This window comes from Trachypithecus francoisi, unplaced genomic scaffold (genome assembly GCF_009764315.1).
Source record: "Trachypithecus francoisi isolate TF-2019V2 unplaced genomic scaffold, Tfra_2.0 Lachesis_group10, whole genome shotgun sequence".
Lineage (NCBI taxonomy): Eukaryota > Metazoa > Chordata > Mammalia > Primates > Cercopithecidae > Trachypithecus > Trachypithecus francoisi.
In genome coordinates, this window is record NW_022681455.1 from 55446115 (window position 1) to 55734472 (window position 288358).

Here is a 288358-nt window from a genome sequence, read left to right on the forward strand (position 1 = left end):
GTCATGACCTTGAGGTGGGTTTTATATTCTTCTTGATTCCCTTTTCTGCTTCCAAAATGTGTCTCCTTATTTCTGCTTCAGAATACCCCAAATTATTGACGAGAATGTCATTAAACTTGGTTAGCTATTTTTTTCCTTATTATCTACTTCACTTACTGTATTAGTCTGTTCTCATTCTTCTAATAGACATACCTGAGACTGGGTAATTTATAAAGGAAAGAGGTTTAATTGACTTGCAGTTCCACAGTTTAGTCATGGTGGAAGGGGAATGAGGAGCAAAGTCACATCTTATATGGTGTTAGGCAAGAGAGAGTGTGTAGGGGAACTCCCCTTTATAAAACCATCAGATCTCGTGAGACTTATTCACTGTCACGAGAACAGCATGAGAAAGACCCACTCCCATGATTCGGTTACTTCTCACTGGGTCCCTCCTACAGCATGTGAGAATTATGGGGGCTATAATTCAAGATGAGATTTAGATGGGGACACAGCAAAACCATATCACTTACTATGCTTCCTATAATCGCCTCTCATTCATGAGTCCAGTGTTTGACTCAGTCCACCCCCTAATTCTTGCTTTTCTTCTGTAAAGATTGTATACATTTATGATGTATAGTGTCTTGATATGCATACATGGTATGGAAAGGCTAAATGAAGCTATTTTACATATGCCTTACCTCACATGCTTTGTGTGTGTGTGTGTGTGTGTAGCAAGAACACTTAGACTACACCTACTATTTTCAGTATTCAACATATTGTTAACTGTAGTCACCATATTTAAAATAAATCTCTTGAACTTATTTCCCTTGTATAACTGAAATTTAATGAGAGCAAGGAGAAAGTAGCATGAAGAGGTTAAAGATCTAAGGAAGGTTTGCCAATAACCAGGAGTGAATTCCTGAAACCAGTGGAAGGATCTGAAAGGGCAAAAAGGAAGGGAAGACAGGATCCTACTGAGAAACAAAGAGTGAAGAAATAAGCACAAAACAGTGGTTGGTCTGGAAAGCTGGGCCTTCCCATAGCATTTGAGGCTCTCTTGGATTTGTCCTGGAAATCACCATGATTAAAGGATCTTGGAATAATTGATGTAACGTAAGCTGGAATGTTGTGGCCGTCTGAAGAATTCAGAGTGGCCAGTCTTGCCCCTCGCTGGAGAGATCATTAGACATGAATTCTTCTTTCCTCATGGGGAGGAGAAAGGAAGTTGTCAAGGGAGAAGGAGAAACAAGCAGTGTCCCAAGCCCCTGCAAACTGTGACCTTGTAGATGTTGAACAATTATATGGTTTGAAGTACTATTCTTAGTAAGTACTAAAAGAAAATCTGCAAGTGATACTCATATTCAAACACAAATGCAAAATCCTGTTTCAAAGACAATAGAAATGGATGAACAATTATCTGATTCCCTGATGCCCTATGGTTGGCTATAATGGATTTGTTCAGTTGAAAATAGACAACTGAACGACAGCTAGGTATAAATAGGCGCAGTTTACTAAGCATTTCTAAAGCCTGATACTACAGGAAGAAAACCATTTTCTTTGGGTCTGCTGATTGGTACTTGTTTCTACATGAAAAAAAAGTTTTAGTTAAAATAGGAACTTAGGTGATGTTTTCATCATTTCTTTTTTTTTATTTTAAGATTTTGAATTCTTTTATTATTATTATTATACTTTAAGTTCTAGGGTACATGTGCATAACGTGCAGGTTTGTTACATACGTATACTTGTGCCATGTTGGTGTGCTGCACCCATCAACTCGTCAGCACCCATCAATTCGTCATTTATATCAGGTATAACTCCCAATGCAATCCCTCCCCCCTCCCCCCTCCCCCCTCCCCATGATAGGTCTCAGTGTGTGATGTTACCCTTCCCAAGTCCAAGTGATTTCATTGTTCAGTTCCCACCTATGAGTGAGAACATGCGGTGTTTGGTTTTCTGTTCTTGTGACAGTTTGCTGAGAATGATGGTTTCCAACTGCATCCATGTCCTTACAAAGGACACAAACTAATCCTTTTTTATGGCTGCATAGTATTCCATGGTGTATATGTGCCACATTTTCTTAATCCAGTCTGTCACTGATGGACATTTGGGTTGATTCCAAGTCTTTGCTATTGTGAATAGTGCCGCAATAAACATACATGTGCATGTGTCTTTATAGCAGCATGATTTATAATCCTTTGGGTATATACCCAGTAATGGGATGGCTGGGTCATATGATACTTCTAGTTCTAGATCCTTGTGGAATCACCATACTGTTTTCCATAATGGTTGAACTAGTTTACAATCCCACCAACAGTGTAAAAGTGTTCCTATTTCTCCACATCCTCTCCAGCACCTGTTGTTTCCTGACTTTTTAATGATTGTCATTCTAACTGGTGTGAGATGGTATCTCATTGTGGTTCAGATTTGCATTTCTCTTATGGCCAATTATGATGAACATTTTTTCATGTGTCTGTTGGCTGTATGAATGTGTTCTTTTGAGAAATGTCTGTTCATGTCCTTTGCCCACTTTTTGATGGGCAAAATGTTTTTGCCTTTGTTTTTTTCTTGTAAATTTGTTTGAGTTCTTTGTAAGTTCTGGATATTAGCCCTTTGTCAGATGAGTAGATTGCAAAAATTTTCTCCCATTCTGTAGGTTGCCTGTTCACTCTGATGTTTCTTTTGCTGTGCAGAAGCTCTTTAGTTTAATTAGATCCCATTTGTCAATTTTGGCTTTTGTTGCCATTGCTTTTGGTGTTTTAGACATGAAGTCCTTGCCCATGCCTATGTCCTGAATGGTATTACCTAGGTTTTCTTCTAGGGTTTTTATGGTATTAGGTCTAACATTTAAGTCTCTACTCCATCTTGAATTAATTTTCGTGTAAGAAGTAAGGAAAAGATCCAGTTTCAGCTTTCTACTTATGGCTAGCCAATTTTCCCAGCACCATTTATTAAATAGGGAATCCTTTCCCCATTTCTTGTTTTTCTCAGGTTTGTCAAAGATCAGATGGCTGTAGATGTGTGGTATTATTTCTGAGGACTCTGTTCTGTTCCATTGGTCTCTGTTTTGATACCAGTACCACGCTGTTTTGGTTACTGTAGCCTTGTAGTATAGTTTGAAGTCAGGTAGCCTGATGTCTCCAGCTTTGTTCTTTTGACTTAGGATTGTCTTGGCAATGCGGGCTCTTTTTTGGTTCCATATGAACTTTAAAGCAGTTTTTTCCAATTCTGTGAAGAAAGTCATTGGTAGCTTGATGGGGATGGCATTGATTCTATGAATTACCTTAGGCAGTATGGCCATTTTCACGATATTGATTCTTCCTATCCATGAGCATGGTATGTTCTTCCATTTGCTTCTGTCCTCTTTTATTTCGTTGAGCAGTGGTTTGTAGTTCTCCTTGAGGAGGTCCTTTACATCCCTTGTAAGTTGGATTCCTAGGTATTTTATTCTCTTTGAAGCAATTGTGAATGGAAGTTCATGCATGATTTGGCTCTCTGTTTGTCTGTTACTAGTGTATAAGAATGCTTGTGATTTTTGCACATTAATTTTGTATCATGAGACTTTGCTGAAGTTGCTTGTCAGCTTAAGGAGATTTTGGGCTGAGACAATGGGGTTTTCTAAATATACAATCATGTCATCTGCAAACAGGGACAATTTGACTTCCTTCTTTTTCTAACTGAATACCCTTTATTTCTTTCTCTTGCCTGATTGCCCTAGCCAGAACTTCCAACACTATGTTGAATAGGAGTGGTGAGAGAGGCATCTCTGTCTTGTGCCAGTTTTCAAGGGGAATTTTTCCAGTTTTTGCCCATTCAGTATGATATTGGCTGTGGGTTCGTCATAAATAGCTCTTATTATTTTGAGATACATTCCATCAATACCGAATTTACTGAGCATTTTTAGCATGAAGGGCTGTTGAATTTTGTCAAAGGCCTTTCTGCATATATTGAGATAATCATGTGGTTTTTGTCTTTGGTTCTGTTTATATGCTGGATTACATTTATTGATTTGTGTATGTTGAACCAGCCTTGCATCCCAGGGATGAAGCCCACTTGATCATGGTGGATAAGCTTTTTGATGTGCTGCTGAATCCGGTTTGCCAGTATTTTATTGAGGATTTTTGCATCAATGTTCATCAGGGTTATTGATCTAAAATTCTCTTTTTTTGTTGTGTCTCTACCAGGCTCTGGTATCAGGATGATGTTGGCCTCATAAAATGAGTTAGGGAGGATTCCCTCTTTTTCTGTTGATTGGAATAGTTTCAGAAGGAATGGTACCAGCTCCTCCTTGTACTTCTGGTAGAATTCAGCTGTGAATCCATCTGGTCCTGGACTTTTTTTGGTTGGTAGGCTATTAATTATTGCCTCAATTTCAGAGCCTGATATTGGTCTATTCACGGATTCAGCTTCTTCCTGGTTTAGTCCCGGAGAGTGTAAGTGTCCAGGAAATTATCCATTTCTTCTAGATTTTCTAGTTGATTTGCGTAGAGGTGTTTATAGTATTCTCTGATGGTAGTTTGTATTTCTGTGGAATTGGTGGTGATATCCCGTTTATCATTTTTTATTGCGTCTATTTGATTCCTCTCTCTTTTCTTCTTTATTAGTCTTGCTAGCGGTCTATCAATTTTATTGATCTTTTCAAAAAACCAACTCCTGGATTCATTGATTTTTTGGAGGGTTTTTTGTGTCTCTATCTCCTTCAGTTCTGCTCTGATCTTAGTTATTTCTTGCCTTCTGCTAGCTTTTGTATGTGTTTGCTCTTGCTTCTCTAGTTCTTTTAATTGTGATGTTAGAGTGCCAATTTTAGATCTTTCCAGCTTTCTCTTGTGGGCATTTAGTGCTATAAATTTCCCTCTACACACTGCTTTAAATGTGTCCCAGAGATTCTGGTATGTTGTATCTTTGTTCTCATTGGTTTTAAAGAACATCTTTATTTCTGCCTTCATTTCGTTATGTACCCAGTAGTCATTCAGGAGCAGGTTATTCAGTTTCCATGTAGTTGAGCGGTTTTGATTGAGTTTCTTAGTCCTGAGTTCTAGTTTGATTGCACTGTGGTCTGAGAGACAGTTTGTTATAATTTCTGTTCTTGTACATTTGCTGAGGAGTGCTTTACTTCCAATTATGTGGTCAAGTTTGGAATAAGTGTGATGTGGTGCTGAGAAGAATGTATATTCTGTTGATTTGGGATGGAGAGTTTTGTAGATGTCTATTAGGTCTGCTTGCTGCAGAGATGAGTTCAATTCCTGGATATCCTTGTTAACTTTCTGTCTCGTTGATCTGTCTAATGTTGACAGTGGGGTGTTGAAGTCTCCCATTATTATTGTATAGGAGTCTAAGTCTCTTTGTAAGTCTCTAAGGAATTGCTTTATGAATCTGGGTGCTCCTGTACTGGGTGCATATATATTTAGGATCGTTAGCTCTTCCTGTTGAATTGATCCCTTTACCATTTTGTAATGGCCTACTTTGTCTCTTTTGATCTTTGACGGTTTAAAGTCTGTTTTATCAGAGACTAGGATTGCAACCCCTGCTTTTTTTTTGTTCTCCATTTGCTTGGTAGATCTTCCTCCATCTCTTTATTTTGAGCCTATGTATGTCTCTGCATGTGAGATGGGTCTCCTGAATACAGCAAACTGATGGGTCTTGACTCTTTATCCAGTTTGCCAGTCTGTGTCTTTTAATTGGACCATTTAGTCTATTTACATTTAAGGTTAGTATTGTTATGTTTGAACTTGATCCTGCCATTATGATATTAACTGGTTATTTTGCTTGTTAGTTGATGCAATTTCTTCCTAGCCTCGATGGTCTTTACATTTTGGCATGATTTTGCAATGGCTCGTACCTGTTGTTCCTTTCCATGTTTAGTGCTTCCTTCAGCATCTCTTGTACGGCAGGCCTGGTGGTAACAAAATCTCTAAGCATTTGCTTATCTGTAAAGGATTTTATTTCTCCTTCACTTATGAAACTTAGTTTGGCTGGATATGAAATTCTGGGTTGAAAATTCTTTAAGAATTTTGAATATTGGTCCCCACTCTCTTCTGGCTTGTAGAGTTTCTGCCGAGAGATCTGCTGTTAGTCTGATGGGCTTCCCTTTGTGGGTAACCCGACCTTTCTCTCTGGCTGCCCTTAAGATTTTTTCCTTCATTTCAACTTTGGTGAATCTGGCAATTATGTGTCTTGGAGTTGCTCTTCTGGAGGAGTGTCTTTGTGGCGTTCTCTGTATTTCCTGAATTTGAATGTTGGCCTCCTCTACTAGGTTGGGGAATTTCTCCTGGTTGATATCCTGAAGAGTGTTTTCCAATTTGGTTCCATTTTCCCCTTCACTTTCAGGCACCCCAATCAGATGTAGATTTGATCTTTTTACATAATCCCATACTTCTTGCAGGCTTTGTTCATTTCTTTTTCTTCTTTTTTCTTTAGATTTCTCTTCTCACTTCATTTCATTCATTTGATCCTCAATCGCTGATACTCTTTCTTCCAGTTGATCGAGTCTGTTACTGAAGCTTGTGCATTTGTCACGTATTTCTCGTGTCATGGTTTTCATCTCTGTCAGTTCGTTTATGGCCTTCTCTGCATTAATTATTCTAGTTATCAATTCTTCTACTCTTTTTTCAAGATTTTTAGTTTCTTTGCGCTGGGTACATAATTCGTCCTTTAGCTCTGAGAAGTTTGATGGACTGAAGCCTTCTTCTCTCATCTCGTCAAAGTCATTCTCTGACCAGCTTTGATCCGTTGCTGGTGATGAGCTGCGTTCCTTTGCAGGGGGAGATGTGCTCTTAGTTTTTAAATTTCCAGGTTTTCTGCCCTGCTTTTTCCCCATCTTTGTGGTTTTATCTGCCTCTAGTCTTTGATGATGATGACGTACTGATGGGGTTTTGGTGTGCGTGTCCTTCCTGTTTGTTAGTTTTCCTTCTAACAGTCAGGACCCTCAGCTGTAGGTCTGTTGGAGATTGCTTGAGGTCCATTCCAGATGCTGTTTGCCTGGGTATCAGCAGCAGAGGCTGCAGAAGATAGAATATTGCTGAACAGTGAGTGTACCTGTCTGATTCTTGCTTTGGAAGCTTCTTCTCAGGGGTGTACTCCACCGTGTGAGGTGTGGGATGTTCGTCTGCCCCTAGTGGGGGATGTCTCCCAGTTAGGCTACTCAGGGGTCAGGGACCCACTTGAGCAGGCAGTCTGTCCATTTTCAGATCTCAACCTCAGTGCTGGGAGATCCACTGCTCTCTTCAAAGCTGTCAGAGTCGTTTGCGTCTGCTGAGGTTTTTGCTGCTTTTTGTTGTTGTTCTTGTTGTTGTTGTTTAGTTGTGCCCTGTCCCCAGAGGTGGAATCTAGAGAGACAGGCAGGCCTCCTTGAGCTGCTATGAGCTCCACCCAGTTTGAGCTTCCCGGTGGCTTTGTTTACCTACTTAAGCCTCAGCAAAGGCTGGCGCCCCTCCCCCAGCCTGGCTGCTGCCTTGCCCTTAGATCGCAGACTGCTGTGCTAGCAGTGAGGGAGGCTCCGTGGGCATGGGACCCTCCCTGCCAGGTGTGGGATATAATCTCCTGGTGTGCCCGTTTGCTAAGACCCTTGGTAAAGCACAGTATTGGGGTGGGAGTTACCTGATTTTCCAGATGTTGTGTGTCTCAGTTCCCCTGGCTAGGAAAAGGGATTCCCTTCCCCCTTGCACTTCACAGGTGAGGCGATGCCTCGCCCTGCTTCAGCCGTTGCTGGTCGGGCTGCAGCAGCTGACCAGCACAGATTATCCGGCACTCCCTAGTGAGATGAACCCAGTGCCTCAGTTGAAAATGCAGAAATCACCTGTCTTCTGTGTCGCTTGCGCGGGGAGCTGGAGACTGGAACTGTTCCTGTTTGGCCATCTTGCTCCGCCCCCGTTTTCATCATTTCTTATTTAGAGTAATATAATAGCTCCCTAACTTTTGTGCCCATTTGCACGCTCGTCCCTCTAATCTGACAACTGTTTTTTTTTTTTTTTTTTTGAGACGGAGTTTCATTCTTGTTGCCCAGGCTGGAGTGCAATGACAGGACCTCGGCTCACTGCAACTTCCACCTCCTGGGTTCAAGCAATTCGCCTGCCTCAGCCTCCCGAGTAGCTGGGATTATAGGTGCATGGCACCACTTCTGGTTATTTTTTTTTTTTTCTCTATTTTTAGTAGAGACGGGATTTCACCATGTTGGCCAGACTGGTCTCAAACCCCTGATCTCAGGCTATCCGCCCACCTTGGCCTTCCAAAGTGCTGGAATTACAGGCATCAGCCACTGCACCCAGCTGACAATTTGATTCTCACCTGTCCACGTATTATTTAAAATGTTTCAGTGGCTAGTCAGTGCTTTCAGGTTGCTGAGTAAATTACTTACCATAGCTCTAAAGCTACAATTAGCATAACTTAGTGATTGAAAGCACAGTCCTCAGACCAAGACTTCCTGGGGTTGAAGTTAATTATTTCATAATGATCAGCTGGGTGATTTGGGGCACGTTAAACTATGCCTTTGTTGCTTATGTATAGTGAAGAAATATAATATAGTACCTCTTTCATAAAGTTGTGAAGATTAAATTGGTACATATAAAATGCATAGAACAGTGTTGGTGTGGAGCAAGAGTTCTATAAATTCTCGCTATTATTAGTGTTCTTCAAGCAGTTTCTATGTGTCTCCCCCAGACTCCTCTCCCATGAGGCTACCACTCACTCACTGGGTTCCAGTCATAAAGCACTTGTTTTCATTCATTGGAACAAATAGGATTCTTTTACCAGTGAACCCTCATATTAGCTTTACCATCCATTTGGAATCCTTATTTCTCTCTTCCACAAGTTAATTCCTATGTATCACTCAGAATTTAGATGGTCACTTCCTTGGAGAAATTGTCACTGGCCTCTGTGACTAGTTTAGTAGCCCCTCTTCTAGCACCACGTACCTCTTATTTAAAACAATTATTACATATGGTATCATATATTTGTGTGGTCACTGGATTAAGCTCTTTCCCCCTCTACATCCTCAAGCTACATGAGGCCAGAGACCTATTCAGTTTTGCTCACAGGTATATCAGCAATACCTGGTACAGTTCCTGTTGGAGAAATGCATGGGTTTTGAACAAACAAGAAACAATATTTAGAAATTATTATAAATTTGCAACTGCTAAATTGGGTGAACATGGATTAAATTCACAAGTATATAACAGTAAGTTTTGCTAAGAATTAACTTTGCTTTTCAGTCACATCCAAAATGGATTCGATTCTATGTTTGGGTATTTGAATCATTCAGCAGGAAAGAATAAGAAACAGAATTATTACAACTAATTTACATATTTGTGTATAAACATTCATAAAATTGCTAACTGTAACCCGATTTTGATTATAGATTATCATAATCATTAGGGACTAAGCATTAAAGTATAGGAATACCACCATTAATATGAGTTATTTGATGTAATGCCCATTTGGACAGGCAGCACTTGGATAAGTTGGCTTTTGCTACTGGTTTCAACTTTAGTTTTCCATCTTCCTTGAGTGACTTGGAGGTGAAAGTATACAAATAATAAAAAAATTTTAAGTAAATATTTTAGGAAAAGAAGCATAATTTTACAAATGGATCTTTCTTTCTGTAAGGTCATCATTTTATAATGCCAAATTCTCATCTTCTGCTTTGTAATATGTTACTTGGGGATTTTTTTATGTTAACGCTATACTTACTACAGTGGCACCTCTCATAATTCAATAACTTGCCGAACACAGGAACATCTGAGACAGTGTAATCAAAGAAACGTACAAAATAAGGATCAAAACATTATACTGTTACTTTATATTACATGATGTACTCAAAGATAGTAAATATTTTTCTGTATATTTATTCATAATCTGATCTCAGAAGACTGTTGCTCCTGATAAGAAACATATCTTAAAATTACCAAGAAAGGTAACCCGAATGTTTATGCATATTAACTAAATCCCTGTAGAATAATTAATCAACTGTTTTAACTTTGAATTCTCAATTGGAGAACTCTCATCTCTTTTACTCTTCTCCCTCCCCAAAAGGTTATCTTTGTGAATGGAGAGAATGCTGAGGTGTGCATACTACCTTCTGGATCTTTGGTGCTCTCTGCTGTGGGGTGACTGTCTTTTCTGCTCTCTTGTCATACTGCAGCAAAGCCAGCTGAGGAGGGGCTGGTTCATCCTGATAATTTGGGTACCAGGGTTTCTTCTCATGGCTCCCAGTTTTTTGGCTTCTGTATACAATGACTCCTTGTTCTATGACTCTTCTGGCTCTCTGGAGAGGATCACGACTCTCCTGCATTCCTCTGGAGAGTAAAATAGCTACTTTCTCTGAACACTGATATATATGGTTGAAGCTAATTTCAAACCCCTCTCAGCTATGGCTTCTTTCCTGCTGCAGTCTCAGTGCCATGTTGACTTGGTAATATATTCAATATCAATGCACAGCTTTGCTAAGAGGCAAGAAGTAAAGCCCTCTTATACTAGAATTTCCCCAAAACTTAGATAGGTTTGAGTATTGTTCTTCATTTCTACCCTGACCCCAAGCCCATGGTGGGATCAACAATGGGTGGGATGGGATGGTGATGGGGGAGGGGGAAGTAATCTTGGAAGGGTTTGGGACAGGCCCACCCTCAATTTCTCCCATGTTGAAAGTTCCTATCTACTGCAGTGTTTTCCTGCAACATATCCTCCATGTTTTTTGCACTATAATTTTAGTATGGTTTAACAACTCAAGTCTGCCAGAGTAGGATCATGATATGTACAAGGAAATTTTAAAAATATAGAAACACTGCTAACTTGCTCTCAAAACAGTGTGGCTCTCAATGCTATTGTTTTTTAATGTTGTTGAAAAGACCAGCTTTTAAGCTGAAACTGAACAATGACTTCTTCGTTCTAAGACAATATGCAGCCTATCCTGGGGTAATTAATACTGTTGCTTCACTGATTTTAGAGTTACAGAGCATCATAATTTAAGGAAAAATTTTAAATACCAATGGTTTAAAATTATCCATTATTTTCTATAACCTACACACAATGGCTCAATTGAAAGCTAGTTCAAGTGAAAGAAATGAAATGAGAAGAAGTGAGAAGACAGGAAAAAAGAACAGGGTGCTACAGGGTATTAAAAATTGTACCTCTTTTCCTCTTCTGTATTATCTTCACTCTATTGCAGGTAGAAGACAAGAGTGTTATGGTAGAGAGACCCTCAAATATAAAACCACCTGTAAGACAACACTTTTATAGACCTCGTAGGCTAGCTGCCTCATTATCATCTTTCAAGTCATTGTTATTATCATCGCCACAGATCAATCAGAGAAGACCCCAAATCAAACATTTCCCCACATTTGATTCTATTGGCTGGTCAAATATAATCCTTTTTGTTAAGATCCATAAGAAGCTAAGATTTCTGAACTACAAGTAGTTGGATTCCCTTTAGTAAATGATTTCTTTGTATATCACAGACACTGAATCCAGTATCTAGATATGTTCTCTTTGATTACATAGCTGCTAGAAACCTTAGAGTTCCATTTGCATCTAATTTTTAGAAAGTATTCTTGATTGTACAGATTTTTATTTTTATTTCTCAATATCTGTTTATATTTGCCTTCATTGTCACCATTACTTATAATAATACTGCAACTAGTGGTAAGTGTATAGAGTAGGATATGTTGGGTTATTCTACGGTAACAAGCAACAATGGAATATCAGTGGATTGCGATAACAAAGGTTTATTTCTTGCTAACACTACAAGCCCATTACAGGTCAGCTCAGACTGCTCTGTTGCCTTCACTGGGAGGCCAAGGCTGACAAAACGACTTTTCTCTGGGATACTACTAGAAGGAAATTAAAGATTATGACAAAGCACATGTTTCATTTTAAAAATTCTGTCTAGGAGTAACACGTCTTCCCTGATTGCACTTTGACCAAAGCAAGTCATATGGCTGTCTAAATCGGCAAGGCAAGGAACTGTACTCTTCCCCCAGAGAAGCCAAGGGACACCAGGGGATAACAACACAGTCAAACAAAATAGATTGCATTTACTTAAGTAATTATTCAATGCATTATTCATGCAATATTTATATATTTAATACTCATCAGACTTTTGTTGGGTATGTACTAGGTTTTTCTTCATTTTATATGTGAATAGTCATGAGTTTAGAGAAACCAAGACATTTACTCAAAGTTACACAGTTGGTAAGAAACAGAATTGAGATTGGTACTGGATTTTTCTGTTTTAAACCCAGTCTTTACTCCTGCATATGGTACCTCTCCTGGGATAAGAAGGGGAATGCATTTTTAAATGTACGAACCCAATAAGAAGCTGAATGATCTACTTTACCATTCCAGTGTTAAGAAAATCCAGTTTGATGGCAGTGAGTTTTCCCCTAACCCTGCTTGAGGAATCAATTGCCAATGGGTCAAAGTAGCTGCTAATGAGCTAATAATCACTCAGTGGCAGCTAATTAATCTGCAACCTGGGAGCACCTATCAGTTGGTGTTCAGAAGACCAATAAAATAAGGGGTCAACTGGGATGGCTCAGAGAGATCAAATCCAGATTTTTGAAACAGAAAAATTATGTACATTAAATTATATATATAAGAAAGTACCAAAGGGAGAATTAAGATTAAACATATTGATTGGCTTTGTCTTTTTTAAGATGCCGTCCTTTTACACATGAAAACAGAACTGTAGTCATTAGATTAAGTCACTGGCATCCTAATTAGCCAATCAAAGACTTAACTCATTTTACAATTATTGAATAGGCAGCTCTATAGTTTGATAAGTGCCTCTCCTTTTCCCATACACTGTGGTCCTTGGTTTCCCACTGTTATTCTTCAGAGTGATTTCTTATGGCACCACAGAGTGGATAATTAAACAAATTTTGGGACACTGTTATGTGTCAGTTCTTGTGCTGGACTCGGATGTGACAAAAGTCTGACCTTTATAGAGCTGAAAGCCAAATGGAGGTGACTTAAACACGTAATTACACAAATAACTTTGCAAATCACTATTAGTCTATGGCAGCAATGAAGCATTTTGGCAGCACATTATATTTAAACTCTCTTTACTTGGTATCCTGAATTGGAAAGAAAATCAATATGCAAATCATCACCTTGACTGTAATATTATGATTATACCATATAGTAAAAGGTAGGTATTTGGTAGCCTTGAATGTAACAATTCATGCCACAACAATTATACAGCAAAGATTTGGAAACACATTTATCAGAATTGAAAACTTATAATTTGAAGCTTGTCATTTTTGAAGGCTTAAATTTTTAAAAAATTTTCTCATAAAATTTCAATAATATTCATAAAGCATTCGTCAACATTCAGAAATTATTTTAAATTTATAAGTAAACAATAGGAAAATGCCTTTTGTTGATTAAAATTTCTTCCACATTTTCTTATAAGAACTATGATTATGTTACTAATAGACATCTTTTAAGGTCTATCTTGAAAACAAATAGTGTATCTGTTTAAATTATTGAATAAAAAAAATCTTAAAATTTTCTGATTTCCAGAGTATATGACCATGTATTAAGCTCATCCTTGAATGTCTTGATACATACTATGCAGCTTAGAGTAAAAGTTACAGGCCTTCAAACAGGTGGATAATATAATTTTCATTTTCCTAATGTATACCAGAATCTAAATTGCATCTTTCCTTCATTTGAAACCCAATCATTCAGTTATGGTAAACTGACTTGATGGGAAGTTTATCTTAAGACTTATGTAATTTTTGCCCCTTGTGTATCATGGTATTTGGGGAATATATTTTCTGGGTATAACATATGGTGGAACAATCTTTCAGGTTACCTGTTGTGACCTTGATTTTGCATCATGGGAGTAAAATATGCTTCCAATTAAAATTGTCCTGTGGGGATGCTATTTTTTATGAATTCAGGGTAAAGAATAGCAAAGGAGTCTAGGCTGTGTTTGACAGCTGGGCTAAAGCACCTTGAATCAATAAAATTCTTATTCCATCCTAAGTACTTGCCATTGTTTCACATTGTCATGATTCTATATAACTAGATTTGGAAACCTCTAATACAGGTGGTTGTCCACATTAATGCCCAATATTCTTGAAAAAGGCCTACATACTGACAAATAACATCAAATAAATAATTGCACACAGAAGTTTATGGGTTCTGTTTTAGGTGCTTTGAGAGAAACTTAAAAACATAATATATTTTTCTAAATGATGCTCCTAAAAATAAGACATACAATTTTAACTTAAGTCTATGTAGACCAGAGCTTGGAAGTTCTATTCTCAAATATATGAATTTACTTTCTTACAACAATGATCCAACCATGCACAAATTATTTCCTTTGTTGAACTCTGAATAATGCTAAGCCTGCTAAACATTCTACAGAGTCAAGTAAAATCTGATTGAGAGTGATTTATCTTTATTTTTCTTTATTCTTTTCTAAGCACAATCTTTCAGATTCCTCCATATTCAGTATATCATTCAGTGCAAAGCAGGACATACTAATATGTTACACAAAGTCATATTAATTATTTAATACAGGCATACCTCAGAGATATTAGGGATTTGGTTCCAGACCACTACAATAATACAAATAACACAATAAAGTCGCATGGATTTTTGGCTTTCCAGTGCTAAAAAGTTACATTTCTATACCATAGTCTATTAAGTGTGCAATAGCATTATTTCCAAATCAATAATGTATATAACTTAATTACAATATTTTATTGCTAAAAGTTGCTAATGCTCATCTGACCATTCATGCAGTTATAATCTTATTGTTGGTGCAGAGTCTTAGCTTGATGTTGATGGCTGCTAACTGATCAAGGTAGTGATTACTGAAAGTTGAAGTGGCTGTGGCAAATTCTTAAAATAAGACAACAAAGTGTGCCACATTGATCTTCCTTTCATGAAAAGAATTCTACTTTCATAAAAGATTTTTCTATAGCATACTATGCTGTTTGATAGCATTTTACCCACAATAGAACTTCTTTCAAAATTGGAGTTAATTGGCCAGACGTGGTGGCTCATGCCTGTAATCCCAACACTTTGGGAGACTGAGGTGAGTGGATCACCTGAGTTCAGGAGTTCAAGACCAGCCTGGCCAACATGGTGAAACCCCATATCTACTAAAAATACAAAAAATGCTGGATGTGGTGGTGGGCACCCGTAATGCCAGCTACTTGGAGGCTGAGGCAGAAGAATCACTTGAACCTGGGAGGTGGAGGTTGCAGTGAGTTGAGATCCCACCATTGCACTCCAGCTTGGGCAACAAGAGCAAAACTCCATCTCAAAAAAAAAAAAAAAAAATCCTCTCAAACCTTGCCCCTGATTTATAAACTAATATTCTAAATACTTTGTTATTTCAACAATATTCAAATATCTTCATCAGATTCAATCTCAACAAACCATTTTCTTTGATCATCCATAAGAAGCAACTTCTCATCAGCTCAACTTTGATCATGAGATTAGAGTAATTTGGTCACATCTTCTGTCTCCAATTCTAATTCTAGTTCTCTTGCTATTTCCACCACATCTGCAGTTACTTTCTCCATTGAAGTCTTGAACTCCTCAGCCATCCATGAGAGCTGGAATCAACCTCTTCCAAACTCCCGGTTAATATTGTTACTTTTGTTTCATTTCATGAGTCACAAATGTTCTTAATCACATCTAGAAGAGAGAATCCTTTTCAGGAGATTTTCAATTTTTGTTGCCCAGACCCATCAGGGAAATAACTAGCTATGGAAGCTATAGTCTAATAAAATATATTTCTTAATTAATAAGACTTGAACATCAAAATTACTTCTTGATCCATGGGCTGAAGAATGAGTATTTTGTTAGCAGGCGTGAAAACAACATTAATTTCCTTATACATCTCCATCAGAGCCCTTGGGTGATTAGGTACATTGTCAATGGGCAGTAACATTTTGAATTTATTTTTCTCCTGACCAGTATGTCTTAACAGTGTGTTTAAAATATTTGTAAACTATGCTATAAACAGCTGTTCTGTCATTTAGGCTTTGTTGTTGCATTTACAGAGCACAGACAGAGTAGATTTAGCATAATTCTTAAAGGCCCTAGGATTTTTTGAATGGTCAGTGAGCACTGGCTTCAGCTTAAGTCACCAGCTGCATTAGCCCCTAACAAGTCAGTCTGTCCCTTGCAGCTTTGAAGCTAGGCATTTACTTCTCCAATCTATGAAAGTCCTAGATGTATCTTCTTTTAGTGGAAGGCTGTTTTGTCTACACTGAAAATCTGTTTAGTGTAGCTGCCTTCATCACTGATCTTAGGAAGATCTTCTGAACAACTTGCTGCAGCTTCTCCATCAGCACTTGCTGCTTAGCCTTGCACTTCTATGTTACTAAGATGGCTTCTTTCCCTAAACCTCATTAACCATCCTCTGCTAGCTTCAAGCTTTTCTTCTGTAACTTCCTCACCTTTCTCGGCCTTCATTGTATTAAGGAAAATCAGGGCCTTGCTCTGGATTAGGCTTTGACTAAGAGGATGTTGTAGCTGGTTTGACCATCTGTTCAGGCCACTCAAACTTTCTCTGTATCAGCAGTAAGGCTGTTTCACTTTCTTATTAGCTGTGTGTTCACTGGAGTAGCACTTTTACATTTTGTTTAAGAACTTTTTCTTGGCATTCACAATTTTTCTAACTGGCACAAGGGGCCTAGCTTTCAGCCTATCTGGGCTTTGAACATGCCTGCCTTACTAAGCATAATCATTTCTATCTTTTGATTTAAAGAGAAATATGTGACTCTTCCTTTCACTTGAACATATATAGGCTATTACAGTGTTGTTAATCAGCTTAATTTTAATATTGTTTTGTCTCTGGGAATAGAAAGACCCAAGGAGAAAGAGAAAACACACAACTAAGTTTGCCATCTTATGTAGGCATGGTTCATAGCTCCCCAAAACAATTACAATTGTAACATGAAAGATGACTGATTGCAGATCACCATAATAGATATGATAATACTGAAGAAGTTTGAGATATTGTGAGAGTTACTAAAATGTAACAGAGAAAGTGTGCACACACTGTCAGAAAAAAATGGTGCTGATAGACTTGCTCAACCTCTATGCAGATTTGCTACAAGCCTTTAATTTGTTTAAAAAATAAAAAAATCCACAAAGCATAATAAAGGAGAGCATAATTAAATGAGGTATGCCTATATATGGTCTTTACTATGTATTTCTAGTTTGTTATTATATCCTATTTTTTTCCTGGATCATATTTTACAGCTTTACCTACCGATTCACATCTCAGTATACATATCCAAATATATAGTAATTTTTCTTTTGCTATACTTGCCATACCCCTCGCCTCCAGTAGAATATCAATTGTATGACCAATAATGGGGAAGGAGTTAGAAATTCATCCCCTTCCTTCCACTACAAGAATCTCAAGGTAATTCAAAAATTTAAAAAGATGGTCATGAAGATGGTCATCATTCCAAATGCTCCTTAGCAGCCAGACAATTGGAGGAAGGAAAACAATGTCTTTCCTTTATATTTATTCAGCCCTAAAGAATATAAGTGTTGTTTGAGAAACATTTATTGAACTAATGATATAATACCATATATAGTAAAATTCCTGTTAAGTAATTTGTCTTTTGTAATTTATGACTTATTTTATTAAACAAATACATAAGTGGCTGAGTGATTGTTGTGTCTCAAACACCACAAGATCATAGAAATTTGAAGCTCTAAACATAATGTCCAAGCAGCTGGCTAAATGAATTCTTCACATATTATAATTTATGAGCTTCTTAATTGGACATCCGGATTCCTCCATTTTCCCCTGTGCTTCAACCACATTAGCCTACTTTTAATTTCCAGAAATGCATCATGCTTTCTCCCTCCAGAGAGTTCTTCCACATGTGTTCCCTTCACAAGAAATGTTTTCTCCCCTTCCTCTTCTACTATTTAACAACTTGCTTTTTCAGATATCATCTCATGAATCATGTCCTTTGCATGGACATGTTTGGTTATATACTAGGGAATATGATGAACTTAGAGAAAGATGAACTTCTCCTTCATAGCACTTATTACAAGTGCAATTGTGCTATTTATGTCAATATCTATCTTCCTCAGGATTACTTATCTTGGTTTGACTCACTATTTGTCCTCAAACTCTAGCATCTATGGATAATCATGTACCATTTATAGATTTATTTATAACATCAGTTCTCAGATCTTTGTCACAACACCCAAGTTGGAGAAAAATGAACTTAGAGAAAGATGAACTTAAAGAAGAACTTCTCCTTCATAGCACTTATTACAAGTGCAATTGTCATTGTATCATAATTTTTGTGATTCCCCCATTAGACCATTCCATAAAGAATCATTGATAAGTTTATTCACTGTTATATCCCTAGCACATAGCACATCCTTGCTCCTACTTGGTAAGGTTGACTTAAATAGTTGCTTTACCAGGATTCAGTCTCACCCATGTTAAGACATAGAATTATGATTTTGTTTGGTGTGGCAATACACCCAAATACAATCTTGAAATCCCAGACTCTTTAACAACTAAGTGATTAGTTGTGATGTGACACAGTTATGACCAATGAAACTCAGGGTTCCTGGGAAACCAATAATTTTAGAGATAGACAGCAAGATTGCTATTGTTCCTTCTTCTGGCCTTGAACGTAAATGTAAAGTTTGTGTGGCAGCTATCTTGGAACCATTAGGAAATTAGTATGAAGATGAAAGCTAACCTCTTCCCAAGCTAACAAGGATGATGAAGCAGAAAGATGGTGTTTATTATAGAGTGTGGTAAACACTCACATTGACAGGATGGACCTCCCCACAAAACTGGCTCAGATGTTGAGACTGATAATGCCACACACATTCCAAGAGGGTATGAAGAGGTAAATTACTCATGCATTAAACTTTCTGGAAAGAACAGGGTAGAAAGCAAAGCAGATCTAAAAATAGCTTGAGTGAAGGAAGGGGCAAGTGTCCCTGGGCTTTATTGGCTGGGGAATAAAGACAAGGTGAGGATTCCTGCATAGTTTGAACTTTTCCTGCTGGTGGTCATGTGGTGGTTTGAGCTTCTCACCAGCACCAATGGAGGGAGTACCTGGGTTTTCTTATCTTCTTGATCACATGTAGCGCAGAGAAAGAGAAGGAGACCTGAAAGTTGTCAGTGGTTACCTACGCTTGTTACACAGGGCATTAGGACAATAACTGAAGTCATGTACTCTATATTCTTATTACTTGCAGGTAAACACAATCCTAACTGTACAGTAAGTGCTCAATAAATATTTTTTAAATGATGAAAAAATGGGAAGTTATAAGGTAGTCAATGGCTTAGACTTTCAGGGTCTCAATTTGCGCGCGTGCGTGCGCACACACACACACACACACACACACACACCATGCCCTCTAACTTTGGTGTTGTGGCAAAGATATGAGAACTGATTTTATAAATCTATGAATAGTACATGCTTGTCTACAGATGCTAGAATTTGGTGACAAATAGTCAAAACCAAGATAAATAATTTTGAGGAAGATAGAGATTGACGTAAAAATAGACAAGTAAATAGAAGTATATAATTTGCTAGAACTATAATTAAACTTAACTAAATTCTTTTAGAAATTCCTTTGTATTTTTCCACTTAAGTACCATTGATCTCCAATAATATAGGCTGGTTTAGATCTTGGGCTCCATTTAGTCTTATCTGGAAGACCCTGTCAAGTACATCAGATATACTTTAGAGTTACCCAGTTGCATCTATTCATTTGACCTGTGCATCTAAATCTATCAACTTACAGAGTGCACATAAAACTTGCACTGAGTTACCTTCTCAACACTAGAGTATAATATCCATCAAGGCAGGCATTGTGTCTGCCTTGTTTACCATTGAAATATGAGAACTTAGAAAAATGTTTATTTTATACATATGCATGAGAAACATTTGTTAAATTAATAAAATTCTGAATCTTATAGGCAACTCTGATTTGTATTTGTGCTATTTAAGTTATTTTTCAGGAGAACTTACAAGTTCGTTCACAATTTATTATCTTGTATGTCAGAGTAGTCTAGCAAGAGTTGTTCAAACATCAGCTATATCTTGGCTACTTATGCTTTGCTAGGACTCCCCATCTTCAGGTATTTAAAATAGTAATTAAAATGGAAAATTTCAAGAGCTTCCTTAAGAGGAAGTACACTCTGAAATTCAGAAAATGAAGGCACAGCTTTTCAAAACAAATAATTTAGGTTATTCAGAACAGGGCTTATATTTTACCATACACATCTGAAGAACAACTAAAATTGTTAATAAAACTTATAATAACATTCCCAATTTCTCAAGATAGCAAAGTCATGTCAATTACTTATGAGATGCTCTAATGTGTTAGACATCATGAGGGATATTAGGGATATACAGGTACATATTATATGGTTTTTGCATTTTAGAAGCTCATAGTCAAGTGAGCAAGGCTAACATATAGTAAATAATCACACAAAAGAGTGATCAAATTTGAACAAATTGCCAAGGGAAAGTGCTGGGTGAGTACAAGATACCTCAGGGAGAAGACTAGTGAAGCCCAAGAAATGAACATAAAGAAAGAAAGGTACTCAAAACTACTGATTTGTTTTGACGGGGTTTGAACAGAGGTGATGAAAGGGAGGGTAGAAGTAGATACCAGGAAATTATGCTAGATGGTATATAGAATCTACGTTAGGATTGGCCTTGTGTACCACAGGAGCTTATAAACTGGGGGAAAATAAGTTATATTTGATTTAAACAAGATAAATCCAACCACAATGATACTTCCTACAGAAATGTTTATTCTTTAAATAGTTGAGATATAAAGTGGAAGCTTCACTTACCTGGGAATCACATTTTTAATAGTTCATCTTTATTTAGATAAAGAGCATGGTATTATATATGGTTTATAAGAAATCTAAAAGTAAAATATGATTTTTAAACTAATATAGAAGTGAATGATACCTTTTCAAAATCATTGCCTTGCAACTCTAGACAACTATTCAAACATTCTGCCAGTAAAGCAAATGTGTTTATTTACTGCTCACTGAAATTGTCTTAGAAACATTTGACACATTCTTTTGAATTAACTGGAAAGTAAAAATTTGTTTTTTCTTTGTCAGCCTGGATTTGATTTTTAAAAATAACTGAATGTCATTTGGACAAAAATCTGGTGAATAAAGTAGACAAATAAAATGATAAATATAATCTTAACTAAATTAACAAGACAAATATGGTTAATATTGTCTTAACAATATTAGCACAATATAAAAACAAAATGACTCTATAGTAGTGACATTTAGTTTCTTTTGTGGAAGAGACTCAATGTAATTCCAATTCTAAAATATAATGCCATTAACATGAATGCATAGCTTCCCAAAATGACAACTTTGAAGGACAACCATGACTGCAAACATTAAATACCCAATAAAAATGGTGCACTGTTGTAGAAATCCAGAAGTTTCAGGGAACAGCCTCTAGTCAGTTAATGGTAAAAGAAAATTTCCAGCTGGGTGAGGTGGCTCATGCATGTAATCACAGCACTTTGGGAAGCTGATGTGGGAGGATCACTTGAGGTCAGGAGTTCGAGACCAGCCTGGTCAACAGTGGCAAAACCCCGTCTCTACTAAAAATACAAAAATTATTCAAGTGTGATGGTGCATGCCTGTAATCCCAGCTACTCTGGTGGCCAAGGCATGAGAATCGCTTGAACCCAGGAAGTGGAGGTTGCAGTGAGCCACTTCACACCAGCCTGGGTGACAGAGTGAGACTGTGTATCACAAAAAAAAAAAAAAAAAGTAAAAGAAAATATCCAGGAGGTAGAAGAATACTAATGGGCTTTTCATGTCTGGATGGACATATCTTCTATACATATGTACAAATCCCTTACAGAAACACTTCTATCCCCACTTACGCTCTTAGTATTTGTCATCACATGTTTCTCACTTCTTCCTCATGCTCATAATTCTAGCCTGAACTACTTTGGTGCTCAAATTCTTTGAAGATTGTTTACAGTTGAGAAAAACAATGACATACTCTTTGATTAAAGGAAGGTCCATAGATATGTTTTCCTTTATACTAATGTGATAGGTACTGAGCATACAGGCTGTTATAAGAAGGAGACAGATATTAGCACTCTACAGCTTCCCTTCACCTCTGGAGTATACACACATTTACAGTACAAATTTTGTGAGCTGACTACCAGATAATTAAATTTTATATAAACGAAGCTCCTGCAAAAAGCAGGCAGTGATTCCTTGTAATTCTGTGGACCTCTCCAAATGCTGCTGGAATGTCTGCCCAGCAATCCAATATATTGGCATTAGTGTACAGATAGAGGTCATTGTGAAAACCCTCTGACTGAAGGCATCTTTTCAGGATTCATATAATTCAGGATAATGGTCTGGCTGGCTACCTATGATATTTTGCTCTGCCTCACTAATGACAGGGGTCTTAAATAACCGGCTGGAGAAGGAAAGTTTAGATGGAATGATCATCAGAAGTTTTGATTTAGTTCCTCTTAATTCCTAGAGGGGCATAATCCCTTTCATAAGCCATATAAGTTTGATACTATGGCTCAAGTCAAAGGAAAGGTGACCCTCATGGAAGCAAAGTACTCAACTAAGCACATGGTTCTGCTTTATAATGGAACCAGGAAGAACAAGAAGAAAGTGGAAGCTTTCTAGGTAGTCCAAATAAATACAACTCATATGAAAACAGATGTCAAAATCTATCTGCTCACCTGTCCAACTGCCAAAAGACTGAAACAAATTCCTAACATTCATGAAATTTTTGACTTTAGATGATGCAGGATATAGAGTTCAACCTACTCTATTTCTTAGATAAGTGTACTCAGCAAAAGTATCAAAACAAGTTCCTGTAGCAGACTACTGCCATATGAAATGCAGAAAAGAATTAGCTCAGCATGCATACCTCAGTGGTACAGCATAATAAGGAAAGCATGGGACTCTGGTGCCAATTTAAGACTATGTGGTCCTGGAGTTTGATGACGAGCTGCCCTTTTGAGAATTATTGCAGCCCCTTTAAGACAACACACACTTTACATGGAACAGGATATAGAAAGAGAGCCTCTCTAATTGTTAACTCACAAAGGAGGGGAAGTTCCACTCCAGAGCAGTGCTATAGGAAATGATACTAAAAATTATGATTGTTAATATTTATTGATTACTTTCTAAGTACTAGGCACTTTGCCAAACACTTATAAGCATTACTTCATGAAATCCCTCCAATAGCTGTATAAATAAAGGCTATTATCTGAGTTTTACAGGTGAAGGAAGTGAGGTTTAAAATTAGGTTTAAAGACCTTAGGTAAATTGAATAACTTTGCATAGCCATTGAGTAATACAGCCAAGACTCAAAACTGGATTGTGTGCTTCCAGCGCCTAAGATCAGATGGTGTCAAAGAAAAATCAATAGAACCCTGGTGGAATTTTTCTCAAACTCAAGCCTCCTGGAGAAAATCCTAATGATGAGGCTATTCATATGACTCTTTCAACTTACGAAGCTGGGAAACAGTCAAGGGAAGGAATGTAGCAGAGGAAATCGGCATCTGTTTTGTATACTTCACTCCTCTCATAGGCACTGTTCACATTGGAAATGTAGGCTGGAAATGTGTGCCTGTTTGGATTATATGAGTGCTAGTTCAAAATGATGCTTTGTTGTGTGGATATAGGGCATACAATAAGCTAAATAGTATCCATTTTTTCCTCTACCAATTACAAGTGTGGTAAATCACTGGCTTAGAAGGTCAGTGATTCTCAAACTTTAGGGCTCCTCAGAATCCCCTGGAGGATCTGTAAAAACACAGATTATAAGCCTCAACCCAGAGCTTCTGATTTAGTACATCTGTGCTGGAGTTTGAAAATTTGCATCTCTAGTGAATCCTAATTTGAATTCTAATATGTTGGTTATGTAGTTTGGATATGTATTCCCTCTAAATCTCATGTTGAACTGTAACCCTCAGTGTTGGAGATGAACCCTGGTGGAAAGTGACTGGATCACGAGGGTGGATTTCTAAAGAATGGTTTAACATCCTCTTGGTACTGTCCTGGTGATAGTTGTTATAAAGTGTGGTACCTCCTCCCTACTCTCTCTCTTGCTCTTGTTTTTGCCATGTAAAGTTCTGGCTCCCACTTCACCTACCACCATGAGTAAAAACCTCCTGAGGCCTTCCCAGAAGCAGATGGTGGCGCTATGCTTCCTGTACAGCCTGCAGTACCATGAGGTTCAAACTCTTTTCTTATAAATTACCTACTCTTAGGTATAGCAAGGCAAGGATGGGCTAATATAGCTGGTGTCCTCTTACTGTCCTTTATCTCTATAGTATACACAGATTCACAATCTGGATTTTATAGCTGACTCTGAGATGATGCCGTTTTCTCTGGATGAAGCTCCTGAGAAAAGCAGGTCATGCTGCTGCTGCTGCTGCTGCTCCTGGGATCACACTTTCAAAACCATTGTTCTAAATTGGAGATTTTCAACTAAACTTGCACATGAGAATTGTTGTATACATTTTTTTTTTAAATGCTGATGCTTGAAGTGTACTACTCCAGACCAATGAAATCAAAATATCCAAGGGTGAAGTTCAGGCATCAATATTGCTAAACTCCTCTCCCATCATCCACTGATTAATCTACAACATGAATTGAGATCACAGAGAATAAGTTTGTTTATGTATCAGCGACAGAAAATTAAGAGTATGTCTCTGCTAAGACTTGACTCTGAAATACCTATAAATTACTAAAGGAATTTAAGGAATACTGAAGTAATGAGGTCTTGATATCAAGTCATTACAAAATTTTTATCTCTTAATAATATAGATGACAGCTGATACAACAGGCTTGCTTTTCTTCGATGACATGTTACAGTGGACTTTTAAATAGGTAATGGAGTTCTTGTTTCTTTGATAGAGAAGAGACAGGTTACAGAAGTTTGATGAAAAATCTAAATTGTTCTGGCCATATCTGGAATGGTGTATTATGTATGCATATGTGTGTGCCTGTGTGCATGTGTGTAAGACACACAGAAAGCAATGGCATGAACTTCTTAATGTCCATAACAAAGCTGATTAGTTGCTTATTATAGCTGTTGTCTCTTTACCTCAGGAAGATTTCTGTTATTGATATTGTAAATTTGTTGTTATCAATTCCAGCAGTTTCACTTTTACTTTATTCTGCTTAAAAACATATGTATTTCCCTTACAATTTTGGTTTACCCAACATTTCTTAACATCCTCTTTGGTATATATATGCATTCATTCCTTAATTCAATCATTCAACATATAAACTGGAAAAATCCTAAAAATCTATTAAGGGTTCAGGAAATATATGTGTAGAGTTCATGCAGAATAATTTCCTTCCTTCAATTCCCAAATGTTTATATTAAACCCATTTCTATTCTTGACTCCAACTAACATTTATTGGTATTTAGTGACAGACCCTAGCACTACGTTCTAGGCAGTGTGGAACTAAGAGTGAAGAAGATAGCAAAACCCTCACTCTCATGGAGTACATATTCTGTTGAAAAAAGAAAGAATAAACAAATAATAAGGTAAAAATTCTATAATTAATAATTAAATTAGTTGATGTGAGAGAGTGTAACAGGACTTACTTTAAACTGAGTTGTCCAGGAAGATTCATTAAGGAGGTAGAATTTATGCCGAGACCTCAATGACAAGAGGGAGCCAGTCATACCCAGGGAAAAAGCCAGGAAAACAGCTTTACAGGCAGAGAAAAAAACTAAGGTAAAGGAAGGACCTGAGATGGATCTGGTGTGTCTTGTTGCAAAAACAGAAGACAATGGGGTGGACTACAGAGCACAAAGTGAAAAGTGATACAAAAATTTTGAATATATATGAAGCTTGAGATGCCTGTTGGACACCCAAGAGGAGGTATCAAATAGGCAAGTGCGTCTCAAAGTTAATTTGCATATGAGTCATATGAGGATCTTGTTTAAAATGCAAACTGTGATGCAATGGATATGGAGTGAAGTCCCAGATTCTGTTTCTCAAAAGGTCCCAGGGGATGATCCTGCTGGTCTTGGACCACATGTTGAGTTGTAAGGATGGAGGCAACTGTACATTTGTGTCTGCAGTCAAACATAAAGAAGAGAAGGAAGAGGCCAAAAAATAAATAAGGTGGAGAAAAGAAAACCAGAAAAGAAACTTTCTTTAAACTGTCAAAGAGATTTAGGTGGTTTGTGTGGAGAAAGGATACCAAATACCTACAGCAAGCTTTCTCATACTAAATGTGATTCAGTAGCATCAAGGTATTCATGGAAGTGACACAGTACACTGACATGGAAGATATGTAACTGTGCTCTAGACTGTACTTGGAGTTTCTGACTACTTGCTCTGCCTTTCAAAGTCCATGGTTTCCATTTCAAAACAGCAATGCTTTCCCCTTAGTTGTTACTATAAGCAGTTTGTAACAAGAGATGCTTTTCCAAATATCTCAAATTAAGAACTGCATAGCTTTGTAAGAGATAGGAAGTCAGTCTTCTCAGAATATGGTGTACATATCCAGCTGTACACGCTAATTGGAGGTGTCCCATTACTGCCAGTGTGCAGGGTCATGTGCTTCATGAAGAGAGATGCACAGGGAGATGTAACTGAAAAAGATTCATAACCAGCTTTGATTTTTGTCTGCTCCCTGCATTTCCCCCAACCCCCAAACATTAACCCCAAAACGGAGACTTACTCTTAGTATTCCTGCTCCAGAACAATGCAACATAGTTATAATCAGTACTTCTCTTACTTTCTTGAATTTATTTTTATTTCAATGGTTTTAATGAATATTTCCTAGAAAGTTCACAACACTCATTTTTATGTTTCAATTTATATTCAGATTTACTCAAAGATAATATCACCTGGTATTATTAGAGAAGTCTATATAAATACTAGAACTGACATTTCAGATCCATGTGTAATAATACTACCCCCATAAAATTTGCATAGGTTACAGAAATGTTTATCTTGAATAGTCCTCCTGCTCCTCATCTCTGTCTTTGATATATTACATCTTGCAATTTCTGGTAATCAATTCTAGGACAATAGACAACATTTCAGCCACTTCAACTTTTAAAATAACCACTAAAAAATACACCAAAGAATCATGTGATATAATCAAAGCACCATGAATCAAAGGAAAATAGGTATTTCATTAACCAAAAAATATCTTAATATTCTTAGGATCACAACGATATTTCCTTGGGCAATTTGAAAGTGATCTGAAAATTATAAAGGTAGATGATGATATATGTATCAACCTATTCTTATCATTGCAATTTAGACATCAGGACAAAAATAATAGCCTACAGTTTCTCAATAGCTGAGTAACTCCATGCTGGGTTTTACTATAACTGATGATAGGTAAAGTATAGTAAACTGGATGCATGTAACAAACATGGGAGGTCGTAATATGTTTCCAGGATATGGCATCTTGCCATTGGCCACAGCCTCTTGGAATCAGATAAAGTCACTGAAATAGTTAACAGATGTTAGCCATACTCGAAATATAAAAGTTCTATTGCTAAAATTATGTAGGGTCAGATGGAGATTTGGCTTTTGGTCCATAACTTAACTGACTTGGCAAATGAATAGTTGAGATCCAGAGGCATAATGCATAATATTGAGGCCACACACTCTGCATACTATGCAGGAGCTCATAAACAACTGACGGTATGCACACTGTGTTAAGCCTGCCTGATTAAGTATTAACACAGTATTTGATACTTGGGGAAATATGAACTCAATTTTCCCATCTAAATTAAAAAGTTATTTCTACAAGAGCAAAAGAGACTTTTTTCAAAGTTCAAAATATGACAAGTTTCATTATTTATCCTCAGCTTGCAATTTACCTGATGACTGATATTGCTTTTTGTTGACTTAATCTATCCAGTTATAATCTTTTTGAAAAGGATCTCTTTTTTCCCATTCTTGTCTATTACTTCACATATCAGAGCAAAGTTGACACTAATGATTTTCAGATGAGTATTGTAGCTGAAATTGATCTTCTCAACTGTAGGTCATAAATCCATTCAAGTCAAGCACGGAAGGAGGCTTGTGCTACTTTAGAGTTTGTGGTTTTATTCACAGCTTTGCAAATGAAGTCACCAGCTTCCATCACTTTGTATAGATTCACACCCTGGTGAGGAAAAGGAGTATCAGGAAGGCAGAGGGATTAGAGAGAAAAAAGATAAAACATAGCCTTTTAAATTTTATTAGTAGTTACTTAACCATTTAAAATTACTAAACAAAGTGGTGGTGGTCATTATCAATTTGGGGGCAACATTTGTTTTCATGAATAATGTTAACATTTTAGATTTTTCTGCTTTATTACAGCATATCTTGAATCTGACCCTTGTATAATAATATAGGTAGACACATTTGAAAAACATCATAATTCAGGCTGGTATCTAGAGTCTAGGAAGGGCAGTAATGGAACTACAAAAACAGTCTACAAAGCATCAGTGAAGGACAATCAAAATGATAATGTTTTGGAGCAGTTTATAGATAAGAACTGACTGAGAAAAAAGACTATCCTCTTTATGAAGAAACAAACTTGAAAAAGCCATAAGGATTACGGAAAAGGTGAATGCATATATATACATATATATTTTTTAAACCAAGTTCAGAAACACTATTACTAGTATGATATTGAAGGAGGTAGTTGCAAGTGAAATAAAATGAAGTAGTATTTAGTACACATCTGGAACTTATTTGCCTGAGAGGTTGTACTGTCTGAAAGTACAAAGGATCAACAAAGGCTTAGGTAAATCCATGGATGACAGATATGCAGTTGGGTATAAAGACCAAGTTCAGGGCATGCCTTTGGCTTTGGTGTAATGAAAGCGTCACTATCAATGTCTCCACCCAGCACTTTTGTTGTTACAGGAGGAGGCAAAGCATTAGGTGGATTAAGCACAAACTTGTCCTTACATGGCATTTCATAAGCTTCTATGTTCTCCCTCAATATGGACTAGAAACAATGTGGGATTAAAGTTGAAAATACTCAGTTTTCCTTGCTATTATAAAGTACTTTTTAATATCTATGAACACTTGTGACTTTCATAAAATAGACAAGTATAAAAACTCATAGGGGCTTTTCATAACAATATCATTTTAGAAATTGGAGACATTTCAATATAGCCAATTACTTATCTCTTTAAGAATTAATACTATTTTATAAAATGATACTTGTAAATTTCATTTTTTTATTATAAAGTTGTTTTCAGGATACTAACATTTGCTTTGGCTTGAGAAATTTTGTTTTGTCGTGGTAATGGCTTTACGTGGGTATCTGTTTAACATCCTTAATCCAATGATACTTAAATTCTGTAAACAATTAACTTCGGATGCCTTTCACTTATAAATTATATCCAGCAAGTGTTGATAGAAAGATTTTAGTCATTAATGTCTTTCTTCTCTTTTCAGTAATTCCATTTGTAACATACAGTAGAATTTGCTGATATCACACCAAAGAAGAATTTTGTTTTGACTTTACCATTTTATCTAATCAGTAGATATCATTATGAAAACAACACTGCATGTATTCTTAAATCATTTATCAGGTGCTTAATATGTCTCATGTACTATGATAGATTCTGGAGTTTCAAGAACCTCACGTAGAATGTGGTTTCTGCCTTTAAGGTCAAGCACGCAATGTAGACTCACAACAGAAAATTCTGTACCATAGTTAAAGCCACAAATAGAGATATGCCCAGGTTATTATGGAGGCAGAGGTGTGAGGCCACCAACCCACCAAGGAAAAAAAAAAAAAAGCAGAAAGGAATGTGTCAGGGAAAAGTGCCAAGAAGGGTAAAGCCTGATTCGAGGTTTATACAAAATATATAGAAGAGGATGGAGGATGTATGGGTCACTGTATGTCGGCAGAGAGAAGAGCAGTTCAAGATATCTTAAATATCCATGGTACATATGGATAAAGGTAAAATATACCATTAACCCTGGAAAAGGTAATAATAGGCCAGATTATGTGATAGAGCACAGGCTTGCTTTCAGAAAATTAGAATCCACCGATCAGTGCTCAAGCAGAAGTAGAGCCTATTCATACTTATATGTTAGGTGTAATCCTTTGATGGTAGCATGGAGGATGGATTTAAAGGCAAGTCTAGAGCCAGCAGCCAGTATAGAGGATGAACACCCAGGAAAGAGATGTGCAGACCTGCATCAATGTAGTCATAGCAGAGGTAGTAAGGAAGGGACCAACAACCAAAATATTTTAAAGTCAAATTAGCAGCTTTGGTAACTGATTGGACATTGAATCCATAGTGAGATTAAATTCTATAGAGAATCTTGGTTTGTTGCATTGGGTGACTAGTTGAATTGTGGCAACTACTCAATGTAGCAATTCTTGGATGGTAAAACTTTTAGGAATAGATTTGACTTATTTGCATTTGGACTCTGGAGTTATGGAACATAACTGGCATATATGAAGCATCAGCTATCAGCTATGGAATTCAATTCAGTCATCTAAATTTCTAAGAAAGGAGCTATTTATGCTCATTTTATGTCATTAGCTTCTGATATAAATGATTAAGATATGATATAAATGAAATAACATTTATTTCTAACCAGAGAAAATAGGCAATAGCTCTTGGTGTTTATGGGTAACAGCTGTTGGTGTTTAGTGCCAAGTGAAATCAGTCTTTCAATAAATATTTATGGAGCATCTTTATGCCACAGGCACCAAGTATAAAGTATGAATAAGCTGTCATAATTGCTCTGTGGTTGCATGGGAAGCTAGACACATAAACAAGATAATTATATAACCTTGTGGTAAGTTCAGAGGGAATGCAGAGGAAAACATGAAAACACTAAGGAATGGGATCTAACAGTTTGACTTGGGGGATAGACAGGGAGATGCTAGACGGCTTATTTTTAGGATGGTGGTGTCTTACTTTCCAGGCCAAATAGAATACAAGGCATAAGGCCATTTCATGTGGTAGTGAAAACCTGAGCAAGGGGTAGAAGTGAGGAATAAAATGGTATAGAAGTGTAGACCAGAAGCAAGTTCAATGCAGCAGGAGCATCAATGTAAGTAGAGTGAGGAAAAAGGAGGAATAGGAGCAGCAGAGAGTAAAAAAAATTTGTTTTACAATACAGGTGATTATTTTACATCGCAGAAAGAAATTCTAAATGACGAATCATCTGTGATTTTTATTTTTTTTCCTAAATAAATCTGTTCTGTAGACTAACAGGTTGTGTTAACAATCACAGGGCAAAACAAGGTGCTGAATTTGTTGGATGTGGTTATGTGGCACGTGACTTTTCAGGTACGACTTGCAAAGAGACTATTCTTGCCATCCAGTGTCTCACATGCTAAGTGTTATGAAGCTCCCCTCTTTCACTGATCATTTAAAAAGTGCCCTGGGAGTTCTTCCAGAAGCTGTAGTTGTCACTGTGAGACAATCAAGATCTCAATTTTCTCCAAGAAAAACATTCATGCAAAAAACAAAACTGCAAAACTCAACAATCGTAACAGCAAAGACACAGGCTCCGACTCACAAAGTGTATAAAATCAAATCAGATAATACATGAAAAAGTACTTTAGAGGTCATGAAGCGCTATAAAAATGTGACTTGGTAGCATTATTGGTGATTGAGCTATAGCCATGAGTTACTTTATAAAGACCCCAAAAGAATTTTTATTGCATTTTCCCACTGTGCATTTTAGCAAATAGCAAAAGTGTAGTAAAACTTTGACCTCAAAATTGCTTCTCACATCTGAGAAGCATTGCAATTTGGAGATGCAAGGAATGCATGAATATTAAAATGTGTTAAAGTAACTTACTGTATTGAGCCCCAGGCCATTAAGCATATATATCAAATCCTCAGTGGCTACATTCCCAGAAGCACCTTTTGCATAAGGGCAGCCGCCTAATCCGGATACTGCAGAGTCCACCACATTGATTCCCATCTGGAAAACAAAGCAAACCACCTAAAGCTTGTGTGTTTATGGCACGTAAATTGTTGCATTTCGATTTAACCTGTGGTAAAGAGCAAATAAGCAAAATCTGAACTGGTTATTCAAACATATTCACTTACCCACTGGCCTCTAGAACCGTCCCCGGGGTACTTATTTCTTTTATAGCTAATTTTGTCTCTGAGGCTAACAGAAACTCTGCTAAGGCTCTCTGGAACTAGAATAATCTTTGATCAAAAGTAAAATGGTGTTGTTCATTGGTAGCAGCTCAACTGTAGGTGGTGAAGCTTAGAGTAAGGTTAATTTACTCCAGACTTTCACATATTATCCAGTTCTCTAGCTTTATTCTAAAAGCATTTCATAAGCAACATGAAATATTTTCAACATTCTAATTCAACATCAAAATGCCTTAGATGACTAGTATGTGTAGGGCGGGGGAGGGAGAAGTCACTGAGTTTGAAGTAGGATTTTGTGGGCTCACTTTACCCATTCAACTCACCCAGTCTTTACTGAGACATACATTGTTTTGCACACAAAACTCCACTGCTTTGGGAGAAGGAAGAAATATTTAAGAGACAAAACACTTGCCACCAGCAGTAACACCAGCTTACATTTTTTGGTTCCTCACTAAGTGCTGAACGCTGTTATTAACAAATTATGTGTATTAATTCACAGTTCTCCCCAAAACCCATGAAGTAGATACTTTTGTATCATCCATCCCCAGTTCACAGAAAGAAAACTCAGGTACAGAGGGAATAAACAATTTACCCAAGGTCACCATCTGATAGGTGAAGTCGTCTGTCTCCAGGGAATCTACACTCTGCCTTGATTTATATAGCCTCTGGAAACATGAGAGTTGGTACATGATTATGTGCTTGGGGATATCAGAGGTGGAAGAGTTCTCTGTGTGCTGGAGAAGTTATGGAAGACATGAGCACAACAGGGTCTGAGACCCCGGAGTTCAAATCTCAATATGAGAAGAACAGAGGCAGACATGCCATTCCTCTGTGAAAGGTAACAATTCAGTAATCAGAAGTTACAGTAAAGCCTAATCTGATTCTTCACTCTTGGGCATTAAAGAAAAAGTAACACGACCACATCTAAAATGAGGAGCACCTGGAAGCAGAGCTCTTGGTCAACCAACTAGATCATGGTTCTCAATCACAGGTTGCTGCTACATCCCCCGAGTTTTTGATTCAGAAGGTCTGGGCTGTGACTTGAGAATTTGAAATTTTGACAAGATTCTGATGGCTGCTGCTCATGTGGGAATCCTTCCCTGCCTTCCTTCCTTCCTGCCTGCCTTCCTGCCTTCCTTCCCTTCTTTACTTTTTTTTGATAAACTTTTAATTTTAAAATAGTTTTTGATTTTCACAAAATTTGTGAAGATAAAACAGAATTCCTGTATATTGCACACTCAGTTTTCTCTATGGTTAACATCTGTGACAGAAAACATTATTCAGTGATACTTATTAAGGCACAGCAAGGATGACTTTATTTAGGAACACTGCAATAGGTACAGGGACCACATGCAATGCAGGAGAGAGAGACTGTGCTCAAATCCAAATACAGCATGGGCAAATGAGAATTTATAGTGGGGGGGGTGAGGTGGGGGTCAGTAAATTAAAAATTACTAGGAGAAAACATCAGGAGTGAAAGCAATTCTGGCTAAACTGACCTACCACGATTTTTGCTGAAGACAGGTCAGGGTGATCAGACATGACCTTCGGGTTGGTGGAGGAGGAGAGACCTAATCAGATCGGGTGTTTGGATATTGAGTATAGGCGTTCTTGTTAAGCTGATGTAGAAGGAATTGCTAAAACTGGATTTTCCAAGGAAGTGCAGAGGTGGGCTTAGAAGTTTTAGAAACCTGACTAAAGTTTGGCTTCTTTGTCAGATCGTATATTATTATGGTATATTTGTCATAACTAAAGAACACATATTGACATGTTTTTACTAAAATCCATGCAATATTCTGATTTCTTTAGACTTTTAAAATGACGTCTATAAAGACATTTTTAAACATCTGTTCCGGGAGCTTAACAGTATACCACATTAGTAGCAAGGTATCCTTAGCCTCCTATGGGCTGTGACAGTCTCTCCAAACTATTTTGAGTAGTATAAGTCATGTTTCTGTTTTGTTTTGTTTTGTTTGAGATGGAGTCTTGCTCTGTTAGCCAGGCTGGAGTGCAGTGGTGCTATCTTGGCCCACTGCAACCTCTGCCTCATGGGTTCAAGCAATTCTCTTGCCTAAGCCTCTGGAGTAGCTGGGATTACAGGTGTGTGCCACCACACCCTGCTAATTTTTGCATTCTTAATAGAGACAGGGTTTCACTCTGTGAGCCAGGCTCGCCTCAAACTCCTGACCTTATGTGATCTGCCCTCCTCAGCCTCCCAAAGTGCTAGTCATGTATTTTTTACAGTGTCCTTCAGTATGGGTTTGTCTAAGTTTTTCTCCTGTTAAGACTGGAGTTATAGAGTTTTGAACCACAGAGGTAAGGTGCCACCCTCAAAGCATTATATCAAGGATACACAATATCAATATGAATTATGATGGCTGATATTAACTTTTATTGTCTGGCTGAGGTGGTGTCTGCCAGGTATCTGCACTATAGTCTCCTCCCAGTCTTTCCATATTGTATGTTTTGGGAAAATGTCATTATGCGTAGCTCACGCTTAAAGAGTGGGGAGTATCTACACCAAAATTTGAATTCTTCTGTATGGAAAATTTGTCCATTCTCATATTTACTTATTCTAACATGTATTTATATTAGGGAGGGCACGTTGGGTTTTAACGTAATAACAATTTACGTCTTTTGTTGCTCAAACTGTTCAACATTTGGCCATTGGGAGCTCTCTCAGTTGGCTCCTGTGTTCTTTAGGCATGCCAAAGGGACTGTGGGTTTTCAACCACTTTCCTAGAGTTCCTTTGCAAGACTGAAAAGGATACTTACAAAGTCTCACAAAGGAAGAACTACAGTCCTTAAAAAGTCCTAGAATTCTTTGGGGCCTAAGGAAAGTTTACAAAGGATAGACTGTTTTCTCTACCTCCGTTTCTTCTTCTTACACTCGCCAACATGGGAAGTTCTCCATTGCTTTCTTTCCATTACCACAACGTTTCTCACATAATGATCTGACAAGCTGTCATATTCAGCAGTAAAATACTCGTACCTTTAGGACAATTTTCATTTACTATGAATCAAAGCAGTAAGAATGGGGAATTATACTTTAGAAGTGAAATTTGTGGCATTGTCCACAAATAATATTTGCTTGGAAAAGGCAACTATTAAGATGTCCCATCTCTGGGAGTCTGCCATGATATAAACAGGCAGGGGCATTTCTTTACTTATAGGTTAAAACTGATCTATTCAGTGCACCTGAATGTATCAGCTTAGGAGCCAGAACTTTCCATTATTCTCAATCCTGTCAACCCACTGGAATCACCTGGAGCCCTTTTCAAACGACTAAAGTCCAGACTTCTCCCTAAATTAATTAAATCAGAATCTCTGTCCTAGAATCTCCTCTTAGCCAGTGATTTTCAAACCCCTAAAGTAGAGTTTCTCATCTATCTTACTCTTTATCAGTCCAGGGTATGGGTCTGCTTTAACTTTAGAGAAGCTTTGTACCCTGGGGAAGCAAACAGTTAACCAGGACTGGTCAGCATTTCAAGAAAAGCAGGTTTTGAAAAAATACCCAAAAAAGTATAAAGTAGCAAAAGTCAGAGGAATCAGCATGATAGGTGAGAAATGGCTTTAGCCCGAAATGTGGATGATTCACTTTTGGGATCTGGAATCCACATATCATGTTCCTTTTCTCACTACTGAGGATCAAGACCCTGCAACTACAGGAGTCCCAGAAGGGAAACTTGTTACCTTGTCAAAAGAACAGTTTTTAGTCTTAATTGGCCTTTTGGGAAAGAGTGAGGAAACAACAGTCATTCTTCTATTTTGTAACTAAAGGCCAATGTAACCTATTGCTTGGGCAAAAGTGAAAGATTTATTTACAATAGAGAAACCAGTATTACCACAGAGGAACAATAAATGACCAGTGTCACACTAGAGCAAATATAAATAACCAGTGAAGCCAAAAAAAAAAAGTTCAACCTCACATTAAATCAAAGATTGTGAGTGAAAACTATAACACCGTATTTTACACTTTCAGACTGACAACAATTAAAGAATGCTAGCATTGAAATAGTATAGCATAGAGCTCAAATATATAGAACACTCTACAACTTCAACAACATGGACTAATTTCACAAACACAAGTTTGCTTGAAAAAAGTCAGGCTCAAAAGAAGTCATACAATATGATTTCATTTAGATAAATTCCTAAAATAGGCCACACTGATCAAATCAGTGAGAAAGTAATAATTATCCTTTGAAGTGTGAATAAAAATGGACACAAGGAGAGCTTCGAGGGTGCTGGTAATAAATTTCTTGAACTGAGTCGATTACATTGATAGTATCAGTTTGTGAAAATTCATTGAGCTTATAATTTGTTCACATTTCCATGTATACATTATAGTTCAGTAAATATCAGTGTCAAAGGGAGTGTTGCTGGAACTGAAGGTAAACAAACTAGTAGGAATATACAGTTAATTGCAATTCTTTGGGTGAGCAATTATTTAGTAATAAATCTTCACTTGTCAATATTCTTTGTCCCAGCAGTTCCTTATCAAAGAGTCCTTTCTACAAATATTTAACAAATCCTAAGAAAATAACTAAACAAAAATAAATGCATGTGGGTGACGTATATTGTATATTTGTTTTGTATAGGATATACAACACACACACATATCTATATAAAGACTCATCACAGTATGTTTTTTAAGAATGAAAATTTGAGAACCATCCAAATATCTCACAATGAAGAATAACTTTATGGGGTAGCTATAAAACAAAATGATGCCATTAAACTGTATGATTAAGGGAAAAACAGGTTAGAAGATGTTGTAACAGTACATAGAGTGATGATACACTTTTCTAAAAACAAAAAGGATTTGAGAGATGTATAAAGTGCTAACAGTAACGATCATGGGTGCTGTTATTACAGATAATTTATTTGACTTTAATTCTATCTCTGTTTTCCAATGCATCCACAATGAATGTTAATTACCTACCTAAGTAGAAAAAGTAAAAAAATTTTGGAAATTTTAGCCTGTAGTAAAATGACAGTAAATAAGTGAAAATGAATGTAAATAAATCCAAGATTCTGAATTTATTCCTATTTTGCAATAATGGATCTTTCTAGGATCTAAGACTACAAGACTAATCTGCAAACATTCTCTGGTGAAGGCAGACAGAATCTGAGTAAAAGAGGACTTGTAAAATGGTCTTTCTGACTTTTCTAGTATCAGTTTAGCTCTAGACACAGATTCTCTTTCAGTAAGCTCTAGTCACAAATTAATTGACTCAATTCTAAAAGCAGTATGTGGATTTAAAGTTTAAGCAATTTTAAAGAGTTTATTCAAGGATATATGACCTGTAAAGGAGAATATTAAGGCATCAGTTCCCTTTAAAGTCTTTTGTAAAAAAATCACAGTACTTTAAAAATAGTTTAATGCAATTTCCCCTAAATTCTCTATTTTATTAAGTGTGTAATTTTCTTCTCAGAAATAAAACTTTTCTCTATGATACTATTATCCTTATACTAAATTATATGCTCATATTTCTAAACAAGATACTTTGGAAATTTCTAGTCATAGTCTTCTAAGAAAATTTGATTTCACCGTGTATGTTTTCTTCATATCTACTTCCTTATTTCATCAGAAATAATTTTAATAAGATGTAAACAAGCTCTGAAAAACTAGGAAGAAAAACCTTTTCTTTTTATTATTCTTTATTACAAAGAGTGGGAAGACATTTTTACTTAACCATTAAAATCATATCATTTTGTGTTTGAAAATAATAGGCCACTTAGCTAATTTTCCTATATGAGAGACTTTCGGTATTAAAGGATTATTCTTTGAAAGATGTTCCATTTCTCTACTTTTCAAGCATGATCACTACTTTCAGATTCAGGTTTGTGGTGTGTGTGTGCGTGTGTGTGTGTGTGTGTGTGTGTGTGTAAGAAAACAGCACAAACTTATGTTTGCACCATATATCACAAAAGCAAAACAGTTATTCTTTGTTTTGTCTATTTTTGATTTTTGTTTTTGAAGAAAAGTCCATTTTTAGATGAGTAACCACAAGGTGGCAATATAGCACCAAAATCCACCAAGTTAAAGTCAAACATTTACAACCCCACTGTGTTGCAGTCCCTCAAAATTGTAAATAAGTAAATAGTTTTATATTTATCAAGCAAACAGGTTTTCTGCATTTAAAATAAGGACACTCTTAACTAATGGTATAGAACACATGAAAATGTGGCTCAATATATTCAGCATATTTGTATTTTTCCTTTGACTTAAAGTGTTTATTAAGCACACTCTTTGTGCCAGGGTCTTGCGATAAATAAAAGTCCTGTAGCTCACAGAATTTAGCATTATAAATTAAAGTGACTATATATTTCGGCTGTTACCGAGAAGTAGCTTATGATTATCTAATGAGAAGCAACTGTTTCTAGTGCTCAGGGAACCAATGCTTTCTAAATTATATACATATTTATTTATATATATTCATATATAACATGTATATTTATATATAACATATTTTAATATTTATATATAACATGTAACATACTTCATATATACATATATTTTTATATAACATATACGTAAATATATTTATATAATTATAACTCTAAGGACTGAGATGTCCTTGGCTTCTCCTTTTCTCAAAGTTCACAATTAAAGCTATTAACCCAGTGGCATAGGATACCATAAACCTTGTGAATTCAGTTATATGTGCTCTGTCTACTTGTGCTCTCTGCATATGTGCTTAGACCTAAGGCCAGAGGGAAATGAATAAAATGCTAGTGGCAACTTTTTCTGGAGGAGAGCAAATCGCCTGTAGACATATCATCAACATATCATGTCTGTACTCTAATCTTAGGTGAGCTCTGGGGAGTATCCATTCTGTGTGATGTTCTAATGCTCAGATGTTGCTGATGTGCTAACTAAAAGTACCATCACTACTTTTTCTTGTTGCTATAAGATCTTATAACCCAAATGAAATGAATAAATATAACAATAAAGGGAGTAAAAAAATCATTTGCAAAATTTCTAATCTATATATTCATGTTTTCAAAATATTGTATGAAACCTAAAATTTTAGTTATTGAGGTTACCAAAGTCCCAAAAAACAATTAGAGCTGGATTTTTTTTTGAAGTCATCTATATTTTTTTATTCCCCTAAGATCAGTATTTCCTTTAATAATCTATAGTAATGGTAGATTTAATTTACAATAATACAATTTCTGAAAGTGAAAATTATTCATTTTAACATGAATATTCATGTAGAATAAAATATCAAAATATGCTTATTTTCCAATATTTTTATTCTCAACTTGTTTCTCATAGCTAATATTCACTTACCAAAGGACTGAAATTACCCATACATGAAGTATCACTCGTACTCCAGTGGCCAGGCCAAATAATACTAATCTATCACAGCACCCTTTCCAGTAAGCCCAGATCTTGCCTTGAGGTGCTTCTCAACCAAGACTCTAAATAGATACTATATGAGCTATTGTACCACCTGAGAGAGAACCCTACTTGCCATTGATGTGTGTTGGGAACATAACATATGTAATATGTAAGCCATAGATAATGAACAGTTAGCATACATGAATAATGTCAATGTTTTAGTAAACAGGAGTATATATAAAAATTGGTAAGTAAATAATGGGATTATATATAGATGTAAAAAGAGAGAGCTATGTTGAGGAATGACTAAACTAATGTGATTATTAATCAAAATAATTAGACTTCTCATCTTTAAAACTGGCTTTCCTAAATGCTTCACTCCTCCTTGCCTTCAAAAGGAGATAGATTATATTTCTACCTTCATTGGATACATTCAAATTGAGACAGAAATGGGAGTGTCTACACTGAAGGGAGTAAGAAAAAAAAGCAAGAAAATTTTTAACTTCTTTAAGACTAAAAATAATAAATACTATTAGCAAACATTTGCTGAATTGCTTACTTTTTCACAGGGATTGTACCATATGCTTCACATATGATAAAGCTCCACAAAGTCAACCTGAAGTGGTCAGTAATGCATTCCCATTTTACTGATGAGTAAACTGAGGTTTATGAAGGGTAAGTGATATGTCCTGCTTCATATGGTTAGTATGAGGCAGGGTAAGAATGCAAATCCAGGTTTAACAACTGTGTGCTACTGCACGATATTAATAGTTAACAAAATACTGAATGTATGCCAGACATATTACTAAACACTTTAGATGCATTGATTCATTGAATCCATATAACAACTCCAGGGGTCAGGGTGTGAATTAGGAAAAGCACACTGACAAATCAAAAAGCTTCCTTTTCTTATGAGACTTTCTGAAAAGTTTCCACACAAGTTAGCAACATTAGAAAACAACTTCAGAAAGTAAATATTTGTTGTCCTAGCGATTGTATTTCTAGGAAGCTAGCCCAAGAAGACAGCCAGAAATACTCAGATAGATTTATGTTCAAGGATGAATTGTTTTGTAATATTACTCAATATTAACAGTGAAAATAAGTTCATAGGTTAAATGTCCAAAAATAGAGACAGAGTTAATAAATTACATAAGATCGACTATTATGACATAGTAAAATATTTCTGTATAATACAATATTATATATACAAAAAATAAAATATAAATATATAAACAGTACAACATTATATATACACAATATATGAAAAATGAATAGGAGAAAATGGAAGATAAAAGAACATGATACTAACTATAGTTCCATTTATTTGTGTTTCTAGATTTTTTTTCCAATCCTTTACAATAAATATATACCATACATATATTTAGGACAAATGAACTTTATTAATAAAGGTCTATCTACTTTTTTTTCATAGTAATTTCCTTCTTCTGCCAGTATCATACCCCCAAAAGTATACTGGTCTATCTCAGGCTCACATGACTTCAATACCATTCAAATTCTATAGATGATTCATCTCAGAATCATCTGCTTTTGCCTGTTGTTGATTGGATAATGCTCTTATCACTTTACTTCTGTAGCCATCCATATTCTCTAACATCTTGGCATAAAATAATTAGACCAGTGCTTCTCAAACTGTAATGAACATATGGTTTCATTTAATAGGTCTGAGGTGGTACTTGGGATTCTGCATCACTTACAATCCTGAATTATGCCAATACTACTTGTCCCCAGAACACACTTGAGTGGCAAGAGACAACAGATCTTCCTGGAAACATCTCAGATGTTAATATATACAGCTTCAGTCACAGTGGCTCCCTCCTGCTTCGTGCAGTATTTCTTAGAATGGTATCATCTGACTATTGGAATCACCTGATGTCCTAGTTAAAAATGCAAAAAGATAGAACCTAAAAAGATGCTACCTCCAAAACTGAATTTTTCTTGTAAAGTATATTTATTGTTTCAAACTCCAAGATGGTTTTTATGGATAAAAAATTTTTGAAAATTTCTAACCTTGTGGCTGAACTGTTTATCTGTGGCAGATAGAGCTAGTTCATTACCAAAAATCTGTTTCTTCTTCCAGGACACTCAGCTAGCTGACACTACCAAGGTGCCCTGTACTTAGGTGTGGATATGTGACTACAGTCTAGCCAATGGTATGCAAGCAAAGTGATACAGGGCATTTCTAAAACAAGCCTTCTTAGAGACTACAAGCATTCTTCCTCTTTAATAGCCAAATGCAGATGACATTGAGGCCTTAGGGCATGGTGAGCCACAAGGTGGAAGCAGCCTGAGTTCCTGAATGACCACTTGGAGGAGACAACACACCCATTTACCAGGAACATGTGTGATGGGCTGTTAAATCAGTGAGAAACAGACATCTCTGTGTTGGAGTCATTATTCATTTTCAGGTGTGTTTTTATATCAGCATGGCCAATTGGAACGGATATGCCAATTGATAAAAGGTTAGATTAAAATCTGCCATTTTGCTAGCTGCTTTCTATTTGTTCCACATTTTAAATTTTTTTCCTCTTATCTGCCTTCTGTTAATTGAATGTTTTATGATTTTATTTGATCTCTTCTGTTGAGTTAATATTTAGATTTCATTAAATTGTTTAGTAGTTGTCCTCTCATTTACAATACACATCTTTCATTAACCATAATCTATCTTCAAATAACCAGTCACACATAGGGAAGGAGCTTCTAACAGTATATTCTCAATTCTTTCCATGTAGCCTCTGTGCTCTTGTTTCCCTATTTGTTACTTTTACATGAATAAACTGATAATATATTGCTACTATTTTTTTACTTTAGGTAGTCAGTTATCTCTTAGAGCAATCAAAAATAAGGAAAAAATGATCTAATCTTGACTTATTCCATTTCTGAGTTCCCTGAAGGAACCTGGCTAGAATAAAAATGGCAGAGATTCAAATCCTGGTTGTTGGTGAACACTCACTTTTTGGAGGTGGGAGAAAGAAGATGAGTTAATGAAATAGACAAGGAGTTCAGGAGGAAGTTCATTGTCACAAGCCAGTGTAGAAAAAGTTTCTCTAAATACATACCACAGTGATGAGTGCAACAGATGGTTAAGGAAAATGACAGCTGAGAAAATCCACTGGATTTATGCCATTGACAAAGTTTGAAGTTGATCATTTCAGCAGAGTAGGAGGAGCGGGTAGAGCTGGCAGTAGATTTCACAACAAATGAAAAGCATACAGCCTACTGCTTAAGAAGTCAGTTTCAGAAGACCGACTTCCATTTGAACCTGTTGTGCCATTTTAACTGTGTGATTTTGAGAATATTGTTCAACCTCTCTGTCCCTCAACTGTAAAATGAGTATAATAGTATCAATTAGCAGGCTTGTTGAGGATTCTATGAGATCTTTCATGGAATGTGCTTATCACATAGGTTGGCAAATAGCAAAATGCTGGATTTTAAAAGCATATGACAAGGATGTAGAGGCAGACAGAGGACATGTGATAAAAGGAAGAAGAGAGTTGAGGAAGAAGTTGAGGGGGGTATGTGAATAGAGAGACATCGAGGTTATGTGAGACATGTAAGTACAAAACCATAAAAGACAGAACTAACTAAATGGAAGTAAGGAATGATGCCACAAACAGAGGAGAAAATTAACAAAGAAAAAATCTTATAGTTTAGGATGAGTTTTGGGACCAGGGCAGAAACAAGGAGGTGAGCCAGGAAATTAATAGAAAAAAAACTGTCCTTGGAGTAAGGGTGTAAGGAGAGACAGTATATATCCCTTAACAGAGATATGTTAAAGGAACAAGGGCCCTGAAGCTTTTGTAGAAAAGAACCAATCTCAAAAACAGTAACTGAGTTCATTGGCTGAGAGTTCTACAAAGAGTTCATCTCATTTCTAGCTAACACTTACTTCTTTTAGACTCAGCTCTGCCCTGCTCTCACAATAGTTTTCAGTGTGTGCACAAAGAGAGGGGGATGGAACTAATGGTTATGGGGAAGAGGAGTAGGAAGAGAAGGAGTGAGACCATAAACAATATTGTACTGACAATATCTATTTAGGTTGGAGGTCCCCATGTATTTTTCATACTAATCTGCAAATCACAGACTTTTACAACTAGATAATTTAGCCAAAATCCCTTATATGTTTAATGATTGATTGATTTAAAGTGAATTAAGCCCCATAGTTCTTAACAAAGTGCTTTTGGACATTATCAAAAGTCACACAGGGCCGGGCATAGTGGCTCACACCTGTAATCCCAGCACTTTGGGAGATGGAGGCGGGCGGATCACCTGAGGTCAAGAGTTCAAGACCAGCCTGGCCAACATGACAAAACCCTATCTCTACTAAAAATATAAAAATCAGCCGGGCATGGTGGTATATGCCTGTAATCCCAGCTACTTGGGAGGCTGAGGAAGGAGAATTGCTTGAACTCAGGAGGTGGAGGTTGCAGTGAGCCGAGATTGTGCCATTGCACTCCTGCCTGGGCAACAGAGTGAGACGCCATCTCCAAAAAAAAAAAAAAAAAAAAAAAAAAAAAAAGTCACGTAGATGGTCAGTTATAAGCAGTTATAGTGATGGATATAGAACTTAGGCCTTTCTGTTCCTGGAATTTCACTAGGAGGTAGAAGGTAAATCACTTCCAGTCCCAAGGTAGATGTTAGTGGGAAACCTGCCTAATGTTGTGAAACTACAACTAAATGTTAATAAGTTTTTTTAAAGTATATTAAAAGACAAAAGAATTGAAAACAGTGGTTCTGACAAAGAATGAGCAATGTTATAAATATTAATAAGCTAGGGATGGTTTGTGAGAATGTACAGACCAGATTTTTAAAAATAGTCAAAGCAACAGGCAGTGTATATTAGCTTCATGATGTCTGGAATTTCACTTTATCTCATTCCATTATACCTTCAGCATATGGCATAATACCCAGAACATAATAAGTTATTATTCAAATATTCTTGAAGGCATAATTGAACAAATAATGAGTATGGCACAATACTGTATGTAATATCAAGATTGGGGTGCATATAGGTGCATGTATGGTAAAAATTGAAGACTACAGCACTACATGTTTGAGGACACAAAAATAAAGGAACATTTGAGTGGATCACCACCTATCTCATTTTCTCTTTAAACCTTCTTCTCTTGGGAGTGCCTCTCATAAAGAAGGGTTTCTGGAACTGCTCAGTGACTCTTTTATTAATCTTGGCTGCAGCTGATTGGACCTAAATTTGGTCAATCACAGTCTTCTCACCCAGACTTGGAACAGACAAAGACAGAATCCATCTTTATAAGAGGTGAGATGTACAGCAAATGAGCTGTGGACCGGTAACTTTTTCCATGAATAATGAAGAGCAGAGAAATTCAATCTCTAGTAAAATGAGAAGTGAAGAATAGGTGAATCAAAGAAACATGGCCTGAATTTCAGACAGATTTTCAGTCCTCCCTAAGGTCCAGCTTCATTCCCTCACCAGCTTTGTTTTTGGAAGTGGGTACTATTATTATGCTTATTTTATAATTGAGGAAACTGAGGCACAGAATTCTAATATCATATATAATGTTATATGTTTGGTAAAAGATAAAGCTGAGATTCAGAATCAAATAAAAAAGACTTCTAAATCTCTGTTCGCAACTTGTGTGCATAATTTCTCCAAGAAGTTTCCATGAAACACCTCTGTGTCTTCATAATAAATTTTCCTTTTTTGTTTAAGTTAGCCTGAGTTGGCTACTGTTGCTGGGAAACAAATACTGGTAACTAGCATCATTAAGTTAATGACCTGGCAGAGAAGATATTCATTAATACAAATACCTTTAATATAAAGTAGAATGTGGTAGCTATTATGAGAATTATAAACAAAGCTGTTCAGAAACACCAGTGAGATAGTTTATATATTTTGTAGTGGAGCAAGGAAGGGGAGTGGAGGAGAGGAGGGATAGTGAAAATGTTGTGAAATGCTTTGCCTCTGAATTGGGCTTTGAAGGATATTGACAAGGGTAGGGAGATGGTGTGGGAAGAGGTATTCTACAGAGAAGAAGCAATGTGGAAAATCATACATACAATGAACATGCCAAGTATGTACTAAGAAGATTTTAATGAGATGTTTATTGTAGGGACTTTGGGGATATGGATGGAACATAGTTCCTGATCATGGGAGGCCCTGTGCCTTGCTATAGGATATGAGCTTTATTCCCTAAGAAATGAAGATCTGCCTAAGGTTTATGAATAATCATGCCATCATCAGCACTTTGTTTTTTTCTAATTTTCCTAGCAAGGGAGCAATAATTGAGATGGATAGAGGCTGAGAAATATGTAAGTAGAAACATTTGTTAGAAAATTAGTGCAATACATCAAATCGTTAGTGATGACTATTTAAAATGAAGCAGAAGAAAAAAAGATTGTTGTTAATAATTTGAGATACATTTATAAGGTAAAATACTGTCTAAATGAATGAGGAATGATTGAAGAAAGAAATACCATTAACAAAGCACTGAGATTTCTAGCTTAACAACAACTTAGTAGAGGGTGATCCATTAACTGGAGTGGGTTATAGAATCATTTTTAGTGAAAGGTGAAAGTTGCTTTTTTGAAAATCATTATAGACATAGAAAACTGACTATTCACCACATGATGTTTCCTGAAGCATTCCTAATTATTCAAAACTAATTTAAATTCACGTTTATCTTTCATTAAATAACTTTTTTTCCACTTCCCCATTTGCAGTTGGAGTGATTTCGTGTCTTCGGTAATGTTTACATGTATAGTTAAACATTCTTGTATCTCAAATAATTGGACTCCATTGGTCAGTAAAATAACTTAAAAAGATGACACAGTGATTCCTGGGTCTCTAGAAAGAGCACGAGGCTTCCCATTTGCTGAGTACCAGGGGTGGGAGCAGGGATAATAAGTGATAGGAATTTCATATGGGTTTTGTGGAGCCCCGTAACAAAGGAGACTAGTCTTGCTTTCAAAGGTGTATACTGGAGGGCATAGAAGACTCAGAAGCTCAGCATTCAGCTGACTGAGGTATCAGGGCAGCAAAGGCTGAGTGAGATACCTAGCCAGTGGCTCTCAGGTAACTTCAAAGAATACAGAACCCTCAAATCTGGCATAGAAAGCACACAATAATTTCCCATTTTCCCTAGAAGAGCTGAAAGATCACTGGTAGGTATGAGGGAACTAAAATCACGACCAGGATGTGGTACAGAGTATAGGCTAGAGTTGGGTGGATCATGGTTTGGGTACCATCACAAGGACAGAGCTGAATGGGCCGGATAGTCACATCGCAGGGAAAACAAGGGAGGACTAAGGATGTTTGCAGACCAGGTAACTCCCCACTAATGCCAGGATGATACTTAAGCCCTCTTCAAACTTAGCTCACTCATAGGAGGAAGGGGAAAGAGAATAGGGGGAACCTGAAACCTGTTTTAAAGGAAAAGTGGCTAAGCAGATTTACACATGTATTCCACCATTTATTAGGAGACATCTATTTTGTGGGTATTTAAACTTCAGAATTCATTAAATTCTGGACACTGCTGCATTTTTACATAGATATAAAATATTATTATGTATGATATAAAGTACAAAATATATTACAGGCCAGACACAGTGGCTCATGCTTGTGTTCCCAGCTACTAGGGAGACTGAGGAGAGAAGATCACTTGAACCTAGGAGTTTGAGGCTGCAGTGAGCTATGATCACACCTCTGCACTCCAGCCTGGGCTTCAGAGTGAGACCCCCATCTCTTAAAAAATAAAAATATAAACGTATAGAATATTTTATGATATTGCTTCCTTATACGAGTATTACCATTCACATTCTTATTGTTAATTTCAAATAGCTCAAATTCAACTTGATTTCTAAATGACTTACCAAGGACCTTGCTAGCTTGAGAGCCACCATTGATCAAAACATCTAACAAGATATTTATGTTAACAATGGTATTAATTTTTTTAAGCATTGGGTACAACTTGGAGGAAGAGGGAAGGCTGTGAATACATAAAATAATTTTTTTTCCACTAGAAGTAGTCCAGTTGAAGGCACCCGAAATGGTTCAGTTGAAGCCAGTTATTCAAAGAAGGTAGGAAAATAAACATAAAGTATAATTACAGTTAAATATGTAGAAGAAGAGCAGATTTGGAGAAAACCCGCATATCTAGAAAACATAATCTAATCCATGGTTAAGGCAACTGTGGATATTTGCCTTGGAAAAGGCTCAGAGATAGATGAGAGTTATAGTTGCATAGTTCAAGATCATTATGTGGTCAAGAAAGCTGACATATTCTGTATGATTCCAGAGCCAAATAGACAAATACAGATTTTGGTTGATTATGGGGAATAACTCTCTAGCCATTTAATGCTGCCCAAACACAAATGGGTTAGCTTTCAGAATAATGATCTCCTTGCCACTGAAGTATTAAAAGACAATCTAAAGGTTGCAGAAGGAATCCCTTCTTCTGTTAGTGAAGCCATTAGCTTTGATGGCTCTCGGATTTTCTCCAGTCCTACAGGTTTCTATGAATACATATTGAAGTTAGTTTGCTCAATTTTATCTAATTGTGTCATCAAATTATAAGCATACCCAAATAAAATTAGAATATTAAGGGCTTTTGCTATTATAGTTTTGGGGCAACAGCATTATTGTGATAGGTTCATTTCCTTGGCATCTGAAGATATGACATATAAATGCTAAGCAAAAACATAGTGACTTAATGGGAAGGTCACATGCATATAAGCTTCCAAATGGCATACAACCATGATGGCTAGTGCTAACAGTCAAGAAAAAAGAAAAAGTCATATAAGACATAACTTAAAACATTTGCTGAAGATTCTCATTGAGGAGTGCCAAACCCACACATATTTGGTGTTGTAGCAAAGTGGCCAAATCCCACTGGGCTTACAAAAGCTCCTGTATAACCTGAAACATATTTTACATTTCTGTTTTAACTTCAACGATTCAAAATACCTGAAATTCAATGTCATTCTTACTTAAAAATGAAAATAGATGAGAGAAAAATCTTTAGATATGAGTCAAATTCAAGTGCTATTTCACTCACAGGCTAGATAAAAAACACATATGGGGTATGCAGGAAAATACACAAAATATTAATCATGGACAGATTAATGTCCAAGGAACAAGAAGAGTCCTTTCTTGACCATCACTTCTTTGCTCTTCATCACAGGAGACTGATTCCTTCAGGATGCATTTCCCCATTTCTCATATCAGCTGGATTCCTGCAGAGTTCAGCCAACAGTAAGCTCTGGTGTTAGGAAGAAGTCACAATATTTCCCACTAACAGCTTTAGATGGTATCTCAAGTAGAGCCCATATTTTCTTTGTGGCCTCCAATGCCTTCTGTTGACCATGGACAGGCCCATCATGGTTCCAGCTCTCTCTCACAGTGACTCTGGATGCTGGGCTCCAGTAACGCTGCTTCTTTCTTTGTCCATCCAACCTATAAGACTCATTGCAATGGTGGTTTGCTGCTATTGCTAATCTCCAGGAGTGCCTCCTTAACAGTGAGGCAAACAGGGTGCAAATTGTAGGAAGCCATTCAGGAACTCAGTTGGTCAGCAAGTTGAAGATCATCAGCACATGAGAAAGAGTGCCTCCTAAAGGTTGTGTTCTAGTTACTTGGTTTGCCTTACCCTATTCTAGGTCCCGTTAACCTCTGGGATGCTTTTTTTGTCAGATGTTCAGTTTTATGCTTTTCCTCTCACCTGCGTTTCCTACATTCAATTATTTTTGTGTATTCTGCTTTCTCACTGATCCCTGAAAAATCTAATCAGCCTTTCCAAGGAGTTGAATCTTGAATTATTTTCTACCAAACTCTTATCAAAGGCAGATTGAGCAAAGTGATACTAAACAAAGGCACTTTATGAGATTCACTGTCCATCCTCTTCTAAGTATTTTATTTCTATCCTTATGCCAATTTCAGCAGAAAGATCTGGATCTTGTTAGCCAGACTCCTGCAGAGATAGCTTCCTTGAATCCCATTTTCAGGTTATTCAAAGTCATGACAATAAATAAATAAATACATACATACATAAATAAAAGTCTTGTGAAGGAGGACTTTCCATCCCCCCACATTTATTCTAAAAACCCCTACCGGAGACACTGTCCATTTATTGTACTACGTTGTATATTAGCCAGGATAAGTAGGTTGAGTTATTAAAGCCAAGAAAAGGGCTGGAGAGAAATTCATTGGTTCCCTTAAGTGAATTATAGATGAAGTTTGGTTGGTTAATCTTGGAAAACACTGAACCAGAGACTCCAACATTATCCTTCTTCCTGTCTCTTTCTTCCCTTCTTTTTTCCTTCCTTCTCTCTGTCTCTCTCATCATTTTTTTTCTTCTCTGTGTGTTAGCTTCATTCTTTCAAGTCGGCTATACCAAAAGTCACAGAGTTTTATATAAGAGAAAGGAACTCTTTTTCATAAGCTCTAACTAGAAAACTTCTGGGAGACTGATTTTTATTAACCCACCTTGAGTCACACATCCATCTGTGGACCAGAAATTGAAGCCAGTGCACTAGAATATGAAAATTTCCCTCACTGGGGCCATGAGTGTACTTTGTAAGGTAGACATTATGGGAGGAAGGGAGAAGGATGCTGCAATTTCTAGGCCCTCACTAGAACCACGTGTTTGGAGTGATGAAGACATGTTTTCCTAGAAGTGGGGTGTATTTTGAACATACTAAACAATAAATATTCACTAGATACCTTTTCTAGAAACTATTCAATATATTCTACTGAAAGTGTAACACCAGAAAAGGATTTATTAGTGTTAAACTCTCATGTTTTCCCTTAATCCTTAAGTCTTTCTTTTTAGGAAATTTAAAATAACATGTAATGCTTGCTAGTGGCAAGTATTCATCATATCATTAAACAAATATTTATTGAGTTCCTATATTGTTCTAGGTGCCACGTATACAGTAGTAGAAAATAAAGCATACAAAATCTGTGCTTTCATGGAGCCAGTTTTTAGTGGGGAAGAAAAACACTTATGAAGGCTAAACAAGATAATAATGACACAGGAAAGCAAGTGACAGGGTAAGATGCATGTGTGACTCAAGGTGGGTTAATAAAAATCACTCTCCCAAAAGTTTATTCTGATAAAGGAGTATTTGAGCTGAGACCTGAACGAAGTGGGAGGTTATCTATGAACTGGTCTGAAATAATAGTATGTTAGGCAAAAATGAAGACGGTCAGAACAAATGCTTTGACAAGGAGGAGTACTGGTGTGTTTACAGAAAATTAAGGAGACCACTGTGCTTGGAGTAGAGGGAGTCATGAAGACAGTATTACAAAGTAATAATCAGACACATAGCAGGGCCGTGTCTTATGAATAAGCATTTACTAATCAAGTCAGTATCATTAGTGAATCACTTTGGAATCCCCACTAGCATTTTTTAATAAGAATACAATAGAAAATATTATATATTTGTGCATTGCACTTTCTTCCATATCACAAAAGACTTTGTTGTTTGATAGACTACAGTGTTTCGGATGAGTAAACCACATGTACTAGGGAGTATGCTATGGGCCAAAGCTGATACGAAGCCATTAACAAATTAATTTTGGTAATTTGGGTCACATGTATACTTTCTTGTCCTATAAAGTATGTTTAAACAAAAATATCCTGTATTTTATAACAGAAGATTTTAGCTTCTTACTAGAGAATGCAGTATGAATTTTGTAAATATCTATTAGTTGAATGAGTTCAAATTTCACAGAGCAGCCTCCTGTCCTGTCAAAATTAGTACAGAATGATAGCTTTTAGAACAGCATTTGTATTTATGTCAGCTAAAGAGTAAATCATGCAATCAGTCAACCTGTACTAATTATTCACTCACAAAAGGCTTACCACATTATCATATTTAAGATGTAGCCCTTGACTCAAAACAACTTAGAATCTAGTAAAAAAGATAAAACGTATACATGAATAATTAAAAGGGAGATTATGAGAGGTGTTGATTCAGGCCAACTAGGAAAATATTAAGAGTTTAAGGGGGAAGAAAATTATTTTAGACTGTTTAAATTGAGGCAGGTTTTATAGAGGAAATGACATTTGAACTTGGCCTTGAAAAGTAGGGAGATTCTACAGGCAGAGACTGAGGCATGGGGAGCAGACCTTAAAAAATATAAACAACGTCAATGGCTGAACTTGTTAGTAGCAGTTTCCTGTTTACTGATGTTTGATGTTAACTCTGACATAATACTGGATCCCTCCTGCTATGTAGCACAATTTGGTACAAGTCTCCCAAAGTCCTATTTAATAATTATTAAAACATTTATTAAGTGGTTTCTATGTACAATCCACTGAGAGGGATACAAATAAGAGTAAGATACAGTAAATTGAGATGTATAAATCAGCTGCTCACTAGAATGAGTTTTATATAACCTTATGATGCCTATACATACACACACTTTTCAAATTTCACACAAATGTTATATTGTTGAATATGCAGATATCCAGATAAATATATAAATACACACACATATATATACACACATACACACATATATATGGCTATATAACTCTGTATATGTGTGTGTGTACATTTGTATTTTTGTTACATTATAGAGCAATTGTTTAACTTTGAATTCTCACTTTAGAGAAACTTCATTTCAGCTAATGTCTATAGAACATCTGTAAGTACTATGGCATTTCTTAATAAAAGTACGTCTGTTATTGCTCAGTATTTTAGGCTGGTGACTAATCTTTTATCAATTACTCACATGATCCCATGTGTCCAGGAGGAATATATATCAAGGGTTTTGAACCATCTAACAAATGCATGCATGCCTCTGTAATATATAGCTGTGTTTTAGAAATTTTAGAGAGGTGGGACTCTTCCAGGCAGTCTCTCACTAAGGATTACAAATGTATAAAACTATACACAAAATGAAGTACAATAAAGTATAGCTATATTCGCAAAGGCTAATTTATTTTAATACATATAAAACCAAAAATGTCATTTATTTTCAAGTTGGTGTTTAGCTCTAAACTAAATAATTTATGTATACAAACAATTTATTTCACATTACTGGAGACAAATGACCGGCAATTGAAACTCATAGAAAGCACTAAAGTTCAAGTTTAATCATATTTAAATCTGTTTTTATCAACCACATCTTTATAAACATTATAACAAAAAGTACATGTTTATTATGTAATAAACCTTCATGTTTTTCAAGACCAAAAAAGCTCTTCTTGTAAATCACAATTCTAAATATTTTGTAAATTATAGATTCCTCTGAGAACCTGAAGAAAACATGATATCCTATTACTAGGAAAAAAATACATACATAGATACATGTTTAAAATTGTATATGTTTATCTGATCCATGGCAAAACACTTTTGTAAAATAAATCTATTGAATTCATTTAATTGTCATCCATATCTAAAGGTAGGGGGGACAGTATTATTCTGTTGTTACTTGAGCTCTGTAGTCCAGATACACAACAGTTTTTGTGTCAGTATTTTTTTACCCAGCAATTTTTGAAATTTAGTATGACAGTAACTTTTAATGTCAACGTTGCTTATTTATTGTTATAACACTAGCAACAATGAAATATTTATTTGACCACGTAAAGTAGGAAATATCTAGGAGACATATAAAATATAAGACACAATATCTTTTCATGAAAAGCAACTTAATGTGTTTTATTAAGACTCTTGCCCTTAGGGTGCTGCTACAGGATTTGGAACAAAAATAATTTAACTCTCTGCCCTGAATGTAGGGAAAAAAATCTAACTTGTATTAAATAGCATCTACTTTGGAGTGCTTTGTTGACAAGCAATGTGAACATTCTAAAGAATAATGATCTACTATTTATTTTTTTTAGTAATCTAGACCGTCATCTAAGGAAGTAAGGATTATTTTTTATTGTTAATGCTTTTTTTTTGAAGAGTCAAAAGAAAAAATATGTGGAACCCATTCCTTAGCTTTCAGAAATCTACAACTGGGAGAAACACATATACAGTACTTTTGAAGTTTAAAGAAATGAAACAAGAAAGGCAAATCACATTGCAATTCTCCAAGTAAAATAATACTATGTCCACCAAATACGATTGTTACCATGAAAGTCTGGCTAGAGTTTCAATGCCTGGATGGGGGAGACTGCGATCAAATATATGAAGATGCTGCTAAATTTGAAATACAGTAAGGTTTAGGCAGAATACTTGGAATATGGTAAGAACAAGAATATAAATGACTTATTTTTTCACATTGCTTTGACTAGTAAATGTACCTGCTAAAAACTGGTTTGTTTTGGTATTTCATTTAAAATTAAAATCATCCTGTAAACAAGAGAAGGTAACCATGATTTTATCAGAACTTAAAGCACCATGAAATTAGATCAAGATATATGCAAAGTAATAGTTTGTATTTTAAATGTAGGTACACTTGATTTGACTATTTAGACTGAAATAAACTAAAAAGTATTCAAGATAGTCAATAAAAAAGTGATTACTCTGCATGTTCCAAAATATATACCTGTGAAGAACTACTCAATAGCACCTTGCTAATGAAAACAATAATATCTCTAATTTTAGAAGAAGATAAGTCGCAGGAAAAAAAGAATATAATTCAGGTTGGTTGTTAACTAATATGGCAGTAGGCTTGTATGATTCATTGTGGTCCATATGAATGACATTCCTACCAAATACAGCAAATCAACACCAAACAATCTTTCCAGACCATCAGATATGCCATATATTCATGTGATTATGGGGCCTTTGGGTAATTCTAATGCCAAATTCTGTCAAAAATTAGAATAAATAAGGAAGACTATATGACAATACCTCATAAATGTGGAAATGTGGTAAGAAAGACTGCTTTGCTTCTCTGTGTTTACCTTTCTAAAACATGAATTACTCATCATCTCAAATGCTACCATCTGCTTTCTTGAGACCTTCCCTTTCTTAAAACTCTCATCTTTATCTGTTGCAACTACATATGAAATAACTTCCTCCCTTCCTATGCTCACCATGTATGCTGGTTTTCTGTCCTTGGGTTTGCTCCCTTTCTCAGTTATAACACATCTTAGCTGTCTCCCCTGCCCCCATGACCTCTCGAATTCTCCTCTCTTCCTCACATATCTGCCTTCACACCCTATTTTGGGAATAACAATTGCATGATTTTAATTTGTCCAGAAATTTAAATTTAAATTTTCTAGAGACTTAATTTTTCTAGAGACTAAAGTTTCAAAATATAATCCATATATATTGTGCCAATAGAATCTTATAAATTATTTAAATGTATCCTTAGAGCATTTAATGAAAATGCCAGCCATCTTTACCTGCGCTTAGGTAAGCTGCCATAGAAAGGTCTAATAATTATTTTGAACACCACTTAATATGAAATACTTATATAAACTTCTTATGTTGTAGGTATACCTCACATATATCAGTTTTCTAGGTATTATATTGCTGCTATTCATTTCTGCTATAGACTTCTCGGGAGTAGTTAACTGCAGACCGTGTAGACACAGCCCTGACTCCATCACAATTAAAAACATCGTTTATGTAAAGGAAAGTTGTGCATGAAAGGTACAAGGAATCTCCCCAGAACTGGAACAATATGTAGGGTCAAAACTCACAAAGGAGTTATGCTGGGCTTTTGGTGTTGAGTCCAATCTTTTCTTTTTTCTTTTCTTTCTTTTTTTTTTCTGAGATGGAGTCTTGCTCTGTTGCCCAGGCTGGAGTGTAGCAGCGCAATCTCAGCTCACTGCAACCTCTGCCTCCCAGGTTCAAACGATTCTCCTGCCTCAGCCTCCCAAGTAGCTGGGACTACAGGCACGTGCAACCATGCCTGGCTAATTTTTTTCTATTTTTAGTAGAGACGGGGTTTCACTATGTAGGCCAGGCTGGTCTCAAACTCCTGACCTCAGGCAAACCGCCCACCTCAGCCTCCCAAAGTGCTGGGATTACAGGCGTGAGCCACTGCACCTAGCCCCAAACAGTCTTTAGCTGAGAAGAGAGAAATGATATATGAAAAAGTGGCCCTTACAATGTGAAAATTGCAGTTATTTTAAAATAAATTAAAAAGATGTTATATTTCATGATTTAATTTATTTACTCTTATACCTCAGGTTCCTTACTTTAGAACTCTCTACTAAAGAGAAAATTCCAGAAAAGTTATTCTAAAATATACAAATTTTCTAACAGCCCCCTGAAGTAAAATAAATTCTAATACAACTGCTTCAAAATGCAATAATAGAAATATAACATTTTTGGCTTAAAACATTGGGACAACTACAGACCTTCACGTATTTAAAACAAAATGTCTACTTTCCTCTTTTCCTAAATCTAGTAACCCCTAGGCATCTTTCCAGATGGAATAATCACGGAAAGAAAGTGAGCTTTGTTTTTTGTTCTGTTTCTGATTGAGCTATCCATTTTTCTGCTCCACATATTCCTGCTTTCCTGAGAGAACAGTTGGGATATACTTTCAGAATAAAATATTTTCAAGCTCTTTTGAATGTTTTAAGTCTCAACTCCAGGGCAATATTTTGTATGTACAGAATTGTAAAAAAGGAAGAAAAAATGAGAATATAAAACAGGTGGAAATCCAGAAACCACCTAATGCTTTAGACTAAAATATCTTATTTTGATAATAGCTTGTTTCATTCCTCACTTGTTCATACTCTTTGAATTTTAAATATTAAATTGGTAAAGGTAGAATTGCCTAGAATAACATTTTAAAAGATATGCATGTTGAAGCTCAATAGCTGTGAATAATATTAACATTAAATTCCCAGAAAATTTAATTCTCTTAATTTACTAATGTACAATATCAACTGAAAGCATAATTAAAACTGCCTATGTCATTAGATTTTTATAAAGATAATTTACTGTCTTAAAAAATCTCACAAGATTATTTTAGGTACAAATATTAGACTCCTAGTTGCAAATAGAAATCAAATTGAAAAGGAAAAAGTGAAAGATGTAAAAATTCTATTCTGCAATCATAACACTAACTAATGTGATTTTTAGTGGTTTAATTATTTTTTGAGTTTGAAAGGCCATTTCTACTGCTAGGCTTCTGTGTACATGCATGGATAACCACCTACAGGATATTTTTAATCAATATAACCTACTATCAAGTTCTCCAAAACACAAGCAAATTGCATGACAATAATTAGCCTCACAGTTCTGAATTTAATTCAGATTAACAGTCTACTCAAGATTAATGATTAAACAACGTCTCCTTGTAGATATCTACAGAGGCTCCCAAAATTTCCTACGGGTAAACTCAAATTCCTACCAGTTTAAGAGTTTTGACTCTCAGAGTCCAGGCCTTCCCCTACCCTTTCCTTCTTTCCAGCCTTTTGGAATTACGTGTTGCTCCTCATCTCATCCCAGGCGCTATGAGCCTACCTTGGTTTCAGGATAGAATCAGTCCTGGAGGCTGCTTTATCATAATTAAGTCTTTCAACCGGATAAGGCAAGTTCTCTTCTCTTGTTCTAAAATGTGTCTTGTTTACTGTGTGCTCTTTCCTCCCTCTTTTTGAAGGTTAAATTTGGTCATCAACTTTCACGAACAAGACTGCTAGGGATTTCATTTGGAAGTTTATAAATCAAAATTAGGGCAATTGCCGTCTTTAAGATACCAAATTTGTTCATCTGTGAACATTATATATCTAGTCATTTATTCTGATTTATTTGTATTGCATTCAATAACATTTTGGAATTGTGATATACAGGTTTTACAGCAAAGGTTTTAGTATGTATTCGGTTTAAACACACACCTGGTTTCTTCTAGTGCTTTATTGTTTTTGCTCCTAACTTGAATATTATATTATTGTCTTATGTTTGATTGGTTATTATTTCTCTGTAGAAACACTGTTATTTTGAATATTTTTAACTGAAATTTTGTCAAATGTTCTTATAACTATAAATATACACATTAATACATATGTCCATTATATTATATATACAGCCATTACTTCACACACCCAAAAAACAGTTATCTTTATTGCAAATGATATGATTACCTATATGAAAATCAAAGAGAATACATCATTGTATAGAATAAATTGAATAAATCATTTGCAGATATAGATAATTTTTGTATTCCTGATTATTTTGTGTCATTTATTTTTCTTATTTTAGTACATTGGCTTAAATCTCCTCTGTAATGCTGAAACAGTGATGGGTACCTTGCTTGACTTCTTTAATTGATACTATTTCTAAGAGTTAATCATTAAATATGATATTCATGGTAAGTTTTTGATAGATACCCTTTATGAACTTCAGTTGGTTTCCATTTACTCTTAGATTATAAAATTTTGTTATAAGACAGTGTTTAGTTTTATCAGTTTTTTTCTATGTTCCTTAAGAAATGTTTTTCTCCTCTAATCTGGTAATGGTCTGATTATGTCAATTCCCAGAGACTGAACTAATCTTTCATTTATTTCTGGTATAAACCTTACTTGGCAATGTATTCATTCTTAGGAGATTCCATTTTGTAACAGTTTACAATCAGTGACACTGAAACTATCTCTTGTTTTCCTTTAGAATTTTTTTCTTTTTTATATTTCCATGTATATTCATCTGTGCTTTAAGGGTTGTCTGAATCCAGAACCACTGCCCTTAATCTTTATTGTATAAGGATATTACTAATAGAAGTTAACAGTTTTCCAAAGACATATCAAGGTAAAAATAAAAGTTTGCTGAAAGTATGGCAGACTGTAAGATTCTAGACAACATGGTCCATTTGTAGAGATCTTGATTTCTGAGGCCTGATAGTATTGAGATTCAGAACCCTGCAAGCCTCTATGGGAAGTGGGGCACAAATTTGAGCAAGATTATGCCTGATGGACTTAATTATTTTGACTAATCAAGAGGCAATATCACTAGCTATGCAGGGGAAAATGTGGTTTTGTAGGAAGCTTGAAGAGAGATGAACCTGAGAGCAGTAGTAACTGAAGGAAATGAGAGAGGCAGAATCAAGAACAAGAGCTTCGTCAAGTTCCACAGGAAACTGATGACCAAGTTCCATTTCTTTGAGCTAATTTGAGAATCTGCTTTGAAAATCTGCAATGACCCTTATGCTTTGCCTCTTCTATTTCTCCTGCCCCTGGCATAACTTAGGCCCAAATGTCTGCTCTGGAGGACAGTTATGCATTTAACAAATGTCTCTACATGACAACATTTGATCACTGGTCACCTAGTCACTCATGTAAAAAATATGCAACTCAGCTGTTTCTTCCCTCACTCTGGTCTTCCATGTTAAGTCAATCTTGAGTTCCTACTACCTCTTAAATGAATTTCCAGTATGCCCTTTACTCCTCTGTACTGTGCACACCTTACACTCAAGACCTTCAGTATCTCTTTCTTGATTCACTGAAAGAGTCCATGATCTGATCTGTTTTGTCCTATGTTCCTTAAATCTACTTTCTATAGATTTACTAGAAAGAATTCTAAAACACAAATCTGAAGTACAAATAGCATTTCCCTGCTTAGAACTCTTGTGGTCCTCCATCACCTGCTGGATAAAGTTTGAGAGTTTTACCCTTATTAGTGAGGCCTTTGAAGTTTTGGCATCAGAATGTGTTTTTCAGCCTCATCGTATATCATTGTCTTACATGACATAATTTTACCATTGTTTAAGTTACCATTGTCTTGAACTTGATTCTTCAACAACATAATTATTTCTTGTAAATTCCCCTACATTGTTTCTAACCTCTGTGGCCTTACCATAATGTCTTTTTGCCTGGAATCCTTGTCTATAAATTAGGTAATTCTTCCTCAACTCAAGGCATTGCTTCTTCCAGTAAGCTGCATTTCTGAAGTCAAATTATGGCATCAACTAATAAAGGTCTCACCTAAAAAGCTCCTGGACACATTTAAACACATTTATTCTATGTATTCCCACATGTGTAGATCAACTACATTGCCTCCATGTAATACAAAAGATATTATTTCTATGTGAATATTTTCATGTTTTTTGGCAAATGTTTCAACCAAATTCATTTTAGGCTTCTTATGTACAAGCATGTGGAAATAAGTTGCCATGCCACCTGAGTGGATATTATTACATTGCTGCTCCACTTTATGTCCAATCCCAACTAGAACTAAATTATATACAGATAAGAGCAAGAGCTCAGTTAAGGAAAATTGGCACACCTAGAAACAGAGAGCTTCTGAATTTTAAATCACTTTGCAAAGACCCCCAGAGTGTACCCTCATTAAGTGCAAGTATGCTGTTCATTTTCTATCCCTAGCTATGATGGCATCAAGTAATCATCTACAATTCCAAAGGGAAATTAAGTGAGTTAAAACAAATTACTCATCAGGATATAGAAAATGGAGTGTTTCTATTGAAACTATATCTTGACAGTATGGAATCATTCCCTGAAGACAGGTGTTGAACATAAAGCATATACTATATGCTAGGCCGGGTGGTAGAGCCTACAATCAACTGTGATGCACAGTCTTTCTCCTCACTAATGGGTGGTGCATTGATATGTAAATAAGCAGTGGAGATACTATGTGAACAGCACATTGTCAGGTGAGGTGCCGTGTGGTATAGGAGCACAGCTTAGAAGCACCTCTTCAGGAAGTCTTTCTAAATTATGACTTAAATAGACATTGTCCAGAAGTAAAGACAGTGAAAGTGCACCATACAGAATGCCTGTGTGAAGGCCCCCAGTCCAGGGGATTTGGGAATGAGGAGCATGACAAGAGACAAGGCTGCAGTAGCCGATTGAGGGCAACCTAACAAGGATTGGGATCTCTTTTGCAGACTTGATATTAAGGTCGCAATGGAGCCACTAAAGGCTGTATGCAGACCTTGAGTTCTGTCTAACGATGTACATTATAAGGTAACAATAAATTTAGGTTTAATGCTTTTTGAATTTTTTAAGAATGAATGACCTGATAGCATCTCCCAAATACAAACACGTCCCACCATAAAGTTATAGAACAACCAGTCAAATCTAGCATCTAGCAGAGAACAATGCCTTCTGAGAAGGTGCTCAATAGATGTTTGATGAATTCCTGTGAGGAATACAAAAATGCTGTCATAATGAGATGCGTCAACTTCCAATTAAAATACCTATCTTTTAGACTCAGGATTGAGAGAAACCAGCCTTCTAGTGGAAAGGTAGAATGATGGAATGACTGTTCTGATTTTGATATGGAGATTAGATTGACTGTTAGCTGGGGAATGGAGCCAATAGAGAAGGGCAAGAAAAGCTAACATTCCTAGTGCCTAATATGTGCCCACATTCATTTAATCATCACAACAGCTCACAAGTATAAACTTCAAATTCAATTTTTTTTTTTTTTTTTTTTTGAGACTGAGTCTCGCTGGTCGCCCAGGCTGGAGTGCAGTGGTGTGATCTCGGCTCACTGCAAGCTCCGCCTCCCGGGTTAACGCCATTCTCCTGCCTCAGTAGCCGAGTAGCTGGGACTACAAGGCGCCCGCCACCACGCCCGGCAAATTTTTTGTATTTTTGGTAGAGAGGAGGTTTCACCATGTTAGCCAGGATGGTCTCGATCTCCTGACCTCGTGATCCGCCCGCCTCGGCCTCCCAAAGTGCTGAGATTACAGGCGTGAGCCACCGCGCCCGGTCCAAATTCAAAACTTAAAGATGAGGGAACATAGAGCATAGAAAAATTAAGTAATTTAAGAAGACAAAATCAAAATTTAAGCATAGACATTTAGATTTTAGAGGCAGCGCTTGTAACTATGCTACATTCTCCTTTTTACCACCTAACATACACCAGATAGAATAAGGAAGAAAAAAAAAATCATGAGTTGATTTACCAGAAGCAATAGCAGAACTTTATTTCCTTTAATTCGTTTAGCTATGCACTTATTTATCTGTGCATATTTGATTAGAGACTGCAAAAGATGTTTGGAGATAGGGGAAAGAAAATTGGTTGAATAGCACGTATTTAGCAGGGAACTATGTAGGCCTCTATTTAATTGTGCAGCATTTCCTTTCTTCTCTAATTAGTTTTCTGAGTTTAAACCCAGAACTTTTGAGGTAGTATTTTGAAATTAGAACAAATATTAATGCTGAAAAGAGGAATTAAGTGGAATCAATAACAACTGGAAAAAAAAAAGGATTCTTTAAACAACAAAAAGAAAATCATACAAGATAGAGACAACTTCTATAATTTGTTGATCTTGAAGCCTGACATTTATTTAAGAAAAGCCCATAATATTGTAAGTACAATTTTTTTGCTTTCCATCTACATATTCACACATCCTAATATATTTATACAGTAATCCTAAAGGTCACTTATTGATAGCACATATATATGTATATATACTTGTATATATACATATATGTATACTTATTTATGTATATATAAGTATGTGTACATACTTATATATGTATATGTGTATATGTATATGAAGTTAGTTATCTTGATTTCCTTGATTATATGTAACACAATGGAAAGGAGGGAGAAAAGAAGAGAAGGAGAGAAGAAATGCTTGAGCAAGCATGGAAGTTAGCAAAGTCGAGAGGAAAGGAAGAGAGGATGAGGAAAGAGAATAAATGACTTGCTGCTGCTCACTGATTTTCACTGGCCAAATGGAACCAATGTAAAGGTGGACAAATTATAAAACTCAAGTGTAAATAAAGAATCCAGGGGGCTTCTTATGCATGGGGTTGATGCAGGTGCATATTCATCTTTTGGCATATTTGGGAAATGAAAATTCTATTCCATATTCAAATGCCATTAAGTTATTTACAACTAGATCTGGAGGTTTCATGTTTATCATCATGAAGTATAAAGCCAAGTGTCCCTTTTTCAGGAGCACCAAAGATTAACCGATTAGAATGTTTTCCACATGTCCATTTTTACTGTCAAGAGAATTTTAAAGAAGTTTTCCAGCTTCCGCAGCTGAGCCAGATGTCAGTGTGTCCCACAGTGTAATGAAATTGGCGGAGTAGCCTTCTCATGACCCTGGGGTTGTTTTATCAGGGATCACTTTAATGTCTAAGAGTCATTCCTTGCTGAAGACTCTAAAGTTTTGGGTCCAATCTGCCACAATTACAGAAATATGCTGACTTGGTTGAACCACTGAAACCAAGAAATATTTCTTACAACTTTTCTCACATCGCACTATAATTGTTGTTTGTGTTGGCACTAGAATAGTACAGGGTTTCATTTCCACTGTAAGTTTCCGGTCTCTGGTTTCAGAAACATCAGCAGAGAATATTTTACCAGCCACATTTTTTGTTGTGTAAACAGGTCCTGGTGATTTACTCTGTTGGTCTCTTCACTGTGTTCTCAAATGACCATGGTCTGAAAGATATCAGATGGACACTTTCTAAAATAACTTTAGGAGTTAGCACAATGTTTTTTAAATAATGTAATTCATAGCTTTGGTTCAGGAAATCTTGGCAAAAAGTCCTAAAATAGTTATATTGACATATTTCATTTTCTCTTTAACTTTTAAATTTCTGCTACCATTAATATAACAATTATATTTAAGGTAGACACAGTTTAAAAACAATACAATAAAATGAACATAAGGGAGAAGGTGTGAGAGGGACTTCTCATGCTGCTAATGTTCTATTTTCTGACTCGGTGGTGTTTTTACTTTGTGAAGATTTATTGATCTGTATACTTATGATTTGTACTCTTCTCTATATGTATGTTATAAACATAATAGCTTATTTTTAAAAAAATAGAAAAATTTTTAAAGATTTACATCAGGATTACTCAGAAAATTGAACACAAATGTCACCTAAAATATGTTCAACATTAATCTGAAAAATGCAAATTTAAATGTGATTTCATGTTATACCTGGTATATTGGCAAAAATAGAAAAGCCAGAGAGTATCTAGTGTTGGTAAAGATGTAGACTTACAGAAACTCTCACATACCATTGGCGATTTGAGCATGTGTGTACTCTATGACCAGCAATTTATTCCTTGGTATAGTCCTGGTAAATCTCTTGTATGCAGCAGAAGACATAGAAAAACAGTTTGTAGCAGAATTGTTTATAATGATAAAAACAAACTACTTTTCACCTCAAAGGAATTGGATCAAACTGTGCCATATTCATACAATATGTGTTGCTTCCAATTTGGAGTTACTATAAAGAGTACTAGCATGAACATTCTTGAACTTATTTTTTGGTGAATATATGCATGCATACATTTCTATTGGTTATATACCTAGGAATGTAATTGCTGGGTTCTAAAGTATGCATGTTTTACAGAGTGGTGGCACCAATTTTAACTCTCAACAGCAATGTGTGAGAGCAGCATTTGTTCCACATTTTTGCCAGTACTTTGTATCCTCAGACTTTATAATTGCAACCATTCTGGTGGCTGTGTAGTGGTATCTCATTGTAGTTTTAATTTACATTTCTCTGATGACTAGTGAAGTGTAATGATTTTTCATAACTTACTTGCTATTAATACACCTTTTCTGTGCAATGTCTCTTCAAGTTTTTTTTCGGTTGTGAAGTCCACTTTTTTCTAAAATTAATATTGCTACCCCAGCTTTCATTTGATTGGTGTTAGTATGTCATGTATACTTTTTCTATCCCTTTATTTTAACATACCTGAGTATATTAAATATTTATAATGGATTTTTTTGTAGATAACAAATAGTTGGGTCTTGCTTTTGAAATCCACTCTGGTAACCTCTGTCTTCAAATTTAGACCATTCACATTTGAAATGATTGTAGTTGGATTATAGATGGATTAATATCCACCATATTTATAGATGTACTATATTCATTACATTCTTTTTTCTCCACCATTTTCAACCTTCTCTGGTTTTAATTGATAATTTTATATTATTATTTTGTACTTTATCTCCTAGCATATCATTTATACTTCTTAAAATTTGTAGTGATTTATCTACAGTTTCCAATACACCTTGTTAACTAAAGTCCATCTTCAAATAATACTATGCCATTTCATGTGTACCACCAGTACCTTGTAATAAAGTATCAAAAATTCATTCCTCCCATCTTTTATAACATTATTATCCTTCATTTCACTTACCCATATGCTAAAATTACCCTGTATCTTGTTGTTATTATTACTTGGAAGAGTTAATAGGTGAATTAAGAATAAATAAAATAAGACTATATTTTAATTGCATATATTGCATCTCTGATTCGTATTTTTCTTTGTGTAGATCTAATTTTCTGATATATACATACATAAGTATCCTTCTCTGTGAAGACTGTCTTTTTAAGTTTCTAGTAGGGCAGATATATTGATGATGAAATCCCTCAGTTCTTGTTTTCCTGAGAAAGTCTTTGTTTCTACTTCACTTTTGAAGAGTAATTTTATTGAATATAGAATCCTAGGTTGATGGGTTTTTACTTTCAGCACTTTGATTACTTCATTCTACTTTCTAGTTGCTTTTGTGGTTTCTGAAGGACAGTTGAAATGCAATTCTTAACCTCATTTCTCTATAGGTACGGTGTTTATTTTTCTCTGGCTTCTTTCAAAATTCTCTCTTTATCTTTGTTTTGTTGCAGTTTGAATGATATGCCTAGGTGTTGATTTTCAGTATTTATCCTGTTTGACATTCTCTGAGCTTCCTAGATCTATGGATTCATGGCTGTCATTAATTTTGGAAAGCCATCAACCATTATTGCTTCAAATATTTATGCTACTGGTTCTCTGTTTCTTCTCCTTCTGTTATTTTAATTACATATACATAATGGATCTCTACAGGGCCTTTTAAAATCGTGTAATAGCCGGGCGCGGTGGCTCAAGCCTGTAATCCCAGCACTTTGGGAGGCCGAGACGGGCGGATCACGAGGTCAGGAGATCGAGACCATCCTGGCTAACACAGTGAAACCCCGTCTCTACTAAAAAATACAAAAAACTAGCCGGGCGTGGTGGCGGGCACCTGTAGTCCCAGCTACTCGGGAGGCTGAGGCAGGAGAATGGCATAAACCCGGGAGGCGGAGCTTGCAGTGAGCTGAGATCCGGCCACTGCACTCCAGCCTGGGCGACAGAGCGAGACTCCGTCTCAAAAAAAAAATAAAAATAAAAAATAAATAAATAAATAAATAAATAAATAAATAAATAAATAAAATCATGTAATAGTTCTTGGATAATCTGTTCTGAATATTTTCATTAATTTTTCCTCTTTGCATTTCAGTTTTATGAAGTGTCTACTGACATATTTTTCAGCTCACTGATTCTCTCCTTAGCCACATCTAGTCCACCAATGAGTCTATCAACAGCATTCTTCATTTGTATTAGTTTTTTTTTTCTAGCATTTCTTTTTTATTCTTTTTTAGAGCCTCCATCTACATGTTTACATTCCCATCTCTTTTTTGCATGTTGTCTACTTCTGCCAATAAATCCCTTCACATATTAGTCATAGTTAATTTGAATTCCCTGTCTCATCATTCCAATATCTGTGTCATATCCGAGTCTGATTCTGAGGGTTGCTTTGTCTCTTTAGGCTGTATTTTTTCTTGGCTTTTCCTCTCCTCTGATTTTGTTGTTGTTGTTGAAAACCTACACATTTTATCCGGTAATAGTAACTTAGGTAAACAGGCTATAAGCGTGAGATTGTATGTTTATCTGGCTAGAAGTATGGTTGTGTTTAATGTTTGCTGCAGCTGTAACTGCCAGAGGCTTCAAATTTCTCTGGTTTCCCTGTCTTTGCCTTTTCTATATAAGGCAGACTTTCCTAAGTATTCCTCTTCAAATAGGGTCAGCTTTCGTGTAGTTCTTTCTGCTGTAATCCACTGTTATTAGACTGGAGCCCTTCTGGTGTGGTGATAAGGTGTAAAAGAAGAGAAGCATCCCTTAATCTTCTGATTAAAGTTCAGACTTGTAGTGGGCCCGTGTGTTTTAAATGTTGACCTTCCCAAGTGTTTCTCCAGTGGTATCAACTTTTGTTTATCCCTTTAATACTGCAGGAAGTCTAGTGTGGGCTGGAGAATGATGAATACCATTTCCCCAGCTGGGATAAGGTTCTAGTAATTTCTTTCTATTGAGAATAGGCCTTTGTAATGAAGAATATTCTGATGATATGTCAAGTGATTATTCTTTTCCCTCCTTGCCAGAGTCACAGAAAGGTCTTTCTCAAATTCTCACTTTTAGAACCTGATAGAAGGTAAGACTCACAAAATTAGTGACCCCCTTAACACTCTGGCTTCAAGGGTTTCTCACTTTTATGTTTATCCACACTCAGACTCCGGCAATTTGTCAAAATTACCAGTTAGGGAGATCTCAAATGTGCAGCTCTGGATTTGCCTCTCTCTCTAGATTTCAGGGCAGAAGTTTGCTCTTCAACCTCAATTTTCTGATGGATCCTAGAAAAGTTATTTCAGTTCCATTTGTCAAGCTTGTCCATGCTATACAAATAAGGGTGATTTCCAAACCCTTGACATTTAGAGCTAACATAGAAATTCAATGTATCTTTTTATGAGCAGAAAATCCTTATTGTAACATAGCCTGTTTATCAATTATTTTCCACTGTTAGCCTTTCTCATGTGCCATGTAATAAGTCTCTGTTTATGCAAAATATTACTTTCATGTTATTTACTTCTTTATTTAGACTTATAATCTTTGCGTATAAGCATTAAGATTTTGTTTCTATATGAATATCCAATTGAACTAGCACAATTTATTGAAAAGATCATGCATTTCTCACTGAATTATAGTGATGCTTTTATCACAAATCAGGTGACTGTATATGTTTGAATTTCTTTCCCAGCTCTCTTTTCTGTCTTTGTGGTCTATATGTCCATTCTTGTATTGGTATCACACTGTCTTAATTATTTTCGCTTTATATTAAGATTTGTTATCTGATAAGTTGTTCATATTTGAAATTCCCCTTTTGGATTGCCTTGGCTATTTTAGGCCATTTGCGTTCTCACATCAATTTTAGAATCCACTTGTCAGTTCCATGCACACACACAGACCTACTGAGCTTGCATTGAATCTGTGGATCAATTTGGTGAAAATTGATATTTGTTCAATATTGAGGCTTCCAAGCCTGAAACTTATCTCTCCATTTACTTATATTTATAAAACTTCTCTTCATAGTGTTATGTTACTTTCTATATAGTAATAGAACAAGTCTGTTAAATCTGTGCCTTAGTATATTTTAATAACATTGCAATTGGAAATGTGTCATTTCATTTCATAATGTATATTTGTTACTAGTATATATAACAGTCCTGGTAATTTTTATATATTGTGCTTATATTCTATAATCTTCCTGAATTTATGTATTGATTTTAATAGTATACCTATAACTTATGTTGGAAGTTTGAATACACAATTATGACATTTGAAATAATGATAATTATATTTCATCCTTTCCAACTTGCACATTTTGTTCATTTCCTTTCCTTATTGCACTGGCTAGAAACTCCTACTTTGCTAAGTATGTCAAATAATTTTCTACATCATTTGAGATAATCACAAGATTTTTCTCTTTATTAATGTGGCAATTCTACTGATTGGTTTTATATATTGAACTAGAATTTCTGGGATAAATCCAACTTGGTTGAAATGGATTAGTCTTTTAATATGTCAGTAGATTCCCTTTGAAATATTTTATTAGGATACAGTGAAATAGATTTGGCTATGAGTTTCCTTTCTTGTAATAATCTTGTAGGATTTGTGATCAAGGTTATACTGGACTCAGGAAATGAATTAGGAGGGGGTAGAACAGTGGAACTCAGAATGACTGCATCTAACATCACACTGGGGCCTCTACAACAACAGCTGCTCTTAAAGCAAGTTATGAATTTGCTGTCCTTATGTGTAAGCTTTGTTTTTAAAAATTATGGGCAAAAAAACCCACAAAAATTGAATAGTAAAAAGTACTGGATGCCTGAATGTTTTTTAATGGGGGAATAGATAAGTAAATATATGAGTTACAGTTTATATATATTATATAACCATTGAGATAATCATATCTTTACTATTTTAGTATTTTAAAGTAGTGATTTCTAATAAATTTTCTAATGTTAAACCAAATTTGAATACTTGGAACAAAACAAACTTTTTTGTGATGTTATATTTCTATACATTAGTAAATTTGGTTTACTATTTTGTTTAGAATTTGTCATCAACGTTCATGAGTGTCAATAGCCATAATTTTCCTTTCACATACTGTTCTTATATGATTTTGGAACCAGGAATATATTACTTGTAAAAATCAAACAGAGTGGATTCTGTATTTTAACGTTCTCTGAAAATGTTTGTATAATACAGAAATTACTTGCTTATTTTACATTCAATATAACTCACCTATAGAGCATCTAGGCTTGATGTTTTTATTGTGGAAAAATATGTGAGCTACTGATTCAGTGAGGTTACATTTCTTTTTTTTATTCTCATAGTTTATATAATTTTACAAATTTTACATCTAAGTTTCAAATATGTTGGCATAACCTTTTCACAATAATCTGTTACATTTTGATCTCTGCTACATCTGCAATATTTTGCCCTTTTTCATTCCCTCTACCTTCTTACCTCTCCATATGACATCAAAATTAAGATACTGTGAAGTGGCTCATGAAAGAATTAAAAGTTCTACCGAAAATTAATAAAGACTTTCAAACAGAATTTGGTAAGAAATGTAGCTTACTTTCTACAGACCATATGACATCAAAATTAAGATACTGTGAAGTGGCTCATGAAAGAATTAAAAGTTCTACCGAAAATTAATAAAGACTTTCAAACAGAATTTGGTAAGAAATGTAGCTTACTTTCTACAGACATTTTAAACTGGAAAAGAGAAGTGAAAGGACAAATAAAATAGTATATATGACTAATCCTACAATTTTGGCATGGTAGAAATTTTACACGTTTACTGAGCAGTGACTTCTTTGGATTCATAGATTACAAAGGAAGAAATATATGTTTTAAAATAATTAAAAATGTATTACCAAAATATTGCATATAATCCAAAAACTAATTCTTAAAGATGAAAATATTTAGCAGAAACCAGAAAACAATTATGTATATGGATGAGTAGTCATGTAGATACCTAAACACTTTTCATATATATATTTATGTTCTCTATAATATAGCAAAATACTCAAATCTTTAGTGAGGACTTCAGGTCAGTCTCCTTGTCTTATGTGGAGTCAAAGTTTGTACTTGCAGTGGACACCCTGTTGAGCTAATTACCAAACTAATTTTTATTTAGGCTGTTCTCACATAGGACTGTACTGATTAGATGAGAATTTCACATAATTTTTTTTCATGTTAAATAGATGCATTAAAGATATTAAGGAAGAACTCTTTCTCTAGAAATGTACTCTTTACTATTATGTTTCTAGCTAAATTCAAAAACGGAAGGCTGGGTGCAGTGGCTCATGCCTGTAATCCCAGTACTTTGGGAGGCTGAGGTGGGTGGATTACCTGAGGTCAGGGGTTCGAGACCAGCCTGAACAACATGGTGAAACCCATCTCTACTAAACATACAAAAAATTAGCCAGGCATGGTGGCACGTGCCTGCAGTCCCAGCTACTCGGGAGGCTGAGGAGAATGGCTTGAACCTGGGAGGTGGAGGTTGCAGTGAGCTGAGATTGCACCACTGCACTCCAGCCTGGGCGACAGAGTGAGACTCCCTCTCAAAAAAAAAGAAAAAAGAAAAAAAAGAAAAAGAAAAAAAAGTAATACTATGGCTCTCAGCATCGTTGTGCCTCTGAATTGTTCTCTCTCTCTCTCTCTTTTTTTTTTTTGCCTACCATCTGCCAGTGAATTGAACTATGCACAGCTTTAAGTAGTTTTAATCTTAAACCAAGTCTAAGCTGAAAGAAATCTCTCATCACCTAGTTGACACGTGCATTTTACAGCTGAAAAGACTGAGTTTATGGAGCTAGGGACCATCCTCACCAGGCTGGGACTTCATACTAGGACTATTTACTATGCAACAGGGAAGTCCTGTGGCAGCATTGCCACACCTGTCATGGGAACTTTAACTGTCAGGCAGTCTAGTATCTGCTGAGAGCAGTTTTGCCAGTCCTGTTTTCTTAACCACAGCACTTTAGACACATATAAATGACACATTTTTCCTTATTTTATGCTTGTATTTTGGTGCTGCCTATTTTGTTTGCATTATACTATGTGGTAGGATATATCTGAAACTATGGTATGTGGTTTATTTAAAATATGGAATCCTAATAAAATCTGGACAGTTTAATAAATTTCCTGAATCACTTTCACAGACAAATCAATTACTAATCACTTGCCCCTTTATCCTACCTTTTTCATTTATGTAATCACGAGTGATCTTCATTTAATCTTATTCTTTCTCTTTATATTTTCCTTTATATCCATTTTTCATTTTTTATATTAGCACAGTAGGTCAGAACAATGTAGACACTCACTTAGAGACATTTAATGATTTCCTTTTTAGAATGAAAAAAGAAAACTTGACTTCAGTATGTGAAAGCCTGAAGATTTAAAGGATAAGCAGAAAGTTAATTGCAAATGTGTGTGCATGCTGATTGCTTTTATTCACTTTAGCTTACCACAGTTCAACAGGATTTGTTATGAAGTCCAATACCCACTAATCGAATCCAGAATTCCTCTGCTTACTAAAGAAGGCAGTCTTTCTAATTGGATCTTGGGTTACTAGGAAACTCAGAATTCTTTCTATGAATGTACCATTTCCCATCCCCATTACCAACATTTTTTTCTTCAAAAATTTAAAACAGGTTCAAATGCTTGCAGAGGTTAAAGAAGTGAGAGAGTTTCCCCAATGCTTTCTTTTAGTAGTTTCACAGTTTGAGGTCTTAGATTTGTCTTTCTTGAGTAATACTCAAGAAAGTTATTTGCTATAGAGCAAAAGTGGACAAATTACATCAACTTAAAATAATGTAATTTTAAGGGATTTAATCTGCTTAAAAAGCTTCTGCATAGCAAAGAAAACAACAAAGAGACAACCCACAGAATGGGAGAAAATATTTGAAAACTATCCATTTGACAGGGATTAATAACCCGAATATATAGGAGCTCACATAACTCTATAGGAAAAATCTAATAATCCAATAAAAATGGAAAAAAGATCTGAAAAGATCTTCTCAAAAGAAGACATATAAACGGCAAACAAGCATATGAAAAGGTTCTCAACATCACTGATCATCAGACAAATAGAAATTAAACCTATAATGAGATATTATTTCATACCAGTTAAAATGGCTTTAACTCAAGGTAATAACAAATGCTGCTGAGGATGTGGAGAAAAGAGAACTCTCATACACTATTGGTTAGAATGTGTATTAGTACAACCACTACAGAGAGTGGTTTGGAGATTCCTCAAAGTAAAAATAGAGCTACCATATGATCTAGCAATCCCACTGCTATGTTTATATTCAAAATAAAGGAAATTAATATATCTAACAGATATCTATACTTCCATGTTTACTGCAACACTATTCACAATAGCCAAGATTTGGAAGCAACCTGTGTCCATCAATAGACAAATGGATAAAGATAATGTGGTATATAGACACAATGGAGTACTATTCAGCCATAACAAGAATGAGATCCTGTTATTTGCAACAACATGGGTGGAACTGGAGGTCATTATGTTAAATGAAATAAGCCAGGCACAGAAAGACAAACTTCACTTAGTTTCACTTACTTGTGGGAGCTAAAAATTAAAACAATTGAGTTCATAGAGATAGTAGAACAATGATTACCAGAGGCTAGCAAGAGTAATGTCAAAAGGAGTGGGAATGGTTAATGGGTATACAAATATAGAGAGAATGAATAAGATCTAGTATTTGATAGCCCAACAAATGACTACAGTCAACAATAATTCATTGCAGGCTGGGCACAGTGGCTCATGCCTAGAATCTCAACATTTTGGAGAGCTAAGGTGGGTGGATTGCTTGAGTCCAGAAATTCAAGATCAGCCTGGACAACTTGTGAAACCCTGTCTCTACAAAAATATAAAAATTATTTAGGTATGGTGGTCATGCCTGTAGTCTCAACTACTTGGGAGGCTGAGGTGGGAGGATGGCTTGAGCCAGGAAGGTTGAGGCTACAGTGAGCTATCCAGCCTGGGTGACAAAGTGAGACCCTGTCTTGAAAAATTTATTGTACATTTAAAAATAACTAAAAGAGTAGAACTGGAATGTTTGCAACACAAAGAAAGGATAAATGCTTGAGGTGATAGATACCCCATTTATCCTTATATAATTATGTATTATATGCCTGAATCAAAATATCTCATGTATCCCATAAATATATATAACTACTATGTACCCCCCAAAATGAAAAATAAGTAAGTGGGATACAAGAGACAAGTGAGAACTACACTCTTAGTGTAGGCTCAGTCTGTGTAAGCTAGTGAAGGCATGCCCTATTTTAAGGGGCTACTTGCAAATTAGTTCCAATCTGTTTTTGTTTTTTTTTTTTTTTTTTTTTTTGCCATGCAATAACATAAACTTGCTTTGTAGACAACTTTAAAATTAAAATTCACAATAAAACAATTTCAATATGAATTTTGACAATTTTGGAAAATAATCTTATCTATATCTATATATCTACCTACCTACCTGCTTACCTACCTACCTTCCTATCTTTGTGCACCAAGACCAAAGGGTAAAGCAGTATTAATATTTGCCATAAGATATTTATTTACTATTGTTCTTTTTCAATTGAACATTTCAAGTTAAATGCTCAAGAGAGGCTCCTCCTTCATCCGCCCCTCTCTTACTGTTTCTTCTATTTTTTACCCAGTGAACATATGAATTTCCTCAAAAAAATAGTGCTTTTATTTCCACTTCTTCATAAAGTAGTCACATCTTCCCACCTATATGAACTCACTCACCTGGAATTTGAGACAGAAATACACTTCTAATACTCTGATTCTACAATAAGACACCATGATTTTAAGTAAGCAAACAAACACTATTACCACTTTGGCAAACATTAATATTTGTAAATCACAATTATTTTGAATTAACATGGTTTTAGGTATATCCTTAATCCTTAGGGAGTTCTGTGTCTTTTTTAAAAAGAATGCAAATGGGGCAATAATGAATCAGGGTAAAATGTAAGAAGTTGCCTTCACCTCTTTATTGAAGTTACATCTTAGCAAATAAAAATAGTCTTCCTTCTTTTTAATATTTCATATTTTTAGTGGATTCAGCTGTGGATATTCTTTTAAAATTACACGGTTGGCCCCCTTACAGTTGAAGTGGGTATTAACACTTATAACTCTAAGGCCTGTTATCTATAAAGCCTTGTATATTTTCAAAGGAAAGTGTTCCAAAATGTCTATTTAGAAAAATAAATAACATTTTCTTTCCTTTCAGAATAGAAACAGTATTCTTTTAATTTGGACCTTCAACTGAAAGCCATGGGTTTTGGTTACTGAAGCAAATATTTCCTTTAAGAATGTTTACTGAACTGAAAACATTTTACTAAGAAATGTGAGCTTTATTTAGTTATCTGTAGTTACTGTGAGATCAAAGTAAAAGGAATCTAATTCTCAAAGCATCCTCTTCAAACCTCAACTTTTTTTACCTCAGGAAATTGATGTCATGAAAATATTTTCCATATCCCACAAGGAAAGATTCCCCCCAAGAAATTTCTCAAGGTATTCATATGCTTAATATAAATAAATTTAAACTTTTATATACAAATATAAGAATGCTATAAAAAATTTGAATGAAGGGAAGAATGACTGATAGAACTCAAGGAAGATACAGTTCAAATTAGGAAGATAAAAGAAACACATATTACAATGATCCCAATCAGAAGAAATCTATGGAGTCATGGGCCTCCTATAGGAAAATAAATAACCAAAGATTTCATTTTTATACAAATGATAACCTGAATAAATTGAAAAAATACACCAGTTTCTTAGATGGGATGACTGAATATTATCATTAAATCAATTCTTTGTAAATTATGTATTTAATATAATGGATATTTGGGGGATGTGGTTTTGAACAAATTTAGTTTAAATTCAATTAGATGAAATACATATATAAATGATCAAGACGGATTTTATTTTATTTTTTGAGATGGAGTCTCACTCTGTCATCAGGCTGGAGTGCAGTGGCATAATCTTGGCCAACTGCAACCTCCACCTCCTAGGTTCAAGCGATTCTCCTGCCTCAGCCTCCTGAGTAGCTGGGACTATAGGTGCCCACCACCATGCCTGTCTAATTTTTGTATTTTTAGTAGAGACGGGGTTTCACCATGTTGGCCAGGATGGTCCTGATCTCTTGACCTCATGATCCGCCCACCTTGGCCTCCCAAAGTGCTGAGATTACAGGCATGAGCCACCATACCCAACCAAGAAGGATTTTATTAAAGGACTAAGGCATCATGTTATGTCAGATTTAAAATGTAATACAGAGACACATTCATTAAAAGTGTGGCATTTGCATGAAATAAATAGACTAGAGATGAAAAGAGACAAGATGAGTTGGGTTGAAATCCTGGTTCTACTGTCTTTCAAGTAGGAAACACTGGACAACTTCCCTAACCTTGCTAAGCTAGAGTTATGTCATTTTTTTAAATAAAAAAGTTACAAAAATTATTTCATGGGATTGTCATGACGATAAAATAGAATAACTCAGTTAAGACATTTTAAAAATTGGCCGGGCGCGGTGGCTCAAGCCTGTAATCCCAGCACTTTGGGAGGCCGAGACGGGCGGATCATGAGGTCAGGAGATCGAGACCATCCTGGCTAACACGGTGAAACCCCGTCTCTACTAAAAATACAAAAAAAAACTAGCCGGGCGAGGTGGCGGGCGCCTGTAGTCCCAGCTACTCGGGAGGCTGAGGCAGGAGAATGGCGGGAACCTAGGAGGCGGAGCTTGCATTGAGCTGAGATCTGGCCACTGCACTCCAGCCCGGGCAACAGAAAGAGACTCCGTCTCAAAAAAAAAAAAAAAGAAAAACATTTTAAAAATTATTAATATCAGCTATTATTAGAATAGAAATTCCAGAGAGAGACCCAATTTAAACACAGTATGTGTCATGGATGAACATTCTGTATTAGTGGGGAAACAATGTGTTAGGTAATAAATGGATAAAAAATGTATTTATATAGAAAATAGATTCTTATCTTGCACCTTGAATAAAAATAAAGTCCAGTTGGGTTAAATATGTTATTGTAAGAAATGAAGCCAAAGAAAAGATAGGTAGTCATGTACGTCTTCTTGGAGTATGAAAGTTCTTTCTAAGCATAACTCCAAAAGCAGAAGCCATAAAGGGATGATAATGTGGACAATCCTTGGTCCTCATCATACATGACCCATTTATAGCATCTAACACCTCTTTCTTCTTGAAACCCTTTTTTTAGACTCCAGGGCTCAAGACTCTCAGTTTTCTCTTACTTCATAAATCACTATTTCTCAATCTCCTCAAACTACTCTGATCTCTTAAGGATGGAATGTCTCGGTGCCCCATTTATCATCTTGTACAGTTTACTGGATTTAAATATGACCTATATGCTGCTTATTATATCCTCAGTGAAGACTTCATATCCCCTCCCAATTCTTTTATATGCAACTGTCTACTCAAAAGCTCCATCTAGATGTGTAGCAGATTCCGCAAATATAACATGCCCCAAACTGAAATTCTAACCTTTGCCCGCAAATATTGTCCACTTATAGCCTTTTCCATTTTGGTTGATGGCAATTTCATCCTTCCAGTTGCTCAGGTGAAGACTTGAATGTATTTGTGACCATTTTCTTTCCCTTTTAGAAACTCTACATCTAATTCATCATGAAATCAATTCAAATTTAAAAATATACTTAGAATATGCTCACCACCTCTATAGTTAACACATTTAAGCAAACCATCATTATTTGTTTCCTGGACTGTTGCAATTGCATTATTTCTAACTTGTCTCCTGATTCTTATTTTACTCCCTCCTTACAGTCTAGTCTCAACAGAGCAGTCACAATGATCCCTTTTGAAATGCAAGCTAGGAGTGCTCAAAACTCTGATTTTTTTTTTTTTTTTTTTCCATTTCACTCAAAGAAAAAGCCAAAGGATTTACAACAGCCTACAAGGATCCTCTCTTACTCTCTTCCTTACTCACTTATCTCCAGCCACACTGGCCACATGGTGTTTGTTGAACACACGTTAGAATCTTGACCAACTATTCCCTCAGACTGAAATGTTCTGTTCTCAGTTGTGAAGTGAAGTAATACCCTCATCTTCTCCAGTTCTTCGCTTACATCTCTTCTTAAAATTGCCTTCCCGACCATTTAGTTAATGCTGCAACCTGTCCCCTTTCACCACCCCTCCAAATTTCCCATCCTCTGTATCTTACTGCACTTTCTCTTTATTTTTGGCATAGCTTTTATCACCAATTAATATGCTCTAAACTGTACTTCTATATTAGGTGTATGTGTGTATGGGGGGGTGTTTTTAATCATCCATACTCCCCCGCCAGAATGTGAGCTACTTGAAGACATGACAATGCTTTTCATCATGGCTATGTGTCTAGAACAGTATCTGATGGTAGTATGCATTCAAGATGTGTTTCTTAATAAATTAATAAATTTAAATGTAAAGCACATATGCATTAAAACACAAAAGCAAGCTTTGAAAAGTAATCCTACCATATATATATATACATATGTTAGATAGATACCTTAATGTTTAAGAGATAATATATAAATAGCTCTTAAAATTTGTGAGAAAAAACATTTCAATACAGAGTAGACAAAGAAAAACAATTAATTTAAAAAATACAAATAATCATTAAACATATGAAAGAACTGTTCAGCCCCACAAAACAAATGCAAATAGAAATTAAAATGGCATATCAGATGCAAATCGAGTTGGCATACATTTTACATTATAATATCATCTCTAAGTGAGGTTTGCTGAATTTGGCAATATTATATAAACCTAGTGAGTGTATAGGCTGGAAATAGCCTTTCTAAAAACCCTTGACTTACATAATATATCAAAAAACCTCTAATGATCCTACCTTTTCCCTGAAAATACATTCTAAGTAAGATGACTAAAATATTAGAAATAAGAATGTTCATTAAAATTATATTAAAATAACTGCTCCCAATCAAAAGTGGGATCACTTAAATTAACGTACACATTTAACATACACACATGTAAGGGTAGGCTATGTTGGTTTTAAAAATCATGTCTGGAAAGGTTTCAATAACAAGAATGCTAATCATAGTATATTAAGCAAAATAAATATGCACCTCATTATTCCTATAACCTATATGCACACACATGCACAATATGTATGTGTGTATATAGACTATAGTCTATGAATATATATGTAATACTTATATATTAATACTAATTTTACTAATTTAGCATATTTCCTCTGTGGTAGAATTACAAGTAACTATATTTTGTGATTTTCCATATTTTCTAAATATTTAAAAAATATTTTCCAATAATTATTGGAAAACAAGCCAATAAACTCCACTACAACTGCTTTGGTCAACAATAAAGTAGTAGATGTAAAATGTAGGTTTCATAGTACACACTGTTTTATTTGGCAGGCAGGCCTTCCAGAAGTCTACTTGCTCAAGAGGCTGAGATACGTCTAAAAATTACTCCCACAATATTTTGGAGGGCAGCTCTGCAGCATGTTTGTGACCCTGTGGAAGGTGAACTCATAAAATATGGATTATTATGATTAGCAAACGGGTCTCTGCATCTGCTTTCATAAAACTGGCAATGCCTTGGAAAGGTCAATATTTTAATGACATCCACCTATTTTCCAACTTGCATCCTTAGAGTCATCACTCACTGTCCTTCTCCCAAACCTTTATCTTTTATCACCCTCACCTTACATACACTCACAAGCAATTCTTACTCTCACTGCTTCTGCATGGGAATAACCTCTCTCATATGATTCCTCCACCTTATCTCCCCCCATGTCAGTTTGGGCTGCTATAACAAAGTATCATAAGCAGGGTGGTTTGTAAATAACAGAGATTTATTTTTCACAGTTCTAGAAGCTGGAAAGTCCAAGATGAAAGTGCTGGCAGACTCGGTATCTAGTGAGGGCTGTTTTTAGCTTTGTAGATGGTGCCTGGCACCTTCTTTCCTCCTACCATGTCTTCACATGGCAGCAGTGGCAAATAAATTCCCTTGGGCCTCTTTTATGAAGGAACTAATTCTATTCATGAGGGGAGTCCTAATCATCTCTCAGAGGCCTCACCTCTTAATACCATCACACTGGTTGATTTAGGTTTCAAGATAAACATTTTGGAAACACAAAGATTCAGACCATAGCTCCCCTCATCATTTTTCACCAGGAGCAACACTATTGCAATAGTGTTCTCTTTAGTCTCTGGGTCTCTGGTCTTCAGACCTATTCTTACAATTTGTGTGCCTTTCATTTATTTTTATTGCTTAATTGCCCTGGTCAGTCTAAAAAAAGTTTGTCGGTTTTGTTGATTTTTTTGTTTGTTTTTATATATACTTTTTAAGTTCTGGAGTACATGTGCAGAAAGTACAGTTTTGTTACATAGGTATACACTTGCCATAGTGGTTTGCTGCACCCATCAATCCATCACCTACATTAGGTATTTCTCCTAATGTTATCCCTCCCCTAACCCCCTACCCCTTGACAGGCCCCAGTGTGTGATGTTCCCCTCCCTGTGTCCATGTGTTCTCATTGTTCAACTCCAACTTATGAATGAGTACATGCGGTGTTTGGTTTTCTGATCTTGTGATAGTTTGCTGAGGATGATGGTTTCCAGCTTTATCCATGTCCCTGCAAAGGACATGAACTCATGCTTTTTTTTTATGGCTGCAGAGTATTCCATGGTGTGTATGTGCCACATTTTCTTAATCCAGTCTATCATTGATCTTTACAGTACCCAGAATCATAACAGTCCATCTTCTAAATAAAATTTAGATTAAGTTCTCTAACACAAAGCATTAATCAAATGATCCCTGATTAAAAATCTCCAGTAGCTGTCTACTGTCTTCAGTATAAAAATTAAAAAATAAAAAAGACAAAAAGAAGAAATACCTCGTCCCAGGTTTGCTTCCACGCATCTCCCCTGGGTTATTATGACACTTGAAGTTTGTCTCTGCTCCTACTGGAAACTCTCCAAGGTCAGTAACCTGAGCTTACTCTTGTATGTATCCTTCCTAATACTAGACCACTTCACTCTTTGAATTAGACATATGCATATATATACACACACACACACTCGTATATAAGGTAAATAAACTGTTAAGCAGAATAGAAAATTTTTCAGTACAGTGGATGAAAATAAAATGTATACCGTAATTTTGGGCTAGGAGGACAGAGGGAACTATGATTTTTACATTTCTTGGGAAATCTGTTAAAAGTTCCATTAGAAAAAGACACAATTTTTATAAAACAGTATTACTTAACCTGAAAAGTCTTTAGTAGAAGTATGAAGCCATGCATGATTCTTACAGTTAATCATATTTACACATGTTTTTAAAGTTAAGCCAGTACAACAAATTTAGAATGTGGATAAATACAACTTGACTTCTTTACTATGCAATTTGACATGATTTTCACATTTTATTTGATAGATTAAGAAATTGTTGAGGAAAAGGATGGTGCTTCATCATGCTTTTTTTAAGTTAACCAGTTTGCCTCACAGCAGAGAGACTGTTACACAGAAGATAACCAATAAACATTTTTTGGTTAAATTAGTATTTTTAAATAATTCATAAAATAATTATAAATGGTCACAATTGATGGAAATAATTTATATTATATATTATGCTCTCTATTGAAGACAGATTTATAAGTAAATGGAAAAAAAACTTTGTTGCTTCTAGAAGAGGGTTCCAACTGTTTGACTTAAAATTATTAAATTCTCCACATCCTCCATTCCATTGGCTTTCATTATTTAACCTAATGTTCACCGATACTATGAAATAAGTCTGGTATTCTAAACTGAGAAGTGATTTTATAAGAATTAGTCACTGTGATCTAACAATATATATTACTCCTATTTAGTCTAAACCCAGAGTTAGAAACATTTTGGCAATATATGAGAAAGTTATTCAACTAATAAAGCTAAGAGATTCCTGAATTTGAGCTGTTGGAGTTATAAGTGCTTCTAATTGTGTGTGTTGGGGGTGGTGTGTCTAAGGGCTGGGCATATAACCATTAACTGGTGATATTACATTAAGCTAAAAAAACAGTCATGTGATAATAGTTTATGTTCAATACAACACTGGCCAATTCAAACCAGTGTTCCAAAGGAAAAGTCTGTGTTACATTATATTCAGGGGCAAGAATGTATGTGCATAAAATTTCCTTGTAAATATGAATTTTCAAGTGAGAAAAATTTGAAAATGAAGAAACGTGAAAAGAAATTTAAAAAGCTTGATGTGTTTTATGCAAACATCATGGCATAACAACAAAATTTCCAAATTAAGGCCATATGTGTTAAGAAATATGCGACAAGTATTTGGTTAAAAACAACATATTGAAAACAAGATTAATAAGATGAGACATTTACAGAATGGGTAAGAGGTGATCAAAAAGGTAATGAGTTTTGAAATTTCCATCTCTTAGGCCAAGGGAAGAATCATATCATTTTCTGGACTCAATCCTTACTATACTATAAAAGCCAAATTTAAGCCCCCAAAAGAAGAAAGATTAGACTGAGAAGAAACTAATAATAGTATTAATAGATAAGGCTTTCTTTTCTCGAAGGTGATAACACAAGAAAAAATCATTTTAAAATGAAGAATGTTTATTTTTTAAAAGGTAAAAATTGGCCGGGCGCGGTGGCTCCAGCCTGTAATCCCAGCACTTTGGGAGGCCGAGACGGGCGGATCACAAGGTCAGGAGATCGAGACCATCCTGGCTAACACAGTGAAACCCCGTCTCTACTAAAAAAAAAAAAATACAAAAAACTAGCTGGGCGAGGTGGCGGGCGCCTGTAGTCCCAGCTACTTGGGAGGCTGAGGCAGGAGAATGGCGTAAACCCGGGAGGCGGAGCTTGCAGTGAGCTGAGATCGGGCCACTGCACTCCAGCCTGGGCGACAGAGCAAGACTCTGTCTCAACCAAAAAAAAAAAAAAAAAAAAAAAAAAGGTAAAAATTAACCAGAATGAGTTGTACTGATTTTAAACTCGCATTATTATGTCTGAAGAAAATAACAGCTGAAACCTAGGATTAATGTCATACTAGGTGCAATTAGTGATAAAAACAAAGAAACATCCATATCTTTAATTTTTGGAATTACTATAATCACGCTAATTTAATGAAAATTGCCAAGAAAAGCAAACAAAGTATTTTGATTAACTATATTTGTTTTGAATCTAAGAAATTTTTCATGAAAAGGGTATGAGCATATACTTTGATTTATCTTCTAGTGTAACAGAATTCTTTTGCATATGAGGATATGCAATTATCCCAATATTGTATTCTGTAGATAGTGGAAAAGTCAGTGAAAAAATAGAAGTACCCGTTAGGAGGACACTGGAGAATTTTAAGAATATGAAGCAGAAAACTACAACACTTGGCCCCATGGAAAGTGAAAAGCTACCAGGCATATTCTCCATCCTGTAATCTCTCAGTTTCATGAGCCTCGACTTTACTTCTCTGTGTATATCTGAACTCCAGGACTCTGCCTATGACCTTTTCAGCCTCTGGATCCCAAAAAGATGTTATAACTGTCAGACATGTGTTAAAGAGTTTCTTTGGTCCAGTGAGCTGTGACTTGTGGGAATGAAGATCACAATGTATGTTATTCCCTATGCTTACCCTTTTATCCTTTACCCTTTACGCTTTACCCTTACCCAATTAATTTACTAACGTAAATTAATTGTGCTGATGTTAAGTGTATTAACAATGATTTACAAACAACAACAACAACAAACAAAAAACTGTTAAACTGTGATTAAAAAGAAAATCAACAAACAAAAAACCCTTCTACTGATGAACCCAGTGTTCATTCTTTTTTACTTTTCTGACTCAGGAAACACTTGACAATCAATTTTTCTACTACTTGTCCATTTGATCAGCATGGATGAAGTGCTGTGGGAGTGGCAGGGTGGGTTTAGATGTGTTTACTTTCTTGGTGAGCTTCAAGTTTATGATCTAAGTATAGTCTGTTGCATGAAGATTACCTTCATTTTTAGCTTATTACAGTAGAATTAGAACTTTTATATGTGTTATTTTAAAATGTTGATTAACTGAATGTCAGTTTAAAATTTCCTGTAGCTCAGAAACAGCTTTTTCCAACTATCCATTATACCTGTGGATATCTAGAAATAGATGAAGATTATATTATCCCTAAAGACAAAAACTAATTGATCACCTATTGCCAAAATCAGAGAGATGCTTATATTAATAAAAAGATGTTGGAGATGAACTAAAACTAATAAAAGCATTAGAAGGCTTACCCATTTTTTACCACTGATATAAACAATCCAACCATTTGTAAAAATACATATAAAGGCACTTTGTTCATCTTTGTTCATTCAGACTTCTGTGGCTTGGGAATCTTGGTTATACACACTTGAAAATCCAACAGTCCAACCACGTGTACTGTTATCAAGGCATCATTCTAGAAATTCTGTGTCTCATCTCAGTTTTGCACAACTCAGGGAAGTAGACATCATATATCCATTCTTACAAATATAGAACTGAGAAACAAAGAGGTTTATCTGGCTAGTAATGGGAATTTTTAAAATTTCTTCTTGAGAAACTAAAAAACATTCTCTGAAGAAAGATTTGCTATTTGGAGGCTTTTAAACATGGTTTGTTAAGAGTCAATCTAAAAACTGAAAGCTTTTGATGTAAAAATTAGGTAAACAATTTGGTTTTTCTAAAAGAGAACAGTAAGCATATGAAAAACATTATGAGAAAAGGCACATTAAAGTTTATTAAGTTTAAGAGAAAAGGCACATAGTACTTCTTCAGAAGAAATCCAAATATTGCCTGTTCTTTGTCTTTGTGCTACCAATCAATGTGTAGCTGTTATTTCAGTATTGGATCTCATTTGTTTCCTCATTTCAGTGGAGAAAAACATAGGCTGAGAAATTAATTAGATTAAACAGTTTGTTAACTGGCCTTTTACTTAGGTACTTGGCAGAAGGGTGAAGCTAAATTTTTACATTAAAAATTAAGAAAGTATATTGGGCCACATCCATTTCTTCCGTGACTAAAATTGCTGTACGTTTTGGCACCTCATTTTCTTGCTCTTTTGGTTTTGAGGGATTATAAATATCCCACACTGGGATCGACATGCTCAGAATAATTTCTGTATATTAAATAATATGATAATTATTCTTGAATTCCATACAACCATCTCTGGTCCCATAAATCATATATTTAAGTAATTTAAAAAAACAATAAAACCCAGGAACCCAAGAAAGATCCCTCAGATCCCTCTGCTACACTATTAGTGTGTGCTTTCCAGACTGAGGGGGACGTTCCATTTATAACTTTCATTTGTTTCCTATCATTGTGGCCAAGTTTCCACTTATTACATGTCTGCTTGCCTTAATATTAACTTCTAGTCTGAAGCGCTGTAAACTGCTTCTCCACCCCTAAATTAAAGCAAATGATATCTAGTCCATATCCACCACCGATCTTACTAGAAGCCACTTCAAAGATTCCATTTTTAAAAAATGAAGTATGGCCTCTGCTTCCTAAAACCAAGGTTGGCCCTGTTCATAATGAAGTTAGATTTTCCCTGATTCTCCTTCTATTCAAACACTGACGGTTTCCTTCAATATACTTTCTTCTCCTCTAAAGTTAAACCTGCTCATTGTGTTTTTATTGTTGTTGGAAGAGGGGTGAGAAGAGAGCACTGGTGAACACCTCACTCAGCGCCACTCAGGACCCGTCCACATGTGTGTTTGCAGTGACATTCCAGTACCACATGTGGCTGTCTTTCATAAACATAAACGTTTCAAAACATTTGAACACTGTCTCAGTTACATACAGTTTCAAGAAAGCAGTTGTGTATATATCTTTCTTATGATGTCAATGCGTTATCGAACTCTATGCCCGCTGACGGCAGAATAGACAGAAAGCTCTACATCTCTGCTTTTTGACCATTTTCTCAATCACTCATTTATAGTAGCTTCTCTGGCCTTATACCAATGTTGCTTATTATGCAAGCCACTTTTACTCTCTTATCCATGTATTTACACTGTGGCTATAAATTAAGCTCTGGGGCAATGTAACGCAGAGTATACTATTGCTTTCCAAGGCCCCTTCCCTCCCTTCTGCCCCAGCATCCCATGGACACAATAGAGCTTCTGCACATGGTAGGAAAACAGAAAACACAGATCCTTAGATCCTGACACTTAGATAGACATTCTTTTATCACAGGAGCCACTGAGGGGTGCAGTATCAATCTCTCCCCTGCACACACACATGCACGCGTGCACACAGACACACAGATCTCAAATAGTTTAGTGTAAGCTGAAGATCTGTTCCTTAAAAATATATATATATTCATATATATATAATACATATATGCATATAATATATACATATATTATATATTAATACATATTTTATAAGAATATTCTTCTGGCACCTGCAGTGCTACTAACCCATAAGCATTTGAAAGTAACTCATCTGCTTAGGTCTTTCCAGTTCTGCAGGTACGTGAACTTGAACCCTAAACCCACATGAAGGTCTACAAAACACTGTGTAGTATAAAGAGATATGTCCTATTTCTCCTCTACTCATAGCCAAGCCATGAGACGTGAATATGCTTGCTCTCTCCCTTTATGGGGTGGATCTTTTGCTGATTCACCCTTTGACTGGGGGTGTGGTCTTTTGGGGAGTTCTGCCCTTACATATATTCTCATTCATGTTCCTCATCTGCTTGGGCCCAAGGTTGTTTCCTGTCCCCTGTATGGCTGTTATAAGATGGAAAAATGGACCAGAATTTCAGTCCAAATCTCTCAGAAAATAGAGACAATGCAGTTCAACCAATATAGCAAATTTCTTAAACCTTAATTTATCTGAATACATTAGTCTTCTTTTAGTTACTAGGACATAATCCTTTCCTTCCCCAAGGACTTTTGCTCAAATGATGTTTCATCAGCTTAAAACATTATTTTCACACACGTGCACACACACACAACACATACACACCATTTTAGGATTAGTTCCTTCTCATTCTTTAGATATGATTTCAACAATTGCTTCTTCAGATAGGCCTTCCTTAACCATTCAAACTGCATAGGGGTATCAGCAATGTTTTCTTACTTGGGCATTTTCAAGAGGCAGATATAGTCCAGAAGCAGAAGTTTGAGGTCCCATATCTTGTTCTATAGCCCTTCATCCTGAAGAGCTAAACTGTCATTCATTCTATAATAAGTACGCTACACAAATAAGTGATTACTCAAAGTATTAAAATATAGAAGATATATTCATACAGAGAAACGAGAGAGAGAGAGAGAGAGAGCCCTTCAGAAACAATAACTTCCAGTTGCAGCTGAACACAGGATCCGGAAGTGCTGCCTAGTTTTCTATTGTTTCAGAAACTAGAATACACAGGGAGGGAAAATTGTAAAAATTCCCATGCCCCAAAGACCATGAAATAACATTTTCTCTTTTCTCTGATTCAATAGAATGTTCCTTTCTTGCTTCCAGACGATAAATAAGGATTTGTTCACATATGTTACAAAGTCAAAATAAGCCCTTGTGGAACTTGATATCCCTATTGTTTTTTAACTTCTGCCAACCAACTGTATACTTTAGGACTGTGATATTAAGCTTTACATATTGGTTTTCAGCCTCCAACCAGAAAACTTTTATATAGTCCTATCTTTAGTTGTCAAAATCTTGGGTTCTGAGAATATCAAACAAATCATTTTTAGTGGCGTTTAAGAACCTGACATTAATTTTAAAATAATACTATTTTAATGCCACTTATATCTATTCTTTCAAATGAATACATTTAAAATAACACAGAATGTAATAAGCAATTCGTAGTCTTCCAATTTTCTAGATCTTTTCACTTTATCATATAATGAAATATACTTGATTAAAAAACATAAGTTCTGTCTAAAGTAAGCTTGCCAACATCAGGAAAACATTTTAAGCAAAATATACTATATTTCAGCACCATATCTTCCCATCATAGAGCATGAAATCACCAAAGCATTAGTTTCATGATTATGATAGTCTACTATTTTTATGTTTTGCACTGCTTAAAATGCCATCATATTTCAGTCTATTAAATGTTACGGTTGACAGAATATGGGAAGAGAAGCAGACATAACTCTGCTAAGATTAATACTTTTCAAAAGAACAGATTACAGATTTTATCAAATCAAATTAATAAGAGATCTTCATTGCCCTAAAAAAATGTGAAATTTACAAATATTTCCCAAGTACCTGTCATGTGAAGACACTGGTTAAAATTAGATTAATAATATTTTATAAAAATTGTAACAATACAACTCTCAGTATGTTTATATTACAGATAAAGATGAACACCCTATGTACACACATAACACACAAAGAGTACAAAATACCTGAAGGGCCGTAAGGATATTTGCTAAGGCTTGTCCATAGGTGTCATGACAGTGAACAGCAAGAGCACCCAGTGGGATTTCTTTCATCACACTTTCCAACATTCTTTTCATACTTCCTGGAGTTCCCACTCCAATTGTGTCTCCTAGAGAGATCTCATAACAACCCATGCTGTACAATCTCTTAGACACCTGTTGATAAAGGTGAAGTGCTAGTAAAATAATGGAAATGAAGAGACTCAAACCCTCTTGTGCCACAACTAACATCATCTAAAGGTAAAAAATTACAACTAAGACCAGTAATGTCCATGAAAAATATATAATGTATTTTCTGGTCTTTTTTTTTTTTTGGCTTATTCTAAACATTATAAAAGAATTTGATATTACTGCAATTACCTTTTTCTAATATTCAAGTTTGCCTTAGAGTCATATCTACCTTATCTTTTTATCCAGCTATTTGTTCCACTATGAAATTACAAGCTACAATGTCAATTATGGGAGGCGTATGTTTCTCAACACTATAATCAAACCAAAGCATTACAGATTTACTTTGGAAGTAGTATTTCTCAAGCTATTAGTTTAGGGGTCAAAAGATATCTATACAACTGACCCTTAAACTCCACAAGTTTGAACTCTGGATCCACTTGTACATGAATTTTTTTTAAAGTAACCATATTAAATTTTTTTTGGAGATTTTCAACAGTTTGAAAAACCTTGCAGACAAATCCCATAGCATAGAAATGTCAAAAAAAGTAAAAGGTATGTCATGAATATATAAAATATATATTAATACTAATCTATTTTTCTCGTTTACTATAAAATAATACAAATGTATTTTTAAAAGTTGAAATTTATCAAAACTCATGCACACAGACTGTAGATAGTGCCATTCTCATTTAAGAGAAATGTACATGTAATTCAATACTAAATCGTAACTGCATAAAATTAATTGTGATACATACTGTATTACTGTAATAATTTTGTAGCCACCTCCTAGTGCTATTCCAGTGAGCTCAAAATCCTGGTGATGCTAATCATCTCTATATGTACAGTTCATCTCTCCAGTAAATTGCATATCACAGTACAATGTGATGTCTTGCAGTTCTTATGTGTTTTTCATTATGTTTAGTGCAATACCATAAACCTTAACACCATGAAACTCACAAGAAGTGCAACTAGTGATGCTGGAAGTGCTCCCAAGAAGCAGAAAAAAGTCATGACATAAGAGAAAGCTGAATTGCTCAATATGCACCATAGATTGAGCTACATTTGCCCACCGTTTCAGGATAGCGAAAATCAAAATATGTGTTAATTGGTGGGTTACATTATCTATAAGGCTCCCACTAAACAGTAATCTATTAGTAGTTAAGTTTTGGGGAGCAAAAGTTATATCTAGATTTTTGACTGTGCGTGTGGAGTGTGGGGTCCCTAACCTCCAAATTGTTCAAGGATCAACTATATTAACTTCAGCTCTGTAAGTAGCTTTGCAACTGGTAGAGTCATTTAATATTTCTGGCCTAATTTTTTTGGCTCGTAGATATATATACTTTGAGGCAAATTACAAGATCTCTTCAAGCTGAATAATGTTACTTTCAAAGAGCAAGATGAATGCATAAAGGCAGCATGGTATTTAGACAAAGACATGGGTTCGGGAATCAGAGAAACCTGAATTTAAATCTCAGCTCCCACTCATCCTACTCATGTGACACTGGGCGGAAGGTTAGCCTACTTAAGCCTCAATCCCTAATCTGTAGAATACAGACAACAAAACACCTTCTTTTAGCATATTTTCTGAGCCTTGGTTACTTTGTTCTTAAAAAAAAAAAAAAAAAAGATAAAAACAATTTTAATAATGACGTGTTTGGTTGTAAAAGTGAAATGAGAATGTATAAAAGTCATTTGATACACAATCTGGCAAGTAATACTGATTCATTCATTCATTTCATATGTATTTCTTCAATGCCTATTTTATGCAGGCGCTGTGCTAGGTCCCAGGATATAATGGGGAAATGAATACTGACATGGCTCATGTTAATACAGATCCTTAAGTCAAGTGAGGATAGATCTTAGTCAACCCTACTGAGGAATAAATAAATACTCGCTAAAATAAGAATTTTCAAACAAAGAAACGAGTCTAACCTATGTGACAACTTGAAATAAAGTAAGCTTTATTATAAAGTGCTTGCTAACTCGTTGAAGAGGGTGAGAAGGAAGGATCTGAGAACAATGTACAAGGAAGAATATCAAATGCAAATGTTAATGGCTTCCAGGCAGCTGACATATAAAATGCAAAGAACATTCCAGGTCGGGAAAAAGCTAAATGCAAAGGACAGTGTAATGAGAAAGCAAAAACTGGGGAGGGAGACAATGAGGGGAAGGACCAAACTGTGAACAGAGTAATCAAAGTTTGAAGTAGTAATTTCAGAGAGAAGAGAGTGAGTTAAGCACAAAATGTATTAGAATCACACAAAAGGCCCCTTTAAGGTTTCTGGCCCTGAATTATTCCTGTTACATGACTCTGCAGTAGCACCTTAGGCATTCGGGTACAGAAATGGAGATCCTCACCCAAGGTGTGTGTGGTTCACTCCTATGTGGTGCATAGCAAAAGGAAGAAAGCAAGTCTGCTGGTAAGCAAAGGTGGATCAAGGTTTTGTGGGGCCAGCTTGAAGCCATACCCTTTGGAGGTATTCTTTAAAAATATATATATAGAATTGTGAATGCAAATTAATGTCAGGCCCTTGGAAGGGTCCCATGCAAGTAAAAATCTACAAAATATGAATGGTGTTATTTTATAGTATATGTGCCTCTGTGTGGAAGGATCTTGTGTAAATAATGATAAAAGGATAGTTTTCATTTGAAAAATCTGCAGTAGATTCCAAAAGTTCAAATGAAAGCACAAAAGAGGAATGGCTTTAAACTGAAAGTTTATCCTGCCTAAATTTGGATTTTCTTATAAGGCCATCTTCACTGCTTTGGTGCCAAATTTTTGACAAATTACTAAATTTGTCAAAATTAACCTTAAAAACAAGTCTACATTAATGTACTTTATATACAAATAAATGTCTGAGACAATCTAATATAATCTCAAAGACAGTGCATTTTGTACTCATTGGTATAAATAAATAATAAAGGACAGGAAGAAAATAAACCAGTAATCAGGGCCTTAATGACTATAATCTATTGTTGTAAAATTGTTCTAGAATAACAGCAACTTAATCACAGCAGTAAGATCTACAGGATCACAAAAGGACAAAAACACAAAAGTAGTGTATACGCTGATATAACGGGCCAAAGTATGCAGGAGAAAAATAGGGATGCTACCTAAGCAACCAAGGCAAAGTTTAAGGGTTTCTCCTCAAACTGCCCTGACATTCTGATGGAGATTGCAAAGGCCACTCACTACGTTATAACCACAGAAAAACAAAATTCATACTTTCATCCCTTCCACCTTTGAGCACCCAAATTGTAGGACTCAACTGTCCCTTAACGTTGAAAAGTAATAGCCAATGTATAGGACTTCAGTGTTAAAATGAAACTATTAGTTAAGTGATCAAATACGTCTTCAGGGCTCATCTCTTAATCTATGGCTTCATGCTATGCAGATTCAGTGAACAGTAAGAAACTCCACTTTTAAAAATAATATATATCATGTTACCATAAACCAAAAAAGCTGGAGATGTAGCTTACTTCTGTCACTTTTTGCGGTGTAATAATTCCTTCATATGGACAGCCCAGAGCACAAGACACATACCTAGATTAAAAATAGAGCCTTATAAATATGCATATGGTAAATAAGCCATTTCCATTTTATAACAAGAATTAGTCAAAACTGCATCAGGAAAATTTATTTTGCACTATCGCTTTATTATTATTTTATCCTTAGACCAAACCAAATAAAGTTTGAAGCATTTTCTATCAACTCACATTTTTATCTTTCTATAATAATTACAATTTGATACATGTATTCGATGACAGATGGGAATAATTAGTAAGTGATTATCTGGTAAAGTTATTCATACCATAGCAACATATTAACATTCAAAGCAGAAAATACTAGTGAAATATATGGTTTTATTTAAATAATTACATACACCCAACTGTTAAATATCCAGTCTTTGGAAACATACAGGGAGACCATGTAGAAGACTAACTGAATTTTTCTTCTTACTCTCATCTGGATATTTTGGCCTCATTTAGATACAGTCATTAATCATCCAAAGGTCCTGGAACTGGGCATAGCCTCAGAGTTCATTTTTTCTCTCTCTCTCATGGGTTTACCTAAATCATTCCAAACAGAAGAGTGTCTAATGTGTTTAGAAGGCTCAGAATAAAGATATTCCATAAGCTTCTTCGGTAACTCATTCTAATATAAAAAGTCAAGCTTTTCCTGCAAAGACAAAGATCCATTTTAATCTTAAATAAGTAAGCTTTAGGAAAAGCCTGCTTTAGCTATTTCCAGCTCAACATCAATACCATTTTATTAAACTTACTTCAGAAATGTTTACAATTCTTGTACTGAAATAATGCATAATGAGTATGATATTTAGGAATGAATGAAGCAGGCTACATAAAAGATAGAAGGATGGTGGGAAATGAGGCTGGAGATCGAATACGGGGCCTACAATATGAAAGGGTTTAGAAAGCAGAGCCTTTGAATGCCATTCCAAGTTGTCTGGACTTTGAGATCACTCAAAATTGTTTTGAGGCACTGAAAATTATTAGGTAAGGTAGTGGCAAGATCAGATTTCTTTCCCAGAAATATAACTCTGTGGGGGCAGTGGAAGCAGATACCAGAGAAAAGGTAGAGGCAAAAACACAAGATAATATCCTATTTCTTTAATTCTAATATGCTATTGATTGGAAGATGCACTATGAAATTCCTAACAGTCTTTGGAGTAGAAAAATAAAATACATATTCAATGATTCAGTACATAGCCATTGATTCGAAGATGTAACCAAATTAGGTTACAGAAATTATGGAAGTGTTAAACTGTCAATTAAAATATGTTTTAGTATTAAGTAGTTTTATAAGCCATTCAAGCAGTTATGAGGGATAGGAAAGGATAAAAGGGGATAAACTCAAGTAAAATTTGAAAGTTATGCTGAACAGGAAGCTCATCGCTCTGCTATTCCAGTCACTATAATCTAAGTTTATGTTTTAGATAATCTGTAAATTTAATCAAGATGTGTGAAAATAAAATGTTCTTAAATGAACATAACACTGGAGAAGGTGGCTAAGGATGGAAAAGGAGAAAAAGTTTTAATACAAATGTAATGATTACAATAACATGCTAATATATAAATACATTGATTTTGGAATCCAAAGCATCTAGATGTGAGTAAATGGAAAATCCAAGCTATTTACTTACATGTTCTCCTTCTAAATGTGAAAAACAAAATAAAACAAATGCAAAACAAAACAAACCTCTCCTGCATTTCTAAATTATTATTTGGCCACAGCTACCACTTTATTGATAGAACCTTAACTTTCTATGTGGGCATTTTTATTTATTCACACTTTCCCTCCAGGACATTTCCATGCCTCTGTCTCTGCGATCTTCACACTCTGTTGCATTTCATGTTCATATGCTCTTCCCTATCTTGTGAGGGAACACTGCTTTGATCTAGTCACACATGGGACTACTTTCTCCAAAGCTAAAGCAATGGTTCTCAATTATGTTCCCTTAACTGTATACTTTAACATTCTAAAGCAGAGGTTGGTACACTAAGGCCCAGAGACCAAATTCTGCCTATCACTCTTTTACAAATAACATTGTATTAGAATACAGCCATGCCCATCTGTTTGCATACTTACCTATGGCTGCTTTTACACTACAGCAGAGTTGAGCAGTTGCAACAGAAATCATCTGACCCACAACACCTAAAACGTTATTATCTGGAACTTTACAGAAAAAGTTTGCCAACCCTTTCTAAAGAAGTCAAGCTACTTTTCCTGAGTGAGAAAAGGCCTCTACCGTCATGAATATGAACTGAATTCTCTTCTTTGACAAGTGGCCAAAGCCAGCTTCTGGACTTCTGCTCTTCTCTAACAATATATTACAGTAGTTCTCAACTTTGCCTGCACAGAGTCACCTTGGTGCTTTAAAAAAGACAAACACTGATGCTTAGGATATGTTCCTAAACATTTAAACCAGAAACCTAGGGAATGAAATCCAACCACCAATATATTCTTTTATATAATTTTTAAAGTTCTATTATACTGTCAACATCAAAAATCACTCAACTATTAGCAATACTGCATCACCTGGATTGCCCTACTGATTCCTTTGTGTAAAAAGTTGTATTACATGGACCTGACAGTATCTAACTAATCTCAGGAATTTCCTCACTATTATGCCATAATATTTTTGTTCAGCTTTGATTGCCTGGTGGTTAAGTTTTACCCAGACCCATTCCAAATAATTTCTACTTTTCTGAAGCTGCAAACTCCTATTGCTCCATTTATTTTTTTTCATCTTATCCCTTACTTCTGGTTCAATGTTTTTGACTTAACTGAATACTTTAGTAGTTCTTTCAGCAAGAGTCTAAATGGTAGATGTTGCAGACTGTTTTGTCAGCAAATGGTTTTATTTCATCTTCATTCTTGACCAATAGTTTGACTAGGTATAAAATTCTATGTTGACAGTTATCTTGGCACATTGAATATATTATTTTACTGTCTTTGGTCTCAGTTATTGCTGATAGGAATTTTACTGTCAAGCTAATTCTTTTATGGTAATCTATTTTTTTCTCTACTGTTTTTGGGATTATCTGTTTCTGTCTTATCTGCATTTTACTATTAGCTATCTCAGGATTTGCTATACTTCTTCAATATTAACATTAGCGCTTTTCCTAATTTTTAGAAAATTCTCAAGGTACTACCTTTTCAAACGCATTTCTCATATCTATTTTCTCTGTTTACTCCATATGGAAATTCTATTAGGCATTGTCTACTAACCTCACTTTTACAGTTTCTATTAATTTATTTTTCTGGGCCTCATTCTTACAATTTTCTCAAATCTTAATTGCAGGCTAAGCTGCACTTAATCTGCTGTTCCCTTTGGTTACATGTAATCTGCTGTTCAATTAATCCATTTGCTTTTGTATTTTAATGAATATATTTCCATTTATAATATTTCGTTTTGTCAAATACTAATTTTGTTTTCTGTAAAGATCTGTTCTTATGGTCTTCCTTTGCCTCTATGAACATTTCACATGGTTAATTTATAATCATTTTCAGGTTGTTCTGTTACCTTCTGTTCTGCTATAATTTTTTTTTCTGTTGTCTCCTGTGTTTGTTTTCCTTGTCTTAAGTTAGCTTGTTTTCTCATGTGCTTTATAGTTTTTACTGTGAGTGCCTTTTCATGGTGATTTTAGTTTCTGTAGGAATTCTATGAGCATCTTGAATTATTTAAGTGATCCTATCAAAAGAATCTGATTGCTTTCTGCCCTTACCCTGTGGAATTTATCAATTCTTGAACAAATTTCTACCTTAATTTCTCAATTTGGGTTTCCACAATACTCATGTGTCACAAATCCACAACCCATAAAAATAGCTGGCATGGATCTCAATAACTGTGCATTGGCAAGGAGGTGCTGCCAGACTCCAAGACATAGTTCCAAATGCATACCTTAGCAGAGCATCGAATTTTTCTCATGTAGATATTAAAATCCCATTATCACACTACTAGGTACTCTTTCTGGGATAGATACCCCCATATGCTTCTATGGTATCAGCCTACATGATTACCACATTTTCATTGATGAAACCTGAGACGTTTTTTCTTTTTCTGAGCTAGGTGATATGTTTTAAAAGTTATAAAATTTCTGTGTGTAATGAGAATGGAAAAGTCGGTCTATGGGTTAGCTAAGTCCTGCATAGTCCCTCTCGCTCACCATTATGCCCATAACCCCAGGATCAACCCCAAAGTTCCTCATGTATATTACAAGCTTGATGCATTCACATAGCATATTTAGTTAAACATGTCTGAAGTGGTCATCATCCCTATTTCTCTCACATAAACCTGTTTCTCCTGCATTTGCCATTAAAAAAAATTACATAGTTATTCTCAGGGTCAGTCCTGCTAAGTCACTTGATGGTCACCTTTGTGAACTTATTCCATAACCAAAGGTTAGCTGATTCCTCCCCTCTAGCCTCTGCGGCATTTAGCCTCTGCCAGCAGCAGCTTGAGTGTACAGAACCATTCCCAAGAACCCTCTCCTAAATGCTCTCCTTGTTTCTAGTCCCATGTCTCTCCATTTTGCTTCAATTTCTAATGTCAAAATTATATTCTTAGAGCATGGGTCCGATTACATATTTTTCCACTTTGAAAATCTTTAATGACTTGCTATTTTTTACTGAATAAACTGGTGTTCAAGTTTAGCAATCTGTGAAACTCCAATCTAACCTTCTACCTTTCTTTTACTATACATCCACAAAAACTTTATTTCAGTAAAAGTAAACTTCTTTCTATTACCCAAACCTTTCCTGAGATTTCTCTTCACTGTGTCTTTGCTCTTTGTAGATTCCCTGCCCTGCCTGAAAAAGCCGTTATTTTGATTATGTTTCCATATATTCATATATTTTTAATGACTTCATTATACTGGTAACTTCTTTATGAAATTTCTCTAAATCACCCCAGAGATTAGAATTACTTTAAAATTAAATAGTATGTATCTTTATCTCTCTTAATGTACTTATTGGTTTCGGCAGTACAATAATTATTTTTGAACATATTATATTTTCCCAGTCTGCTAAAAACTCTTTGAAGTTATGCTAAATTTTCATTTTCACAGCCCACATGGTATCACAAGACAGTACGTTGTTTAAAACAAATATAGGTGCCCCTCAGTGTCTGTGGGAGATTCTCCCTATATACTTTAAATCATCTCTAGATTACTTGTAATACCAATACAATGTAAATACTATGTAAGTAGCTGCTATACTGTATTTTTATTTTTATTTTAAATTATTTTTTAAAATATTTTGGATTCATAGTCATCCCTATATGTAGAACCTGTGAATATTGAGTGCCTACTATATTCAATTGCTATTTCTTGTATGAATTAATACACAAATATGTCAGTTAAAATGTCATTTTCACTTTCTGAATGTTTGTCTAAGACATTCCTAATTTTTAAAGTAAAAAAATAGGTAAGGGTTATTTATGTTCTAAATCCTGTAACCAGAGATAATAGCACATATCTGAGAGATCAGAACTTGAAATCCATTTTTTAAACATTATTCAGATGGCATAGTAATCATCAATCATATTGAAATTAATCTTGCTAAAATTAACAAAAAACACAGCATTACAATAAATCCTGTGGAAATGAATATGAATTGTTTTATTTGTATTTGTGCTAGTTGAGGTCATTTTTTAACAGTCTGTAAAAACATGATATAAAACAAGACTTGAAGTGTTTCAGTCTTTAATAACCTTACCTAGAAGAACTAAATCACGAAAAAGAATCTACAGTTAGGCCTTATCCCAGCCTACTTTCTCACAATTATCCCATGTTCCTCCAATCATCCTGGCAAAAATTGAAACAAAAAGTATAAAAAAAAGCCATGTATAAATGTCACAAACATTTGGAGTGGAGTCAACTATTGCTTATTCTCAGAAAATAACAATGCCAGGAGTGATGAAATTACATGTAATCTCAAATAAAGGGAATTAAGATATATAAACATAGGAGCTACTTTGCTACATTCATGTGGAATACACCATTCTATAAGCAACACAAAGCAACATGCCATTATTATTAAGTGAATGAACAATACATGTTGAGAGCCTGTAATATATTTATCACTGTGGATAACATAAAAATTAAAGACTGTTTCATGGCATCAATGAGTAATTCTGCTAAGATTCAATTTTTGCTCTAGAATACTTGACTGATTTTATTTCTCCTAAGCCTACTGTTAGAATACCATGTATTAAAAAATCTTCTGTATAAACTGTGATCTCTCTATAAATATATGCAAAGTTTAAAACAAAATTTTCATGTAATATCTTACTTTACATATAGTTTTGTTCCTAAAACTGTATATGCCTGTGAGGTTAATTAATTTATCTGCTTAGTTCCTGATGAAACTAAGAAGTAAATTTGTATTCAAATTAGAATTCAAATTAGAATTTTAGGGTTTTCTTGGAAAGAAAATGGCATAACCTCCTTCAGCCGTTCATCCTTGGAAAAGTTGCTGTATAAAATATTTAAACATATGTGGGGCTAGACATTTGCTTACAATTTTGTAATCTCCACAATAAATCCATTTTACCAAGGGAAAACCTGAGTCTCAAGTAAATTAAATAGGTTGCAGAATACAAATAGAGTAAACTGCTGAACTAGGCTTTAAAACCAAACTCTCTGTCCAACTTGAAGCTGGGTCTTTGTACTACATCAAATGAGCTGTTTACAATGAGAAAGCTTCCTGTGTCAAGCTCAGATTTCCACACTACAAGCTCAGACCTGGGAAGCCAGACATAGAGACTGGTTCAGACTAACTTTTAAATTATCTTTACCTTGATCTTATTTTCTGCCATACCTTTTAAAACTTTCTATACCTTTTTGCTCTGTCTTTCCACTCTAATTGATAAACTACCTCATTTGATCCTTTGTGTTTTTGCCTCTTAAAATGATGAATCCTTGGAGTAATTTTTAGTTAAATGGCCTCAGTCCCACCCAGAGCCATGTGGAAAGGTGTTAAGAGTCCCATACTGGTAGAGTAGCCTTTAATTTCTGCAGTCTCAGTTACGTGCAGTTAACCATGGTCTGAAAATAAGAAATGGAAAATTCCAGAATAATCAATTCATAAGTTTAAAATTGTAGGGCACTCTGAATAACATGATGTAATCTCATATCATGCTGTTTGAGATGTGACTCTTCCCTTTGACCAGCACCATGCTGTAGATGCACCTAGCCCATTAGTCACTTAATGGTTCTCTCAGTTATGAGATCAACTGTATCTCAGTACTTGTGTTTAGATAACCCTTATTTTACTTAATGATGGGCCCAAAGCCTAAAAGTAGTGAAGTTGGCAACTTAGATGTGCCAAAAAGAATCTGCAAAGTGCATCCTTTAAGTAAAATGAGGAAAGTTTTTAACTTAAAAAAATATTGTATGCTGAGGTTGCTAACATCTATGGTAAGAATATTAAACTCCTATCAATAGAATTGTGAAGAGGGAAAAAATAAATTCATGCTGGTTTTGCTGTCGTACCACAAACTACAAAAATCACAGCCACAGTATGTGATAAGCTCTTAGTTAAGATGGGAAAGACATTAAATTTGTGTGTGGAAAACATGAACAGAAAACATGTTCTGACTGAGGACCATGTGTTGTACCAGAAAGCATTGAACCTGTAAGACTTCAGCAAGGGATCTCCTGAAACTGGTGACCCCAAGCCATTACTGCAGGTAAAGGGTATTAACACAGATTCAGGAATAGGTTTGGACTCAAATATACAAAAATTACTGGAGAGGCTACATCTGCAGATTAAACTTTATTATACATATGTATGTAAAGGATAAAAACAGTATATATAGGGTTTGGTATAATACTATCCACAGTTTCAAGCATCCACTGGGGGTCTTGGAATACATCTCCTGCAGACAAGGGGGACTACTGTAAGTATTCTTTGGGACAATTCTAAATGGTACCTGCATGGCAGACTCCCTGCTCCCCAAACCCTCAAACTAAACCCAACTCAAAATCTGAATATGTTCCCAATGATCTGGGCCAGACACTTCAGGTAATATTTCAGGTACCATTTTATGATGACTTATATTGTTTGTTCTTCAGGAGAGATTTGTAAAATAGTCTCTCTTTTAAATAGCATGATTATGTACAAAATGTTATTTTATTCACCAAATTAAACCAATGTAGTTCCAGAGACTTTTCTCAGCGTTCTGTATTTCCCGGCTTTTGACTCTGTCTCTAACTAGCCAAGCTCTCAAATTTTTAATGATCCACTTAAATCTCTGAGACCTGAAACCTACATCACTGTGCAGTTTGTTCTCTTATGTTCAATATGAAAGACATTTCGTTTCATAGCTCCCACATATTTTATTTTATAAACTTCAATAGCATGTCTGCTTTTAAAAAACAATAAAAAAGCATCATTGTTAAATTCAGCTACTAGAAATGAAACTAATTTTGCCTGTTTGATCTAGTGCTAAAACTTTAATTGCCACTTTTTTTTTTGGCCTATCCACTCAAAATATTTAGCTTCTAGGTTGTCTGTACAGTTGATTGATGAGTGTAGAAGTGAGAATTTCAGAGGACTGGCCACATGAAATGATGGGTGGAAAAGGCATTCCAAAGATCAGTAAGTTTGAGAAACTCAGTCCACCACAGCCGTCTTCCAGCCCTAGTTTAAAGAAGTCCTATATTTGGAAGGCCTGGTTAACATAGATAACCATGTTTAATCCAGGTGTCCGCAAATTTTTGAACCATGAATTCTCCCCTTACCTTTACCTCCACTACTGTTTTAATTTTAATGTAACCCTACTCAACATGTTGAGTAATGCTTTGGGAGAATCTGATTAGATATTTCCAAGGTAGAGCTCTGAGCTTGACCCATTTCAATCCCTAACTACATTTTTAAAATAAATTTTTGATTCAATTTTGAATTAATTGAGGAATGCCTAAGATTAAGTATGTTTTCTACTGAATTATTTTGAAACCATTGAATAAGATTAAATACAAATTTATCGAATGCTTAGTATTTCCGAACTTTATTCAGAGTACTTCTTCCAGGTATGCTTTGTGTTCTAATTTCATATGAATAGTGTTTCTAAATAAAAGTAAATTTCTAAATGCTTTTAAGGAATTCATAGCAAAGTTAACGTCATGATAAAACCTTCTAAATGTTCATTTTTCTATTTCATATGTTGCACAACTCTCTTTACATATTTATTAAATTCACTTTGTTACATACTTGTTTCACATTGACATCATATATAATGAAAGAAAAAGCATGTAAACAGTAATTTTAAATTATTGTAAGTGACTGTATGGACTATGAACATATACCATTCAACCACTATCTGTGCTGAATTAATTTCACACCTTGGGGACACCATTAACTTTCTTGAAATTATTTGCGTAAATTACAATTCTACTTCTTGCCCAGGTATGGCAGGGTATACTCTAGCAAGAGAATATTTAATAACAAAAAAGTATTAATGCTAATTTCATGAGAAATTATTAAACACATTCTTACCTCAAAATGTCTAAATGAAAGCTAGTTAGACACAACTGCACAAACCCAGCTTACAAATATTAACTGCTGCTGGGTATGTGCTATTCTGGCACACAGCAGTGCCAGAATAATATATAAAGCTTAAAAAGTATAAACCCTTAAACCATATGTATGAAAGAAAATAGCTTTAACATATGTCTTATTTTTAGAGTTTTATGCACCATATTTTGGTGGTACATAATGATTGAATCATTCTTCCAGACCTAGGCCTCAACTGAACAATAGAATTTGGAAAGGAACTTCTGCGGGCAGCTTCTTGCTGCCCACTTACAAGAATATGATGCTATAAATGCAAGTGTACCATAGAGGCAGATCATCCAATGGAAGGGATTTGATGCTTTGTCATAAGAAATGCTGGCTACTAGTCACAGTGTACTTAAAAATGGAGCCCTAAATAAGGAGACTCATTATCTCACTCAATAAGACTGCTATCTTCAGGGTCAGGATCTGAGTCCATACTGAGATTCTCCATTAGACAAGGAGAACAGGAAACACAAACTCAATGCAATGTGACCTAGATGATTTGGCTAACTCAGCAAGTAGGTTGCAAGTTTTTGAATACATGTGTTTAGTTATAAATTATCTCTCAAAGAGAAAAAATAGTGTTTTGAAGGAGAATACTGTGCCCTGACTTCATGGCACTTGGGAAGATTGACATTTTAAAGGACGAGAATCATACAGAGCTGAACCAGTTAAAAAAATAAGAAGAAGAAGAAATAAGAAATAAAAAAATAAGAAGTTCCTTACATTGAGGATCTTTCATCAAAGAAATTCTTCATGATTAAATGTAATGTAATGTAATGCATTAAATAGTAATGCAATCCCTTTGGAAGCATTTAAGACCAAATTAAATTTCACTGGTTTTGGATAAGAAGAAAGTCAATAGTAAGAAAAATAGTAGCTGAAGAGATGGATAAAATGAAAACCCTAGATTAATTACAGTTCTAGGAAAATCTGACTCCTTACCTCCTCCTAAATACTAAGCTCATTTTATTAATAAATTATGACTAAAATATGACATTATCACACCTGACAATTGTCTTTGTTTTTCTGTATCTAAAAGTAATCAATGCTTGTCTGTATTAGTTGAAAAAAAATTCAACCCGTTACAATTCACTTTAAAATTTTATAATTGTTAAAAAAAGATGAATTAATAATTTTGTGTGGCTCCTATGAAAATTGTTAAATATACTCTTCTTTGAACTTTCAGTATAAACTTTCAGAAGGTTAATCACAAATCAAATGATTCCAGGCCACTTTATATGAGAAGTATAAGATGTGATTATGTAAAGAAACTTTCATGGCTTATGCTTTAATATACAAACCTGCTGACCTTGTAATTTTATACTTTCTATTTATAATCATTTTAACCATTAAATTAATAATGGCAACTTACTGAGAATTTTCTTTTTAAATTAACACTCTCATAAAGAGTGAGCATGTGATTAAGGTCATTTCAGTAAAGAGAAGCTGATAATCACTTTAGACAAAAAATAATAAATTCCGAACATCTTATATATTAAAGCACTACTTCCTATCTTGAAGAATTTCAATTTTAAAAGGATCTTAGCAAGCCAATAGATATTTCTTTCAATAAATATGATTGATAAAAGGAAAATAATCACATTTGTCATAGGCTTTCATTTTTCTTTGCCTTCTTAAGCTTTTAAAATTTAGACAGTTATGAGAAAAATTATCTAGATTTTTTAAAAAGTCACATGGACTGCACGTTAAATAATAAAATCCAAACGGCAGATATTTCATTTTGCATTCACATATAATGTATATGTGCCAGTAGTTAGCTGACTCTGCATTTTATGTCACTGGTTTGGCATGGTGTCTTTTCACAATGTGCCCCAGATGTTAATGTACAGTTCTCAGCATGTGTTAAAAATGTGTACATATGCATGTGTTGTGTGTGTGTGTGTTTCAGTGCGTGTGTGGCGGAATTTAACAATAGCCTTCATAACTGTAATAAAAGCTACTATTTGGACTATGTGAAAGTTTACTATTTTATAAAAATTGAAATAGTTTTAGTGAGCTTTTATAAAATGTGTTCTGCTTTATGGCCTTTAAAGCTGACAACTGATGACGTAAATTTTCTGGATGATTATCAAGTATATGTTGATGCAGCTGTTGCCATGCAAGACATGCTGAAGCATCTACTGCAGTTTCAACTAGTTGAGCATGGCTCCTTTCCTTAAATAGGTACTAATGGCTTATGACTTACAATGGTGAATACCTAAAATCGAGATTGCCAGTAAAAATAAAATCTTATTTCAACTTTGTATAAATTGTGGGGAGGAAGAAGATATTTTCAACTACACAAATAGCTACTGAACTCAAATATGGAAAGGCATATTTCTGAAAATGATAGTGTTTCAGAAAATTCAGGAATTGTACTCCAAAGGAACAAAATCCACATTGGAAAACATACATGTATCTATAGTATAATTCTACACTAAAGTCTCTACTGTACTCTACTCATTTGGTTTGACCGTGGGTCACTTCTTGTTTATCAAAGCCTGGAAAGCTTTTTAAGCCACAGCACGATTAGAAGTTGTCATTTTTCTGATGAGGCAATATTATTTGTCAAACAATGAGTTTTAAGAGGGTTTAAGATTTTTATTAGCCCAATTATATTAACTATTCCATTTTACAAGAGACAAAAAGTTACTTCCTACAACTTATATTTGCATCCATCTTTCAACACTAAAAAAACCGTTCCTATTTTTGAAGAGCAAGCCACATAAGCACTTTACTTCTTAGAGTCTCATGCTTTTTAACTGTCCAGTGAGAATTGCTTTATTCTAAAGTTTGTACTCCACACTTTAAACACATATTAAACTAGAATAGGGTCTTCATCTTTCTCTTTATTTAAAAAAAAAAATTGAGACAACTTATTTATATTTGAATTGAGAAACCGGTAGCATATCTATCCTTTTTGATTGTGGTTGTGTAACTTTTGCCTGAAAAATAGATATCCTTTATTTTATGTCTTTGGAAATACGTTATCTTGGATTTTAATTTTTTCTCATATAGTCCTTACATGATATGTATTTATCTTAATTACAAAAGTAATTTCAAATTTTAGAAAGTCATGTAGACTTACTATGGAGGACAGGAAAAATAAATTATAAATAGAAAACAAATCAACAAAATATTTTACTAGGTATAGTCTAACTCTAATTGTTTCCCCAAAACACCTTAGTTGAAATTCCAATCATTTCAATAATACTCTCAGCCAAAATTGACTCATTTGTCTTTCTCATTAACTGATGAATCTTTCCTGCTACTATGAACTTTGCTCACCTCAACTAAGGGAAGTACAGCCTGCACCCAAATCCATCCCCAGCTTTCAACCTTCTATTACCAATCTCTATACATGTTAACTTGTTAAGATGTGTGTTCATCAAATCTCCATATGTATGAAATTAATAGAAAAAAATAGCTAATGTCTTAGAAACATTCTTCCTTAAGTAACAAACACACACAAAAATGCATTATAGGTTTCACAGCACATAGGCCTGGTTATAATACTTGAGGCAACTATTGGTCCTGGAAGTAGTCAAGCACCAAGGCAGATTTTTCCCTCTCTCCTCCCTCCCTCTATATCTTTCATCACGCTAGGAGCCTCCTTTTTCCATTTCCACTTTCTACTACTCTGTCCTGTCACTGATTTGCATGTGGCTCCATCCTAGGAACCCCAAAATAGTGAACTCAGTGACAAAAATCACATAATTTTTCAATACAAGTAACCATCTTTGGTATTCCATTTCTGAACTCCTGAGACAGAAAATTAGGTTTGTGGAAATTAGATTTGGGTCAGTTTTTCTTTTCCATGTCCTGTAATCAACAGCTCTTAGAATGAACAGCTGATAAGTTTCTACAAGAAAAAGGCAAGGCGAGGAGAAAAGGATTGATATGTCTGATACCCCTAAATTTACAGAAATCATATATAATAGAAAATAGTAGAGAACTGAAAGTTTATATTTATCTTCTATAAGCAATTTATCAAGTATTTTTAAACGGTGTTCTGCAAGATGCTATAGAGGTGCTTTGGGATCACCCAGAGGAAGTACAGAAGTCAGCCACTGAGGGGGAGAAAGAATGGGTAAAATGATTTCCTAGAGCAGCTCAGTTTTATGTCTGCTGTATTCTATTGAAGTTCTACATAAAATACTCTTTGAAGAAAAAGTCATGTTTTTTAAAAATTTTGAAAACCACATTACGTGATTCTTTTCCAAAATATGTTGTGAGTTTATACCAACTTATCAGCTCATGTAGGCTGAGATGAGAGGGCTGCATTTGGGTGACAGAGTGTTAATAAAATAGTTAATAATGCCAGATTTGCATGCTAGTTCCTCTGATTTCTATTGCATTACACATTCCACAAGCTAGATACTCACTAATAATCATCAATGATGTTAATGAGATGTAACTATATAGTGATTGCCCTGATTAAAGTAGAAATACGATATTCTATGTATATTTTTATAAATGATATAAGAATCTCTAGATAATTTATGAGTAAGCTTTAACAATAAATATCAACAAAACAGAATTTGTGGGATTTCATAAGTACCCTCGTGCTGGAATATTCATGTGTCTTGCAGACTTAACAACCTCCTCAAACTTTCCCATACTTTCTTCAATGGAACAGTTAATATTCTTCTTGCTAAAGGATTCAGATGCAGCTCCAAAAACTGCTATCTCAGTAGCTCCCGCAGCAACCTGAAAAACATAATTTAAAGCCAAAACTAATAATTTCAAAAATGTGAATGGTAGTGGTAGAAGAAAGATTAACTACTTTATGAAGGCATACATGTATTCTTCAATATTTGCCTTAGAATTTAAAATTGGATTCTTCTCATCTTGCCACATATACTCTTTCAAAATGTAAAAATATTTTATAGTAACAGAATAATCCACAAACTGCAATATTCATAAGTCTATGAGGCACAAAAACACAATGAGGATGTTCTTTTTAATTATGCCTTTTATAAATTATGTATTATCTTCAGAAATACTGTAACCCCAATTATGGAAAATACTAGCACCCCAATAAAACCCTTATCTTCCATGAAAAAATATTTTCAAACCAATTATTAAAATGGAAGATATTAAATACTTTGTTTTTCTTCTCTTCCTACAATCCAACAGAAAAATATTTTTCCAACTCATCATTTAGATTTTGCCCCCAGTTTTTCTTTGATCTCCTAATCTAGCTTTTATTTTTTTGTATCCTGATTTCTACAGCCATACTCTTGTCTACCTAATGCTTTGATCCTTTTGCCAGTCTTTAAATCCAAAATATTAATCTAATCAATTTCCTTTTTGTACTTTTTGTCAATTTTATTCCTTCCTCCAGGCTCTCCAATGACTTGTTTTTCAAATGTCAAGCCTCTTAGTCATTTAGCTACATGTTTAAGATCTTCCGTGAATGTATTTCTAGCACTTTGCCTACGTTCTCCCCTCTTGCTAATCCCCTGTTAACACATGGTGGGAGGCTGGGCGCGGTGACTGATGCCTGTAATCCCAGCACTTTGGGAGGCCTAGGCAGGCAGATCACAAGGTCAAGAGATCAAGACCATCCTGGCCAACATGGTGAAACCCCGTCTCTACTAAATATACAAAAATTAGCTGGGTATGGTGGTATACATCTGTAGTCCCAACTACTTGGGAGGCTGAGGCAGGAGAATCGCTTGAACCTGGGAGGTGGAGGTTGCAGTGAGCCAAGATCACACCACTGCACTCCAACCTGGTGACAGAGCCAAACTCCATCTCTAAAATAAAATAAAATAAAATAAAATAAAATAAAATAAAATAAAATAAATACATGGGGAGAGAAAAACCTAAAAGCTATCTTTTCATCTTTCCTCAAACATTTAAAAAATATTGGCTTCTATGCCTCTATCCAAAATAAATTTTCAGTTTCTAAAATAAAAACCCTGTTAGTGAACATCTACTATTTGTCTGTTTTGTTTTTAGTACTATGGATGTGCTTTTTGTCATCTACAAACAACTGTGTAAACTAAGTGTTGTTATGCCCATTTTACAGATGAAACAGCTGTAGCACAAAAAAGGTAAATACTTGGCATGATATCACACAGGGAGTAAAAGTTCTAGAGTCACATTTTGAGCACAGAATTGCTTGACTCCCAAGTCAAGATTAGTTCCACTCCAGTGCTTGCTCTTCTGAGTTAACATGAGAGTGTCCTTTCAGTACCTTCTTCAAGGTAAGATACGTTCTTTACTTTGTTACGATTAGTAGATGACACCAATATTTACAATTTTGTAAATGACTTTTTAAACAATGCAATAAAAATTAAATCAAACCCAAGGGAAAAATAAATGGTTCTAACAAAATACAGTATATGATTAATACCCCACAACCTCAACTTTACATAATACAGTTTCACATAATGAATATTTTTCATTAATATTCATTAATAACAGAAATAGCTGCTGTAAAACCTATGCAATAAGCCCATATAAGGATAACACCTTAAAATTGAAGAGGATTGTCTCATATATATAATTATTAAAGCTTTATTTAAATTATATAAATTTTTAAATCACAGAGGATCAAAAGAAACAAACCAGAAGATAAATAGGGAAAGTAACTAGAGCCAGATAAAATGACAATTAGTTTTCACCCAGAGAGAAAAAATAAGACACAAAACGCTGATCAACAAAGGTTGACAAAAATAATTATGAAATTCAACAGTAATAATAACTATACAAATTACATTGAAAAATGCTTAGTGTTCTATATTACTTAAGAAGAAGCACAAAATACACTTCTAAAAAATTTCACAAAAATGCAGAATTTTACTTTTGTGTTTTGACTTTTGAACAGTGAAGCTGGAAGAGCCAGGTATATAGACCACTTTAGTCCCTAACAATGCTGTGAGGACATGGAGCTCTATGTCTTCATGTTAGTACATTAGCATAGTATTTATATTACAGGTGAGTTACACATGACACAATTTTAACTTTATAAATATCTTTAAAACAATAAGAGGCATATCAATTTTAGAAATATAAGTAGCGCACTTACAGCACGGTGAAAACCCTGAAGATTAGGAGTAAGGACAGGATAGCGAACTCCTGGATATTGACGAATGCCTTTCATTACTTCAGTGTGATCAGCCATCTTAAATACATAATAGTTACATGTAAATGTGTAACTTTGAATATGTTACTAAGAATCATTTTAGTTTCAGGTAGGTTATATTTACATAGGCAGAGTCTTTAAATTAATATCTGAAATAAAAAAATTATGCCAGTGAATGTAAAGGAAATTAGTTCTCAGTCTCATAGATGTATAATAAGTAGAGATGAGTTTAACTGTTTTACAGAATGGGATCTGGCAAAATGAGTTATTACGGATAGGAATTCAGAACTTTACTATTTTCACTTGACCAATTTTTATTCCCTTCCTTTCATTTCATGGTCCAAGGCTGAAATATTTCTGAGATTGGGGTGAGTTGGAAAGTCAATATGCTATTCATTTACCATCCATATGAAAACTTTATGTCCAAATAATTTTCAGTGTATGAAATTTTACAATGGTTAGTAAAATGTAAATTACACATATTCTTTAGAACAGTTTAACAAGGCTGAGATCCCAGAAAGTTATTTGGTGAGCATTGGTGTTTTAGTTAGTAATAGTTATAAAGCTTTATGTAGCACTATCATAGTATTACCACATGTTCTCATATGTGAACAAATTAATACAGTAGAGTTTTCACCTGAAAATTTTAACCTACCCTGTCAACACTTTGTTTTCTGTATCTCTAAAAAGCTCCTTTGAATTAAAATATCAAATTTACCAGTTTGCCACAAAGTCTAAGAATTAGCTTCTTAAAACAACAACTATTAATCAGATCCCATAATCATCATACAGAGAAATTACCGTTGACATAACCATGAACCTTGCATATTTAAAAATAATAAATTATGGCATGAACAATAAATATTAAGAATAACATATAAGCAGTGGAAAGTATACAAAATGAATATGGAAAAAGCTGTGAAAACATACCAAACCAAAATTGGAATCCTCAACATAGAAATGCAGAAAAAGCCTTTTGGGTTTTCTTTATATAACTTGGCTTGCTATTATCAGAATGCATTATTTTTAAATTAAAAAAATTAAAAGCAAATAAATCCAAACAAAAAAATGCTTTTAAAATATAGCTAAACACATTTAACAAATATTATAATTTTAAATATAACAATACATGTTACGATATTTACCCTTATTGATACATTCATCTTGTCAACTCTCAAATGCCAGCAGAGTTAAATTTAATGCTTTCAATTAGTATAATCTGGATTACTTAAATGAGTTTTTAAAAACATATAAATTTGAAATTGAATAAGATACAAAAAAGTACCTTCCTTTGACTGACATCATGCCTTATTACATTTAAGCTTTCATGTTTCATTCATAAACACATTTATTTGTGTTTACCAGGTGATCCTTTCTCACTTATTTCTATAATATTGTATCCACTATCCCCTGCCTCACCCATTCCCATCTTTTCCAAACACTATCTACCACATTCACTTATAATGCATAAAAGTGATATCTCTCATTTCATTCTAAATCTATCTGACTTTAATCTAGCTGTTTATTGAGCCCCTACTATGTCCAAAGCTCTGTGCTAGGTCCTGTGGAAAATAAAAATACAGACCTTACTTTCCTATGGGAAAATGAGGTTTTTGTGCTGAAGTAATTAGTAGTATAGTTAGGGAGACAAAACAGATACACATGGAATGTTAACAATTCAAAGAAATATACTGGTTGTAAATGAGATCACAGATTTTAGAGTTCAGAATGAATAAAGGTTGGTATGGTCTATAATAGTCTGGGAGAGTTTGAAAGAGCATATGCGATACAAACTACAGTCCTTGACTGTGGCATTGTTCCAACAAAAAATGGTCACGCCAATATTTCTGGTCCTATATGTTCTTCCAGGATCTCACTACTTTTCACAAAGAGGTAGACATTATTTACTCTTTTCCTTGAAGCTGGGTAGGCTGTGATTCCTCCAACTCTTAGAGTGTAGTGGAAATCATACTATATGACTTCTGAAGCCAGGTTATAAAAAAGGATACAGCTTCCATATGGCTTTCTCTTTTGGGGAAAGCCACTGTGGGGAAATCAGCCAACATCCTGTAAGAAAGCCCAAATTAGCCTACGCAAAGAGGCCACATAAGGAGACCCTCATGCAGAACCCATGTGAAGAGGAACTGAGGCCCCCAGCCAATAGTCAATGTAACCCCTGAGTTTGTGATTGAAGTAGCCTCCAGATGACTTCTGCCTCCAGCATTTGAGTCATCCAGCTGAGGCCCTAGACACTGAAGACCAGAGAAAACCTGTCCCCCATGTCCTCTTCAAATCCTGGCCCACAGAATTAGTAAGCATAATAAATGTTTACTTACACCACTAACTTCTCAGGTAATTCATTTTACAGCTATAAAAGCTGGAACACTGAAAAATCAATAGGGTTGAAAAAGAAAGATGGACAGTTGCATAAGTGGTAACATATTATTTGGCTGGAGAAGATTATTAGTGAACAATGGGGATGAGCTTATAAATGAAGAAGAAACCACACACTTTGATGTGTCTTTGAGGTAGGTTCATGTTAGTACAAAGATCCTGATTTATCCTGAAGGCAATAGAAAGCCATGGAGAATGGGTGTTGAGAAAGGAGAAGACTGGACTAAAGGGTACATAATGAAATGAAGGCAGAAATAAATATGTTCTTGGAAACCAATGAGAACAAAGATACAACATACCAGAATCTCTGGGACACATTTAAAGCAATGTGTAGGGGGAAATTTATAGCACTAAATGCCCACAAGAGAAAGCAGGAAAGATTTAAAATTGACACCCTAACATCACAATTAAAAGAACTAGAGAAGCAAGAGCAAACACATTCAAAACTAGCAGAAGGCAAGAAATAACTAAGATCAGAGCAGAACTGAAGGGGATAGAGACAAAAAAATCCATCAAAAAATCAAAGAATCCAGGAGCTGGTTTTTTGAAAAGATCAACAAAATTGATAGACTGCTAGTAAGACTAATAAAGAAGAAAAGAGAGAAGAAACAAATGAAAAAAAAAGCAGTAAAAAATAATAAAGGGGATATCATCACCTATCCCACCGAAATATAAACTACCATCAGAGAATACTATAAACATCTCTACGCAAATAAACTAGAAAATCTAGAAGAAATGGATAAATTTCTGGACACATATACCCTTGCAAGATAAAACCAGGAAGAAGTTGAATCCCTGAATAGACCAATAACAGGCTCTGAAATTGAGGCAATAATTAATAGCCTACCAACCAAAAAAAGTCCAGGACTACATGGATTCACAGCAGAATTCTATTAGAGGTACAAGGTGGAGTTGGTACCATTCCTTCTGAAACTATTCCAATCAATAGAAAAAGAGGGAATCTTCCCTAACTGATTTTATGAGGTCAGCATCATCCTGATACCAAAGCCTGGCAGAGCCACAACAAAAAAAAAGAGAATTTTAGACCAATATCCCTGATGAACATCAATGCAAAAATCCTCAATAAAATACTGGCAAACCGAATCCAGCAGCACATCAAAAAGCTTATCCACCATGATCAAGTGGGCTTCATCCCTGGGAGGCAAGGCTGGTTCAACAAACGCAGATCAATAAGTGTAATCCAGCATATAAATAGAACCAAAGACAAAAACTACATGATTATCTCCATAGATGCAGAAAAGGCCTTTGACTAAATTCAACAGCCCTTCATGCTAAAAACTCAATAAATTAGTTATTGATGGGACATATCTCAAAATAATAAGAGCTATTTACGACAAACGCACAGCCAATATCACACTGAATGGACAAAAACTGGAAACATTCCCTTTGAAAACTGGCACGAGACACGGATGCCCTCTCTCACCACTCCTATTCAACATAGTGCTGGAAGTTCTGGCCGGGGAAATCAGGCAGGAGAAAGAAATAAAGGGTATTCAATTAGGAAAAGAGGAAGTCAAATTGTCCCTGTTTGCAGATGACATGATTGTATATTTAGAAAACCCCATCATCTTATTGCAAAATCTCCTTATGCTGATAAGCAACTTCAGTAAAGTCTCAGGATACAAAATTCATGTGCAAAAATCACAAGCATTCTTATACACCAATAACAGACAAACAGAGAGCCAAATCATGAGTGAACTCCCATTCACAATTGCTTCAAAGGGAATAAAATACCTAGGAATCCAACTTACAAGGGATGTAAAGGACCTCTTAAAGGAGAACTACAAACTACTGCTCAACAAAATAAAAGAGGACACAAACCAATCAAAGAACATTCCATACTCATGGATAGGAAAAATCAATATCATGAAAATGGCCATACTGCCCAAGTTAATTTATAGATTCAATGCCATCCCCATCAAGCTACCAATGGCTTTCTTCACAGAATTGGAAAAAATTAAAGTTCATATGGAACCAAAAAAGAGCCTGCATTGCCAAGACAATCCTAAGCCAAAAGAACAAAAGCTGGAGGCATCACACTACCTGACTTCAAATTATACTACAAGGCTACAGTAAGCAAAACAGCATGGTACTGGTACCAAAACAGAGATACAGACCAAAGGAACAGAACAGAGCCCTCAGAAAGAATACGACACATTTACAACCATCTGATCTTTGACAAACCTGACAAAAACAAGAAACGGGGAAAGGATTCCCTATTTAATAAATGGTACTGGGAAAACTGGCTAGCCATATGTAGAAAGCTGAAACTGGATCCCTTCCTTACACTTTATACAAAAATTAATTCAAGATGGATTAAAGACTTAAATGTCAGACCTAAAACCATGAAAACCCTAGAAGAAAACCTAGGTAATACCATTCACGACATAGGCATGGACAAGGACTTCATGTCTGAAACACCAAAAGCAATGGCAACAAAAGCCAAAATTGACAAATGAGATCTAATTAAACTGAAGAGCTTCTGCACAGCAAAAGAAACTACCATCGGAGTGAACAGACAACCTACAGAATGGGAGAAAATATTTGCAATCTACTCATCTGACAAAGGGCTAATATCCAGAATCTACAAAGAACTCAAACAAATTTACAAGAAAAAAAAATGACTCCATCAAAAAGTGGGTGAAAGATATGAACAGACACTTCTCAAAAGACATTTATGCAGCCAACAGACACATGAAGAAATGCTCATCATCACTGGCCATCAGAGAAATGCAAATCAAAACCACAATGAGATACCATCTCACACCAGTTAGAATGGCAATCATTAAAAAGTCAGGAAAAAACAGGTGCTGGAGAGGATGTGGAGAAAGAGGAACACTTTTACACTGTTGGTGGGAGTGTAAACTAGTTCAACCATTGTGGAAGACAGTGTGGCGATTCCTCAAGGATCTAGAACTACAAATACCATTTGACCCAGCTATCCTTTTACTGGGTATATACCCAAAGAATTATAAATCACGCTGCTATAAAGACACATGCACACGTATGTTTATTGTGGCACTATCCACAATAGCAAAGAGTTGGAACCAACCCAAATGTCCATCAGTGATAGACTGGATTAAGAAAATGTGGCACATATACACTATGGAATACTTCACCGCCATAAAAAGGATGAGTTCATGTCCTTTGTAGCGACATGGATGAAGCTGGAAACCATCATTCTCAGCAAACTACCTCAAGAACAAAAATCAAACACTGCATGTTCTCACTCATAGGTGGGAACTGAACAATGAGAACCCTTGGACACAGGAAGGGGAACATCACACACTGGGGCCTGTCGTGAGGAGGGGGAGGGGGGAGAGGGATAGCATTAGGAGATATACCTAATGTAAATGACCAGTTAATGGGTTCAGCACACCAACATAGCACATGTATACATATGTAATAAACTTGCACATGGTGCACATGTACCCTAGAACTTAAAGTATAAAAAAAATTGTAGTATTATAGAACAATTAATTTGGGGGAGGTGCACAGGATAGTCTAGATAGAAGATAGGCCAACTCTCAGGTAATTGTGAGAATCCAGCTTGTGACAAGTTCTGCGGTAGAAAAAAATGGTACTGGGAATAGAACTAAAGAAAAATGAAGAGGACACAGTGGCTAACAACACAGGAGCACTTTACTCAAAATTGTATTTCTCACCATTTTATAGCCTTCCTTTGTAAATAGTTTGTACATATTTAAACAGAGTTCTTGATTGCATATCCATGAATTTAGCTTTTGTGCTTGATGCTGTTTAGAGTGTGAGCGCTCTCTGTTTCTGTTTTTCTAACATGCATACACAAACGTGCATGCACACACACATTACAAAAAGAAAATAAGCAAACTTATTCCTAATAATAAGCAGAAAGAAAAGCAAAGTTTTAGGAAATTGTAATAAAATGTAAAACAACTAAAGAATAATGTTAATCAAATTATTAATGCTTAAGCCTAAGTAAGCATAGTATGTATAAATATTTATTAGAGACATGTGTATTTTCATGATAACAAAAGTTAATAAAGAGCATGTTCCTAACCAAATACAGATTTGGACGGAGATTGGAAGTATATCATAAAGTACAATAATGGGCAAATAAACAAATTTTAATCTACAATAAATATAGGTAATGTTGGTCTATATTTAATTCATCCGGCACGTAATTTAACAAAAATCTTGAGACAGTGTGAAGAAGCTTATATAATGAAGCAAACAATAATTTTTTTAATAGATGTTTCAATCCATAGATCAAGAAAACCAAATACTGCATGTTCTAACTCATAAGTGGGAGCTAAACAATGAGAACACATGGACACAGGGAAGGGAACATCACACACTGGGGCCTGTCGGGGGGTGGAGGTTGGGGGGAAGGATAGCATTAAGAGAAATACCTAATGTGGGTGACTGGTTGATGGGTGCAGCAAACCACCATGGCACATGTATACCTATGCAACAAACCTGCACATTCTGCCAGGTTTGTTACATAGGTATACATTTAAGTTCTGGAACTTTTAAGTTCCCAGAACTTAAAGTATAATAAATAAATAAATAAATAAAAGAAATAAAAAAAGGAAAATGAACAGAGATGATAATGAAATTCCCAGATCATGAAAACTAAATTTTGATAATCACTGAAGGTATCTTAATAAAATTATGATAAATACAGAAAGTAGAATCTAAAAAAACACTACTTTTACGTTTAAAAAATTGCTCACAATATAATGAGGCCATTCAAGAAAATAATAGTACTCTGTCTTAATTTAGTCAGTAAAGGCAAGTAAGTAAAGAGTTTTAGGATAATCCTGATAGAATATCATTTTATTACAATGAATAAAAAAGGGCAGGTTCCAATTAAACGTACAAAGTCCTTGCTTTAATTTTTTTTTCTCTTGGGGAGTTTATGTTATATTTCAATCTTAATGTTGTTTTAATGTCTAAAGTTTAACTATAATTTAAACAATGAAACTAACAATTCATTTACATTACTGTTTTGACATTTCAAAAAAACCCTTCTACATCTGGTTTTATTTAACAAATGTTTTTCAGATTTTGCAGTGATTTTTCAAATTTAAAGTGATAAAAATCCTCATGATTTGGTTAGTAACAAGTTTTGCCATCATCAGCACACAGTCTGGAAATGGCAATATCTATATATCTCTAGCCAAAAAAAAAATAGGCCTACCATGGTTAAGAATTGTTTTAAGCATGCACATTTTGATATAGATCCAAATCATCACAATGTTTGTGTAACACTTTGCAAGAGTTTTCAAGATATGCAAAGTATCACGAGGATTATAACCTAACAAGCTTAGAGATTTTATTTGCTACTAACTCTATCATGATGTAATTAAACTAGGATAGTTCATGCTATACACATTTAGACATGCTACCATGTTGTAATTACCTGAATACTATAATGCGTTCTAAATATTTAGGCTTTCAATATGTTCTCCAGACAATGGCCATGGCTGAAATACAGTTTAAGTGTTGTTAGTGTCCTCAGCTCACTCAAATTCCCTGAGATTAGTGGAATTTCAAGATAATACATATGAGAATGCAGTGATAAACAATGAAACAGTTTCTCAAAAACTTCTGAAAGAGAATCATATTGGAAATTTCAACTGTTTTTTGTAAGTAGGCTACAGCAGACCTAGCTTTATTCAGCTTTGCTTTATTGTATTTCACAGGTACTGTGTTTTTTACAAATTGAAGGCTTGTGGGAGCTCTGAGTTGATCAAGTTCTATTGGCATTATTTTTCTAACAGAATGTGCTCACTTGGTATCTCTATGTCACATTTTGGTAAGTCTCACAATATTTAAAACTTTTTCATCATTATTATATCTGTTATGGTGATCTGTGATCACTGATCTTTGATGTTACTATTGTCCTTATTTTGTGGCATCATGAATCACACCCATATAAGATGACAAATTTAATAAGTAAAGGCTGTGTGTGTTCAACTGATCTATCAACTGGGCACTCCTCAGCTCTCTCCCTCTCCTCAGAACTCCCCATTCCTTGAGAAACAACAATATTGAAATTAAGCCTATTAACCTTAAAATGGCCTGTAATGTTCAAGTGAAAGGAAGACGCACATATCTCTCACTTTAAATCAAAAGCTAAAATGATTAAGTGCAGTGAGAAAGGAATATTGAAAGCCCAGATAAGTGAAAAACCAGGCATCTTATGCCAAACAGTTAGAAAAGTTTTAAATGCAAAGAAAAAGTCAGAAGAGAATTAAAAGTGCTATTCCGGTTTACACACAGATAATAAGTGAAACAGCCTTATTGCTGAAATGGAGAAAGTTTGACTGCAGAAGATCAAACCAGTCACAACATTCCACTAAGCCAAAGCCTAATCCAGGGAAAGGCCTGACGCTCTTCAATATTATAAAGGCTGAGACTGGTGAGGAAGCTGCAGAAAAAAAAAGTTTGAAGCAAGCACAGAAGTTTAAAGAAAGAGGCAATCTCCATAATATAAAAGGGCAAAGTGAAGCAGCAATTGCTGTTGAAGTAGCTGCAGCAAGTTATTCAGAAGGTCTAGATAAGATTATTAGTTAAGGTAGCTACACCAAACAACAGATTTTCGATGTAGACAAAACATGGCATCTTCTTCTATTAGAAGATGTTGTTCTGTCATAGCTAGACAGAAGTCAATGGCTAGCTTCAAAGCTTATCAGGATAGGCTCTCTTGTTAAGGATTAATGCAAGTGATGTCTTTAAGCTGAAGCCGATGCTCACTGACCATTCCAAAACTTCTAGGAATCTTAAGAATGATGCTGAATCTACTCTGCCTATGCTCTAGAAATAGAAAGACAAAATCTAGATGACAGCACATTTGTGTATAGCATGATTTACTGAACATTTTAAGTCCACTGTTGAGAACTACTGGTCAGGAAAAAGGATTCTTTCAAAATATTACTGCTCATTGGCAATGCACCTAGTCACCCAAGAGCTCTGATAGAGAGGTACAAGTTTTATGTTGCTTTCATGTCCTACACAACATCCATTTTGCTGCCCATGGATTAAGGAGGATATTTACTTTCATGACTTCGTATTTAAGAAATACATTTTGTAAGACTAGAGCTACCATAGACAGTGATTCCTCTAATGGATGTGGGCAAAGTAGATAGAAAACCTTCTGTTAAAACTCACCATTGTACATGCCATTAAGAACATTTATGATTCATGAGAGGAGGTTAAAACACCAACATTAACAGGAGTTTGGAAGTTTATTCCGAACTTTATGGATGACTTTGAGGGGGTCAAGACTTCAGTAGAGGATATAATTGCAGATGTGGTGGAAATAGCAAGAGAACTAGAATTAGAAGTACAACCTAAAAATGTAACTGAACAGCTGCAATATCATGATCAAACCTGAACAAATGAGGAGCTGCTTCTAAGGGATAAGCAAAGAAAATGGTTTCGTGAGATAAAATCTACTCCTGGTGACGATGCTGTGAACCTAAAGGGTTTAAATATTACATAAACAGTTGTGAAATAAGCACCAGGATTTAAGAGGACTGACTAATTTTGAAAGAAGTTCTATACAGAGTAAAATACTATCAAACAGCATCATGTGCTAGAGATAAATTTTTCATGAAAGAAAGAATCGATTGATACAGCAAACTTGTTTTATTTTAAGAAACTGCCACTACCACCCTGATCAGTCAGCAGCCACCAACAGAAAAGCAAGATTCTCCACCAGCAAAAAGATTATGACTTGCTGAAGGCTCAGATGATTGTTAGCAACATTTTAATAATAAAGTATTTTTAATTAAGGTGTGTACATTATTTATTTACATGTAATGCTATTGTACACCTAATAGACTACCACATTTTACAAGCATAACTTTTATATTCATCGAGAAGCTTAAAAATTTGTATGACTAGCTATGTTGCAATATTTGTTTTATTGTAGTGGTCTGGAACTGAACCCACAATCTCTCTAAGGTATGCCTCTAACTTACAATTGGGGGTATACAAAAGTTCACCAATTTTTAAAATATGAGACCTCATAATTGATTTTTCAAATTCATCTCAATATTTGAATACTGCTCCATTTTAATATTTATACAGTTACTACATATCTAATATCACGGCATAGAAAAACGAAGCAGATGCAATCCTTACATGGATAGAATATATAGGCTAGTGAGAGAAGATATATGTGTTTGTATGTGCATGCATGTGTACATATTATATATAAATATATACCAAAATATAAAATAATCAACTATCATGTGATCTGAAATTCTATGCAGCACAGATAAGAAGCATATTTCTTAACAAACCAAGGTATGATTATGACATATTTAAGCCGCACCTTATCTAGGCCAAATGTAAATAACTCAGGGGCCTGTTTTAGAAGAGTAAAATTATTCATAGCATTTGAAACTACTGAAAACTACTTATAGAGCAAAATTATTTATATATACTCATATGTTTCTATGGTAAATTATTACTTTTTAGTGTATTGCAAAAGAAAAACGTTTAATAACCCTAAACTTAAAGCATACAATTTATTAAAATAGCCCAAAAATTATATGGTGAAATGTTTTATAGGAATTAATTTTTAACATTTTTCCAAGTATACAATTCTTTCATTTTCAAGTACCACAAAATTAAAGATAAAAATACCTATCACCCTTTACTTCTCTTCAAAATGACAGAGAAAATAGAACTTTCACTGAGTAAATTTTACTCAGTTCCAACTGATAACATGCAATATGGGATGTTCAATAAAGTGAAATAAATATTTACTTTAGATGAAATACATAAGGAACTGAGAGTTCCTATTCGATTTTTGACAAGAATTGACTCCTATTCATTTATATTTTAATCAGCGATTAACTCCCCACTGCACCAGCCCTGAACAAATGCAATTACAAAGCTACTCCATGTACAGGTCTCTAAATTCCAGAGCTAAATTTGTAATACACATTTTATATGTAATTCTCTCATACCCATTTACGATACATGTTGCTTCTACGTTTACTATTTTAATGTAATGAGAGATTAGTTCACTACAAGTTTGCAAACTACAGAAGACGAGAATGTTTTGGGTGGTTCCATATTACCATAGAAATTATTCAATGTGCTTTTGTAGCTCTGCTGAAAGTGAGAAAATTTAACTGTGTGATGGGGTGGGAAATATTAAAAGTTTAAGTTAGCACTGTTGTTAAGTGACAGAAGAGTTCAGAGGAGGATCTGAAATTCATGTGAGAAAAAATGCAAAGATACTCTATCTTTACAGTAATGATATCTACAAAATTATATAACTTGACCACCTCTCTTACAACTAGATCTTGTAACCTCAATATAGGACTCTACATTTTGTACCCTTTCCCCTGGCCTGGTCAAGTTGATATGACTGAGTCAAGCATCATCAGTGAGTGAGCCTCAGCCATTGTCTCTGTCTCCACTCCACCTATCTGCTAAAGGGCTCAAATTGTTTCCCTACCTTGCTCTCTAACAAGACAGATTTTATGCTTTTTAATAGCATACTAGGTAAGAAGCTAGTTGAGAAGTCCTAGGAAAACAAGGAAGGTATAGCCAGAAAATCTAAATAATCTAAATAGTCATAGTGTTGGGGAAGGACAGCCTGGGATTTGAAAGGTAGGCTTTACTGGCAAGATGCTTTGACTGCTCTATAGCAGTGAAATGGTGTGAGATGAGAAGAAAAAAGGGGAATTATACAGAGTATTGCTGGGATATATAGAGCTGTTCTCCTGCAATGGTCTTCAAGTAACACATGGCGACTGGAATACCATTTAATTCCTTAGGTTCCTATATTATATTTTTTATGTATAAATCCAGGCCAGACTCTGTCAATTGGAAGAGCTCACAATTGCTGCACTCTTTCAGAATGTTGGTGTAAATATTCTCATACACTGAAAACATATAAAATCCAGTATATCATATAAGATATAGTACACAATTTTACCTCATATGAAAACTCACTGTAGAGTTGAGCAAGAGTGCATATTCCCCATGTTAATGTCCTACACTAACTGGCACCAGAAGTATGTAAATACTTAAGAGAAACAAAATTCGAAATGTATACAGTCAAAGGCTAGTTTGTGCAAAATTCTTCCAAATATTACATACATACTGTTGTAAGGAAATGAATCTGTTTTCATCAATGTGAAATCAAATGGAAATTTTTACCTATCAAAAATATATTCTATATAACAATTATACTGTGCATATGTTTCTATTTTTAATTGCATAAAATTTACAAAAATAGAATATATCAAAATTCCTCCCTGTGAAGTGTACAAAACTGGAGTAATTCTTCTAAAATAAAGACTATATCTGCGTATAGTTACATATAACAAAATATTCGATACATCTTAAGACAACATTACCAATAATGAAATGTTAAACTGAAAGACATTTTTCTAATCTATAAATAAAAAGTTTTATTGACAGTGCTAGAGAAAAGACCGAATTATCCGTCTATATTCTCCATAGAAATCATCACAGTGTCGACCTTAGAAAGAGGTGAACCAAGAATGTATAGTCAAAAAATAAGAGAAAAAGAGTATTACGAAATAACTTCAGATGCTCACTTAAATTTTTAAAATAAAATTTTATTTTTCTTAGTTTTGAGATACTTGTAATATGTGTTAACTTTAAAATTTTTCTTATTTCATAAGTTCTTTTTTCTCATTTAAAATTAATATTTATTTTCCTATATAATGTTATATTTGGCATTTATAGTCTTTTTTTTTTTTAAAGAGGGTCTTCCAAATTGATGTAGTCAGCATCTAAAGTTCCCTACGAGTGGTTGGCCATATGTCTCCTAGTGATTTCCAGATCTCACCCAGAGACAGGTGGCCCTGAACCATCCAGACATATCAATGAGCAAGAGCACAAGCAGTTGCTTCATTTGGTGTAATGGGGCATAGATAGTAGTAAATTACTCTCAAAACTGAATGACCCCAGAGACTAGCTCAAACTTTGCATTTTGCCAGAAACACGATCCTTGAAGACAAAAGAACTTGAGACATATCTAATGATTGTCCCTTGGACAATTTCATATTTCCTGGTTCCGGTATTTGTGATGAGGGACCTAGACAGATGCAACAAGGCTAAACTTTACAGCACTTTCAGAGGCAGTAAAATAACCAAAAAGAGGAATAAACTATAATAGGATGTGTTTTTGAGTAGTGCAATTCATATTAATTACACTACTATTAATAGTAATAGTAATAGTAATTATTATCTGTTATAGAAGCACAAAAAATGATCAAACAGAGTAAGAATTGAGGAACAGTATTTAAAGGCTCCCCCAGCAACTTCCATGACCTCATCATCATTCAAAGACAGCTCTGCCACTGTTAGCATAAGTCTTTCCCTTACTTCAATCCACAGACTTGGTCTCTGCTGGTCCATGCGACACCCACTGGGATATGGAATCAGAAAACTAAAAAAGGATTCTAGAGGTCCATAGAGGCATAATGAAAAAACGGATCATTTAGAGATCCTCTAAATGTTTAGGCTCTAAAACAGAGGTGGGTATAAAATATTTGAAAAGGGGGATTTTTAAAGTCCTATGGTAGGATATGAAATTAGTTCCCTCCAAATATTCCAAATGAAGCATGAGTGAAGATTGCAATGACTTAATTATTTTGACATTTTGAGCATGCCTTCATATATGAAAGGATAGCAAGGGGCTCCAAATTTTATTTTAATTACACCTAACTGAAATAATTAAGGTCCTTTATCTTGTTAGCTAAGCCAGAGTTACTGAGACTCAAAGCTGGAAATCTTTTAGAAAACGCATTTCCACCTAGTGGAACTGACTCAGTATACGGCATTTACTGAAGGATCCAGTGTGCTTAGAGCTGTGCTTCCAAACACTGGCCTGAGGACTGCCTAGGTCAGAATGATCTGGAACCACTTTTTAATGCTTATTTCTATATTCCATACTGGCCCCAGTGAACCAAAAATCTCTGAGACTGTAAACTGGAAATCTGCACATTCAGTAATTTCCTCCAGTGCTTTATATGCATGGTTTAGAAAAGTCTGCAACTCTTCCCTGGGTTAAGGAGTAGAAGTTTTGGAGTAGATTCCTGTGTAACCCACATAGACCCTACAAAACAGATATTTTGCTATGCTTTACAATGAGCATTATTATGGTCCAGAGTACTGTGGTCAGGTCACACTTATCCCAACTTACTGGGCTCTAAGAAATGGATGTCACCTTGGATCTGACATCCACGACCAATATACAACCAAGGAAAGCCTTATATTAAGGTTATCCTTACCCCAGCTGGAACTCTGTTATTGTCTCCTTACTACTGAGATTCCAGAATAATTTTCAGCTAAGGCCTTGAAGGTCTTGAGGACTCCAGACCGCTATTTTTTCTTAACAGCTCACCTCACTCTTATTGAAGTGCTCTCAGCTTGCCTTGGATGATAGCAAAATGTTTGCAGCATTATGCCTGCTATTTCATGTCTCTGATCCTTTACATTATTCCTTCCACCTAAAAATCATTTTTCCTTTTTTATTTAGTTAATCGATTTCGTTTTTCCAATATTCAACTCAAAAATTCCTCTTACATGACATTCTCAATAACCAACTTGACTTAGATGTCTCTATATTTCCTAACTTGCTTTGTACATATCTATCATTGCTCTTATCATATTCTGTATAATTTTTGATTCATGCATCACTTTCCATTATTAAATCATTAGCTCTTTAAATACTTTGCATGAAATAAGATTTAATAAATGATTGTTGAATTGAACTGACATTTCTCTCCCTTTGTGTTAGCCCTTTATTCTAATTCGAATTCACTTTTAATTCAATCCACTTTGAATTGTGATTTTTTCCCACTAACTCTTCTAAAATTTTTAGAATAATATTTTATTAATATTGGTAAAAGCACATTTACTTTATGCTGAGTTATATGTTAAACCTATAGATATTTAATTCTTTATGTGGTATCCTTTTATACATTTTTAACAACGTAATAAGAGACTCCTTTCCAAATTGCAATCACTTCAGGCCCATAAAATGCGGATTCACCTCTGAATAAAAATAAAATTAGGCTTTCCTTATTGAAGTAGGAGCAGAGGGGCTAGAGTTCACTGGTTTGGCCTCCCTCAAGCCAACCTTGTTGATTCCCAACCTTGTTGATTCCCAACCTTGTTGAAGTCTAACATCAACAGAACTACATCATGATATTAGAAGCAAAGATCACCCACTTAGTGAGTGCAAAAGCCGGGCAGGGACCCAAGTCTATCTGACTGCAAAGCATGTTCTCTACACCTCCTTGATAAACACATCTTCCATATCTTCTATCTTCTATATCGTCCATATCTTCTATCTTCTATATCTTCATCTTAGTCACTGCTAAAGATTGTGTGTATCAGAATATCAAAGGCAGAGCTCCTAGAGAGAACTTACCTTCAGGTTGAACAGTTTTGCAGCATATTTTATCATCTAGCCCAATATCTCTCAAATTGAATTTGTCAACAGCATTATTTGAGGTACTTTTTAAAAATACAGATTTCTTGGTCATATTGGTACAGATTCTGATTCTGTTCTCCTGTAAGATCCAGGAATCTATAATTACCAAAACTTCTCAGGAGATGTTAGAAATCAACAAGTTTGGGGATCAATAAGGTTGGCTTGAAGGGGGCCAAATTAGCACATTTTAGGCCTTCTGACCCTACTTCAATAAAGGAAGACTAATTGTATTTTTATTCAGAGATGAATCCCAATTTTGTGGCCTTGAACCTAAAGTGACTGCAATTTAGGAGGGAGCCTCCTTAAGAAAAAGAACACAAAAATAACAATTGAACCTTTCATAAAAACTTATAACGGATGATCACATTGATAAGACCTCTCCTACAGTCTGGAAGAGACCTCCACAAATCTTTTATGGTACCTTTCTTGTTCTATATCATATATTGAAGTTCTACACAAAGTTTTACCCATGACAAAAAAAAGTTTCACTGATAAAAACTAACATTTGGAAAATACCAGTTGTGGTAAAATTTCATATCTTGCTCAGAGCAATATCAACAAGATAGTCAAGGGTATTTTTGAAATACTCCAGAAATACTATCAGCAAACAAGTGAGGTCAGTTCGGTATGTCTTATTATTGGTACATCCATAAGATTTCCTAGTACATCTCATGTTCAAAAATGCTCTGTTTAATCAACTATCCTAAATTTTGCTAGGAGACAGACTTAAACTCATGAACCTATAAGTCCCCATTTTTCCTTCTCTCTAATATAGATTGCTAAATAATTTTTAAAAAATATTTTTGAAGGATTCTTTGCTTTCTTTGCCCCACCGCCAACTCTATCACCCAGGACAATATTCATTTCTCTTCAAAATGAGTGGATAATATCAGAAGCTATTTGTCTACAATCTCCAGTAGCTGGATTAGACATAACTGATGGTATTACTTTCTGCATGCCGGCGTACAACGGGAAAGAGACATAGAGCGTGCAATTTCTTCAACACATGCCATCGATTACTATAAAAATGTAAATAATGTGGTTTCAGACCCTATAACTCAAAACTCAATTTGAGCAGTAACTCCTCTTAAGGGCAATACATTCGTAAATTCAGTAATGAGAAAAAATGAGACTAGAGCTCTTCCTGACAACCCTGGGTGAAAACGCTCTAGCCAGCTATGAATAGCACTGTAGCCTGGGTACAGTAACCCAGTCTCATTCACAGACTCCTTGTACAAACCCCATATATCTTAGCCTCAGTAGCACAGAGGAAATCTTGGTCTGCTTGAAGAAGTAAGACAGTTTTAATAAATCACAGTCTTACAATAATAAACACAGGAAATCTCTGGAAAATTGAACATCCACTTTTTTGTGTTTTTTTTTTCTACCCAATACCCTGTCTTGGCTGCCAAAGCTAAAATAGACTGACACCATATTCACAAAACTTCTTAAGTCCAGAAGCCTTGAAACTAATTTGGTCTTGTGTATAATTTCCTGTACTTCTTTATTCAGCATTACCTTTGTGTACTAAGGACCTCTGTACTGCCCTCTATCGGATGAAATGCCTGCATGTATCAAGAGTGACCAAAATAAGAAGCATATGGCCAATACTCTTCTACTGTAAATGCAGGCAAGACATTTTAGTCATGATCCACTAATGTCTACAAGTATGCATTTTTAAAATTAATAAAATAGGCCCAAGCTACCCAAATGGATCTGTGAGTTATAAACTGGGGGGCCAATATTCCAGATAAAGAAACAAAAGTCATTTTATTCAATAGCATTTCCTAGTTTCCTAAGATAAACATAATAAATATGCATTAGTTACTCTTTGTTCAGGTCAATGCCTTTTGTGACCACCCTCCTGGTCTTCCCATGTCAAAGCAATCATGTTCCCAACATCATTCTGAAGTAGGGCAAGAAGTCTCAAAGCTCCCAGTATAATTTTCTTTCCACTCAACTGTGCTGCCTCTCATATATCATGTCTTTATGTTTGATAATAACACTGTCAAAGTTGTTATTTCCCATGCATGAAAGTAGAAGTGATTTTTGAAATACTATATCTAATTGTAGTTACTGTATACAGACTGTAAACGAAGTTTCCCTTCTATACTTACACTTCTTTCTGTAACCCAACTTGCCCAGAGTGGAGGGTAGGCCTGGGTTGTTGGAAGGAGACTAACACACTGGTAATAAGACACTGGCAATAAGTAATAAGACACTGGCCGCGGAGAAAAGGGTCTTATTACCGCAACAAGCAATGCCATCACTGCAAATTGGTGGTTTGGCCATCATACGGATCCAGAGATCTCTGTTTTGATATAAGACAGAACTTTAAAAACACTGGCCAGAGTACTTGATGACAAACTGCTTAACATACCCTGGTTACTAAGTTCTATTTTATAACTCATTTACAGATACTCACTTGATTTTAAAACACCATTTGTATGAGCTTGAATTTTTTTATTAATTTTGTTCCAATTATCTATTTTAACTTTACACTTACCTTATTAGATATATATTATGGTTATTGATAGCAACTACTTATTATTCAACATTTGGGTCCAACAAAGAACTCAATACAGTTTTGAATAGAGACATAATAAAAGCAATAAATGGGTGAGTGAATAAATGGAAACAACCCAAGGCATAGAGAGATGAAAATGCTTTGCCAAATCATATCATAAATGAGTAAGAGTCAGGTCTCAGATTTTGTACTGCTCCACCAGAGAGCATGGGTTAAACAGACAGAAAAAGTGATAAAAACCTCAGGAAACCTGAAACCTGGAGGATCTGGCGGGGGTTGGAGGGATGGCTATATTTGGGCTACTCAGAAATGTATTTCTTACTACATATTATAAGCAGAATTCAATATAAGATAAGATGCATCCACCTTGACTAATAATAGTGTTAAATTTATAAATAGATGACACATTATAGCAGTATAAGAAGGTCTGAAGTAAGTAGTATTAGTGCTATAAGGTTATTAGCATGAATTTGCTTCAACAAGTTGATATTTCAAAGTTCTTAATTATAACCTGTAAGCTTTTGCAATGACAAATTTAAATTTGTCCAAGACATTTATAAAATAAATAGCATTCTTCAAAATATATATTATATATTAACAAAGAAAATATCTAATATCCATAGATGTTACAAAATATTCTACTATTCTAAAAATTATAATTCCAATCAGTGTTGATTTGATAGGTCAAATGTTCAAGATAAGTTTGGATAAAATTTTTAAAAGCAAAATAGAATCAAATGTTTTATGAAATATGGTTTTGATTTACAAGCATACGCTAAATAAAAAACGTATATTCTTTTTCTTTTATCAAATGTAAAACAAGTGAAACATTTTCATATATACGTTTTGCTAATGTGTAGGTTTTGACATGTAAAATCCATTGTCTAATGTGATATTCGGGATACAATATTACTTTTGGCATTCATGTTTATCTTTCTAAGTCTCTATGTTTACTACATATTACTTCTAGAGAACTTTCCAGCAATTTAATCAGATAATATTAGATCAATCTGTGTGTACCTAAAAATTAGAAAAGTCACTTTATTTTATTTTTAAAATTTATTCAAATGACAACTCTTTATGAACACCAGCCAAAACATATGTCTTTAAAACTCATTATCTTGATCATTTAAAAATAACTGCTATGATATGTTTCATTTTAAGTGCTCGAGGATACATGGATAATGTATTCTTCAAAATAAGTACTCCTAGAACATATTCAAACTGGGCTATCCAGACCATGCTTAACATCTTAATGCTATAAAGTTTAAACCAAGTTTTGAGTAATGGATATGAATCTCCAAGTGAGCAAATTGTACTATGGCATGATGGAAATAAATATTACTAAATACTTTCATTCCCTCTAGTCTAGTCCCTAGGGCATACTCTGCATTTCCCAAAGTAGATTGCACTTAAGTGGCTTAGGAGTCATATCAATGAAATGAGTTTGCACTAAAATAATATCAAAACTGTTTATCAACAGATTAATCAGAGTAATGCAAAAAAACAAACAAACGAACAAAACACTAAAGAGTCAGAATCAAGTCTTCCTGAGCCAACTGGACCTCCACTTGAGTTTTAAACAATTACATACAGACCTTTCAAATGTCAATGCATGCACATAGTTCTACAAGACCAAATTTTAAGATACTTATAGTCAGATACAAAAGTGAAATTTTAATGTGACCAAAACAGTTTTGAAAGGTTTTTTTCTCTTTCTCATGGAAAAACTTATTTATAAATTGACAAACATGATGAACTCAATACAACTGAATAAAAGATGAGGTGAAGCAGTGGTACCCAACCCCCAGTCCACAGACCGGTACTGGTCTGTGGCTGGTTAGGAATGGGGCCACACAGCAGAAGGTGAGCAACAGGAGAGAAAGTGAAGTTTCATCTGTATTTACAACCACTCCCCATCACTCGCATTACCTCCTGAGCTCCACCTCCGGTCAGATCAGCAGCTGCATTAGATTTTCATAGGAGTGCAAACCCTATTGTGAACTGCATGCAAGGGATCTAGGTTGTTCACTCCTCAGGAGAATCTAATGCCTGATGATCTGCCACTGTCTTTCATCAGCCCCATATGGGACTGTCTAGTTGCAGGAAAACAAGCTCAGGGCGCCTACTGATTCTACATTATAGTGAGTTGTATAATTATTTCATTATATATTATAATGTAATAATAATAGAAAAAAGATACAGTAAATGTAATGCACTTGAATCCTCCGGAAACTACCCCCCACTCCCCATTTGTGGAAAAATTGTCTTCCACAAAACCAGTCCTTTGAGCCAAAAAGGCTGGGGACCTCTGAAGTAGAATATTTTATTTTAATATTATGTTTTGGTTATTTTTATAAATCTAAGAACAAAGAAAACTCAACTTGTTAGTCAAAGTGTAATTGAACAAATTAATTATCATCCTATTGAAAAGCAGTACATGCTAACCATAATCTTCCAGTATAATACTTTTTAGACTAGTGGGGGTAAAAAGACCAAAAAAAACTTGAATTATATGTTCTGCTTGAAAATATGACAATATTAAACAATAAAATTGCTGACATGATTGCTTTCATTATAAGCTTTGCTTTTTCTTAGGATACAGTAGTGGAACTACATCCCAGCTAGAATAGAAGTTGTTGAATGCTGGGTAATAACAAACAAAGTTAACAACAAATATTTTCACCTATTTTATTGCAGATTAACCTTTATAAAAGTTCAAAGAGAAAAAATAATAGGGGCAGGGCATGGTGGCTCATGCCTATAATCCCAGCACTTTGGGAGGCCAAGGTGGGTGGATCATGAGGTCAGAAGTTCGAGACCAGCCTGGCCAAGATGGTGAAACCTCATCTCTACCAAAAATACAAAAAGTAGCCTGTCGCAGTGGCGGGTGCCTGTAATCCCAGCTACTTGAGAGGCTGAGGCAGGAGAATCGCTTGAACCCGGGAGCTGGAGGTTGCAGTGAGCTGAGATCACGCTACTGTACGCTAGCCTGGGCAACAGAGCAAGACTCCGTCTCAAAAAAAAAAAAAAAAATGCCTTCCACCATCTCAATGAAAAAAATGTTTACATTTCCATATTCTTTTCTGAGTGAGACAAAGGGTGTTTCAAACATTTACAAATATGTTTTGGGCAATTGTTTCCCCTATGTGGTAACAGTAGCAATGGCAAAATTGTATAGTGGAACAGCTTTAAAGTATTGCATTTTGAGTTAATCCCTACTTAAATACACAGGTATCGATTAGCAGCCCCCGCTCTTGACCAGAGGAATTCAGGAATTTATATCATCACTATTTGTAAAGATAGAATAAATAATACCACTACTACATAAGTAACACTTGTATAGGACATAAATCAAATATACTGCTACATTATAAAGAATGTCTAGTATAGTATTCAAAATATTCATTATTATTTTAGTATCAAAAATATGTGCTATTATTATATTATTTTCATTCAACAAGATAAAAGTTTGCAAATTTAGAGTAACATTTAACACAGCAAGTTAAAATAATTCAGGGTATTTGTGCAAACTAAAGAGCAACACAAATCTAATTGCTACTTTTCATTTCTTTTGTTTGTTTGTTTGTTTTTTTGAGACGGAGTCTCCCTCTGTCGCCCGAGCTGGAGTGCAGTGGCCGGATCTCAGCTCACTGCAAGCTCCGCCTCCCGGGTTCACGCCATTCTCGTGCCTCAGTCTCCCGAGTAGCTGGAACTACAGGCGCCCGCCACCTCGCCCGGCTAGTTTTTTGTACTTTTTAGTAGAGACGGGGTTTCACTGTGTTAGCCAGGATGGTCTCGATCTCCTGACCTTGTGATCCGCCCGCCTCGGCCTCCCACAGTGCTGGGATTAGAGGCTTGAGCCACCGCGCCCGGCCGCTACTTTTCATTTCTAAAGTACATTGATATTTTGCTCTGAAAAGAGATCCTCCTGGTGTGTATTATTTCAAAAGTAAATAGGTATTCATAAATAATTTAACATATAGAACTGAAGGATGTGTGTATGCCAGACATGTCATAGAAGTTACAACAGACTCTGAAAAGGTGTCAGTACAGAGTTAGGACTTTGATGAACAGGTCTGGACATAAAAAAACACAGCTTCAGAAAGGCATGGACATAATTTCATTCTACAGTGAAGACAGTGATTTGTGTGGCTGTGTATGCTCACTGTTTTCAACACCTCATAATCTCATTTAGAGCAAAACAAATTAATTTTAAAAAGGGAGTGGATAGGAGTGAGGTATGTATTGGTAGCCATGACAGTACTAAAATAGGTATTTTTTTAATTTGGGAGTTTTTTGTTTAGCTATCAACTGTACTTATTATTTAACTATTAGTAAGAAAAACATATAATTAAGTTAATTATTAGGCCAGTTTTAAAAACATAAAAGTGGCAGATTAGAATAAGGCCTCAGTGGTATTTGCCCTCCCACTTGCTCTTCCAGAATGCTGTGACCCAATATAAAGGTGAGGTCTGTCCCCTCCTTTTGAAACTCCGTAGGCTTTGTAACTACCTCAACTAATAGATTATGAAAAAGTAATGCTATAAAATTTACAAGGCTTGGTTATAAAAGCCATACCACATTTGCCTACCCCTTAAGACACTCATCTTTGGAGCTCTGAGCCATTTATGTTAGGTTAAAGCTGCTATGCTGTGATAAAGTCCAAACTAACCCCTCCAGAAGACCACATGGAGAGGCTTTGAGAACACAGGAAGAGAGAGGTAGACAGCAAGCCTACAGCTGTCCCAGCCCCCTGCCCTTGCTGTTCCAGCTCTGACCACTGTCTATCTCACTGTTAGTACCTAAGAAACCTCTAGCTAGAGATACTCAATTGAGCCATTACTGAATTCTTGATACACAAATACCATAAGCAAAACAAATGTTTATTGTTGTAAGCCATTAAATTTTAAGATTATTTGGTGTGCAGGTAATCAGAAGAACCAACACAAATTTACTAGCATTCAAGGATATGTGGCAATTACACATATTTGAATTTATACATTTGCACAAACACATGAAATATTTCCCACAAGCTGCATAGTCAGTGAAAACACGTTAGACTGATTGAAGCAATGTAGAGTCTATGGTTCATGCCATTTAAGTACTGGGGAATAAATGAGGTGGCAAATAGTGTATGCTTGTTTTCTATTTTCTTGAAGAGCTAACATATTTTATCTATGTGGATCTAGCTCTCAGAGCACAATTTTACCTACATGTAACCTTCAATGACCATTTGAGATCATTTACTAAAGAATTAAGTATCTTCATTCCTTCTCTGAGACCAAACATTGGACAAACAGCAGTTATTTGTTATATAGGAAATTCAATGTGTTTATATAAGTTGAAAAACAAAACAAGCCTCATATATTTAGAAACAGAAAATGAACCATGACAACTCTTAAAAGGGAGCAACACTAGCGTGCATACCTGCTCTATGAATTCAGGAGAAAAGACAAGAATATGAAGACTTCACCAACAAACATTTTCAGTGATTTTAATTGGCAGATTCCTAAGGATAACTGTATAATTAAATAGATTTACTTCTGTCATAAAAACATGTGGAAGACCCACAGTTGCTGAGTAGATCCTCAATTAAGTGAGAGCTGGGTCATAATATGGTTTTGACCTCCATGCCAGCATCTTAATGTGCAGGAGAAAATAGTGTTCTATGCACAGAATTGAGTATTTTAAGTCAGGCTCATTTGGAGAGAATTTGGTTTAAGTCTCCCTCCCTCTTTCAGTCTACATTCTCCTCTCCTCCACCTATCTGGGTAAAGGACTCCTATAGCACCAGGGTATAAGAATTGTGGTCTTGGTAAATTTCACCAGGAACCTCTTTGGGAAGGTGACAGAGGCCAACTCATCTGGGCAATAATGGATGAGTCTTACTCTGGAAACTTCCCCAAATGTAAAGTTTTTCCGAATGAACTGTGCCTTATAAGCAAGCAATTTGGGGGCTCTCTGCCTCCTTTCTTTCTCACTCTCTCTCTTTCAGCCCCGTCGTGCACCCTCACATACACCTCCTCAAAATTATCTCCTTTGACTCTTCTCCACACCCACCTTCCTCAAAAAGAAAAGAGTTAGGAGGGGACATCAGGACAGGACTCGGTAGCAGAAGGTATAGCCTCCTGCATCTCATCAACGTAAATCTGAATTTTAAACTTCAATCCAGTAAATGTGTCTTCAGTGCTAATAAAGAGCTACTTGTATCACACACCAAAAGGAGAGCGGGGATAAGTTCACTCGTTCTGTCTTGCTAACATTGTGCTTAGACCATATTTGTGAGTTTTAGAGTGACTTGAAAATAATTATTAGTCTTTTACATACATTTCCTTCCACTTTTATGAAGAAAATCTATTTTTATTCCCTGGTGTTGAGACTTGTGACCCATCTCTTCCAACAGTTAAAAAATAGCTAATGAGGGAGCAAATATTTTTAAACTAAGCCTTTGCCTATGGCATACATAAATGTACAATGTTATATATACTTAATGTATTTTTATTTTTAAATAAGTGATATTCATTTTAGTCACTTGTGAATAAAATATTTACAATCAAATGGCTAAATTGAAGATGAATGTGAAACTCTAGTTCACTTTTGTAAAAGATTATTGTATTTACAGTTTAAATAGCTTACTTCTAACAGCCACATTCCAAAGTTGCAATAAACTTTATCTATTTTTATAAACATGTTTTCTTTCTGCTGCCATTGTTCATTCCATCTGAGTGAGGGGCTATCTGGACTCATTTCAAATGTTCTTATATTTCATGTCACTCTAAGGAAAGCTTTTTCCAGATAAGTTGTAAAGAACATGTATTTTTTAATGACAGGTATTTTATCATCTCTAGCCATTCAGGTTATAGGTGTGGGATCCTGTTTTATATGGCACCCTGCTACTGTGGAACTCTTATTTTAGCTGTTTGAGTTAGAAAGGCTTTGCCAAACAAAACAGTAGGAGGGAAACTGTAAAAAGGCTTTAAAATCCTAAAAAAAGAAATAAGTGATCAAGCAGCAATCTAAACATCAAGTAGAGGACTATTCCCATGACCTACGTTTGAGGAAAAAAAAAATATAAGATGCAGAGAATTAATAGAATACCAATTTAGATCCACACACATTGTCCTTAAAAGTAGAAATTATTTCAACCAATATATATGTAAGCCGGTGTACTAAAATTTTTGTCAAAAATCTCAGACGTTAAGTTAGACAAGTCTGACCTCAAAATTTTTTTCTAAAATAAGAGAGTAATATAAAATTTCAAAAGAGAAATTTTAAAATGCTCTGCTCAGACAAACTTCCTGAAATCTAAAATCAAATTGCAAAAATAGAACATCCTCAATATTTGCCTTTGACAAACATTTAATGTGTTATATAGTAAGTGACTGATACAACTTTGGAAGATAAATTTCATCTCTGTCTTGGATTCAGGCACATTGATCTTTTACAAGTATGTGATTGATTTAAACCACTTAAAAATTGGAATGTATATAACTAGATGAATATTAAAGTAGAATATATAACATAGTCTTTAGTATTTGAAAGGCAAAATATCTTCAATTATTTAACTTGAGCTCAACTCAATATTATAAGTATACACATACTTCAATCTTCAGAATAAAGGCTAGTTATCAGAAAAGGCAGTTAACTTGTATGAACCCCAAGAACTGTCCGTCAGTTTGTCTGCTACTCAGGCATTCCCTTAAATAACAGTAGTGAGTGCTGGTCAGGAGTCAGGTGCTCTGGGCTGTGGGCATTCACACTCAGGGACCATTTATGTGCCTTAAAATCTCCAACATTCTGGTATTGCAGGCATCGCTGCTGGGATTTCCAAGGTTTAGAGAGGTTAAGTCACTTATTCAAGTTCAAGGCAGAATGTGAACAGGGACACAGTTTTAGAAGCACTTCCTGTCACCACAGCTGTACTCAAAAGCTATGTGGGGGAATTCAGTTGCTTATTCAATAATACTTTAAGCCTAGGAAGAGTTCATTAAATTGCAGTAGGTTAAGCCCTAAATTCAACTCGGGAACAAACCTAGAATAAATCATATCATTTTATAGTTCCATCGCATGTATCTACTTAATGTGAGGTCAGAAGACATTTTCCAATTACTTCTCACAAAGGGACTGCCTTTTTTTCTTCTGTCCATCTTTTCTCTTAACTAGCTATGCAAGAAGTATAGCCTTCTAAAAAGGATTTCCACCTTATCCTTCTACATGTCACTAGGTATGTCCTAAGTCAGTTTTTAAAAATCTATCATCAATTTCCACTCTTGCATAATACTAGAATGTGACCATGAACATTACTACAGGAAAGACTATTTTGTAGGCAGCTTTATAAAACCACTGGGGAAACAAAAAGAATTTTGAAGAGGGCTAGCACCATTTAGTACCTGAAATATAACTTTGGTTGGTCAATATTCATCAAATAATATTAGCAAAATCTATTCTCTTTCCTAACACTAATTCTAAAGTTATACAAGCCTACTCAGTTTCTCTCCAGCAATAATCAAATATGTGAAATTAGCAAAGACTGTATTAAAGACAGAAGTAACTTTATGAAGATATAAATATAATACAAATGTCTAGGACTCCCTTAAAATTAATGGTGGCTAGTGAAATAATAGCTAGCATTTTACAAATGGACAATTTTAAGGAAATATATCTAGCGTAATCAAACTAGTAGTGTTTTCCTAAAAAATAATTTTGTGACCTTCATTATACAGGACCAAATACATGAACAAAGTCAAAGTCAGTTGCCCATACCAGAGGACTGAAAGTAATATGGTATTGTTCTCTCAGACTGATTGATTTGTTTCTATTTTACAGTGATTTATTGAGCACCAACTTACTATGTACTAAGAAATAGGTATACAGTGATAAGCAGAAGATAAAAGATACATGATCACTACTTTTATAATATTTATGGTATAGGTAGTGGCTAATCAAAACAAAATACATACACACACACACACACACACACACACAGAGTAAACAGTGACAATGGGATAGAGAAAATTAGTTTCTTTTGAGGATAAATAAAAGTAACTCTCTGTGAAAGGTGACATATTGCTACTACTCTTAATCCTATTGTGGCTTCTGTTACTTCAAATGTAATACAATTAAAAAGCCTTTAATGTTTTAAGCCTTTTTATCTAATTGAGTTCTAACTGCAGAGAAATGTAGAAATACAGATATACATAAGCAAGTATAGGTAAAGTGCTATATGGACAAAGAGGCAGGACATGTAAATAGAGGACAAGAAACAGTTTAGTTTAGCAGTAGCTTCCACAAAGTAATACAGTTAACGCTAAGAAGGAAAAAAAAAGGGCCAGGAATAGACAGTCTTGAATACCCAATCAAAGTTTTCAGGCTTTGTCAATTCTAAGTTCATTAAAGAACTTAGAATGTGACTTTTTGGCCTAAATACAGAAATGTCATTTGACCCAGTAATCCCATCACTGGGTATATACCCAAAGGAATATAAATAATTCTATCATAAAGACACATGCATGTGAACGTTAATTGCAGCACTATTCACAATAGTAAAGATGTGTAATCAGCCCAAATGCCCGTAAATGAGAGACTGGATAAAGATAACATAGTACATATATACTGTGGGATACTATGCAGCCATAAAAAGAATGAGGTCCTGTCCTTTGCAGGGATATGGATGAAGCTGGAGGCCATTATCGAACATATTATCCAGCACATTAACTAACACAGGAACAGAAAACCAAATACTGCATGTTCTCACATACAAGTGGGAGCTAAATGATGAGGACACATGGACACATAAAGGGGAACAACACACACTGGAGCCTATCGAAGAGTTGAAGGTGGGAGAAGGAGAGGATAAGAAAAAATAACTAAAGGATACTAGGCTTAAGACCTAAGTGATGAAATAATCTGTACAACAAAATCCCGTGACAGATGTTTACCTGAGTAACAAACCTGCACTTGTAACCCAGAAGTGAAAGAAAGAAAGAAAGAAAGAAAGAAAGAAAGAAAGAAAGAAAGAAAGAAAGAAGAAAAGAAAAGAAGGAGGAGGAGGAGGAGGTGGAGGAGGAGAAAAGGAAGGAAGGAGGAAAGGAAGGGGGGAGGAAGGAAGGAAGGAAGGAAGGGAAGGAAGGAAGGAAGGACTGTGAAAGCTGATAATTCTGGAAGATTATTTTACAAGAAAAGTATAACGAATGGAGAAACAGTACTTATAAATACCATTTAAGGAACTACTGCAATGATTATTTAATGAGGGTATGGATCACTACCATATCAATGGGACTGAAAAGAAGACACAAGTATAGGCCATATTGAAGAAGAAGACATTTCATACATCAGTAACTGATACGGACTGAATGTTTGCACCTCCTCAAAATTCATATGTTGAAATCCTAACCTGCAATGTGATGATATTAAAAGGAAGGGTCTTTGGGAGATAACTAGGTGATGGAAGTGGAGCCCTCATGAATGGCATTAGTAACATGATAAGGAGAGACATGGGTGTGCTCCCTGTCTCTGCTCTCCACCATATGAAGATAGAATGAGAAGGTGTCCATCTGCAAATAAGGAAGTGGGTGTTCACCAGACACCGGATCTGCCAGCACCTAAATGTCAGACTTCCCAGCCTCCATAACTGTGAGAAAAAATTCTCCTGCTGTTTAAGTCACCCAGTCTCTGCTATTCTGTTTAGTATCCCTAACGGAATACGATACTAACTGGATACAAAGTCAGCTCTTAAAATCCAGGATTTTAAAGGAAAGAGATGCACTCCTGGCATAAAGCAGGATGGACAACGAGTTTGATTTTAACTCAGTGAGATTGAGGTGGAAATGGTACATCCACCTGAAGCTTATCAGGGAAGGCAGGACTAGAAATGTAAATTTGTCATCCTCATAGAAGTGACTGTTGGTGTTGGAAAGATGGCCAAAGAGGAGAGGAGAGGCAGAGAAAAGCACTGAAAACAGAATCTTAGGGGAACCTTCAACTAAGAGGTCATGAAAGATGTCAGAGATGACAGAGAAAGAGCAATTGTGGAAATAACTGATTCATTAGAATAGAGAATAATGGAAACCAAGGAAATGATATCAGGAGTAGTCAGTGAAACTAAGTGCTGTGGAGAAATTAAGGGAGCCAAGGACTGAGAACAGACACTGGATTAGGAAGAGAGAGTGTTTTACTGGTTGCTAATTACTAGTGATGTTTCAAAGATCAGAGTCAAGTCTCAGAAGTGATAACTGCTGCCACATGCCTGAAAACCCTAGAGAAAGCTCTCTCATTTTGTCATCTTTCAAGGCAAAATTCCAGATGACTTTCTGCTTTATCTTCAATGATATATTTGATGATGTATCCCTGTAGCAAATACAAGTGTTAAAAAAAGCAAAGTAAAAGGAGTACGTGTCTCCATTCCTCACTCTTTAATATGGGATTCTAGAAGGAAGCTATCAGGCTACTTATCATCATTTGCCTCTAACAGACAAAATGACTAATGCATTTGGAGATGTTCAGATTATTTAGAAAGTCAGCCATAAAATGATAAAGAGAGGGCAGATCCCCTAAAATGCTATTTAACAGCCTTGTCCCCTATTCATTATATTGAACCATACTCACACAGGCTTAGTATGAAGTTCTAAGTAACTTTTAGGACTTCATCAAAGGGTTTTTATTTAATCATAAAACAGTCCACAGGCTAATATTTTGTAAGAATATGAAAAATTAGTAATGATATCAAGTTAATATCACAATATTTACCAAATAATTTTTGGTGAAGTTGAATTAGGATCTAATTAAGAAATTGTGGGTTTACATACCTGTGGTACCCATCTGGAAGACACAAAGCTAGTCACTTCTATTACAGACAGGCCAGTTTGGGAAAGTCGATTGATAAATTCAATTTTTATATCTGTAGGAACTATAACCTATGAAAACAAAAAATATTTTATAAGTAAATTATATAGGGTCTACTGAAGCACAAATAGAAAATTACTTCCTAAGTCAAAGTGAGTATTATTTGTAATTTATACATTCAAGTAGCAATTGAGAAAAGATATATAATCGTGTAACATATGAAATCCACATGAATCTTTACAATCTTAAATCTATTAATATTTAGACAGCATTTGAAGTAAATGATGTAAAACTACCTTTTCATTCTGCAATCCATCCCTAGGCCCAACTTCTACTATTTTAACAAACTCAGGGAGTCCAGATAATTGGGATGTTTCCTGAAATGCAAAACATAAGAAGAAGAGAACATAACTTTTAGATTGCTACACTTGCTTATTTGAAAAGTTAAACAACTGCACTTTGTTATACTCTTACCCTAAAGAATTAAAATAGTGAAAAATCAATAAAATGATATCATGAAAATGCACTATTTATATTACTTGCAACATGAAGTATTTTTTCCTTATAACCAAATGATATTTAGTCTAGTTATGATTAAAATTCAAAAGATTAATTTATAAAATATAATTGAAGAATAATTGATTTACTCAGGACCTAAAGAGCAAATCTGTTGGGTGAGTCTGTGTATGACAATAAACTAACTACTGTTAGAGTTCATTTAAAAATTACATCTTGGCCAGGCACGGTGGCTCACGCCTGTAATCCCAGCACATTGGGAGACTGAGGTGGGCAGATCGTGAGGTCAGGAGTTTGAGACCAGCCTGGCCAACATAGTGTAACCCTGTCTCTACTAAAAATACAATAAATTAACTGGGCAAGGTGGCAGGCACCTATAATCCCAGCTACTTGGGAGGCTGAGGCAGAAGTATCACTTAAACCCAGGAGGCAGAGGTTGCAGTGAACTGAGGTCGCGCCATTGCACTCCAGCCCAGGAGACAGTGCGAAACTCTGTCTCAAAAAACAAATAGATAGATAGATAGATAGATAGATAGATAGATATTTACATCTTAATTTCTCTTAATTACATCTTAAGCTGGGCGCAGTGGCTCACGCCTGTAACCCCAGGATTTTGGAAGGCCAAGGCATATGGATTGCTTGAGCCCAGGAGTTTGAGACCAGCCTGGGCAATATAGTGAAACCTCATCTCTCTTTAAAAAAAAAAAAAATACAAAAATTAGCCAGGCATGGTGGTGGTGCATCCTGTAGTCTCAAGCTACTCTACTTGAGAGACTGAGGTGGGAGGATTGCTTGAGTCCAGGAGATCAAGGCTGCAGTGAGCAGTGATTGTGCCACTGCATTCCAGCCTGGGTGACACAATAAGACCCTGTCTAAATAAATAAATAAATAAATAAATACCTCTTTAAGTTAAAAGACTACTTCTACTTCCATGAAGAGGTATACAGGATACCACCCTGTATACCTTGAACTTGAACATGAATTTGATTTTGGGAATTGGGCCCAGAAAACTGAGGCTAGAAAAGGCAATGTGCTGCTTACTTTTTCTCTAGGTAACACAGCACAGTTACCACCTAAGTGTTGCTCCCTGAAAGACAGACCCACCCCTAGTGGAACCTATACCACAATAACCCGCTGGGAGCAGCCTAGCTCCAGCCAAATGTAGCAACCCCTTGTTCTACCTTTTGCTAAAATCTGAGATGGTAAATGGTCTGGTTTCTGAAACCTCTGCCCCTACACTAGGTACTATGGATCTAGTTTAGAAGATATATTTGCCTTGTAAATACGCCCATTTAGAAGGCTGTTATTTAAAACAGGGGGAAAATGAAAGAGCCTTTGAAATTGTATATTGCAGTTAAAGTCAGAAGCATACTCCATCTTTTCAGACTGTACCAACATAATCTCTGGGTACCTCTGAGCCAAGTTAAGTTTGGGTAACCCATCATCAAGTTCTTTAAGTGGATAGTTGACAGAATCAGCCCGGAACCACAGAACCTGTACTTCAAAGGTTTTTGTTTGCTTGTTTTTGTCTTTTATCAGGAATGATGAATCCAAGCCAACCAGTTTATATTGTCACACTCTGTCCTTGTAAAAATTACAGCATATATGGGTAAGGTGGCTGTTTTGAATGCAGAACCAAATTCAAGTCTGTGGAACAAAAAATATTAAAAGGCCATTTTTAGGGCCCAGAGCTGTTACAGGTTTTATCAGCATTCTGAGCTCTCAGCAAGAGAACCTAAATGGTCCCCATTACAATGTTTACAGACCACTCTCCACAATTTCCATGAAATTAGTCAATTCAATAAGCAAAAAAAGCAACCTAGGAGAAAAAGAATTCTCTTTTCTGCATTTTCTGTGCAGGTTGTGATGCATGAAGTTAACTTGAGAGAGTGGAGGGATGAGAGGAAGGCCTGGGGTTCCTCAGCTTTAGACTCCATTTGGATGACAAAATGAAATCATGCCTAATTTACAAGGTGTCTATAATTTCAACTGAACAATAAATAAAAGGTATGATATGGGAAGGTGAATAAGAAAAGCTCACTCCTCCTTCTTCTTATTTCTAGTCTTCAGTTGGCAGGAATGAAACAAAAACAAAACTGGGCAATCTTAAGCCATGTGGTCTTATTAGCACTGATTGTTTCTTGAAACTGCATTTCAACAACAGTTGGCTTGGCACATACATGGAAGAAGAGTTCTCTTTTCCTCAATGACAATATTTGCCAAAAAAAGAAAAAAAAAAGGTACATAATGTTTTTTAAGGTACTAACCATATGCTTCCTGAATACAATTGAAGAACTGAAGACCTTTCTTTGCATCAATGTGTGTAGCTGGCATTATTAACAAGCAATCTGAATACACTAAATCACAGATCATTAACAATTATGGCCACTTCAATCCAAGCAGAATATGTGTTCACTTGATACTGTTTTTGAATCTAATGTTACTATTTAATCTTTCGAGACTATCTGAATTAAGCCAGTGACAGAAGTGACAGAAGAAATCATCCAATATGATCAACAAGTAATTATTGAGCACAGTCCATATGTCATGCATTGGGCTGGGGCTGGGATATGCCAAAGTAGAACCAGTAATAAACAGTCCAATTATATATAAGAAGAAGGTAAGGAACAGCATGTAGTGGGGAATATCTGGGGAGAAGTATGTTCTGGTGGGGAGATAAGTCGCTTATTTTTGAATTATTGAATTCTATGTGCTTGTATAACATTTAGTTGGATTTGCCTACTAGGCATTGTTTGTGCATATCTAAGCTCATTAGAAAAAAAGAGTCAATACAGAGGTAGTAATGCTTAGGAAGAGACTAAAGATCACTAAGAGAGGGCTCTCAAATCACACACAGTCAACAAGTATGAAAGACAGCCCATTTAAAAATGAGAAATTAGAGGAGGACCAGGTAACACCAGAACATGCAGTGGGTCACACTGCAGGAGCTGCACTAGGGGAACCTCAGAATTTCATAATGGGCTGTAGGCATACATGTCCTTTACCTTAGAGGGAGATACTATTTCTCTTTCTATGGCTGTTTGCTAGACAAACATTCTTGAAAAGATATTCTCAAAGAAAGGCAATCAGTGCCTTGCTAATAAAACATGCAGATATGCCAGGGTTCCATAAAAATTGTTTCTCAATACTATTATTACCTCCATTAATACCCAAGTATTTTCTTCAACAAAACTCTTATTGATTATCCGAGATTCAATTTGTCATCTACTCAAGAGACCTCTGACTTCCCCAGATGGAATTAAGTTATTTCATTTCTATATTTTCACAACATTTTGTAGAAGGCTATTTTAAAGCATATCTATGAGTACTTCTTTGCTTGCCTGTTTCTCCTTTTTTGATTAAAACCCTCAGAGTTATCAAAATGGATACATAACAGGCACTTGATCAATGTTTATTAAATGAATGACTAAATGAATGAATAAACTCACACCTAAAAGTTATACAAGTAAAATTGACCTTTATTTTAGCTAACACATGCTAAGTAACATTATTATAGTTATTGGGTGTAGGAGATGAATCATTCAACAAAAACTCCTGCCCATAACTAGCTTACATTTTAGTGCTATAGAGATCTGGAAGCAACAGTGAGGCAGGGATGGGAAGGGACACTTTTCTTACACACTGAATATATGAAAATTAACCAATGACTTGTAAGTTACAAGGAATTGTGTTGTGTTTTAATGTAGTCTAGAGAAGTTAGAAACATACTCCTTAAACAGGCCAATAGTCTAAAATTTATTTTTATAGCATTTAACGTCCTACGTTACAGAGCTCAGTGTATCCTGTTTAATGTGCAGTATAGTATATGATACTAGCGAAAAAACAAAAGATGTTTTATCCAGAGTGAATGTTTCAAAAGGCTATGTTTTATGGCTGAGTGTATGCCCACTTTTGGCATCAGATTTCTAATGGTTCACTTTCATAGAGTAACAACAAAAGAAACACTATCTTGAATTTATGTTACTTTACTTTTCCAAAGAACTTTTCTATCAATGTTTCATCTGTGAAGCAACTCTGTGAGGTAGGCAGACCTGAAAGAGAGATTAAATGACTTCCTAAGTTTACCCAGCTAAGCTCCCTGGCTCTTATTCTAGTTTTCTTTAGGTTAAGATTAAATACTTCACCAACTATTGAGTTATGGTTGAAGAAAATAATAATGAATCATTCTTTTATACAGAACATAAGTAATGTGTTTCACTCACATTTTTCAATCTTACATAAAATTAAAAGGAAGGCATATTTTGATGGGGATTTCTCTGAAATCTGTAGAGTGTGTGTGGGTGTATGACAGTGTGTGTAGGCTTGCGTGTGTAACATACACATTTCTCAGCAGTAATAATGGATGACTTCTATATATACAATCAACCCTTCTAATGGTGATAGATATGATTGCTTATTAGTCACCCTACAAGTACTGCTTTTTTTCCCCTAGGAAAATAACATCATCTATAGTAGAAATTTCTGGACAGATTTGCTTATATTTCATGCACTTCATTTCTTGAGGAGTATTATCTTGTGTAAATAAGGTCTTTATGAATATTGAAATATTCTGTTTCATAGCCAGTATTCCCAAGAACTGCTATGATGTTCCAATCAAATGTCCCCATTACACAAATGAGAGGGCTGAATCTGGAAATTGTATGACTTTCTTTCAAAATTAAATTAGGCTTTCTAAGGGGGCATTAGAGATCAGCTTTTCCAAGAGAATCTATTTTTGTTGTCTCATTTGAAATATGCACATGGTGCATTTTGTGGTAATGTTAAACTCTCCACATTCTGCTATCTGTTGCTTCTTAGATATTAATTTCTGTTTTAATCAAATATAATGAGAAACACAAACTATTATCAGTTATATAGCGGATATCCACAGAAACCTTGATCCTCCAGAACAATCAAAAGGTATTTCTCTTCCTGGGTATCTCTCTAGAATGGAAGGCTGACTCAACAAAGCTGACAGTGAAACCGTTCTTTCAGAATACCTACGTGCCATTGTTGATTCACAGGCAATTTTGGCAGTTTAATAAGAATTTATTTGTAACCATATGAAAATAAGTTTGTAATGTACTATTATGTCATCTAAGACTCAATCAACAACATGTCTTAATTTACTAAATCAAAAAGTAAAGGAAGGCATCTGCTTACTGTTTAGCAGTATTTGGACAGCCAGAGGAGAAGTGGAGAGTTGTACTGTACTTTGTTTTCAACAGCCTTCAGTAAAAAGCTTTAGAAGAGATTAAAAACAAGCTCTAAAAATGACAAAAGTCCTCTCTGTATATGTATACTAATATTAACTCTTGGAACTCAATGGAAAATCAGTGCAGAGTATCAGTGTAGACATACAGCATAACTAAATACAAATTTCTTCTGGAAATATATACATTTCATGAACACTTGAATCAATCAAGAGTAGTTACAAAAAAAAAAAGAAAATTATACAAGGGGCATTTGCCACATATGACAGATTGAAATGTCATAGAAAGATGGACAAGGTAAGATCATCTAAAATTGTTTATTCAAATTTTTAAAATGAGGTTTTTAGCATATTTACCGTATCTGTTCACTTACTAGTTAAATAAATTCCATTTTTTTAAAAGTAGCTTGAGCAATAAATGCATGCAGGTGTTTAATATTCATCAATTAATTATTGTTGTAATATAAAACAACTATATTATTAATAAAACAAACTGAAAGATGAAAATAGAAAATATAAGTAGATTAAAATAGATAATATTAAGTAGATTAGAGAATATTAAGTAATAGGGAAAATGGAGAATATTAAGTTTATAAAACATGGATAGTAATAAAATAATAGAAAAAAACAAAAATGAGACAAAGTACATGTAAAAAGAAAAAATCAAAGAAATCAAGAATAGGAATTTTTAATGCAGGAATTTAATAAAGCATTAAAATAATTCAAGTCAGAAAAAATTCTATGAATTGACAGAGCATGAGATGCTGTAAACATAATAATGCTTCTTTAAATGGTGGCTTATTTACATTATTTAGTTTTAATAAATAAAATTGTTTATTATTGTATTCATGGCAGCTTAACATTGAAATAAAATAAACTGAAAAATAGCCAACATGACCTATAGGTGTTTCGTTACAATTACAATCATTATTGCTACATTGAAGGTTTAGATAGTAATAAACGTGTTACTTTGAAAATCAAAAGGAAATATTTGACTTCAAATATTTTATATAGAAAATTTCCTCTCCTTAGTGTCTTCACCAACAAAATTTGTTTGATCTCACACTCTCCCATCTTGCAGTCAGTCCCAACATTTATTTTGAAAACTACTAAAATTGTTTTTGCCTTTTGCAAATACAGGTGTGTGTGTGTGTGTGTCTGTATGTCTGTGTGGATTTGGTAAAGCTTAATTTTCTGGGCTAAAATTGTGATATGCCAAGTTTCCTCATGATAATATTTTCTGGGATGATACATTTCTGAAAATAGTGGTATTTTATAATAGAAAAAAAAAACTGTTCATATTAAGCCAGTTATACCAGCAGCATGTCCTGATAGCCACAAAGTTGAAGGAAACTATTAAAATGCATAAATTGTCAGAGCTTTCAAGTTCAAACTCCTAAGATGGCATAGCAGTGTTAGCTGAGGACACTTGGTTTAATATTTGGCTACGAAGAAATAATTCTAAATAGTTATTTAAATTGGGGCTGTTATTATTATTTACAAAAAGCAATTAAATTTCTTTACATAATTTTTTGTTATGCCATGTTGGTTATATAATAATGTCAGGTTGGGAAATCACATCAGTGACGTGTTATAAGTTTTTGACTTTATAATGCGCTCTATTAAGCACAGTAAGGCTACTCAGTCATCCACACAGTCATCAACCCAAATCCATTCAAACTTCAGATAAAAGTTTTCAGATATTAATGAAGCTTTCATCAAAATACAGCTTTATGTAATGTTTCTTTTCTGATTGGCAAAAATAAAAATGAGCATTTGCATGATTATGGACACACAACAAAAATTCTCAGAAACCAACAATCTTTGGTCCCTTATACTTCTTGATGTGTAAACAGTGTTTTATATTTGTTGGAGCTGAATTATTGAATGATAAAGGTGGCAGAAGGGGATGGGAGAAATGTTACCATATCCTAGTGAAGTTAGGTGAAATCTATACCTTTGGACATTTTTATTTATATGGTTAACAGACTACAGTGGATGTTGTGAGATGCTGCTCAGGTATGCCTAGGATGGAGGAATTCTCAGAAACTAAAGTTTTGGCAGCTGATGGCATTTCACTGAGCCCCTTTTCTGTAACTGCCCTCAGACAGTGCCACTTTATTCAAAGTCATGCGCCCATCCTAACTGGAAGGGCCATACCAGCTCCTGGGATCCCTGTGTCACTGACTGAAGCCTCTGTTGTAACTACATCATAGTTCAACTTCTGCTTCCACCTAGTTTTATATCCTTTACTTCCCCCACAGTTATTTAATCCAAAGGCAATAACATTCTGCAAACAAATCCTTGTCCAGGAGACTGTTCCCAGGGAACCAGACCTAAGAAAATTAGTGCCAGGAGTGAGCTGAGGAAGTGGTCTCTAAAATGGGATTTGGGAGCTAGATCAGTTGCTGGTTAATTTTCAGTTAGTTCATATTCTTCGAAGTAGGTGGGATATTGCTACTCCCTGGTAGCCAGCAGCAGTCTAATTGTTAAAATATTCGCTAGTTCTCATTCAGGACAATTTTGCACCCCAAGGGACATCTGGCAATGTCTGGAGAAATTTTTGGTTTTCCAAATTGCTGGGCACTGCTGGCATCTAGTAGGGTAAAAATCTTACAATGCACAAGACAGGACTCCACAACAAAGAAGACAAACAAAATCCATAGTGTTAAGGTTAAGCCATCCTGACCTATACAATACAAATTAATGAAGGATATAGTTCATCAATTAGTTTTGGTTAGCTGCTTCAATGTAAAAGTCAGGATCCCTTGCCTAGTCTATATATCTTAGCCAATTTTCAGATAAAAAAAAAAACACAACAACTGACTGAAGAAGCAGCCAGATGTTTATGATGAGGACCTTGTAATACTAAGAGAACTATATAAAGTAATTCATATAATCTTTCCCCAAAGAGATCTGTAGCCATTCATTTGAGTAAATTTATACTGGGTAAAGAAGAATACCAAAAATTTCAGATTCTTGGATACAAGGTTCAATTTGACAATGATACTTGGAGACCCAAAGTATCATTATATCCCCCCTTGTTAAAATGAGAAATACAAGGGTCACATAATAAGTGGAGTCCTGGGTCCTTATTCCCTGTGGTTATTTCTCAGTCCCTGAGTATATAATTGGAAATAACATATTTAGTATTAGGAACAGCGCTTACTGCTTATTAATTCCTTGACTTGTAATGTAAGAGCTACTGTAACAAGGAAGGGCAAGTAGAAGCTTCTGAAATCTCTCCTTCCTCTCCTTCAGATGAATAGTAAAAAAAAAAAAAAAAAAAAAAAAGAAGAGGAAGGGAAGTAGGGAGAGGAGAAGAAGAAAGCATATTAGGAGAAACAGCAGAGATTATTACCATCCTCAAGCATCCTAAGAAAGTAAAAGATATAGGGGTGATGGCCTCATCATGAACCCCCTCTAATCTCCAGTACAGCCTCTATCCAAACCAGAAAGATGTTATGATTTTGGAGGATGACACTAAGCTACCATAAAGTAAACCCCAATTATAGCTTCTATGACAGTTGCAGTATTTTTGCAAAAGCAAATTAACACTGCCTTATTTAACTTATATGCAGCCTCCAATGGATGAATGCTTTCTTTTCTATACCTGAAAGAAAAAACAGCATTAAAATTCCAATTTGCTTGGGACAGGAAACAATGGATTTTATGGAATTCTCTCATTGCTATATTCACTCACCTATTGTCTGTCATATTTCAAAGGGAGCTGAACTAGCTGGACATTCTGCAGAACATCACATGATCCACTGTATCAAGACTAGTTAATCAAAGTTCTAACTATATGAAAGGAAACTCAATTAAAATGAATTAATAAATCATAAAAGTAATTTAAGGGGCCTTTTAAAAAATGCAGGGATCCAAAAACACACACACACACACAGAGAAGGAAAATGATTGCTGAATACTCATTACAGAATCTAAAGTGTCAAATAGACAAACCTATAGTGATCTATTCCTGTAGGGCATATACATGTAGTATAGAGATTTAAAATCCTAAACATGAATGCTACCAGTCCTCCATTTCAGACTCAGGGCAGATAAGAGTAATTCAATATGGCAGTTTTTCACAATGAGTACAGGTACATCTTCTAGGCCTTCTCGTTAGAACTAACTACTCCAGTATCTGCTATCCAGGTAGAAACTACTACCTAAATTCAGGTATCTACCACCAATGATTGACTCTATTCTGCAAGAAAAAATCCATTTTCCATCCCTGGTATAATGAAAAATTCTATTACCACTCTGTACCTCATTTATTCATCTATAATAAAGGGAGGTTACAATAGCTAAAAAGAGTTGTGGCAAAGCCACACATAGTGCTATATGTATATATGTGATGACCATTATACAAATAATAGATACAGAAAATTATTTTTGTTCATTTATTCATCCACTTACTACTGACTGGACATTTAACATGTGTAAGACCCTGTGCTAGAACTTGGTCAAAGAAAGCCTATTTTGATACAGAGATAAATTTTGAAGGAGATACCCTGGTTAAAATATTCCTAAAATAAAGTATTAGTTTATTTAGAAGCTTTGTTTCCAATAGCTCTACTGAAGCAAATCTTAGATAGGTTTGAAAAATGATGTTATGGGCTGGGTGTGGTGGCTCACACCTGTAATCCCAACAATTTGGGAGGCCAAGGCGGGCAGATCACCTGAGGTCAAGAGTTCGAGACTAGCCTAGCTAACACGGTGAACCCTATTTCTAGTAAAAATACGAAAAATTAGCCGGTCGTGGTGGCGCGTGTCTGTAATCCCAGCTACTCAGGAGGCTTAGGCAGGAGAATCAATTGAACCTGGGAGGAGGAGGTTGCAGTGAGCAGAGATTGCGCCATTGCACTCCAGCCTGGACAACAAGAGCGAAACTCTATCTCTCTCTCTGTCACTTTCTTTCTGTCTCTTTCTCTCTCTATACACATATATATGTGTGTGTGTGTATATATATACATGTATATACATATATACATATATATACACACACACACACGCACATATATATATGTAATTAGCCAGGTGTGGTGGTGCATGCCTATAATCCCAGCTACTCGGGAGGCTGAGGCAGGAGAATTGCTTGAACCCAGGCGGAGGTTGTGGTGAGTCAAAATTGGGCCACCGCACTCCAGCCTGGGTGACAGAGGGAGACTCCATCTCAAAAGAAAAAGAAAACAAAACATGATGGCATAGCAGGGCATCCAGAGTGGTGATGAAAAACTCTAGAGACAAACAACCTGGCTCTACCATGTACTGATGAAAAAACACAAGAAAATAATTTAGTCTTCCTCACTCTTCTCTGTTAAAAGTGGGAATAATAATAGCACTTAGCCCATAAGTCTGTTTTAAGGATTAAATGAGAATGTGTATACAAAGCATTTAGCACAGTGTTCAATGAAGAGTTAATACTTCATCAATGTTTGTCGCTTCCCTTTTTGCAAGGCTAACTTGAAGACATGGGACATTTTTTTCTGGTATTTTGCAAAAAGGGTATCTTAAATTATTCCATTTATCATCTTAAAATATAACTACTTGTTTAAAATTTGCAATGAAAGGAATCATTGTTGATAGTAGAGCAGATTACCTTACACAGTTCTTGCCACAATCAAAATAATACCTGGAAATTATTCAAGTTCTTTCAGCAAGGAGCTCAAAACACTTTGGAGACATTATCCCATTTTGGAACCTGCCAACAATTTTATCCACCTCCAGTGCTGACAACATCAACTCCACCCATCCTGTTCCACTTGGCAATGTCAACCTCAGTTTGAATCTTTGAGGGGCAACAGAGGGGCACTCACTTCAACATGAGGATAAATGAGAGTTCATATTCAAAACCTGGTTCAATAATGCCATAAGTGAATACAGGGGGCACAGATAGTTACTTGCTAGAAATGTTTATATGGAAAAAATACTAATGTAAAAAGCAAATTAAATAATAATTCTAACTGGCATCATATGCTTAGAGGCAAGAATATCAAAAAAGTCATATCTTCTTCACAAGCTAGGCTTTAATTTCTTCTTTCACCCCAGGGAGTTTCTTTTTAACTTCAAAACATAGTTTTGGGGTATAAAAAGATCTAAAAATTTTAATGCATATCCTCTTGCAGAATACGCAGCTGGCAGATGAATAGTTAGACACTGATATCACAGGATAAGGTTTGAGTTGACCTGCACCCTCAAGCAAAAGAGACTTCACGATTCCTTTAAGCAACCCAGTTATTCATTTATTCATCATTCTTGGGGTACACTAGTGATTCTAATTGCCACTATAGTTAATGCAATGAAAACACTTGATCTCAAAGTGTATCAGAATTTTCAGAAACCATAATATTTGGGACATTCAAATTACAAGGGCAATGAAATATACTGAGAACAATCCAAGCAGTAGAGGGGGACTTAGATATTTTGAGGAAGCTTATGCCAATACACAGGACCCCGTTAGACACCACGGCCAGGGTAGGGGTCCTTCTTGCCCAGGTTTAAGGGGTTTGTTCTAAAACTGATCCTTAATCCATTCCTCTGCATTCTGTCCTCCCACAGACTTCCTGTTCTTTGGAAATATACATGAACTCTTCTTTGATTCCTCTCTTCTTCTCATATCCTATATCAGATCTATCAGCAGATCATGCTCTATCTTTAAAATAATTATTTCTTACTTGGATAACTGCAAGAACATTATAAGCAATCTCTCTACTTCCACTCTTGCCACCTCCTCTGCAAGGCAGAAAGCAGCCTTCCTAGCACGTTGAAAACATCAACCAAATCACATCACTTCTCTGTTCAATATCCTCTATAACTTTCCATTTCCCTCAGAGAAAAATCCAAAGTCTTTGCCATGGCACTGGAGGCTCCTGTGAACTTATGTCTTACCACCTTTCTGATGCCTTCTCCCACTCATCCTTTGCCTCTGTTGAAGCCACACTGAATTATTTGCCATTTCTTGAACACCTGAGCATTTGCATTTGCCCCTGTTGGACTGTTCTTCCCCTACATATATCTGTGGCTCACTTCCTCACTGCCTACAGGGACTCTGCTCCTTAAAAATAATCCATAAAATAATATCAAAAAGTCAACAACAACGACAAACCCACAACAAAAAGGAAACTTCACTCTCTACTCCCCTTACTCTTTATTATGCTTCTAGCACTCATCATTAGCATGTTACATATGCATCTATTTGTTTATTTCCTGTCTCTTCTCTTCAACTAAGAGCTTTTGAGGGCTCTTAATTTTGTGAGGTTCACTGCTGTGTCCCAGTCTTTAGAACTGAGCCTGGTGTATAGCACACACTCAGTAAACACTTATGGAATAAATAAATGGGTATAATTCATCCAATCAGAGTTCAAAGAAGTGATGAACTTTTTGTCAGCCACTTAATGAAGGATGTTCATATTCATATTATGGCTTTGAAAACTAACAAGAATTCACTATACATGGTGTGTTCTGATATTCTGGGGAAAACAAGTAGAATCATTATTTGCATATTAGTTATTCAAGGGAAGCCTTCACAAACACTTGGAATGGGAGCTGCATCTGGTGAGGAAATGTCAACAAAAGGAAGGTTGAATGCTTGGATCACTGCTCTTTTAATCAGTAGGTCCCGTGGTCTGAAGGAATACATATGTTTCTGTTGTGGGGGTTCTTTTGGGCAGGATGAGGTAGAGTTGAACATTTCCATTGGTATTACTGGCCGTAATAAAGATTTTTGACCCTGAAGGCCAGTATGCAGGATCTTTGGGGGGTTCCCTAAACTGGAAGGAGAAAAGTTGAGATATTGGTTAGCAGCATCAATTACCAAAGGCCCAATGGAGTTCTGTGACTATTGATAAGCTATTAAAAATCTCATCAAATTAATTTGATGAGGCCTGGCAGACAGCAGTGAACAGGACAGACAAAAGTCCCTGTCTTCACAAACTTACAGAAAATAGCAAAAAATAATAATAATAATTAAAATATATACTATAAGTGTTATAAAAACAAAGAAATCAAGTAAGGAGGAGAGGAACTAGGGGAATAAGAAATAGGTTGACATTTTACATAAGAATTGTGTTTTGAGCAAAGAACAAAATGAAGTAACTGATGGGGATGGGTACAAAGCTATACAGACATCCTGGGGAACAGCCTTCTAGTCAAGGGGTCAGCCAGCACAATGTTCTGTGAGTTGATTGAGGGAAATGTGCCCAGGATGTTAACTGTTCTAGCAAGAACCAGAAGAACAGTGTTAGATGGGGAAGAGTGAGCAAGGAGTAAGGAAATAGCAAAGTGGTATTTGAAGTGTAAGGAGGGCTGGGTAAAGATTTTTGTTCCCAGGCAGATGGAAAGCCACTAGAGGGTGGGCTCGGGAGCAGGGGGATGATATGATCTGACATACATTTGACTGTGCTCACTCTGGGGATTTTATAGAGAATAGACTGAAAGATGCCAGGGCAAACACAGGGAGACTAAAAATTAGGAGTTCATAGAAATAATCTAGATGACAGCCAATTGGATTAGGATCTTTTGGGTACAAGGGCCAAGGGGAGACCCTAAGAGTGCATTAACTTTTCACCCTGACAAAATAAGTCTCCTGACTCCCAGGCTGAGCAGGGCAGATGCGTACCTTACATCTTGATTTCCCCTGGAAGTTTGATGTAAAATGCATAGAAAGTCAGAATACTTATGAGAGGGAAATAGTCCCAAATGTAATAAAAAGTAAAATAAATTGTTAAATGTATTCAAAACCTGCTTCTCAGTTAAACACTTTCCTCCCTTCTCCCAGAATACTATTAAATATTTTCCTAGAAGCTTTCTCACACTTTATAAAGATAGATTCAATCACCCTAATGATACCAATATTTTGCTGTCTCCATTTTCCTCCCAAGAACCCCCAAACTGAGAATTCATCTACATATAGTAATTTATACTACATAGTCTTATACAAAGATTTATTCGTATTTTTTTCCAGCCACTAAGCTTTAAAGTATATGGTTGTCTTTAATCTGATCCTACTTAAGGGGATGAGCCTTTAAGCCAGACACTAACTTATTCTGCCTTCCTGCCTGTAACATCTAACATCAGGCTGGTGCACCGCAAAATAACCTCACTTCAGGTTGCCTGGCAGCGCATCTGTGCTCCTAGGCAGTGCTTGTCATCAGCAACCCCAGCTCTGCTCTCAGCCATGTCTAGATTGCTTCTCACTCACTGACCCCTCACTTGGCTTTGCTTTCTAACACACTGACCTTTCCCAGCCCCGATTCTAATTAAAACTTGTATGTTGTTTCTTTAGGGCTCTGTACCCAACTGATGAGGTTACTACTGGCTTTATTATACTTTCCTTTCCAGGTGGCCTATTTCATTTTAGAGACACCATATTTTGAACCCCAGAGGTGTCTCTAATGTTGGGAATGTGAGCAGGCTGGTGAGGGGTGGTCTGGGGCCACTGAATTTCTAATCTTTCTTAAATCACGTCATGTGTGTATTTGCTCATTCCATGTAAACCTAAATCTAGCCCTGCTTAAACGTTCTCCGTATACAAGGGGGAAGGGGTTAGCAATAAATTATGTTGCCTGTATAGAGTACAGCTGGTACCCATACTGTACTTAAAAGTACTTCATGTACTTGCAGGCTGTGCCTAATTTGTTCCACAGCCTTCTATCCTCAAGCTGAACAACTGAGAAACAGGATACTTAGAAAAAAGTTTAGGTTTAGGTCTGTCTAAAATACTGGTGCCTTACTCAGGCTTGGTTGAAAACTAGCTACAGAACCCCGTCATGCTTCCGGCTCCATTTAAATGGAGAAAGGGAATTAGGAAAGGTCCACAAAATGATTAAAGTACATCTTATAGGTAGGACAAACAAGGCTAAAACATACTGGAAATGCATAACCAGAAGGATAGAAAACTAACATGCAAATTTATAACTTACATGTGCAACTTAGTAGGTTGCCCTACTAAGGTTAGTTTTTCTGTGAAATTTTATTTAACATAGGATTGAATTTAAACTACAGGTTGAGGACAAAAGCTTCTTAAAGTGAGGGCCATTAAATACTTACGGGTTATTGTTAAATGAATGCACTAACACTTTTTAAAAGTAAGGTGGTTATACATCTTTGTTTGAGGTGGTCCTGGTTTATAACTGTTTTTGGAGGGTAATTAATCCTATCCCTATATTCTCTCATTATGTCATTCTTTGGACTATATATTACTTGATTGTTCCACTTAAATTTGCTATATGCAAATTTATATATTTACTCTGAAAGAATGCAGGCTTAATGATTTTACACTTCCATTCCAGCTCTCTCAGAATCCATAGCTTTCACAGCAACAGAACAAGATCACTGTACCTGGCTCTGCTTCTAGATCTCATAGTCCTTCCAGGTGAATATGATGGCCGATAACAATCACAAATAAGCAGAGCCACTGCTCCAAGAATCCCCTAATCCCATACATGCGCCATCCTGGAGACCGAGCCTTTTCCACTTTCTTTTCCAGAGGGTAAGCTCTGGGCAAACATGTGAAAAATGAACTTTGTTTTCAACCTGCTTCCCCCAGAGTTGCTCCTTGGCTCTTTAAAACAATTTTCTTTCTATCCCTTAATGTTTCGACCATGACCAGAAGTATCCAAACTGCTACTGCTTCCAAATCTCAATACAATTAATCTAACCTTGTTCCTAATCTGTCAGGACTATGATTTTGGTTATCTAAATGCGATTTTCACCCCAAGGTAGCCATTATGGAAAGGTAGGCATTTCCATACCTTTCATTTAGCAATGGATCCAGCCCTAAGAGGTATTTTAGCAGACACATTTTGACTTCTCAGAGGCACTTAATGAAACAATCACCCTAAGGGAACGCCAGTCTAAAGAGACAGAAAAGCAGCAAGGCTGGACAGGAGGAGAAGCCAGAGAGTTATTGAAATAAAATTAAAGGAGATTTTTTCTTCCCCCCAAAAGGCCACAAAAAAGTTTTGCCCCCCTAAGTTTTAGTGTAGAACAAATACTACAAATATAGTCCTTTATTTAATTTGCCCAAATTTGTTTGTCTCTAAATGTGCCCAATTAGCTTAACATTTCCTTATAATCAAGAAAAAGAGGAGCCTTCCTAGAGATTTGACCAGAAGGTTAAGTCTATCTGGCAGAGACTACTATGAACATAAATAGGTAAAACTCTACTACCAACCCCACATCTGGGTGCGACCATTCAAGTGATTTCTGGACAATGGAGTGAAGCAAAGTCATGTTACTTTCTGAGTGAACTGGTAGGAAGTGGATGTCTCCTCCCATGGTCTCTTTTCCCAGCAAAATGGAAATGACCTAGAAGAGAGCAGGGGCATAAGAAGGAGCCTGGGTCCTGGAATGACCAGATCATTCACACTGGACTTGAGCAAAAATTCACCTGCAATTATTATAAACCACAGAGAATATGGGGTTGTGTGTTACAGAGTTTAGACATACTGGCTAATTAAATCTAATTCTTTGATGTGCAGAGATTGAGTCTTGTGTTTGCAATATCTCCATACATTTAAATTAAAGGACCTCTCAGGGATGATTATGAAGGAGGACTGGGGCTACAGAGAACACTGGCTTCATAATGCTGCCTTACCTTTCTCTGTAATTTCTCACTTTTCCAGATGCTCAAATGTCTGGCATCAAGAAGAAAAGCATATATTCAGAGTTAAACTTCATTTTGTTTTTAAAATAAACATGAACCTTTAAGGAAAAAATAAACTACTTCTTGTATCATCTAAACATAGAGCTTTGTTTATATATTCATTCATTCATTCCTGTATTCACTAATTCATTCGTTCATTCACAATTGAGAGTGGAAAGTGTCATCCGGCAAGATAAATGAGTCGGAAGACATGATTGTTCACAAGAAGAGTAAAACAAAATTTTTGTTCAAAGTAACTTAAATCAACACTGTTGCAGTATAAGTAAGTTATCAAACTTCTAAAGCAAAACCACTCACTTGATCAAAACCTTGGATTTCCATTTCCAAAGGCCAGTGCTTTCTTAGAACTTTAAAGTTGGGCCAATATAACTAGACTACAACTATAAAGGTGTAATAGCAGGATGTCTTTCCAACTCTAGGAAATGATGCACAGTGGCTCTGAATAACTCAATATCATCACTGTCCTTTACTATTCCAGAAAAATACGTCCCAGTATATTCTGTATTAAGTGAATCTCATGTTCTGTTTCATGTGATACCTATAAGCTCTTCTGTCCAAATTCCAATTCCTATTTTTTTAAGTTCAGCTGTGATCTATAGTTCCTTCTGTTAAGTCTTTTCCATAATCCTTCCGTTCCATTTTATGTATACACCTTCAGTGCTTCCTTCCCTCCCTCACATCCTAACACCTTCATTTAATCGCCTCTTAATCATTTGCCTGAAAAGTAAACCTTCCAGTCACTTATTGTTTCCTTCCAGATGCTGCTGTTGAATGACTCCCCAAGGGCTTCACCTAACATTCCATCCATGTTCACTTGGCTGTGCGGACTGTGATTCCAGCACACCAAAGCTTTTAAGCTCTTTCTTTCCAAGAAAACTCATAGCTAACACCATTATTTCCTCACAAAAACAGCTAACATCTGCAGACTGAAACACCAAAACAAAGAAAAAAAATTTGCACACTTCTGCTAAACTTGGATGCAACCTTTATCAGCCATCTTAGACAATAAATCAATGTTCTGCTTTTCAATTTCTAGTAAAAAATAAACCACAGTGGTTGATGTCAACTTCCCCTCAAAGGAAGAGTTAACAAACAGGTTATAAGTGAACTAAGCCTCTATTTGGAAAACTAATCTCTAACGCAATGCATCAGGTTGTTCAATTATGTTTAATTTTATTCTGTATAATAATAGTTCATTTCAGCAGCATTATTTAGTCAATTTACTAAAATATCCCAGCATACTATATATTATAAACAAATAGTATGTAATGTTTATCAAAATTATTTATTCCCAGAATATTCTCAAATTAATAACAACTTGGAATATATCTAAACTACATTATCGTACAAAAAAATCATCTTTAAAACTTTGATCCTTTTTGTCCTACAATATCAGGAAATTCAGATTTCTCATCTAAAAGAAGGAAATAAGGGCCCTACAAGTAAAACTGAGAAAAGAAACCCAAGCTGCTAATTCCCAGCTGTTTGCTATATAGATCATAAGGCTCTTTATAGACTTATTTGAGAATATTTGTGTTACAGTTTATAATTTCTTCCATCATTTAATTTACTGGATGCTGAGAAGATCTACCTGGAATGGTCTGAGTGAAGAAAGATAAATCATTTTCACTCAAAAATGAAAGTGGTATGAAATGAAATGAAAGAAAATGAAAGAAGAAATTAGAAAGTGCTCCCCAAACTATGGATTTAGAATGGATAGTAACATAAAAAATGGAATCTAAATTTTTATATTAGCTGCATTATACTGATAGAAGAATTGTTTAAATCAATTTTACAGCTGATAGTGGAGATTCTACCCTATCAGTGCTTTCTCATACTTACCCAATTTTCAGTGGTTTCTCTCAGTTCCCTTTATACCAATCTCATACACAAATGTCCTTAATTGCTACAGTTCCTGATTTCTCTTTGACCAACTCATCACTTCCCCTTGAGAGCTCTAACTCCAAGAAAAAAAATGCTTTGATATACTACCATTTACCCAACAATAGTAAATATGTACATATATAAATATATATATTCATATACATAAACCTACATATATAAAGACACATTCATATACTCACAAATATATTTGGATATGGATGGTGTCAATTTCAGTGGATATGTGTATATGCACACACATGGTGATATATAAAAGCAAGAACAACTCTATAAGCAATAAATATTTGCTCTTATGAAAATTATAACAACTAAAATTTATAAACACTTGGAAAATATTCAAATGCTTAGTTGATAACTAGTAAATATATTTTCCCAACTGAAGTTATCCAGGAATTTTCATTATGTATATGAAGTTTACATTACACAATATTTGGTATAAATGCAGTAATACATTTTACATAAATTTGATCTTTCTGATGACTTTGAGTCAACTATTCTCCTATTAGTAACAACTTGGAATATAACTAAACTACATTATCTTACAAAAATCATCTTTCAAACTTTGATCCTTTTCGTCCTACAATCTCAGGAAATTTGGGTTCCTCATCTAAAAGAAGGAAATATCTAAACTACATTAGAGGCTTAGTTCACTTATAACCTGTTTGTTAACTATTCCTTTGAGGGGAAGTTGAAATCAACCACTGTGGTTTATTTTCTTACTAGAAATTTAAAATGACTTATGAATTTTGTAAGGAAATTTTATAGACTGAAATTATTTTGCTATTTGATAAAGATGAGTTAGTATTATTCTAATCAGATAATTTTCCAGATTCCTATTAATAATACTCTATTAATGGTTAATATAGTATTTTGTATATCATATATTATTTCATTTGTCCCATATGATGTAAGTTGCAAATTGAGAGCAAGTATGTTAAAATAATACTACTGCCCTTATATAACACTTTTTAATTAAGACAAATGATTGACATTTTATTTAATAAATTATCACTATATATTTCCCAACAAAAGGTCAACATCTTTACACTTTCTTCAAAGAGCAAGTAGATTTAAGGGATCCAGCTCTCTGGAGATGAGTATGCAAGCTTTATGTTCCATCTTTCTTAGTTCAAGTTTTCCTTTCAATATTTTCTAGAACATACATTTAGCAGAATTATATTAAATTAAATATTAAAATATTGTCATAAGGGAATGGGGGCTAAGTGATAGCAGACATTCATGAGTGAAACCTTGAATAACTACATCTGCTTCTCCACAGGTCTTGAAAATATCTTTTAGACACAGTCCTAAAACTTAGGCAAGCAGAGTTCCAAATTACTCTCAGCTTTAGCATTTGACCAGGTCCATAGTTTTCTGTAAAATGCAAGGTTTGAACTGTCTCATATCATTTTAAAAATTAAGGAGTTATCAGCCCTTACATCAAAATTCTCAAAAGTAGAAATTGTGTCTAACAAAAATAAGATTCATATTTTGACTTCAACATTTACCTATGCTCAGCTTCTATTTCACAGTGAAATAAATACGAGATTGAGTAAAGAATTTAAAAAGTGAATGCCAGACTCTGTACACCCAGTGGGTTACAGATGTATGAAAGTGGTGGCAGAGAGCCACTCCACTTCCTTCAAGATCCAAAAACATTTGGAAGGAAAACTCAGAAGGAAAAATGTCTGACAGACATGTTCTCTTTGGGGCTTCCTGCCTCATTGTTTGCCAAGCTTCCTAGACCCTCTTGCTTCTTAATAAAGTTCACCAAAAAGACTTTATGAAATGCTGATTTCATAGAATAAAACTTGTGTTAAAGGTGTTTTTATGTAGTTGAAGTTTTCTGCCATCTGCATTTCTCTACTTCACAAAATCAAGGAAGCGTGACTTGGAAAGTTACAAGCATAAGGTGACATTTGAGGCACTTACTATTGGTGGAAAAAGGAGCCCGAACACTGAATCCTAAACCAGAGACCATAGCTTAGACATTGCAACAGAGAAGCTGCTTAACCCTGAGGGGATCATTATATCCTTCAATGTTTCTACTCCTTCTCCTGTAAACTAGTCATGTGAACATGCATATTGTGCACTGTGTGAATTAAAAGAAACACACATGCAGAAAAGAAATGCAAAGTTGGAATCTAATTTCTCCGATCTTTACAACAGTAGCCAAGAAAAGAAACAAATAGGCTTTCAAATTTTCTAAAAACACCACCAGTATTTAAAAGTAGGCATTATAGTCTAATATGAAAAATCATAAATAAGAACTGAAGCTACTAATTTTACTACTCAAAGATATATTTGATGTAATTAAATGCATATTTTGCCAATCAGAAAAGCAGTTAATTTGGCTAAAATCACCTGAAGTTTAATACCAGAAATGTTGGCTATATTTACTTCTATAAACATTTAATGAAGACCTAAGTGTTTATGTCCTTGGGATGACAGGAAACTAAATAAAATATAGTCACACCCCTTAAACAGACCTCAACATAGCAGTGCAAATATTATACATTTAATAAAGAGATATTTCATTCTATTCAATGTTGTAAAGGGAATATGAAGAAAACAAGGACGGGTATCCTAAGTACTATGAAAGTATTAAGGTTGGACCCTGGGAGAGGTGAAGGATACAAAAGAAATACAGTCTCAATACTTGTAAAAAGTGAGTGAACCTCCAAGCTCATCAAATTTGAAAGAAAATATATAAAACAGTTTATAAGATTGTGGGGTCTTAAAATTATTTTTTGTAAAGTGATAGATTAGATAGATGGATGAATATAGATAATAGTTACAGATTTATATGTATTCTATACACATAAACACACACACACACAACTAAATGAATAACTCCCATTTAAGCTGAATTAAAACAAGTTTATAGGCTTGTGTTTTTAAATGAATTGCAAGAAACAATTGCAAGGAAAAAATAAATGTGATGTAAATAAACAGCAGAATGGAAAAATGAGCTTTCAGAGGAACACAGCAATGAAGAATGAAAATGTGGCCTGGGCCATACCCTTGAGATTAGAAACTCCAGGGGTTCTGTTTCTCATAACACTTTGCCCCTTCTCTTCCACAGTGATACTTACAGTCCTGCCAGCATTGAAGTGCCAGAACCCAGCTCTTCTTCTCTCTCAACCAGGGAAGTAAACTTCAGTTTCTTGTACTAAAAATGTATTTGGAACTCACAGCTCTGGTCCCTTCATTATCGCTTAGAAACCACAGCTTTTGTTTGTTTGTTTATTTATATATTTATTTTTCAGAGAGTTTTTCTATTCTTGTTATTACTTGGCAGTCATATAAACTATATGGGGGGAGAAACATTTTAAAAATATAAACCTCCATGAATCTAAATAATTCTAAAAATCATCTTCACATAAAATTCTTTTTATGGTCTGATTTTGGAATGAATGTTTTGGGAACAAGACTCACTAATCGGTATTATTTTCTATAAGAAAAAATGTAAAAATTGGCTTGTAAATATGGCTACAGCTGAGAGGTGAAATTAAGGACACCTGAGTTTTCATTTAGGCCTAAATTCTGATCACTTAGGAAAAGGAAGATTGTCCAAAAGGGAAGCTGGCAACCTTCTGGCAATTTAAAGATAATTTCCTGCTTGCTGAATGATAATGAATGATTAGTCTCCACCCTGTTGAAAAATAATCCAAAGTTCAGAAATGGTCTCATTTAAATATCCCTATGTAATTGCTCATGAATGATAATAAAATCAAACATCTATAAGCACAGGAAGATAATCTTGATATCTGAGGAAGCTAAGTATATTAATAAATAGTACAAATTTTGTTTAAAGGTATTCAAGTTTACTTATATTTTAACTGCAGTTTCAACCAAACAAAATATTTCAGGGCTTATACTGGGCTCACCTAGGCTGCTAATTTGCAACTCCTATGTAGACTAACAATACGCAGTCAGAACAGTTGTAGGAAACTGGGATTCTAAACTTTGTTTGCATTATTAGGGCTTTAAGCAGGCTGGACAATCCCTTTCAAATATGAATTTCTATAAGAATGATAGCCTCCAATACACAATTTTGCTTTGTATCTTTTAAAAAACATGGGTCGTATGAGAGTGACCCATGAAGTTATGGGTTTGCACAGTCTAGCCCCTTGATTAGGGGAAGTAAAATGAAACATACACACACACACACACACGCACAAACACACACACAAAGCTAAACTTGGAAGTGGATAGACACGGAAAGAAGAAAGGGTCAGGGAAAGTTACAGCACAGAGTGAATAAGCATAAAGAAAGCCAGAAGACTTGGAGGAGCTCAGAGCTAATGAAAAAAACAAGAACATAGAGTAGGGGGAGGGAAGGATGTGAAAGCCAGCTGGAATCTGAGAAAGCAAGGAATACAGGAGCCAACAGAAATCCAAGGACAGAACGTATTGAAGATTGAAGGGAACAGGAAATTTATTGGAAACCAAGTTGTTTTTCCTTTTGTATCCAATGCAATTCTATTCCAGGCAGAACTCTAGTCTCAACCTCAAAAAGGATAGAAGGGAAGTCAAAACTCATAGCAGTCATGGGTAGGAGCCAGGAGCTCTGGAAAGACAGATTAGAGGAAACATGACCCTTTGACAGCAGATATAGGGGTAGAGGAATAGCAGCACCATCCAACACAGTGTTTACTAAAATTGGGTTAAGTAGAAGTAAAGATAATTGGGCTCCAACTCAGAGCTACTGAATCAAAATTTCCTCTATATTTAATAAACACTTTAGGTGACTGTTATCACAAGAAAAGTTTAGGAAGCACTGGTATCATGGTAAAAATTGCAGGCTTTAGAATTAGAACTGCCTGAGTTTAAATCCTAGCTCTGCAGTTTACTAGCTGTTGATCATAGGCACATTTTTTTTAACCTTTCTGAACCACAGTTACTAAATCTGTAAAATGGATTATTGTAAGGATTAAATGAGTTATTGGATGTAAACAGGTAGTGCCAGGTTCATATTAAGCATTCAATAGTGGTAGCTGTATAGCTTCAAAAATCCTTATAATAAGCAACTCATACTAAATAACATATGTGACTTGATGAAAAATAAAAAATAAGGAGGGCATAAACTGGCTATATCTCTTATGAAACACCAAAGAACACACAGAGACCAAGCCACACTGCCCTGGGATTCTGGCCTTGTTCTCAGCATGCACTAGCCAGCCATTTCCCTTCAGGAATCACAATGTGAACAGCCTTAAGCTTTCCTACAAAAGTGCATATAAGTCAAGTCAAATTAAAGGTGGCTTTAAAAGCTAGATTCTTCGTGTTTCAGAGATAAGGACTCTCTTAAAATGCAGTAAACCCAGTACTTGGCTGAGGCTGAGATACCCAAAAAGACTCACAGCTACCTCAAGACTACCAAGATTTACTCAATTGATAAGTCACCTTATTTTACAGTCCAGCTTTCTTTACTCATTTCCCAATATATTATTCCCAAGAATCGTCTACTCCTTCTGTAGAACCCTGCACAGTTCTCTGACTTTCTTGTTATAGTAAGATTCAAGTCTTCTTTATTTTTCCTGCAGTAAACTCAGCTTCATACTTAAAAAGTTCTACCACATTCTCAGTCTCTTTACTGAACAGTCCTATTATCTCCTAGTCTTAAATGAAGTCTCAATTACCCTTGAGGAGAAGGCACCTCTCCTGTAACCCTCTCAAGGAGAGACTGCTTAGTCTCCTATTCTTTGATTAGTGACTAGAATTAAAGAAGGCATCTTTAATTTCCATTACTTCTTGAAGACTCCCACTTCTTTTTACTAATTTAAAAGGCCGTGCTGAAGGGGGCAGAGCAAGATGGCCATATAGGAACAGCTCCAGTCTCCAACTCCCAGCGCGAGCGACACAGAAGACCGGTGATTTCTACATTTTCAACTGAGGTACTGGGGTCATCTCACTAGGGAGTGCCGGACAATTGGTGCTGGTCAGCTGCTGCAGCCCGACCAGCGAGAGCTGAAGCAGGGCGAGGCATCGCCTCACCTGGGAAGCGCAAGGGGGAAGGGAATCCCTTTTCCTAGCCAGGGGAACTGAGACACACAACACCTGGAAAATCGGGTAACTCCCACCCCAATACTGCACTTTAAGCAAACGGGCACACCAGGAGAATATATCCCACACCTGGCCGGGAGGGTCCCACGCCCACGGAGCCTCCCTCATTGCTAGCACAGCACTCTGCCATCTAACCGCAAGGCAGCAGCGAGGCTAGGGGAGGGGCGCCTGCCATTGCTGAGGCTTAAGTAGGTAAACAAAGCCACTGGGAAGCTCGAACTGGGTGGAGCTCACAGCAGCTCAAGGAAACCTGCCTGTCTCTGTAGACTCCACCTCTGGGGACAGGGCACAGCTAAACAACAACAACAACAAAAGCAGCAGAAACCTCTGCAGACGCAAACGACTCTGTCTGACAGCTTTGAAGAGAGCAGTGGATCTCCGAACACGGAGATTGAGATCTGAGAAGGGACAGACTGCCTGCTCAAGTGGGTCCCTGACCCCTGAGTAGCCTACTGGGAGACATCCCCCACTAGGGGCAGTCTGACACCCCACACCTCACAGGCTGGAGTACACCCCTGAGAGGAAGCTTCCAAAGTAAGAATCAGACAGGTACACTCGCTGTTCAGCAATATTCTATCTTCTGCAGCCTCTGCTGCTGATACCCAGGCAAACAGGGTCTGGAGTGGACCTCAAGCAATCTCCAACAGACCTACAGCTGAGGGTCCTGACTGTTAGAAGGAAAACTATCAAACAGGAAGGACACCTATACCAAAACCCCATCAGTACGTCACCATCATCAAAGACCAGAGACAGATAAAACCACAAAGATGGGAAAAAGCAGGGCAGAAAAACTGGAAATTCAAAAAATAAGAGCGCATCTCCCCCTGCAAAGGAGCGCAGCTCATCACCAGCAATGGATCAAAGCTGGACAGGGAATGACTTTGACGAGATGAGAGAAGAAGGCTTCAGTCCATCAAACTTCTCAGAGCTAAAGGACGAATTACATACCCAGTGCAAAGAAACTAAAAATCGTGAAAAAAGAGTGGAAGAATTGATAGCTAGAATAATTAATGCAGAGAAGGTCATAAACGAAATGAAAGAGATGAAAACCATGACACGAGAAATACGTGAGAAATCCACAAGCTTCAGTAAACAACTCGATCAACTGGAAAAAAGAGTATCAGCGATTGAGGATCAAATGAATGAAATGAAGCGAGAAGAGAAACCAAAAGAAAAAAGAAGAAAAAGAAATGAACAAAGCCTGCAAGAAGTATGGGATTATGTAAAAAGACCAAATCTACATCTGATTGGGGTACCTGAAAGTGAGGGGGAAAATGGAACCAAGTTGGAAAACACTCTTCAGGATATCATCCAGGAGAACTTCCCCAACCTAGTAGGGCAGGCCAACATTCAAATTCAGGAAATACAGAGAAGGCCACAAAGATACTCCTCGAGAAGAGCAACTCCAAGACACATAATTGCCAGATTCACCAAAGTTGAAATGAAGGAAAAATCTTAAGGGCAGCCAGAGAGAAAGGTCGGGTTACCCACAAAGGGAAGCCCATCAGACTAACAGCAGATCTCTCGGCAGAAACTCCACAAGCCAGAAGAGAGTGGGGGCCAATATTCAACATTCTGAAAGAAAAGAATTTTCAACCCAGAATTTCATATCCAGCCAAAATAAGTTTCATAAGTGAAGGAGAAATAAAATCCTTTACAGATAAGCAAATGCCTAGAGATTTTGTCACCACAGGCCTGCCTTAGAAGAGACCCTGAAGGAAGCCCTAAACATGGAAACGAACAACCAGTACCAGCCATTGCAAAAACATGTCAAAATGTAAAGACCATCGAGGCTAGGAAGAAACTGCATCAACTAACGAGCAAAATAACCAGTTAATATCATAATGGCAGGATCAAGTTCACACATAACAATATTAACCTTAAATGTAAATGGACTAACTGCTCCAATTAAAAGACACAGACTGGCAAACTGGATCAAGAGTCAAGATCCATCAGTCTGCTGTATTCAGGAGACCCATCTCACATGCAGAGACATACATAGGCTCAAAATAAAGGGATGGAGGAAGATCTACCAAGCAAATGGAGAACAAAAAAAAGCAGGGGTTGCAATACTAGTCTCTGATAAAACAGAATTTAAACCATCAAGATCAAAAGAGACAAAGAAGGCCATTACATAATGGTAAAGGGATCAATTCAACAGGAAGAGCTAACTCCTAAATATATGCACCCAATACAGGAGCACCCAGATTCATAAAGCAAGTCCTTAGAGACTTACAAAGAGACTTAGACTCCCATACAATAATAATGGGAGACTTCAACACTCCACTGTCAACATTAGACAGATCAACGAGACAGAAAGTTAACAAGGATATCCAGGAATTGAACTCATCTCTGCACCAAGTGGACCTAATAGACATCTATAGAACTCTCCACCCCAAATCAACAGAATATACATTCTTCTCAGCACCACATCACACTTATTCCAAACTTGACCACATAATTGGAAGTAAAGCACTCCTCAGCAAATGTACAAGAACAGAAATTATAACAAACTGTCTCTCAGACCACAGTGCAATCAAACTAGAACTCAGGACTAAGAAACTCAATCAAAACCGCTCAACTACATGGAAACTGAACAACCTGCTCCTGAATGACTACTGGGTACATAACAAAATGAAGGCAGAAATAAAGATGTTCTTTGAAACCAATGAGAACAAAGATACAACATACCAGAATCTCTGGGACACATTTAAAGCAGTGTGTAGAGGGAAATTTATAGCACTAAATGCCCACAAGAGAAAGCTGGAAAGATCTAAAATTGACACTCTAACATCACAATTAAAAGAACTAGAGAGGCAAGAGCAAACACATTCAAAAGCTAGCAGAAGGCAAGGAATAACTAAGATCAGAGCAGAACTGAAGGAGATAGAGACACAAAAAACCCTCCAAAAAATCAATGAATCCAGGAGTTGGTTTTTTGAAAAGATCAACAAAATTGACAGACCACTAGCAAGACTAATAAAGAAGAAAAGAGAGAGGAATCAAATAGACGCAATAAAAAATGATAAATAGGATATCACCACCGACCCCACAGAAATACAAACTACCATCAGAGAATACTATAAACATCTCTATGCAAATCAACTAGAAAATCTAGAAGAAATGGATAATTTCCTGGACACTTACACTCTTCCAAGACTAAACCAGGAAGAAGTTGAATCCCTGAATAAACCAATAGCAGGCTCTGAAATTGAGGCAATAATTAATAGCCTACCAACCAAAAAAAGTCCAGGACCAGATGGATTCACAGCTGAATTCTACCAGAGGTACAAGGAGGAGCTGGCACCATTCCTTCTGAAACGATTCCAATCAATAGAAAAAGAGAGAATCCTCCCTAACTCATTTTATGAGGCCAACATCATCCTGATACCAGAGCCTGGCAGAGACACAACAAAAAAAGAGAATTTTAGACCAATATCCCTGATGAACATCGATGCAAAAATCCTCAATAAAATACTGGCAAACCGGATTCAGCAGCACATCAAAAAGCTTATCCACCATGATCAAGTGGGCTTCATCCCTGGGATGCAAGGCTGGTTCAACATACGCAAATCAGTAAACGTAATCCAGCATATAAACAGAACCAACAAGAACCACATGATTATCTGAATAGATGCAGAAAAGGCTTTTGACAAAATTCAACAGCCCTTCATGCTAGAAATGCTCAATAAATTCGGTATTGATGGAACGTACCTCAAAATAATAAGAGCTATTTATGACGAACCCACAGCCAATATCATACTGAATGGGCAAAAACTGGAAAAATTCCCTTTGAAAACTGGCACAAGACAGGGATGCCCTCTCTCACAACTCCTATTCAACATAGTGTTGGAAGTTCTGGCTAGGGCAATCAGGCAAGAGAAAGGAATCAAGGGTATTCAGTTAGGAAAAGAAGAAGTCAAATTGTCCCTGTTTGCAGATGACATGATTGTATATTTAGAAAACCCCATTGTCTCAGCCCAAAATCTCCTTAAGCTGATAAGCAACTTCAGCAAAGTCTCAGGATACAAAATTAATGTGCAAAAATCACAAGCATTCTTATACACCAGTAACAGACAAACAGAGAGCCAAATCATGAATGAATTTCCATTCACAATTGCTTCAAAGAGAATAAAATACCTAGGAATCCAACTTACAAGGGATGTAAAGGACCTCTTCAAGGAGAACTACAAACCACTGCTCAGTGAAATAAAAGAGGACAATAACAAATGGAAAAACATACCATACTCATGGATAGGAAGAATCAGTATCATGAAAATGGCCATACTGCCCAAGGTTATTTATAGATTCAATGCCATCCCCATCAAGCTACCAATGAGTTTCTTCACAGAATTGGAAAAAACTGCTTTAAAGTTCATATGGAACCAAAAAAGAGCCCGCATTGCCAAGACAATCCTAAGTCAAAAGAACAAAGCTGGAAACATCACGCTACCTGACTTCAAACTATACTACAAGGCTACAGTAACCAATACAGCATGGTACTGGTACCAAAACAGAGATACAGACCAATGGAACAGAACAGAGTCCTCAGAAATAATACCACACATCTACAGCCATCTGACCTTTGACAAACCTGAGGGAAACAAGAAGTGGGGAAAGGACTTCCTGTTTAATAAATGGTGCTGGGAAAATTGGCTAGCCATAAGTAGAAAGCTGAAACTGGATCTTTTCCTTACTTCTTACATGAAAATTAATTCAAGATGGATTAGAGACTTAAATGTTAGACCTAATACCATAAAAACCCTAGAAGAAAACCTAGGTAATACCATTCAGGACATAGGCATGGGCAAGGACTTCATGTCTAAAACACCAAAAGCAATGGCAACAAAAGCCAAAATTGACAAATGGGATCTAATTAAACTAAAGAGCTTCTGCACAGCAAAAGAAACATCAGAGTGAACAGACAACCTAAAGAATGGGAGAAAATTTTTGCAATCTACTCATCTGACAAAGGGCTAATATCCAGAACTTACAAAGAACTCAAACATATTTACAAGAAAAAAAAAAACCCATCAAAAAGTGGGCAAAGGATATGAACAGACATTTCTCAAAAGAACACATTCATACAGCCAACAGCCACATGAAAAAATGTTCATCATTATTGGCCATCAGAGAAATGCAAATTAGAACCACAATGAGATACCATCTCACATCAGTTAGAATGGCAATCATTCAAAAGTCAGGAAACAACAGGTGCTGGAGAGGATGTGGAGAAATAGGAACACTTTTACACTGTTGGTGGGACTGTAAACTAGTTCAACCATTATGGAAAACAGTATGGTGATTCCACAAGGATCTAGAACTAGAAGTACTATATGACCCAGCCATCCCATTACTGGGGATATACCCAAAGGATTTTAAGTCATGCTGCTATAAAGACACATGCACACATATGTTTATTGCAGCACTATTCACAATAGCAAAGACTTGGAATCAACCCAAATGTCCATCTGTGACAGACTGGATTAAGAAAATGTGGCACATATACACCATGGAATACTATGCAGCCATAAAAAAGGATGAGTTTGCGTCCTTTGTAGGGACATGGATGCAGCTGGAAACCATCATTCTTAGCAAACTATCACAAGAACAGAAAACCAAACACCGCATGTTCTCACTCATAGGTGGGAACTGAACAATGAGATCACTCGGACTCGGGAAAGGGAACATCACACACCGGGGCCTATCATGGGGAGGGGGGAGGGGGGAGGGATTGCATTGGGAGTTATACCTGATATAAATAACGAATTGATGGGTGCTGACGAGTTGATGGGTGCAGCACACCAACATGGCACAAGTATATATATGTAAGAAACCTGCACGTTATGCACATGTACCCTAGAACTTAAAGTACAATAATAATAAATAAAAAATTCTTAAAAGGCCGTGCTTTTGGAATCCATGTGATTTTGCCATATAGTCTTTATCCCTGCTTGATGATTGGTATCCTTCATATATCAAGGCCATTCGAACTTCTTTCACCAGCATTCCCTTCATCCCAAATCCTGACACCATTCTGCAGTGTGTTCAATGTCCTGGTGGACCTTCCATCCAATATTTGGTTTTCAGTGAAATTCATCAGACTTTTACTCCATTCTGACCATAATCTATATGGTCATAAAAGGTGCATATTATTGCTTGTGGCAGCTCACCTATTAAGTCTGTGACCACAAATACTGTATTAATCCATTTTCACGCTGCTGATAAAGACATACCTGAGACTAGCTAAATTAGAAATAAAAAGAGGTTTAATGTATTCACAGTTCCATGTGGCTATGGAGGCCTCACAATCATGGTGGAAGGTGAAAGGGACGTCTTACATGGTGGCAGGCAAGAGAGAATGAAAGCCAAGTGAAAGGGGAAACCCATTATAAAGCCATCAGATCTCATGAGACTTATTCACTACCATGAGAACAGTATAGGAGGAACACCCCCATGATTCAATTATCTCCCACCAGGTCCCTCCCACAACATGTGGGAATTATGGGAGCTACAACTCAAGATGAGATTTGGGTTGGGGACACAGCCAAACCATATCAAATACCTATCCTTTTAACTGTCTAACTTTATTGTGCTCATGAATCAGTCTTTAACCTCAAGTAAAAATTACAAGTCTTTGGAACTCCCTGCCTTCACCTCAACTGTTAGAAGGTTTACGTCAACAAAAAGAATCTTGAGAATGGTAATATGCCTGGTACATGTTATTTGAAGAATCATGGTGTAATAATGAAACAATCTTTTTCTCAAGATAAGTGAATTCATTCTTTAAAATATATATTTTGCTCTAAACAGTAGCATTGATTTAACTGTAAAATAAGAAAGCTGAAAAGGCATAAACAACCTTAAAAATAGGAAATGTAAAATGGTAAGTGAGCCTGATAGATATGGCAGAAAGTAGGATAAACATAATAGTCAGATCAAACATGATTAAAGTTAAATTCATCTAATTAAAGCTAGAGAGTAATCATATAAGCAGCTTATAAGACATACATTTAAAGCAAAACAATAGAGAAATGGATATGTATAGTCTTAAAGCACTTATTTTTTAAAAAGACTAAAATCAAGTGAGCTAAATGTTTAAAGAAAATTAAAATATTAATCTAAAAAAAGTAGAGAATAATTTAAAAAAATAGAAATCAGTTGCTAGCACATCATCCATATGCATAAATAGATACAAACATATACAAACAGTCAAGCGGATAAACAAGCCTACAAGATGTTTCTGAGTAAAGTGATAAACTGTAGGAAGACTTATAGAGAGAGAAAGAGAAAGAGACAATGCAAAAGATTGAAAAGAAAGGTAAATAATAATAAGAAAATACTTTTACCAACTTTATGCTAATAAAATGAAAAGATTTAATATACATGTATGTCAACAGAGATAAAATATTATAAAGGAACTACTTTATTATTTAACAAATTTTATTAAACTATTTTATTAAACTATCAAATTTTTATTAAAGTATATTACACATAAAGAGGGAGTAAGTAGTACATTGTTCTTCAAAGAGCAGATACTAAAATTGGGCATAATATTACCTTTAACATTGTTTAAAATATGTATTCATTACCTTTATAACTTGTTCATCATACTAACAACCATTTGGAATAGTCATTTTTTCCATACAATATTTTTCTTGAGGCAGATAATCTTTTTATTCTTTCTCTGGAATTCAAATTGGTAATCTAAATAGCATGTATGCTACTTGGAATATAACAAGTTCAAGTGGCATGGTAAATGAATATATTTTTACAATTTAAACTAAATTGCACAATTGGTATTTTAAAATTTAATTTCCTTATTATATAATCTTTCAATAAAGGCTGACTAACTTGTTCACAACAAGCCTCTCACTGACAACAACTATATTAGTTGGATAAAATATTAATGAAAAACACTCATGTAATAGTCTCAGAAATTTGGTTAATGAGTATTTCAGCAACCAATATACTATGCAGGAGAAAAAAATTAAGTGGTGAGCCCAACAGTCAGCATAACTTTTCTTTTTGAAGCATTTGCCAATTCTGTATGAGCCACTGAGAAGCTGAGACCATTAGATTTTCCAGGAGCCTTGCAAGGCTGGAGTGGAAATAGTTTGAATTCAGGTCTCAGCAAGGAGAAGCAACCCTGGTAAACATTTTAGGTTTTAGTTAGGACCCCTGAATGACTGCAGAATACAAAAAGTAAGGATGAAGAGAAAAAAGTCAAGCCCTCACAAGTAAAGTAGGCTAAACCTCCTATCAGGTAAGCACTTGATTAGCTTAAAATAAGTTATCTCTACGCTTATTGTTTGACAAGGCCAAAGAGAAGTCCCACCTGGGGACAGTATTATTCAAAGTCTCAAATTATGTCTATAATTATTTTCATACCAGGTGTCTAACATATTATTTAAATTTTGTAGGCATACCAGGAAGGAAAATACATAAAACAGACTAATTGGAGATCTGGGTACTGGAGTTGTCAGACATGGGATCTAAAATAATTCTAATAAATATTCAAGAATTTATAATATGATAGAGAATTGTGGCAGAGAACTAAAGCCTATCTTTTAGAAATCATAGAAATGCTTTAACTCAAAATATAATAACTGAAATTAACTCAATAAATAAGATTAACAGCAAATTAAACGAAGCTGAAGAAGAAATTAGTGAAATGGAATATAAATGAGAAGAAAATATTCAGATTGAATATGGAGAAAAAAAAGAATGAAAAAATGAATTTAAGAAATAAATAAGGCTCAGAGAAAGTTCTAATATTCTTCAAAGTGTAGGCCTAACTGGAGAGGATTTAAAAGGAAACAAGAAACAGAAACAACATTTGAAGCAAAAATGGTTGAAAAGCTTCTAAAATGTGAAACCCAACAAACATCAAGTGATAGATCCAAGAAGTGTTGCACATCATTACCCAGATGAATACAAAAGAAAGTATGCATAGACATGCCATAGTCAAACCATCAGAAACCAAACACAGAAAAGAATGAAAGATAAATTATCATCAAAGGACCAAAAATAAGACAAATAGCTGATTTTATTGTATCTGGCTTCCACTGTATCTGTTGGGAAATCTGCATTTTGCACTGCTATCATGTCTTTTAATTTTTTAGATAAAACTTACATTTATAGTAAATATTCGTTTATACTTATAAACATTATGTATGTGTATATACACACATTAGTGTATGTGTGTATGTAATTTCAAACAAAGAAAAACTGAAAAAAATTATTACTTTTTTTACTAAAGAAAATATTGAAACAAATGCTTCTGGTTGAAGGAAAGTAATCTGAGGAAAAAATGGAGATGAAGAAAGGAGAAAAGAGAAAATATGTGCATAAATATAAATGGATATTGACTGTATACATATGTATTATAAATATAACATATAGATAATATATGAAAACAAAAACATAAAAGGCAGAAGACAGAAAATGAAGTTAAAAAGTCATATTTGTATTTTTAATAAGTTGTAGTAGTACTAATATATCATTTTAATAAGCCATGTTATATTTTGATATATTATACACAGCAATTAAGAGTATAGTGAAAAAAAGTATATCACTAACACATCAATTCAGGGGAAAAATGAGAAATTAAAATGCTACATGATTTCAAAAGAAGTTGGAAAAGAATAAAAAATGGTAAGGAGACAAAGAATACATGAGACAAATAGAAAACAGTATGATGGCAGTTTGGTCCCTGTCTGAAAATTCCTCCTCAATCATCCTAATATATTTAGTAAATGTACTAACAACTACATAGTTGCAAGCTAAAAGTGTAGAGTTACATTATCATCTGATTGCATTTAAGCAGAAATATAATATACATTTAAATTCCAGAGACCCTTTAGCACCAAATAACTACGTTGAATCATAATTTTTGCTGACAGCAAATGTAACATAAAGGATCAGAATCGAATGTAAAATAACGATAAATTTAATCTCACATAATCTACCATTTTATTTTAGAAATATAGTAGGTTTAAAACATTATTTATATTAGAATTTAGGTCCTCGGAAATTTTACTTTTGCAAAAGGGCATTAATATGTGAAGAGATTTAGTTATTGCTTAAGGAACACTTGAAAATCAAAGGGGGATCACTTCACTAGGAACCTTACATTTACTCAAAACTTTAAAACATACCAATTAAGTCAGCTTCATTATACTCTTTTTAACAGAGACAACTACAGAAAATAAAACAGGTCCTAAGAGATAGCTTGAATTATGGAATGAGCAATTTTAACCTCTTGGTCTATTAAGGGAATTTTCTGCAAAACCATTTTCATTAGCAAAAACAGAGACCCAAATAATTTAATTAGTGGACCTGTGATAGAATAAGCCTTTCATTCATATTTACTCTCTTTACATTTGATAGTACATTGTTAACCTTCCAATGTATATATGTTTATATATGCATACACACAATATTTAATTTAATTCTAATAATTCATCAGGTATATATTATCTCTAAAATGTAAGCTGAAAAATGAAGGTCTGGCCATGCTGTTGCACACAAAAAAACCATGGAATAAGCTGGTAGCAGGAAAATATCAAGATTTTCAATCTTCTATTGCATATACAGAATTATTTCAAAATACAGAATTTTCTGTCTGTTCTAACTGCAAATTATTTCATATCACAGGAGTTAGGTTTATTCATGATTCTCTCTGCCAAATTCAACAATAGAGAATTAGTTAAGCTCTCTGCTGTCTTGGCAGCCTCCAGAAACCATTTTTACCTCATCTCTCCATTAAACTACTAACAAAAAGGTAAGAGAAAAACAGTAATAATATTCACCAATTGGTGCTAAGACCAAACTCTATTTATACCATGTCCCCATTCTCGCTGATTTTCTATTCAGTTAGCAAATATTTATCATGATGCTACAGTGTGCTAATCATTTTGATGGACCTTGAACAAATGCTAAGAAGAAGTTCATGGTCTTCACAGGTTGGTGATGCTTATGGCCTATAAGAGAAAACACTAACTCATTTGTTCATTCAACAAGTATCATTGGCCATAAAAAATTAGCCAGACATTCTGATAAGTGTTGAGAATCCCGTAGTGAATTGCTTCCTTACTTTTACTGTGCTTAATATCTGCAAAGCAATTAAATATCAAGTAATCATGAAAATAAATATATAATGTATATTATCTATAATAAATAGGTTACTATGCAATAGAAGTCTAACAAAAGCTGCTGGCATTAAGAGTCTGGGAGAGATTTCACGAGAAGGTAACATGCAAATTGAGGGCAGAAGATTAATTAGAAGTTAATTTGTTGAAAATAATCTTCCTAGCAGAGAGGAAAGTAAGCAAACACTGTGGTTCCAGAGAGAACACAATTTATTAGAGAACTCAAGGCCACTGTGGCTAAAGTGGCAAGAACAAAAAAGAATAGCTTAAGATGATGTTGCTGAGAGATGCAATGAAAAAATCATCTGAGGTTAAGAAAACCCATTAAAAGTTTTGGTGTCCATTCTTAAAAGCAATGGAAATTCATAGATGGTTTTGAAACATGGAAATAGCATTATTTTACTTGAAATAGGGAACATTTTCCAACTAGCTATATAGACAATGGGTTGAAGAGGAATTCCTGGAAAGTAAGAGGACTACTGCAACAGTTCAGTCATACATATGAGAGATAATGCCATTTTAAGATTGATTGGTGCAGCGAAGTTAGAAAAATATATTTGAAAGAAATTCAGTAAGTAAAATTGCAGGACTCAGTGATAATTTGGGTGTGAGGGAAATGAAAGAAGATAGTTTCTGGTGTATGGCTCGTAGAACTGAATGAATTATAATGGCGTTCCCTGCAATAGGAAATATGGGAGAAAGTCCAGTGTTGGAAGGAGTAGAACATTAATAAAATTTCAAAAATTTTGAGTTTGAGTTGCTTTTGAGATACTCAAGCGATGATGTCAAATGAGCAGCTGAACATCTGGACTGGAATTCAAGAGAAACAGAGGAATGTAAGTCTAGAAAACAAATGGTACACAAACAGCAACCAAATCAGTGAGTGTAGATTGTCACTCACACTCACACTAGGATGAGTGTAAATAGTGATGTGGCATCTGGATATTTACCCAGTGGATACAAGCCACCGAGCCTGCCAAGGAGACTGAGAATCCAGAGACATAGGGCTGAAAGCAGTGAAGGTTTATTAGAACAGAAATCTAGGAAGATAAAGTTCAAAAAGTCAAGTGTCAGATGTCAGTGCTGCTGTGAGTTCAAATAGGATGAGATAGAAAAAATTACAATTTAACAGTATTGGAACTAAAACAGAATTATTTTTAAAAATTCCTGAGAACACAAAAAGAAGCATAACTCTGGAGGGAGCAAAGGGCTGGACAAAAAAGTCATTAAGCTGAAGAATGTTCCAAAATTTTATTTCTTGGGAATCCTAGTCATTTTCATTTAATCTGCTTCCGTATCTTAATAGGGCAAAAAAGACATCCTTACCTGCAGCCAATCTTCTATCATTGTCCATAAAACCCACAAAATGTGTAAATCAGAAAATAAAGAGGGAGAGAAAAATATAATATTCACTCAAAAAGAAAAGTCATATAAAGTCTCAGACTTAGGAAATATAAGTTAATGGTTCCTGATTAAATAACAGACTGAATTTTAAAAGTTAAGAACATTAAGATAAAATTACATCAGGAAGGTCAAAATAGAATGTAGGAAAATTAAATAGACATGTTAACATGGGGGAAAACAAAGGATAACTTTTCACCTCTACCACTGTCATCAACAGGTTTTGAGTTAGATGACCATGGCCATCTTTTAAGTAACGAGAAACAAAATATCTTCTAAAGACTGAATTCCAATTTGTAGAGATAAGATTGCAATTTCACATATGATACACCAAACTGAGAATACATAATAGAAAATGAATATCTTACATTAGAATAGTTGGTTTAAATCCACATGGTACAATTATGCTTACTGACTAAAATATTACAATAACAGAAGTTATTTTGTTCACTAGTCAAATCAGAAATAATCTTGCATCCAGCACCGGTAATTCAACAAGAAATCCTCACACTGCCCTTCCTTTATTCCATGTTTCAACATTTTCATAACAATTATCAGTTATTTAATATTTTGTGGAATTTTAGATTTTCAGCTTTTTAAAGGAAAAAGTTAATTTCTTTATACACCTTTTCTTTATTAATCTGACACTGGTTGAGAGTGCATTAAATCATAAGTATATGAATAATATTAAGTTGCCTATTGTCTTAACATGACCTTTCAGGAACAATGTGGGAATAAATTTTAGTCTGAAAGTGCTGTTCTTTACACTTTCTTTCAAGTTTGTTGAAGCATAGATACATTCGGGATAATTCATGTTCTGATTGACTATTTCATCCTACTGTGTCTTCTTAACCTTCTACCGGTTTCATTCCTTTTCTGCCTCACATTGTGACAAATTTGTCCTCTTTGTTACACAGTACAAGGAGCACTGAGAATAAGGGCAGTATCCTTGAAGGAATACCTGTGAATACAAATTGTATTACGTAATGCATCCCTTTCCAGGAAAACACAGAGAAGGAATTCTTTTCTTTAGGCGACCAGCAAATGGTCACAGGCAGGGATTTTGCTGGGTCTGATCTGTAGAGGCGGGTCGATATATTCACCGAAGAGAGATAATGGAAAACCGTTTAAGGGGTGCGGCCTAACACGACAAAACTGCTACGGGAAGGGTCCTGGGGTGAGGAGGTGACATAAAGGGAGGAGAGCACCAAGAGGATGCAGGGAGAGAGGCTGGCTGTCAGTGCGCATGAGGGTAGGGACACCCTGGGCCGCGAGGTGGTACCTGCGCGGGGTCGAGCGCCCCTGCCACTGAATCCCCGATCCAGAGATGCTCCCGGAGAAGCTGTTGGTAGCTGAGGCAGTGCTTCACCGCGGATGGCACATTACCCATGGCGGAGCCTGGGGCGGCAGTCGGAGAGGGGAGGGAGACTGGAGGAGGATGAGGGGCTGGCACCGCGCTGGGAAACTACGCCAGCTCGGGAGCGCGCCCCGCCTGTGCACGGGCTGTGAGGACCAGCGCTGTTCCGCGCACTGCGGCGACGCCGAGAGGGCGGGTAGCAGGGCGTGGCGGGTGGCCGCGCCCAGGCAGCCGGTGCGCGGGGCACCTGCGGGAATCGACAGAAATGCTGGACTCCTGAGCAGGAGAGAAAGGAGCTGAGGCAGAGGATGTTCAGGGGTGGCTCATTTTCCGCAGTACACTGAGAGCCCAGGGCTGACTGTATCTTCACATGCCCACCTACTTCTCACCTGTCTCAGATCAGAAAAGGGGTCTAAAATAAAAGGAAGGGGCATGAGTGTTTGTGTTGATGAGTTCGTTCATTCTCAGCTGCAGCCTTGGGTGCTCAAGTGTAGATTTGCCCACCGTTGAGCTCACGGAGTTTATGCTTTATAACAATAAGCTCTATTTAAAAATGTTTTTGAGGCAACTGGCAAGGTTAAAACATATCCAACAGTTTAATAAAAAGGAAGAGGTAGTCTTAAATTAGGTTAGATGTCAGAGGTACTCTCAGAGGTACGTTCCTAAATGAGAGTAAGCTGTCAGTAAATTGGTGCTGCAGTTAAGCGCTGAATTGGAACTGCGTGTTTAAGTCTCATGGCACAAAAATTATTAAAGCTCTAAGGACTAGATTTATCCAAACGGAATATTCTAAACAAATTCTTAGGATATTAGAATTGGAGACATTTTTAGTGGAAGAGAGGGTTTGAAAAATAGCCTTCGAGCAGACCACCGGCCTACCTTCCCCACCCTACTTTCACATGTACACTTATGTGTATTGTCACACCCTAATACTCTTCACAATGGGTTCAGTGGTTTGCAGCTAAAATGACATAATCATTAAGAATAGTCTCGTGCAGGGTACCTAGGGTCTTCCGGAGACCCAGCCAGAATGTCCATGGCCAGGAATATCCATCGGCTCTGCTGGCTGTTGGAGCAAATGTAAACCAGGAGCCAACTGATGCCCACCATAGGATAAACACACAGAAGAAATTTACCATTCAAAGTCAAACCATCCTTACCACTTGTGTGTTGAATGGGTGGCGGTTTGGGGGCGGGCAGTGAGACTTCCACAGGTAATAAAAATAAATGGGTTAAGGGAGGAAAAAGACAAAGAGTGGAAAAGAAATCATGTAGATCCTTCGGTAAACTGCACTAGAAAGGGCAAAGAGGATGAGGAGGTCATAGTCTTCTCACAGTTAACCAAGGATGTTTAACCTGGAGAACATTCTGTGAACTGCTGAAGTGAAATTATGCAATCCCTGGATGGGCTTAAAACTCTGTAAAACACCAAAATGCCGGTTGTTGTTTACCTAAGCATGACTATCATATAGGTGTACATTCATAGAGCTAAATTTATTAGCTGTACTAGCAGAGCTCAGCTGTTAGTTATTTTTCCACTGCAAGTGAAATGGACCATACTGGTTATAGCTATGCTTCCTATCATTTTTCTCTATGTATTGAAATTCTGCAACAGGGAACATGATATTTAAAATAATTTTAAAAGATCCAACTTGAACAACAATAATTTAGCAAGGCAACCTTCATAATGGAGTCAACAATCATTCCAAACCTCAAAAAGGATTGGCAATTAAAATGAAAATGAAGTCTAAACTTTTGGAGAATAAGACCTCTAAGATAAGCCAGATATGATATGATCTTCTGCTACTAAGAACAAGAACATTTAGGGAAAAAAAACTTGACTGCTTAATCATTTTCTAAATTAAAAAGGTCTGAAGAAAATTTCATATACCAATTAGTTGACCATAGTAATATGTGTTTTTTAGGGAAAAAATCTTATAAATATGAAAGTTTTTTAAAATTTTAATTCATATCATATGGAAAATGTTATGATCTCAAATTTTTAAACAAAATGTGTACAAATGCCAAAATCATAAAGACCAAATATCTTAAGAATGTTGAATCTAATGAATAAACAGGAGTTAAAATAGATGTGCTTTTAGTGGTAAGTAAAGTTTGATGTTAATTTATGAATACTTAAAGTTTATAAATTTGAAAAGCGTATGTTCTTGTATTAATCTACATCTTTCTGTTTTGATTAGTCAAATAAACATTTTCAATATGTACCCCTGTTACTTGCAAGTCTACAAAGCTCTAGATAAAATGAGAATAAAAAGAAGTTTGTGGAAGGTTCTATAGTTCTCTCTCACCATATAACAGGTTAAGAAGCTTGGGCTCCATTAGAAAAATTAAAAAAAAAAACAAAAAACAGTTGTTAAAAACTATGAAGTGAGTAAGTGCCGTACCCTGAATCTGCACTATATACTATGCTTGCTGCATCATATGACTAAGCGATTTTTACTTCATTGCATTTTACTCACTCAAACAGAAGAAGATATGAACATTCACCACAAATTAAAGTAAATTAAATTTTCTATTTTCTCTAGTGACTTTATTGATGATTTTGCTATGTGCAAAAACATTCAAGTCAACCTGTCTCTCCTGAATTATTCTCGACTTCCTTCTCTCCTTAATCCTAGCAATCTATCAACAAGTGATTTGAGTTAAACATCTTGGACCCATCCCTTGCTTTTTCTTTTGCTAAGAACTTGTCTCTGCTCCACTTCCTATCTGTCTGACAAGCAACACCATAATGCAGTGGGGAAGGGCCTAAGAGCTGGTTCTGGATTATCTATGATGCAAGCCAGGTTCTAACAGGGACTGAGTGACCCTGGACAACTTCATTAGCATCTGTATCCATATGTGTAAGAGGGTGACAATAACAGTTCTTAATTGTTGCCAAAATTAAATGACAGAATATATAAAATGTTCAACATGTGGTCTCTGGCACATAGTAGGCAGCCAACAAATGTTAGCTATTATTAATACAGTAGTCTGGTTTCCTGGGTTATTTTCCACTCAACAATTCATACTGTATAGCCTGAGAGATTTCGAAAATATGTATCTGATAAACCTTCTGAACTTACATTCTTAGAGGTGTCCCATAACCTCTGGGGGTGGGGAGAAGTCATGTTTCTTAAAAATGGTTCAATTAATATTTTATGATGAGACTTTTAGCAGTCTTTGCAGTCTCAACTCCTACCCACTTTCTAAACTTATCCATAACTTCAGCAATATCAAATTATGTATATTTCCCCAAGTTTTAGGATTATTTCATGTCCTATCACTCTAATTATGTTTATTACAGCAATTTTGAGAAATTCAGAAGATGTGTAAAGATATCAGTGAAGACACCTAGTGTTCTAATTCTAGAAACATTTAAATATATTTTATTTCAGAGAGAAAAGAATTAATATTTCTTGTATATACTTATTGTTTTTCCTGTTTTATTTTATTTAAATTATTTGAAACCATGATGCCATTGGCTGTACAATATCCATATATATATATACATATATATATACACACACATAATCAAAAGCATCTCTTATAATAACTTTGTAAAGTATAGCATGTTATTTATTTTTTGAGAGGGAAGTAGGTAGCTAGAATATGATCACACAGATGTTCACATTTATAATTAATTAATTTGCCAAAACAGCATGACAGTGGAAATCCTGCACTATAGTTCTGTTTCTGTCAGTTTCTCTTTATATTTTTTAAGTTTTGCTTTGTATGTGCAAAGCAAATACATATACAAAGCAAAATTTGCATGGTTGGTAATTTGCTTATGTAAACTTATCTTTGATGAAGCCATTTATTTTTCCATAGGAATTTTTCATGGGTTATTGAAATATTCCTAAAGGATGATTTTACTTTTGCTTGACTGGGATATCTAATGGATTTAATTTGGTGGTGCTAAGATTTGTTTTTTGTTAACATCTTAGCTTGGAGTCTCATAACGATATAATAAATATAGAACTTAAAATCATGCATGATAGCACTTGCTTTCAGTCTTCTTACAGAGATTTACTTTCTCACCCACAGAACCAGGTGACTTTTTTCATCTCTCATATATGGAATGGCTTTTTGAGACCAATGGTTCATGTTCATGGCCCAGTTAGCTACCATACTTACATGGCCATTCGCTTAAATGTACGTTTCCATGTGGTGCTTAAAACCTCAGATCCTGACTATTAAGGCCTGTGCCTTCTTGCGAGCCTCTTGGCAATATTTAGCTTCTGAGGATGTTCTTGATATCAGTGTTTGAGGGAGGGGAAAGAATCTCCCTGATAAACTCCTCCATATTTAACAGAATTCTTTTTTTTTTTTTTTTTTGAGACAGAGTCTCGCTCTGTTGCCCAGGCTGGAGTGCAGTGGCTGGATCTCAGCTCATTGCAAGCTCCGCCTCCCGGGTCCACGCCATTCTCCTGCCTCAGCCTCCCAAGTAGCTGGGACTACAAGCACCCGCCACCTCGCCCGGCTAGTTTTTTGTATTTTTTAGTAGAGACGGGGTTTCACCGTGTTAGCCAGGATGGTCTCGATCTCCTGACCTCGTGATCCACCCGTCTCGGCCTCCCAAAGTGCTGGGATTACAGGCCTGAGCCACCACGCCCGGCCCAGAATTCTTACTTGAAATTTTCTCTGAGTATTATATTTGTTCCATAATTTTCAATGTATTCTGAAGTTCCTATCACTTCTACAAATAAAGATAGGGAACAAGAGATGCTGAACAGAACGAAGAACACTGGATTTAACTCAGAGCCTGAGGATCTCATGATATAGTTCCGATGTCTTGACTAATCCACAAGAAAGAAAACTAAACAGAAGCCACATGCTCTACGCTTACTCCCATTCTTCTCCCTATCTCTTCTCTGTATCAAATGACCGCAATAAATTACTACCATATAATAAATTACAGGGCTGTTCATTCTCTATATTCTAGACAAAAGGTCTCAAAAACAGAGTGAAGAGGGATTTTTGTTTCAGAGATCAGTCAACCCCAAACTAGGCAGACTGACTATATTAGTTGTCTCGAGTGGGAAGTACTTGGGTGAGAAGGATCTAGTTAAAACAGGTTGCTATCTTGTGAGTTTCTTTGGTCCCAGAGATGGCTATTTGAAAGTCTCTATGCTGACAGCGTGGATAGAATCAGAAGCAAGTGAACCAGTCGAAGTTCTTATAATACCAAATGCCAAACTGTCATGTAGCCAAGATACCTACTGGGCAGGGATAAAAGACACATATGGTGAATCTCAAACAATGATTCCATAGAACTTTGGCAAGCATTACAAAAGTGATGTGCTACAGCCTTAAACAATAAAAAAGAAACAATGAGAACAACCTGGTTACCAATACTAGATGATACCTAAGGGGAAAAAAGCTTTCATCATATCAGTTTTATTGCTGAAAATGTTAGATAACTTCTCACATATGTTATGTCTGGCTGATCTAAATTGATGAGAAGGATAACAGAGTGTTTAAAAACATTCTTGGCATTTGGTTACTAAAATCAAAGTTCCATTAACAATAGCATTGTTCTGAAATACAGCATTCTTTTGAGAATAAGTAATGAGTTCTATTTTACCAAAATAACACCCCACCCCAGGTGATGAGTACCTGGCAGCAAATACTGAAATCAGAACAAAGTCATAAACCACATTTCTCCAGATGTAGGAGTCTATTTATTCTCTCACTAATTCAGAAGAATCCAAAAGCATTAGCTTTGCCAACTATATTGCAAAACAAAAGACATGGACATGGACTGTTCATTAACTAGTTTTACTTTGTTTGATGGTTGCAGTCCACACATTTTTTGCCAACAGATGTAAAAGTATCTTTTTTTCCATTAACTACAAGCTCAAACTTCACTTGGAAAGTATTTTATCAATTAGTTGATATATGTTGGTGGGTTATAATAAATACAATCTTAGTAGGCAAACTGTATTATCTCTTATCCAGAGATTATATCATTCTTTGAAACTGTATCAAGTACTATTGAATGAGAACACAATTCAATATCAACTATAATTATAAAGATTTAGTATTTTCCTTTGCACACAATAACTGTTCAATAACTCAGCTTTCTTTTGCCTTTCATTGAATCAAATTCATCCATTGTTAAGAAGACATATGTAACATTGTTCCAGCTAGTGGGAATCTGTAAAAAACAAATTTAGGACATTTGTTTAGTCCACTGCAGGTATTTTTAAAATTTAATACTCAGTAGCTAATGGAAAAATAAGTATGAATATATATTTAAGATTAAGATATGCCTTCTTGGCTTTAAATGCCTCACATTCCACTGCCAACATCTTAAGCAAAATAACTAAAATAAAAGAATACAAAGCATATCTATTTTAATTAGAGGAGTATAAGAAATTAGATTCTAAAGCTGTAGGATCTATACACAAAACATTACTTATAGTATAATTTGCGTATTCATCAAATGTGAATTGAATAATTAATACTTAATAAATACAGGGCTGTATAATACTGTGTGGAGGGTAATGCTTAAACAAGGTAGTCAACATAAGCAACTTCTAATTGAATAGTGAAATATAATGTTGCTTAACTAACTAAAATAGGCCAGTATGTTGATAAGTGTCAAGTGATAAGTTTAGAACCATAATAGTAAAGGCAGTAGGTTCCTTGTTTAGTTATGATAATAAGAGAACACTTCAGAGAAAGAGACCACATTTGAGAGGATTGGGTAGACAGAGCCTATCATGATGAAGAGACAGTGCAGGGGAGGGGTGAGTAAGAGCAACTGTAAACAGTCTCATTATTACCAAAAACTAACAAAACGTGGAAATCAGTTTTTAATAAAAAATGTTCATAAAATTGTCTGATTTAATGAGATTTTTATCTTACACTTATTTCACTATGGATATTATCGGTAAAATGAACATTTTTTATTTCTCCACAGATAAACATAAGCACATAAATTTTAGCATATGTACTAAAGACAGTAATTTTAAAGTATTTATTTTGAAATTCAGCTTTAGATGTCTTAAAGTATGTCATGCCTGTTCTCCAAGGGCAGAAAAGGAAAGATAGTATTCATTAAGTGCCTAAACCTGGGAAGCACTTCAGTGGATATTTTAACCATGTGTATGAATTGTCATCCCCATTTAACATATGAAGAAACTGAGACTCAGAGAACTTGAACAAACTATTCCGAAGTAACAAGGAAGTGTAAAAAGTGGATTCAAAATTGTGCCTGTCAAAGCCTTTGCTCTTTCGTTTTCATCTCATGATTTTCAAGAATAAATAATAAACAGACACTTTTTATATACAAGGTATTTCCTGCTTCTAATAACTTTTAGTGAAAGAAACCTTTGCTCAGAGATGTTAATTTTTTTCCAAGAGAGCTTCTTTAGAGCTAGAACTTGAATTCAGTCTTCTGACTCTTCATTCTAGAGATTCACACACTAGATGAAGGACCCAATCTTGTCCTAAATATGAAGCCTAAAAATGTTTTCAGGCCTGATAACATCGTAAGTACTATGCAGGAGAACATCATAAAGTTGAAAAACTCTTAATATCTTCAGCAGTGATGTGTGTTCTGTCTTCTAGGGTTTAAGCTTTAGTTCTAGGTCTTCGAAGCAAACTTGCAGAGGGGCACTTCATCCTGATAATCATGCCTGGTGGGGGTGGGACTTCTCTTTTCATAAATCATGCAAGCCATGATTTTTTATTGCTATGTATTTATAAAAACATCTATGTATTGGATAGGAATTAAGATTTTTGAGTTCCTGTTCACTTTTTTTTCCTTGCATTTTTTTTTCCCCTTGGTGGCCTGGCATACTCATTAATACATTTTCCCACATATCATGTGGTTTTGTTTTGTTTTCGCAAACTAATGAAGTTTTACTCTACCACTTAAGGAAGGTTTTTGTTTTTTTTTTTTTTCCATTAGGGAAAACATAATTTTCTTGCCAAAAGTTTCCCAGAGTTCCCATGGAAGTATAATTCTCTAAAGAATTCATTAAAATGATTGAATAATGGAATCCTTTTCTTACTAGAATGCAATCACTCCAAGAACATTTTAGTTGAGTACTGTAAGGGCAGAAAGTTATAGGAGTGCTTTATTAACTGGTATTATTCAATGCCCTCTATTTCACTAATCTCAAATCTTCACTAAATTTATACATAGAAGAAATACACCAATATGGAATCATTACTTTTCAAGGCAGCAATCTATAGTTATTTTGTAACAAAATACTAATTTTTATAACTTTTAAATTACATTTGGAAAGCTTTTTGCTCATTCACTTAAAGCTTGACATTACCCCAAAATTTATAAGCCAATGCTAAAGACCTGGGAGGGAAGGAGGTCAGGGAGAGGTGGAACAATAGGCCTAAAGCAATATTCCTCAGATTCCCGTCTTCCCACTTAATTTCCGTTCCCATTAGAAAGATATTCCTCTAATGTATTTTATTTTACCTTTTTTCCTTTAATTTATTTACTACCATTTATTACCCTAATTTTTATACTATTCTCTCAGAAACTTCCCTACTGCATAGTTATAAGTTCATGAAGATATCTGATTCTTGGTAATTCATACTTTGCTTAACAAAAACTTATAAGATACGGATTTACTAAGTTAGAATTAATCAAGGTTATGTGCAGAAAATGTCTGTTGGTTTTTATGTTTCATCTTCAACAATAGAATAGCTTAAATTGGTGTTTTTCAACCTCAGCACTATCGACATTTTGGACTTGATAATTATTTGCTGTGGGTGGTGTCCTGTGCATGGTAGGGATTTTAGCAGAATTCCTGGCTTTTACTCACTGGATGCCAATAGCCTCTGAGATGTAACAAGCAAAAATATCTTTGGACATTGCCAGATATCCCCTGGAAGGCAAAATCATTCCTAATTGAGAACCACTGGTTTAAATGACGGTGATGAGGACAAGTACTAACATCTGCTGAGCATGTGTCAAGTGCCATTCTAAATATTTAAGTGGACACTATCTAATTCATGAGAAGGGTCCTATGATTCCTATTTTACAGATGAGACCATTTGAGCACAGAGAAGTCAACTAAGTTACTACCAACACATGGCTACTAAGTAGGAGAGTCAGAATTCAAACCCAAGAAGTCTGACATCAGAGCCCACTTTTTAAATTGTTGGGTTATAGCTGTCTTGTTGAAATTACAGTAAGCTAAAGTGAAATCTATAAAAAACATGCATCATATAAGGTTAAATTTTTTCCCATGATTTCAAACATTTAAACCTTGGAAAGGAGACTTCCTACAAATTGAAAACCTCCTCAGATAAGTAAGTTTCCTTATTCCCTTCATCCTGTTCATTGAGCTGTTGAGAACCCATCAAAGCTCAGATTCCCCAGACAGATATTTAAAGACCAGGTCAAGGAGTCAGATTCCTGGGATCACATCCTGACAGAACCATATTCATGAGTATGAAACCCATGAATATCATAAAGCTGCTTACATGCTTTATTACTTCATGACCATCATCTAAATATTAGAAGATGTTTATTTTTTAGTGTCAGTAGTTCAGAAGAAAACAATTAAAATTAGTTTTTTAGGATTTATCCTATATTTCTCAGCATTCAAACATCATTTCCTTTTAACTTTTTACCAATAACAGCCAGCAAAATTAAATTTATTTTTCTACCTCTCCATCTGAGCTGCATGTGGGAAAAGTGATATTTCTACTATCACTTATATAAATTATGCTGTGGGATAACAAAAAACTATCCCACAGCATAATTTATAAAGCTTTCATCTTTGTAAGTACTTTGTCTTCAGGAATGTGAATAGCTTGTTTTAAACCTTGTTTTAATTAGTTTTGGGCTTACCATAACATTTTTAAAGGAATATAGTGTAATAACCAAGGTTTTATATCTAATCAAACACAACTAATTCATGTAACTTGAAAAACATGGTATATATTATCTTTCAAGTTTCTTAGACAGTTGATTGAAATAATAATAACAACCTATAGTTAACTTACATTTCCATGTGCCAGGCACTGTCCTAACAATTTCTCATATATTAGCTCATTTATTCCTCATCATAATCACTTAGGCTGGTATTTTTAATATCCCAATTTTTCAAGTGAAAAATGAGAACCACAGAGAGGCAAATTACTTGACTAAAGTCACATAGCTAGTAAGTGATTTAGCTGGCTTATAAACCTAAACGGTTTGGCACCAAAGCTGCGCTGGTTATTACTTATATATACTACCTTCCTAAAGAAGAGAAATTATCACCAAATATATCACTTATCATTTTATTAGACAGATCAAATTAAAATATGTGTCTTATACTGACACAGGATAAAAAATATATTTGGTCTCAAAATTGTACCACCTATGAAATTCTTTGCAGCAGGGAGTAACACTTTTATAAAGAAATGAATTCGTAATTATAAAAAATTTTGAATCTAATGATTCTGAATTATTACTTAAACAGTTGATTTATTTTTCTTCTTCTCACTAGGTCAAATGTCTGGGTTTCCCCATGTCATCACGTTATCTAGGTCATTGAGACCACGTGCCAGTTTTCCTGGTTCAGGTCTAGTTTACACTGTCTTGGTGTCCTCCACTGTTCAGAATTTCCTGATTTTATAATTTTTCACCAAGAATTTTGCTTCATAATTGCATTAAAATGAGCCAAGGTGAGTTAAGTCAACCTTCACATTGTACTTTCAGGTTCTGCCACAATCTCTTCTTGAGTATGTGAAACATTTGTTCTGAGAATCTGAGTTCTCACTTTAACACATGGTTAAATGCACAGGTAAACCAACAACAAACCTCTTTCTTTACTTGATCATTTCCAGATCAACATATCTACTATTCCCCTTTCAAGTAGAGCATGCAGGGTGCCAGCTGATAAGTTGTGCTTTGAGATAAGCAACTAGGGACAGCTAACTCCCTCTGGTATTGGGTGGTGGTGGTGAGAGAAGAAGTCTATCCTGTTGGCCTAATGGTCCCTTGGTTTAACAGCAAGTTGTCCCATGACCTGTGCCTAGTGTGATGAGATGCTTGAAGGTGTCAGGACACTAACCCTCTTGGTCAGAGGGAAATACTTAAAATTATAGCTCAGATATACATGAATTACATGAGGAGATGGAGGCTAAGCAGTACTGTTACCAAGTATACAGAGTAGTAAACACTCTGGATATTGTGTTTCTTCAAAAAAAAGTATTGTGCAGTATAAATCTACAACTGTTTTTTGACTTTTAATTTCTATTAATGCTTTTCACTTTTCAGTACAATATTTCAGTGGCAATTTCTTGGAAAAATAGAAATGTATATTTAAAAAATAAGTTCTGAATTTCCATTTCTCAAGAAAATTGAAAATGAATTTGCAAATATTTACCATCTACCATGAAGGTCGTACTGACCACGTGAAAATCACAAGACACAAATCTACTACTGAAGCACAACCATTTTATGAAGACTATGTACAGAGACAACATCTGAACAAAAGTCGAGAGATGAAATCTATCTATCTATCTATCTATCTATCTATCTATCTGTCTATCTATCTATCTATCTATAAAGCCTGAATTTTCATTTAGATAAATGACTATTCTAAGTAAATACTGACAAATTATATTTCAAAAGTTTTTGTTCTCACATGTAAATAGTGAGGAGAGGACTGTTAATATGTCCACTCCAAGAATAACTCTGTAAAAAGTGACATCTATTTATTACATTACCTTCAGAAGTTTCAAAAGCAGTTTAGCTAATGACAATTAAGTCTTAACATTGATCTTCACCTGATTTATGGAATCAAGGTGAAGCTATAGAAATTTTATTCTACTAAGGTAAAAAATCTGACTTTATTGTGCTTGCTACTGTAAATTCAGTTAAAATTTCACTATGGAAGATAAAATTCTTTGTGTAGTAACACGAATAAAATTTTTGATGGAGCACAGTAGTATAGTAAAAGCAGTGTTCTTACTAAAGAACCTATGAAGAAAAAATGTACTTGGAATTGGTTGGGAAACACAAATAATTCATGAATATGGCCAAACTGGGGGAAATACTCTGTTAATCACAATTGAAGATAAAGATGTAAAATTTTATATACTAGGAAATATATCATTGACCCACAATTTTTCAACCCAAACTGATGTTAAACACTGCAGCATGATAACATAACATTTACTCTTCAATGGTCATCTTTGATCTGATTTTAGAAATTTTGGAGCCTGATTTTAGAAATCATTGTCAGTCATCAACATGGTATCAAATGTTTTTAAAAGATTTATCTACATTGTGATGGTGTTTTGTTAAAAAAGGGATTGAAAAGTCAGACTCAGTGACTCACGACTGTAATCCCAGCACTTTGAGAGGCCAAGGTGGGTGGATCACTTGAGGCCAGGAGTTTGAGAGCAGCCTGGCCAACATGGTGAAACCCCATCTCTACCGAAAACTGCAAAAATTAGCCGGATGTGGTGGTGCACACCTGTAGTAACAGCTACACGGGAGGCTGAGGTAGGAAAATCGCTTGAGCCCAGGAGGTGGAGGTTACAGAGAGCCAGTATCACACCACTGCATTCCAGTCTGGGTGACAGCAGTGAAATCCTGTCTCAAAAATAAATAAATGAATAAATAAATACATACATAAAAAGGAATTGAAAATCTTTAGTACATGTATTCAATTAGCACCAAAGGCTTCAGGTTTTGAAACTTTAACAAATTGCAATTGTAGAAAACAAAGCTTGCAGACAGATGGCTTTAATATTTATCAGTAATACAACAAGCTTAATAATGAACATTACATGATGTAAATAATTCAATTATGAGGTTTCATAATATCTTGAATTTTAATTGCAGCTTTGTAAGACCATGAGGAGAGGACTCAGTTGAGCTATGCCTAAACTTCTAACATATGGAAGTTGTAAGATAATAAAAACATAATAAAAGTTTCGGAATGTCATAGATTAGCAGTTTAAAATCTCAACTACATTTCTTCATGCATTAAGTATAAATTACATATATACTTAAAACAAACTTTTTGTCTCAAATCTGTTATCAGCAATTAGTTCATGAAGTTTGTATCCCTGGAAGTTCAATTTTTCATTAAACAATTATTTGCCAAGTTAGCATTTTACTTTTAAAACTGCTGTGACAGTTCTATTTAATACGTAGACACTGGAAATCAATGAAGAATGCAAAAATATATATGGCCTGTAACTAAAACCAGTTGTTAACTTACCAACATAAAAATGTTTAAATACTACCATATAAATGAAAAATGTATTAAAAGAACAGGTTATATATAAAAAGTAAAATATAATGCCCAAAACCCAATGATTGTTGTGATCACCAACCAAATATGTGTATCATTCGCTTTTCCACATTTCATTTGAATTTTATTTCAAGGTTGAGTTGCAGCATGTTGCAGCATACATAATGTAAGATCTTCCTTAGAACTTAACATATGTAAGTGAAAATATTGTGATTTTTGGCTTCCATTACAAACATCATGTAATAAACTTGATATTTTAATTTAAGCATTGTGAAAAAACTTAGACTCATACATACTTTTATAAAGAGTCTAAATGGAATGCCTCTATGAGAATTCTCTTTTCATTGTAAGAGTGCTAGAGGCATATTATTACAGCCAGCACAACTTTACAAAAATAAATCACTTTAAACTGAATCCATTTTTTTGACAGACTTATTAGCTTGGTAAGACAAAGAAATAGATTTGAGATCTGTATATTTCACTTTAATAAGACAAACTCATAAATGAACATGATATATAAAAATAAATATTTGGGGAAATTATTGTAGAAGGATTAGACTGGTGTGTGTGGCTAAAAGATTAAAATGTGTATCAGTGTGTGAAAACCAAGGCTCACTGTAATGAAGAATAGGTTTTCCACAATAAGATCATGATCAGCTAATCATAGCTCAAGTCATATAAGGTCCTCATCAGTGGATGTGTTCAAATACAGGGTCTAATAATAATAATAATAATAATAATAGAATAAACTTGTGCTATAAAAGAATCTATCAGTTATCTATTGCCAGTAGGGTTGCCAAATGTTTTGTATATACAGAACATGTCCTGTATTTAATGATTTTTGTCCTGTGTCCTATTCTTACTTTGACAAGATCACCTAAATATCTTGTATTTAGCTTTTGTTGAAAAAAATTATAAAAAATACTAGAGCTATGTTCCTGCCACAGTAAATTGTGCTTAAATCACCTAAATGCCAACAGTTGAAACCAATACTCCACAAATGAGCTCAATTGCAATTCTAGACAACACGCAGACTGTGTTGCACTACAATGACCATGTTTCTGAAACTTAACCAGTCAATAGCAGCCTTACTCCTGTTGCCAGGCTAACATAGCTGAAAGCATTGAAACCATGCCCACTTCTGAAAGTCCACCAGTTTCCAAATAGCAAGCTTTTCAGAACCTTATAGGAGATCAGTTCTGGCTTTGTAGTCATAACTCACAAGTACAGTTCTCTCTTGAGGCAAACGGGAAGTTAATTATTTTTTGCATGAGATATCAAGTTCATTTATTGTTAGTTTTCAAGCTTGCAAACCTTCAGTGGTTCAATCACTGATTACAGTTAGTAATGAATTTGCTTTCATGAGTAATAGAAACACTGTTGTGGCTGTAAAATTATCAAACAAAATCTTTCCAATTCATGTAATGATTGCTATTATTTAATGTGTGCATATTTGTACCCAAAATGCAAGAGTAAATTTTATGATAAATTATCTGAACAATAATATTTATTAAAATGCAGCCATAAAAAAGGATGAGTTCATGTTCTTTGCAGGGACATGGTTGAAGTTGGAAACCATCATTCTCAGTAAACTAACACAGGAACAGAAAACCAAACACTGCATGTTCTCACTCATAAGTGGGAGTTGAACAATGAGAGCACATGGACACAGAGAGGGGAACATCACACACCAGGGCCTGTGGCCGGTTAGGGGGCTGGGGAAGGGATAGCATTAAGAGAAATACCTAATGTAAATGACGGGTTGATGGGTGCAGCAAACCACCATGGCACGTGTATACCTATGTAACAAACCTGCGCGTTCTCCACATGTATCCCAGAACTTAAAGTATAATAAAAAAAAAAACAAAAAGAAAGAGAACTCTTGAAGCTCATTGAGTAGTATGCATTTGTTAATTCAATGTTGAAAATAATGGAAATTTAGATATAAACCAGCATTTTCCAGCTATATCTGCAACAAGTACCAAAGTATAAACAACGTTTTTTATGAAGATAAATTCAGATAAAGAAGACAAGTTGGAAGAAGATTATCCTTCCATATTGGATATTTGCAACAGTCTTTCAGTCCAAATGGCTAAATGTACTACTACTGAAAGAATTTTCTGATTCCCAAACTGCAAGAACATTTTCAAGTGTGCAGATGAAATCTACCACAATTAAAGAAAAATAAGTACTAACTCCAATTACTATTACAGAGATTATCAAAAATATAAATGCCTTGCCTTTTTACAGCACAACCGTGGATACAAGTAATCACAACGCGGAAAACAATTTTCCCTTGGTTCATACACGATTTTTCTTGTGAAAAATTCTTGCTTATAAGATGAAACAAGAAACAATAGAAAATTTTGCAGAAACACTTAGTGAAAACAAATGTACAGCCACTGTGTAAAAGTGATGCAAGTATACATTTGGTGAATGTTTGCTTGAAGGTAAAGACAGTGTTTATTCAAAGCAAAAGCAAAGCATGAATGATTCTGTGAAAGGTGTTAGCTATCTTGTCCATATTCTAATTAAGCTCTCAATTATCATTAGATATTTTTCTGTTGAAATTAAAGTAATTGTTATAAAATTATTCTCTTCAGTGTTTATTCTGTGTAAACTGAATGATTAAGTAATTTTTGTGATTACATTGGCATTAAATATTTTTTAATTCTCTCACATTCAAATCCTGATGACTCTCTTTAACAAACACAGTTGAGAGAATCTTCAGTTTTTTAAAATCTCTAAAATCATATTTCAATTCTGAACAAAAGGCCTCCAAAATCATTGTTGACATTTTAAACCCATTAAGTGAAGTCTAGATTAACTCTTTAGCAAAATAATTATGCAAATTAAAAGAAGAGTAAACAGTCTTACTGAAGTACTCCTTTGCTTAAATGAACTTCTTGAATGAACTTCAAAAATTTTTCAAAGAATGTTTGAAAAATGTATCCATTTAGGTGTCAAAGCTATTTTTAAAAGAGGCAACATCACTTACCAACAGGAAAATAAGCTCTGATTTGATGTGGAAAATTGTTCAGATATTTCTCGTGACTATCTTTTGAAGTTAATTACATTTGATTTTGAATAGATTTAATTAAATAATTTAATTCTTATATATGGATGTTAGTAAATACTATTACAGCATGAAAACAAGCGAAATAATCATATGTATTGTTGAAGATAATAATGTTCTTTTTGTTAGTGGACAGCCTCTTAAAAGATATTCATCAAGATACGCAATGTAATTCTAAAGAATAAAAAAAAAAATTGACCTGAAAAATATTTATGTGCTTCAACAAATCAAATTTGAAAATCATTTATCACAGTTGTCAAATTTACCCCAGTATGTGTTCTATAAACTAACCTATAATGGTAACGTTGCGTGCATTTTCTCATTAACGCTCAATGAATCAAATAACAAAATAAGTTAGATTTAACTATTATAGAAGATATGTTACAATGTAAATGGAACATAGACTGCAACTACAAGAAATTCGATAAGCAAATTATGCAAAAACAAGGAACTGTTTGTAGAGTCAAATCATAAGAAAATCATAGCTTAAGAAAGAGGTATGTAATTTCAATACTTATAATTTATTTCCGATAAATAAAAAATAATTTTTAATATTTTATGTCAATGTAACATATCTTATTAGAAATAATTTAGATTTACCTGGGCATCCTGCATTTTACTTATTAAATATGGCAATTCTAATTGCCACGAATGACAACACCTCAGTGCCATACAACAATGAAAAGTATTTTTCTTGTGAATTGTGACACTGCAGGGCAGTTGGATGGTGCTGCTCATTTGAGGCAGGCTTGGCTAGTCTTGACTGGGCTTTTTCCAGCATCAACAGTCAGTCACTGGAAGGTAGGGGACCAGCTGTTCAGGAATGACCTCACTAGTCTGTATGGCTGACAGCTAACTGGTGACTGCAGGTATGCAGGTGACTGGGCTGCATGACTCACATTATTTTGCAGGATAGCCTTGGCTGGTTCGCACAGCAGTTAGGAAGGTTTCAAATAAAAACAGGGCAAGGACACAGGTCTCTTAACTGGCATACTGTAAATTCCACTGCATTCTATTAACCAAAACAAGTCCTAAATTTAATCTAAACTCAGTAAATAAGGATATCAACTTTACCTCTTGAAGCAACTGCAAAGGGCATAAATATAGAAATAAATGTAGAATTGTGGTCATTTTTTAAATCAACCTACCACACAAGGATTCAAGCTGTTTAGCTCTAAAAACTTTTTTTCCTTGTAAGCCCGTTCACTTTCAAATTTTAAAATGTTCTTGACTGAAAGGTAAATTGAATATAAATTTATTCTTTAAAAAATTGAGTTGGCTATTAATCACTGATTTTGAGCAGATTTCTTAATTGGTGTATTTTATAATGTTAACTTCACATATTAAATAAAGACTATACAACCCCAATATTTCAAACATAAGTAATATGATTTGAGCTAAATATTTTTTCTCTTTTTTTTTAGCAATCACTTTTTTTTTTTTTTTTTTTTTTTTTAAGATGGAGCCTCACTCTGGCGCCCAGGCTGGAGTGCAGTGGCGCCGTCTAGGCTCACTGCAAGCTCCGCCTCCCGGGTTCACGCCATTCTCCTGCCTCAGCCTTCTGAGTAGCTGGGGCTACAGGCGCCCGCCGCCATGATCGGCCAATGTTTTTTTTTTTTTTTTTTGTATTTTTAGCAGAGACGAGGTTTCACGGTGTTAGCCAGGATGGTCTCGATCTCCTGTCTATCTCCTGACCTCGTGATCCGCCTGTCTCAGCCTCCCAAAGTGCTGGGATTACAGGCATGAGCCACCACGCCCGGCCAGCAATTACTTTCTACACACTTATTTTCAATCTAAACCAATGCAATTCGTTCAGTCCTAATGTGTTCTCCTTATGGGCCTTTCCTTACAGTTTCCACAAAAAGTTTCTTCATTTTTAAATATAATAAATAGGAGAAATAATACCTTTTTGATTAAATGCCCCTGTTATCTCTCAGATTTTTTTCTTCGGCTCTTCATCTCTTAGATGTATATAATAAAATATAGAAAGATTATGATAAATAAAAGTATTTGGCCAAATAACCTAATCAGCAGAATGTATGAAGAGCGTAGTGGGGAGTAGAGGTGGCATTCTATATTTGCCTCTCTGGCTCCAGGAGATACCTCATAGATCTTGTAGCTTGAAGACTTTTTAGTGAATGTTATTTACATACCCACAAAAAAATGAATGTTCAAAACTATAAGGGAAAATAAAAATGTTTCCATTCCTGGTAAGACAAAAAATATAATACAACCTAAAATCACATTTTCCTGTAAGTCACAATCTTAAATGGTGTTTCCAGAATTTCATACATTCTCTTGATTGTTTGTATTTTCTTCTATGATTAAACACAAAATCAATAGGATTAAGTTCTGTAAGTATCTAGGTGGGACTAAAAATTTTTAACTTCTGGTGCACTTAGTAATTAACAATTAGGTATTAATCATCAAGTATTATTTTACATAGAATCTGTGAGAATTCTATTTAAATAAGTAGCATTAGCACTTTGGTATTTTTTCTGTGTTATACTCTTTGGATAACAAAACAAATAGGATGTAAAAAATGTTACATTCAACAATTGACCAAGCAGATATTTAAATACAGTTCACAAGATGATCTTGAGGAATGAACAATTGCCATTACCATATATTGAAACCAATTGGAAATGCATCAGCTAATGTCTAAACCACATGTGATTTAAAACCAATACATATGAAAGTTGAGATCTGTGTATTATTTAATAAAATAACATTTCTTGTTTAAAGGCATGTAATTTTTTCTAAAACAATGGTTATTGTCTTGAGAAGGTTGATGGACCTTACTCCAGAAATTTTGATTTGGTAGGTCTGCAGTGGGGCTTGAGAATTTGAATTTTTAGCTGCTGCTGTTCCAGACACCAAACTGAGAATTCCTGATTTAAGAGAGACTGGGCAAATAGTATAAAAATGATATCACCTGTTATTTTTGAGTATTAAGTCTACCATCTCTTCAGATAAATTATTCTAGTTTCTAGGCAACTTAATAAAATTATTCTAGTTTCTAGACAATTTAATAAAACTATCAGTACCACTCTGAAAATAGACACTACTATTAAATATTACATAACCTAAGAGAATGTTTTAACCTTTTCCTTGTAGTAGGTTGATATGCTATCCCTGACTCATTCTTACTTGATAATTTCAGATATTTGGCACTCTTTTGAACTTCTTTATTTAGGTTATAATTTAATTTCAGTATTATCTCTAGTTAACAAATTCCACTTTGTTTTAAAGGATAGGGAGGTATTTGTGAGCATTCTTGCTACACACAAATATCTATTCATATCAGTTGTTCTCATTGCTCAGAGAATAGTTTTGCCATCTCTTGTGTACACTCAACACAGGAATGTACCTATTATGGACACTGAATTCTTCTCAGTCATCTTAGCATTGGATTTTTTCACTTGATGATTTGAGAAACAGAAAATGTCCATGCCTACTCAATTTTATGTCACCACAGAAGGTCTTCTTGGGGAAAATTGGTAGTATCTTTCCTATGGCCCACCATTAACTTTGGTCTTTTATTACATCTCACCAGTCTGAAAGTTATTAGGACACTGAGCGTAGTTGACTGAAAAAACAAAAGTTATATAAGCATGTTTATGTTTCTATAAAATGTATATATGAAAAATCCATAACTCTTTTTGTAGCTTAGATTTCTGCCACAAGAATGTTTTACTTTTCCTTATGGGGAGAAACTAAAAAGCAGTGGTTCTCTCACATTTTGAAGTTAGACTGTTTTCTCAGCAAAAATAGTCATAAAGAAATGTAACTTGATTTTATTCCGTAAGTACATACAAAAGTTATATTGATTTAATATCTATTCCCATAGAGAAGTAGTTTGTTGGGTGTCTGGAGAGTCTGGTGGGGAGAAAAGTTATTCATAAAATTGTTTCATCCAAAATTTTCCTTCCTTTTTTTTTCTTTTAAAGGAAAGCATTTAGAGAAAAGTAAGTGCAGCAAGGGAGTTGGCCCAGTTGCTGCAGGCTTCACCACTAGTGAATGTTTTATCTACAGAGCTCTTGCCAAGTTTCCTACTGACAAAGAAGCCCTGAAATATGAACCTTTAAGTCAATTCGTCAGAAAACAAATATTACATATAAATTAGTTTGAGGAAAAGAAAATCATATACATTCTTTAACTTCCATAGTTATTTTGAAACAAAACAAACCTTTTGCCAAATTATGTAGCAAGCACACATAATTAGTGCATTTTAGGTCTTAATATTGAATTTGTATTTCTAGATTAGATTGAATTAACTTTATGCCTCTCAAGTTTTCTAGCTTTATATATTGTAACTTTAGAAATACATTTTAAATGCTACATTTATTGCTAGAAGGTTTTGATCAAGAAAAAAGAAATTTTTAAAAGTTAGTATATTATACTAGAGGGACATATTAAAAATAGAATGAAAAAACAGTGGAATTTTCAAGGGCTATTGACAAATAAAGCTTGTAGTTTTAAGTTTTTCTTAAGCTTTTTAGAAAGTTTTTGCATTAATAACAAATGAAATATTTTTCTTGAAAATATTCCTATTGGCAGAAAACCCAAATCTACAGAACAACGCTCATTATTATGATACCAGCTATGAGTATGTTACTCTCTCTGAATAGAGGGAGCTATATTAGTACTTCCTAATCCCCAACAATCACACAGTGGGCACTACATTACAGGGAATATTGTAAGCATTTTTACATGTATTAATTTTCCACAATCCTATGTATAAGTGACTATTTTTTAAATGAGTAAATTAAAGTGCATGGAAGTTAATTAGCTGAAGATGATGTGCGTGTAGTTTACATTATTTTATTTGTTGCTATTTAAAATCATAATGCGCTATGCACAGCAAACATGGAGATCTGCTGTCCAGATTCCACTAAAAAGAAGTAGTAGACACAGCTACCAGAAAAGCACTGGGAAGGCAGACAGCCTTCAGCTGGCAGTACTTACAAAGATTGCCTCAGGGCAGAAAGCAGCACCTTCCCCTGGTGGTCTATGTACTATGAGTAACGAAGGCAAGGGTAAAAAGACTGGTCATTCCATCTAAGATGGGCTAACTCTGCCTGGTTGAATTAGCTCCAGAGGCTATTGTCAGGCTTACGTTACACTCTGATTACTCCTTGTATTCCATCCTGCTTCCCTTCCCTCCCTTTCGCAGATATTAATTCCAAGAATATTTCCTAATAAATATCTTGTACACTAAACTGCATCACAGTACCTGCTTCCCAGATAACTCAACCTAGAATATTTCTGCATAATAATTAAATACATTTGTGTCTATGTTACACATTTCTAATTACTCTACATAATATTGTAATAAACATCCTTGTAATATATTTATAGATATTGGTGAAAAATTCCTGTTCAAACATGTCTGATATTTTTTATTTGATGCCTAATTTTGCTTGAGTTTAGGATTATACTTCTTATCCTAAAAACTCATTTTTATATATTGATTTACATATCTTGATTCACAACAGCTCTCTAATTATGTATTCCTACCAAGTCTAACAGCAAATATTCTAAGATTGATGGTTTTCTATTTTCTGTATTGCCACATCCTCCGATAATAGTGAGTAACCAGTATTACCACTGCATCAACTCTCTAAATCACCTTCCCAAACTCCTGAGTTAGAAATCCACTCCAAATGTTGCAATATTTATTTTCATAAATCATTTATAACTCTTATGTAGATATTGGGGTCATTTTAATTTTCCATCAATGATATAGGTGCTTTGCAATTTCCCTCCAGCAAAATAAAAATGTAGTACAATTTTTCCTGCTTACTTTTTTGAAATAGATGAAATAGTGTAAGATACTCTCCTTATCATTTTCCTATTTGATGAATTGAAGATGTTCAGGTTATTGAAGAGCTAGTCATTCAGTACAAGGATCATTCTCCTGTGTACTTCTATTACTACTTTTTAAATGTTTCATTGCTCTGTAAATCCTCTACTTCATTGTGAGCTAAGAAAGGAGTAAGGGAAACAGGAAACAAGAATTCAAGCTACAGGCAGAAGTTCACTTTTCCGATTAAAAAATTTGATGGAAGGAAACAACAAAATCCAAACAATAAGTTAAAAACTAATATTTGAGATTTCTCAATGAGTTTTTATGGACATGACATATATCAATTATTGGGACAAATATCCCATTTAAGGTTAAAATAAGAAATATTTTTATATTTTATATCTTGGGCAGACAATCATACTTTTAGAAAAAAATACTGAGAACCGTGAGTTTCCATAATCAGTTAGTGGCAGAGATAAGATTTGAATGGAAGTGTCTGGGTTCCTAGCCCAGTGTTCTACCATTAGCCAATCAATGTTGCTCGGGCTACCTAGACATAATTTTTCATTTGATCTTCTATACAGTATAAACTAATAGTTTTTAAATAAATTGTAAAAATATTTAGGCAGGTATTCTTATATGGGATGATCTACGTTTCTACATCAAAGATGTCACCACAAGTGACATCTTTTATCATGTAACTCATGATAAAATTAGTTTTATTCTGTGTTGTAGACACAATTCTCATATGTATATTTATACATGTATAAATATATATATAAAGTATGCATATGTAAATATATATTTATACATGTATATATACATATGTAAATATATATATTTATACATGTATATATATATTTATTTATAAAACTATATATTTATCTTTATATATAAATATATACATACTATATATATATATTTGTCCTTTTGGACACTCAGATGACACATCTATAAGATGAAAGAAACAAAACCCCTAAAATCCTCAGACTCTTCTCTCATTCTAATCTCACATGAAAACAATTTTTTTAAATTCTCCTTCTCTTTTAATGCAGCTAATTCCAGTCCTTTTGTCTGCTACATATATAAACATATATATATATATATATATAATTTGTCCAAATCCCCAAAACCTGTGAATATGTTATCTTACATGGCAAAAGGGACTTTACACTTGTGATTAAGATAAGGATTTTGAATGAGGGGATTATCCTGGATTCCCAGGGCCCATTGTAATCACACAGCACCTTAGAAAAGGCAGAAAGTTTAAAGTCAAAGAAAAAGATAAGGAGATATCACAGTGAAAGGGCGAGAGAGAACAAGAGAGAGGAGAGAAGAGAGAGATTTGAAGATGCTATGTTTGCTTGATTTTAACCCATTGAGATGCATTTTCAATTTCTAACCTCTAGAACCATAAGGTAATAAACCTTTTTTATTATTTTTAAGCAATTAAGTTTTTGTAAATTAGTTAATCAGCAAGAGGAAGCTAACACTCTCTGCCTGTCTCTCTGATATACTATGCAGGTGTATGAGATGAGTAGTACTAGAATAGCTCACTTTTGTTGTTATGCTTTGAGTAGAGATAAGTACTTGTCACAACTCCACAAAATTTGGAGCTAATTTTTCCTGTTAAAAAAAGTTTGAGACAGCAAATTTTGCATTTCTAACAAAAATTACTCTGAGATTTTTCATGAGCATAAGTAGCTCTCAACTACATTTACTTACCACAGTTTGGAAAACCAATTACCTATATTTATAGGACAATGCTTCCATCATTTAAAGTGCAAAAGACATTTGGATGAGCAGGTAATGTGGTGAATGCTATAATGTGCCTCCGGATTCTCCTTCTGAGAAAGAGTTGCTGCACTAGCTTCTGGGGATGCTGGCAACAGAAAGTCTTCAGCTGTCAGTCTCTTCAGGGACTGCCAGAGCTGCAGGCCCCCTTAATCAAGGTCATGCCCTTTCTCACGGCACCCCACACACAAATACTTGTTCCTGTAAGGAAATAAAGGACCAGCATCTCAGCCCAAATGGATACAATGCCAAAGATCATACTAACACCTAAAGCTCCCACTGGGATCAGCTGTGACTGTCACTAGGCTTGACTTTTCTCTCTACTCACTCTTGCTTTCTTCCCTACTCACTCTTGCTTTCTTCTCTTCCCTTTCCCAGGTGTTGATCCCAAGAGCCTTCCTTAATAAACATTGTGCAAACTAAACTCCTCCTCAAAAATCTACTTCTCCTAGAGTCAAGACTAGGAGAGACAAGATTCTTTGAAACCTAGTTCCACCTGTGCCACTAAATATTTGTGAGTTGAAGAACAAGTCATCCTTTGGTCACTCAGATGGCATATCTCTAAGATGAAAGAAACAAAACCCACTAAAACCCTCAGATTCTTCTCTCATTCTAATCTCACAAGAAAAAAAAAAAATTAAATACTTCTGTTCTTTTAATGCAGCTAATTCCAGTCCTTTTTTCTGCTAGACCAAGACCATTTTCTCTCTTCCTAATACACATTAATTTGCTTCTTATATTAGTAAGCATATAGGATATACATCTTGGCATTCTCACTTCTTATATAGTTTATCCCACTCTACACTGCTTCCTTAGCCAACTAGAACCTGTTGCTACTACTTTTTCTGATCTTCCTTCAAAAGTCTCATGATGTGTTCTTTATTATGTACTCTGTGGGACACCATTACTTATACAGCTACATGTATAATCTTTAAAAAATGTCAGCACTCTTGCACTTGACGCTGCTAGAGACAAATTCTGAGTTTACAGGATGAATAAGTCAGTGACTCCAGAGAGGTTTTTGGAAGTTTAGTTTCTCCCTTGCCTTGGTCCAGACTGAATGAAAGTTTGTGTTTCTTAGTTAGGAGAATCAGGCATTTTTCAGATACAGTTCCTGAGAATTAAAAAGAATTTAGGAGGAAACACCAGGCTAATCGGATTCCCCCAAAATTAATTTTAGGGTAGACAAGAAGACCAGTTACAAATAGCAGCAAAATAAAGAAAAAAAGCCTGACTCATTTTGATAACTCCTCCTTTCTTATCCATTTAATCCAATGTGTGTATGGAAATTTAAAAATAGAACTCTTTTCCAGTCTCACCTAAAATAATTTATAAGACTAAAACTGTGTAAAACCTAGGGCATTATAAATCTGCTTGAACAACAATTTAAGCACATTGAAAAGCACTAATGCTGGGCAGGGCCAAGATGGCCAACTAGAAGCAGCATCATGGGAGACATCCACCAAGAAGAACCAAAACAGTACGCGAATTCTGCACCGGCAACCGAGGCATCCAGGTTCTGTCATCAGGACTGACTAGATAGTTAGTGTGACCCACGGAGAGGAGAGAAGAGCAGGTTAGTGCGTGAGCCACACGGGGCAGGAGAGCCCCTACCCCAGCCAAGGGAAGTGGTGAGTGAGTGTGCTACCTAGCCAGGGAAACCATGCTTTTTCCTCAGAACTGTGCAACCCACGGATCAAAAGATTCCACTCGTGAGCGCAAGCCAACGGGGCCTTGGGTCCCAATCACAGAGTCTCGCCAATTCTCAGTCTCCACTCAGCTGGAATCCACCTAAGACAACAGAGCTCCCTGAGGGAGGGGCAGCCATCACCACTGCTGCTGCCTGCTAAGTCATCTGAGCTCCCTGGAGGAGGGGTGGCAGCCATCACTGTGAATGTTAGCTTCCTAAGACACTAAGTTCCCAGGGGAAGGGCAGCAGCCATCACTGTATCTGAAGGATGCGCTTTTCCTCTGCTGGAGCCGGGAAGACTGGATAGCTTGGCCCCAAGAGGTATTCCCTCACAGCACAGCATACTGACTGTGGCACCCCATGGCCACACAGCCTTTTAGGCCAGACCCTGAACCATCCCTTCTCACTGGGTGGGAAGGCAGGAACTCCAACCACTCCAGCCAAGGGCTCAGGGACAGAACTCTGATCTCCCTGAGCCTGAGTCCCTAGGAGAAGAGGTGACCATAGTCTCCATGGACCAGCAGACTTAGTCTTTCCTCCTATAAGCTCTGAGGAAGCTGGACAATCCTGACGACTGGGTTTCCCCCCAGGGCAGCACACCCTGTCCACCAAGGGATAGCCAAAGTGCTTCATTAAATGGGTCCTGGTTTCCTGGTTCCCATGCTCTCCAACTGCATAAGAACCCCCAACAGGGGCTGCCCAACACCTTATACAGGAGCATTCCTACTGGCATCATGTCGGTGCCCCTCGAGGTCAGAGATCCCAGGGGAAGGAGCAAGCACCCATCTTTGCTGTTCTCTAGCCTCCTTAAGTGGCATCTCTAGGTGTGAGAGTGACCCAGATGAATAGGGCCTGAAGTGAACCCCCAGCAAACCCTACAGAAGAGGAACCTGACTACTGAAAGAAAAACAAACAGGAAACAACAACAGCATCAACAAAAAAAGGTCTTCACAAAAGGCTCATCCAAGGATCAGCAGCCTCAAAGATCAAAACTAGACAAACTCATGAAGATGAGAAAGAATCAGTGAAAAAATACTGAAAACCCAAAATGTCGGAATGCCTATTGTGCTCCAAATGATTGCAATGCCTCCTAGCTAAGGTACAGAACTGAATGTAGGATAAGTTAGATGAATTGACAGAAGTAGGCTTCAGAAGGTGAGTAATAATAAACTTTGCTTAGGTAAAGGAGCATGTCCTAACCCAATGCAAAGGATCTAAGTACCATGACAAAAGGTTACAGGAAGTGTTATCTAGAATAACCACTTTAGAGAGGAACATAAATGACCTGAAGGAGATGAAAGATACAGCATGAGAATTTCATGAAGCATACACAAATATCAATAGCTAAATCGATCAAGCAGAAGAAAGAATATCAGAGCTTGAAGGCTATCTTGCTGAAATAAGACAGGCAGACAAGATTAGAGAAAAAAGAATGAAAAGGAATGAATGAAGCCTTTGAAAACTATGGGACTATGTAAAAAGACTGAACCTATGACTGAATGGAGCACTTGAAAGAAATGAGGAGAATGGAACCAAGATAGAAAACACACTTCAGGATATCATTCAGTAGAATTTCCCCAACCTAGCAAGAAAGGACAACATTCAAATTCAGGAAATCCAGAGAACGCAAGCAAGATAGTCTATGAGAAGATCAACACTAAGACACGTAATCATCAGATTACATAAGGTTGAAATGAAGGAAAAAATGTTAAGGGCAGCCAAAGAGAAAGGCCGATTCACCTACAAAGGTAAGCCCATCAGATTAACAGTGGATCTCTCAGCAGAAACTCTACAATCCAGAAGAGAGTGGGGGCCAATATTCAACACTCTTAAAAAAAAGAATTTTTCAACCCAGAATTTCATATCCAGCCAAACTAAGCTTCATAAATGAGGGAGAAATCAACTATTTTTCACATGGCATTTACTCAAAAATCTGTCACATAATTGGAAGTAAAACACTCCTCAGCAAGTGCAAAATAACTGAAATCATAACAGTCTCTCAGACCACAGTATGATCAAATTAAAACTCAACAGTAAGAAACTCACTCAAAACCACAAAACTACATGGAAATTGAACAACCTGCTTTTGAGTGATTTCTGTGTAAATAATGAAATTAAGGCGCAAATCAAGAAGTTCTTAGAAAACAATGAGAACAAAGATACAACATACCAGAATCTCTGGGATGCAGGTAGAACAGTGTTAAGAGGAAAATTTATAGCACTAAATGCTCATATTAGAAAGGGAGAGAGATCTCAAATAGACACCCTAACATCACAACTAATAGGACCAGACTGAATCACAGCCAAAGTTTACCAGAGGTAAAAAGAAGAGCTGGTACTATTCCTTCTGAAACTATTCCAAACAATTTAAAAGGAAGGACTCTTCCCTAACTCATTTTATGGGGCCAGCATTATCTTGATACCAAAACCTGAAAGAGACACAACAAAAAAAGAAAACATCAGGCCGATGTCCCTGGTGAACATTGATGCAAAATCATCAATAAAACACTGGCAAACCAAATCCAAGAGTACCTCAAAAAGCTTATCTACCATGATATAGTCAGGTTAATCCCTGGATGCAAGGCTGGTTCAACATATGCAAATCAATAAACATAATCCGTCACTTAAAAATGACAAAAACCACATGCTTATCTCAATAGATGCAAAAAAAAAACTCTCAATAAACTAGGTATTGATTGAACATATCTCAAACTCATAAGAGCTATTTAAGACAACCCCACAACCAATATCATACTGAATGGGCAAAAGCCGAAAGAATTCCTCTTGAAAATCAGCACAAGACAAGGATACCCCCTCTCACCACTCTTATTCAACATAGTATTGGAAGTCCTGGCCAGGGCAACCAGGCCAGAGAAATAAATAAAGGTATTCAAATGGGAAGAGAGGAAGTAAAATTGTCTTTGTTTGCAGGCAACATGATACTATATCTAGAAAACCCCATCGTCTCAGCCCAAAAACTCCTTAAGATGATAAGCAACTTCAGCAAAGTCTTAGGATAAGAAATCAATGTACAAAAATCACAAGAATTCCTATACACCAACAACAGGGAGGCACACAGCCAAATCATGAATAAACTCCCATTCACAATTGTTACAAAGATAATAAAATACCTAGATACAGCTAACAAGGGATGTGAAGGACCTTTTCAAGGAAAACTACAAACCGCTGCTCAAGGAAATAAGAGAGGACACAAACAAATGGAAAAACATTCTATCCTTGTGGATAGGAAGAATCAATAACATGAAAATGGCCATACTGTCCAAAATAATTTATAGATTCAATGCTATTTCTTTCAAACTTCCAAAGACATTCTTCACAGAATAAGAAAAAAACTACTTTAAAATCCATATGGAACCAGAAAAGAGCCTGTATAGACAAACAATCCTAAGCAAAATAAACAAAGCTGGAGGCATCATGCTACCTGACTTCAAACTATACTACAAGGCTACAGTAACCAAAACAACATGGTACTGGTACCAAAACAGACACATAGACCAATGGAGCAGAATAGAGACCTCAGAAATAAGACCACACATGTACAACTATCTGATCTTCAACAAACCTGACAAAAACAAGCAATGGGGAAAGGATTCCCTATTTAATAAATGGTACTGGGAAAACTGGTAGACATATGCAGAACACTAAAATGGGATCCCTTCCTTACACCTTATAAAAATTAACTCAAAATGGATTAAAGACTTAAATGTAAAATCTAAAACCATAAAAGCTCTAGATGAAAATCTATGCAATACCATTCAGGGTCATGGACATGGGCAAAGATTTTATGATAAAATCACCAAAAGCATTTGCAACAAAAGCTAAAATTAACAAGTGGGATCTAATTAAACTAAGAGCTTCTGCACAGCAAAATAAACTATCATCACATTGAACAGACAACCTAGAGAATGGAAGAAAATTTTTACAATCTACCCATGTGACAAAGGTCTGACATCCAGAATTTACAAGAAACATAAACAAATTCACAAGAACAAAAACAACCCCATCATAAAGTGGGCGAATGACATGAACAGACACTTCTCAAAAGAAGACATTTATGCAGCCAATAAACATATAAAAAAAAGCTCAACATCACTTATCATTACAGAAATGCAAATTGAAACCGCAATGAGATACCATCTCACGCCAGTCAGAATGGTGATTATTACAAAGTCAAAAACAACAGATGCTTGTGAGGCTGTGGAGAAATAGGAGCATTTTAAAATGGTTCGTAGGAATGTAAAGTTCAACCATTGTGGAAGACAGTGTGGTGATTCCTCAAGGATCTGGAACCAGAAATACCATATGACCCAGCAATCCCAATAATGGGTATATACCCAAAGAAGTATAAATCATTCTATTATAAAGATACATGCACATGTATGTTTATTGTGGCACTAGTCTCAATAGCAAAGACATGGAACCAACTCAAAGGACCATCAATGATAGACTGGATAAAGAAAATGGAATACTATGCAGCCATAAAAAGGAATAAGATCATGTCCTTTGCAGGGATATGGATTGAGCTGGAAGATAACATTTTTCAGCAAACTAACACAGGCACAGAAAACCAAACACCACGTTTTCTCACTCATAAGTGGGAATGGAACAATGAGAACCCATGGATACAGGGAAGGTAATAACACACACCAGGGCCTGTCAGTGGGACAAGGGGAGGGAGAGCATTGGGTCAAATAGCTAATGCATGCAGGACTTAATACCAAGGTGATGGGTTGATAGATGCAGCAAACCACCATGGCATACCTTTACCTATGGAACAAACTTGCACATTCTACACATGTATCCTATAACTTAAAGTATGATCTATAGAAAGTTTAGGTTTTATTATTTTCAACTTTTATAGATCACTTAGTATATAACTTTCTAGCATTTAATCTTAAAGTTATAAAACTTCAAGAATTCTTACAATAAAAATCTGTCATTCGGTCTAAGCAACAGCAACAATATCCAACATATGGTCAGTTTTTCTATTAAATCTTATATGTAAGGCTGGGTGTAGAGGCTCATAGTACTTTGGGAGGCCTAGGAGGGAGGATTTTTGAGGCCAAAAGTTTGAAAGCAGCCTGAGCAGGACAACAAGATGCCATCTCTTTAAAAAAGTTATATGAAAATATATTAACTCTTGTCTCATGAATTATTTTATAAATAGAAATAGTAATTATAAACTGTATTTTGTTGCCATTTACCAGACACATTTTATTTGGATTGGCATTTAGTGTAAACAACATAGATGTTTTCTAACACCAGATTGTATATAAATGAATGATAATTTCAGCATTGTTTGCAAAAGTAAAAAGAAAAAGAGAGGGTAGCATGTCTACTTCCACCACTCCCTCGCATAAAATTATGCTATGATTAAAACCCCAAAAATCATAGGAAAAAAAAGAGAGGAAATGATAGCAACAAAATGTTGAAATCTAGAAAGCATACACATGAGGAATAACTGCCCCAGCAGAAAAGACAAAGGTAAATCTAAAGTTAGCAGTTGGGAAAATACTGCAGAAGATTTCAGGGCTCAAAGATTTGCAGGCATTATAACTGTTGCCTCTATAAAATGTACTTGCAGGTGGAGTGAAAAGGGAAAGCCTTGAAAGAAATTCTTATATGAAGAGTTCCCAGCTCAATTAGCTAATCCAATGTACTTAGGATGGCTGGTAAGACTTTTGTGAAATGTCTTTGGTTTAAGACATATTAAATGTTTGATAAATAAAATACAGAGCATTTGAAATTTGTACATCATGAAAAGATTTACCCATAGACTATTTCTGAATAATAGTATCTGGTAAGCCCTACTTAAAAGCCACTCCATTGTTAACTGCAGCTACAAACATCATAGGTGCATTTGTTTAAGGCTTTATCTGCTGTCCACATAACGAGACAACTTCCTCTCTACCAACTAACAGAAGACTAAAAGCTTATTCTTTGGGAAAGTTAAGCCAGAGGGTCTATTGATTTATGTCAATAGACAAAGATGAGTTTAGAGTACCAAAGTGAATACAGAAAGTTTAATAGAAAGTTGGCATCATGCCTGAAAAGACCCTTCTTGCCCTATGCCCCACTTGAAACAGTTGTAGCCAAACTTACATTCTCTTAAAATTTTATTTCTGGGTAAAATTTCTTAAGAGAAAATATTTGTATAATATGACATTTGGAAATACCCAGTAAAGCAACAGACGGGAGCCATTCTGCAGTAGATTATAAAAATAGCCATGTAGTCTTCTCCTCCTTGCATCTTGCAGTGTGACATTGCAGATCTTCCCATTAAGACTTGGGAACAATTTCCCCAACCTTTGAATCTATGTTTGCTATGGGATTTGCTTTGGCCAAAGAAAATTCACAAACATGATACAAAATTGATGCTTCATAAACCCTTGCATACTGGGACTTGATCTCTCACTGCACTTGGAATCCTAAGTCCATCATGTAAACAAGTCCAATCTAACCTGCTGGACTAGGAGAGGAGAAAAACAAAGATTCATTAGCTAACAACCTGCCAACAACCACACATAAGAACCTATATTGTCCAGCTACCAGCCAACATGACAGTTGATCACAGAAGCATGAGCTAATCCAGAGAGATCAGCTGGGCCAGTTCAGACTCCACCTGAACCATCATGAGCTAAATAAATGGATACTGTTTTAAGCTAGTCATTTTGAAGTTGAGTTGTGATACAATAACAATGAACTGATAAACCAACTGACCAATCTACTGTAATACCTACCATTATTGAACACAAAGTTTCCCACTGACCTTCCACAATCTTATCTTAATCTTAACTAGAAAATTAAAGTTAAGTACAGTCTTAACTCATATACAAGAAAAATGATAAGACTGAGAACAAAACAATTAAAAAAGTAAACAAACTAGAAGTAAAAAAAAAAATCAGTAAAGAAAGATGAATACAACATTATGAAACTTAGTTATGTCCTTAGAGAGGTGAGAGAGATTTTGCTATATAACAAAATATTAGATTATAAAAATGGAGACTTCAAGAACAAAAAAGAGTCCATTGGAAATTTAAAATACGACTGCATAAATGAAAAACTAGGTAGAAATTTGGAAGATACAATTCAAAAAATCTGCCAGCTAAAAATAAGAAGACAGAGAAAAAAGAGAAAAAAAAGAGAAAAAATAGAATAAAAGATAAGATTTTTTAAAATTTTTCTTTCCAATTTTACTTTCACCGGCATGTGCGCAGGTTGTGAATGTTCCTTACTGCACAAATCATCCTGTCACAAAAAACCCTAAAATTTCTTAATAGTTAAGGACTTAGACCACACTCATCTTGCAAACAGACTCATGATGCCCTGTCTTGCTTGTTTTCTTGGCAAGTAGCCTGCACCTGGACATATCTTTGTGATGCTTCAGAATAACTTCTCATTGAGCCTGATTCTCCACACCCACTAGCTCATTTGGAGAAGACAATGTGGGGAAAAGAAAGAGAGATCAGCCTGTTACTGTGTCTATATAGAAGGAAGTAGACATAAGAGACACCATTTAGTTCTGTATTTGAAATGCTGTTAATCTGTAACCCTACCCCCAACCTTGTCCTTGCAAGAAACATGCCTGTGGTGACTCAAGGTTTAATGGATATTGGGCTGTGCAGGATGTGTCTTTGTTAAACAAGTACCTGAAGGCAGCTTGCTGGTTAAAAATCCTGCCCGTCCCTGGGCAATGGAACATCTCCGGGTAAAACCCATTGTGTGCTTTGTTTACTGAGCAAGGAGAAAACCGCCTTTAGGAATAAGGTGGGACTTGCTGGAGCAATGCTGCTAAAGGTTTATGGAGATGTTTGCATATGCATCTCAAGGCACAGCATTTTCCTTTAAACTTATTCGTGTTACAAGGATTTTTGTTCATATGTCTTACTGCTGATTTCCTCCCTACAATGATCCTATTGTTCAGACACTCCCTTATCTTTTTGATGGTAAAGATAATTGTCAATAAATACTAAGGGAACTCAGAGGCGGGTGCCGGTGTGGGTCCTCTGTAAGCTGAGCACCGGTCCCCTGGGCCCCGCTTTTCTTTCTCTATACTTTGTCTCTGTGTCTTATTTCTTTTCTCAAGTCTCTCGTTCCACCTAACGAGAAACACCCACAAGTGTGGAGGGGCAGGCCACCCCTTCAAGACAATATTTAGTCTTGGAAACCACATGCTAAAAGAGACATGGACAAAGTGAAGCATATGCACAGAAGAAGGACTTAGACTGTGAAGAGGCTGGGAACCGTGCTAAATGAAACCAACCTATAGACCACTTTGTCACTTGTACAGGAGGGGCAGCAGTATTAATGGAGTTGCCAGCTTTGCTACGTTGTGAGGAGAGGGCATACACTGAAGATATCATACTAAGCTTCATAATTGTGTTTTATTAAAAGTTGAGGTGGAAGCTTTTACAAAAATCAAATGTGAAATTCAGAAGTCTTATTAAACACCGTTGGTTGGCGAGAATGTAGAACCATGGCATTTTCATCCACTGCTGGTGGAATTGTAAACTGGTACTACCACTTTAGAAAGTGAATTGTCTGGTAAAGGTGATGATACCCTCTGTCCATCCTTGCAATTCCCCTTCAAGAGAACTTCACACCCTAGGAAGACAAATACACATATGCCCAAGAATATATGTACAAGAAGGTTCACAGCAGCATGGCTCATAATTGTTCGATGTCTGAACCAACCCAAATATCCACCATAGGTAGAATGGATAAATAAATTATGCTATGTTCATACAATGGAATGTTATACACCAATAAGAAAAAAATATTGATAATTTTTTATCAATAGGGATTTTTTAATCCAATTTTTTAAAATAGGGAACGTGGATTTTATAACTATAATGTACACATGAAGCAAGTTTGAAATAATGCATATAGTATAATTGCATTTATATAAAGATCAAAATTCAGTCAAGTGAAATCATGAGTTTTAGGAATGCTTGTAGGTGGTGAAACTATAATATAGTGAAAAACAAGGAAGTAATTATAATAAAAGTCAGGATAGTTGGAAGGGAGGATGTTATAATTGGTAAGAGACATCCTGGAAACTTCTGGGGTCTGGTAAAGTTCTATTGCTTGATCTGGGAGTTATTATGTGGGCATTTGTATTATAATTAGTTGTTAATTGTACATTTATATTTTGTTTACTTTTCTGTATGTATGTTATAGTTCACCAAAAAAAGAAAAAAAAAAATTGACCCTTTGAACAAATGGTGGCCTATAGAGCAAATCATTAATAAAATTATTCTCTAATGGACTACTGGACTACTAGTAAGAAAGAAAAAAGAGAAAATGAAAGAAAATGTGAGAATCAGTGTATTTGAATATGAATAATAAACATTTCAGAGAGAATAAATAGAGAAGAAATTATCAAAGAAATAATTCATTATGTTTTTAGAAGTTAGGAACATAAATTTCCATATTATGGTACGATAGTTTTAAAAAGGCCAACACAGGTACTACAATTTGTAAACTTACAGTTCTAGAAACAAAGACAATATCCTAAGAGCTTACAGAGAGAAAAGGAAAAGAAAAGAGTTTATATGCAAAGTATCTGGAGTAAGGATGTTACAAGATTGTTAAAAGTAACTTTTTAGTTACATTTTTAGCAATGTTGTTAACTAAGGGTGTTTACTGAAATTTAAAAGCAAAAAATCATTCAAAGTTAAAAAGAACCAAATGCTAAACACCTTAAACATTCTAAAAGGAAATGATTCTCAACTAGAATTTTACACCTAGTAAACTTGGTTATCAAGTGTGAGAGGAGACTAATGACATTTTCAGGCATGTGAGATTTTAAAGTGTTTACTGTTCATGCAACTTTTCTTAGGAAGTTAGTAGAGAAGGTGTTTCCTCCAAACACAAGAAAAAACAAAAGGAGGAGAAACGTGGATTTCAGGAAACAAAGGACCCATCTCAGGATGATAGAAATTGTCAGCAGGCTTCCAGAGCAAGCAGGCAAAACTGGGGTAGGAGGAGGGAGAGGTCAAAGACAGGAATCAAAAAGAAGATGAAGTTGGTAAGCTATCAGATGGATGAATTTGGAACATGTGCAGGGGCATGAAAAAGAACTTTGATGTTTTGTCTGTGTACTCATGTGTTATGAAGTTGAATACATGTGATATTGTTGAGAAAAAATTTATATCAAAAAATTAGGTTGTAAAAACATTAAATGCACATTGCTTATAAAATGGCATCAAAATATGAATTTGTTTTTACCATAAACTTTCTGCAGAGTTAATAAGACTACTGATTCTAATGCCTTTTCGCATATTTCAAATTCATGATGCAACAACAATAGTGGCGCAGGGGAGGAGGATTCTGTTGACTACTTACATTTAAAATTAGTCAGTTGTATTTATTTGATTCTTCAACAAACCAAGAAGTTAATAAATACTTATTTTTCAAAAAAATTTAATTGTTATTTGTATGTGTTAGGTGTATATATTTATGGGGTATGTGAGATATTTTTATACAGGCATACTGTGTATAATAATCACATCAGGGAAAATAGGGTATTTATCCCAAACATTTATCACTTCTTTCTATTATGAACATTCCGATTATACTCTTTAAGTCATTTTTAAATGAACTATAAATTATTGTCTCTAGTCATTCTGTTGTGCTACCAAATAGTAGATCTTACTCATTCTATTTAACTATATTAGGTACCCCTGAACCATCCCCACACCGTCCCCCCAACACTACCCACCCCAGCCTCCATTCTACTCTCTATGTCCATGAGTTCAATTGCCTTAATTTTTAGTTTCCACAAATATTGAGAGCAGGTGATGTTTGTCTTTCTGTGCCTGGCTTCTATCACTTAACATAATGACTTCCAGTTCCGTCCATGTTGTTGTAAATAACAGTGTCTTGTTCTTTTTTCTGATAGTACTCCATTGGGTATAAGTACCCCTTTTTTTATTATCCATTCATTTGTAGATGGACACTTAGGTTGCTTCCAAATCTTGAGCATTGTGAATAGTGCTGCAGTAAACATAGTAGTACAGATACTCCCATGTTTGATACACTGATTTTTTTTTTTTTTTCTCTTTTGGAAATATACCTTTCAGTGGAATTGCTGAATCATATGGTGGTTCTACTTTTAGTTTTTTGAGGAACCTCCCTACTGTTCTCCATAGTGGTTGTACTAATTTACATTCCCACCAACAGTGTACCAGGGTTCCCTTTCCTCCATATATTTGCCAGCATTTATTATTGCCTGTCTTTTGGATATAAGCCATTTTAACTAGGATGAGATTATATTTCATTGTAGTTTTCATTTGCATTTCTCTGATAATCAGTAATGTTGGGCACTTCTTCGTTTACCTTGTATATCTTCTTTTGAGAAATGCCTATTTGAGTATTTTACACATTTTACTTAGATTATTATGATTTTCTTTGCCGTACAGAAGCCTTTTAACTTAAAATATCTGATTTGTCCATTTTCATTTTGATTGCCTGTGCTTTTGGAGTGTTACACATACTCACAAACAAATTTCCCAGACAAATATACTGGAAAGTTTCTCCAATGTTTTCTTTTAGTAGTTTTATGGTTTCAGGTCTCAAATTTTTAAGCCATTTTTATTTGATTTTTGTTTTGTTTTGATTTGATTTTTATATATATAAAGAGGTCTAGTTTTATTCTTCTCCATATGAATATCCAGCTTTCCCAGCATCATTTATTGAAGAAGCTGTCCTTTCTCCAATGTTTGTTCTTGGTACCTTTGTTGAAAATGAGTTCACTATAGATGTATAAATTTATCTCTGGGTTCCATGTGCTTTTCCATTTGTCTATAGGTCTGTTTTTATGCCAGTACCATGCTGTTTTGGTTACTGGAACTCTGTAGCATAATTTGAAGTCAGGTAATGTGATTCTTTCAGTTTTATTCTTTTTGCTCAGGATGGCTTTTGCTATTCTGGGTCTTCCGTTGTTCCATATAAATTGTAGAATTTTGTTTCTATTTCTGTGAAAGAATGTCATTGGTCTTTGGATAGGGATTATGTTGAATCTGTAGATTGCATTGGGTATCATGGACATTTTAACAACATTGATTATTCCAATACATTAACTTGAAAATGTTTTCATTTTTGATATTCTCTTCAGTTTCTTGAATGAATGTTTTATAGTAGGGGCTCCCCAACCCCTGGGCCAGGGATGGGAGCCATGGCCTGTTAGGAACTGCGCAATACAACAGGTGGTGAGTGGTGGGTGAGTGAGCAAAGATTCATCTGTATTTATAGCTGCTCCCCATTACTCACATTACCACCTAAGCCCCGACTCCTGTCAGATCAGCAGCAGCATTAGATTCTCATAGTACCACGAACCTTATTGTGACCTGCCCATGTGAGGGCTCTAGATTGCGTGCTCCTTATGAGACTCTAATGCTTGATGATCTGTCGCTGTCTCCCATCACCTCCAGATGGGACCATATAGTTGCAGGAAAACAACCTCAGGGCTCCCACTGGTTCTACATTATGGTGAGTTATATAATTTTTTCATTATATATTACAATATAATAATAACAGAAGTAAAGTGCACAATAAATGTAATGTTCTTGAATCATCCCAAAACCATCCCCCTCACACCAGTCCATCATCATTGTGTTCCAGATCTTAGAGCAAAGGCTTTCAGTTTGTACCTATTCAGGATGATACCGGCTGTCCATCTGTCATATATGGCTTTATGTTGTTGAGGTACGTTCCTTCTAGACCCAGTTTTCTGATGGGTTTTATCATGAAGTGTGTTAAATTTTATCAAATGCTTTTTTAGCATCAGTTAACTTTTCATTGTAGAGAACTTTCTCTTCTTTGGTTAATTTTATTCCTAGGTATTTAATTTTATTTGTAGCTATTAAAATGGTATTACCTTCTTGATTTCTTTTTCAGATTGTTCATTGTTGGCATATAGAAATGCTACTGATTTTTGTATGTTGATTTTGCATCTTACTTTACTGAATTTGTTTATAAGTTCTAATACTTTTTTGGTAGTCATTGTTTTTCCAAATATATAATGATGTCATCTGCAAACAAGGATAATTCAACTTCTTCCTTTCCAGTTTGGATGCCCTTTATTTCTTTCTCTTGTCTGATGACTAGCTAAAATTTCTAACACTATGTTGAATAATTGGTGAAAGTTGGCATCCTTGTTTTGTTCCATATCTTAGAGAAAAGGCTTTTCAGTTTTTACTCATTCAGTATTATACTAGCTGTCAGTATGTCATATATGGCATTTATTATGTTGAGCTATGTTCCTTCTAAACATAGTGTTTTGATGGTTTTTATTATGAAGTAAGTTGAATGTTATCAAATGCTTTTTTAGTATCAGTTGAGATGATCATATAGTTTTTGTCCTTCATTCATGTATCACATTGATTGCCTTTGCATGTTGAACCATCTTTGCATCCCAGGAATAAATCCCATTAAGTCATGATGACTGGTCTTTTTAATGTGTTCTTAAATTCGTTTGCTACTATTTTGTTGAGGATTTTTGCATCAATATTCATCAGATAAATTGGACTGTAGTTTTCTTTTTTTGATGTGTTTTGGTCTGGCTTTGATATCAGGGTAATACTTGCCTCACAGAGTGAGTTTGGAACAATCTTTTCTCTTCCCCTGTTTTTTTCAGTGTAGTTTCAATAGGATAGGCGTTAGTTCTTCTTTAAATGTTTAATAACATTCAGTAGTGAAGGCATTGGGTCCTGGGCTTTTCTTTGCTGGTGTACTTTTTATTATGGCTTTGATCTCATTACTTTATATCGGTTCACTCAGGTTTTGGATTTTTTCCTGGTTCAATCTTGGTAGGTTGTATATGTCTAGGAATTTGTATACTTCTTCTAGGATTTCCAATTTATTGGTATATAGTTGCTCATAACAGTTTCTAATGATTCTTTGAATTTCTACAGTATCAGTTATAATATATCCTTTTTCATCTCTGACTTTGTTTGATTCCTCTGTTTTTTTTTTTTTTTTTTAGCCTGGCTAAACTAAAATTTGTCAATTTCCTTTATCTTTTCCAAAAAAGCAGCATTTAATTTTGGTGATTTTTTTTCTGTTTTCTTCACTTCAATTTCATTTATTTCTGCTCTGATCATTGTTATTGCTTTTCCTTTTCTAATTTGGGGTTTGATTTGCTCTTACTTTTTCAGTTCTTTAAGATACATTGGTTAGGTTGTTTACTTGAAGTTTTTCTACTTTTTGATGTAGGCACTTATTGCTCTAAACTTTCCTCTTGGTACCACTTTTGCTGTATGCCATAGATTTTGGTGTGCTGTATTTCCATTTTCATTTCTTTCAAGAAATTTTAAAATTTCTTTCTGAACTTCTTCATTGACTTATCAGTCTTGCAGGAGCATACTGTTTGGTGTTCATGTGTTTGTGTAGTTTCCAAAGTTCCTCTTATTATTGGTTTCTAGTGTTATTCCATTGTGGTCAGAGAAGATACTTGATATGATTTCAAATTTTTGAGTTTTTTTAAGACTTATTTTGTGGCCTAAAGTATGGTCTACTCCTGAAAGTGATCTGTGTGCTGAAGAGAACAGTCTGTATTTAGTGGCCATTTGATGAAATGTTCTGTAAATATCTATTAGGTGTGCCTGGTCTACAGTGGTGATTAAGTCCAATATTTCTCTGTTGATTTTCTGTCTAGATGATAAGTCCAATGCTGAAAATGTGATGTTGTAATTCTCAGCTACTAGTGTATTGAGGTTGATCTCTCTCTTTGGCTCTAATAATATTTGCTCTGTATATCTGGGTGCTCCACTGTGGTATGTGTGTGTGTGTGTGTGTGTGTGTGTGTGTGTGTGTGTGTATTTACATTTGTTATGTCCACTTGCCAAATTGGCCTCTTTGTATTATATAATGACCTTCTTTGTCTCTTTTTATGCTTTTTATCTTAAAATCTATTTTTTTCTGATATAAGTGTAGCTATTCCTGCTCTTTTATAGTTGCCATTGGCGTGAAATATATTTTTTCATCCCTTTCTTTTCAGTCTATGTGTGTCTCTGTAGGTGAAGGATGTTTTATGTAGGCAAAAGAAAGTTGGATTCTGTTTTTTAATTCATTCATCTCTCTGTATCTTTTGATTGGAGAGTTTAGTCAACTTACATTGAATATTATGATTGACAAGTAATGACTTACTCCTCTCATTTTATTATTTGTTTTCTGATAGTTTCGTGGGTCTTCTCTTCCTTCCTTTCTTCCTGTCTTCCTTTCTGTGAAAGTCATTTTATCTGGTGATATGTTTTAATTTCTTGCTTTGTATTTTTTTTTTTGTATCTGTTGTAGGTCTTTTTGAATTGATGTTACTATGAGGATTGCAAATATCATCTTATAACCCATTACTTTAAACAGGTGATGACAATTCTGATTGTATAAACAAACAAAGAAGCAAATAAAAAACTAATAAAAACTCTACACTTTAATTCATCCCCTCACTTTTCAACTTTTTCTTGTTTCTATTTAGATCTTATAGTATCTGTCTTAAACATTTATTGTAGTTGTTATTATTTTTGATACATTCATCTTTGAGTCCTCCTCCTCAAGATATGAGTAGTTTACACCCCACAATTATAGTGTTATAATATTCTGTATCTGTCTGTGTACTTACCATTTCCAGTAAGTTTTTTTTTTTTTTTACCTTCAGATGATTTCTTATTGCTCATTAACATCCATTTATTTCAGATTGAATAACTACCTTTAGCATTTCTTGTAGGATATGTCTGGTATTCATGAAATCTCTCGGTTTTTATTTGTCTGGAAAAGTCTTTATTTCTCCTCCATGTTTGAAGGATATTGTGACTGGATATACTATTCTAGGTGTGATGGTTAATACTGAGTGTTAACTTCATTGGATTGAAAGATACAAAGTATTAATCTTGGGTATGTCTGTGTGGGTGTTGCCAAAATAGATTAACCTTTGAGTCAGTGGGCTGAGGAAGGCAGATCCATCCTTAATCTGATGGGCACCATCTAATCAGCTTCCAGTGAATGTAAAGCGGGCAGAAAAACAGGAAATGGAGACACTGGCCTAGCCTGCCAGCCTACATCTTTCTTCCATGCTGGATGCTTCCTGCCCTCGAACACTGAACTCCAAGCTAATCAGTTTTGGGAATCAGACTAGCTCTCCTTGCTCCTCAGCTTGCAGACAGCTTATTGTGGAACCCTGTGGTCATGTAATTTAATACTTAATAAACTCATGTATATATATGTCCTATTAGTTCTGTCCCTCTCAGAGATCCCTGACTGATACAGATTTTGGTACCAAGAGTGGTATTAGAGGAACAGAATATTAAGGATGGAGTTCTTTCATTGGTTTTTGGGTTTCTGGAGTTGGCTGCTTAATATGATTAGACCCCAAAATGCTAAGGACCCTACTTCTAATAGTATGGAGAACACTGAAAGTCCTTGGCACGAACTGTTTAGAGAGTTATGCAAAACAAATGCATTTGACACTCACAAGAGGCAAGCAGTTTAGTGACTCTATACATAATACCTTTGACCATATGTCCATATGTGGAGAACCACGGAACATAATGAACCTAGTTGGTTGCTCCTAAGTTCAGTAGATGAAGTGATGAAAGAAAATAAATAACTCAGAGATTCTGTTTTCTGTCTTCAGAAGCAGATACTGAGCCTCAAATCTGCTAAGACTGCTGTGAGGGACAGACTTATCTCTTGTAAAGAAAGAGCTGAAATTGTGGAAAAAACAGACAAAAGCTCTTCTCATGTGAGTGGCTGGCCTGCAACAAAAGATGCATGTACAGCCTTGCCAGGTGTCTACTGTTAAAGTGAGGGTATTGATTGGAAAAGAATGGGACCTGTACCTTGGAACGGGGACATCTGGAAGGACCCTGATGAAGCTGGGGACACTGAGTTTGTAAACTCTGATGAACTTTCTTTGCCAGAAGGAACAGCTTCCCCATCCCCAGTAATGGCAACGTCCCCTCACCAACCCATGCTGTCATCAGCTTTTCCACCTTTCTCTAAGATAAACCCTGCCCTGCCTAAGGCAAAAGTTATGGCCTTCTTTGAGGCAGTTGCCAGGCAAGATAATGTGGATTCTTCTCAGAAGCCACCCCAACACCTTTGCTTCAAGACCTACAACTAGACTAAATTGCTGGCAGGCCCCTAGAGGTGAAGTTGAGAGTGTGACCATGAGGAGGTGCACTACACTTGAAAAGAACTGTTTGAGTTCTCTAATTTATATAAACAGCAATCTGGAGAAGAGGCATGGGAATGGATATTAAGGTATGGGATAATGGTGGAAGGCACATAGAGCTGGATCAGGCTGAATTTATTGTTTTGGGCCCAATAAGTAGGGATTCTGCATTTAATGTTGCATCTCAAGGAGTTAAAAAAAAGTTCTAATAAACTACCATCAGAGTGAACAGGCAACCAACAGAATGGGAGAAAATTTTTGCAATCTAACCATCTGACAAGGAGCTAATATTCAGAATCCACAAAGAACTTAAACAAATGTACGAGAAAAAAATCAAACAACCCCATCAAAAAGGGGGCAAAGGATATAAACAGACACTTCTCAAAAGAAGACATTTATGCAGCCAACAGACACATGAAGAAATGCTCGTCATCACTGGCCATCAGAGAAATGTAAATCAAAACCACAATGAGATACCATCTCACACCAGTTAGAATGGTGATCATAAAAAGTCAGGAAACAACAGATGCTGGAGAGGATGTGGAGAAATAGGAACACTTTTACACCGTTGGTGGGACTGTAAACTAGTTCAACCATTGTGGAAGACAGTGTGGCGATTCCTCAAGGATCTAGAACTAGAAATATCATTTGACCCAGCCATCCCATTACTGGATATATACCCAAAGGGTTATACATCATGCTGTTATAAAGACACATGCACAGGTACGTTTATTGAGGCACTATTCACAATAGCAAAGACTTGGAACCAACCCAAATGTCCATCAATGATAGACTGAATTAAGAAAATGTGACACATATACACCATGGAATACTCTGCAACCATAAAAAGGGATGAGTTCATGTCCTTTGTAGGGACATGGATGAAGCTGGAAACCATCATTCTGAGCAAACTATCACAAGGACAGAAAACTTAACACCACATGTTCTCACTCATAGGTAGGAATTGAACAATGAGAACACTTGGACACAGGGTGGGGAACATCACACACTTGGGCTTATTTGGGGGTGGGGGAGATAGCATTAGGAGATATACCTAATGTAAATGATGAGTTAATGGGTGCAGCACACCAACATGGCACATGTATACATATGTAACAAATCTGCACGTTGTGAACATGTACTCTAGAACTTAAAGTGTAATAATAAAAAAAGTTCTAATAGTTTATTTGCTTGGTTAGCTGAAATGTGGATTAAAAGATGGCCCACTGTGAGTGAGCTGGAAAAGGCTGATCTCCCTTAGTTTAATGAAGAGGAAGGGATCCAAAGGCTTAGGGAGACTGGGATGGTGGAGTGGATTAGTCACTTTAGACCTACTCATCCCAGCTGAGAGGGTCCAGAAGATATACCCTGACCAATGCCTTGCAAAATAGATTTGTGAGGCAGCACCTGCATTTTTGAAGAGCCCTGTAATTGCTATTCTCTATATGTCAGATCTAAAGGTGGGAACCACAGTCACTCAATTACAAAATTTAAATACAATTGGAATAATTTGATTCCTAAGTGGCAGGGGCCAAGTGGTGTCGCTCAACTGTCAAAGGTAAGGAGGGCATAGCTACTGTAATGGACAGCAGAGGCAAAGTGGCAATCACAATAGTTTGACTTCTGTAAAGCTGTGACATTGGCTGATTTGTAAAGCTGTGACATTGGCTAATTAATCATGGTGTTCCTAGAAGTGAATTTGATGGGAAGCCTACTGCATTCCTACTTAATTTATACAAACAGAAAACTTCTAGGTCAAATGGACAAAAGACTAATTTACATTATAAAAACAGAGAATCATGTCCCCTCAATCAATTTCCAAATTTGAGCCAGTTTACAGACCCAGGACCCCTGAATGAAGGGGAGGCCAGGTCCTCTTGAGGAAAAACCCCACTACATTATCCACAACTTATGTAGTAAATCTATCTCCCATTCTTCCCCGAGGAGACCTCCAGCCTTTTACCAGGGTAACTGCACAATGGGGAAAAGGACATGATCAGACATTTCAAGGACTACTGGATACTGGCTCTGAGCTGACGTTGATTGCAGTGGACCCAAAATGTCATTGTGGTCCTCCAGGTAAAGTAGGGGCTTATGGAGATAGGTAATTAATAAAGTTTTAGTTCAGGTCTGACTTACAGTGGGTCCCTGGACTCATCCTGTTGTCATTTCCCAAGTACCAGAATGCGTCATTAGCATAGACATACTTAGCAGCTGGAGAATTCCCTGACTGGTAGGGTGAGGGCTATGATGGTGGGAAAGGCCAAATGGAAGCCATCAGAGCTGCCTTTACCTAGAAAAGTAGTAAATCGAAAGCAATATTGCATCCTTATAGGGATTGTGGAAATGAGTGCCACCATCAAAGACTTGAAAGACGCAGGGGTGGTGATTCCCACCACATCCCCATTCAACTCTCCCATTTGACCTGTTCAGAAGACAGATGGATCTTGGAGAAAGACACTGGATTATCATGAGTTTACAAGTGGTGACTCCAATTGCAGCTGCCAGATGTGGTTTCATTGCTTGAGCAAATTAACACATCTCCCAGTACATTGTATGCAGCCATTGACTTGACGCATATCTTTTCCTCCATTCCTGTCCATAAGGCCCACCAGAAGCAATCTGACTTTAGCTGGCAAGGCCAGCAATATACCTTTACTGTCCTACCACAGGGGTATATCATCTCTTTGGCTTTGTGTCATAATCTTATTCAGAGGGACCGTGATCGCTTTTCACTCCTGCAAGATGTCACACTGGTCCATTACATTGGTGACATTATGCAAATTGGATAAAGTGAGCAAGAAGTAGCAAACACACTGGACTTATTGGTAAGATATTTGCATGGCAGGGGATGGGAAATAAATCTAACTAAAATTCAGGGACTTTCCACCTCAGTAAAATTTCGAGGGGTCCAGTGATATTGAGATAGTCCTACTAAGATGAACGATAAGTTGCTGTATTTGGCCCCTCCTACAACCAAGAAAGAGAGGCACAATGCCTTGTGGGCTTATTTGGCTTTTGGAGGCAACACATTCCTGATTTGGGTAGTTATTCCAGCCCGTTTATTGAGTGACCCAAAAGGCTGCCAATTTTTAATGTGGTCCAGAATAGGAGAAAGCTTTGCAACAGATCCAGGCTGTTGTGAAAGCTGCTCTGATACTTGAGCCATATGACCCAGCAGATCCAATGGTGCTTGAGGTTTCAGTGTCAGATAGGGATGCTGTTTGGAGCTTTTGGCAGGCTCCCATAGGTGAATCACTGCGGAGGCCTCTAGGATTTTGGAACAAGGCCCAGCCGTCTTCTACAGATAACTACTCTCATTTTGAGAGACAGCTCCTGGCCTGTTACTGGGCCTTTGTGGAAACTGGATGTTTGACTATGGGTCATCAAGTCACCATGCAACCTGAATTGCCTATCATGAACTGGGTGCTTTCGGTACCATCTAGCAATGAAGTAGGTTGTGCACAGCAGCATTCCATCATCAAATGGAAGTGGTATATAAGTGACGGGGCTCAAGAAGGTCCTGAAGGCAAAAGTAAGTTACCTGAGGAAGTGGCTCAAATACCCATGGTCTCCACTTTTGCCACCCTGCCTTCCCTCCCCCAGCCTGCACCAATGGCCGCATGGGGAGTTTCCTATGATCGGTTGACAGAGGAAGAGAAGACTCGGGACTGGCTCACAGATGGTTCTGCACAATATGCAGGCACCACCCGAAAGTGGACAGCTGCAGCACTACAGCCCCTTTCTAGGACATCCCTGAAGAACAGTGATGAAGGGAAATCTTCCCAGTGGGCCGAACTTCGAGCAGTGCATCTGGTTGTGCAATTTGCATGGAAGGAGAAATGGTCAGATTTGCAATTATATACTGATTCATGGGCTGTAGCCAGTGGTTTGGCTGGATGGTCTGGGACTTGGAAGAAGCCTGATTGGAAAATTGGTGAGAAAGAAATTTGGGGAAGGAGTATGTGGATGAGTGGTCAAAAACTGAAGATAATTTTATCTCATGTGAGTGCTCACCAATGGGTGACCTCAGTGAAGGAGGAGTTTAATAATCAAGTAGATAGGATGACCCATTCTGTGGACACCATTCAGCCTCTTTCCCCAGCCACCCCTGTCATTGCCCCATGGACCCATGAACAAAGTCGTCATGGTGCAAGGAGATGGAGGTTATGCATGGGCTCAGCAATGTGGGCTTCCACTCACCAAGGTTGACCTGGCTATGGCCGCTGCTGAGTGCCTAATTTGCCAGCAGCAGAGACCAACACTGAGCCCTTGATATGCACCATTCCTTGGGGTGATCAGCCAGCTACCCAATGGCATGTTGATTATATTGGATCTCTTCCACCATGGAAAGGGTAGTGGTTTGTCCTCACAGGAATAGATACTACAGATATGAGTTTCCCTATCCTGCACACAATGCTTCTGCCAACACTACCATCAGTGGATCATGGAATGCCCTATCCACTGTCATGGTATTCCTCACAGCATTGCCTCTGACCAAGGCACTCACTTTATGACTAAAAAAGTACAACAGTGGGCTTATGCTCATGGAATTCACTGATGTTACCATGCTCCCCATTATCCTGAATTAGCTGGCTTGATAGAACTGTGAAATAGTTTTTTGAAGTCACAATTACAACACCAACTAGATGACAATACTTTGCAGGGCTGGGGCAAAGTTCTCCAGAAGGCCATGTATGCTTTGATTCAGCATCCAATGTATGGTACTGTTTCTCCCATAGCCAGGATTCATGGGTCCAGGAATCAAGGGGTAGAAGTGGCACCACTCACCATCACCCGTAGTGATCCATTAGTAAGATTTTTGCTTACTGTTCCCATAACATTATGTTCTGCTGGCCTAGAGGTATTAGTTCCAGAGAGAGGAACACTGCCACGAGGAGACACAACAATGATTCCATTAAAGTGGAAGTTCAGATTGCCACGTGGACTTTGGGGTCCTCCTACCTTTAAGTCAAGATGCTAAGAAGGGAGTTACAGTGTTGGCTGGGGTGATTGACCTGGACTATCAAGATGAAATCAGATGAAATCAGTCCACTGCTCCACAATGTAGGTAAGGAAGAGTATGTATGGAATACAGGAGATTAATTAGGGTGTCTCTTAGTATCACTATGCCGTGTGATTAAGGTCAATGGGAAACTATAAAAGCCCAATCCAGTCAGGACTACAGATGACCCAGACCCTTCAGAAATGAAGGTTTGGATCACTCCACCAGGGAAAAAAAAAAAAAAACACCTGCTGAAGTGCTTGCTGAAGGCGAAGGGAATACAGAATGGGTAGTAGAAGAAGGTAGTCATCCATACCAGCTATGACCATGTGGCCAGCTACAGAAATGAAGATTGTAACTGTCATGAGTATTTCCTCCTTCTTTTGTTAGAAACATGTTTATACATTTATACACTTGTATTAAGAAAATATCTCTATTTTATTTATTTTTCCTTTATCATGTGACATAAGATTTATTGACTTCATATCAGCATTTAAGTATTGTTAACTTTATGTAATAGTATTTGGTTTGGGGATTGGTGCGTTTCTGGTTGTACAGAGGATAGTTGTATTATGTTAGACATAATTATAACCTCATTATTGTCTTTATTTGAAGATTATGTATGATCTCAGGAGATGTGTATGGGTTCACATTGACAAGGGGTGGACTTGTGATGGTTAATACTGAGTGTCAACTTCATTAGATTGAAGGATACAAAGTATTAATCCTGAGTGTGTCTGTGTGGGTGGTGCCAAAAGAGATTAACATTTGAGTCAGTGGGCTGGGGAAGACTGGAGCTGCCTTCCCTTAATCTGGTGGGCACAATCTAATCAGCCTCCAGGGAATATAAAGCAGGCAGAGAATCCAGAAAAGGAGACACGGGCCTAGCCTCCCAGCCTATATCTTTCTTTTGTGTTGGATGCTTCCTGCCCTTGAACACTGGACTCCAGGTTCTTCAGTTTTGGGCCACGTACTGGCTCTCCTTGCTCCTCAGATTGCAGACAGCTTATTGTGGGACTTTGTGATCTTGTAAGTTAATACTTAATAAACTCCCTCATATATATATATATATAGTTCTGTCCCTCTAAGAGAACCCTGACTAAGCACTAGGATAACATTTTTTTCTCCTTCAGCACTTTATTCTTATTTTAAATTTAATTCAATTAATTTTTTTTTTTGAGACAGAATCTTGCTCTGTCACCTAGGCTGGAGTGCCGTGGCACAACTTGGGCTCACTGCAACCTCAGTCTCCCAGGTTGAAACAATTCTCCCTGCCTTAGCCTCATGAGTAGCTGGGATTACAGGCACACATCACCACACCTGGCTAATTTTTGTATTTTTTAGTAGAGATGGGGTTTCACCATGTTGGCCAGGCTGGTCTTGAACACCTGACCTCAGGTGATCCGCCTGCCTTGGCCTCCTTCAGCGTGTTAAATATGTTATGTCACTCCTGGCCTGCAAGGTTTCCACTGAAAAGTCTGATACCAGACTTATTGGAGCTTGATATGATTTGGCAGTGTCCCCACTCAAATCTCATCTTGAATTCCCACGTGTTGTGGGAGGACCCCAGTAGGAGGTAATTGAATCATAGGGGCAGGTCTTTCCCATGCTGTTCTCGTGATAGTGAATAAGTCTCATGAGACCTGATGGTTTAATAAGAAGGAGTTTCCATGCACAAACTTCCTTTGCCTGCTGCCATCCAAGTAAGACTTGACTTGTTCCTCTTGCCTTTCACCATGATTGTGAGGCCTCCTCAGCCATGTGGAACTGTGAGTCCATTAAACCTCTTTCTTTTGTGAAGTGTTCAGTCTCAGGTATAGCTTTATGAGCAGTGTGAAAACAGACTAATACAGTAAATTGGTATCAGTATAGTGGGGCACTGCTGTAGACACCCAAAAACGTGGAGGCGACTTTGGAACTGGGTAACAGGCAGGGGTTGGAACAGTTTGGAGGGCTCAGAAGAAGACAGGAAAATATGGGAAAGTTTGAAACTTCCTAGCGACTGTTGCATGGCTCTGGCCAAAATGCTGGTAGTAATATGGACAATAAAGTCTAGGCTGAGGTTGTCTCAGATGAAGATGAGAAACTTGTTGGGAACTGAAGCAAAGGTGATTCTTTTTGTGTTCTAGCAAAGAGACTGGCAGCATTTTGCCCCGGTCCTAAAGATTTATGAATTTTAAACTTGGGAGAGATGATTTAGTGTATCTGGAAGAAGAAATTTCTAAGCAGCAAAGCATTCAAGAGATGACCTGGGTGCTGTTAAAGGCATTCCATTTTATAAGGGAAGCAGAGCGTGAAAGTTCAGAACATTTGCAGCCTGACAATGTGATAGAAAAGAACATTTCATTTTCTGAGGAGAAATTCAAGCTGGCTGCTGAAATTTGCCTAAGTAATGAAGAGCCAAATGTTAATCTCCTAGACAATGGGGAAAATGTCTCCAGGGCATTTCAGAGGTTTTCACAGCAGACCCTCCCATCACAGGCTTGGAGGCCTAGGAAGAAAAAGTGGTTTCTTGGGCCAGGCCCAGGGTCCCTGTGCTGTGAGCATCCTAGGGATTTAGTGCCCTGTGTCCCAGCCACTCCAGACATGGCTGAAAGGTGCCAACATAGAGCTTGGGCCATGTCTTCAGAGGGTCCAAGCCTCAAGCTTTGGCTGCTTACACATGGTGTTGAGCCTGTGAGTGCACAGATGTCAAGAATTGGAGTTTAGGAACCTCGGCTTAGTTTTCAGAGGATGTATGGAAATGCCTGGATGTAGAGGCAGAAGTTTACGGTAGGAGTGGTGCTCTCATGGAGAACCTCTGCTAGGGCAGTATGGAAGGAAATGTGGGTCAGAGTCCCCACACAGTGTGCTTACTGGGGCACCACATAGTGGAGCTGTGAGAAGAGGGCAACCATCCTCTTGACCACAGAATAGCACATCCACAGACAGTTTGCCCCATGCACCTGGAAAAGCTGCAGACACTCACACCAGCCTGTGAAAGCAGCCAGGAGGAGGGGTATACCCTGCAAACCCACAGTTGTGGAGCTGCCTAAGGCTATGGGAGCCTACCTCTTGCATCAGCATGATCTGGATGTGAGACACGGAGTCAAAGGAGATCATTTTTGGAGCTTTAAGATTCAACTGCCCTGCTGGAATTTGGACAAGAACGGGGCTGGTAGCCCCTTTGTTCTGGCCTATTTCTCCCATTTAGAATGAGTATATTTACCCCCATTGTATCTAGGAAGTAACTAACTTGCCTTTGATTTTATAGGCTCATAGGCAGAAGAGATTTGCCTTGTCTCAGATGAGACTTGAGACTGTGGACTTTTGTGTTAATGCTGAAATGAGTTAAGATTTTGGGCGACTGTTGGGAAGGCATGATTGGTTTTAAAACGTGAGGACATGAGATTTGGGAGGAGCCAGGGGTGAAATGATATAATTTGGCTCTGTCCCCACCCAAATGCAGGGACATGTAAATTCCCATGTGTTGTAGGAGGGACCCGGTAGGAGGTAATTGAATCATGGGGGCAGATCTTTCCATGCTTATTCACTATTCTCCTAATAGTGAATAAGTCTCAAGAGATCCGATGGTTTTATAAGGGGGACTTCCTTGCACAGGCTGTCTTTGCCTGCCCTCCTCCATGTGAGATATGACTTGTTCCTCCTTGCCTTCTGCCATGATTATGAGGCCTCCTTAGCCATGTGGAACTGTAAGTCCATTAAGCCTGTTTTTTTTTTTGTTAATTGCCCAGTCTCGGGTATTTTTTTTTTATCAGCAGCATGAGAACAGACTAAATCAGAGCTCCTTTACATGTTAACTTCTTTCTTTTCTCTTGCTGCTTTTAGAATCCTTTCTTTACCCTTGACCTTTGAGTGTTTGATTATTAAATGTCTGGAAGTCATCTTCTTTGGTTTAAATCTACTTAGCATTCTATAATCTTCTTGGACTTGAATCATTAATATCTCTCTCTAAGTTCTTGGACTTGAATATTAACACCTCTCTCTAATATTAACACCTCTCTCTAAGTTTGGAAAGTTCTCAGTTATTATCTATTTGAATAAGCTTTCTATGCTGATTTCGTTCTACCTTCTATTTAAGACCAATAACTCTTTGATTTGCCCTTTTGAGACTATTTTCTAGGTTTTTAGGCATTCCTCATTCTTTATGAAGATTTTTTTATATGCATAGTTGTTCAGTTTGGTATTCCTGAAGGGTGGATGGTAGGCAATAACTTGAATGTTCTGTTCAGCCATCTTCTATAAGGAATTATTTGTATCATTATAACCCAAGAACATTTTCCCCAGAATGAAAAATAATGTCAAAAAGACACCAAGATCATGGTTGTCTGCCTACATCAGGATGCTGAGACAGACTTTCAGAAACAATGCAGTCCCAGGAAAAGACAGTGCCCTGCTTTGGTGTCTACAACTCACAGCAATATGTGCACTTTTCATCAAGCCTCATGATCCTAAACTAGAACTAGAGCACACTGTTTCTAGAACAATTGTCTTAGAAATTTAACTATGCAATAATTCATTGATTACTACATAATCAATTAATTATATAATTTCTCCATAACATTACTGGGCACCTTCTCCACAATTTACTGTGGAATTGATATATGTATTCCAAATACAGCATGATAAATTAATGAACACATTTTAAAAGATATGCAAGGTTTGATTTAATAAAGTTTATACTCTTCCCTCTTGGATGTCAGGTAGGTCTGACTCTGATAGTGTAGTCTCAAACCCCTGCAGAGCAGCAAAGGTAAAAGGCACAGCACTTTAAGGAAGGGTATTCTATGGGCCTTACCTATTTTCTCATTTTTCTGGAAAGTTTTTCTAAGATTAGTTTCTGTGAACTCCTGTGTTTGCAAAATATTGAGGTTTTTTTGTTTGTTTCGCTTTGTTTTTAAAATTTTTAAGTGAAGTCATGAGTGAAATGGATTAGTTAATACTTTAAGGAGATACCTAGATGAAGAACCAGTGAAAAGCTAACAACACTTGAGCCAAGATGAAGGTTATAATTTGTACTTAAAAGTAAAACAGCTTCAGAACCATTTTTACTTGCCTCACATTTCACCTTAGTAAAAGCATACAATAATATTGACAATTTAAAACATATTAAAGAAACTTGTACTCAATTGCATCTAAGGATTTTTATAAAGAGAGGAAATGGAGAATAATATAGCTATTCATAATAAGCTAAAATAACCTGCTATGGTCATGACATCTAATTGAATGAACATATTTTAATACATATTTTATATATAATTTATTATTAATTAATAATCATTATAAATGTTTTGTATAAAGTTATATATATAATTTATGATTAACAGTTTATCATTAGGCCAGAATGTACTACTCTTATCTATTAAATATCAAAAAATAGCAAGCCTGGTATTTTGATTCAACCTACTAGAACAGATCTGTTATGTTTTAGATTTTATAATACAACTTATATCAGTTTAATATTTTTGAAGTATTCATGTTTTTAGGGGCCTACTCATTATATTAATTGAGAGAAAAGTGAATTTTGTATATGCTTATATTATAGCACATGTCATATTATAATGGATGTTGAGCTCCTGAAGTTGAGTAAAATACTAGCATTAAAGTGTACCATGCCTGGTAAGTAAGCAATACATTTTGGTTTAGTAAAAGCATAATTATATTCTTCCTTGGACTCTGCTAGATTTGGAGGATAGAAAATGTCAGTGTATAGTTGATTCTCCTGTGAATTTTATTGACTGGCTGTTGATACTAGATACCTATACATGAAGCAATGAGAAAACCACATATAAAGCAGCATATAGACTCTTGACATCTCTGAGAGAACTGTCTTGAGTTCTATTTGACCCTCCAGACTGGCAAGAATTTACATTTTCAGCAGATGTTATTTTTTACATGGGATAAAAATTGTATTACTTTTAAAAAGACTGTAAATGTGAACATAAGTAGAGAAGTACAGTGCTGGCCAATTCACTAACTAGCCCACACCAGCCTCAAAGCATATGTCATTCAAGTTTATGTTTCACAAAATTACAAGGGAACTTACATGAACTTTTATGTTCTTGAAGAAGGTCAAAACTGGTAATGTAAATAAGAGAATACCTGTGGTTAATATATGGTCAAGCATGCCCTTTAGTTACAGGAATCAAAAGAAGGGGTAGTCAAATATGGTTGGGCTGGTTATTAATTGTTCATGGAAAAGGGAAGTATAGAGTAGCCTCAGGAGAAATAGGCAGAGAGAGAATTTCGTATAGATGAGTTAGCATAACATAGGATTAAAGATTGAAATGAGAATAGTGGGCTCACAGAATAATAAAGAAACCAATGTAATTCAAGCACAAGGTAGACATATGAAAACATGGAAAATAAGGTCAGAAAAAAAAATTTTCTTTAAAACCATTTTATGCAAAAGCAAACAAATAAACATTAATGTTAATTTGGGAAATTCGGACATCAGGGAACCACTATTAGTTTTTGGCAAGGTAAAGTAATATAAGCAAATAATGTTATAGAAAGAGTAAACCAACGTTGATGAGCAGAATAGTCTAAAAAGATTAAAAGTTTACAGCAGGAATAATCATTAGGAAGCTCTATAGTTATGTTAAACTGTGGGCTATGGGAAATGAAGAGACATGTACAAGTCTAAAAGATATTTAAATGATATGTTGCCACAACTAAACAATAGATATGATAAAGTAGAGGCAAAAGTGCCGAGCAATTGTTTTTAAGTCAAATCCTCAAGTATCAGAAACATTCTTCTGAATAAATTTGTAAATATAAACACATTTTATTTATATTTGCAAAAATTTCACTCAAATCAATTTTGTATTCTTACATCATATTACTTTCAACCCTTCTTTTTATTGGTCTATAATTTGACATCACTTTTTTTTAACTGAAGGAAGGCAGTTTTTTTTTTTTTTAATAACACAAGCCTCATCCTCAGTGATAGAAAGCAATGTTAATATGTAAAGTTAATGTAATATAAAATGGTGTTCTTGATTCAAAGTGTCAACCAGCAGTGGAGAGCAGGGAGGTCATTAGCCAGATGACACATATTAATAAAATTGATAGATTTAGGTCTTTGCTGAAAATGTGTGTGGAGGGGAATGGGGAGGAATGTTTGCTGAAACATCTGCTCAGCCACAACATCCAGCAAGAGTAATAAGAAATGAACAGGAAAGAGAGATCTGAATAAGCATGCATACTGTATGTCTGAAACCTCAGAATCCCTGAGTAAGCTTTTGCTACTTGACTTTAGCACTCTTTCTTCAAGACGACTACTGTGAACCCAGCAGGAATTTAAGACAAAGAGGAATTGGAGAGATGACTTGAAAGGTCTTAACCTGGTAACCAGAAATGATAAATGACATTTCTAAAATGACTGAAGTGTTTCTTCCCAACATTCCTGCAGTTGAGTTGTCCATGATAATGAATGTGTACACATCAAATCTCTTTCCCACATAGATGAGTCTGTTGATATGTTTCCCAAATTCTTAGGACCTTGCTTGATTGAAATAATAAGAACCCTGTGGCACATTGAGTAAATTATTCACCCATATGTGGTCCGTTATTCCAATCTTGGAAATGGAAGATTCCTCAGAGGAGTATTTTAGGCCCTAGAAAATGTTTTACTTCCTTTGCTCACCATTTAATTGGGCCTTTTGTGAATAAAATCAACACTGCTTAATGTGAGGATGGAAAATCGTACTCTATAAAAGATATTTAAAGAAAAGGATTTCTAAATACTCTAAAAGCAACTGAGCCACTTATTATTGTTTAAGGGACACTTACCTTGATTTTTCAAGTAAATAAATCCCTTAATATAAAAACTCAAAAAAATCTCCCTAAAGAAGAGTTGGATGTGCCTATAAACTGCAAATAAAGTGACTTAGACAAAGCACTTAGAACTATATTGTCTGGATAGACAAAATGACCTGATTCAAATAGATGTTTTTCATGTCATTCTCAAGAGCTCTGAGTAACTTACAGCAAAAAAATTATATGCCCATGACAACAAAAATAGAAAAAATCAAGTATATATGGAATTTATTTAAAGTAAAGCTTATCTCTCTGTCCATATCTAATCGTAGGGTAAACAGACGACTGAAACTTAGCTTTGAATTATATACACTTATGTCACTAAGAGAGACACCCATTGGGTCAAGCCCTAACTCTTAGTATGAAACATTGCAGAACTAGGGACTGTGAAAAATTAGTTATGACCAAGACCTGACTGTTTTGAGGGTCCAGCCAAGAATTCTAGATAAAAAATTCCTTCATTTTAATGGAATATACCACCTACAAACAAAGAATTAAATTTCATATGTATTATATGCAATATTCTGTAGTTGAACAGATTATCTTACAAATTAATAAAGACTATGTACTTTCTTTCCAAGGTGCGAGCTAGTCATCATTTAGATGCCATTTTTACTGACAGTTGATTTTTGCTTTTGCTTAAGTTCGTGGAGAAGGTACTGCATTATTTTGAATCATCTGCCAGACACCTTCAGCAGGATTTCTCCTTTATGACATCACTAGGTGAATGGGACAAGAAAGAAAGAGTAAAGAGAGCTCAATTGGTAGGACAGAGGGCATCAAAGAGAAATTTATTGTTCCAGCCCTATTGATGCTGGCCACGGCTGCACACAAAGAATAGTGACGTTTAATAAGAAATGTGACCAGAAAAGTAGAGTTAAAGTTCTGGGCACTTGGTAGCAGCTATTAGAATTGAACACAGAAGCTGCTCTGGGAACCCAGTCTTGTCTTCCAGCATCATCCACCCTCTGACCCAGATATTAGCCTGATAAGAAGTAATTGGAAGTCATCCAGCGGCATAATGAACCTCTCGTGTTTCCACTCAAATACTGAAAATGTCAATCTCATGATCAAGTATGACACTAGACTTTAGGGTACTTGTTTCATTTTTACAACTGATTAATATGACTTAGAACATCACACAGAACCCATTCCTACATGCATATTAATAAAGTGGAGGCCACATCAAAAGGGAATATAATTAAGGCATTTTAAACTAGAAAAAATAGCCAACATTTTAAAGCATATTTTGAATGCTGATGTGTTCAAAATATCCTGCAAGTATTATGGAGGGTATATATAAACATTCAGATAAAGATCATGATGGAACATCAATGGAACTTTGAAGGTTAATATGAAAAATGAGTAAAATGTACAGTAACTTGTTCTCACTAAGAACAAAGGGTCTAAGTTTTCTGGCTATACCAGTGGCAACTCACTCAAATTTCCATATGTCCTTATTACTATACATGCTTTGTTTCCAGTGTTACAGCTGGACTCACAACCTAAATCTTAAATTCAATTGCTAGTAAGCTAAATAACTTATGGCTTAGTGTGAGGATTCATATTTCTTAACTCTAAGCAACGAGCTGTTGCCTGTGGGGATGTGTTAAACTAACATATGAGTAATATGCCTCTGGAGAGTTCAAACAAAGGAGGCGTCTTGCATTCACACCAGGTCCCCCATGTATTTTTCTCATTGCAATTACAGGCAAAATGGTATCACTTTTAAATCTAAACAATAATAAAGGAAAAAGTTTAGGGTCAAGGTGATGAACTGTTTAACAGATTTAATAAAATGAAACAAGCTCTGTGAAAAAGGTAGATTGAAGAGAGAGTTCCTGGTATCATTATTCACTTCTGACAGACCCACCTGGAGTACAGGACGGTACAAAGAGCTTCCTGCAGTGATATAAACTTTTAAAACTTTGATTTAGTTGTCCCTCCAAAGCCGAAATAAGTGTGATAATAAAGTTACTTCCTCCACATAATACATTTGAAGATTGCCTTTCAAAGAGCCGCTAAAAAATAAAAACAAATGGATCATTATTTTTGACATACATATTCAAGGAATTTCTTCTATTTTCAAAATACCTTATTCCCATTTAAGATGTTTCATCCAAGGAACTAGCATACATCTGTCAAAGACAAAATAACAACAGTACAGCTATAGACTTAATGAGCTTTTATTTGAGATTCATAAATCGGCACAGTCTCCATTCTACAGAACAAAATGAGAGCTTCCTCTGGGCAATGGTAGGACATAGGGTTTCTAAAGTGGTGATAAGGAAGCAGAATATAGAAAACAAAAACAAAAACCAACATTGGTGAACATCAGGTTACTTCAGGTTACTTTTTGTAAGAATTAAAGCTGAGGGGAATAGCATATTATCCTGTGGTAGACTAGAATCTCATGTTCAGGAAAAATTGATCTGTTCTGGGATTTATCTGTTTTCTTAATGTTTCAGTTTGATTATGTGGCATTTAACATCAGTAACTCCATTTGACTTGACTTGATTTGTTAGGCCCTGGTGTATAAGCTCAATCCAAAACAATGGTCTTCCATAATTTCATTTAATACACTCTCCTGATTAGAGATCATATCTAGTCATAGGCCTTCTGTATTCTTCCTAGATAGTGAATGCTCAGTATGAACATCAAAGTGATATACATTACCCTGGTCTTCCTTCTATAATTTGATGTGTATGTGTGTGTGTGTGTGTTTTCCCATCAGCATTAAATTGATACCATAGATACATGTATGTACAGCATATTTGATGGAATTATTCATTAGAGAATGAAGACTAAATCATTGTCACAACAGTGACTTTGTGAACCTAAGAGGAAGGGCACTGAGAATATATATAAGAGAAGATCCACAATGGATGCCCAAAGCATAATTTATTTTATCCATATTACTGTCAAGTGTTGAAACTACAAAACTCACTTTGAACATGATCAAAATAGCTGTGACTCTAGAATTTGATGCTTTTAAAATGATAAAATTAAGTCTCCATTGCAATTGTGATAATAAAACAAAATGGCAGAATAGGATGGGGACAAGGTGATATTAGATATTAGAAATAAAAAGTTATAGCTGGGCATGGTGTAATCCCAGCACTTTGGGAGGCTGAGGCAGGTGGATCGCCTGAGGTCAGGAGTTCGAGACCAGCCTGGCCAACATAGTGAAACCCTGTCTCTACTAAAAATACAAAAAACTAGCTAGGTGTGGTGGCGGGCGCTTGTAATCCCAGCTACTAGGGAGGCTGAGGCAGGAGAATCACTTGAGCCCGGGAGGCAGAGGTTGCAGTGAGCCGAGATGGTGCAATTGCATTCCAGCCTGGGCAACAAGAGCGAAACTCTGCCAAAAAAAGAAAAGGAAATAAAAAGTTATTTAGAAACGTATATTTTCCCCATTAAGAAAGAGTTTAATATGCAGCTTTCAAAACTACCTCAAATGACAAAAGCTTAGTATAGACAGAAGCTAGGTAAACCTAAAAAACAAAAGCAAAACAAACAAAAAACACTTTCAGTCTGAAATTAGTCCTGGATTCTTTTATTTTCAACCTTTGTTATGTTTTCTTTTTCTTTGTTTTTTTTTTTTTTTTTTTTTTTTTTTGAGACGGAGTCTCGCTCTGTCGCCCAGGCTGGAGTGCAGTGGCCGGATCTCAGCTCACTGCAAGCTCCGCCTCCCGGGTTCACGCCATTCTCCTGCCTCAGCTTCCCGAGTAGCTAGGACTACAGGCGCCCGCCACCTCACCCGACTAGTTTTTTGCATTTTTTAGTAGAGACGGGGTTTCACTGTGTTAGCCAGGACCTTTGTTATGTTTTCAGAGTCACGTTAACTTGAAAACTTCATTTACTCATTTGTATAATGTAGATAAGGCTGCCTAATCCACCGGATTCTCAGACAAATGACAGGAGATATGTCAAGTGAAGAAATCTGTTTTGATATATTCCTAACCTTGTTTTGTTTAAGGTAGCTTTTAAAAATATATACAATAAAAAGATAAATTAAATGGTTTAGGGAATTAAGATAAATAAAAAGTGGAAACGGGAATAAAGCCAAGAGTATAATAAACACTAAATTTATACCATATGGTTCTAAATATTGCTAAGAATAACTTGCAAATTTAAATCTGTGTGTCCTAGCAGCCCAGGCAAACACAGGAAAATGACAATATTTACACATCTGACAGATAAACAGACTAATTATTTAGTTACTATGGTATCATTCTGTAAACTCTAGTTATAATTAGTAGTAATTACTTAAACTTTATTTGCTTTAGTTTTCTTATTCATGAAATGATGGTATTTATACTTGCTGCAAAGAATTGTTGAACTATTAAACTAAGTAATTCATTTGACTGACATATAGTACAATCTCAATAAATGTTAGCTACTATTATTATTCCTAATAACAATAACAGCATAACCACTACCATTACTGATAACATTTTTGCTGCTACTAGCAGGACAGTACTTTATTAGCAAACATTTAGTGAGCATTTGTTATGTACCAACACCTTGCTAAAATAGTTATTTCATAAATTCTTTATTCTGTGAATATTTATTGAACATCTACTAGATGGCAGCACTATTCTAGACACAGGAAATGCTTTCCAAACACCATGTTTCTGAACCAAATACTCATATTTCTGGTCCTTCTGGAGCTAAAACTCCACTGGAGAAGACAGGCATATTTATTTTTGTTTATTGATAAGGAAATAGAGATGAATAGTCTATGCAAGAGCATATCATAAAGACAGGCAGTGCTGGAACTAGAACTTAAGTTGCTGCTCTCCACACATAAGCACCATACACTCTAATTTGTTTAAGTGTTTTAAGGCTATAATCTCCTAATAATCACATAATTATTCTCTATTCTCAGTTTTATTCCAGTTTTCCTTCACTAGTTGCATAAACCAGGAAAAGTAAGGATAATGACAATGAAAATGATGAAGGAGAAAGAAAAGAAAAAGAGAAACGTGGGTCAGGCGCAGTGGCTTATGCCTGTAATCCCAACACTTTAGGAGGCAGATCACCTGAGGTCAGGAGTTCAAGACCAGCCTGGCCAACATGGTGAAACCCCCTCTCTACTAGAAAAAGTAAAAAATTAGCCAGGCATGGTGTGCGCCTATAATCCCAGCTACTTGGGAGGCTGAGACAGGATAATTGCTTGAACTTGGGAGGTGGAGGTTGCATTGAGCCCAGACCGTGCCATTGCACCCCAACCTGGGCAATAAGAATGAAACTCCATCTCGAAAAATAAGAAAGGAAAAGGGAAATAAAAAAGAAGAGAAAGTGGATAAGAAGAGGAGGAGAAGGAGGAGCAGGAGGGAGATAAGAGGAGGACAAATAATGGGAGGAGGAATTTTGCAGTGTCTCCAAAAGTTGAAGATGTTCACGCAGTACTCCAGCAATTTAACTTCTCAATACATAAAGTAATGAACAAACTAAATGTGCATTAACAGAAGAACAAGTAAAGAATTTTATTTATTCGTTGAAAACTATGCCAAAAAATAAAAGCTAATAACAATAACTAGACACTTGCTTACTACAAGAATGAATCACATAAATATATACAAAAAAGAAGACATAGAAGAGTACATACAGCATCATTCTTTTATAAAGCTATACAACTTGTGCTGTATAAAGAAATAAATTAGTTAATTAATTTAAATTAATAAAAACATAAAAATTTAAAACGTCACATTCAAGATTGTGTCTATCACTAACACTATAATGAGGTGTAAGAAAGAAAGGAGAGAGTTATATTTGAGAAGAGATAGAGAAGGCCCTTCAAATGCATTAGTGATATTGTATCACCATGGTAGGCACATGCTACAATATTCTTTAATACATTATCACATCCTTATATGTATTATATGTTATATATTTTGTAACATTATATATTCTAAAATTTATATTCTATGTATTATATATACTATTTAGAATAATATTTTAAAATTTTACTTCTATGAACTAAAGTTTATCTTTCTTGTTTGAATGGAATTCTCCAAACTCATGACTGACTTAAAATATTTTTGGAAAGACACAGTTTCATATGTTCAAATATGTCCACTGTATCCTTATATTTTGCTTATAAATCAAAACTTAATAACAAATAAATTCACATTGATGAAAGAATGAGTGAAAGAATCAAAAAATGTCTAAATCATAATATAAAGCCATTAAGAAATAAATTAGAATAATGTCACTTTATTTGGAGAGATTTTCACAAGATATTATTGCGCAATTATTAAAACATACAAATATGATAAATACGAAACCAAATAAATTGTTGGTGAAAAAAAGGTAACAAAAACTAGGTATTTTTAATTGTATATATTACAAGCTATTGTAAAAGACAGGAAGGAGGGGGAAGTGAATAATAAAGAAAAAGAATGAAAAAATTTTTAAAGCTAGCAAGTATTGCATAATTTCTTATATATAATTAATTTTGTATTTATATGCATTAATGAATTAGAGCAGCAATAGGTTAAAATTTGATCTACTGACCAAAAATGTGGGCCCATTCCAAGTGAAAAAGCAAGTTGCATAGTAATAGATATATTAAAGACTATCTATAAATAACAACAAATGATAAAAATGTTATATATGTGTGTATGTGCATGTGTGTGTGTGTATTCACACACATGCATAAATAGATATGCTTTTCTGATCAAGGAGAAATAAGTAATAGGATATACTCTGTAGTTACCCTAGGAAAACGGAATTGGAGAAGGGAGTAGGAAAACAGTAGGGAAAACACAACTGGAATAGAGAGTAGGGAAATGAATAATTTTTTTTTTGTATGTCTTCCAATTATTTCAGCCATTATAATAAATATGTATTATATAACTAGAAAATGTCAAATGCAAAAATATTGTTTTGTAAGAAGGAAGAAAATAAAATCTGTTTCCTAGCAATTGTATTTCTGTTCTGATGGCTAAAACAGTCCTTGTAATTTTAAATTTATAAAGGTATTTCACATTCTTCTATAATTTTCTTAAGAAAATAACTTAATCAGAATGAGAAAAAGATATAGCTCTTTTAATGGACTGATTAACAATAAGTAATGCAAAATTATGAGTCAATCTGAATGAATTTTTATGGCTGCTTTTAAAAAAATACTTCTGGATCCATACAGGCATATATATTTATGAGATACATAAAATATTTTGATACCAGCATGCAATGCTTAATAATCACATCATGGGAAAGTGGTTAATCATCCCCCTCAAGCATTTATCCTTGGTGTTACAAACAATTCAATTATACCTTTTAGTTATTTTGTTTTTTAAAACTTCTGTTTTAGGTTCAAGGGTACATGTGCAGGTTTGTTATAGAGGTAAACTTGTGCCATAGTGGTTTGTTGTACAGATTGTTTTATCACCCTAGAACTAAGTATTAAGCTTAGTATCCAATAATTATTTTTTCTGATCCTCTTCCCCTTCTCACCCTGCCTCTCAAATAGGCCTCACTGTTTATTATTCCCCTCTTTGTGTTAATATGTACTCATCATTTAGCTCCCACTTAAAAGTGAAAACATGCAGCATTTGATTTTCTGTTTCTGCGTTAGTTTGCTAAGGATAATGGCCTGCACCTCCATCCATGTTCCTGCAAATAACATGATCTTATTCTTTTGTATGGCTGCATATTATTCCATGGTGTATATGTACCACATTTTCTTTATCCAATCTATCATTGATGGGCAGTTAGGTTGATTCCATTTCTTTACTATTGTGAATAGCATAGCAAAGAACATACACATACATGTGTCTTTATGAAAGAATGATTTATATTCTGTTAGGTATATACTCAGTAAAGGGATTGCTGGGGGGAATGGTAATACTGTTTTTAGCTCTTTGATGAATTGCCACACTGCTTTCCACAATGACTGAACTAATTTACACTTCCACCAACAGTGTATAAGTGTCCCCTTTTCTCCACAACCTTGCCAACATGTTATTTTTTGACTTTTCAGTAATAGCTATTCTGACTGGTATAGATAGTATCTCACTGTGGTTTTGATTTGCATTGCTTTCTAGTTGTTTTCTAGTTCTGTGAGTAATGTCATTGGTAATTTGATAGACATAGCATTGGATTTGTAAATTGCTTTGGGTAGTGTGGCCATTTTAATGAAACTGATTCTTCCTATTCTTTAAATTATTATTGACTATAGTCCCCTTGTTGTGCTATCAAATACTACATATTATTTATTCTTTCTAGTGTTTTTGTACCCATTGACCATCCTCACCTTCGCCCACTCCCCACCACACATTACCATTCCCAACCTGTGGTGACCATCTTTCTGTTTCCGAGAATTCAAGTGTTTTGATTTTTAGATCCCACAAATAAGTGAGAACATGCAATGTTTGTCTTTCTGGGCCTGACTTATTTCATTTAAAATAATGACCTCCAGTTCCATCAACATTGTTGCAAATGACAGAATCTGCTTCTTTCTTTTTTTTTTTTTTTTTTTTTTTGAGACGGAGTCTCGCTCTGCCGCCCAGGCTGGAATGCAGTGGCCAGATCTCAGCTCACTGCAAGCTCCGCCTCCCGGGTTCACGCCATTCTCCTGCCTCAGCCTCCGGAGCAGCTGGGACTACAGGCATCCGCCACCTCGCCCGGCTAGTTTTTTGTATTTTTTTAGTAGAGACAGGGTTTCACCGTATTAGCCAGGATGGTCTCGATCTCCTGACCTCGTGATCCGCCCGTCTCGGCCTCCCAAAGTGCTGGGACCACAGGCTTGAGCCACCGTGCCCGGCCTCTGCTTCTTTCTTACAGTTGAATGACACTTAGATTGCTTCCAAATCTTGGTTACTGTGAACAGTGCTACAACAAACATGAGAAGTGCAGACATCTCTTCAGTATACTGATTTCCTTTCATTTGGGTATAAACCCAGCAGTGGGACTGCTGGATCATATGGTAGCTCTATTTTTAGCTTTTTGAGGAACTTCCAAAGTGTTCTCCATAGTGATTGTACTAATTTACATTCCCACCAACAGTTTACTCTGGTTCCCTTTTCTCCACATCCTCACCAGTGCTTACTATTACCTATCTCTTTATATCTCTTATCCCATTGATTGATTTGCATATATTGAACCATCCTTGCATCCCTGGGATAAATCCCACTTGGTAATGAAAAATATCTTTTTAATGCAGTGTTGAACTCAGTTTGCTAGTATTTTGTTTAGGATTTTTGCATCAATATTTATAGAGATATTGGTTTGTAGTTTTTTTATGTATCTTTGTCTGGTTTTGGTATCAAGGTAGTACTGGCCTCATATAGAATGAGTTTGAAAGTATTCTCTCTTCTTCTATGTTTTGGAATAATTTGAGTACAATTGGCATTAATTATTCTTTAAATGTTTGGTAGAAATCAGCAGTGAAGCCATTGGTTCCTGGACTTTTCTTTCCTGGAAGAGTTTTACTGTGGCTTTCATCTCATTATTTGTTATTGGTCTGTTCAGGTATTGGATTTCTTTATGGTTAAATCTTGGTAGGTTATATGTGTCTAGGAACTTATTAATTTATTCTAGATATTCCAAATTATTGGCATATAGTTACTCATAGTAGCCATTAATGAATGATATTTTTAATTTCTGCAGTATTAGGTGTAATGTCTCCTTTTTCATCTCAAATTTTATTTATTTGGGTCTTCTTTTTTCTTTCTTAGTTACTCTGGCTAAAGTTTTGTCAATTTCATTTATCTTTTCAACAAACTTTTTATTTCATTGATCTTTTATATCATTTTCTTAATTTCAAATTTACTTTTTTCTTATCTGATCTTTATTATTTCTTCTATTAATTTTGGGTTTAGTTTGCTCTTGCTTTTCTAGCTCTTCAGGATGCATACTTAGGTTCTTCTTTAGTGGACATTTTTGTTCTTTTTTGATGCAAGCACTTACAACTATAAATTTCCCTCTTAGTACCGCTTTTGCTCCATCCCATAGGTTGAGGCATTTTGTGTTTCCATCATCATTTGTTTCAAGACATTTTTCAATTTCCTTCTTACTTCTTTCATTGGCCCACTGGTCATTCAGAATTATATTGTTTAATTTCCATGTGTTTGTATAGCTTCCAAAATTCTTCTTGTTATTGATTTGTAGATTTATTCCATTCTGGTTGAAGAAGATATTTGATATTATTTCATTTTGTTGAATATTTTAAGACTTGTTTTGTGATCTAACATATTCTTGAAAATGATCCATATCAAGAGGAGAAACTTGTGTATTCTGCAGCTGTTAGATGAAATGTTCTGATAATATTCATTAGTTCCATTTGTTCTATAGTGTAGATTAGGTATAATATTTCCTTGTTAATTTTCTGTCTAGAAGATCTATGCAATGCTGAAAGTAGGGTGCTAAAGTCTCCAGCTATTCTTGCAGTGAGGTCTATGTCTCTTTTTATCTCTATTAATATTTGCTTTATATATCTGGGTTCTCTAGTGTTGGGTTCATATATGTTTACAATCAGTGTATTCTCTTGCTGAATTGAGACTATCATTAAATTATGAACTTTATCATTATATAATGACCTTCCTTCTCTCTTTTTACAGCTTTTTTCTTGAAATCTATTTTATGAGGTATACATATACTTAATCCTGCTCTTTTTGGTTTCCATTTGCACAGAATGTCTTTTTTTAATCCCTTATTTTCAGCCTATATGTATCTCTATAGGTGATGTGTGTTTCTTGTAGGTAACAGATCATTGGGTCTTATTTTCCATCCATTCAGCCACTCTATGTCTTTTTTTTTTTTTTTTTTTTTTTTGAGACGGAGTCTCACTCTGTCGCCCAGGCTGGAGTACAGTGGCCGGATCTCAGCTCACTGCAAGCTCCGCCTCCCAGGTTTATGCCATTCTCCTGCCTCAGCCTCCCAAGTAGCTGGGACTACAGGCACTCGCCACCTCACCCGGCTAGTTTTTTTTGTATTTTTTTTAGTAGAGACGGGGTTTCACCGCGTTAGCCAGGATGGTCTCGATCTCCTGACCTCGTGATCCGCCCGTCTCGGCCTCCCAAAGTGCTGGGATTACAGGCTTGAGCCACCGCGCCCGGCCCACTCTATGTCTTGATTGGAGAGTTTAGTCCATCTAAATTTAATGTTATTGTTGATAAGTAGGGACTTACTCTTACAATTTTGCTATTTGTTTTCTGATCGTTTTACACTCTTCTCTTCCTTCTTTCCTGTCTTCCTTTTAGTGAAGATAATTTTCTCTGGTGGTATGCTTTAATTTATTGCTTTTTAGATTTGCTTATCAATTGCATGTTTTTTGATTTGAGGTTACCATGAGGCTTGCAAACACTGTCTTATTACCCATTATTTTAAACTGATGATAACACTGACTGCATAAACAAATATGCAAAAAGGAAACTAATAAAAACTCTACACTTTAACTTTATTCCCCCATTTTAACTTTTTGTAGTTTCTCTTCATGTCTTATTGTACTATATATGCCTTGAATAGTTGCTGTAGTTATTATTTTTTATTGGTTCATCATTTAGTCCTTGTACTTAAGTCAAGAGAAGTTTACACACCACAATTACAGCATTATGACATTCTGTGTTTTTCTGTGTGCTTACTATTACCAGTGAGTTTTGTACCTTCAGACAATTTCATCTCACTCATTAACATTCTTTTCTTTCAGATTGAAGAATTTTCCTTAGCATTTCTTGTAGGACAGATCTGGTGTTAATGAATTCTTGAGCTTTTGTTCATCTCAGAAGGTCTTTATTTCTTCTTCATGCTTAAAGGCCACTTGCATCACAAATACTCATATATAGGGTAAAAGTTTTTTTTGTTTTTTTTTCCTTTCTCCACTCTAAATATGGCATGCCACTCTCTCCTGCCCTCTAAGAGTTCCACTGAAAAGTCTGCTGCCAGCTATATTGGAGCTCCTCTGTATATTATTTCTTTCTTTTATCTTTCTGCTGTTGGGATCCTTTCTTTATCATTCTTGGCTGTCAGGAATTTGATTATTAAATGCCTTGAAGTAGTCTCCTTTGGGTTAAATCTTCTGGCTGTTCTATAACCTTCTTGTACTTGAATGTTGATACCTTTCTCAAGGCCTGGAAAGTTGTCTGGTATTATCTTTTTGAATATACTTTCTATCCCCATCTCTCTCTACCTCCTCTTTAAGGCCAAAGCCTCTTCAATTTGCCCTTCTGAGACTATTTTCTAGATCTTCTAGGTGTGCTTCATTTGTTTTTATTCTTTTCTCTTTAATCTCCTCTATGTATTTTCAGATAACCTCTCTTCAAGCTCACTAATTCTTTCTTTTGCTTGAACTATTCTGCTCTTCAGAGATACTGATGAATTTTTCAGTTACATTTTTCTCCTTTAGAATTTCTGCTTGATTGTTTTTAATTACTTCAATCTCTTTTTTAACTTTATCTAATAGAATTCTGAATTCCTTCTCTGTGTTATCTTGAATTTGAGTTTCTTCAAAACAGCTATTTTGAATTCTCTGTCTGAAAGGTTATATGTATATACACACACACACACACACATATATATGTATATATGTGTATATATACACACACACACATATATATGTGTGTGTGTGTACATATATCTTTCTCCAGGATTTATTCCTGATGCCTTATTTAGTTCATTTGTTGAGGTCATGTTTCCCTGGATTAAGTTGATGCTTGTAAATGTTCTTCAGTCTTTAGGCATTGAAGAGTTAGGTACTTATGGCATAGTCTTCATAGTCTGGGCTTGTTTGTGCCTGTCTTTCTTGAGAAGGCTTTCCAGGTATTCAAAGGGACTTGGTCCTCAAGCCTAACACTGTGGTTGGTGGTCTTGGGTAAGATCTGGAATAATTCTCTGAATTACTAGGCAGAGACTCTTTATCTTTTCCCTTACTTTCTCCCAAATATATGAAGTCTCTCTCTCTCTTTCTCTCTCTCTCTATCTGTGCTGAGCCACCTAGAACTCGGGGTGTGATGATGCAAGCAACCCTGTGGCTACCACTACTGGAGCTGCACTTCATCTAACATGAAGCTGGCACAGCACCAAGCTACCTTGCCTTGCCAAGGTCCTTCCCTTCAGCATGGCAAGTTCCCCTAGGTCCTGGGTATGTCCAGAGATGTAGTCTGGAAGCCAAGTATTAGAGAAAACAATCTTGGCAATTTGTCTGATGTTCTATTCTACTGTAGTTAAGCTGGCTCCCAAACCACTATACAAAGTCTTCTTTGCTCTTCACTCCCATTTCCACAGGCAAAGGAGCCTCTCCCTGTGGCTACCACCACAACCTGTCCACAGGGTGTTCTGCCTGGCCACCACCAATTTTTACTTAAAGCCCAAAGGCTCTTCTGTCAGCTTGTGGTGAATGCTACCAGGCCTGGGACTCACATTTAAGGGAAGTAGTCCAGCTTTGTCCTGGACTTGGGGACCCTCACAGCCTGCTTATTGCTCTACCTTACTGAGGCCAAGCTGGAACCTGGGGTGCAAGGAAAAGTCACCTTTACTTTTCACTCTGCTTTTCTCAAATAGAAAGAGTATTTCACTATAGCCACAACAACTGCAAATGTGCTGGGTCTCCCCTAAAGCCAGCATGTCTAAGGGCCCAATTCCTGCAGCATACTCCTTCAGTATCACTGATGGTAATTCAGAGCTCAGCTCTGTAGTCAGCACGTGATAAATCTTGCCAAGACTGCATCAGCTTCATGTCAGATGAAGTGCAACTCCAGTAGTGGTGGCCACAGGGTTTCTTTCTTTAAGGCAGTGGGTTTCCATTTTGGCTGAGGCTGTGTCTAGAAATGTTACTTATAAGCTAGGGCCCAAAATGGGACCTCACAACTCTGCCCAATATCTTATCCTACTGTCACTGAGCTGATATCTAAGATACAAACAAAATCTTCTTTACTCTTCATTCTCCTCTTCTTAAGCAGAAGAAAGGAGCAACTTTCCTTGCTAAGAGCTGCACTGCCTGGGGTTAGGGGAGGAATGGCACAAGCATTTCCTTAGCTGTGCCAGTTGGTTTCTCCCTAGGCCATGGGCCACCCTAGTTCACTGGCTCTAAGCCCAAGCTAGGACTAGGAGCTGCCTGGGAATTGTAGTCCTTATGACCTAGACTGTCCTTCAAGTTTACCTGGGAACCCAAAGCACTTCAACCCATGGTGGCAAGGCTTGCCAAGAAACTCAAGTTATGACTACTGGGATAGGTGATGTTCTTCTGACTAGGTCTGGTCGAATGTTGCCTCCATGTACAGGCGCTGGCTGAGCCTAGCAGAGCTCTACTTTCTGCTGTGAGAGAGCAACACTGAGTTCAATGTAAAGTCTCTGAGTCACTCCACTCTCCCTTCCCAACGTGCACAGCTTCTCTCTCTGGGCCGTGTGGCTACAGGGGAGATGAAGGAGGGGTGATGTTGTTGATTCAAGGCTGTCTCTCCTGCCCTCTTCAATGACTCTTTTAATGATATGAAGTTAAAATCAAGTACTGTGATTGCTCGCCTGATTTTTGGTTCTTATGGTAGTCCTTCTCTATCTGCAGATAGTTGTTAAAATTTGGAGTTCTGTGATGACGGGGAGGGGAGATAAGTGGTGTGTACTTTTATTCCACCATTTTACTCCATCCCCTGAATGAATTTTTGATCAGCCAGGTTTCTTATGCTTCTAACAAGAGATCCATTTTTGTGACTTTCTTCCATCTATCTCTTATAAAATCTTTTTTTTAGCCAAGAGGACTTCAATGTTGTCATACCACTATTCGTACATCAATATCAACACTCATGAAAAATCTGGTAGACATTTGTAGGTAAATAAAAACTGATTTTGAACATATAATGTCTGGATATTGAGAACTCTGCATTTACACAAAATTTAGACACTTTAGTTCATTATGCAGACAACATTTTAAGGAAAAAAATAAACCTTAAGAGAATAAACTGCTGTGAGGATAGAGAATACAATGTTCTCCATGAGATAGAAAACAGGTATTAGTGTCTGTGCTGAGGAACTCCTGAATGATTCTGTGGTTCTGCAGGTGGTTCTTCAGATAATTTGGCTTGTCAGTGATGTCCATGTTCTGCAGTTTGTCTAACATTGTTCCTCTTTCACAGAACTTGAAACTCATACAGCTCATGGCCAGGGAAATTTCATGGCCTTCCCAAGTCATAAGCAAATCAATCTTTTCTGTAAATCTTGTCTACTTGGGAAAACAAGGGCTGCCTTTGTCTTTCTTTCTAGAAATTCTTTATCATAAAAACAAGAAAACATCCATGAAAAAATTGTCAAATTAACAGTGGATCTTGGATTGTTACTTTCCAGGACAGATTTTAACACACATGTCTTAAATAGCTTCTTATTTATCTGTTTGCCAATGTGTTGTTATTATTTGCTCACCTGAAGAAACAACTAGTACATTCCTTATTTCTTTACCTACTTGCTTTAAATAATTATGGCTTGATTCTAAAATCACCATTCTTTCCCAAAATGGTGATTGTAAAGGAAAAACTCATGTTTATAGGGAAATAATGAAATCCATATCCAACTTGATTTCTTTTTTCTTTTTTTTTTTTTTGAGACGGAGTCTGGCTCTGTCGCCCAGGCTGGGGTGCAATGGCCAGATCTCAGCTCACTGCAAGCTCCACTTCCTGAGTTTACGCCTTTCTCCTGCCTCAGCCTCCCTAGTAGCTGGAACTACAGGTGCCCACCACCTCGCCTGGCTAGTTTTTTGTATTTTTTTAGTAGAGACAGGGTTTCACCGTGTTAGCCAGGATGGTCTCGATCTCCTGACCTCGTGATCCACCCATCTCAGCCTCCCAAAGTGCTGGGATTACAGGTTTGAGCCACCGCGCCCGGCCATCCAACTTGATTTCTAAAGTCCATATTATATCATTACCTTTTCATCGCCCTATTAAAAAAACAAAAAAGTAGCTTTCCAAAAGTTCATACCATTCAGCTTCTTTGTTTCTTTTATGGCAAGAAAAAATTTCTTAGCTACTAACAAAAAAAGTTCCTCCCCAGTATTCTTCTTGTTGTATAGCAATAATCTTCCTGTGAGACAAAGGTCTTCAACACTCCAGGACAAGAGCAAACACAAAAATGAAATAATTTTAAGAAGTCAGTTAAATTTTAAAGTAGATTTTATGAAACCTAGAACAGGAAAAAAATTTAAATACAAAACAGTTTGGATTTTCAAGAGGCAGATCTTTGAGGAAAAAAATATTTTTTATTACCAAATGACCCGCCTTCAAATAATAATGAAAACTTCAAACTACCCTATGGGTAGAATTTATATCATAAAAACAGGACTAGGAAAAATGTACGATATCTAAAATAGACAAAGTCAATCCAGTTTGAGGAAACAGAAAATATTAAAATGATGAGCAATAAAATTAAGTAAACCTTTTTGAGAATCCCTAAGAAGATACTTTGCTCCACATCTCAGCAACAGGCAGAGCCCCTGAGGTATTACCAATAGGAACCCTGGACCAGGTCAATGGGAACCCAGAGCAGAGTAACACTTCCTAGTATGTGTTCTGGGAAGCCCCTTAGGAAGAGCTAACACCCTAGAGAAGTTCCACTTCCAGCATAGCACCAAAGTACCTGATTACAAATGGGACACAGTCCATCTAAGTAAAGAGAAGACCTGTGTTAACCCTCCCATTCCCCTGGGGACTTAAAAACAGTATGAAGAAAGACTTGAGAATGTTTCATATCCCAAAATAATTATGTTGGGTTTGATATTGAGATGAAGCACCTGTGGATATTTCTTCTGGTGGGAAAAAGGGCAGTATCTTAATGGTGAGCATGGCAAGATGGGAATCATCATCTAATTATCAGCTTGGGATCATCATTTGAGTATCAGCTAAAGAGGGTAAATGCCAACAACATAAGGCCAACCACCTAATCCTTCATTTCAGCAAAAGCCTACGTAAGAAAGTACTGATAATTGTTTACTCTCTGAGGAAGAATAAAATGTCTTCCCCAGAGAGTAAACATATATAATCCTATGAAAGGGGTGGAGGAGGAGACTGAACTGACTGAATTTGACTGAATTAATAATGAAGTTTTTTGAACGCTCACCAATTTAACTATGTTTGTTTTGTAACAATTATATATTATATAAATATGTATTATATAATTTGTTATTAGATTAAACTTTCTGTTGCTGACTCAATAAGGACTTAAAGTCAAAATCTGAAGTTATTCATGAAAATGAAGAACATTATATTTTGCACAACAGAATAAGTTGCTTATGAGCATATATCCACCATAACGTCATCTATCGACTAATGCTGGTTCGTTGAAGACTAGCACGGAGTACTATCTTCCTGGCAACTAAAAGTTTCGCCATCTCCTAGGTGATTTAAACGCCATTGAAGATGATATATGCAATAGCATAGCTTATCAGTTGTTTGACTTCTAGTAAGTGCTTGATCAGCAGTTACTGTCCAGACTGGTACCTGGAAAACAGCAGGATAGCTCATCTCTGAAATATTACATTGAAACATTATATTGGTCATCACAACTTCTCATCCTTCAGCTTGCACATATCACTTTATCAAATTTCTTCTTCTCTGTCAACCCTTTCCAGGATTCATTTCTTACAATATTCACTTTAGACTCTGTAGTTAAATCATGTAATCAACTCTCCTCCTCATAACCTTAAATGAGGTGTTCTGTGGCCTTGCAATGATCCATTCTAAAAAACCCAGTCATGATTCAAGTGGTGAATTTCTCTTGCACCTACACATACAGGCACTGAGCACTGTTGGAGAAAATTTTAAACCACATAGATTAGCCATATTATTAATTTCTTTTCTCCAGCCTAAATTGAGTCCTCAATTCTGCTGATTAGTATTTCTTGATTTCCCAAATAAGCTATGTTCACAATTCTCTACAATGTATTTTCAACCTACTCTACTTTTATCAAATCTCTGATCTTTCTACTTATTTTACTTTAGTAGATAGACTTTTCTTCTACTTACTAGAGAAAATATATTCTACCAGTGAAAAGTTACATCAATTTACTCACCAAACCTATTCACTTACCTTAATACGTATGTATTATTTCCCCCAACCTCCATCCCCCTCCTGTTATAATTAGATAGAACTCCTTATTTTAAAGTAAATCCTCTCACATATACTATGGCTCTGTGTCCTCTCTTTTATAATTTACATTTCTACTGGATTCTTCCCATCAACATTTAAATATGTAGCAGTATTTCTTTACAATGATAAATAGATGATAGAGAGATAGATGGATAGGTAGGTAGGTAGATTGGTTGGCAGATAGATAGATAGATAGATAGATAGATAGATAGATAGATATCCTGCCTCCATCTCAAATTTCATTACAAATACCACCCTAACATATCAAACGAAATATGTATTGACTCTTTCTCCACTTAATTACCCATATTTATTCCTCAGTTCACTAAATCTGTCAAACACCTTCATACTTACCAACACTTCTTTATACTATGGTCCTGGAAAAGTTTTCTACAGCTTATCTTTGCTAAATTATTGAATTACTTTTAATTGTTATCTTAGGTGACCTCATTAGGTGAGAACACTTGAAATATTTAACAATTTCTTCTTATCAGAAACATCTACTCCTATATATTACCCTCTCCTAATTTAATTTCTATTTTAACTCTCTCCTGGTTACACATTGATCATCCTTTGATATATTTTCTGAGTTCATTTCTAGAGATCATTTCTTCTTAATCTCCCAAGGTAGTCTCATATATTCTCTTGATTTCCATTCATATGCACATATTGATAATTCCAAAATAATATATCTATCCAAGATCTCTCTACTGAACTTACCATTTAGAAACCCAACTTCCTACTGGGATTTTTTTTCAATATCTCATTAGAATCTCAACTTTAATATATTCAAAAAGTTTCATTTCCAAAGATGTCTCTCCTACCTCACTGAATAACATCATTACTTAACTCATTTCACAAGTCAGAAATCTAGATATGTTTTACCATACCCTCCTCCTAACATAACCCTAAGTTTCTCCAGGTCTGACTTTATGGATTATGGTGAAAATTTTAGAATGCACTCTCAGAGTTATAGGAAACAATTGTGAAAAGACAATGTGTTCATCAATATCTATCTTGTAAACTGGAAACGGACACTCTTCCCTGGGGCAACTCAGAAAGAAAGTACTTAACTCCACCACCAATACCCAAAACTGGCATTCTTCCTGATCACACAGCTAAGCATATAACTAACTTACCAGGTGGAAATTATAGGCACCATTCACAGGCCTGGCCACATAAACATCTTGTGTACTTCCCTCCACTCCTTGATATCTCTCTTTTTAACCGTCTGCCAGCCAGATCCTGAAGACCCAGTGGAAAGACTTGGAGTCTCTGTGGGGTAGTGGAGCCACAACAAAGAAGGAAACTGGGTCTCTGAAACACCACAGTGATACACTGTGTATCAATTGTGATACACTAAGAAATAAACTATTGTTGTGTTAAACTATTGAAGGTTTCTTTTTTTCCCCTAAAACAAGCAGTTTATCCATTGAAAGTTTCTAAACATAGTAATAACACAATATGATTTCAAAGACTGCTGACTTTTCTGTGTTGAGAAAAGGACTAGAGGGCAATGGGTGAATGTTGATGAAGGGAGACCAGTTAAATTTTTATTGCAAAAATCTGGGTAAAGAAAAATGGCTAATTTGACACTGTATTACTTGTGGCAGTGGTGAGAAGTGATCAGATTCTGAATGTATTTTGAAAGAAGAGACCACAGAATTTGCTGATGAAATAGATATAGAAGTGCAGGATGTACTTTGCCCACTTTTAATGGGTTGTTTGTTGGTTTTTTTCTATAAATTTGTTTAAGTTCCTTATAGATGCTGGATATTAGACCTTTGTCAGACGCATAGTTTGCAAAACTTTTCTCTCATTCTGTAGGTTGTCTTTTCAGTCTATTCATAGTTTGCTTTTGCTGTGCAGAAGTACTTTAATTTAACGAGATCCCATTTTGTCAATTTTTGCTTTTGTTGCAATTGCTTTTGGTGTTTTCATGATGAAAGCTTTGCCTGTGCCTATGTCCTAAATGGTATTACCTAGGTTGTCTTCTAGGGTTTATATAGTTTTGGATTTTACATTTAAGTGTTTAATCTGCCTTATTTTTTGTATATTGTATAAGGTAAGGGTCCAGTTTCAATCTTCCACATATGGCTAGCCAGTTAGCCCAGCACCATTTATTGACTAGGGAATCCTTTCTCCATTGCTTGTTTTTGTCAGATTTGTCAAACATCAGAGAGTTTGTAAGTGTGTGGTTTTAGTTCTGAATTCTCTATTTTGTTCCATTGGTCTACATGTCTGTTTTTGTACCAGTACCATGCTGTTTGGGTTACTGTAGCTCTATAGTATAGTTTGAAGTCATGTCTATTGTAGCACTATTCACAATAGCAAAATATGGAATCAACCTAAATGCCCATCAATGATAGACTGGTTAAAGAAAATGAGGTGCATATACACCGTGGAATACTATGCAGCCATTAAAAAAGAACAAGATCATATCCTTTCCAGAAACATGGGTGGAGCTGGATACCATTATCCTTAGCAAACTCATACAGGAATAGAAAACCAGATACTACATGTTCTAACCTATAAGTGGGAACCAATAATGAGAACACATGGACACATAGAGAGGAACAACACACACTGGGGCCTTTTGGAGAGTGGAGGGTGGGAGGAGGGGGAAGATAAGGAAAAATAACTAATGGGTACTAGGCTTAATACCTGGATGATGAAATAATCCATACAACAAACCCCCATGACACAAGCTTGCTTATGTAACAAGCCTGCATTTATACCATGAACTTAAATAAAAGTTTTTTTTTAAAAAAGTGTAGGATTTGTGACAAGAGGGGAATTAATAAAAATTCTAAAATTCTTGAGCTCTCATTTACTGAGCTGAAGATAAAAGATTGATTTGAGAGAGGATTGACAGGACTTGATAATAGATGAGATTTTTATGGATCAAAATGCCATCTGGACTTAATCTTCTCTCTTTGTCGGCCTTCCACCTTGACAGTCTATTCTCACTTCCAAGTAGAACCCCAGGCAAATTCTGTTTCAATGTCTTAGGTTAAATTCTACATAAAATGGTTGCTCTCTTTTGCTAATACTCCCAACAAAAATATCATCTCTGATCCTAAATTGAATAATGTGCCCAAACCTGAAACAACATCCTCTACCCCCAACCCAACACAAATACCATTGGGAGTGAGATGGGAATGTGTTGTGGGGCTTGGGCTTCTGTCACGTGGGCACAGAAATAGAGTCATTCCTCTGCAAACCCCATGGGCTGAGATTTGAGAAGCGTTATAGTATTATGGATATGTGGGATACATATATCTAAAGAAGGTTAATGGATATGGGGAACCCAGCAATAATGACAACAAAAATATATAAAACCTCTTTATTTCAATAATCTACCATAGGGAGTGAACATGGTATATAGCAAAATCATTTCTTTTTTCAACAAATACTTTGTTAGGTTTTGGGATATTTTCTGGTAATAAATGATAAGCAAAAATAGACGTTCTGTATTTTCATAGAGTTGAATAATTCAATGAAGAAGAGAGACTTAAACAAATAACTCACTAAGCAAAGTATAATTATAAACTTTGTAGGTACTATGAAGAAACAAGCATATTCTAGGATAGAATATCAAAGCACAGTGACCCAGACTGGGGCATCAGAGGATCCTCTATGAAATATGTAAAGATCATTCTGACTTCAGTGTGGAGAATGAACTGAAAGAGGGGGCAGAGTCTGTATATGTAGACAGATTAAAAGGCCATGTCAGCAATCTAAGTAGAAGTTAATGGTTGATTTAGCATAAGGTTAGCACAAAATGAAGAGAAGGGGACACAGGCAATGGATATTTATGAGAAATACCATATCATATATGGGTGGATATAGGTAACAAGAGAGAGAGAAAAATCAAGGGTTACGCCTAGGTTTCTAGCTTACGCAATTGAGTGGACAGAGATGTCATTCCCTGAGAGAGAGAATACAAGCAAAAAACCCCAGAAAATTAGGGCTGGAAAGAGCAATAATGTTTTGTTAGATGCATAATTCAGTAGAATATATAACATGGGCCCTAACTAAAATCGTTTATGACTCCATTGGGTATAGTCTCAAAGATTCTCTGGGTTGAAAATTAAAATTTATTTCACCCTTCTCACTCTTTGTCTCCCTGAAGGACAAATTGCCCTGCAGAGATAGAATCAGAAACATGTGTCTTAAATGTCAAAATGAATGTCAAAAGAAAATAACTGGCATAATTGCTTAATTGCTAGCTGTCACACAACTGAAGGAAGGAAATGCAATTAGAATAAGGTGATTTTTCTAGACTTCTCATATCTATCATACTTTTCCTTTTACTGTTCAAGAGGTGTATGTAAAGTATAATTTTTCATTGGCTTAATTATATGTTTAAAATTCTCATGTTTTCTGATGTGTTCATTTATTTCTATTTATCCTGAAGTTCTACAGACATGTATCTTTGTTCTTCACTTTATGCTGTATTCAGCACTAGGTTATTCCTTCCTGAATACACCGAGAGGAAATTACCCTATCATATCCTCTAAACATAAAGTTACCAAAGTATTTCCCGCTTGAAATGTCAGTCTACATTGTAGCTGCAAGATCAGTTATAAATCTTCTTGTATTTTGAACATATCAACACTCTGAACACATGCCAGAAAACTAGAGAAGTTTGGGATTCATTGAATTCACTACTTCCACAGAGTGGAAGTCCAATGAGATAGAGGTGTCCAATGAGATAGAGGTTTCCAATGGGATAGAGGGATAATTATACTACTAAAATAAATACCTCCTTCAGTGTTTTTATCCTGGCTAGATTGTCTTCAAATTCAGGAGGGAGTCAACTCAATAATTGGTTTGTGAGCTGAATTATCTAATTTACGCACCTCACACCCCTGCCTTACTGGCTAATATTTAGTGTTTTCCCAACTCTATCTATGGTTTCAGAAAGACAGGAAAAAGCCAGGTACAATCATTTTATTTAACTTTTATTTTACTTTCATGGGTAAATATGCAGGTTTGTTATACAAGTAAACTCATGTCACAGGGTGTTTTTGTGCAGAGTATTTTGTCACCCAGGTACTAAGCCTAGTACCCAATAATTATTTTTTCTGTTCTTCTCCCTCCTCCCACCTTCCACTCTCAATTAGCCCTAGTGTCTGTTTCTCCCCACTTTATTTCTGTGTGTTCTCATCATTTAGCTTCCACTTATAAATGAAAACATGTCGTATTTGGTTTTCTGTTCCTGTGTTTGTTGGCTAAGAATGATGGCCTCCAACTCCATCCATGTACCTGCGAAGGGCATGATCTCATTCTTTTTCATGTCTGTGAAGTATTCCATAGTGGATATGTACCGTATTTCCTTTATTCAATCTATCACTGATGGACATTTAGGTTGATTCCATGTCTTTGCTATTGTAAATAATGTTGCAATGAACAAACACGTACATGTGTCCTTGTGGTAGAATGATTTACATTCCTATGGGTATATACCCAGTAATGGGATTGGTGGGTAAATGATAGTTTTGTTTTTAGCCCTTTGAAGAATTGCCACATTGCTTTCCACAATGATTGAACTAATTTACAATACCACCAATGGAGTATAAGCATTCATTTTTCTCCTCGACCTTGCCAGCATCTGTTATTTTTTGACTTTTTAATAATAGTCATTCTGACTGGTGTGAGATATCTCACTGCGATTTTGATTTTCCCTAATGATCAGTGATATTGAGCTATTTTTCATTTGCTTGTTGACCTCATGAATCTCTTCTTTTGAAAAGGGTCTGTTTGTGTCTTTTGCCCACTTTTTAATGAGGTTTTTTTTTTCTTGTATATTTAAGTTCCCTATAGATGCTGGATAGTAAACCTTAGTCAGATGCATAGTTTGCAAATATTTTTGCTCACTCTGTAGGTTGTCTATTTACTCTGTTGATAGTTTCTTTTGCTGTGCAGATTCTCTTAAGTTTAATTGGATCCTATTTGTTAACTTTCACTTTTTCTGTGATTGCTTTTTGCATCTTCATCATGAAATTGTTGCTAGTTCCTATTTCTAGAAGTCTATTGCCCAGGTTGTCCTTCAGAGTTTTTATAGTTTTGGGTTTTACATTTAAGTCTTCAATCCATCTTGAGTTTAATTTTGTATATGGTGTAAAGAGGGGGTACAGTTTCAGTCTTCTGCATATGGCTAGCCAAGTATCCCAGCATCATTCATTGAATAGGGAGTTCTTTTCCCAGTGCTTGTTTTTGTCAGCTTTGTTGAAGTTCAGATGATTGTAGGTGTGGGGCCTTATGTCTGGGCTCTCTATTCTGTTTAATTGGTATACATATTTGTTTTTGTATCAGTACCATGCTGTTTTGGTTACTGTAACCCTGTAGTATAGTTTAAAGTCATATAGCATGATGCCTCCAGCCTTATTCTATTTGCTTAGGATTGCCTTGGCTATTTGAACTCTTGGGTTTCACATGAATTTTTAAGAAGTTTTTTATTCTAGTTCTGTGAAGAATATCATTGCTAGTTTGATAGGAATAGCATTGAATCTGTAAATTGCTTTGGACAGTATTGCCATTTTAGTAATATTGATTCTTTCTATCCATGAGCATGAATTGTTTTTCCATTTGTTTGTGTAATCTCTGATTTCTTTGAGTAGTGGTTTGTAGTTCTTCTTGTAGAGATCTTTCACCTTCCTGATTAGCTGCATTCCTAGGTATTTTATTCTTTTTGTGGCAATTGTGAATGTCTCTTGGCTGTTGTTGGTATATAAAAATGCTAATGATTTTCGTATGTTGATTTTGCATCCTGAAACTTTGCTGAAGTTGTTTATCAGCTGAAGGAGCTTTGGGATTGAGACCATGAGGTTTTCCAGATATAGAATCATATTGTCTTGAAACAGGGATAGTTTGGCTTCCTTTCTTCCCATTTGGATGCCTTCATTTTTTTTTTTTCTTAGCTGATTACTCTGGCTAGGATTCCCAATATTATGCTAAATAGGTGTAGTAAGAAAGGGCATCCTTGTCTTTTGCTGGTTTTCAAGGGAATTTTTCCAGCTTTTGCCCATTCCGTTTGATATTGGTTGTGGGTTTTTCACTGATGACTCATTATTTTAAGGTATAATCCTTCAATGCTAGTTTACTGCAAATTTTTAATATGAGGACTGTTGAATTTCATTGAAAGTCTTTTCTGAGTCCATTGAGATTATCATGTGTTTCTTGTTTTTAGTTCTGTTTATGTGAAGGATCACATTTATTGATTTGTGTATGTTGAACTGACCTTGCATCCCAGGGATGAAGTCTATTTGATCATGGTAGAGTAGCTTTTTGATGTGCTGCTGAATTTAGTTTGCAAAAATTGTGGTTGAAATTTTTTACATCAATGTTCATCAAGGATATTGACTTGAAAATTTCTTGTATTGTTGTGTCATTGCCAGGTTTTGGTATCAGGATGACGATGGCCTCATAGAATGAGTTAGGGAGGAGTCTCTCCTCCTCGGTTGTTTTGTAATAGTTTCAGTAGGAATGGTACCAACTTTTCTTTGTACATCTGGTAGAATTTGGCTGTGAATCCATCTGATCCTGGATTTTGTTGTTGTTGTTGTTATTGTTAGGTTATTTATTATTGATTAAATTTCAGAGCTAATTATTGGTCTATTCAGGGAATCGATTTTTTTCTGTACAATCTTAGGAAGGTGTAGGTGTCCATGAATTTATCTATCTCTTCTAGGTTTTCTAGTTTGTGTACATAGAGATGTTCACAGTAGTCTCCGATGGTTGTATTTCTGTGGAATCAGTGGTAATAAACTCTTTGTTGTTTCTGGTTGTGTTTTCTTGCCTCTTCCCTCTTTTCTTTTTTTATTAAACTAGCTAGGGATTTATCTTATTAATTAAAAAAAAAAAACTCATACTCCTGAACTCATTAATCATTTTAATGGTTTTTTTGTTTCTCAGTCTCCTTCAGTTCAGCTCTGATTTTGGTTATTTTTTGTCCTCTGCTAGTTTTGGGGTTGATTTGCTTTTGCTTCTCTAGTTTTTTTAGTTGCAATGTTCGGTTGTCAATTTGAGATATTTCTAACTTTTTGATGTGGGTATATAGTGCTATGAATTTCCCTCTTAACACTGTCTTAGGGGCAACCCAGAGATTCTGGTATATTGTATCTTTGTTCTCATTAGTTTCAAAGGCCTTCTTAATTTCTACCTTAATTCCATTATTTACCCAAAAGTCAATCAGGGACACATTGTTTAATTTCCATGTAATTGCATATTTTTGAGAAAATTCTTTTAGTATTGATTTACATTTTTTTTGCTCTGTGGTGTTTGGTACAATTATAGTTCTTTTGCATTTGCTGATGATTGCTTTACATCCAATGTGTGGTTGATTTTAGAGTATGTGCCATGTGGTGATCAGAAGAATGCATATTCTATTGTTTTAGGTGGAGAGTTCTGTAGAGTTCTATCCGATCCATTTGGTTCAATGTTGGGTTCAGGTCCTGAATATTTTTGTGAATTTTCTACCTCAGTGAGATCTACTGCTGTCAGTGGAGTGTTGATGTCTCTCACCATTATTGTGTAGGAGTCTAAGTCTCTTTGTAGAGCTCTGAGAACTTGCTTTATGAATCTAGGTGCTCCTGTGTTGGGTGTATATATTTAGGATAGTTAGGTCTTCTTGCTGAATTGAACCCTTTACCATTATATAATGCCCTTCTTTGTCTGTTTAGATCTTTGTTGGTTTAAAGTCTGCTTTATCTTAAATTACGACTGCAATCTCTGCTATTTTTCTGATTTCTATTTGCTTGGTAGGTTATTCTTTATTTCTTTATTTTGAGCCTATGCATGTCATTGCATGTGAGATGGGTCTCTTGAAGACAGCATACCATTGGGTCTTGCTTTTTTATGCAGCCTGTCATTCTGTGCCTTTTAAATGGGGCATGTAGCCTATTCACATTCAAGGTTAGTATTGATATGTATGGGTTTGACTCTGTTGTTTTATTAACTGGTTACTATGCGAGCTTGTTTGTGTGGGTGCTTCATAGTGTCAGTGTTCTGTGTATTTAAGTATGTTACTGTATTGGCTGGTAATGGTCTTTCCATATTTAGTGCTCCTTGCAAGATCACTTGTAAGGCAGGTCTGGTAGTAATAAACTGCCTTACTATTTGCTTATCTGAAAAAGATCTTAGTTCTCCCTTGTTGAGGAAGCTTAGTTTGACTGGATATGAAATTCTACCCTGTACAATGTTCATATGTATACAGAGATTAATAATATATGTATGCCTTAGTAAAAATGCTATTAAAACTATGTCTATAAAGTAAAATCCTATTCATATTTTTAAAGTCAAAGTTAAGTATTTTGATTTAGCTATCTATTACTTTGTAGCCAACTTTCTCAACACTTAGGGCCTTAAAACAATAAACATTTATTATTTAACAATTTCTGTGGGTCAGGAATCTGGACAAGGCTTAGCTGAATGCCTTTGGCTCAAGGTCTCTCATGAGATGCATTCAATTTGTTAGTCAGGCTGCAGTCATCTTGAAACTTTGCTAGGGCTAAAGGATACACTTCCAAGCTCACTCACACAATCGTTGGCAGCCCTCAGTCCTTTGCTCCTTTGGCCTCTTCACACATATGGCAAATCCTCACTACATGGCAGCTGGCCTCTCCTAGAATGAGGGATCAGACATAGAGTGAGAGTGAGGTAGGGAGAGAGAGAAAGAAAAAGAAAGGGAGAAACCAGGAAAATTCATGATCTCTTTATGAGCCAAATTCGGAAGCAGTATACCATCACTTCTACCCTGTGCAATTTATTAGAAGTGAGTCAACAGGTTCAGCACATATTCAAGGAGAAGGAGTTTATACAAGAGTACAATTACTAAGGAATAGGAATTATTTCCCCTCCCTGCTTAGAATATGCCTACAACCTACGTATTTTTATATGTTTATGTTAACAGGATAGACATGTATCTCAATAAAGCAAGAAAATTTTGAAATTATCTTCATGGGCAAACTTTTTGTTGTCATTGGTGGGCAGGCAAGTATATTTTAAAGTAGATTCTGAAGACTACAATAGATAATCAAGTTACGTAATGTTATTTTATCCCAAATAAGGGTGTGACTATAAAGTAGGAATACACTCCCTTGTTGAGTCATTTATAAGTTTTCATTCATCAGGGAAGCCACAAGGTAATTTAAGTGCACACATTTTCTTAATTAGGCTGTTCTTTTATGTTTTAAAGGGACATGTTAGTAGGATTACAGTTCATTGGGGAATATAAGATTAGGAAGAGATTCCAATGCTGAAACAAGTGGTACTCCCTCTCTTGGTAGTTTCACTAAGTACCTTATCTGCCTCCTTCCCCACCCCACAACTGTCCAGCTGTTGAAATTGCTTCTTCACCCAAGGCCAGCCCAAGCCTTTCTTTTTATTCTTGTTGGAAAATTCTCTTGGGCTTTTAACTGGAATTAAAACATTACTGCAAAGTCATCTGTCTCAAATCTCTGCTATGGTACAAAATACCTTTATGTTAACTGAGCTAGTTACATGAGGAAATTATTTAAATTATTGCTGAGAGTCCTCAATACAGTCTATTCTAAAATTTCTCAAGATAAGTAGATGAAACGTCTCATTGAAACACTTATTTTTCTGAACTCTAAGTTATGTATATAATAAAGATAAAATGATATACCTACTATAAAGTTGGACAAATTGATGAATTATTAGTTATACAACTGAAACCTACAGGAAGGGCCACATATTGTCTCACAATAACCATAAAAAAAACTATGGTTCCCTTGACTAGAACGTAAGCTTCTGAGAATGAAGTAACAGAGAGAGGCAGAGGAGAGGAATCCCTATGCTCATAACTTTTCAGCTCACAAGCTTTTCCCCTACAGGAATGTACTTCTATAAACCCCCTTTTTTTTGGTTCTGAATCAAGCGTGGACACTAAAGTCCCAATTGTATGCTAAAAAGTAATGGAACCAGCATGATCCAGCCATACAAATAATTTTATAAATAGAGCCTAGAAACAGCATTAACTAAACAGGACTATATGCCAGAAACAGTCTCCCATTTCAAGAATTAACCCACAGGGTACTCAGTAATCAGTTAACCCTCTTCAAGGAAAACCACATTTTTATCCACTCAAGTTTCAGAAATCAGTTACTGTACTTTGTGAAGTGCCCAAGTTAAAGTCAGGGTAGGCAATGACCTTAAGCAAAAGCAGTAATATTTTCTTTCCCACTCCTTGCCATGTCAAAGAAAAAAAAATTACATGTTATTGCATCTAATATTACATGTTAAAGCCTTGTAAAGATTAGAGTTTTTATTTTTTTGTTATGAGAGACCAGGCCACAAATTATCATAGATTCATAGCAGGACTCATTTATTTTACTCTAATATTTTCTAGCTAACGGAGCATGAAGGACTCACACAAATATTCTTTCCAAAGCAATAAAACTCAAATTATTTTCTCTGAGCTATCATCTTAAATGTTTGATTTATACCAAAAGGAAACAAATCCTACTGCATGGGTAGCAGCCAGTTTAGAAAGCTGCGCCAGTTAAACATTTCAAAATTTTTGGACACATCATCTGCCAAAACTGCATGGAACATCCCTTAACCAGACATGGGAGGAGAGTACCGAAAGACATTGCAATTGAGTCTCTTTTACAACATTATACGTAGAAGCCAAGAAACATTCACAATCTTTTATTTTTTTTTCAAAAGTTTGGGCTCCTGCACATCATGTTCTTAAACAGACTAGGTTATAAAAGTCATGAGTTTCCATTGACCTTTGCCCGGCCTTCTTAACTTTGAAGAGCATTGTATCTTATGTTTGGAAAGAAGCGTAAGTGGGTTTCCAGTAGAGATATCCCAGATTCTAATTACCTTCTAAGTCCATCACATACAAGAAGGTGGACAATATTTAGTATTGAGAAGTCCTTTAATTTACGAATCTCTTGCAAAGATTGCATCACAAATCACAAAATATTCACTAGTTGTAACAACTAATTTTCATTCTACTCCATATTGAAGATACTTTTGATTATCTTAGAGGGCAAAAATAAATGACTTTATTTTATTGACATATTAAAAAATTAATAATACTAAGCATAGCTGAAGTTACCAAGTGTTTACTATGTACCAGTGTTTACATTTACCTCATTTAATCCTCTCAGTAATTCTATAGGATTGGAACAGATATTATCACCCTCATTTCAAAGATAAGAATCCTGGTTGCAGAGAAGCTAAGTAATTTATCCAAGCCTACTCAGCTAGTAAGTGACAAGAAACAATACAAAGGAGGATTTTTCTGTACTCTGTGTTCTGTACTCTACACATTAAGACATAAATAAGCCAGTTCGTGCTTTGTTTTTGGTGGTAGTTCTTTGTTTATAGCACAGAATCATAAAAAGGAAATGTATATAACATTATAAATTCTAAGCACAACTAGAGAGAACATTATCTATAAAATATTTTCCTTATCTACCAATGTTCAATGCCACAATAAAAACACATAAATATACCGGTTAATTTTACTGAACTTTCTATGTATATGAACAAATGAATGCTTTTCCTAGCATAATAGATCACATATTATTAGTAAATAAATCAGGACTGACATTTCTTATACAATATACTCTAAATGCAACAGATTTTTTAAATGTTTTTTTGTTTTTTATGTTATTTTATGTTTTTTGTTTCTTGGTTGCCCAATATCTTTTGAATACCCTGACTATGCTTGGGGAATTTTCCTCCATGAGGTAGAACCCATAGAACTCACTTCTATGGCACACTTTCACTGTTAAAAATATAAGTATATGACTTGGATTGCACAAATTAAACTCACCTATGAGAGACTTTGATTTAGATGTGAGTGACTTCAGTAAGAAGGCATTTCAGGCTAAAATGAATGTTTGTTGGAGTTCTGGCTTCAGAGATAGACTCACTGCTGATGGTGTGGCTGTTGTGAGAAAGCTGTTTCTGGTAAATGCCAGCTTTGTTCTTGTAGCAGGTGTTCCCTGATCCAGCAGGATCTGTGACAGGGTTAACAGAATTATCCCTAAAATATAGCTTTCTGGCTAGTTCTTAACACTCTCAAAACTTCTGGAAATTACCCAATAACCTTTTAAAAGCTTTTCTTCTTTAGCAACCAGAGTCAGCTTCTGTTGCTTATGTTTAAGAATTCTAAGTTAGGGGCTCTGGTTCTGGGTAAAATAAAGTAAACACATCCCATCCCATCCCGTCTTTCTCACTTTACGTAACTATAAAACCTAGGCAGATTGAATGTACTGGGCTATTAGGAGTCTGAAAAGAAAATAGCAATATGTGGATAAAGAAAAGATACCAAAATTCTAATCATCACTAAGCCTGTGTGAGTTTACATTTTTTTCCCTTTAGTATCCTTGACCTGAACTCAAGGCAGCCAAAAACCCAAAAGTGAACATTGTGGTAAAGAGTGAGCTTTAAGAGAAGCCTGGCTCAGGGAACAGGGAAGGAAACTGCCAGATCTCAGAGAAAGTAGAGGAAATCAGCCAAGTGGTTATTTTTCTTTCATTTTTCCTGTATTCGCTCATGACTTATCCCCCAGGCAATTCATTGGTACCACAGCAGCAGTAGCAGTAGTGGCCAGCAACAGGAATCAGTAGGGTATACAACTCCAGGGAGGGAAACCTTCCTTTCCATTTGGTAGAGCTGTGTCTTCAAAAGGGTGAGGACAAATCCATTGCTTTTTTCCTCTTCTCCTTGTCCTCCTACCACATGGCCTCAGACTTGGCACAATAATAGAAGTGGACAATTTCTGCCCAAAGAACCAAAAACTAGAGCCTGTGGAAACCAGAAAGTTCCAAGAAAACAGTAGAGAAGGAAGGAAAAAAAAAAAAAGTGAAATGTTTCATTAACTCCTGGAGTCACTGTCAACCTGAGCATGCCTGGATCTATCATTAGTAGTATACAAAAGGTTTGCCAACTGAGTTAATGGATCAATTTCCTTTCAGGTCCCACATGGAACAGTGAATGATGTACACATAAAACAAATTTGAATAACATTGCAACAACTTTGGAAATTAAACTGACTTTGGAAATAGCTTACAAAAGATGGGTTGATACATGTAGTCTGAGCCAAACCACTCAATTGCCTACTGAACCAAAAAACATCAACTTTCTCTATGAGATTTAAACAAGAGTCAGTCCCACAATATTCAAAATGCCCAGTATATAATCCAAAATTACTTGGATTATGAAGAAAAAATAATCTAAAATGACATGGTAAAATACAATCAATAGACAGCAAAGACACCAACACAGATGCAAAAGGCTTTAAAATACCTTTTACAAGAATGTTCAAAAAAGCCATCACAAAGTCTTGAAACAAATACTAAGATACGAAGTATCCACAAATAAATAAAAGAGACAAAGAAGAATCAAATGGAAGTTTCTGAGCTGAAAAATTCAGTAACCCAGATTAAAAGCTCACTGGATAGATTAAAAAGCAGAATGAAAATGACAGAGGAAAGAGCCAAAAAACTTGAAGGTAGATCAATAGACATTGTCTAATCTTAAAAGGTAGAAAAAATATTTTTAAAAAATGAACAGAGCTTCATGGAAATGTGGAGCAACAGTAAATATTTAACAATGATGTTGTTGAAGTCCCAGGAGAGATCAGAATCTAGAGGTTTAAAAATGTGAAAAAGTAACAGCTAAAAACGTTCTAAATTTGGTGGAAAACATAAGACCATAGATTTAGGAAGTTAAGTAAATTACAAATAGAATCAATCCTAAGAAATTCATATTCAGATTCATCATAATGACAATACTGAACACTATATACAAAGAAAAATTCTTGAAAATGGTCACTCACTAAAAAAGACACATTACCTACAGGAGCAGAAATATGAGAATGACTATGGATTTCTTATTATAAGCCATGGAGATCAGACAGGTGTCACAACATATTTTTCTTCAGTGTGGAAAGAGAACCGTCATTCCAGAATTCTATCTCCAACAAAAATATCCTTCCATAATGAAAGAGAAATAAAGATATTCTCAGATGAAGGAAAACTAAAATAATTCAATGCCAGCAGGCCTGCTATTTAATAAAAAATTGTTAAAAAAGTACTTCAGACAGAACGAAATTATACCAGAAGAAAATACCATGAATAAACAAATAACAACAAAATGGTCAACATCTGAGTTATGTTACATTTTTATTGCATTTGAGGTCTATTAAGTATATTCCATGCTTGAAAACAAAGAACATAACATTGTTAGGATTTTCAATATATGTAGATGTAAAGGGGGAATGTAAAGGAATTTATATAGTTATGTTTCCATATTCCTACTGAAGTGGTAAAATACAAATTCTTTTTTTTTTTTTTTTTTTTTTTACTGTGAATATATATTTTATTTAGTCACTTTTGTTTACAATTGAAACTCTGGGAATTCAAAATTAACATCCTTGCCCGTGAGCTTCTTATAGACACCAGAAGAAGTTTCAACCTTGTGTTCCACATTGTTCTGCTGTGCTTTGTCCAAATGGACCTTTATGAGCTAGCTGCCATCTAGTTTCACGCAGATTCTCTTGCCCACAATTTCGCTTCGGAAGACCAAGTCCTCAAGGATGACATCGTGCACAGCTGTCAGAGTACGGCTCCTAGGACGCTTTTGTTTATTTTTTTGTACGGCTTTTTCGAGTTGGCTTAGGCAGAATTCTCCTCTGAGCGATAAAGACAACATGCTTCCCACTGAACTTTTTCTCCAATTCGCGTACTAGCCGGACTTGGATTTTCTGGAAAGATTTCAGTTGAGGAACAGGAACAAAGATAATGATAGCTTTCTGACCACCACCAACTTCAATTTCCTTAGCTGCCGTAATATTCAGCTCCCTGAGCTGAGCCTTGAGTTCCAAGTTCATCTCCAGCTCCAGAAGAGCCTGGGAGATGCCGGACTCGAACTCGTCCGGCTTCTCGCCATTGGGCTTCACAATCTTGGCTTTCTAACTGAACATGGCCTTCTCCTGGGAGAACTTGCCGAGCGCCAGCTTAGGAAGAGCTAAAATACAAATTCTTAATAGACCGTTAATAGTTTAATATGTATTTATAATCCCTAGGGCAACCACTACAAAACATTGTAAAAAGGTACATTGTGAAAATTACAATAGATAAATTAAAATGGAATAAGGCAAAAGAAGGCAGAAAAGGGGAAACATAAAAAAGTAGGAACCGCCGGGCGCAGTGGCTCAAGCCTGTAATCCCAGCACTTTGGGAGGCCGAGATGGGCGGATCACGAGGTCAGGAGATCGAGACCATCCTGGCTAACATGGTGAAACCCCGTCTCTACTAAAAAATACAAAAAGCTAACCGGGCAAGGTGGCGGGCGCCTGTAGTCCCAGCTACCCATAAGGCTGAGGCAGGGGAATGGTGTAAACCCGGGAGGCGGAGCTTGCAGTGAGCTGAGATCCGGCCACTGCACTCCAGCCTGGGCGACACAGCCAGACACCGTCTCAAAAAAAAAAAAAAAAAAAAAGTAGGAACCAACAGAAAGTAAATAATACAATGGTTTGCTAATAAACAAATAATTGCATTGTATGTAATTGCAACATCAGTAATTGCATTATATGTAAATAATCCAAACAAATACATTGCAACAGAGATTATTGGTGAATAAAAAGCATGACCCAACCAGGTGTTGTTACCCAAAAACTCACTTCAAATATAATGATAAGAACAGATTAAAAGTAAAGGAAATCAAAAAAAGCTATAGTAGCTATATTAATACCAGACAATATAGGCCTTAGAGAAAAGAAAATTACCAGGAATAAAAAGGAAAATTACACAATGATAAAAGGATCCATTTCAAATGTGTATTCACTTCTGATAAGTGAAATTCGAAGAACGATCCTTGACCTTTTGCCTTTGTATAATCTGCCTTCCTTTGAGTATGGGCTGAAGCTGTGAATAGGATGAAATACCACTCCTATGAATATGTTATGTTCCTTGGTAAAAGGAAAGTTTCAATTGTGTTGAGTTTAAAGCAGAAAGTTTTCTCTGACTGGTGGGATTAGTCAGAGAGATTTGAAGCATGAAAAGGACTTTACATGCCATTGCTCTCTGGGACCCAATAAAAACCACCCGGACATCTGACTTACAGAACTGTGAGGTAATAAATGGAAGTCATTTAAGGCCATTGAGGTCATGATAATTTGTTACTCTGCAAAAAAAAAAAAACTAATACAACCTCTAACAAGAGTTTTTACATGAAGCGAAACTAACAGAACTGAAAAGACAATATGAGATTTTAGTTGGAGACTTCAACACTCCTCACTCCTCTCCTAGTAGTAGATACAACTGGTAGAAAACCAGCAAAGACATATAAAAACTTAAACTTGAGATTTTTTGTTTATTCATATTTAAATATTGGAGGTTCTATCAGCTTGATCCGTTGAGAAAGAACTATGTGGTTAGGTACCTAGGAAACCAACAGTGGACATGCAGCATGGATGAAAATTAAACTTTTATTGTATAATCTGCTGAAACTTGAGGATTTTTTTTTTTTTTTTTTGATGGCAGCCATATCTTCTTCTTCTGGTTGATACAGTCCATTATTAGGATATTGCTTAAATAATTACAAAACATAGTGTAATGAAATATATTATGAATATTACATAACTAATATAATTTTTAGATACATTGTTGGTTGAAAAAGATATAATACAAAAGAAAGTGAAGAATATGCTAGCCTAGAGGGTATGGTATGTGTTTTTAGTGGATATGTGTTTGTGTGTTCATATGCTCCTGATTAGCCCGGAAGGGTGCATAAACTGATAATACTGATTACCTCTGGGAAGAGGAACAGGGAACCAGGGGACAGAGGAAGATTTTCAGTGTCTATCCTTTTGTACCTTTTAAATTTTAATTCTTGAGAATGCATTATTTTTTCAAATATCAATAACTGATCTTAATTTTTAAATCTGCATAGATTCAATTATGTTTAAAAATGCATTTACAGAAAAGACAGCAAAAAGAAATAAACTAATCTCTATTACCCTTTAAAATTAATGACTGCTTAAAATTTTGTCTGCAAACTTTTATCTGTCATCTATATTTTCTAGAATAAATATAAATTAATTTTGTGAATTTAAGTTTTATAAAATGAAAATTTACTTGTTAAGCTCAAATCCTCTTAAAGAGTAAACTTTTAATCCCTTTTTATGGCATCACATCCTTCACCATTTATATCTAATCTGCTTTCCTAACCTATACTATTTTCCTTTATAATAATCAAATATAATATAATCAAATTGAACAGCATTCTCTTTCCTTGAAGACAGGAAGAATCATGTTTGTTTCTAGTTCGAGGGTATGTAATAACACAGAAAGAGCAACAAAGGCAAATTGGAATACTTTGCAAATCACTTTCACCTAATTGGCTTGTTACTGAACATTAGCCTTGAACATAAGAAGTACTATTCAAACATGCATATACCACACACTAAAATTACTATTATATGTAATTGCAAAATACTATAATAATATATAGAGTCAACTCTTGATAAGAGACTATATTCTACTTGAGTTTTCCATTGTGTATTATTAGTAATTAGACTTCTGCATATGTAAAGTAAAATGGTTGATTTAGCTATAAAAACTGATCACAAGTTAAGTGCATGTTACGCGTTCGCAAGGAGAGCCTTTAGGCACACTAATATTGAAAATTTTTCCTAAGTATGTCAGGACGAAGATTTCTCATTTTCCCATTTGACAATCATTATTAACAACTCAGTGTATATACTGGATGCTCCTTACAGCTCTTTCTAAGGAGAAATAAAAAGAGGTGCCTTAGCAGAGACCTTCAGCTGGTGATACCTACACAAACTTCCTATGGAATCTGTGTCCAAATATAAAACATTTCTCATAGCAGCAAGACTTTAAACCTAATTTTAAAGCTCAGAGATTTCCAACTCTGTAGGTTAGGTGTGCCTCCTCATAGCTCCTGTGTAAATATGCAAGGAGTCAGGAAACTGGCTCCTCTCTTAGTGGAGAATCCAGCTATACCTAGCCTATTGGTATTGTCTAGAAGCAAAGTAAGCACAGCATAAAAAGCCATGTGCACTTATCAGCCTCAGTTTGCAAGCATTACTGAGCCTGTACTATGTATTTTATATGGTGACCATGCTCTCCCTGTGTCCAACGATTATCAATATTACAAAAAATATGAAATAAAGACCCAAACTATTTACATAAAGGTAAATGATGCAACGTGACATAAAATAAAATGTAAAAACAAGCTGGAGATAATGTTTTAAACCTACACGAGGGCAAACAAACATGCTTTGGAGAAAATAGCAAACACCCATTAACAGAATTAAGTAAGCAAATAAAAACAAGATGGGATTAAAAAGCAGTCACGTTAAAATATTACTAAGATTAATAATTTGCTACAAATTAGATACAAATAATGCATAACAGCAAACTATTTTGGTAGTGATTCCCCTTAAGGGATGATGATAATAACAAAAATAATATAATTGCAACACTAATATTAATACTTTGCCTGCTCATTGTGTGTCAAATACTTTACAAAGTATTTCAAATATATTATCACATTTAATATGATGTTAAATGGTCCATTTTGTTTTGACCCTAATATTACGGTCAATTTTGTTGTTTACCATTTTATAGATTGAGAGACTTAGGTTTAAGAACATTCAGAACTTTCAAAGACATCAGAGAGATAAAAAAATGCCAGAAGTAAAACTAAAACTTATTATCTTAACTATTGTACTATAAAAAAGTGTTGATATCAATGAATACAAATTGACTAAGACTGATAATTGGTAGGCTGAGAGTGAAGAAGGACAAATGGGATTGCTTCCAAAGAACTAGTGTGTCGTAATGTTTCCAGTTGAAAATGATGTTGATACATGTTACCATTATCAAATTATTCTCTAGGTGCCATTATCTTTTTATATTCCTGACTCCCACAGGACTTCAGGGAATCAATAGAATATGATGTCAAGTTATATAAAGGAAAAGTAAGCTGCCATATAAAGGAAAAATAAAGCTGGCCTTTATTTACAAAAGTGATACCTAATTTAAAGTAGAATAAATGTTTTGCTGAGCGTGGTGTTGGAGGTTATTGGTGATTTGATCATGCCTGTGAATAGCCATTGCACTGCAGCCTGGGCAATAAAGCAAGAATCTGTCTCTTGAAGAAAAAAAAAAATCTGAAAAATGTTAAGCTTAATTTAGGTCATTGGTAATGAGAATAACTAATTTTAAAATACGCAACGCAAAAGTACTAAATTGTGAAAAGCAATTAAAAGATCACAAGGAATCTGCAAATTTACCTTTACTCCATGTTATTATCATAACTACCTACAAGGTTATGCAAATGAGCTAGATAACCATACTTTTGCTGTAATTTCTGTCTTTATGAGACTACTCTTCCTGATTTGGGGCTCCACATATGTGGGGCAATGATAATGTTACTATAGGATTGCATCCAACAAAGTTAGCAAGGGTAATAGGACCTGTGAGGAAAAATTCAGGGCTTGGGGCTTTTAGAGGAACTGAAAAACAAAATGTTAAAGAGAGACTTATTGTAAGAGCATGATATCCAACAGCTGTTCTCTTTTTCCAGCAAACCAAGAGGAAGAGGAGACAGGCTTCAATTAAGGCAAGAGAAATTTAAATTAGACATCTGCTGAGTTGGCATAATGATCCCATATTCTTTTGGAAGTGGAAAGAAATGAAGAAATCCATGAGTTTAATGTTTGAAAATATTATTTAAACAATTTCATAAAAGACAAAAATCCAGTCACACTGATACACGCTGGAAGAAGAAAACAAAAACATTTACTTGTGCCTAAGAAGTATTTTGTTGCATCATCCAATAATGTTCTAAATAAATATTTTTAATCAAAGGAATTAAATCAAAAATTTCATGTAAACATGGGCATAAGGTAGAATGCAATCACTGGAAGTTGTACAGGGTGTGCTGAAAATCCTATTCACCAGAAGTTTCAATAGTAAATTTTATCTTTGTATACAGGCAAAAGAAAAAGTACTAGAGAACACACACATTTTTATCCAATTTATTCTTATCCTTTCTGAGTATACTGGTATTAACACTGCCAGTAATAATAAAAAGTTTTCCATTTTTGGAATAAATTATGTCTTCTCAGGTGTCAGTGGCCTTATTCAAACTGACTGAAATGTCAATGATTGATTCTTTTCTAAAGGATGTAATGCCTAGATATCTTACTGTGATTCTTGGAATTCTAGGTTTCAGGTTCCTAAGGCATTTGAGAGAGCAACAATGTGAAATAACAAGTAATAAATGAATTTAGGCAGGAAACATTTATGGTGATGATCACTGCCTCTCTCTTCTGTCATGCGCTACTCTTTGAAAACCTTAAAATTCCTTCAATCCATGTGACCTTAATTACATCACTGTGGATGTGTGCTTATTTTTATTCCATCTGAATGCAAAATGAAATGGGAATGTTTTATGTTATTGCTCATTTTAATACTGTAACTTTAATTACATCATTCTTTGTGTTTGTGTGTGTGCTAATTCTTATTATATTTTAACACAAAATAAAATAGGAATGTTTTTTATTACTCATTTAAGAATTGTTGGTAATACAATCATTTCCCATTTGCATATCAAAGCTCTGAGCTGCAATGCTTGGAATCAAGAATTGGATGCTTATCTGGCCACCTACAGCCAATTTTGCCTGAAGATTGGCCTTATGTGTTTGATTATTTCCAAATAGTTAAGGCATATGCTTTTTGAGAAAGCACACTACATATTTTTAGAATTTCATCACTCAAGGCCACAGCTGGTTAATACCAAACACCACTCATTTTCAAACTTCTAATAACCATTAAAGTAGAATCCTGCACATCACAGAACAGACACTGTTATGCTCAACGGACAACATAAAAACAAGCAAAGATAAACAAAAAAACAAGGGGCTGTATGTCTTAGCTACTATAAACTGCTGACACTAGAGACAGGTATAGCAAATTTTCCTTCATTTATCTTCCTCCCTCTACCGTCTTATGAGAAATGGCATACCAAAATAGGTCAATATTCAGACCAATGTCTTCCAAAATTTTAACACTATATTGCCTTATATAAAAACAAAAACAAAAACAAAAACAAAAACAAAAAACTGTGGATGCTAAGCTCATTAAATGGCCTTGCACTGAGGAAGTAATGATAGCAACAGTATGGCCTAAATTTTTCCCTTTTCCTCACCACTTCTCCATGGCCCTTTACCAAGCATTCCTCCCACTTATTACACATTTGCCTACACTTAATAATGTCAGTGGAGGGACAGCATGGCATCTAATGCTGAGCATATTATTTACAGTATCTGAAATCTCCAAAGTTGTAATAGTCTTCATACACTTTCTTTCAAGCATGCTTGAAACAAACACTGCACTAAAACTCTTCAGTTTGCAAATGTTTTGATTGTCCACAGTTTCCATAAAAGAACCAAAGTAACAGCTTGGTTTTAAGAATAAAAAGAGTGTCTTAATAAACGCAGTGTAGAAACAGTTCAAACTGTCTCTCTTGACCAAAGTTAAGTTCATAAGAGATGGGTCCCACATGCAGGGAAAAATGCTTTACTTGCTTTTGCATTTGCTTGGCACTTGGGGCCTATTTATTACTTCATATACTTGGACGCAACAACAGCTAGCACATAGTTATACTTGTGGAAAGGGGTGGTATTGTGGTAGATATGCTCTGAGTGTTAGCAAATGTCACATAATTGTTATTTCTAGGCTTTTTCAAGCCCAGATAACAGGAAAGTTTAAAAATATGACTTTACAAAATACTTCCGGCTGGGCACAGTGGCTCACCCCTGTAATCCTAGCACTTTGGGAGGCCAAGGCGGGAGGATCACTTGAACTCAGGAATTTGAGACCAGCTTGGGCAATATGGTGAGACTCCAACTATACAAAACAATTAAAAATTATCCAGTCATGATGCTGTGTAACTGTGGTCCCACTACTTGGGAAGCTGAGGTGGGAAGATTGCTTGAGCCCAGGAGTTCAAGGCTGCAGTGAGCCTGGGTGACAGAGCGAGACCCTTTCTCAAAACAAAACAACCCCCTAACACATACACAAAATATTTCCTACAATAATAATCTTTAAAGCCTGAGAGAAATTGTGAGGAGAAATTTACTCTGTTAAAATTCACACTTTTAATATCCAAGTTTGTTTTTCTTATGATATTAAAAACTGATTTATACATATGGGTCACTATTTTAGGACAGTAAAATTTTTTTTAAGATTCCTTGGTTTGGGGATTCCACTAAAGTAATTCTTCAATTACAGTGTGTGTGTCTTTAATTTGTCAGAGAACACTATAATTCTTACATTAGGGTGACACCTGTTATCAAATGACTACACAGGGAGGAACTTATTTTGCCAAAAACCTTAATTCAGTCTACTTACAGCTCAATTTTACAGTTCATTGAGAGTAAGTGTGAAATAAAACACAACCTATAAATAGTGATAATATCACAGTAACATTTGCTTCAAAAGCCATTCATATTTATTTCACCTAATTTTCACATTTATCCAATAAAGTAACTGTGGAAGACATTGTATTTTATGCATCTTGGCTGCCTCAATGTCTATATGTAATGTGTAAGAACTTACTATTAGTGTCTGACAATAATGCATGAGGTTGATGTTGATTACTCAACCCCAGGCACTCAGTGAGACTGTGTCATTGTACAAACTAGATTCATGGACATACTCTAGCCTCCAGACTCTTCTCATAATGCTATGCTGAAATCAACTATAAGATTGTTAATAGTCAGGAGGCTACCATTTATGAATTATTATTAACCACTCTAGATCAAGGTGTTGGCTCTTATGGCTGTCATTTTGAGAACCAGAGCTATGGGTGAGGTCATATTAAGTAGGAATATAAATATTCAGCACTTCCAATATCTGGAAAGATCATTCAGGGCTATCTTTGCCTTTCTCCTCCAAATCCTTTAGCAGAGATACAGCTACACAGATTTTTTAATTTGCTAAGGATTAATTTACTAATTTTACTAATAAATTACTATTTTACTAATAAAATTAGTAAAATTAGTAAATTACTAATTTTAATTTACTAATTTACTACCAGGGAAAGATCATTAGCACAAACTTTAGTTTCCATGAACATTATTTAAACACAACATAATCAAGAAATAAAATGAAATACAGGGAACGAATAAACAATAAGCTACTAATAAGCCTGGTTTATGGTCTTAAGGGGGCCAACCTACGTGTAATGACTGGAAGTGATGTAATAGTAAAATTGCATCTAAGCTGTCAAGTACAGTGCCTATGAAATCTGATAAGCTCACTGATATTGAGCAAGATAAAAGAGGAACCATCAAGAGAAGGGCACTGTTTTTCCATGTGATGTCACTGCATTAGCTCAGTTAGTTAAAAACAAAAACAAACAAACAGAAAAGCTAGTTTTATATCATTCAGAAAACCAATAATCCCATTGACTTTCCAGTTAGATGCTATCATTAGGCATAGTCCAAGGAAAGAAACAAGGTTGTAACAGAATTTTAACAGAATTATCTTTTTTAACCAGTTAGAAAACAGATGGAAGTGGGAGGTGGAGGAGTAAGGAGAAACAAAAGGTCACAGACAGATGCCCAACATATAAGCATTATTAAATATTATTGGTGTTTTGTTGAGTATACTTACTCCTGTTAAACATTAACTTAGTGATTGTCTATGAATCAGACTCACTGGAGTCATGTCCATGGTGTACTCTAGAGCAGTAAATTATCATATTGTAATGGGCATGCGATTATGTGGGCATGGTGTTAACATGCAAGCTCTGATTTAGAAGGTTTGGGCTGCTAGGAGATGCTGCAGATCCAGGGACCACACTCTGACTAGCACTGCTCCAGGCAATCCATATTAGCTAAACTGAAGGTCTTCATAACAGCTTTCTTCCTGTCCCACAATGGATTGTTATGAAGAGATTAAATATTTTCTCTAATTGTGTTTATAATTCTCAAATAATAAGATCCCCATTGTAAGCAGACAATATTATCAATGTGACTTATGCTATAAAGAAACTGTGCCATAACAGTTTGTGCTATAACAGATTGTTTCATAATAGAATTCTCAAACAAAGATGATGAAGTTATAGAATTTAAAGTTATCTATCTACACACTGGAGCTCTATAAACATATGATTTTTAAAAAATGGGTTTTAACAACAGATGTCTTGTTTTTCACATGAAACCCCTCATGCCTCTCTATATTCAATATGTGAATATGTGAAACAGATAAATGAGAAAGAGAATATCTTTCCTCCGACACTGCCTGTGTGTAATGATGCGGGGAACCTTCTTAATAACTCTGAGAAAGCCCTTGGGTATGAAAACGACTTTTCCAGAGGAAAAGTCCTGTCACCTTAAACCAAACCTGAGACTAAGGCCTCACACATAAAGTAAACCACAGAATGAGTCTTTGCTCTCTTTACTCGTCAATACTGGTTTTCAGCTCAATTAACTCTGTCCCTTTCAGTCCATTTACCACACTGCCAAAAGTAATTTTGCCTAAATATCATACTTCTGATATTACTCTCCTGTCCAATAAAACCTTCAATGATTTCTATCTCTTTAGAAAACAACACATTTACTAGCACAATGTTCAAGATTTAGAATTAAGCGTGAGTTCTAATTTACTCTGTGACACAAGTCCCTTAAGTATTGTCTTATTTTCTCCAACTACAAAATAAGGACATACCATTGGGTTGAAAGAAATTCAGAAAAAACTAAAAGAGCTTTTGGTAAAAATGATTATTTGGTAAGAAATGAATCAAAATAGTCACTCCCCCACTTCCCGTTGCCACAACAAGCTAGTTACTTTGAAGCATCTTTGAGAAGTTTTATAATCTTTTGATTTTGGGGGGAAGTCTTTCATTCGTTTATTATAATATATGTACGCAGATACACACACACACACACACATATACATATATACACATATGCAGGTCTGTTTTACATACAACAATTGATCCTACCAAATAATCAGATGAAGGTATTCCACTGGTAATTTCTCCCCAAATCAATTCAGGTAAAATTAGATATTAGTGTACTTCACAGAATATTAAAATTTGAGAATTCATGATCAATTTCAGTTCTGAGACCATACACACAGTTCAAAATATACATTAACTGAGTTAAGGCAATACAAGTGGGTTAAAAGAAACCACAGGTTTCAGAACAATTAAACTGTATATTTTGCTTGCCTTAGAGTCACAATGTGAAGAGCAAATATTGTGTGTATCTCACGGCTGTTTTGTGCAGTGTGAGCAGTTTCTGAACACCTAACGTGATTATACAGCAGGTGGGCAAACAGCTGGTGTGGCCTGCTTAAGGCTTCTCTGAGGGTACATTTCTTCTCCACCTCTCCTTTCCTGGGCCCTTATTTTAGTTTGTAACCAGCCAGGTGGCCTTGGTTGCATCTTCAGCCAGCAGGCAGCAGGCAGTTTCACAGGAGGAAAGCAGGGCTCCTTGGTGATGTCTGTGTTTTTGATGGTATAGGCTTCCTCTATCATATTCTTTTTCACCCAGTCAGTGGCTAATGGGCTGGAGGCAACTGTAGAACTGCAGCCAGATGCTTTAAACTTCATATCCACAATCTTCCCCTTTTTGTCCACTTGAATCTGTATTTCATCACCTCATACTGAAGCCCACACCAATCCAATTCCAATATTTTTAGATGTCTTATCATGGGACCCCACATTTGTAGGCTTTTCATAGAAATCAACAATCTTCATTTGACCTTTTGTTTAATATTTTTGTTGGTTTTGAAGGGTTTTATACTTGTTTGATGTTTTTCTATTTTATTTTCTTTCAAATATTATTGCCTTTCCCTATCTATATTAGTCATATTAGGTTAGTTTCTAAACCAGTATGTGTGTTCCATGAAAGAAATCATAGAAGATGAACGTAATGGAAATAAAATCAAATGAAAATTTTTAACTTTTTAAAATGTTAACATATTATTAGAAGAGATACAATGGGATGAAAAAAACTGTGGAAGACAGAAGAAGGAGGGTTTGAATAGGACAATCCTTCCAAATAAGAAATGTTTAAATTATATTATTTGGTTTGATGGCTCCATTCAGTTACTGTTCTTGGAATTACAAAAATGTAAAATAAAATAAAAATTATGATCCTATCACACACATAAGAAAAATAGCAAATAGGCCGGGCGCGGTGGCTCAAGCCTGTAATCCCAGCACTTTGGGAGGCCGAGACGGGCGGATCACGAGGTCAGGAGATCGAGACCATCCTGGCTAACACGGTGAAACCCATCTCTACTAAAAAAATCTACAAAAATCTAGCCGGGCGAGGTGGCGGCGCCTGTAGTCCAGCTACTCGGGAGGCTGAGGCAGGAGAATGGCGGAAACCCGGGAGGCGGAGCTTGCAGTGAGCTGAGATCCGGCCACTGTACTCCAACCTGGGTGACAGAGCGAGACTCCGTCTCAAAAAAAAAAAAAAAAAAAAAAAAAAAAAAAAAAAAAAAAAAAAAAAAAAAAATAGCAATAAAAGAAGAGTATTAAAAAATGTATAAAACTGTTCATAAAAATCAAATATAATCTGCACAATTTTATATACTTCCAAATATATTTCTATGCACATATACATGAATTTACAGAATGGAGGCTTGCTTTGTCCCAGGCATTGAGCTAAACACTATTCTTATATAACCTCATATAATCCTCATAACAACTTTGAGGGGTAGATATTATTCCCATTATCTTTTATATAAAGTGGGGTTTAGAGAAGTTACAAATTATTCCACTGCATTGTTATGTCATAATGTGTTTAATCATTTATGTTTAAAATTCAGATTTTAAAACCTTTAAACTACCACGAAGAGCTCAGGATAAGAATAATTGCCTAAACATGATTTCAAATAATCAACGAGAACAAGAACAAAACTTTATTTTACAGTTTATCAGTTCTTGGGTAAATGTTCACATCTCTACCTTAGCTACTTTTTGTCTAGTACAATATTGCAGCTTTACTGTCAGACTCTGCTAAACACCTTCTGTATGTGGATGTGTGAGAGCATTTAGTTTCCACAATAACTCTATAAAGCAGATACATCATCCCCATTTTACGTAAGAGGATACTATAGGTCAGTGGGGTTAAGTAGCATGTCTAAGGTCACAGAGCTACTGTGCAGCACATTTAGAATGCAAGCCAGGTTTGTCTTGCTACCCAACTTTTCACCATCAGTTCATCAAATTGCTTCTCACCCCACTAGAGTCTCCTCAAATAACAGAAACGGCAAACATTAGCAAACTGGCACTCTGCACCCTCCCTTTTGAACCCCCAATTCTTGTGTGCCCCTACTAAAATAAGGTCTGTATCCTCCCAATACCTAAGAAAACCTATCATCTGTATAGACTTAGTTTTCTGGGTTTTATTTTTGTTTTTTGTTTTGTTTTGTTTTTGTTTTCGTTTTCGTTTTCGTTTTGAGACTGAGTCTTTATCTGCCACCCAGGCTGGAGTGCAGTGTCGCGATCTTGGCTGACTGCAACCTCCCCTTCCTGGATTTAAGCGATTCTCCTACCTCTGCCTCAGGAGTAGCTGGGGTTACAGGTGCATGCCACGCTCAGCTAATTTTTTTTTTTTTTTTTTTTTCTGTATTTTTAGTAGAGATGGCGTTTCATCATGTTGGCCAGGCTGGTCTCCAACTCCTGACCTCGTGATCCGCCCACCTCAGCCTCCCCACGTGCTGGATTACAGCAGTGAGCCACCTCGCCCAGCTGGACTGTTATCTTTAAGTCTGTTTTTAATTTACCTCTCCCCATATTCTAAATTTCTGCACTATGGGCTCATGCTTTATGTGTTCAGTAAATATTCAAATTGCCATGAAGATGGAGGAAATGATCAAATTACCTGTTACTGTTATGTTGTTTCCATCACAAACTGCAGACCAAGCCTTTTTTCATCTCTTCGATCATTTTATTTTCTTTTAAGGAAAGACATTGCAAACAAAAAGTAACTTATTAATAGATATTTAAAGTAATTTCTTGTTAATAAAATTTCTTTTTCTATTGAATTTCTTGTTAATCATTAAGTAGTCGTTGACTTTAAACCTTGGGTCCCCAACTCGCAAGCCACAAACCAGTACAGGAACCCGGCTGCAGAGCAGGAGGTGAGCCGCCTGTGAGCAAGCATTACCAGCTAAGCTCCGCCTCCTGTCAGATCAGCAGCTGCATTAGATTCTCATAGGAGTGAGAACCCAATTGTGAACGGCACACCTGCGGGATCTAGGTTGTACGCCCCGAATGAGAATCTGATGCCTGATGATCTGAGGTGGAACAGTTTCATCCCAAAACCATCCCTGCGACTTCATCCACGGAAAAATTATCTTCCACAAAAACCAGCCCCTTGTGCCAAAAGGTTTGGGGACTGCTGCTTTACACATTTAAAAAAATTTTTAATCTGTCAAAGATTAATTTTGCCACAGCCATTTTCCTTTGGTTAGTATTTCTCTTTCTCTTACCTTCAACCAATCTGTAAAGTGACTTCTGGAGGTGTCTTCTGTAGAAAGAATATAACATGATTTTTTATAGGCCAATCTACTTTCTGTTTTCACACTTTAGAAGCTAATGGCAAAATATTACAATGATAAAACTCAAATTTTAAAATTTTTTATTTTGGGAAATTTTGAAAACATACAAAAATAAAGCAAATTATATAACAAACTTTCATTTATCTATCACTCAACTCCAACTAGTATCAACAATTAATTCAATTTTTTCAATGTATATCCCAACACACTATTTTCTTGAGACAGTATCTTTTAACATGTACCCTTGAACTTTAACATTTTTTGCAATTGATAAATATGGAAACTATTTCTAAGACATTTTTTTCCAGTTTTTCTTTTCGGTCTTTTATTGAATCAAAATTTTAAGTTCCTTTTCATCTTTCATTTATCATAGATTATATTTCTATTCCTTCAGTAACTGCTCCAAAAATTATCAGTTTTTAAATTAACAAAGCCTAATATTGATTAATATGTGCTTTCTGCTACCAAATACCTTTGATATGGTTTGGCTGTGTCCCCACACAAATCTCATCTTGAATTATAGCTCCCATAAGCCCCACCTGTGGAGGGAGGGACCTGGTGGCAGGTAATTGAATCATGGGAATGGGTTTTCCCTGTACTGTTCTTGTGTCAGTGAATAAGTCTCGCGAGATCTGATGGTTTCATAAAGGGCAGTTTCCCTGCATATACTCTTTTGCCTGCTGCCATGTAGGACGAGCCTTTTCTCCTCCTTCACCTTCCACCATGATTTTGAGACCTCCCCAGCCATGAGAAACTGTGAGTCTATTAAACTTCCTTTTCTTTATAAATTACACAGTTTCGGGTATTTCTTCATGGCAGTATGAAAATAGACTAATATAACTTTAAAAAGAAGTAACTTTATATCCTAACCCAGTTGCTATTATTTAATATTTTATATTTACTTTCTATATATACTTAGGCAATTATTTTTAATTTACATAGTCAATGTTACTTTTATGTTTACAACTTGTTACTTCTCGTATTCTTCTATTGCTTCATTTTGGGTGCAATTTCCTTCCTCAAAGTACTGCTTTGGTCATTCTCAGTGATTGTCTGGGAATGGTAACCGTATGAATTTTTACTTTCTCTGGAATATGTCTCTACACTCAAACTTGAATGATAGCTTAACGAAGTAGTCATTTGATTCTCCTAACAGTATCACTAGAAAAGGAAAAGCTGTTAAGATTTTTAAAAAGTACAACTTGTCAATATTTTTCTTTTATGTATCACACTGTTGGTGTCATATCTAAGAAATATTTGCCTAACCCAAGGTCACAAATATTTTTGTCTTATACACTTTTTTAAAATTTTAGGTGTTTCATTTATAATGTAATGAATTAATTTTCTGAAATGAATATTTAGTTGTTCCCCCACAATTTGTTGAAAAGGCTATCATTGTTCTCTGAATTTCCTTTGCATTGTGAAAAATTAGTCGTCTATACATAGGTGGATCTGTTTCTGAATTCTTAATTGTTTGATTGACTTCAAATTCTTTTTGAAATAGAAAATCTTGATGCCAGTATCATGTCTTGATTACTATAACTTTATGCTTTTTGAAATTATCAAATATGAATTCTTGAACTTTTAAAATCATTCTTGAAGTTGTTTTGGTTATTTTTCTCATTTGTATGTCCATACAAATTTCAGAATATATCAATTTGGAAAGAATTAACAACATTGACTCTCCCAAGGGTTATCTCCTCATTTATATTTTTTAAATGTCTCTCAGTAATGTTTTGTAGTTTTCAGTTTAAAGGTTTTTACATCTTTTGTCAGATTTCTCCCTTGCACTAATATTTTCAATATATGGTTTACTTTTAATTTCAACATCCCTTTGTTCATTAGTAATAGATAGAGCTGTGCTTGACTTTTGCATATTGATCTTGTATGCTATAATATTGATGAAATACCTTAACAGTTCTGGTAATTTTTTGGTGGATTTTGTGAAAATTCTGTGTAGATGAACATGTTATCTTAAATACATGTAATTTTCCTTCTAATCTCTTTTTGCCGCATGGTACTAGTTCCAATCTTTAGTATAATGACCAGAAGTAGTGAGATCTGATATGCATGTCTTGTTCTTGATCTTGGTGGGAAAGTATTTAACACTATTAAGTATAATGTTAACTTTCTGGATTTTAGTTGGTCCTCTTTGCCACTTTTAAGATGTTTTCCTTTTTTTTCTTATTTCACTGAGATATTTTAAAATTTATTTTAAAATCAGGAATGGAAGCTTGATTTTTGTCAAATACTTTTGATGAATCTATTGAGATGATCATATGGTTTTTCTTTTTTTTACTTACATGGTGAATTATATTGATTTTTTGCAATATTAAACTATCATTCCTGGTATAAAATATATTTGTCTGAAAATGTATTATCCTTCTATCTCTTTTTATTCAATTTACTAAAATTTTGTTCAGAATTTGAGATTCAATGATTCTGAGGAAGAGTGATCTGTAATTTTGCTTTCTTTAACTGTTTTTGTTTGGTTTTGATATTAATGCAACACCAGTCTTATTGAATTTACCATGAATTTCAAAAAATCTGTGTAGAATTAGTATTTTATCCTTAAATGTTTAGAACGCACCTCTGAAGCTATCTGAACTTGAAGTTTTCTTGTAGAAATTTTTTTACTATGATTTTAATTTATAGACATAGTACCATTCAGGCTATTTTTTCTTGAATACACTTTTGTAGTTTGTGTTATTCAAACAAGTGTCTATTTCGGCTGGGCATGGTGGCTCACACCTGTAATCCCAGCACGTTGGGAGGCTGAGGTGGGCGGATCACCTGAGGTCAGGACCAACATGGAGAAACCCTGTCTCTACTAAAAATACAAAATTAACTGGACATGGTGGTACATGCCTGTAATCCCAGGCATGGAGCTACTCTGGAGGCTGAGGCAGGGGAATCCCTGGAACCCAGGAGCCAGAGGTTGCGGTGAGCCGAGATCACGCCATTGCACTCCAGCTTGTGCAACAAGAGCAAAACTCCCTTTAAAAAAAAAAAAAAAAAAAGCGTCTATTTTATTTAATTTGACTAATCTATTACCATACAGTTGTTTACAATGTTCTTTTACTGTTGTTTCAATATCTGTAGATCTCTAGTGTGCCATCTTTGCGTTCCAGATATTGGTAATGTGTGTCTTCTCACTTTCCATCTTTTTTCAGATTAGTCTGGTAAAAAGTTTTTATATTTTAAAAACGTCTTCAAAGAGACAGTTTTGGGTTTCATTGGTTTACTCTCTTCATTTTGTTTTCTCTTTCATTAATGTTGACTGGGTCATTATTTTCTTATTTTTTGTGCATGTTTGTTGCTTCAGGTGGAGACTGAAATCATTGATTTGAGCTCTTTAGTGCAGTCAATTTTTCTCTTTGTAGTGCTTTTTCAGTATCCCACAAATGTTGATATTTTGTGTTTTTATTTGCTTTTTTTTTTTTCAGCTAAAAATAATTTCTGACCCCAGTGTGGCAGCACATACACATAGTCCCAGATACCTGGGAGGCTGAGCCCAGAGGATAGTTTGAGCCGGAGTTCCAAGTCCAGTCTGGGCAAAGCAACAAGATCCCGTATTTTAAAAACAAAAAAACAAACAAAAAAAACTTCTATGTATTTTTTGAGACATCAGTTATTTAGGAGTCTGTTAATTTCCTCATACTTGGGGATTTTATAGATGAATGTCTGCTATTTATTGCTAATTTAGTTCCACCATGGTTAGAGAATACATTGTGTATTCCCTTAATGATTTTGTATTCATTGAGAGTTGTTTCACACACCAAATCTATCTCATGATTTATCTTAGTAACTATTTCATGCTCATATAAAATAATATGGATTATGCTATTAGATAAAATGTTCTAGAAATGTTAATTAAGTCAAGTTGTTTGTTAATATTACTCAGTTTTCTGTGTCCGTGCTGATTTTCTGCCTATTGTTTCTATCAATTATTGAGTGAGGGATATTAAAATCTCCAGCTGCAATTATAAATTTGTCTCTTACTCATTGTACTTCTACTAGTTCTTGCTTTATGTATTCTGAAACTCTGCTATTAGGAACATAAACTTTAGGATTGTTATGTCCTTCTGATGAATTGACCACTTTGTACAAAATGACTTTCTGTACATGTAAAAGTGGTTAAAATGGTACATTTTATCTACATTTTATGTTTGTATACTTTACCAAAATTAAAATAATTGAACATTAAATAGGGTGGAAAAATAATTTAAAATCAATTGTTTGCAAGTTCCTCCCATAATACCTTTCTCTTTCTCCTTTTGTTCTTAATATACTCTAGATTGTAATGTTATGATTTATCCCTTTCGCTTCTGTTGCAGCCTACAGAATTGATTTCTCCTCTATGAAACATGGAATTTCTTAGGTTTATAGACTATTACCATTCCCATCCTTTGCAGTCTAGTCTAAACACATTTGGGTGACTTATCTTAAATTGACAAAGAAACAAAATTGAAACATTCTATGCACACTAAGGTCAAGTTATATTTTTTATCTAATTTATACTATTTGCCAATTAAAATAAGGAGCATTGTCTTCATGAAAGAACAATTGATCTGTTAATGATTTTAGGCAAGGAGAAGTTTATTTTATCTTAATGCAGCCTGTAGAAAGGCATTTCCTTTTCTTTTATGTGGTCTAAATTAAGTAAAAACATCATACTCTGAGCAAAGAAATCATGGAATGGGCCCCTTGCTATTGTGTGCTGATGTTAATATAGAAGAGAGACTTCATGACTGGAAGGCATCCATGATATTAAACAGGCCATGGTGCTGTGAAGTGCTGAGAGTGGTCATGCCGAGCAACAGGCCACAGGAATGCAAATCATCCACAAAGCCAAGAGTGGAGCTAGCAGGTGGCCTCGCCCATTCATCTGATGTCAACACTTTATTCAGCTCAGTCCCCTTTAACATCTGGGAAGGCCCACTATTGCTTTTAATTAAGTAGAATACAGGCCGTGCAGTGTTCCCTTCATTTAAAAAAAAAAAAAAAAAACCCAGTCGCAAAAAGAGGTATCTTCTATATACTGAGTCACTCTCCTTATATAAATAAATATGGGCATTTAACATAGATTTTATGGAGGTTTTAGTTTCACAGATTTTTCCATACATTATTTCAGCATTTTATAGAAAATATTTATTTGGCTTTTAGTGACAGATCAAATTTTCTTTTGGGGGAAAAATGAGTTCTTTTAGTTCTCTTATGATTAACATTTCAGACTTTTGAAATATTTCTACTTTAAGGAGTTTTGGGATAACCATAACATATCATTTTAAAATGAGTTTATAGAAGATTAACCTATAGCAGTGGAAAATGTCAGGTTATGGAATTAAGTCATTTTCTGAGGTCTGAATCTGAAGCCAAAGCCATTTGTAAGTGTAATTCTGTCTGTAAGTGCATAATACATGCACCCACATGCATATTGAATATTTCAAGTCATGTAAAACAAGTCACTGTCAAAAACTATTTAAACCACTACTCTTTAAGAGCCTTTTAAGTGTGAAATTTTCTAAGATACTCATCATGTATAGTAAATATTTAAATTCGAAAGGCCAGCCAAGGTACAAAGTATTTAGAAGGTTCATTTAGAATTTCATAACAAAGATCTTATAATTTAATTAGGTTAGTATTTTCCTCCTTTAGATGTCTTTGAAAGGCAAAATTTTGCTTTCAGAGGTAAAAGTGTTCCATGTCTTCGTGGGAAAATAATTGTTTTCTGTTGGAAATAGGTTAAACTTTCCCATACACATAACCAGTTGTTATAAATTCTACAATGCTAACCATGGCATAATTTTTACAGAGCCTAGAAAATTCTTGAAATCATAAATCACATCTTTATATCCACATCCTTACACTTTTGTCTAATATATAATAGGTATTCAATATGTGTTAAGAAATAAAGAAAGGAAGGAAGGAAGTGGGGGTGGTTCTAAGTGTTAAAGATGAGTGACAATATAAAATACAAAAATGATACATATACATAAAATAAAATAGAAAGATAAAACTTTCTTCATTCAAAGTCCTAACTTTTGAGCAGATTGTTCAACAGTCTTGAAAATCCAATTTCATCTGAATTTTGACTGAAGTATTATTCTTTTCTGCTAATTTAACCTTCTATCCTTATGTTTTTCACCTTTTTGAATGCAGACACACCTGTAAAACTTCTTCAAGATCTACATCATAGAGTCCTATTCCAGACATACTTAATTCAGAATATCCTGTTTAGGAGCCTGATATACATACTATCTATGGAAACATTCCAGATTGTTCTTATGCCCAACAAATACCAGTAACCACTGCTTTAGTAGCACCAAACTAAATATTTTTCTTTCAACATATTTCTTTTAACCTCTCTATTTTTACTTATACACTTCCCTCATCCTCAAGTGCTCTTTTCTCCTATTTCTAATCAAAGCTTAAGGATTTCTGCTAAGTTCCATAACCCTTCATCCAAAACTAAGGCCCCGGAAAAATAGTTGTTCTCTGACCTCTCCTAAATCATTTCACTTGTAGTTAATAAGGTTGGTTACTCGAGAATATTTTGCAGCACATTAAATTTGATTCCACACTCTCAATGTCAGGAGATCCCAATAAAAGCCATTATTAGAGAACTGCTGCAGTCACTAAGGATTTGTAAGTATTTAGACTGGGTAGACAAGGGTCACCTTGCCTTCGTTGAGAATACCCAGGCCCTCAGGCTCATTCAAATGACTCTCTATCCATGCAAAGTAAAAAAAGTCTCAAGCTCTCTAATCATGACTGAGTGTCCAGGCTCCTTAGGCACAGTACACAGCTAGTCCTCTTATAATCCTGGGAGGGAGGAACCCAGGTTTGGCTTAAGTACTTTTTACTAATTCAGTTCCTAGAGTGAGTTTCCCAATGGACTTCAACTTCTATGATATAATCTGTATAGGGATTATTATCAAGACATTCCCAGAAATACATAGGAGTTCTTATTTTCCAATCCACTGAAAGGGCATCTAGAATTCTGAACACAGATCTATACTTTAAACTCCTTTAAGAAGGCAAATGTACCTGCCATTTTTTGCTATCCCTGCGGCAACAAAGATGAACCACAAACTAACCTCTCTGTATTACCCCACTACACAATTTTTAACCCGTTCATAGATGTTTATTTACCATGTCAGTGATCTTTTTTGTGATTTGTAATTCATTCATCTTCAGTTATATACTAAACTGCTTGGTTATGAGCACTGTGCTAAATGCTGGAGATAAGAGGGAAAATAGAAGTTACCAATCCCCACCCTCATGATGCATATAATCTGGTGAACAACTCAAGCAAGTAAACAGGCAATTACAATAGAGCATCCTGTGATGTATACTTGAAAAGTATAGGAGGCTATGGGGGTACATGAGAAGGGCTGTCTAACCAAGGTTTTCACCTTTAGAACATAGGGCCTGCAGATAATTGGTGATTAATGTTTATTAACTGAATAATTTTAGAAAAAAATTTAAAAATACATTATAAATGTCATCACTCATTTTTCAAGGTTGATAGGCCTCCATTGTGAAGGCATTACTTTTAAAATTTATGAAATGGAAAGATAATTCTTTCTCCACTATAATATTATACTGCTTTGAGAACTATTTGTCTTCAGAAAGGGGAATACTGTGGGGGTCTACTGCTATTATCTGGACTATGGGAGAAATAAATCATATAAAAATCACACTGATGAAAAATGTCAATGGCATCAGAATTATGTTCAAGTCTCTTGCTAAGAATTAGGAAGACACAGCCTTATGTGCCCAGCACCATTCAGAAAGACTTGGATTCTTAAGACCGGGAGTCCTTCATCTCTAGATTAAGGTCTGATGGAGAGAGGATGTTGAATCTTGGGGCAAATCAATACTGTGCAATGTGAGGTGTCCTAAAAGGTGGTGAATATTTTTGCACAGTACAGATTAAAAGAAAAGCAAGATTAGGTAGAGTCGAGCAGGTACTACTTGGTTGGCAATGGAGAAAGCTGACTTTAAAAAATGGGTGTTCCCAGGCCAGGCACGGTGGCTCAGGCCTGTAAATCCAGCGCTTTGGGAGACCGAGGCGGGCGGATCACGAGGTGAGGAGATCGAGACCATCCTGGCTAACATGGTGAAACCCTGTCTCTACTAAAAATACAACAAATTAGCAGAGTGTGGTGGCAGGTGCCCGTAGTCTCAGCTACTCAGAACGCTGAAGCAGGAGAATCGCTTGAACCTGGTGTGGCGGAGGTTGCAGTGAGCCGACATTGCGC

At 35.6% G+C, this 288358-nt stretch overlaps 1 protein-coding gene and 1 pseudogene across 2 annotated transcripts; both read right to left on the reverse strand.

Moving 5' to 3' along the window:
• Positions 1-26724: 26724 nt before the first annotated feature.
• HMGCLL1 (3-hydroxymethyl-3-methylglutaryl-CoA lyase like 1) lies at positions 26725-176898 on the reverse strand. Its single transcript, XM_033217496.1, has 9 exons — positions 176709-176898; positions 137799-137879; positions 137466-137573; positions 107177-107272; positions 104699-104847; positions 90534-90597; positions 86850-87038; positions 31783-31908; positions 26725-28117 (listed from the first exon to the last, which is right to left on the reverse strand). The coding sequence occupies exons 1-9, from the start codon at positions 176814-176816 to the stop codon at positions 28016-28018; spliced, it is 1023 nt and encodes a 340-aa protein (XP_033073387.1). The 5' UTR covers positions 176817-176898; the 3' UTR covers positions 26725-28015.
• An 88911-nt stretch (positions 176899-265809) lies between these two features.
• On the reverse strand, positions 265810-266452 carry LOC117087386 (annotated as a pseudogene). Its single transcript, XR_004438791.1, has one exon. The product of XR_004438791.1 is annotated as a 40S ribosomal protein S7-like (transcript).
• Positions 266453-288358: the final 21906 nt, after the last annotated feature.

Bases quoted from the DNA above. Each gene is read 5' to 3' on its own strand.
- HMGCLL1 (XM_033217496.1), bottom strand. From the start codon at position 176,816: ATGGGTAATGTGCCATCCGCGGTGAAGCACTGCCTCAGCTACCAACAG. The intron at 104,848-107,176 runs GTAAGTGCGCTA...TATGTTTTTCAG, and splicing joins TTCAGGGTTTTCACCGTGCT to GTTGCTGCGGGAGCTACTGA. The intron at 87,039-90,533 runs GTAAGCTACATC...CTTTATCAACAG, and splicing joins CACCGCAAAAAGTGACAGAA to GTGTCTAAGAGATTGTACAG.